Source organism: Simochromis diagramma, unplaced genomic scaffold (assembly GCF_900408965.1).
Source record: "Simochromis diagramma unplaced genomic scaffold, fSimDia1.1 OVJJ01000305.1, whole genome shotgun sequence".
NCBI classification, from domain to species: domain Eukaryota; kingdom Metazoa; phylum Chordata; class Actinopteri; order Cichliformes; family Cichlidae; genus Simochromis; species Simochromis diagramma.
Genome location: NW_024387169.1, coordinates 582,479 through 868,605, shown reverse-complemented (window position 1 = coordinate 868,605; position 286,127 = coordinate 582,479). Strand labels below are relative to the sequence as shown.

Genomic DNA, 286,127 nt, shown 5'->3' with positions numbered 1-286,127 from the left:
ATGTCAAAGTTCACCGGTGTACCCTGGTGCTTGTCGACGCAAGACTCTAAGAGTCAAAACCAGAATCTGAAACTGGACTCTGAAGTCAATGAGGAACCAGCAACTGAATTAGCAACAGTGTGACGTGAGTACTTGGAAGGCTTAGTCACAGCCTGCGCACATTCTGAGGAAGTTTTGTTTATTTAAGTGAACAGTGAATTACAATAATCCAGATGTGATGAAATAAATATGAATAACAATCATCAAAACAGAGCGTGATACAGTGGAACTCAACGTGGCGAACACATTCACAGTAAAAGCAGAACTTGAATCGACAGCTACGCTTTCACGCACAGTCCTCTCTTCACCGCAGCAGATCGGTCCATCGGCAGTGATGCGGACGCCGTACTGATCCATCAGCCGGTCTCCTGCCTCTCACTTATTGGCAGCACTACATTTAAAGTAAAATTATACTAATAGAGCTCCATTTGAAGTCCACCTGTGCAGCCCGGCTCTATTATTCAGTCAAATCCTTATGGTTGTCTGACATTTTACAGTGGAATAAAATAAAGATCATAATAAACTAAATTCAGTTTAACTGAACAAAAAAAATCATATTTGTGGGGAAAGTCAAACAAATTTCATATTTTTCTGAGCTGTCTGCTTTGCATTAAAGTCTTATTACACTATACACACTTATATCACACTTGCGCAGCTGGTTTAGTCTGATTGTCTTTGTTCATTTCCAGCCTTTGTTGAATCCCCCCCTCTCGATCTGTGTCATAATGCATAAACACATGCACTGCTGTCTTTGCAGAGCATGTCCATGTGTTGTTTTGTATCACATTCAATGTAAGTCAAATCTGCGATGGTTCCTACACATGCACTGAAATAAAAGAATCAGCCATACTTGTAAAAGCCTCGCCATATGCTGACATATGGAGAAGTAAAAAAAGTTTGACAGTCGCCCCCGCCTTCTTTTTGAGTTTTAGCCATTTTTCTTCCCCAGTGCTGGTAGGTATGGATGTATTCAATCAGAAGCCATTCCCACTGAAACATGCTCTTACACAGCGAGTGAGTAAACCTTTATGTAACCGCCAGTCGAGTGGGGAGTTCATTTGATGGAGAGCCCTGCTTGATTTGTTTGTGGCTCCAAAGAGGCTTACGACACGCAAGCTGCCCCTGTTCTGCTCTGATAAATGGTTCTGGTGAGAGGAAGGAAGGAGAAAAAGTGTGTGTGAGACCTCGCCAAAGACTTTGGGGTTTTTCACAGCTTAACTATATTAAGAGACAATCCCCCACAGACACGCACACACACACACACACATGCTACACACATACATATTAAACTGTTAAATATGAATACACACTCACGTTGAGTCACAGAGATTGAGCGCAATTAAGTCCCGCTCGCACCGGAGGAGAAAACAAATTTATGGCTCTCCGCTGAGTTTGTTTTGTGCAAAGGTGCCTCATTGTCTCTTCATCTGCAGACAGCAAAACTAAAAAGTGCCAAAAAGCTTTAGGCCACATCAATATTTCTGAGCAAAAGTATGTTGAAAATGTTCAACTTGTAGAATAAAAGTGGATAACTCAGAAAGTACATTACTGTGCTCACTTCAGCAAACTAAAATGTGTCTTTGCAACAGCTAAATAAACAAAGCATGCTAAAATTAGATTGTAATAGAGTGAAAACTAATGCTTTTAACTAGCTAACAATCAAACAACCCCCTATGAGCAAGCACTTGGCAACAGTGGGAAGGAAAAACTCCCATTTAACAGGAAGAAACCTCCAGCAGAGCCACAACCAGTTAGGAGTGAGGGGAGTCACGTGGCAACAGCTCAACGCATTTAAGCATGTAGACAACCTGCTGAAGTTCAAACTGAGCATCGGGATGGATGCTGATCTGCTTGGATTCTCCTGCACAACCATCTGTAGGCTTTATAGAGAATAGTCTTAATGTCTTAATGTCTTAATGCTTAGTCTTAATGCCAGGGGTCACAGGAAAATGACTGAGCTGACGGGAAGGCAACAGTAACTCCGATAACCACTTGTTACAGCCAAGGCATGCAGAGCAGCATCTCTGAGCGCCCATCAACCCTGCAGCAGTACAGGACCACACTGGGTACCACTACTGACAGCTAAGAAAAGGGAAGTGAGGCTATAAATAAATAAAAAAGCATAAAGGCGTAGCTCCATCCTGATTTGTATCAGAGCTTCGGGCTGCTGCTGGTGGTGGTGTAATACTGTGGGGGTGTTTTCTTGGCACTTTCTTTGGGCTGTGTAGTACCAGCTGGGCATTGTTTCAACACTACAACCTGCCTGAGTATGGTTGCTGTACATATCCATCCTTAATAATGTACCCATCTTCCAGCAGGACAGTGCGCCGTGTCACAAAGCTCACATCATCTCAATCTGGTTTCTTAAACACGACGGTGAGTTTGATCTATTCAAATGGGCTCAACACACCAGATCTAAATTCTTTGGGATACGGTGAAACAGAAGATTTACATCATGAATATGCAGCAACACATCTGCAGCAGTGTGATGCTATTGTGTCAACATGGGCCAAAATCTCACAAATGTTTGCTTTACCTTGTTGAGTCTTTGTCATGAAGAATTAAGGCAGTTCAAACGAGGGTCCAAAGTTGTACTAGAAAAGTGTACCTAATAAAGTGGATCGTGGGTAGTTTTGTGGAAATGTCTAAAGCTCATTATAGGAATCAAACCAGAAATAAGTAACTCCAAGACAAGGAAACAGAAGTGTAAAAGCAGCGACTCTTCCAGGTTTACGGACACTCCACTGTGGGGTGAAGTGATTTCCCCTGTGACGGGTTTGGTTCTGTCTCTTGTAGCTGGGTCGACTCATTTAAATAAACAACTAGTGTGAACCTTTTCTGTTCCGACACCAGAGGAAAAGGTGGTGCTTTTTCCCATCTTCCTGAAGAGCGTGTTGTGCGTTTGCTTAGTAACACAGTCTTTTTTGTCTTTTCCATGCCAGCCATGTAGGCCTCTAATTGAATGTTACCTGTTCCACCCAGTCAGGCTACGGCAAAACACTGCCACAGCCGATTAGCTCACACTGCAGCTATGCTAATGGTCCGTGAACACACGGGGGCCCGCGCCTGTTCACGACAGTGTGTGTGCATGCGTGTCTCCCTTACATCTGCTCCCCTCTTTGTCTCTGAGACTATTATGTGTAATGAGTGAGCATTACTATAGAGACCGGCTGCTGACAGGCCACACAGACTGGAACACCGTGGTCATGCAGTTGTCCCACCGACACACACACACACACAGTCCTCACGTCAAGACTGGGCAGGGAGTGTGTGCCACTGGAGCACACAGATTTGCTCCGGCTGATGGCAAACCACAGCAGTGGAGCCTGTGGCGGCCTGCATTTCCTTTAATATCCTGGCTAATGTACAGAGAGAAGCCAGGGCCTCTAGAAAGCCACTGGATCCCAGCCAGACTTCCTATCCTACCACCACACCAGTCTTATGTAATGTTTTGATCAGTACAGTAGGCAGCGTTTAGTGTGCGAGATGTAAATGGGACTTATATGTGGACATGGCAGTGTCTCAGCTCGTATGAAAGCGCCCCATATGTCTGCTGCTTTTCTTAACTAATAGCTTGTGATTGGACTTCTGGCATTACATGGCCTCATATTAGTAAAGTTTTACTATTACTTTGAGTTTTACTTGCACAGAGCCTTTACTTCGACAGTCAAGAAGCCTAATTTACTATATTTGCTCCAGTGCTATTACTAACAGACCATTGCTACGAGGTCCCTTTTGCTTTTTTAATTTAAATATGAAATATCTATTAGAACCTTATGGACGGACAACATTTGTGTAGCTAAATCATCCTGTTTGTCAGTCACATACTCAAAAGCTCTTCATGCAGGTATTTGCATGCATTTAGCTGGATTTTCTTGAGCAGTTAGCCTTTCATTCAGGACCACTTGAGTCAGAAGAAGATTGTTATTTCCATCTGCAGTAATTTATTTTTTGTGGTACGGCTCTGTTCTGGGACCTCCCCGCCCTTTCAAACTATAAATGGAAAGATTGCAGCAAGACCCCCGCAGTACACAACAGAGCAGGCGTCAGCGACAGCAGGAGGGACACTGATTAAGTCAGACGCATAACCAAAAGGAGGAAATACAGTGAAGGGGGTTGCAAAGCAGCTTGCAGAGGCAGCAGCAACAGTCGGCAGGACTAAACATCTTAAATAGCAGGTTTGTGTGCTGTAAATTTGTCCCCAGGGTTGGACAGTCAGTGCTGGAACATCCCGAACATTCGCAAACAACGAGAACTGTAGTGCATGCCACTGAGCCACCGCGTGCCCTGTCACAGCTTAAATTAAAGGAGCATTTTTGGTCATGCCAAGTAACTCTACACTGGAGTGCTTTACACAAAATATTCCTGCTTTTATCCTAGGATGAAACACAAATCCCTTTGGGGATTGTGTCAGGAAGGCTATCCAGCATAAATTTTGGTTTGAGCTAACACACAATACGTGTGTTAGCTCAAACCAATATGCCAGATTTATCTCCCAGCAACTGTGTTTCTAAAATTCAACTTAAAGTTAAAAGGTGTCTGTTTTGACCAAAGCATGACCACCGGTGCCACAGACTCCAAAGTTAAATTTTCAGCTTTACAACCTTAGACTTCTATGGATATCTTCCTTCCTTCCTCATAACATCTCAGTGCAGAGTTAGGCGCTAAGGGTGTTGATTAACACACAAAGGCCACATTGATTAACAGCTTCCCAGTACATATCAGTGGCGCCAACAGGTGTCTGCAAGGCCTCATGTCCTCTGCACTGAACCTCTGTGAAATGTGTGTGTGCTGTTGGTGCCTTTCTAGAGCATTTTTAACATAAAATTATGGTTTGCTGTGTCATACAGACCATCCAAAAATTGTTTTATTAATGTGTTACTTAGCACTGATTAGCTGATAGTTTTAATGATGCAGGTTGTTAATCAATCCTTTTGTCCATACAAGTACATTTCTGGCTAAAAGAAAAACGGCACAAAACTTTATAAGTACAGAAAATCAAAGCTGTAACTACATAAACTTTACACTTTATGTTCTTCATGGGATATATCCTGGTTTTAACAGAAGAACTCTTCAGATATAACTCTATATCTATATTTCTATATGAAATGACTCTAACTTTGGTTTCAAGTGGTGCAAAAAGGCGAACGTGAAGGGGAGATTGGCCAAAGTAAAAAAAAAAACAGATAAATTTTATTGCTTTACAGGACACAATGTCTCAGGGTTTTTTTTAATGCACCTCCTATAATATGATCCCCTCTTTCCAGCTGTAAAAAGCAGAAAAACGTGCACTCGTATATTAATAAGCGCTGTGTTTATCATGGTTGGTTCAGTAAAGGATGTAAGCAGCAAAGATAAGCCACAAGATAAAATCATTAAAAAAAAAAAGGAAGACTTCAAAGCCGTAATACGCAGAGATGATGGAGTATTGCAAAAAATTGGGGGCGTAAGTGGTGGGGGGTGTATGGCGGCCTCGACCACTCAAATGCAGCATGCTTTCATGCGTGGACCTTCATTGCAGGATTCACAGCAGCTGGAGAAACCGCATCTCCTCCCATGGAGCTAGGCCAGGGCCACAGCCAGACCCGAATAAGCATAATCTTTTTTATACCACAAAAGAAAAAGAGACTGAAGGAGAGGGAGAGGGAGGTGGGGAGAGGACGGTTTAGAGTGCAGCAGTAAAAGGGAGGTTGTCTGCATGGGGGTTTAAGGCCATGGAGCTGAGGAAGGAAACCACAAGAGGATTACAAGCGAGGGGCTCTGTGTTTCAGTTAAACTTTTCTCTCTCTCAGAAACCGTTATATAGACTTGCTGACCCTCTCTCCTCCCAGCAAGAGCTTCCTGCCTCTGTCTACCATGCAGAAACCCTCACCCGCTTTGAGCCAAATCACACCTCTCACCCGGACTGTGGCAGTTCATGAATTACTCCGCAGAGAGGTGTTCTTGCCCAGACTCACTTCCTCGCTTCCTACTTACAGCTTGGGGGAAAGGGGGTTGGGGGCGCACAGATTTCTATACTCTGAGTTTAAAACTGGCAACTTTTAGGCTGGCTGTCACCAAGTCGCTGAGTAGGCACTCCTGAGGTTTGCCTGTCTGACAACCTGGGACGTTGCAGCTGCTTCTGGCACTTTGATAAATGGCAAATGAAATAAGAGTGGAAATAGGAGAGGAAAGCTCCCTCGCTCCTGTCCTAAACCGTGTTATTCCTCCTGTTCCGAAACTTCCTGTTGACCTTGGTCATGTGACAGGGATGACTGCGGCCGGTCGGGATTGGCTGTTCCAGCCTCGTCTGGTCAGGTCTGGTTTCTGTTCCCGTGAGCTGCGCTGGGCCCCGCTCTACTCGCCTGCCCACAGAGGTTGGTGTTAACAATGGGTGAATGTTACAGTGAGTGTTTTTGCGTCCACGCAAGATAATTGCACCCTGTCCAGCGGTCATCCTTGGAGCAGAGCTATATGCAGTCCGTGTATTGACTTTAGCTTTTTGGACCCTTTTTGGAAACTTAGCTTATGTGACATATTTTGACTGGCGAGTGATGGGCCTTTTTCTTGTTGTGACAATTGGGTTCACACTGAGGTGACGGAAGTGGCTTTGACCTGCCTTGTCTGAGTCTCCTTGCTTTGAACAGTTTAAACGTGCTGTCTTTTCACAGTGTTTTGTGTCTTGTAACAGTTTACAGTAAGGTCCTGACCACCTACACTGTACAGTAGAAGGCACAGAAGTCATTCCAGCTGTTCTGATTTTGCTGAAGCCTTTGAAATGGAGCATTTGGCTTTAAAATAAATGTAATTAACATCACACTTTTCCCCTCCTCCTGCATTTATTTTTGTATTATTTGCTGTCTCTTTATTGTTTATAAAGAAGGAGTTATTTCAGCAGCATGGCTGCATTTCAGAATAAATACATCTGTCCCCTCTGTTTGGTGTAACATAACATTTCTACTCATCTCTGCAAATCTGGAAGTCGGGAAAAAGAGAAGAGAAGGAACATCTGCAAAGAGCCTCGGTAATTATATCTGAAGATGTGGATAAAGAGAGGGGGGGGGAGGTTATAAGGGAATAAAATAAGAGGGGTGAACAGAGACAGAGGGGGGGTGGAGACAAAAAAAAAATGTTCTGACTGTAAAATGACTGCCAGATTCCTATTTGTGCATCTTGAAAGGCCTGTGTCTCTGCCGCTGCATATGGGATGTGGGATGAGAGCTCTGGCAAATCAAAGGCGTGCTGGATAAAGATCTCTGGAAGCCTGTGCTAGTAAACAGGCCCATAAAAGCTGCTTGAGGGGTGGAGCGTCAAGGAAAAACTTGAACGTCTGCCCACCTCCAATAAGCCAGAGCTTCTGCAAGCATCAGTTCCAGCTCTGCGCATGGCCCGGCCCGTGGGGCCGATGGTGGTTTGGAGCTTCATCGTTGTATCTTATCCTCTGATTAAGGGCTATCAGTCATGCAGGGTACTACTATACCTCTGATGGATTTTCCAACTTATCCTCCCGTCTTTTGCTCTCTTTTTTCATCATTTTGTTCACCACCCTGCGACTAAACTCCTCTCCAGCTGTCAACATTGCCTTTCAGTCTATGTTATGCACATCTTGAAGGCTTAATTTCCTCACCCATCCTGCCATTTTCTGTTATTATGACCCACCGGTTGTCTTTAATCTAATCCACTTAATTCTTTTTCCAGCAAACAAGGCCCATTCCTGCAGTAGCACTTGTAGCATTAGTGCTAAAGATCCAAAGACCTGAGTCAGCACATCTCCTTTGGCTCTGCAGCTGCTTCATTTTCGCACTTTATCGCTGCCAACCGTTATTGCACGTTATGCTTTTTTTGGTAGCTCCACCAAGGATGTAAGTGTTTGCGACATTGTGACTGCGGGGGCTGAAGGGGGTGAAGGTGCTGAGGCCAAAAAATGTCATTTGCAGCTCCAGTGTTGGCATCCGTCCTGCAGTTTGTCTAATAAGGAGGGGGGAAAGGAAACAGGAAGCTTTTATGTGAGCAATATATTTCACACCACAACCTCCTCCCCATGTTTTTTTTTTTTTAATCTAACATCAGCTTAATATATAAATCGTTGTGTCAGTATTTGAAATTGTGGAGCTATTTGAAAGTTGAACACTCCTGACAGACAATGATGTCTGATCAAAATGTTCCAAAGTTCTTCAAAAGCTTTAGAATTTTTTTTTTTTAAATTTACATCACGCATGACGCAAAATCTACCCAATATTTCATATAGCCTGACTTTGTCTCCCTAAATCTTCCCCTGTGTCTGATGCAAAAGCGTCTCCCAACAAAGAGCGCTCTGTGTGAAGGCAGACAGTGCAGTGCCCTCCAGTGGTGTGGCAGTTTAAAAAGGAACCTTCAGTGCAGAACAGTCTTACATGCATTCCTCCTCGGTCGCAGTTAAGCGCTCCTGGCTGACAAAGGCACACACAGCAGCTTGAAAAAAAAAAAACTGTTTCCACCACAGTCTGAGGAATGTTTATCAGTGGTAAGCACACTGCCCTGGAAGCATATGGTGTGGTTTCCCTGCCTTGGGTGCACGAGAGGTGAACTTCAGGAAAAGTCGTATGATCATAGGAGACCTAACGGCTGGTTGAACATGTGAGTTTTGGTAGTACATTCTGCCTCGTGCTTTCCACCTATTCGGTCATACACAAAGTGCAGTATTATTTCTGATCCTTCAATTTTCACACCTTTATTTTAAAACACAGGCATGATTTAGCGCCTCATCAAATGACTGTATACACACACACGCACACACACACACACACACACACACACACACACACACACACACACACACACACACACACACACACACACGCACACACAGATGCATTTATAAGCACTATACTTTTAAAGGTGTTCAGTAAATAAAAAAGCCAACTTATGCATCACGCTAGGATAATAAAGTCACAGCAAAAAACCAGGTCTTTGATGTAAATGCTAAACTTTGTTCCACAGTTTGAGGAAGTATGATACTAATGATGCACTGACTGTGGTGTCACACCTATGTTTGCACATTGATGACAAGCAAATCTGCTTTTTAGTTTCTGACATTGGTGAAAAAAGATAAATGTACCTCCAGTAAGTACAGTATATTTTTATACTGATTGCATTATACTTCTGCCTCGCTGCGTTCCAACGGGATGTATTACTTTCAGCTGTATGGATGCAGTTCAGATTCGGATTAAAATGGCGCTTTTGTTGAGACCCTGCATGGACTGGGAAACATAATGAAGGGTTATGCATATTGCTATATGTCGTACTATTAGGCTCAGGGGGCCTCCCTTGTACATTGTCTTTGGGGCAACAGAAACTCCAGGAGGCATGCCTCTTTGATTCTTAGGTGAGGCGTTTCAGGCATGCCACAGTGGGAGGAAATCCCACATTTTGGGAATGACTCAGTATCCCTCGCAGAAGCTGTAAAAATCGACTTGGGTATCTGTGCTTAGACTGCTGCCCCAGTGATGCAGACCTGCTGGATATGTGGCAGAAGATCCTGCCCGCTGTCACCAAGTGTCAACCAAGAGGGTTGTTGGAGTTTCTGTAATATTGTAGGTTCTTTACCTTACGATATAGAGTGCCATGAAACTGCTGCTTTAGCTTTTTCTACGCCTGTGCAGCAGAACGTAGACTACAGTCTGCTGTACGTGTCCAACGACATCAGGGTTGTTGATTCAGTTTGTAGTTTTGAGTTGAAGATGTTGTTATGGGTTTGTGTTAAGAGGGGTATAGATGTTACTGCCTTTACATTTACAGATTGTCGCTCTCTGACACTACATGCGTCACCTTGTACTGATGCAATTAGCCAGCATTTGGAAAAACATAAAATACACGTGAATGTCATTTAAAAAAGTTCTCCAGATTATGTAAACTCATCATATACACACATGCAGCCACCCCGTCTCTGTCGACAAGCCTTCCACTGCCCTATGCTTTAATGACCCGCTCCCCAGCAGGCCTCGTTAACGTCTCCTCAAAACATATTAGGAGGTGTTACACGTGTCATAGGTCACCCCGCTTCCCCTGTGGCAGCAGCGCAGTTTTCTCCTAAATTCGCAACACATGTTCACATCATCCGTAACCCTAAAAAGGTGTTAACTCAAAGTTCACCACCTCATTTAAATCCCTGGCTCCGTTGAGCTGAGTCGCTGACGAACGGGGTCAGTTTAATCAAAAACGAACAAACAGGAGCTTCAGCCACACGCTGACGTTTTGCTGGCTGATGCAGCTGCTTGTGACAAACCACGGTTTTTCTTCGGTTTTCTTAGAATAAAACGTCTGTCTAGCCAGATATTGAATAAAGTTCATTATGTCTTGTGCAAACATGCAGCAGAGGGATAGCATGGGATTTTCATGAAAGCCACAGATTCTTAATGCTGGTCATTTACCTCATGCAGCCAGTTGATCTGTTGTATATACATAATAAAACATATTTTAGGACCAAAAAGAAACATTGTTGAATGAGTACTCCATGCGTAAGAGTTTCATCAAAAGTCGGACTGTGTAAACGGATGACTATTATAGCCTTTAGGATTTCAGCGGAATATGCTGGTTCCAGTCATTTCCGATATGAATCAAATCAAGCAAACAGCAGCAGCTTTAGAACAAAGATCGTTAGTGAAATCAGAGCCCACTGAATAGGATTCACATAACACCCTTTGGAACAAATACACTTGTTTATTTCGGTCTGTGCCCCGTGATTTCTCGAGTATAAGTGTAAATTACATGTCGCCGGCATTAAATATTAAACCGAGTACAGCATTAATAATTGATTGCATCACTTCTTCTTATGCAACGGTGGCCGAAGATCTAGTCCAGAAAGGCCTTTTTGCATTAGGCCCTCGTTGAGGTTAGAGACTGTGGCCACGGTACCCACCCATTTCTTTTTAGCAGGCTGATGGATGATTGCAGGAAGTTCGTAAAGGAAGATCTCCCCCACCAGAACGGCAGCGTCTTGGGCAGGGATTGACTGCCTGCTGAGTGGATGTAAGTGCTTCTTCAACCACAACTAAGTACGTTCTGTGGACCTGAGGACGTTTGAGCTGTGGGCACGATGGGTATAATGATTGGCCTGACAACACACTGTGTGTGCGAGTGTGTTTTTGTCTTTGAGTGTGTGTGGACGAAGTGGTACAGAGTGGGTTAGCCACATGGCTCTGAAAGCCTGTAAAGTCATTCGCTCTGCCGCCAAAAGCGCTGCGTTCGGGGTGGCTCTGGCATCTCGAAATGCTACCACCTCAAAAGTTTATTCGATAAATGGACAGCTGTAATTATTTCGCAGATCAAAGATGGAAAAACACTGTTGGAATTTAACCGTAAACACAACTTTCTTGACATTGATCCGAAAGAATAGCGCTCAGTAAGGAGACAGTAAAGACAGTGTTTATTTGAAAACACTCCAAACTGCTTTAAACTGTCCAATACTGCACATTATTACAGTAGAGTGTATTTTTATTGCAGTGAGCAGTAAAAGTCTCTCCCTATACGCTTCGACAGTCTCTCTCCAGGACGCTTAGCTCCTTCTGGCACTAATCAATACAGCTTAATAATAACCTCTAATCAGGCTCGTCACATTGAGACTGATGGTGACTGATAGACCTCCGATGTCCGCCTGGCGCTCCTGCTGACACTAATGCACTGACTGTCTATAAACGACTGTTTATTACTCAATAAGGACATTTGGAAATAGCTTGATCAATAATGGATGGCGCTTCCTTAACTCTGCCTGCGTGCATGGAGGAGCTTGATAAATAACATGTAAACAACAAGGCATCTGGTGTTTTACGACAGCGAGGGCGAGCGATGTCCTTCGGAAGAGGTACCCCAGGAAACAACAACTTGTCTGACCAGTCTGTACAGTTAATCGATCCCGCATCAGTAGGTTTTCAGTGCTGTTCACCTAAAACATTCCTAAATCCACATTTTACGTGAGCCCGTGGTCAAATGACTTTTATGACGTGACTCGGTTTGTTTCCAACTCTTGTCGCATGCCTGAGATTTAAATGTGACCACTCTGATTTGAATCAGTTTGACTCACAGACTGTGAGTTGTTGTTTTCAATGAAAAAGCCCAGAGTAACTCAGTGTATGCTCAAGGCCCAGCAACAAAGAACACAGGAGTCACAGGAGTTCTCTCAGGAGTTAGACAAAAACAGAAAAACATGCTGTACTGGCCAATTTTACTAAACGGGGCAAAATATAAAGTAATACTGCAAATATGGCTTGGACCAGAAACCGAGTAAACACCGCGTCTGTATTACCGGGTCGGCGTCGGTATTACCGGGTCGGCGTCGGTATCGATCGGCTAGCGTTGGTATCTGGATCCATGCATCCACCTCTAGAAAAAATGAAAAACAAAGTTGGAAAAATTAAGTGCGGTCAGTTTCACAGGTGATTTGCAAAAGTTGTGCTGTTTTCGAAACACAGGTGCAGTCAGTTCATTTCAGTACCAAGAGCAAAACTTCAGACATGCTGAAAACAATTAGCAGTGAATAGTGTTTTGCAATTGTTAGCAAATTGGTTTCCAGGCTTGATTTAAAAATTCCCCCCCCCCCCCATATATCTCATCCGACTGTGCTCTCTTTGTTAATACCGACTAGGGGTGGGTTTCAATTTCAGTTATTGATTTTCTGATTAAAATCGATTTTAGCTTCAATAACGCAATATCGATTCATTAAATCCTGAATCGATTTTTAAAAATATAAATGTATTTTGCCAGAAACGCCAGAATCTCAGGTAAAACTTTCATTTCAACAACCACGAAACGGCTAAAACAACAAATGAGAGCAGATAAACTGGTCCCACACAAGGACGTAAACACAAACGTGGACCCGACGCATCAGAATCTGTGAGCTGTCATTTTTCTCAGCCGACACGGACACGCCGTCGGGGCTGAAAGCCAACAGCTCACATATTCTGATGCCGCAGGTTTTGTCAGTCTCTGGCCAGAATTCACTGAACCAGCAGCAAAAGAAGATCCAAACTACGCTTCACGTTTGATAAATATCGTTATGAATTCCCTCTTACTTTTGCTGTTTTGCTTCCATCTCGATAAAATCACACTTCCCACACAGCTCTCTCTTTGTGTACTTCAAGAACAGTTTCCCATCTCAAATGAGTTTTCTGCATTATTCGCTTGCTTATTACCCATCAGTTTACCGTTGTTTACAGCACTGTTGGCCACTGTGTTTTGGTTTTTCAAAAATTACCTGCTTGAAAGCCTCATTTCAGCAGTTCAGTGCCAAAGAAATGTAAAATGATTAAAATTATGCCAAATTGCAAAACGTTTAGCTGTGTCTCCAATAAAACCTCTGTAACTTTGCTCTGCTTCACTTCAGCAGCATCAGGTAATGGTTATATGTTGATTCACTGTTTTCTTCAGTTTATGATCTACTACAGAGGTTATAAGCTTATCTGCTATAAAAAGCCAGGCCAGGAAAATCTCCTTCATGTTTTTCTCTGTGTCTGTGCATCTGCTGTGATGCTCACACCTCTGATGAAGTCTCACAAGTGTCAGTACTGATAAATGATCAGAATTATAATATTTCTGAGGCACAATTTCCCCGATTCGAATCAAACCGAACCTTTGTGAATCGGAATCAAATCGATTATAGAAATTAGTGACAGTGATACCCAGCGCTAAGACCCACATTTCTTTTTTTTGTTGTAGTAAAACTGTGACCCTTCAGCTGGAATTTACTTTGGAAGCAGCCGGGTTGCAAAGATGTAAAATAAGGCAAGAAGAGCGAAATAATAACTGAGGCACAGACACACATATCAGCTAATTAGTGCTAATAGTCTCATAAAATAGTAGAATTTCACTCATCAAAATTGAAGCACACGGTGATATTAGTCAGATAACCCATTAGTACATACTCGGCTCAGTTTTCAGGGTTTCCATTAGTTGGTAGTACCTGGTACCATGTACCACGTTTTTACTCGGCCAGGTTTCCATGTGATCTGAGGCAATGAAAAAGAGGACATCAACAGACGGCATGCAATCCCTTTTGGAGCCTGCTTCAAGTCACTATTACAGGAAACTGAGTTTCTTGGTGCTTCCATGTTGGCCTCATTTTTCAGCTCTGGTAGTTTCCCCTTGCTTTACACCAACTAATCCCCCTTCAGTGGCAGTTCTACCCTGGGGTGTGAATCAATTCTGTTAATTAATTTTTTTTTTTAAACAGAACAACAAGCAAAGTCTTTATTGCAGTCATGATGTGCCTCCTTCGGGCTTGGACACTGTAGACTCTCCAACTGAAAGCTACTCTTTGATCACGAGTCATTGCCAGAAAGTCATGTCAGAGTGACACAAGTTCGAGGTGCATTCAATCACTGGCTCAGAACAGAACGGTATCAGAATCAGAATACTTTTTTAATCCCTAAGGAAATTATGTGGTTAGAGCTGCTCAAAGACAATAAGAACAGTAACAAACTGAACTGAATGAAATAACATAATATATTGCAAAGTTACAAAATATAAGAAATAGCTCTAATATATGCAAATAGCTCAATTATAAAGATCAACGATTCATCCGGGAGGTCACAGAAGAACCGAGAACATCTGAAGACCTGCAGGCCTGACTTGGCTCAGTTAAGGTCAGATTTCATGATTCAACAGTGAGAAAGAGACTGTGCAAAAAACGGCATCGATGTGAGAGTTCAAGGAGAAAACCACTGCTGACCAAGAAGAACACAAAGACTCATCTTTGGGAAAAATATTCTGTGGACTGAAGAAACAAAAGCTGAACTTTATGGAAGGTTCATACCAAGAACATCATACCAAGAACATCATACCAACAGTCTAACATGGTGGTGGTAGTGTGATGGGGCTGCTTTTCTGCTTCAGGACCTGGATGACTTTCCATAATTGATGGAATCATGAATTCTGAAGGTGTAGCCATCAGTTTATGCCCTGAAGCTCAAGAGCATATGGGTTGTGCACACGCCAGCAAGTCCACCTCTGAATGTTTCAACTTAGTCGACGTCTGGATTTGGCGTGACCTTAAAAAACCCTGGAAAACTGGAAAACCCTCAGTTCTGTAAAGATTGGGCCAAAGTTTTCCACAGTGATGTGAAAGACTCATCACCAGTTAAGGGTGGCACAACCAAATGTTGGGTTTGGGGGCAACTGCTTTCTCACACGAGGCCTGGAAGGTTTGGTTAAATAATTTGATTGATGATCTGAAGCATTTAAATTAGATCAATATGCAAAAAAATAAATAGTAAGACAGAAAAAAATGCACAAACAAATCCATTTTAGTGCTGATTCACTACCTGCAGCAATGAATGAGCGTGAATCTGATTGCATTTCATTTTACTGTTTTAAAAAAATCACATGGGTGATTCAAGCATGAGGAACTCATAATTTTACTGTGGACTGAGGTGGCCTTTCCTCTCAATAGAGGGTCATTTCACATGGTCAGAGCACTTTGATTCTGGTCAGTGAATGGTCCTTTTCAGCTGACACTCGCTTTGAAACAGCAAGGGCGACAGATATATAAAAGCAGCTCTTCAGGCCTTAGAAAATATTTTGGGAAACCGAAATAGCCTGGCACTTATGAGAGGGAGAGAGTGACACTTTTTTTCGCAATGCAACTAGAAGGGGCTGACCGGCAGTATATCTGCCTGTTGAAATCTCATTGGAAAGAAAAAATGTTTATTTTTTTCCTCTTGGCCACAACTTAGAAACCCAAGGAATCTGTGTTCCCCCTCGCTCCACCATCTGATGGTTTCACTGTTAATGTTTGCCTCCAGAGTTGCTGGGGCTGGCTCGGGGGGGGGGGGGGGGGGGGGCTGACTGACTCTAAAAGCGGCTGAGGTTTCTCTGGGTCCTGTTTGGGCACAGCGAGACCATCCTGAGCCCGGCCTAACACCAGGAGAAACCCAGAGAGAAAGAGAGGAGACGCCCCATCGTCTGCCCGTCTCTGGCAAAATATTTGATGAAGCTGTGTGTGTGTGTGTGTGTGTGTGTGTGTGTGTGTGGGCACTACACCCTGGCTGTCTTGCCACCCTTTGCCACCACACACGTTCACTCATCTCACCTTTGCAGGATGAGTGCATGTCCGTCTCTGTCCACACAGACACACAGTCAGACCACCCAAGCAAGAGGGGAACCACGAGAAGGCCACTTTATGCTCCCAGACAGCCCAGTCCGACCACAGTGGCGCCCCTCTAACACCCGTGCATCCACTATTACCCACAAAGCTTGTGTGTGTGTGTATGCATCCATGTGCCTCTAGATCTGTTGGTCCATCCGCCCTCAGTGACAAATCTGTGTGGACAAAGCAGCGACTCTTCTTTTTATATTGTGCCAGCCACAGGCTCCAGCACATTTTACTGGGTTCATTTACTTTAACGACTCCAGTCCAACATCACACGTTTCACATTTGCTACCTGGCAACCTCCTACGTGTTAGCATGGAGGCCAGCAGCAGTCATTACTCCTCCTGCTTCCTCCTGCCCCGCCATTATCCTTGCTAATATTTATCAGTCTGTTTTGTGTTGATAGAAGCAGAATAGGAGGTTAGATTGGTCAAAGTGCTGACATTTATCCTGTGTGTTTGTGGCTGCGAGGGTTTGGTGGGGGCTTGTCATGTGACCGCCTCGGCTTTGTTCTATCTCTCTCTGTAGACCATCACCAGACCGTGATGGAAATTGCCGGGGACAAATTAGCCGCATATGTTGAATAATGGTTACAACAATTGATTGGGCACAGCTTGCCTTGGAGGAGTTTCTGTGTGCGTGTGTTTGCGATTGAGCATGTGCGGCTGCGGATTTCTGAATGGTTGTGAGTTAAGCTCGCGTGTATTCAGACCGATGTGTCATTTATTACACGTCGCAGCTTGCCAGCTGGTACGGCGTATGCACGATGCAATATATTTGTTTGTGTTCATCTTGGTATCGATTGCTTGCCGGTGATAAACAATCCGCCAATTACATTTTCTCTGATTACTCCGACATTCCTGATGAGGGAGGAGGAGACAAGAGGGAATTGCACCAACAAATCTGGGAAAGCATGAGTCATTTTCTGTGATGCTTTTCCAGCTAAGCCTCCCACAGTGTCACGCACGCCGTGGCAGCTGTTCTGCTTTTGATTGATGACTTTTCGTATTGTCGGACCTCGTGCCTATGATCTTTTAATAAAGTTTGTTTTTACACGAGGAGAGCTGGTTGGACTCGCTGCACTTTGGGAATGCTGCTCCATCTCAAGTGTTTTGCTTCTGTGTGAGGCGTGACACATTCATATTTTCAGTTTTGATGGTGTTCTGATGGCGTCTTGAGCTTATTTGTTCTCCAGTATTGGGTGTGCAGTAACATACTGATTTTTTATTTTTTATTTTTTTGCAAAAATTTCAAAACCTCTAGATTAATATGCAAAAAAACAACTTTACTTATTTATCTCTGTTTATTTTCTATGATTTTTAACTTAATGATATGAAAACTGTGTCCCTTGTTGGAATTGTTGTGGTTTAATAATCGTGCAAATACTTCCTGTAGCATGTTTGGATTAAATTTCTGATTTAATTTCTGGTTGATGATGAATAATTTTATGCTTTATTTAGGGAATGACAGGCGTTCCATTGTCTGTCAAACCAACCATCGACTGACTGGAGACTGTAAGCTGGACCTCTCTCCTCGTGCTGCTGGATATATGTTTAATTGAATTAGCTGATAACTTATCATCTAGAACTCCTGGAGCCAAAAACGTTGGCTCCAGGAGTTGTTGAGATTCCATTTTCCATTCCATCCATTTTTTGAAATGTTTATGATTTTAGCCAAATAAATAGGTTAACAGATGATACATTTTAAGATTCAAATGGTGAAAATTACATAAAAAGGAGACCCTGAAGAGGTAAAAGATGAGGTCAGTGTATGGAAAAACTTCAGCCTGCTTCTAACCGTTGTTCTGCTCTTGAATTTGTGTGATGTCATAGCGAGAAGATCTCCCTAATATGCTCAGACACACCAATCTGCCAGCCTCACCCACCTGCTGTTCAATACAAAGCCCTGTATCAGATAAATAAAAATTATCTTGAGCTGTGACTCATGCAAAGCTACCCTAGTTAAATCCAAGAATAAAAACAAGGCGGTAACAATGAGCACGAGGGTTTCCATTTCAAGTTACTTTCTGAACATTTAATTGCATATCCATGCTGTTGATTTTAGCCTATCTCTTCAGCCCATCTCTATTATGTAATGCGGAGTAACTTCTGCTTAGAATCATTTTTTAGCAGACTGGAATGACGTTTCAGGCCCCGTGTTTAAAGCTCTGGAAAAGCTGAGACTGAAGGAACAAAAAATAGATGGTAAAAACAGCCTTAGAAACACTGTCGCCATCACACCCGACACGCCAGGAGGAGGATGATGAAACTAACGGTATGAGCTGTCCATGACAGAGCCTTCTATTTATTTTCTTTTCCTGCTGTCTGATTGGCCAGCGGAGGTGTGCGGCCAGTGAGCAGCAAACTTCCCCTCCAGAGCCCGATGACAGATCTAAAGGATAGTTCCCTATCCCCCTTGTTACAAATAACTTCCTTTGACATGCTTGGGCACGCTGACAATGTTTTGAGTGAAAACAGCTTTCAGGGTTGGATGGGATACAAGCTTTCAACCCCTAGGGTGGGCTACTTCTTCAACTGCTGCTTTATCCCTCTGAAGAGAAAAAGCAAGAGGCACCAGAGAGTGAGAGAAATAGAGACAGCCGGACCCCAAGCAAAGCTGGGATTATGGACTGCACAAGACAGTGAAGCAACGTGAATTAAAGCAGTCTGAAGTGTAAGCGTTTTGGCTTTACACCGTGACGGAGGCCTGTTTTTTCTCTCTCGCTCTGTGTCGGTGCTTTAAATACATGCAGGAGGCGGGAGAGTGCGAGCTGGAGCAGAGGTGTGTCATTGTTGACACAGACGGGGAAGAATGCCTGGACAGTTTTCCTCTGTTGCTGTGACTGGATCCACTTCTGTGGTCTGGACTGTGTGTTTAGGAGCCGTTTCAGGTTGTTTCATGTGATCTGTGTCTTGGGCCCAGACTGGCTTTGTGTCTGCTCTCTGTCCTCCAGGTCTAAAATCATTCTGCAGAACATGTCTTACTGCTTTATTTAAGCCACAAATCATTTGTTTGGAGTCAGTGTAGGCATGGAAGTTTTTATGGTGTCTTATTTTTAACTCCTTTACCAAATAACTGTTACTAAAACCCTCCCCCTAACCAGCAATTTTCATTCATACCATACAGACTGTAACTGTGCATGTTAAGTCTTTAAAAATGTGGATTTTCCCAAAAACCCAAAGCATTATAAATGGATCTGTGGCCATCATTAACTAATTACATTAATTTGTGGGGTTGTTTTCAAATTATGTGGTGTTAAGATGGTGCTAATGTGGAAATACTAACAACTGCAGTATCTCTTATGGCCCCTTGGGGCTGGCTCCAAAAGCAATACAGTCCCCATTGGTTCCCACATTAAAATGTGCAACTTAACAGCATTAAAAAGCATCTTTGTGGACTGTGACAAAAAACATTTTGGACCCTAAACAAGTGTCAGCAGCACACCATGTGAAGTGTACTGGCATCAAATTACTTTGCTACTTTGTAAAAAATAATAAATAAAGTGCTTGCACTTAAATACACAATGCATAATTACAACTATGCATGCAATGTAGACTCCAGTATTATACAAGTGCAAATATCAGATTGTAGATACAAACATGAGAGACATTATCTCAATGATCACTCACCACACACTAGAAAAGTCGAATGTGAACACACATTATCCTTAATATATTTCCATTTGTTTTGCAATTTTCGAGTAAATGCTTTAAAACTCACTGCACAAGCTGATGAATGACTTCTTTTTAGTTTCAAAGAAAGATGAGGGGTACTTTCCAAAGTGTGACCTGCATAGGCCCGTCCACGCAGTTTTCTCTTCAGTCATGCTGGTTACCATGCCTGCTGCAGAAGCACTAAAGAACTGTGAACCAAGTAATTCAACTGAGCTCCCACTGTAATAACTTATCAGCGTTATGGATGTTTACGATTTCATTTCCAAAGTGTCTGAATTAGAGTGATTTATAGTTGAACTGAGAGGGTACAGTGACATTATTGAGTGGTTCTGAACCACAGGGCCCGTTCATAATCTCTACGATTCTCTGGGTAAATAATTTCCCCGTTTACAACAACTCTGTGAGGGGTGATTTTTGTTTTGTTTGTAAGTTTTGATAATATTATGTGTTAAATATTATGTTGTGTAGTAAACCCCCCCACAACATTTATACTTTAGCTTTGGTGAGTTAATATTAGTCTGTTTCCTTGCTGCACCAGTACAGTTTACAAATGTAGCTTGCCATGTTAGCCTGCTAGCTTTAGCTCATAGGTGTCAAACTCTGGCCCACGGGCCAAATTTGGGACGCAGCCTAATTACATTTGGCCCGCGAAGCCATACCAAATTACTATTAGAGCTGGCCTACTGGTATTATACAGCTAATATATATATTGTTTAGTATTAAGCTTTGCTTGTTCCATATTCAGTTTTTCAGCAAAACTTGTCTGAGTCCATAAGAAGAGATTCATTCTTAAATCTGGAGGAAGATTTTTTTTTCAATAAATATTAACGTTAGCCCGCGACCTTGTTCCAGTTTTGAATTTTGGCCCACTGTGTATTTGAGTTTGACACCCCTGCTTTAGCTGATAACATCTCATCCTATCCGGTCTTTAAGTCTGATGCCATTAGCCGTTTCCAGTGTGCTACGTGGTGGCTAGCTACACAGCTATGGTGAAGCTGGAGGATGAACGCTAACTTTTTTCCACTTGATAAAAGTTAACGTGAGGGTTCCTGACGGTTAGGGACAAATGCAATCGCATGGCAGGATGCTGTAAACGGACCAAACTTCAGTCAGGAGAACAACTGAGATAATCCATCCACAATACGAGGTTACTCAATAATATACTGCTGCATGGGCTGGTCAGCAGTTACATGTAGGGGTTTAAAAACTAAGCTTTAAAATGTGCTGCCGATGATTAGTGGTAATAAAAACCGAGAGAGGCCGACAGTGATCACTGACTTTTTTTAGGGGCTTGAAATAGAACAAAATACACAAGCATTAAAACATGTTAAAAACACAACAGCCTTAATAAACACAGAGTAGTTTAGACTCGGAGGGTTCTTACGTCATCACAACTACTGGCTTCCTAACTATGAGTCCAAAACCAACGGATACACTTACTCACATTTCATTTTGCTTTGTTTACTCACAATAAAACAAATCAAAATCAAAAGTGAGATATTTCACTATTCCATGAATAATACTAGCTCTTTTTGAATTTGATGGTATTATAATGTCTCACAATAGTTAAGGAAAGGCTGGCAAAGTAACTCATAATAAAAAGAAATATCTAGTTACATTTTGCAGCTATTTAGGCTAAATGGCAACAGGTCAGTAAAATTTTACTTATGTTTTTTGGAATTGGGGTTGTTCATACAAAGCATTCAAACCATACTGACCCACTTTTGTTCGGTAATCTGTGCCTCCCCACTGCTGAGGAAAGAGTTTTAACAGAGTGAGATGAAGAAAAGCTGGAGTGTCAACATCAACAAGAAAATCATCAGATCGAAACAAATCTAACAAAAAAAAAGAAGGAAACACTTGATACTGGCAATAAACTGAGCTGCGTGGTTCTTTAGGAGTAGCTGCTTTAGGGTTTTGATGTTACACATAAAAACTTCAAGTTCATGTTCAAGACTTCTCTTACGAAACCCAGACGAGTCTGCTGCAAATGATCATTCAGACAGCCTGTTCATTTTCAGGTCGTGGTCGATGGTCCTGGTCTTGAAATAAAAAGTCTGCTTTTTTCCTATTTATATTTCTGTATGAATACGATACATATATTAATTTGTTATAGATTTACCATGCATAACTAACCATCAATTGTGGCTTCAGTCGGCTTTTTGTCCCCATCTCCCTCACACTTTTTCCTGCTCTTTTTATCAGCTGTCCCACGGGACAAGTCTTCCTGATCAGGCCCACTGGAACACTGGTATGTTCCCCTCAATTGCCTAATCAGAGGAGATGCTGAAATCAATGAGGTGGATAGATCCTAACAGGAATCTGAAATGAACACCAGCCCTAGGATCAATGTGCGTCTTGGTTTGTGTGCATTTGCATGTAAGTGTGAAAGGCTGAAGAGCTTCGACCTTCGGCAGGTCATAAACACTCACTGTGGGTGTTATATTGGATCACTTTTGGGAAATGATGGAGGAGGGTTGTTAATTAGAGGTCAAAGGTCTGCAGGAGGATTCCACCACCACAAGCTGCTTTGCTAAAATCTGAGCATCGCCTGTGATAATCTATCAGATGTGAGAAGTCAGCATGAGGGATGTGTTAACTGACGTGAAGGCAGGTTGATTTACTCCAAAGGCAGGTTGATTGGAAACCAAAGGCAACAGCAAAGACGGACGAATCCCGCCCATCTGACAGATAAGATAAGGAAAAAACAGAACCATATGGATGAGAGGTAAAGAGAAGAGACATGCGGGAATGGCTTGTCACCATCCCTTCACCATCTGTTCCCCATCACCTCAGTCAGGACTCTGCTGATGTCACTCTGAGAGGAGATGGTACCAATTAGAAAGTAGATTAGAGGCGTCACCTGAACAGGGAGCTGTGGGCTCCGTCCCAGGTCTTTGAATCAGTAATCTTCTGCAAAGTCAGCAGGTCACAAACTTAAAAGGTTACCGCCATTTATATTTTTATGGCTGAAGGCACTTCAGTGGAAGCGTTCATCAGTTGTCTTAAAAAAGGGGTTTGTAGAGATTTGCAGATAATGGCTGTCTAGCTGGTAAAATTTAAATTTTAAATCTCCTCTGTCTTTATCAGAACCGGAGAAGGTTCAGGCACTTTCCCAGAATCTGTCAGGGGCAGGCGAGCGCAACGCTTCATCCATCACAGGAGCCAGCTCCACAGGCTTTTCATTTTACTGGGGAGGCCCACTTCAGAGAACAGGCCCATTAAGTCTTCACATTCGTGTCCCAGCGCCTGTCATTTGGCTCGCAGCAACCAAAACGCTCTTTCATTCTCGCCGTTTCTCTCGTTTCCTCTTGTCCCATTTATCTTTATTTCTCAGTTTCTATGCCCCCCTGTCGCCTCATCAATTTCCCCACTTCTAATGAGGAGTGAACCTGTTTTTCAAAAATTATGACGTGATCTCGGGGTCAAAGTTGCAAATTAAACCCACGTTTTGGAGCTGACCCGAGACAAAGGAAGAGCTTCCAAAATAAAGCTGCTTCAGTTCACGTTCGTGTTCCCTCCACAGTGTGACTATTAGTTCCCATTCATCCCACGAACAGAGAACATCACCCTGTAACTGCTGGTGTAACAGAACAATCTGCTTCAATCAAGTCAAGCGACTTGCATACCAAAGAGAGAAAACGGTGCCGTCTGCCTCGGCAGAACATTTCTGGATCTGCTCAGTGGCCGACTTGACCATCTAAGCACTATCAGGTTCCTGCTATTACTCCATTTCCCCCCCTAAAAGCATGGCGTGCAGTGTGTGTCGTTCTGGAGGGCCCGATCACAGGATAATATTGTTGACAGTCAGATTAAGTCTTGGAATAGACGTGATGCCTCAATTGCTTTTTCCCCCTTCATCTTCTCTGACCATTTAAAAAGTGGTTCTGGTATCGCTGCCAATCATTCCGCAAACATTTTCCCTAATAGGAATCCGATGACTCAAGGCAATTTATCCCTCATTCTGGCGCTGCCTAAAATTGTTTCGAGGCCACAAAACTGGCATGATAACGTTCAGTCTCAAAGAAGGAACAGTGGCGTCCGTGAACAGCCCTTGTTCTGATTTTATATGTGACGGTGGTGCAAGACTGACCATGAAGTATTCACTTTCAGACAAATGTCTTCATGTGCATTTGTGTACTCGCTTCAATTATACATCCTGCATTCAAACCTCTGTTTGAGCAGTTGTGCGATGTTTAGAGAAATTAGTTCCTTCATAATTGTGGTGTCACCAAAAATGCATTAAGGAGAACCAAATAGCTGATTCATTGCACATGCTGAGTGCAAAGAGTCTTTTGCCAGCTGAGCTGCCCACAGACATAAATGTGGTCCCATAATATATCCTCAAAAGTGTCTCTTGATCCCAGGAAGTATCTTATAGATTCCAGAGGAGCATACAATATAGATAGTTTATGCCCCTACAGCCCCGTTTCAGCCATTACCCAACTTCAGCCTGCCTCAAAATCACTTGGAAACGTAAAAATCTTTTCCAGCCCTCCCAAACCTTTAATCACAGCTCTGACCATCACATGAGCCGAAGATGAATGACTTCTTTCTTTGTGTCTTCATTGATTTATTTTAATCTTCAAACGATTTCCTTGTTGAGGTTCAGTTTCCATCAACAGCTTTATAATCACTTCAGTTTGAATTCTTTCACACTAAAGATGAGATACAGGGCAAGTTCAGAGTAAAATCCAGGTAAACTCTTCTTAAAAAAGGCAAATATTTTATCCAGACCCTCTTCCTGTGAGGCAACAGTGCTAACCACTAAATTGCAAAAGTGAAAATTACTTCTTTTGTTTTTTTAATACATCTATTGTAAACGACTTCTTGACACAAGACCTGTCACGACCCTGAGTTAAACAAACACAAGAAACTGGATGAATGGATCCATAGATCGATTTATTTATCACAGCTCACCTTTTAGCTTTTAAAGAAATGGTGTCGCTGTCCGTGTGTTGAATGGCAGACACCACATTCACTCGAGCACAGGGCGGCTGTCATCGACATAAATAAGTGAGGGAGAAAACTGAAAATAAGGCATTCTGTCACTTTTCTCTTTCTGTCACATGAAATTTTGTCAGACACCATTATAAAAACCAAGAGTTTGTTAGTGGCTTAATGACAACTGCTGGTGCACATGTTAGGCTTACAGGCCTAAAGATGGGCTGGGGACTATCTGATAGCCACCAGTGGTGAGGGTACGATGTTTAATCCCCAACCGGTTTGGAGATTGGTTGCTGGAAGTTGGTGGTTATGGTGCAACACCAAAAATCTTTAATTACTGGCAGACTGCATGGGAGATGCAGACTTTTCTGCAGACACTGGCCAACTACTCTCCTAGCGAAACTGGGAAAAGTGCTTTCAAAATAAAAGCTGCACTTTTTAAAACATGTTGGGTGGAGTGGTGAGGCACAACTTTTACTTTGAAGGAGAGCGTTCTTTGTTTCTGGTTTACATTTTCGAGTTTTGCTACAGCTCAGCTAGTAGCTAGCAAGCGTTGGCAGACAAATCAACCTCTTTTGTAGAAATCATGGGTGATCACAGCAATCACCGGAGGTGTTTTTGTTGCAGCACCCTCTTGCAACCAGTTTCACATCCTCGACTAAACACTCGCCAACCGTTTGGGGATTATACATTGTCGAGGCCATATGGCCAACAGTGCGACGTGGGCTTTAGCAAGTGAAAAACAAGGACTGCAGCAGCGACTCACTCTGAATCGAACACAGTGAATCTGTTTACCAGCTGAGGACAATTACTTATCATCACGAAGGCAGCAAATCTGAACAGCTCATACAGAGACACCTCATCTATTAAAATTCATTTTCAGTACACCACCATTGATAAGTGTATTTCTCCTGGACTTTCCAAGTGATCCAGAAGATTATGCTGCTCAAAGAAACATATTTGCTATTTTATCTTTCCTGTTATTGTGTTGGCGTTTTGAGTCATGCGATGGCCACTATCCCAGAATTGCTCCCTAACACGCATTGCTGCTTTGAGAGTCCCTTTGTGAACAGTTGAATGCTGCTGTTGATTCGTTCAAAGAATCATTCTGTTGATAAATCCCGAAGGTGTTAAATGAAAGAATAATAGCACGGCCTCTTCATCTGACAAAGAAAAATCCCCTATCTGCTGTGAAATATAATTCCCTGCAGCTCTTCATTACAAAACATGCCAAACACTGTAGTTAATGCCTTGTTGTGCTTCTGTAATCAGTGTTCTGAGCGTAACCACAACTCCCAATTTCTTCGACATGACCAGACATAAGCGGCATCTGGTTTTACCACCTCATTTGCATCTATGCATTGTTGCTGAGTCAAAGCGAAGAGCCAATTTGTGCTAATCCACATCAAACCGGCAATAAGGCGACACGTAAAGTAAACATGTCGGAAACCGTTGTGTGTTGTAATTTGTGTTCTTGCACAGAGTCAAAGGCACAACTTGCTTTCAACAGTTAGATTCCAGATAGTATTGATTAGGGGTCAGCGGTCTTCAGTTTGTTTACGTTCCTCTGCAGCGTGCAGTTCGGCGGGAGGCGCTCACACTCTTGAATGGTCTCTTTGTCAGTTTTGACCTGTTCTCCTTTCTTATCCCTCCCTACCACTCATACATCCAGGAAGGAAGCAGTAGTTGCAAAACACTTGGCCAGCTTCCTCCGCGTGTCTGTCAGCTCTCTTGGAAAAACAGACACAAAGGCAGACATAGGATGGGACGGCGTTTTATCTGTAGGCCAGTGGGTTTAGGTTATCTCGCAAAGCACTAAGCATTTAGTTTTGAGTCTTTTTTTTTGTATATGCAGAGAATTGAAAACTGCTTTATTTAATCTCTACTTTCTGACTAGTTCACTCTCCTCCCTGTCTCTTCCAGCTTTTTAAGGTGTTTACATTGTGAGCATATTGAATTTGTTACTGCGTCCAAGTCTTATTTCCACTTCACTCTGGGTAAATATAAAGATAGAGCCTATATTAAAACATATTTTTAAAATTATATGATAATTAAACCAATTAGAAGTTGTTTATGGGCCCCTGCTTGGGTTATGGCCACTTTGGGCATGCCGTTGAATAATGTGGATCTTGTTTGGCTGACGTTTGAAGCGGTTTTGGCTGTTTGGAGGGTCCTGTTAACTGGGACTTTTAAATAGCTGCTTTCTGAAGCTCTGTCGTGCGCTGTGCACTCAGCCCAATCCATGGGCTCCTGGAAACCCGAGGGGGAACATTATCAAATTTAACACAAAAACACACTTTCTGTTTTGAATTTTGTCAGCCATATCCCTTCTACCAGCCGGCCTCCAGAAAAACACACTGACGCCTTTTTTCTACAAGAGCTCCACCTACTGTATTCCAGCATATTTGTGTTTGCTAGCAAGTGTTCATACACGTCAAATTCTTTGAAGGGATCACATGGCAGCGTGTTTACACTGGCCTGACGTTAACTGCGTAACCACATTCTTGGATATAAAATCATATGTCATCCAAATTAATTTACACTTGTGGCACAAACAACCAAAAACATAGAGAAGGTCTTTTATTTTCTTGTCCGTGAACCCTTAGCATTTCACTTTGAAAACTTCGTCACCCTCACTTTCTTGCTGCTCTCAGTGCCTTTCCTCTGGTACATTTTCAGAGTAGGCTTTCACAAACCACTGGTAAAAATGTTTGTCTCAAGTTAATGGTCCTCTCCTCACACTTGAGACCAAACAGAACAAACAAAAAGCACTTACGTCAAACAGCATCCTTCATTACATAGGAAAGAGAATGTTTTATTAACTCTAAATAAGCCCCACACCTATCGTAAACACCTATATTACTGTAATGCTATCATTAAATGAGCAAGAGGAAGCCTTTCAGCCTGATAAACAGCAAACAGCTTTCCATTTGCCTCTGACTAAAATGATTTAATGGCCAGATTGAATCAGTGAAATTAAGTTGCTGTTTCAGTCCCAATGTATAAGCAGCCCAGCCTTAGCCTACGGGAGCGGAGTATTCCTGTGAATCGTGGTTACTCCGGAATATCAGCAGCTTTAAATGATGGTTCCCAGGAACAAACAAAACTGATACAAACTTCAACAGATGCAGCACTAAATGTACTTATAATATAGTGCCTTGACCTGGATGCTCTATCTTATTGTTATTTGGAAAACTGCAAATGTTCTGGCTGGATTTGTTCGTTTTCAAGGTGCATAGACAACGCCTACAAAAAGCAGAAAGCATACCAAATGTAACATTTCTAAATCCCCCTTTCATACTCGTCTTCATGTGAACCTCTCGATATCCGCCAGCACTGCTTTTCTCCACTTTTTTCTCATTTTGGGGTGAAGAGACGAGGTCATTTTGCATTTTCAGGGTCATTTGCGATCAAGTTTGTCTCTCAGGTGCCCCTGGAAAACTACACACTGACAGTTTAGCCCTGAGAGGCAAATTCATGCTATACAACACTGTAAATGCCAGTAAAGGTCAGAGGGAAATAAAGGAGGAAATTAACTCAAAACAAGAAATGCTGAGTAAAGTGCAAAACAACTGTAAGGAGAACAGAGAAATATAAGACAGGAAAAAGGATAGACTCATCACTAGAGATGATTTTTAACATGAAGGTTCGACACAGATGGTGGTGTTTGTTCTCTGTGCAAGCTTAAAGGTCCGTGATGAAATACATCAGAGGTGTGGCCCACCAAAGGGTTCAATCTAGTCCACTGGTTGGCTTTCAAAAATGTTACAATTTTTAAAAAGGGACATAAATTTTGGACTTTTAACTGCATTTTTAGAGTCATGTTCCTGACAGAGATATCACCTTTGGCCTAGCATACTAAACCAATTTAGATAACTCAATAAATGAGGTGTTATTTAAATTAATACTACTTAATATAGTTGTTATTATTGTTGCTATTTTCTGTTTAATCGTTTTCTTTGTATTGATAGGATGTGTTGTAAAAGTCAAACCAGGAACACTGTCTGCAACTTTGGCTAGAAGTCTTTTGTACATCAGTTGCATTTTTTTTGTGTGTAAATGTGTAAATACAAATGCAAAGAGCCAGGCTGATGGGTATCTTTGATTTAGCATTGCTTTATAATGTAGAAAAACTGAAAGGTATTGTGCTTCTTTCAGTTGAGATGTGTCTGTGTGCAGTTAAAGTTCTTTACACTGAAAGAAAGAAAAATATTTTTAAAATTAGATGCACAGTTGCAAGAGTTCACATCTAAAAGTCTAAATTAATAGAAGCAGGGCTGGAAGCGGTACAGAGGTGCAGGAGGAAATGATTGGAAGGGAACGTCAGTCAGGTTAAGTTGTGTCATGTGATCAACATTTTTCTCATAAAACCTTAAATCTATCCACTGCCTCTAATATCGCAAAGTGTTGATAGACACAACCTCACAGCATCATCACACGGCACATTAAGGCTTTGTTTACTTTTGAATATGAAACAATTTTATGTGTGCCAGTAAGGAAGCCGCATGCCTTCATGTGTGGGAGGACTCCCAGGCCTGCACTCATATTTCTGGTTAACCATTGTCTTACATCAGGCTTGGCATGCTAGGCCGCAACAAAGATCGGGCCTGAAATAGGCATCTGATGTGTGTGTGTGTGTGTGTGTGTGTGTGACGGCGGGCGAGCAGTATAAGTCTACTTCAGTGGCTCAGCATTAGCTGCAGGAGTAATGGCAGTCCTGCTCTCGAGTATTTTTAACTGTCAGCACTAAATGCCTCATTCAGCCCCGGCATACCCCCCCACCCACCTCGTAACCTCAGCCAGAATACCTTCACTTCTGTGTACACAGCACCGCAGACAGGCTTGCCAGCTGTTTACACATGCACGCACACACTCAGACTCACACGCTTGCATACCCTTATGGCTGCTTCAAAAACACAAATATGCGGCGGACATTCTCCGCTGCGCACTCGCAGATACAGAGCACATCTATATAAACTCAGTCTCCATGAAAGCATATTCATATTTGTAAATGTAGTCACACAGACACGCGTTTTCTCTGCTCGGCGTGCACGCATGCACTCATCATGTGATTTGGCCCGGGCCTGTCCCGTCTTTTGGCACGTCGGAGGAATGGAATGTGTAAGAAATGGTGCCCACACATCGAGCAGCCGCCCAGCGCTCAGGTTGGCAATGCGCACAGCGGGGAAGTGTACAGCCGAACAGCAGGGGAGGAATGCAGACAAATAACTTGTCTTTATTAAATATTACTGCTGCAATTAAAACCCCTCGTTCTCACCTTCTGTCTCACCCATTAGATGGAGGAGATAATGGGTGGCACTGCATGACGAGACGATGGTTATCTGTGAGAGCCAGCCACAGGGCAATCAGTCATGTTTGCGAGACAGCTTTATGACTTTTAATGAATTTCTCCCACGCCACCACCAATGATAGACACTCAACCGCAGCCAATAGAAGTTTTTGTCTCCAGGCTGAAATCTCAGGATGCATAACTGACGTTGCGCTCTTTTGGCAATCTTGCTTCAGCTTTTGTTTGGGCGTGGATGAGATCCGAAGTCCTCTCATGTTAGGCGGCCATTGTTTTTCCACACCTGGTGTGCAAGGCGTCCCAACATTGCATCACTTTGTGCCTTCGTTGCCTCTGTTGGCGCCCGAGTCTGCTCGAAGCTAATGAATGAACGCGAGGAGCTGTGGCTGACTTGCTCTGTATTTTTAGGGCTGTGTGCCTGTGGTCTGTGCGGCCTGTCCCATCCAGAGGAGCCATGGGGGGATATTTTTGACCACAGGCTGAGTTGAGTCCAGGCCCACACAGAATCGCTGACAGACGCAGGCAAAGAGGAAAGAGGGATGTTTTCCTATTGGGAGGAAACCAGCCTTGATTATGGAGGGGAGAGAGAAACCAAGAGAAAAGGAAGATGGTTGTGTTTGAATGTGGGGAGAGAATTTTTTCTTCCCTTATTGCCACGCCCTTCCTCTTTGCAGCCCACATATTTGGAGGCTTTCAATTTGTAATGGAGCGAACCCTTTTTATCATCCTTAGCTGACACAAGGTCAAAGCTGCAGCGAGTTCACGTGCAAAACAAAGATAATTAGTCATTTCTTCCCAAGTTTTCTATTATTTTTCCCTGTGCATTTGGTTTAGTCCATGTTAATGATATTAAAGATAACCATAGTCTTATTTATACAACTCTCCAGATGCTATTTCAGTTGGCTCACTGATTGGAGCGATTTGCATGCTCCATGTAATATGGATACAGCTCTCAGGCTATAATTCCCCATATTAATATTTAATTGCCATCAAAGTGTGTTTTCAAAGTATAAGGTGACGCTCCGGTCTCTCAGCCCAGTCACGATAGAGCTGATTCCGGGGCTGGGTGAGGAGCGTAGTGCGGTTCCAGAGAGACCAGTTCTCGGTCATCTTATCCCCCCCGCCTCACGCGCTGGCACCTGTAGCGCCCCTCCAGCAACAGTAAATCACGTGACCATTTCCTCGCGAAGAAATCCTAATCCTCGTGCCAGATCCGTCCGGGCGCGAGCAGCTGCCTCGACCCAAGACATGTTGAAACCCGAGGCGACGGCATTAAGAATTAAAAACGCTAGAAAGTGGTCCCTATGCGCGCCTTGTTTTGTCATCAATGTTCCATTAGTGTCACTTTATTCCACGCCTCCCCTCCTTCTCCCCTCCGTGTGTTTGAGTCAATATCGGGAAAGCCTGCCTGTTTCTGCCCAAATGGTTACAATATACCTTCTTCACGCCTAAAGAGCTGACAAAGGTTATTAGGCCGAAAGGGCCAAACAGATAAATCAGAGCTGCAAAAGACATGTAATCTCAAGCTCTGGGAATTTGCCCAGAGAGGGGAAGTGTGAGGCAGCTTGTTCCAGTCCATTAATTATTATCAAGCTGCAAGTGAAACCGCCTCAAAATGTAAAAATCAAGCGTACCCTGCAGTTACCCTTTAAATGTCTTGTCCTCAGAGTGGGATAGCGGACTTCCTGGACAGTGGCCTTGGTGTTCAGAGGCCAGGAAGCCTCATGGATATAATACCTATGTGTGGCTCCAGCCGGTGGCCAGTGTGGTGATGTTGATACAGAAGCAGACCTGACACACAGCTGTTGTTTATGATGTGGCTAGCCCAGGTGGACGGGGCCACGGCCACAAGTCGGCCTAACCTCCAATCCACAGATCTATAGTCCTGACCAGAGATGTTTTGGGGGAAGTCGAGTCAGGTCGGTCCCAGCGAGACTCAAGTGAAATCCCAGCTCCTTTCAAGCAAATCCAAGGCCGTGTTGCAAGCTACATCACTTTGGGACATTTAGTAGAAATTTATATGACCAAAAAGGAGGTGGTTCAAACATTTCCAGACTTGAATAGTTTATATTTAAAAAACAAACAAAAGTAGAGATTAATAAAAAGGACTCTGATTCAGTCATATATTCACACATCTGTGTGCCACAATGTGGAGATATGAGCTCATATTAGAATCACAAATGCCGTCTTTAACTTTCATTCAGACTAAACCTTGACGAAACTGGTCAACTCTTCCATCTTCAGCTTCTGTTTCATTAAAACGTCATGACAGGAGTTTATATTTAACTTGTAATTTCCTAAAACGTTTCCTGGAATTATTATTGCATATTTACTCTATTGAAAATAGAGGAAAATGGTAGAAGGCGCAGTGGGCAGGGGCCTGTCACTTTAGCTTTCTAAGAAAAAGTCCAGTAATTATACAGTCATACAATAAAAATAAAAAGGGGTCAGTTTGATTGAGTTCATGAGAAGCTGTTAGTGTCTAAAAATATTTTCCAAGAAGGAACTGCCAGTATTCACGATTCATATTTGGAAAAGCTTATGTAGCCTTAAACCTCCATCCACTGTGTGACTGGTGTACGAAGGTAAAGCTTTTTTTAAACAAGCATCTCATGTCACTCGTGAAAACAACGTCGAGCGTTTTTAGATGCAGAAACGTGAATTTCAAAGCAGTTTGTGCAACCAAGCTGTCGTAAGTGCAGACCAGGCTGCCGTACTCGTATTTTGTCACTTTTCTTGTTGAATTCTAATCAATTTATTGTGTTTTTTCTGTACAACACTGCAGTTTGCCAGATCTGCTGATTAATCGCTGATGTGGCAGAACTTGCGCCAGAGACAGAACAGCATGTTCTCATCTCCAGGGTATAAATTATTGCCTTTGTTTCAAAACCGCTCCCATCATTTGTTTATGCACAAGGTGTCCTTTGGCAAGTGCCACTTGATGCAGTTGGCTGTAGTATGAGTAAAAGGGTTCTGTCACACCCAGCCTGCTGCATGTCATTGATCTGGGTTATTGTTGTGGAGAGGTGTGCTGTAAAGAAGTGAGGATTTTTCAGTGCTTACAAAACCAGCCAAAAAGTGCCAAAAACCTGCAGTTTACGCCACCGCCACCTCCTAATGTCAACTCTGTGGAAGCGGATGGGAATTGGTACCTCAGCAGCTGATATTTCTGCCACTGGTGCATCTGAGCATTGAAGCTTAGATTCTACATCTAGAGATGAGAACACATTTATAAAAAGTTTATAAAACATTTCACACATAAAATAGCATCAGTAGTGCACCAGTGTCATAGACCAGGACTTTGTGTGCCTGTGCATTCATTCTGAAAGGCAGGTGGGCTTCTACTGGTTATTCCAAGGTCTCAGGTAGCAGATGAAGGTGACTTTTTCCTGTCTGAGCTCCCAAATCAGGTCACACGGACAACTTTGGTCAAATGTGGGCCGGACCAGAGAAACACCCTGTTCTGTCAGTCTACAGGAAATTAACGAAAAATGTAACCAATAATAAATCCTTATATGAGAAACATTTGGTCTTAATTTATCCACATGATAAAGAAATGCTGTTACAGGAAATGTAGAAATCTCTCAGCAACACTTTTTGGGCTTAAATTGTAAGAAGGAAATGTGTAAAAGTACATATCTAATAGTGTATAATGGTGTAGTTTGAATGGTCTTTGGAGAGGTCTTTATCAGCAGGAAAGTTTAGTCATCCAGTGGGCCTAATTGGAGTCTTCGCCGGGCCGATTCTAGCCCTCTGGCCTTAGGTTTTACACCCCTTTCCTAAGTGTCTTCATAAAACCTTTTTAATCAAAACCCTTGAATGTTATGCTTGTTTTTTATTCCCTTTCTTCATTGTTTATTACTTTCTGTGTAACACGTAAGTAAATAAAGTTTATTGTTACTTTATTTTAATCGCACATGCATCCTGCAGATTTTCTGCACCATGATGTTCCTCCTCCTGAGCTTCCTCCAACTTTTCTTATGCAATGTTGGCATTCAGCTCTCAAACCTCAGACCGAGATGGAACTGGCTCCTCACCACCACGAGCACTATCGATGGAAAGCAGGTGTTACAGAGTTAGATGAGAAGGTCCATCCATCATTCCATCCGTTCACCCATTTTCTGTTGCTCATCCTGATCCGAGGGGAAGCAGTCTAGGCAGAGACACTCAGACCTCCCTCTTCGGACCATCTCCTCCAGCTCTTCTGGTGGGACGCTGAGGTATTCCCAAGTCAGCCAAGAGACATAAGCTCTCCAGCGTGTCCTGGGTCTACCCCGGCTCCTCCTCCAACCAGGAGGCATCCCAGTCAGATGCCCGAACCACTTCAACTCGCTCCTTTTGATGTGGAGTATGTATTTGACATTGAAAAGAGCCAGATGAGGAGATCATCAGATGCTGTAAATTTGCCCTGTGCAGTCTCTTATTTCGTCTTTTTTATTTTATATTCTTTACTTTTGTGTGAATCTGCATGCTCCATCTGCCTCTCACTTTGCTGCCGGAGCATGTGAATTTCCCCAGTGAGGGAAAAAAGGAGATTTCTAGTCTATCCCACTTGAATCTGTAAACAGTGGGAACTGCTGTACCTGTGAACATTTCGGTTCATGCACAGATTGAATGAAATGCACACAGCATACGTTCCATGTTTCCTTTATGTGTTTGTTGCTGGCTGAGACTTCTTCCTTAGCTCCTTCTAATCTTCTCGAACTATTGACTAAAAAGTAAAGAGTCATTTTTGCATTAAAAATGCCAAAACCTTTCCTTACAATTGAAACATTTATTGGAAGTCAAGGAGGAGAAAGTTCTTGTATGTCATGCTGACTTAACCGGCTTCACACACACTGACCTGTAATTACACTGACCTCATTCCACAGTTCCTCTAAGCTCGTAAAACCTTGACCTCCAAGTTATAAAATACTGCATATTTGAATTGTTTATATAATCCATTAATAATCCCTGTAACACACATTTTTTCTACTAAATAATTTTAGCCACTCATGCTCTGCTAAACCGCTTTCATATTCCATGTATTTGATTTTATGGCTGTTTCATAGAAATTCACACAGCGATTAACCAAATGTGCCGTTTTTAAGAGTTCAGTATTATAATTAGTACACAATGCCAGGAAAGCTCTCAAGGCAAAAAACTCCTTTCTAAGAAACAGAAGAGATAAGAAAATAAAGGAGCGACATATAAACACACTTCAAAAAGCTTTGTGTTTCATAACAAACAACTGCAGCCTTCATGGGATTTTTTTTCTCTTTTGATTTAAAAGATTTCCAAAGCCATAGGCAGCAGACATCCTGCTGCATGTACAGTGTGTGCATTGAGTTGTACTGATATGCATCTCCACACAAACAAAGGCGGTAACAGAACTCTTTGCTCCCCCGGCCTTTGAGTCATCTCGCTACATCAATAAATACAGCAAAATAGCATTAGCAATAACTTCAACTATATGACCAGGCTCTAATATGATAGAATTAGTATCAGTGTTTTAAGGTTTGGCCATTTAGGTGAAATTCTAAGCCGGGCAGGGAGTAATTTGGACACAGGGAAAATTGATTTTGACCATCAGCACTTTCTCATTTTCAAACAGCGCCTGCGGCTAAATGGGTTAGCCTGTTAAGCACATTACACAGGTAGCTTCTCCTTTCCTCCCCAATGATTATGTGTCCGCCTTGAGCAATTGATATTTCTTGCAAATAAGAAAATTATCATATTCCATGACTGGAAAGAGAAATTAGTGCCTGCTGTTATGGAGTGGAGTCTCTGGACTGAGAGAGGGAGGCCGAAGTACATTTTTCCTCTCTTTCCTTTTTTTATTTTTAAGGGTGGGGTGTGCATATCAAATGTCCTGAGCTATATTGGAATCAGGGTGCTGTCAGGCCTCATCAATAAAAATATACAGTGATAGACTGTAAGTGGTGAAGGGGGGACACGGAGGGATGGAGGGGCACTGAGAGAGAAGGACTGGCTTTGACTGTGCCGAGGCAGAAAGCCGGGAACATGTACAGCTGGGTGTGCCGTAAGAAAGCTGTAATTTCACCAGCAAACTGTGTACTGGTCGCATAAATCATAATAAACTGTCTCCGCTGAATTTGTATTTTTCTGCAGTGCCTGACTAAAGTTTGTAGTTCCCCCTAAACGCATATGCAGACTCCAGTCTGACCTGACCTCTCTCATCAATCGCAGGAGGTAAAGAAGCTTAGTAATGATCAGTGAAGAGCACCCTGGAGACAAGTGCCATGATGTGTGATATAGATCCTGCTAAATATCCAGTTATTGGGGCCTTCCCTGCTCCCTCTCTGTGGCCTGAGAGGCTGCCTGCAGGCTGGTCTAAGTGGAACCACATGGAGGAACCTGATAGCGGCCAGAGAAGTTAACCCGAGCAGTGCGAGCGGGCTGCCCCAGGCTGGTGAAATGAATGGTCAGAGATGCTGTGCCTGACCCTCGGCACACTCATTCAAAGAATCTTACGCTATATCTTTACCTAATGTCGTTATACATGCGAACATAGGCTCGCACGTCTCACTTTCCTCTTTCTCTCACTTTCCCCTCATGTACACATCTCATCCATTCTACACCCTCTCAGGGGTTTCTGTGGCCGCGGTGCCCTCGGGAGAGGCCAACCAATGAGAAGAATTTACCGGAGGGCCAATTGGCATGCTAACAACACCAAACACACTAATGGGAGAGAAACAAAGCCACAGGCCACAGACATCCAGTAAACAGCAGACCACAGGCCTCGAGATGTATGCTCTTTCCTGCATTTGACCACGCAGGTACAACAACTCCAACTGTGACTTCCTAAAGTTTATTGTGTGCAGTGTCATTAGGCTGGTTCATCTCCACACTGTGAGGGATATTTAATTGGTGGGTCAGTCAGGAATAATCACTCTCTCTCCCTCTATCTAATGTGCTGTGCAGCCATGTGCTTCCAGTTAAGCTGGCGCTCGGCCCCGAGCAGAGGTTAAGTGAAACTACCTGCTCCTCCGTGTCTGGCGATTATTTGCTTTGTCCGCGGCGCTGCCACATCATAAAACACTTGGGTTCACTTTTGCTATTGCTGTCAGAGTCCCTGGGGTTCATTACTGTTACGCCTGCATGTGTGGCTGTACAAAGCCTGCCTTTTTCATGTCACCGAGGGGCTCAGAAAGCAAACGTCGGGGCAATATTTCAACAGAAAACTATCGAGCACTTCAGTCTTTAATCCTCACACAATATGGATGATCTTATAGCGATACAGTAAATAATGAAAAATTAGCTTTCTGCAGGCAAACGGGAAGAGACATGAAAGCGGACTGGGGTGCTGGCTCTGGTTTCCAGTCTGAATGGTTGTTAATTAATGGGGCAGACGAAGGCCATAACTCTTCGCCGGCCCTTAGACTGCCACAGTGCAAGGCCGTTCAGCGATCACAGTCATCCACATGCTGCTGGTCTAACACTTTGATTGTCTGAGCAGTGCATTTTTTCACTTTGGAAGAGCTTGTGTCTATAAGTCTTCGGGGGCGGAGGAAACTCGACCATCACAGTGATGGAGAATCTGAAGCGCACAGCTCTAGCAAAGATCAAGCCTTTTTCACCCCCTATCAGTATGAGAAGCCAGTCGCTTCTAAATGATTCCCAAAACCGCAGGTGATTTGTCTCTGTCTCTCCCCTTGACTTCATTTGCAGGATTCAAAGATCAAAAGGACCTGCTGCTCTTCTAAGATGAGCTCCAAGTGCTTGAACTCCAGCGGAGTCATTAAGTACAGTAGTATGGATGTCTCTGCCCGAGTGCCAGCTGAAAGCAGACGCACGGAGAATCACTGGTGCCTCCTGTACACTGTGATTAAAGTAAATGAATGAAATAAGATACGAGGAAATTAAAATGATTGGCTTTAGAGCAGGAACGACTGAGCAATAAAGCGGGCAGGGAGAGTATAGGAGCATATGAGAGTAAGACAAAAATTACATTGATTATGTATTCCAACCGGCGGATTTCTCAGTGAAATATGGTCAGCTTTAAAACACAGTTGAATTTCAGATGTTAGAAATCAGCTGAACAATGTCTGGTTTCGATCACTGGCTGACGCCGACGTGGATATAACATGCAAGGACGTAATTCCAACCCAAATACAACATTAACATCCATTTTCCCCCCAAGTGTTTTGTGGACGCTGCACATTTAAATCTGCAGCATCGAGATTTTGGCCACTTTGCACAGAGGAAACAGTTTTTTATCATTTTTGCCATCTTTTTAATGTGTTTCTAAAATATGACATGGTTAGTGAGAACCCTGCATACTCATACAGTCCACCTTGTTGTTTACACTACTGTTAACAGGATCATTATTTAACCTGAACGTGTTTCCCCTCACCCCCCACAGCTGATGGCTGGCCTTCCCTAAGCCTGGTTCTTCCTATTAAAAGAGAGTTTTTTCTTCGTACTGCCACCGAGTGCTTGCTCATAGGGGGTCATCTGATTAAATACACTGAATACACTACATCATTCAGCTTTAAGCACCACCTTTAATAACTTCAAGTAATTGATTTCTGTATGACTTTATTAGTCACTCAAATTGTTGTCTGTAGATTTCCTGGTGTGTTTTGGATCATTGTCCTGTTGCATGGCCCAGTTTGATCCAACAGATGGTCTCACGTTTTGCATACATGGTCGGCTTCATGGTCGACTCAGTGCCCGCGAGGTGTCCAGGTCCCGTCACTGCAAAACAAACCCAAATCATCACCCACTAAAGTGCTGACAGCTGGTATGAGGTGTTTGTGGTGATATGCTGTGTTTGGTTTTCTCCCAATGTGGTTGTGTGCGTCATTGACAAACATCTCCACTTTGCTCTCATCGCTCCAGAAGTGTTGCACTTTCTTCAGATGCAACTTTGCAATCCTAAACAAGTCTGCCATGTTTCTTTTCAACACATTTGTGAGATTATTGTTACCTTTTTTAAGTCCATCCAACATCCAGCAGTTAAATAACATTAACAATAGCATTAATTTCAAGCTTTCAGCTACATTTGGTGTTTCCACTAAAGCTTTTTGTATGGAGACAGTCACATGGTGTGGCCAAAAAAGCACCAAAATGAGCTGAAAGTGGATTTCCACAAAGGCTCCTCTTATTGTACCTCTAATGGAGTGGAATTGTATTCATAGCCACATGTTGTTATGTTGTGGTGTCCCTCAGGGGTCAATCCTAGGCCCTTTTCTGTTTCGCCTGTGTTTCCAATCATTTACAAAAACATCTTATTTGGGACTTGCTGATGATCCTTAATTTCATCTTTAAAAATTCTTTTCAGTTTGTTACATTTTTCTCTGTTTTGTCATTTTAATCATAATGATTCTGATTTCTTTTTCACAATTCTACCTTTTAATATTTTTTATTTCATACTTTTGTTTTATTATTTTTGTAATAAATACTACAGTAGAATAATACTTTTGTCTTTATATTCCGTCATTTGTTTTAACTTTGAGTTGTGTTCTTTTAAATTGTTGTGTATTGTCTTAGTTCTTACAGCACTTTGAATCTGCCTCTGTGTATAAAAGTGCTTTATAAATATAATAGGTGCCATGGTGGTGGAGTTATCTGATTCATAGTTAACAGAAGAATATTTCTTTGAATTTTATTTAAAAACAACATTTAAAATGGATATGTGGTCCAGCTTTGGCTTTAACATCAGCTATTACTGAAAAAGAAAATACATGTCTTGACTTGAGTTGACTAAACAAGTTTATTTGTTGAATATATATTTTTTAAAAAAAGTGAAATTCCTCTCTGCCATAATGAGTACCCAGTCACAGTCCATTCCCACAGTATAGTCCCTTTTTAGCTTGAATTCATACATATTTTATTCATTCTGTTTTTGTTTCTTAGCTTAGTGACCCTTTTTGTCAGCTACACTCTTTGTGGCTGCAGATCTTACTTATTTTTGTATTTTTACACCTCACTCTCCCTGACAGTGTCTTTAGGCGTGGGTGTAAAAGGGACCACATTCCCAGGGGGGACGGTTAAGTCCCTCACAAGGGGAAGCAATCAGACCCAAACCTCCAAATGATGAGTGTCGTCTTCCTCCCTCCTCATCCGACCAGAGGCTGTGAGTGGCGGTTGGTTTGTCCCATCCTCGTCACCGCACTCTGGCCTGGGGTTCTCCGCTGAGAACCCACATGCCTGAGCTGGAAGGGCTGGGATAATGAGACACTATGGGACAACAAAGGCATCAGCCCCGGCTCTTAGTCACAGTGGAAGTATGTATGGAAAAATTCCCGTTCTCATATACATTGTGCTGAACTGCTTCTTTTTCATCAGTGATGCTGTTGACTGGCAGATGATACACAATGGTCAAAGCAAAAAAAGTGGACAATTTTTTCTCAGATAGGACAGATGAAGTAGCAGTTTAAGGCATAATTGGAGATATAAATGGATTCCAGTGAAGCTGGTCTTCAGATCTTTTCATCTGCTATTCAGTCCAGTTCCAACAGAGGGCGCTCCATTATGTGTGCAATGAGTAGATGGTATAAAAGATTCGTCCGCTTAACACCAAGTTGTTAACACCTAATACGGACGAAAAAGTGGAGTGCGTAGTTATCACCTGTTTCCAGGTACCTCGCAAGCCACACCCCTAAACCAATAAAAACCCTTTTAAAGGCACCAGCATTACAAACATGGTGGAAAAGTCCACTTTAATAATGAAGTAGCGAATGAGCCCTCGCAGATACCGGCTGGCTTCAGCAGTCTTTGTCTAACTCAGTATCTGGGTGGGGGATGAGATTTTTTTTTAAATCAACACCGAAAAGGGGTCATGACTGGGGAGACTATGGATAGAGGCCAAAATCCTTTTTTTGTACCAGGATGTAAATGTGCTTTTCATGGTGTAAAGTTGAGCCTTTGAAACTTTTCGCATCATTGGTGCAAAGAAACTTTTCTGCGATAAGTAACATGTTAAAGGTCACAGAGCGCTCCTAAAACCTGGTTCATCTTTTTGAAAAGCCTTCTGTTGATCCAACATGTAGCGAGCGCTGACAGGAAGTAGAACAATAGTGCATATTCGCCTCACATTGGCTTCTCTTCACTGACTTCCCGTTAAATCTAGAATTGAGTCTTAATAGTACCGTATCACACCAACAAATCACTGTGATATTAGACTGCTGGTTTGATATTAGAGTTTGGAATCAGGAGACAGACACCGTCTGTTGTTTTCCCCTCACCACGACCAGTGGTGTCAGATTGCCCCGCCCCTCCCTCAGCCAGGTTCTGCTGGAGGTTTCTTCCTGTTAAAAAGCAGTTTTTCCTTCCTACTGTCGCCAAATGCTTGCTCATAGGAGGTCGTATGATTGTTGGGGTTTCTTTCTAATATTGTTGGGTCTTTACTTAATAATATAAAGCGCCTTGAGGTGAATTCCCTCAGCTCAAAGTGGGTTTTGTCCTAAATACACTTTCCATTAACAAAACCACACTTGAATTTACAATTTAAAAAATCAGAAATATGATTTTGTGAAGATTTTAGTTTAAAAAAAATCTGAGTTACTCCAAGATTCCCTGGAAAACTCTTTTTGTAAAAGGGAACCAGAAAAATGCTCATTTTAAAACATAATCTACATTATGGCTCTCTATCGGACTGTACAGTATCTTAGATTTGGCATTAGAAATATAGTAACAGAGCACAAAATGAATTAATATTTCTGTTGATGAAAGCCTCTACTTCAGGCTTACATGTCGATGAATGTGTTAGTATTCTTAGAGTCGATATTTTTTGACATAATGTAATATATTTTGTTATTGACTTATCAAGTGGTGCATATCAGACAATTAAAGGGAATTTCTTTAAGGAAGCTTTTAAATGATCCGCAGAATACAGCACATTAACACATACATAAGGTCATATTCTTCTAATATAAAGGTTTTTGCTTTTTTAAACGTGGACTCCTGGGCCTTCTGGGTTCTCAAACAGGCTGTAAAATAATCTGCCACATCTAGCAAATTCATGGCGTTTAACCTAATTCAGCAGTTACTTTATCTTTCTCAGTACGGCAACGTGGAAAAACAAAATGTGCCCACCCCGATGTACAGGAGGAACAGTGCAGGACTGTTTTTCAGCTGAATGTTGTGCGCTGTATTTGAGGTATTAGAAAGGAAAATGAGGCACAGCGTGTAACACTTTTATGAATGGCTCGTTAATGGCCTCGAGTACGAAAAAGTCCAAGCGGAAGTGCACGGACGATTTGCGCAGCGATTAATCACATATGAATTAGAAATTAGAAGTGTCCAGTCAGTTCAGCACTCATCACACAACCACCAACCGCAACCACCACCCTCCACTGCCTCTCTGCTGTTTGATCCCAGGCCTGTGTCCACTCACCCACCCCCTCAGTGCCCTCTTTCATCCCCCGCCCACCTGGCGCGAGAAGAAAGGCTGCCTCTAAACACAGAGCAGAGTGGGCCGGGCCCGACGGGCATCTTGCCATGCGTACATTTCCACATTCTCTCATTGCCTGTGCTGCATTGCCTTCTCCAGAAGTCATACATCAGCCACTGCTGGGCCTGCGCCTCACCCTGCCCAGCTCCGTTCTGCCTCACAAAGCGACTACAAAGCCATGGGCTAAATGACAAGGAGTGGAGACGATGCAGAGAATAACAGGAACAAAAGGGAGGGGGCGGGGAGAGTGCATATTTAACTTTGCAGCACTAAAGTGATCAAGCAGAAATAAGGGCATAGTCAAAAAGTGTTCTGGTGAATTAAAACATTCAGCTGCATCCACAAAACTGGGTGAGGGTGTGGAAGTCATGGCTGGTGGCCAAGCTGGAAGCTCCAGGCCTTACTAGTAGGGCTCACATTGTGACATGCACCAGTGACCAAACCCAAACCACCATGACCGAGGGTGGAAGTGACATCATTCTCCATGGCTTGGCAGGCAAGAACGATGGCATTATAATAGGGATGGCGTCGCGCTGGAGGGACGAGCCAAGAATTGGTTAACCGCAGAGGAAAAGACATGGGGGCGCAGTGAATGACAAGAAAGGAAAAGGAGGATTTGTCAGTGTTTATCAGGTGAAGGGCAAAAAAGCTCAATTCAATTTCAACAAAAGCGGATTTTTTGATTTAGATTCTTGATAAGTTAGGCTTCTTTCAGGCCAACACAAATCCACACAGCCTTATCGAATGGCATGATTTCACACCTATTTCGGGCTTTGCTCTTGGGGAGGTGAACTTGTCCACCGAGTGATACTCCCGCAGCATCCTGAATGTGTGTTTATAAACAAGACTCAATATTATTGTGATGTCTGAGCTGAATTCGATAGATTCCTCTTCTGTCAGTTGTGCTTCCGCTGCAACACGATCCGAAATTACATTCAACAGCAACAGGAGACGGGCACCGCTCGCTCTCTCTGTGCCGACTAACACCGCTGCTCCCTCTCTAACTTCATCATAGGGGCTCACCGGGGCTCGCGAGGGGCCATGGGAGTCTGAAAACACCCCGGTCCATTACAGAGTGAGAGGATAACCTGCAGTTGGCTATCTCCATCAGAGTCTGGCTCGAAGCGATTCCTGCAAGGCTTTTTGGCTTTAATGGACTCTGCTAAACACATTCTCTCTGTATATTACCTTTAGGTTTACCCCCTATCTGGTTTCTCGTTTAGTCTGTTTACACATAGCTCAAGCTTGTTCTGCGTCTTTTTAGATCCGTTTCTCCAAATATTCTTCCTTTCTTTTCCCTTTCTGCATTCCTGTGTCGACAGCAATCCTCTTTCCCCTAACATGTACAAGTTGGGTTTTTTTTAAATAGACCACCAGTCCAGAGATTTTCACTGAATATTTTCCCCAGCACTCTGTCTGCTCTTCCCAGGAGGGTCAGATTATAGCCCACATTAGCAGAAACACCTCATTCATTCACACACATAACCCTGCATCACTGCAGATTGTCTGGCTGAGACAGTTCATTGACTCTGGAATATCTGTCATTGTTTTCCCTCCCCTGTTCAGCAATCTCACGTGTGCATCTGGTTTCAATGACTGCAGCTCACCCACAGACCTGTTAAAAGTGGATCCACCAAATAGTGCCAATACCACACTGGAAATCTATACACTGTAAAAATGCACCTTTTTTCAGTCTGTGCTAGCAGCATAAACTGCTTTGTGGCATTAATTGTATTTGGTTGTCATGGTTTTGTTGCAGGCTATCCCATACTGCAGTCGCTACTGAGTTTCCCGCTACAGCTCACTCACCTTCCCGCTTAAACTGAGCATTCTTTCAGTTCAGCCAGGCCACAAAGTCAGGATTAGTAGCAATCCCAGGGGGATCAGCTAATCTCAATGCAAGTCTGCATCAACTGGTGGCTCAGCTAACACCTTCATCCAGGATTCACATGGATCTGTTTCTTTAACCTAGCCAAAAGGATTGGAAATTAGCAGTAGCTACAGACTTCCTGTGCAGAACATATTTTCATGCTATCTATGAGAATTATGTTAAAGTGCACTGTGCCTGCTAAATAGAACATAACAAAGTATGACTGTGTCCATTCTTGTCTTTGCTGACGTGATCATCATAGAAACAGCCAGAAATCACCACAAAGCAAGTTAGCATTAGCAAAGCTAATAGCCCGTGATGAACTCTGTTCATATGCAACAGGCTGATTACTCACCACAGCGATCATCTTCCATATTATGATGCCAAACTGTACAATCAACATATGCATAAGGTGTTTAGATCAGTTCTAACCCGCTAACACTAACCCTGAGCTGATGCTTGAAAACCTTCAACACAAGCAAAGCAAAGAGATTCAGAAAGCAACTCGGCAGTCTGTGACATGACCACATTCAAAGCGAAATAGAAATGAGAGCACTGATGCCTGGAAAACATTCATTCAATACTTTAGCATACAATTTCTACACTTCTGCAACCCACCTCTGACTCACTTCCTCCTTTTATCCTTACTAGTGTCATATCTGATGTCTCTGATGTTTGCTCTGGTTTGTGTCACTCACCCCACCGCCATCTTTCCGTAGATGTAGATAAGGCCAAATATAACTTAGTGCAGGTGAAAATAACAGTATTTTTTTGTGTTGCGGATCCTTACTGGTCTACTTCAACAGGATCTTTTTATCAGTTGGATTTGAACCACAATTTACCTTCAGCATCATGGTTATGGTTACTTGAACACGTTTACATAACCATCATTGAGCCTCTGGATCCAGAATAGGATCTGATATTTCCTTGAGAACGTCGCTGTTTTCTCACGTAAATGTTTGTGAACATGTGATGCAAAATTTCCTTGATCCGCATCCATATCAACTCCATTTGCACTGCCTTTATGTCCTAATCCTGCTGTGATTCCATCAGTTTGAGCTGGTGTCGCTGAGCCCCTGATTTGTTATTGGAGAACACTGTTTAGATATCAGACCAGTCACTTTTTATTATTGTTTTATACTTGGAGCTTTTGATCATATCACTTAATCTCAGCGTTCATTGAATTTGTTAGTGCTTGTGCATGTTTCCTTCTTTCAGAGCATTTATCATCTTTATAAGAGATTGCAAAGCTGCCAAACAAGCCGTGTAATGAGATTTTGTATAATCCAAAAGATGTATTTCCACTGCGCTATTGTATTTTCCCACTTTGCAAGTCCTACTTTGAGATTCTCAGGGAAAATGCTCTCCACCTTGAAGAGTACTAAATTAAAATTTTCTACCTCACAAAATAAGTTTGTTCATGAACATAAAAGATCTCTTTAAGCCCTAAATAGCTTGGCGAAAAAGCCATATTGTCCAAAGAAAGAACCCATTTATCACACGGCAGTTCACAGTGGTGGTGTTGTTGACACTTGCTTTACTTATTTGGCGCTGGTTTGTTCATCATCAGACTTGGAATTAGATCATCTGCGCCTTGAACCCGAGATGAAAGAAGCCACTGCACTTTTTGCACTAAACAGATTGTTAGTTCCCAGAGAACAAAATTGGGTGGGAATGGGATCCACTTCTAATGCGTTTGAGTTTCTGTGCATGTGTGCGTGCGCTTGCAGCCACATGCATCCTGACACGTGTGCGTGTCTGCGTAAAGTTATTTGATCAGGCGACTGATTCTGCGTGTCATGCCGGGGATCAGATAGAGGCGACTGCTGGCCCACACAGCTGCATGTCCAGAGGCTGTTGACTGGCCACCTCTTATCAAGCCTCTCTACAATAGTGTATTGTTTGGCCAAGTGAGAACTTTACTCGCTCATTAAGGTCACTGGGTAAGAGGATGGGAACTCAGAAACGGAAACCCATGACACATTTGGGCCCTGCTTGGGGGAAGACACTGGTGATGAACTTTTGTGTGGGTATTGTGGTGAATGGATGCTTCACAGCAGATATGGAGCCCAGTGCTTTCATCTGGGGTGAGAACTCATATCTCCTTGTGATTGCTTGCTGTGGGAAGAAAAATTAGTCATGAAAATGCGGCCTTATTTAATATTATCACTCAGATTTAAAAGGAATGTCACCTTTCGTACATTTTCAGGGAAATGGTTCCCTCTTGTGGTTAGAGTTGCTGCTTCTCTTGTCATCGCTGCAGTATATGTTCACAGGATGAGCAGCTCACTCACACTTCCCTCTGATAGTCCCACTTGGCCCCGCTTACCGGAATCACTCAAACTTTTTTTTTTCTTTTATTGCCGTCCTCTGAGTTCATATTGTTGTTGCACTTTAATTTTGATCAGTAATTATGATCATAAAGTTTGTGGATCAGTCTGAGTTCCTTTGGATGACAGCACAGGAGACATCTGTGCGCCCGCAATGTAGAAGCCGTTGAGCTGCTCTCCCTGCGGTCGCTGCTAGTGGAAAACCCATAATGGCCTTTAATTGGGACTTTAATTGTGTGTGGTGCAGGAAAAGCATTGACTACAAAACTGGTGGTATTTGAGTGCATACATGCATCTTTTGTGTAAGTATATGTGTCGCTCACCAAATCCTCTTCCTCTCCTGGCCTGTGAATGGCTTCGGTTGGAAACAGGAATCACCTACATGATATTGGCATTGTTTTTCCTGCAGGGGAAGATGGTGAGCTGAGCTCAGAAGGGACAAACATACGCAGGTGCTTGTGCTCGTACAAAGGTGTTTTTAGTGTGGACAATTTTACAAAGACCTCCCATCTAAAAAGCTCCATTCATATTCACCCCATTCGTACTATGTAAATATGACTGTGATAATTATGTGATGTCTGAAAACTTGCTTGGTGACATATGACCCTCTGAAATCTCTCTCATAGAGTATGGTATAGCTGTTAAAAATTATTTGTCAGTATTCTGGCATCATTACAAACAGACACAACCTGCAGAAATCTATGAGAAAATAGCCTTTGAACCTGACCGCAGTAAACACCTTCTTGATAAGTATGTAAGTCCATTTTGTAAGTGTTGGTTGCTACATGCTCATGCTAGAGTATTGTTTGGTCTGTTTATGCAACTGGCCAAACAATACTCAACAACACTGGTGACATAAAAATACTTTTGTATGATTATTCTTGCAGATGCATTCTTTTAAAAGCTAAAAACAGATCGGTTCACCCTGCTGGTAGATAGTGGGCTTTGCAGTGTAGCTGCTTTCTAACAAGCCCAAGATCTCTGCCTCAATTCCAGGGAGAGACACAAATCCCTTTGAGGTCATCTCAGGAACCTGGTGTAAAAATCTGCCAAATTAAATATGCAAAACAGAATCAGCAGCTAAAAGTGTTTTTAGCTGCTGCTGTTATAGATAAGAACCTTCAGGGGCCTAAGATGTATCTGTGTAACATTCCCCTGTGTGTTTTCCGTGTCAAGTTTGAGTATGTTAGTCTGCGATTTCCTTTTTGTGTGTGTGTGTTTTTTGATAGCTATTTGTCTCCTGTGTCTTGTTAGACTACCCCTGTCTCATTGTCTTGATTGTTTTCAACTGTGTCTTGCTACCCAGGTTTTTTTTCCCAATTTCCCTGATTACCTTTTAGTGCATCTGCGTGTATAAATAGCACTGTCTTGCCTTTGTCCAATGTTGTAGCATCTGTTTATACTTCCGGTCTGCTTCCTAGCAGTACTCCTGGCTCTAGAGTTATTTTACGTTGTTTACGAACTTTATTATTTTTCTTCTCGTCCACTGATGAAGGTGGATGAAATGGAGAAGTATTTATGGAGTCTTTTTTTGTGCCTTTTTCTTTTATAAGCAGGGCTGAAATCTGACAGATCTGTCAGATCACTGGTGGTGAATAAATTATTTTAGTTATTTTGTGTCAGTTATTTTAGTAACACGTATTGTGAAAGTGCAGCTTTTCTCTGATCTATTATCCAATAATAGAGACAAATATTAAAGTATTTAACATGTTTCAAAACATGCATTCATAATTTAAATGTCATTTATACCAACCTTCTTCATATTTGTGTCTTCTCGTACATGTCGATTTATGCCCACAGCCACTCTCTAGTACTGGAAACACGTTACTATGGCAACCGAAAATATGTCAAGTTTATATACAGTCTATGGCTATCCTCAAGCAAATACATTGCTGCTCTGCCCTGCTCATTTTCAGCTGCGTATCTTTGTTCTTGGCCTCTGCTTTGCATGTTTTGTAACTGAGAACCTACCAGCCATTTTTTTCTGCTATTTCTTTTTTTCTTCCACTCTGGACACGGAGCCAGCCTGTTGGGAGGCTAACACAAAGACAGACAGACGGCTAATTTAGAGATCCCAGAGAGAACATGTAAACTCCACACTGAAAGGACCAAACATGGGACCTTATTGCAGCGGCGCTACGTCGTATATCTGACCTGCATTTATCTTTTGTGCCCTGGCACAAACGGGCTTCTGACCATTTTTGATTGGCTGCCCCTTGCAAACAGGTTTTAGTAGTTGGGAGGAACTTTTTATCAGCTTTTAATATGAGTATCCACTATTGTAACAGAATAAATGACAGAGCATAAGAAAAAACCCCATAACATTTTACTTTTTTACCCAGGCATGTTGTAGATGTTGTTCTAGTTTTATATAACATGTACACTGACACTTGATCCTATATTTTTAAGGTACTTGGAACTACTTCCTCTAAGCAGCTTTGGTTTCCCAAACTATGTTTCTCTCTCTTGGGTAGTTTTGCTGTAGTTCAGCTGCTTCTAGTTATTGTTTATTTTCAGATCTGCCTGTTTTAAGTAGTTTCCCCAACACTGATTGGAGACATGTCAAAGAAAAGGGTAGAGAGAAGGATGGCGGTGCATGTGTTGAACATACAGAGCAGCAGTAAAAGAACAAGAGCAGAAGTGTGGAAGGGGGAGGAGGACGGAGATGAAACAGGATGGGTTTTTGCCTGTCATGATTACACTGGCACCACTTGGATGAGATGGAAAACAAGACGCCATCTTGTGTTCCACTCATGTCTGCAGCAGCTTGGCTTCTGTTCCCTGTACATGCATACACACACACGCTGGCAGAGCACGGCAGGAGCTTGTGGTTCCAGTCCAGTGACAGCGGCCCGTAGTCAGGGTGGCGACGCTTCAGGAGCAGCTCCTCGTATTGGGGAACCATGTTTGTGTTGGCCTCGAATTAATAACTTTTCATTTAGTGCGGAAATGACAGGAATAGTAATTAAGGAAATGGAATGATTTTATTGGCCATGATGTTTATATTAAGTTCCAGATGTGAAGCAGCTGTCTGCTCAGCAAGACGCCCTGCCCCCCCACGTGCTATCTAGAGGAACTCTTATTAAAAGCACGATAACAGCACCAGTCAAATGGAGGAAAAACATATAGTATCTCATTCACAGTGGCTAAACTCACATCTCCTCTGATTAACGAGAAACTGTTATAAAGCATCATGAGGCCAGCTCTGTATTTACAAAAGTGCAATTTATTTGCAGATATAATGTTACTCTATTTAAGACCTGATTTGCCTGACTGGAAAAGTTAATATTAAGGAGTGGCTGTTCAGCATTTTTGTGTGGCCTCCGCAGATGTGCGATTCATGTCGCACTACGGGATTGCACAACTGGATTTCAAATTAAAGGCACAGTAAAGGGACAGTTTGTTCCAGGATCAAATATACATATTTTTCCCTTTTTTATTGTTTAGGGTTGATATCAGCTGTAGAGGTGTGTGCCTTCTCTGGAATACTTTGCATTTAAAGGACACTTTAAAATGTCAAGGAGTTATGTTTTGTCATATTAGGCAACTTGAAACATAGATTCTTGTGGCAGATGCTGGCAGAGGATCATTGAAGAAGGCTCCCTTTAACCAATAATCAGGTCCCATCTTATCTTAAAGACCTCGTACCGTATCACTCCAATAGAGCACTTTGCTTTCACTCTGCTGTCTTACTTGTGGTTCCTGTGGTATTTGAAAGCAGAAGCTTTCAGGCCCCTCTTCCCAATTTGGGAACTACAACAGAAAAACTACTGTGGGACTTTAAAAGTGCAGTAGTTAAGGGTGATTATTTATATGAACTTGACTAAATTCACCTCATATGGTTACCTTGAATGTTTCAGATTTTTTTTAGAAAGCTAAGGGTGAATGTAATATTTATGTGCTTATAAGGTTTTGTTGCCTTCATTTGCCCAGTACGTATAATTAACGTCAGTCTGAAAGCACCTTAAAGCTGGATTTCTTTCCAGTGGCCACCAGGGGGCGGCTTCTCTGATTTTATAGAAGTTTTATGTAGTGCAAGGGTCCCCAACTCCAGACCTTGAGGGCCAGTGTCCTGCAGGTTTTAGATCTCACCCTGGGTCTACACACCTGAATTAAATGATGAGTTCATTACCAGGCCTCTGGAGAACTACAAGACATGTCGAGGAGGTAACTTAGCCATTTGAATCAGCTGTGTTGGTTCACGGACACATCTAATAACTGCAGGACACCGGTCCTCAAAGCCTGTAGTTGGACACCCCCGATTTAGTGTTACATAAAAAGAGTGAAAATGTGAGCTGAGTTCAAGTCCAAGAGATGTTTTCCCACAGACTTCTATACACCCCGGTGGCTTTTTGCAACCTCAGCTATCACCTGGTGGCCATTGTTTAAGAAACATTACTTTGTTCGCTCTACTTTTTAGACCCGAAAGCTATGAATCTATCTTTATTCAGACTGTGGCTATCTTTTTACATTTCAACTGAAATAGCAAAGAAGTGATAATATATATATATATATGTTGCTAAGGTAATATAAAAGGTTGCTAAGAGTGGCCTGTTTTTTAGAAAGTCTGCTAGTACACAGTATTTATATAATATGTGAGTTTTTGTTGATTCTTGTGACCCATGCACCGCAAATGAACTTCAGTCCAATAATTTAAATGATGTGCAGTCGCTGTTTGCTTTATGCTGCACACTCTTTTTGGATTACTGTTACCATGTATCTGGTTTAAACTTAGAGTAGTGCTCACTCTTATTGTAAGTACTCATGTTTCTGTTGTGCAAATCTTCTAATTATTACAGGTCTCTGATTCTCTTTAATCATTTATATAATTACATTATAATGGAGTGCATGTTACTGAGCTTTGGCTTTGTGCATGACATGAACATTAAACATTGAGGTTGAAGTTGCTGCTTGCTAACAAGCTGTCTGCCCATTTCTTTCACTTCCCCGTGGACAGATAGCACAACACGACGGAACTTCCAGGGAAGCGAGCAAAGGGAAGTTTAGCTAACATATGAGAGTACTTGAGAACGCTGAATCATGCGTGGATGACAAAGAGATTAACAGCTATTGGAGAAAAATAGCACACCCACAACTGATATATTGTAAACTCTCACGCTTGTCTGGATACTTAACAGTCATACACACCAGCCTTAAATTCCCCTTTCCTGTTGTTTTGCAACTGTTCTGCACGCTGCCATTTTAAGTCTGAATCAGATACAGAGGAAATGCTGTTTTGTCCCATTCTTGTTTTTTACCCGTTGCTCTCTCTTACTCATTTGAGAGTCATTCATTAGGAAGATATTTTCTCCTTTGCATGGCAGTAGTAGAGCCCTGCCCATTACTGCAGCCAATGATGTTTTGCTCTGTTGTGATGTGCTCCCATCTGGTTTCCAGTGAAAATGCATCACTCCATTAACATTGCCTGTGATCTAGAGGATGCTTTAATCTAAGAGTATAAACTCCACTTAATTACATCCTCCAAAAGAGCTCTATTAGTATAATGCAATCAAACAGGGAGCACATCCATTTTGGCAAGTCAAACATGATCAAATGAGTCTTGAAAGTGTTTACTTTCATCTCCTGATCAGATCATAGAATCATATTTAGGCGTCCCATGTTCCAAGGCCTTGATTGATACTTGTGTTTTTGTGGGTAAAAATAAGATGCATTGGTAATATATTTCTATGTGGCAAAAACAACCATAACAATTGAGTTTAGGACAGTCTAAACAGATTCTCTGTGTGTTACACTGATGACTTTATGCTTGACCTTTCAAGTCTCTCATTTTATAACCTCCAGCCATATTCATAATTGCTCTCTGTGTGTGTCATGCCAGTTTCCATTTGTGTAGCAGTATTTTTCAATGAATTTAAACTTCAAAAGTAAGTAAAATGCCCTGGTTTGAAATTATACACAACGACTTTATTGTATAATAAATTGTGTCTACCAATTACTTTTGCCATGGTACCACAATAAAAAGACCAAGCATGCACACAACTGATGCAGTGACACAATAAATAATCATGAGTTCTTATAGTTACAGAACATGTTTGTTAATGATTCATGTCTAATAACCTCATGAAACAATCTTACATTTGTAGACAGGATAGCTGAATAGCATTCAGATGATACGTAGATAACAAAAAAAATCCGCAAACACAGGAAGAGAACAAAACATTCTTCAAATTACTTTAAATCTTTTATCATAAAATGAAGTGAGATGTTTGCTATCACGACAATGTTTGAGAAAAGATCGAGCTTGAAATTTTGTTTCATACAGTTAATATCAGTTTACATTTAGATTATTTTTTACATATTTCTGTGATAGAGTGAAGAACAATTAATTTCATTAAATAAATCAAGTGTATGCAAAGAGGCTGTACTTACCAAGTTGACCTCTGTGGCATGCTGCATGATCGAGCCATTCATCTCTTATCGAAGGGCCATGTTGTTCAGTTTGTGGGTTTTGGCTTTTTAAGGTCTGACCACTTCAGGAGCAATTTGGTGACAGGCTGTGCACTTTCCAGCATGTTGCCACTCCATGTCACAAGGCGAAAGGGATGACTAAATGACTCAGAGATCATCATATTAACATTTTGGATCCATTCATGGGAAACTCAAGATTTTAAGGTCCGATTTTAATGAGATTTTAAAAGTGAAGTGATAAAGACTTGCAAAATCAAAGGCAACGATTCCACCTTTATCGGGCTTATTCATTAAGACAGCTTTCCTAATACTATGTTTTTTCCAAATAAATAAAAAACTGGTGTTGTATGCAACAGTCTGCAAAAACTCTCCTGCTTTTGCAATTAAAGCTCTCCCTAAAACAGATGGGTGTCTGTGGAGTCACAAACTAAAACTGTGTTCAACTGATTTCATCAGAGGGTTGAACTTGTTTCTAAAGACATTCTAAGATATTTACATATCATATAAAGAAGGTCTAATAAAGCGCATCTTTAGTCTCATATTCATTCTTTAGAAATTGGGTGGTATCATCTGCCAGCTTACTGGTGATAATGGGACCAGAAGTGGATCTATGAACTCACTCACACTAGGACAGCTGACTGTGAGCTCATAATATCTTCAACACATTTCAATTTGCTTTGCAGCTTTCAGTAGGGTCATGCTTTCAAACTAGCTGCACAACCTAAAATCACCTCTTTTTGATTTCAAAGAGACAGAAGTCGTACTTCCCAAAGTGCGACCTGCATCGACCAATCCACTCAGTCATGCTGGTTTCCATGACCGGTGCAAAAGTATTGAATTACTGTGAGCTAAATAATTAAACTGAGCTTCCACGGCACTTATCAGTGATATGGGTGTTCTTGTTTTTCATCACCCAAATTGTATGAGTCACTATAACTTATAGTTGAAGTGTTTGAGTACCATTCAGCTGAAACGACACACTGACTTTGCTGGATGGGCCTGGACCCCTGAGGCCCATCCATAACACCAACACTGGTCCCTGAGTCACTATAGAGGTAAGTGACCCATGCTTCCCAGTTTCTGTGCTTGCTTTATGAAGAAATAAAGATAGCTTCTTAAAGATTTTTACAAAACTCTACAGTTAATCCATCTGTGCCAGGAGAATTTTAATTTTCCCCTTTAAATCTTTGCATGACTATTTAATATTGTTAAGCGAGTCCATAAAAGGAGTAACTTAAAGTTTTTCACTGATTTTGTTTTTAAAGAAGAATTTTGAATATGGTCTTCAGTTATATTACTCTTGACGTTTAATTTTAAAATATTTTTTTCCTTTTTATTTCAAGTTTAAGAAAGATACATTCTTCTTCCTTTTCTAGCCATTTTTTCAGTAATGAATAAAAGCTCCTTCAGCCCTTGAAATATAAATGTTTTTATACTTAAGTTGTAAATCTTTTAGATTTTTCTGTTCTTCTAATGATAGATTTTCTTTTTTTATGTTGTTGGAGCTTTTATAAACTATTTTCTAAGTTCGTAATCTTCATCAATTCTTCCTACGTGAATTTTGTATAATAACTGTATTCTATAAATTCTGTATTTTATTTATTTATTTATTTGTATTGCTTTTTATTATATTATTATATTATTTTTATTAAGTTTAGTGACTCGTCCATTAAAATTTAGTTGTTAAGTTGTTTATTTCAATAAAAATAAGTTGATGATCTGAAAGTGGAGCTGAGATCATATCATATTTGATTTCTGCCGTTATATGAACCGATGTTGTTCAGCAATTAATCGATTATCTTTGCTTTATTTACGTTTTGTTGTTGTAATTGCGTTGCTTTCTTCTTGTACGTAATATCCGGCGCTAGTGCTGAACTTCCTGTTTTCTTCCGCATCAATACCACAATAATGGCGTCTTGTAGCGAGGTTAGCGCTTTTTCCTTGTTATTTGTATTTTATTGAGGGTTTTTTTAATGGATAGTGGATACGGTGGATGGATGTAACTCTTTAGAGTGCGATGTGTCGTTTTGCTGACAGAAGTTGTGTTTCTTCGTCGTGTTTGTTGGTTAAAATGTCGTGTTTTGTGTACGAGGCTAACGGGAATTTAGCGGCTAATAAGCGTTAGCTTTCTGACTGTCAGTTGTTCTCAGGCGTCTCTTCTTCATTGAACAGTTTGAATTAAAACGTTTTACTTGTATTGATAACTGTCTTTGTTAGCAGGAGTCTGCTGCAACTGCCGAAGAGGAGCCGACTGAAACCGTCACGTCCCAGAAGAGAGAAGCGAGACTGCGAAAATTTCGAGAGCTGCATTTCAAACGGGTGAGCTGTTTAACTTCAAAGCTTCAGTCAAATGTATCGTAAAATCACAGAAACCTCATGTTTAACCGCATGGTCAGCAATTTGGGGTCCCAAAGGCCGGAATCGATCCACTGTAGTGTGCAAACCAGTGGCATGTGAAAAACAAAGCTTGAATATGACCAGTATATCTCAAACATATCTCTCACGAATGATATCGAATCATCTTGAGCCCGAAAAAACATTCCTGTCACAAAGCAGAAGCTCACAAGCACAACAGCTCTATAAAGATTGGGCAAAAAAGGACTTGATTAATCATACAGGGTAGTGACAATAACACAGTCATAAAGATGTTTGCAAAGCAGGTAATTTCTTTATTTTAATACTGCTTTGAAATTTTGCCATAAAATAAGCTTAAAAAAAACCACAAACCCCCCGTTGTTTTTTTTTAATAGCTTATTTGCTGAAAGTTTAACTTCTAAAGGCGTGTTTACAGCAACTCAAAGTAGAGCTCTTTTGGGGAATTGTAGGACTGAACGACAAGTTCAAAACACATTGTTATTGAATTGTAGGTTTCCAACAGTAGATATGTTAATGTACTATAACAGAAGATGTCTCTGTAAACATCTTCTAAAGATAAGTACTGTGTGTTACTCTTACTTTTCTTACCCATTTTGATCAAATTGGACCAGGTGTGACCCATGAAATGAGGTATAGAGGTTTACAGGTGTATTGTCTTTTTGTTTTTTCCCTTTTTTCTTTCATGCAGCTTCTCCTCAAACCTGTCATTTGTGTTATTTGTCAATGCAGAATGAAGCACGTAAGCTCAATCACCAGGAGGTCGTGGAGGAAGACAAGAGGTTGAAGCTGCCCTCAAACTGGGAGGCTAAGAAAGCCCGACTGGAGTGGGAGCTTGCTGAAGATGACAAGAAAAAGGTATTTCAGTTTTTCTGTAGTCCTGGGTTGGTACACTGGATGTACTGATATACCGGTCCTAATTTCAGGCTAATTAAATACCATCATACCGAAGAACATGCAAAATCCCCACCAGGACTCTTAAAGTGATTTTTAGGTATCCACGACAGCTGTATTAACTGCATCCTTGTCAATCTCATATCATCACTAGTGCAGTTGCCCCAAAGTCTAAAGTGAATCACCTCCAGGCATTGTCAGAAAATTCTGTTTCTCTTCTATGTAGCACAACATAATGTGTTATCTCATCACCCAAAAATACTGTGGCAGTTTTATGCTGGATTTACTAGAATCAAAATATCTAAAAGTTTTGCGGTGGTGCAGCTGAATTTTTCCCAGTTTGAGCTGATTTTTAAGTATCGTTTTCTGATTCAGGAGTGTGCTGCTCGTGGGGAGGACTATAACAGAGTGAAACTGCTGGACATCACTGCTGACGATGCAGAGAGGTGGGAGAGGAAAAAGAAGAAAAAGAATCCCGACACAGGATTTGCAGGTCGGTTGTTCCACTAAAGACAGATGCAGATTATTTTCTAATGACTCTATTCTTCTATTTATTAATGGCAAAAAATGTGTTAGAAAGTTGAGTCGGAGAAGGATGAGTGACAGATGACTTTATCATCTACTTGTGCAGTCTAACATTTTATAGTGTGGTTGTTAGACTAATTGGTTAAACATGCCATCATAATAGCAGTGGTTCCAAAGCTGTAGAAACTAGCCACAACATGACCCTGCGTTTGTATTAGTGTCATCGCTGGCACTTAAAAAAAACAAAGAGGAAATAGTGAACAGCGATAAAAATCTGTGGTCGATCCCATTAAAGATTTGCTCATATTCGCTTACACGGTAATGTTAAAGTGTCAGTAAAATATTTGGCAGCAGGAAAAATGTAACAGGTCTGCCCAGATTTAACCAGCAGAGTGATCATAGACAGTTGCACAGCACTCGCGGTGCATTTAATTTTCACATCTTAGACTTTAAAAAGCTTTTACAGGCAGTGGACTTCAGTGTGCTGGTAAAAGCTGAATGATTTTCTCCTGGAAATTTGAGTTAATGTATAGAAGCAAATATCAGCGAGTGATTCTTCATTATGTCCAAGACTAAGATATTTTTTTCCACTATTTACTTATTTAAATATGTCATATTTAGCAACAATGTTAGCTTCACGTCCTAATGGATATAACATTTTTAGTCCGTTCTTTGCTCAGAGTTGCTATAAAAAAATTCCTAAATCACTTATAAGCTGAAATTCCTCTTGTTGGTACTTTCTAGGCTAACGTCAGACCTCTCTGAGGTCTTTCTAAGGAGACTATTCTCGAGCACACCCTTCTATTTACTTTTTGTCAGCATACACAGATACTCTGCAGCTGACCTGTGTTCTTTGGAAGAGCCAGACTGTCACCAGCCTACCAAAAAAATGTCTGTTTGAATCAAGTTTGAAGCTCAGGCTAACAGCACCACCTTATTTAGCTTGAATCCTAAAAGAATTCTAATCTGATTGCATGATTCTCATCCTCTTTAACGTCCAGCATGATTGCTGAACAATGTTTAATACGGTGTAAAAATAGACCACGTCTAATGATTGTATTGGCTGAGGAATCCTTTTGCAGATGTTATAAGGTGATCAGATCAAACGGCTTTATTTTAGCCGTGGGCAACCCTCTTGTCACGCCAAAGAGCCTCAGTCCAATCGTTTACTAGATACTTAATTAACTTAATTTACTCTTGAGAAAGTGGAGCACCGTGATTCTCGTCTTCTGTTTAGTTTCCAATTTCTTTATCACAAAAACTTTGGGTGACATAGATGAATGAAAGATGCTTTGAGCCTACATTACAGCAAAATGTAGGGAGCCAGCTTCTTATGGAAATGCTTGTTTTTGCTATTTGTACCATTCTTTCTGTCCATTTTGGTGCTGGTTGGATTTTTTTGACTGTTTGGTAGCCATTACTTTTCATCACACCATCTGTACTTTTTCAGTGATGGCAAGGTTTAGTGTAGCTCCTATTGGAAGAGTTGGAATAGAAGGTGAATGCCTTTGTGAATAGCTTTTATCTTTATCTTTAGGATCTTTGTGACTAGGAACAACCTTTAGCATCAGGAAGCTTTGTGAACACAGATCCTGGCCTTACCGTGTCAGACCGCTCCTGCTTTAATCTGCTGGGAAAAAGAACATTTGCTGTGTCTCCTAAATATGGCTGCCATGTGTGGCATCAAAACCTCCCCTGAATTAAAACCTCTGGGGAGAAAATAATCAGCAGAGGGGCTTCAAAAAAAAGGGAGGGGGGGCTGAGGTGGAGAGATGCCTCTTCAGCCCTCCTTAACAAGCCGCAGATTGTGATTGCTGAGCCTCGTGCCTGCTTGCTGTTTGTTCCACTAATTATAACTCTTTTTCTTTTTTCCTTTCCTCCTCTCACACACAAACGCACACACGATGGACTACAGGATATGCAGAAGCCCAGTTCCGGCAGTACCAGAGGCTTACCAAGCAGATCAGGCCAGACATGGAAAATTACGAGAAGCAAAAGGAGGAAAGGTGAGTTGGGCCTCCGTCAGACCCCAAGCAACCTCTGTATTCTCCAGCCAGGTGGTGAGTGGCTGCTGGCAGGGGAAATATGAACGTATAGATATAGAGGCACACAGCACCTTACTGAAAGCTTCTTTAGTTTGCCTGGAAGGCACCAACTTGTTTGCAAAGACTCAAAATCACAGAACTGGGGACGTTTGTGTTCCCAGTACACCCTCCACTGGCATTCATCGTTGTCACACAGGAAGTCGCTGCAGTATAGCAATAGTTGCTGTCGCTTGGACAATACCACCACATCAGTCTCCCACCAAAAACTGTGCAAACTGGCCGAAGCAATGCCAAAATGGTAGCTGAGATTGATTTTTTTTTTTTTTTTTTTTTTGCACATCACCATGTGACAGGGAGCAAACAGGGAATTGGAGCGACAAAAACGAGGCCCATTGTTTTACAGATTTACTACTGGCGCATCTTTGTAGTAAAACCCCCATTAAGGGCATCACTGCATCTTGGAACCAAAACTAGAAGAAGAAGAAGAATCCTTTAATTGTCCCAGATGGGGAAATTTGGGTATAACAGCAGCAAGAAAGACACATATACAAACAAACAGTACACAAGACACAGAGCAGAAACATAAACAATTTTTACATATTTACATCAAAGGACAATGGTTACCAAAAACAGAGTACTGTACCGTTATTAAATTAAATAAAATTAAATGAAGTTAAGAGGCAAAATCTGGTTATAGTGTGAATCGGTTGATAAAATAGTGCAAGTTACAGCGCTGATCTAAACATCTATGTTTGTTGGGAGCAGTTCTGATTGTACAGTCTGACAGCTGCAGGGAGGAAGGACCTGCAGAAATGCTCCTTCATGCATCAAGGATGCAGCAGTCTGTCACTGAAGGAGCTCTGCAGTTCAGCAGCATTTACATGCATGGGGTGGGAGACTCTGTCCATCAGAGGTGTTATTTTGGCCAGAGTCCTTCTGTCTCCCACCACCTGCACTGGGTCCAAGGTGCATCCCAGAACAGAGCTGGCCTTCTTAATGAGTTTATCCAATTATTATTAACTAACGTATGTTGCAAGTTAGATTTTGTACGTTGATTAAAATAAATATTACATTTAACTGACTAGCATTTCTGGAGTCTTTATTAATCCGGTTACACAGAGCACTCAAAATATGAAGAAATGTCCTCTAACAGGACTAACTACGAATTTCCTCTAACAGTGTAATAAAAATGATGCATGAGGAGGTCTTTCTGTGACCCGAACTGTGAAATTTCCAGTCAAGTAAAATTAATTGAGAAAATGAAGCTTGGTGATATTGATCTATAACGCCCGCCATCATGTGTGTGCAAAGCATTTTCTGTATATTAATTCGCATATCCCTGATTTGCCCTGGACGATATGTTAACGTAGCTGCACACTCCAGAAATAATTTAAAGATATTTTTTTTTAATGTGGAGAATGCGCACCAAGGTCAGAGAGGAATTCACTGCCCTGGAGGTGTTTTCCAGACTGTAAAAGCCGCCACTTGCAGAACCATGAAGGATGCACCATCACGACTGGCCCCAAAGCGACATAATCTTCCCTCATTAGGATGAGCATAATCACAATGATGGGATAGAAAAGTGGATTTAGGAATGTTAAAGTGCCGATTATCTGTGGTTATGCATTTCTAATTGTTTTGCTGGTGCTCCACAGCGGTGAGGACTTCCACCCCACGTCCAATAGCCTGATCTACGGCACCCATGTTCCCACAAAGGATGGCATTGACCGCATGGTGGAGGATGTTGAGAAACAGTAAGTCACACTTTTCACGAAAGCAGTTCCCTATCCACTTCTGACCATCTCTTAATTTTATATCTACACCAGCCTGATTCACGGGGCAGACCGCTAAGATAAACCTCTGTACCCACTGATGCTCTGTGGTTACACAAAATCAAGCATGTGACGTAAAACAGAATTTTATCCACCTGTGGCAGTGTGGAAGAAAAGCCAAGCACTGATTTGGTTAAAGCTTGGTTATTATGATTGGTTTGCACCATCAAAGCTGCACAAAATGTTTGTTTTGTCTCAGGATGACCGTGGGTTCGTGTCAGTTAAATCCCTGCTTCCCAATGCTGGCACACCACAAACGCAGTGTGAAGATAAGCAAAGGCAATGGGAGGCAATCTCTGAGTGGAAGAATTCAACCCCGGACCATAAATTCTGGTCCAAATGAGAATAGGAGGCAGTTCATTATCTGCCACCTTCTGACCAAGGTTTAAACTGAGTTTTCAAATACTGGGAAGTTCAACCTGCTAAACTGAACATAACCGTAACCAAGCTGGCAGGGTCACGTCTTGTTATGCCAGGAAGAGGAGGTGATTGGTTGTGCAATTTGACAAGAAAGTTTGAGCAATAAGTTGGTGACAAGCAGCGGGCTGCTAACTGCCTATGAAAGCTCCGTTGTGCTGCAGTCACACCGAGGAAAACAGTGGTTGGAGACCGGAGCACAATCAAGATACTGCAAAATAGTTGCTTCAGAAGACTGGGACCAGGTGTCGTGTTCAAAGCAACTTATATGGTAATAAGACAAAGTTTGTTTGTTTACAGCCCACGAGTAAAGGGTCAATTACATGCAGTCTGTTTGTGATAATACAGAAATTAACTTTAAAAAATGTGAAATTTGTTGCTTGTCTTCAGACACAGAAAGTCACATCAAACTTCCAGAACCTCAGAGATTTGAAACAGAACTTCGAAAATGCCTCAAGAAATCGTGATGTAGTTTCAATCACTTGAGATCCATCAAAAACAAGTTGCACCCGTTGGTGAAATGACTGTACAAACCTTTGCTTAGTCAGTCCAAGTCCAACTGCGATTGTTTGTAGATGGGTTGCCTGACACTGACGAGCATGCAACGTCTTCAGCCTCTGGGTGACCTGTTTCTTGCTGCAGCTGCTTGTAGTCAGTCTCCGAATGTGGAAAAAAATCAGTGCGGTGACAACAAAACCACCAGTGTTTCATAATAGCAACAAAGTTGCCATCCTGTTGTTAATGTGACCGAGCCATTGCTCGTCTCATAAGTGACCGCTGGTTCTTGATATGATAATCATAACATCACATGTGACATCCATGAGCTATGATGCTTTTATGTATTTCAAATGTTCAAATATAACATTGTTTTTTGGGGGGGGTTTGAAAATTGTTTGCAGCCAGTGACTGGATGTCTCCTCCCTTGAAATTCTCCAGCAGACCTGCAGAGCCTTGCAGATGCTTTCAGTTCAGAACTTTCAGACAGAACTGTGTTGAATAAAGTTCGGAGATCTCACAGATTAAATGAGTGTTGGCCAGTCTGTAAGTGACCGACTAGGTCACGTGATGGTGGAACCGGGTCATAGTCGGGGCACTGTCAAACCTGAACAGCCTGTGTGCACGGCTAAATGTCAGACAGATGGTGTGATGCTTTTGCAAAGCTTTATGATAACCACACTGGAGGCTACTTTAAGGTGGCGAGACAAAGAGGTCTAACAGTACCTTCTGCCTCAATCACTTTTAATGTCACTCAGCTGAAGGTTTTCTCTTTCCTCCAGAAATCTTTGACCTTTTTGTTACCCCGGTCTTCCCCCAAGCTCTTCTATATTTAAGACAGTCGAAGGACTGTGTTGGAGATGCAACTGCAGGGCATTAGACAAGGATTCGGTTGCCAGGGTATGACGCACAACAATGCTTTGAAGACACGGTGGATGAGGAGTAGGAGCTCACAAATTGACAGTATTTTCCTCCGAGTACGTGCGCTAGGTTTTCCATCGCCACTCGGCTTGCCAAATTTAAAAATGCATGCTTCCAAATTATTGCCTGCAGCCAGTTATTGTTATTGGATCTGCCACAGTTGGAGGCCACGCCAGTTTATGAAAATGTCTCTAAGCTGCTTTTATTTTTGCTTTGTGTCAGGATTGAGAAGCGGTCCAAGTACAGCCGACGCAGGGCCTACAACGACGACGCCGACATCGACTACATTAACGAGAGGAACGCCAAGTTCAACAAGAAGGCGGAGCGTTTCTATGGCAAATACACAGCAGAGATCAAGCAAAACCTGGAGAGGGGCACAGCGGTGTAGAGCGTCAGGTCACTTTAGAGCTTCGCTTTTTATTTTTTCCTTCTTGCTTAAAGTCTCTGTATTTATGAGCGAAAATGCAGTGTTGCCAGGTTTTTGAGCTGACATATGTAATATTTTTTGTTTTACTTGTACAGTATGAAAAGTCTGTCTCTGAACTCTTATTTTTTAATAAACCACTTCCAATTATCTCATTATCTTGCACACTTGTTGTGCTTTTTTTTGTTTTGTTCCTGTGGCTGTTTCTGTGTGTGGTCTCATGACGAGAGAGATTTTGAGCGTGAGAATGAACTGTTAACTCACCATTGAATCTCTTTGGGGGCATGTTTAGCACAGAATGTCAGCCAACAGGGTTTCAGCGTAGGTGCACGAAGAGAACGGGACGCGGAGCAACAGTTGGGTAATTCAATTTATCATCTGCATCTTGCCACTAACTTCCCCAGAGCAGATATGTGAACACAAAGCCTTGTGACTTCAGAGCAGACATGCAAACAGCTTTACATGCCTGAACGTAGGGTCACTGTGCCCTCTACTGGATAAGCAGCGACAGGACAGAGCCAGAAGGGTTAAATGACATGAAATGTGTCCTTACTTGAAATTTATTTTATTTGGATGAGTCAGACCCTTAGAGTAAATTTATGAGATCTTCTTAAACACAATGCATGTTTACGTTTTGCTGATGAAAAGCAGGGGAAGTCTTCAGATTTTCCTTTTGATATCTGACTTGCTGTTGGTGTTCAGGTTTAAGAAGTTTTATCTGATTAGCCTGAGGACACTGGCTGTAGAAACATTGCATAAATTCAGTTGTCTGACACTTTTGATTCATTCACAGCCAACCGACAGTTGGTGTGTCCTATAAAGCAATACTGATTTAAAACTAAGGCACGACTGATGCCAGTGTCTGCTCATAAAGGTGGGGGGGATCATTGAGTCAGGCAGAAATGTCAGGATAAACCTGTCTTCTCACCTTTTCCTGTTAAAACAAGCTCAACGCTTGCTTTGTGTGTCAGTACTAAGTAATCAGCACTTTCTCCCTGCTATGAGTTTGTGTGCAGTATCTCCCATCAGAGTCATTAATCACAATTACAAGTCAGCTTACAGCCAGAGACGTTTAGTCTGGCAGTAAGGCGCTCAAAGCGGTGAATCCACCTTTGAATATCAGCTCAGATTTACCAGTATTGCACTGCTATTTATATTATATTTTGCCTGGAAAATATTAAATACATGTGCAAACATACTTTGAAATACATTAGGCACATCCTGAACTGTTCTCCAACACCACTATTTAAAATGTAGCTCCAAGAACATCCCCTTAAGAAAGTTGTTGCATTCAAAGTTGGCTGCCCATGGTGCCTACCCCGCAGGGTGATGGAGTATTATCACCCTTTGCAGTGTAAAAGAAAAACTACACTACAAAAATGTCTCACCCATTGGAAGCCAAATCTAGTCAAGTCAGGCCCAGTCAAGTAAATGTACAGCATTTTAACTAGGTGTTAACCTGGGCTAAAACAGAACAAGTGGAAGTGTCATGTCATGCTATGTTACAACAGGTACAAATTTACCAATAACTGTTCTAATAGATTTTATTTTAATGTTCAAGGTTTTGGAGATGCACTTTTTGATCTGCGTTACCACTGCTTGAATCAGCTGAACAAATCAGATCTGACAATTGAGGTCAGGAACCTTCTGGAAGCAGGCCTTTATATAACCAGCCTTGCAGGCAGTGGAAATGCTGACACCATGTGGCCATTTCAGATACTGCAGGTCATTTTCCAGCTGATTTCCAACTACTAAACCCTTGGGGGTTTAAGTGGGGAAAAAAGAAATTACACAAGTCTCTTTGGCACTGCTGCGCCTTCAAGTATGAAAGGATGGCCAGAAACAAGTATTATGTGAAATAACTTTATTGAGTTTATAAACATCACAAAAACACAAGGAAACAAAAAAAAAAAAAAAAAAAAAAAAAAAATCCCACCTGAACGATTCTTCACTTCTTCCCACATAAATCTTTAACATCTGAAAGAAAACACCGATGTGTGAACATCTCATATGTACAGTATATACAGCATGTACAGTGTCCATGTGCTCTGCCCCGCGAGTGCGGGTTTAGGTATGTTTGCGTGCACTCGAGGATTGGCCTGATCTGACTGGGATCCACTGGCCGTAGGGCTTCCTGCGCTCCACGCTGTCCACTCGGGGAGTTACCTTTGCTGTAGGAGGAGCTGCCGCTGTTGGCTTAGCAACAGAGTTCTGGAAAAAAAACAAACAATTTTTTTTTTTTTTTTTTAAATTATCACGAGTGATTCAGAGCAGTGTGAAACAAAGGAAGCCTCACTTTAGTTTAGGTCACTTACTTTAATGCTGAAAGCAATTTTTCCTTTCTGGGACGACCTTGGGCTGGAGACGTCATCAGGCTCCTCCTGTGTGCCCTGTTGAAAAACAGGGACAACAAGTAGTTACTCACAAGCCCCAAACTGGAGGCAGAATGAGCTTTGACAGTTTGTGAAGGTGATATTAGATTAACTGCTTCTAACACAGTTAAGCTTTTCTACTGCGTAGGTAGGTATATCTTCAACAAACTACAGCTCTCATGCAACCCCCAAACACTTAATCCAAGCTTCAAGGTAAGACCTTGAAACAGAATCTCAAAACAAATTATTAAAAATTTTTTTTTAAAAAATAATAAAAAGAAAAATATACAGTTGCAGAATGGTGGTCACGCAGCTTTCCCAACCCCTTAGCACACACCATGTGTACCAACTTATCTTTGGTATATGGAGAGGAGTTCTTCATCTGTTTTTAGCTCTATAATGCAGTCCACACACGTGCGCTCCATCAGCGAGTGGAGGGCTCTGCTAAATAAACAACCCACTTCAACTGCAAGCATAAATACATTTGTAATATCAAATTTTTACTTCCTTTCTACAAGGTGAATCAGTAATAACACATCTGAGTTGGCTGTATCTATGTGTGCAATTAGCAAGTATCTAAAATGTGAGATGTGACATCTACATTTGCATTTATTTGGCCTCTAGTGGAGAAAATGCAGATTGTGAAGATTACAAGGAGTACATTTTGTTATCACCCAAGTCACATGACAGCCCTTTAATCCCAGGTGCCGATGAGTGAAGGAGACCACTGTCATGTCATCTATGAAGACAGGAATAAATAAAGAGCATGTGTTCCCCTCAAGGTCCAAAAGGTTAAACAAGACAGGAAAGTCAACAACACAGACCACAATATAGTCACAGCTATAAAGTCTGAGTGCTGAATCATTTAAAAACAATGCATTAACCTCTACCTTGTGATTAAAAGTTAGAGAGCACTGCTGTGCACAGGAGATATTTCTAAGCTTCTTCATATCCCTCGTCTTTATATGGAAAGAAAATGCACATCAAAGTCTTTAGAGTATTAAAAGCTTCGCCTTCAGTGAATGGCAGGTTCCACATACAGGTAATGTTTCCTGCCACACTCACCTGTGCTGCGGTCTTTTCGGAGCCGTGTCTCACCCTTTTCTCTGGCTCACGCTCGGGTTCTGACAGGATTGGTTTCACACTCTCAGGAAGTTCCAGTTTCTCCACTCCCAGAATCTTCATGGCGTTTGCCTTTGCAGCTTCGAGGAGTTCCCTTTTATCTGCTCGACAAAAACCAAATGAAGACATTTAATACGAGCATTATTACTGCTTGCTGCCAATTTCTACTGATATCAACTAGAGCTTACCACACAGACTGAGGCTGACAGAACGTCCAACAGATCGGGATCGGCTCCTGGATGAGGATTGTGAAAATCTGCATCGATACTGGCTCACGCGGCCCCTGGACCTGCGGCAGGATGACCTGGATCGGGAAATTGAGCGGGACCTGGAGGGAGACCTGTACCGTCTGCGATGCGAGCATCTGGCTGGCGAGCGGCTGAATGAGCGAGTGTGGGCCCTGTAACAGCGGGGTGGGGAATGACTAGAACGACCTCTGCTGCGTCTGCTGTGGTCGTCACATCGACAGCGAGAGGAGCGTCTGTGGCAGCGGGGGTAGGAGCGTGACCTGGAGCGAGAAGACCTGCTCCTGGAAGAAGATGAGGACGATGAAGATGATGATCTGTAATAGCGTCTGCGTCTGTCGCGCCCTCTGTAAGAGCCTGAGGAGTGGCTGCTGTCATAGCTGCTCCTGGACACAGAGCGGGATATGGAATAGGATCGGGATGACCTGGGGCTTTTCTGGTCAAAGATCACATTGAGGCCATCGCTCTGGCGAGCACGGGCCATTTCGGAATGAGAGCCTGTTCCCTTGGCCATTATCTGGTCTTCTGCCAAAGGCTGGAAAGAGAAAAGAAAACCTGCATAAAACGACGAGAACACTAAAATTACTAAGCTTCCCCCCTCTCTCTCCTCCCCTGGTGCAAGTCCCTACTACTAGATTTACTAGCCCTGCGCAAATTTGCATAAATTCCCCTGAACCTAACACCTAGCACCCTGCTTTCACAGGCCTTCAGCTCCATTGTTCTCCTGCTTTTGGTTGTGCAAACACACACACACCCCGCCCCCAACCAGGAGAGATTCAGGTCTTTCCTTACCTGCAAAGCTACAATACACCATGGTAGTTTTTATGTGCAATATTTCTCATGCATGCCTGTCCATAAACATACATACATACACACAGAGTACATATATTTATATAGCCACACCTTACATAACATGCATAAAGTCTATATATACACACACACACCTCAATACACGTGTCCATATTTATGTTTCCAGACGTTTGTATAGTGCACTTTCTATACTGTGCGCTTTGTACAGTTTTTATTTTTGCTGCTTTTGTCTTGCACTGTCCACTTTTCTGCAATGACAATGCAGATTTTCCACTTGTGGGACTAATGTCGATTTGCTGCGTGCGCGCGGGCAACATTGGCATTTGTTTACTCCGATCCAAGGCCAAACCTCTGTGTTACAACCTTCAGAAATTCCTCCCAAATCGATACAAAAGACAGACAGTCACAATATATGGGTACACAAGTCTGTTTTATTTCAGTGTTTCAAACTTTACAGCGTTTGCAGACCCAGTGTCCATCATCCCTGCATTTGGCACAGGTGAATTTCTGACATGTTGCACAGGTAAACCTACTGCGATTCCTGTTGCAGCTCTCTTGCACCTGGCACTGCGTTGCCTTTACAGTCCCTGGCACACCAGCTTGCCTCTGTGCTAATATTTCCTTGTGCTGTATGAATTGGCAACGAAGTTCCTGAGATAGAAGACTCAGAAACAATCTTCTTTTGCCTGTCCACCCTGTACATGCCTTGTACAAAATGTAGGCATTCACCGCCGCCAGGTCCAGTATATTGTAGAAAACCGCTACTGGCCACTTGCGTGTTGCTGCTCTTACGGAATACATCCGCGCAAGTTGAGGAAGTTCATGCCAGACTTTATTCACTGTGCCCCTTAACGTCGTTTTGCGCTGCAGCAGTCTGTGCGACAGTGACAGTGAAATAAAGAAATTGTCCATTGTGACATTTCTCCCATCAAACAAAAACGGCTCCATCAGTTTCATGACCACGTTCTCTGCCAGCCTCTCTCCCTTCTGATCACTGGGGTCCTTTCCCAAGTAAGGAGACGCACTGCAGACATATTCCTCTTCCGTGGAGCCATGTTGGTTTCTTGTTCCATCTCCTTTTCAGATTCTTCTGAGGAGCTATCAGTGGCCTGCTGGACAAATGAAACCTCTCCTCCATCAGTCTGCTTCGTCCATTTCCTGAAGCAAGGCCAAAGCCTGCTGCGTGGAGAGGTTCTTCCTGCTGGCAGTGATACGGAGGCCATCCTGATGTGTGTGTGAGATTCTCCCGCCTGGTCGGTCTGCTTTTATGCACAGCACTGTGCTGTAGTAATGCAATGCCAGTCATACACATACACAGTCACAATGGAATAATGGAAGATCTGTGCTGAGAGTCAAGGAAGGTGTGAATGTGTGCCTTTCATAATTGCAGGTCAGTCAATGTGTGGGATATTTTGTATAGATACCGCAGACATTTGTGACGGTTGTAACACAGAGGTTTGGCCTGTCTTGGATCTGAGCTACTCTGAGTAAACAAATGCATTATGGTGGTTGGCACAACAAAAGCTGGAGGAGAAACGAGCTGACGACCTGTGAAAATCTCAGCAGGGATGATTAACACCTCAGAACTTGCACCAGAAAATAAAAAAGCCAGTAATTCTAGTAGGTGTTGGGTTGAGGGAAGTTACGCAAATTTGTGCAGGTTTAGTAAATCTAGTGTTAAGTGATCAGCACGTCTCAATAATTTTAAATACTTTACTGGAACGAAGTCTTTTTAATGTGGCATTACCACCACTTTCTCAATGACCTAGAGAGAAAGACCCCTAGAGCAAAACGCGACTGCAGACTACTGGTAAATCACATTTCAAGGCAAGCTAAAACTAAAAACTGCTCCCTGAACATTAAACAGCTTATAAAAGGAATACTTTAAGTTACATTCTGTGTTAGAAACGTGTGTCAGCGGTTAAAGTCTATTAAAAGACAGCATAACCGTTGCATAACCACTCTGCTGCCCCTAGTGAGCAAAGCAGTGTTGTGTAACCTCACCGGCTAAACCGGCTTGAACTGGAAAGTTCCAGGTTGACGTAACCCTGAGCTAACGCGTCTCCATCGTTGAGCAACATTCGCAAATAATAACTTATCCACATCACTCAATTTGCATTAGTCACAACCTTTTTTGTTTGTTTGTTTTTATCTGAAACAGTTTCGTGTAACTCTAACTTAGAAATAAAATAAAGCCAACGGCGCTGTTTGTCTTACCAGTTCGACTGTAACTAGAAGGTCTTCTTTCTGTTGAAGTCGATTCAAAGGACAAACGCTGTGGCAAATTGTTGCCCCCCAGAAGTATATCAAAAGACGAAAAGCTGACAGAGAAGCTCAAAATGCTCGAATTTGTTGGTTTGTAGCCAATTAGCTCAGAAAAAAAGCGACCGTAGCGTCTTCCTCGAAGTTTACTCTTCCAGCGTCGTCACTCTAATGTAGGCGGGGAGAGACCGCAGCGGGCTTTAAACCTGCTTCTGGAAATTTCCATTCACGTGACGTTCGCGACGATTGGATTCTTTTGAATGACTCGCGGGTTTAACGACTCTTTTTTAGGAACAAAATAAGTCGAGTTATCTTCCCTTTAGCGGCTTCTGCTTTTTTAAATCTCCGCAATATTCATTCTTCCTTTAATCGTTGTTTATGAATCGTGCCATATTTGTTTTTCTACAATCAGTATAGGTTAAAAACAAGGTAAAAGAAACCGATTCGGCGGGTAACTGATACAGTTGGTGAAAATAATCAAATCGTTCAGGGCGACCGATAAACCCACAGAGAAAAAAGCGCATTGAGGGTATTTGTGTTTTGAAGGCCTCAGTGCTGCAGAAAAAGCTGCACACACAGTTCTGAGATGCAGTAAAAGCTATTATTTAAGTATTATTTATAGAGGAGTTTAATCCTGATACCGAGCAAAGATTAGGATGGATGTATTCAGTGTATTATGTGCAGGATAGAGTTTACAAATGAATCGGCAATGATGATGATTTCATTACATTGCATTTAAACAAAAGCTTGCTGCAGCAAATAGCAGAGCATGATGCGGTAGGTGAAGGGAGGGGGGCAGTTTGGAGTTTCTAGAAAATTCACATAGACCTGAAAGATTACATTATATCTGCAGCATTATCATTGATAAAGGGATAAAAGATGCATCACAGCATCAGCAGGTTATTGCTGTATTACAAGTCTGAGTGGTGAGTAAACATAGACTAGACATCAGTGTGATTCTCCATATCATTTCATTGATACTCAACATAAACAGCCAGTAAATGGTCAGATGGATTACATAATACTTAAAATTTAACTGCACTTATTATACAGGAAGAAAACGGAATCCGTGAAGTGCAGAGGAATTATTTTGATATTACAAATTTACAACTTGTTCAAACCCAGTTCTTACTTAGCATCATCCATTTTGTTGGACTAAAAAAGAGTTGCAATGATTTGCATTAACCTATCCTTTCAAATAATGTTATATATTGTTATAGATCTTTTGGTATTGGTTTACTTTGATAGCTGCTTGTTTCAGTCGAGGTTTCTTTTAGGATGAGGGATGGAAAATCCTTTAAACATGTAGGGGGGCAAGCTTCAGCTGCTATAACTCAATCAAATGTGTCTTTGTTCTTGTTGAGTATTTGTTGAGTTGAGTAACTGATACTTTCTCATGTTTCTCATGTCTCCCTATCAGCGTCATTATCTTCCCTCCTCACTATTGCCCGTGTTTTATTTTGCTAATCTCTCTTCTGTTATTCATTTAGCTTTGCCTCTTTGTAACGTCTGCCCCACCCACACTGGCTTGTCCTCCTATTGTTCGTTGTTTTGGTTTGTTTCTCTTTTTTTTTTCGTTTTTTTTTGGGGGGGGGGGGACATTGGCCATCAAGTCTTTTCCCCTTTCTGTCAGTCTAAAGAACTCAAATGTCTGGGTAAAAAGGTGCAATTTCAGTATTATATTCGTTTTTCTTCATTGTAAAGAAATGTTGCAGAAACTCAAAGAAACCAGTCAGCACACATCTTCAAACTTAAACCTTAAGAGTAAATCAAATAAAACAAAATTTCAAAAAAGGCCTTGAAACTAATTATCCAAACTTTGTCCTACATAAAAGAGAAATTTTATTTTAAATAAAAAATGACAAATTTCACTATTTCCACATTAAATAGTATAAACCCAATAAGTTTTATGGTTTTTAGCGGAATAATAATTGTTTGTTTTTGTTGGTTTTTTAAATTGTATTTTAATGGTTTATTTTTGGCTTTTTGTACTTTGCCGTTGCATGTCAGGCCATGACTGAAGTCTTTCTCAGCAGAAAGGCTGTTAAAGTGACAAAAGACAATTAAAAATCTGCTTACATTCTCTAAGGCCATCCAGCGAAACTGAATTTAAGATATTATCAGTCAGCTGAATGGGAGTTATCATTGCGTCTTCAACCAGAATGGGTCTTCAACACCTTCTAGAGTCTAGAAGGTGTTGAAGACCCATTCTGAAATCTTAATGAATGATTCTTTCATATATTCTCCTTCCGTGAACGGCTTCCCATGCCTGACTATTTGCTAAATGGCCATAAAACCTGCATAGTTGAATTTGCAGACTTCATCCACTTCTTCAACTGATTTTTCCTCAGATCAGCCTTCCGCTTCAGTTCTTCAGCTTTATTTCTCTCCCTCCAGGTATTGTTCTGCAAAGGCTGTGTTTTTATTTTGGAAATGTCTTGCGACATTTGACATTTTATTGTTAGCCAATCTCTCTACACAAATTAGGCATACTGGTGGGCCACTCTGATCAGAAGTAAATGCAAATGCTCAGGATTTTCTACGAGTCTGTGGCCAGTGCAATCCTCTACACTATTGCATGCTGGGGGAGCAGTCTGAGGGTCGCTGATGCTGACAGACTCAATAAATTGATCTGTAAGGCCAGTAATGTTGTGGGGATGGAGCTGGACTCCCTTAAGGTGATGTTGGAGAGGCAGATGTTGTCCAAAAATAAAGACAATGTTGGATAATACCTCCCACCCACTCCATGACATGCTGGTCAGTCACAGGAGCACGTTCAGTGAGAGACTTGAGTATCAAAAAGCACCACTGAACGCCACAGGAAATCATTCCTGCCTGTGGCCATTTCCCTGTACAACTCATCCACTTAAGACACTGTATACTGCAATAGCTACACCCTTTTTGCACACGCTCTTCTTCTTATTCAGCTATTTATCAGTAAGTGACTTATATCTATATAAGTCATGTATATATTGTATATATTGTGTCTATTTCTTACTTAGTGTATTGTCTTTCTTTGTTACTGTTTATACTGGAGCACTGTAACCAGCACTGTAATTTCCCCTAGGGATTGATGATTCTGAAATGAATCTGCCCGAGCATCATTAAATGTTTCATTTTCTTCAGATATTTTTTTTTCCTGACATTTCTCCATACTTGGCCTCCCTGGGGTTGAAAGTCTTGATATGCTTATTTTGAGCAACAAAAAAATAAATAGTCAAAGGAGCTTCAGAACTGAAGAAGCATCTCGGATGAGAGGTGAAACATCTTCAAGCAACTTAAAGAAGTCCAGACGCTTTTCTTTGCAAGCTCCTTTGACTACGATGACCTGGATGACTGAGAACCTTCACAGACAAAAAAATAAATCAATAAAAAAATTAGAACTACAATTTAAAAAAACGTTTTAAAAAAAGAACTGACACAAATAAAATACACTTCAAATAAATTCTGATAATTTATTTTCCCAAGGAGCTGCATGTGACCCCTGTTCTAGAGGTCAGGAGGTTGTTATCACTGGCAGGAATTATTTACCGTATGCTTGACACCTCTACTGTCTGTTTCCTATGCAAATAATTTCACAACCTTACAGCTTCATTAACGACCCAGTCAACCTCCCTGCTCTCTCATAAAAGCCCAAGTGAAATGTGATGTTTATTTATGTTATAAATACAGGATTTTCCTCTATCATGAGATGGAGGACTAGAAGATGAGTCTGGTAACAATTGTAGGTTAAAACGATGCCTTTCATATGCTGCCTTTTTTGGAATACATAAGGATGAAAGTTTACCCAAAATGCACTTTTTAAATTTCTCTCCATTGTATTATCAGAAAACAGCTCAAACACCCAGAGTACCAAGATTTGTTCCTGTCACAGACATTTAACTGGTGGAGGTTTTCTATTCAAACTGTGATATATTCCCTGATGTTGATGCTGAGTGTTGGAATCATTGCTTGGACTGTGACGCAGAGTAAAATGAATTTGGTAAATTGACTGGTACTTATACTATGCCTTTCTACTCAACTTGAGCACTTAAAGCGTTTTTTATTCCAATATGTTATGATCCCTGAGTGGTGGACACAGTTTTATTTATGGTTCCTTTCTGAGGATGACTCATGTTTGTGTTTTTTACAGAACTGTGAACCTTAACAATACTTTTGTTTAATTATTCCTCCCTGAGGGAATCTCTACAGTCTGTCATTTATGTCTTATATTTTATGTTATCTTTCTGTTTGGATTTTCTGTGTGTCTACGTTCAAATGAGTATTTAGAGTTCTATTCATGGGGTTATTGTTTACAAGTCTTGTTTATTTTGTGATGCTTTCTGTCTTTATGGTTCATTTTCTAGCTTTGCGGTTTTGGTATACACACATTACTTTTAGTTACCATCCCTACATCAGTCTCTTCTCTGTTTGTCTTTCACTTTGCTTCTGTGTGATTCTGTCTTCCCCTGTGTTTTGTTGTGTCTTAATTCCTGTTTTATTTCAGTAGCTGTTGGTCTCCTGTAACTTGTCTGGTTTTACTTCCTCGGCTTGTTGTCTTCATTGTTTTCAGCTATCTTTAATTACACTCCTAGTTCTATTTCAGTCATTACTTCTTGTATGTGTATATAACCGGAGCATTTCTGCACCCTTTGTTGTGTTATCCATTTAACTGTGTATCTTGTGTTTCCTGAGCTTGAGCTCCATGTGATTTCTGAATATGTGTATTCCTTGGCATTGCTACTTGTGTAATTTTGGATTTGTCCTTATCAGCATGAAATACGTGCCTCTCTTGACCGCTCTCTTTTGCGTCCTGCTTTTGTCTTCTCAAAATTGCCAGCTGACTATGGTATAAAAGGAAATTAAATGTAGGCTATTTTTCAGCTTTGAACACTTAATTTGGATATTTCCCATGTTTATTAAATTACTCAAATACTAAAAAGTAATTTAAACTGTTGTCCCATCCTGATGTACTTTGATACATACTATTAATATGTGTGGTATGAAGATCACCTTTTGTACAGCATCATTAAACGCATTAAATTTATAAAAGGTGAGACAGCATTTATTTAATTGTTATAGCTATGAAAGTGTTATCCTTTGTAATTTATTTATTTATTTTTGGTTCAAAATCGCAGCAGTTGTATTAATAGTGATTACATAGATGTGGTATAGAAACTTTTTTCTCCTGTAAAAAAAATGACCCTATAAGTCTCATAAGTCTTTACATACTAACTAAAACTTTTTCAGACTAAACTTTGAGAACCTTTAATAAAATCTGAAATTTTATATCGCTATACCTACAACTATCTATCTATCTTGTAAGCCTGCAGGCTTATAATTTGTATTTTATTAGGGCTTAAAAGGGAGAAACTAACGACTGTACCGTCATTGGGAGAAAGTGAAGTCGTGAATGCATTTCAAATGCAAATAAAGGAAGTCTCGGGCGATCTCGCGACATTTAATGTAACGTCTACTTAGCAGTACTGTTTACTTTGTCGCTTCCTCCTCTTTCCTGCGTTATAAAAGCGGAGCGTGCACACACCTCGCTGTTCACCTGATTTGATCGCAGGCTGAAAATGGACGCTCTCACCGTGCTGCCATCCAGCTTCGGATATGTTATCCTCACGTACCTGTACAGCTGGATCATGCTGGGCTATTTGGCAGTTAAGGTTGGGGGAGCCAGAAAGACGTACAACGTGAAAGTAAGTGAAAAACGAACACTGCACGCTCTGAAGTGATTTTTATTTGCATCTCGGGCTTATTTCACGCATGCTTGCTGTTTATTCTGCAGTATCCCACCATGTACAGCGACAAGGAGCAAGTCTTTAACTGCATCCAGAGGGCGCATCAGAACACCCTGGAAGTGTACCCTCAGTGGCTGGTTTTCCAGACCATCGCAGCTCTTGTTTACCCGGTAAATTTGATCATATACACTTAAATCAGTCTTCACTACTAAGTTTTTTTGTTTCATGCATTTATTGTCTTGGTGTTAGTGCAGTGGGTCAGGGGCCGAGCAGGAACACGCCCGCGTGAACTTTGGCATGAATTTTCCAGATAACAGTCTAGTTCAAACGTTAGTGTCAGAGTGAATAAGCAGATTTTCCTCGATCACAGGGGTGTGTCCACGACTTTTTTTCTCTGTGGTGGATTGGGGGTGCACAGTAAAACAGAAGTTATGATCATAAATAAACAGAGTTTATAAAATATAAATCTAATAATGTTAATTAGGTTAAAAATCTGGGATATCTCACTACAGATCACATAAGAACGGTTTACGATATATAGATAGCATGCAAATATCCTGTTAGGCAGGTTTGATGTATGTGCAGAGAGCGGGAAGATCCTTAGAGGAAAGTAAGTTTACAGAAAGTTTAAGTGGTCGATAATGAGATGTCAGTGAGGAAGTGAAATGTTTGTAGCTGCTGAAGTGAGCACAATTAAAGCTGTCAGAAGAAATGTATTTGCAGGCTCAGTGCTTTTGAAAAACAGATTATTGTAGCAGATTACTAAATATAAAAAATTCAGTGCACATATCAGACTCATCTGTGGAGTGGAGACTCTTGTGGAGCACTCTCTGTCTCTTTTTTTCTTTTTAGAAAAAAATCTGTGCATATGCTTGGTTTGTTACTTTATTTGATAACTGTTTATTAGTAATGATCCAGGCCAAAGACCAGCGGTTACTCAAAGACCTCACTGAACCTGTTAGAGCCCCTGATACCTGTGAGTGCATCACAAAGAAAGAGAGACAAGAAGGCATTTAGACACTTATGACAGTAGGGGGAGTGTTTGAACAGAGGTAAATGATCTCAAATAAATAAATAGACGTGATCTTTATGTATGTTCATGGACACAAATCACCATATATTTATATGATGGTTTTCCAGACAAAGCGGTGAAATGTTGAAATACCTCATGAAAGGGCTTCAGCACATGTAGCGATTGTTATTTTAACCAAAATTGCAATCTTTTTCTGACCTTGACCCGGTAGTTTTTAATGCCTTAACAAACCCAATGAAGGCATTTTTAATTAATAATATAAAAAAGGGCAGCACAGTGGCATGGTGGTTAGCACTGTTGCCTTATAGCAAGAAGGTCTTTTTGTGTGGAGTTTGCGTGTTCTCCCCGTGTTTCCCCGGGGCCTCCGACTTCCTCCCACAGTCCAAAGACATGTACTTAGTGGGGTACGGTAAATAGGTGATTCTAAATTGCCCATGTGAATGTGAGTGCAAATGGTTGTCTGTCCCTCTGTGATAGACTGGCACGGTGTACCCTGTCTCTCACCCTGTGACCCTGATAAGGATAAACAGAAGAGAAAGGATGGTTTATAAAAATAAAATGATATGAATGCAGTGTGTGACTCTGTGGTGTGTAGGACCCAAACTGGATAATTATCGATTCGTTAATGTGTACTTGTGTTTAATATTCCCGGTAGAAGTAATTGTACTTTATATTCTGCTGGATGGTCATATCTTTAATAATTCATTATATTTTCAGGATATTGTTTTATAATGTGCTGAAAGTAGCACAACAGGAATATTTAAATAAAATAAAAGTACTTTAAATCTATATTTAAGTTGAATTCATGAGTAATGTAATGATTCTGTGTGTACTTTGTATCAGCGGCTTTGGTGAGGGGCAGTTGTGCCCTCATCTGGAAACTCTCCTGACTTCCTCCATTCTTTCTAACTCTTATTTGTGTGCACTTCTAACCAGCTGTCAGCATCTGTCTTGGGGGTTATTTGGGTGACCAGCAGGTTTTCCTATGCCTGGGGCTACTACACAGGAGGTAAGACTGAAATTAAGTGAATGGAGTCATGATACGTAAAATTTATACACTCACGTTAATATTTTATTAATAAACAGTGTTGGGAAGGTTACTTTTAAAATGTATTCCATTACAGAATACAGAATACATGCCCCGAAATGTATTCTGTAACGTATTCCGTTACGTTACTCAATGACAGTAACGTATTCTGAATACTTTGGATTACTTAATATATTATCATGCTTTTTACAACAACGTGAATGTACTATTGCTGTGTGATTTATTACTATTACTGAAGGTCCGCGACTCCGAACTGTAGTAAAGGGACCTCTGGCTAATACGGCGGGGTCCCTGTCGGCTCGTAGCCGAAAAATAGCTTTACTTTGCTGTGTGGGTCAACTTTTCTTGCGAGAGACAGAGAGAGGCGTTGAAAGGCTGCTCCAACGGAACTTATTGTTTTCGGAGGAAAACACGAACACGGTGTACAGTCGAGTCTTAATAGCTTACTTACAACTGGGCTCGTCAGGCACTCTTCTTGGCTGAAGTGGTTATTATTATATTTACATGCTTCCAGCTCCCGTTTTTCCTCGATGACAACTCGTACCTTTCCACTCCCCTTTTTCTCCCTCCTCGCGCTCACAGACCCATAACGTGTATGGCAGTCCATTCTCCCTGCAACACGGACTACACTGCCCATGATGCTACATTCTTTAGAGCTATGCTTGTAGCATTCTGCCTGTTAGCTTAGCACAACAACAACAACAACGAAAAGGCGCTCTCTCACCCAGGAAACACACAGTCGCAGAGAGAGAGAGCGTCGCCCTGTAACCATGGCAACCGTAACGCTGCCGCCTGGAACAACAGAACGTAGCTGTCAAACAAAACTAAACAGTCCTGACCTGCGACAAAATGAAACAGGAAAGTACCGCCGTGTAATCCATTTATTTCAACAAAGTAACTGTATTCTGAATACCACCTGTTTAAACGGTAACTGTAACGGAATACAGTTACTCATATTTTGTATTTTAAATACGTAACGGCGGTACATGTATTCCGTTACTCCCCAAAACTGTTAATAAATATAGAGTTATGTTAGTATTAACCCCTAATCATACCACAATCAGTAATGTCTACATTGGTGTTTGCTAAGCTTGGCTAAACAACCCCATTAATCACACTTGTAAGATTTAACTCGCCATGCATATTATGCATGATATGGCAGTTGGACAGATGTTCAGAGCTGAAGTCCAGGTGCTGCAAGAGTTACAGCCCTGTTATAGTCTGAGCAGTTTTATTGCTCAGTATCTACGTTGTTTAATCATTTACATTTGATAACATATGGGTGAAAAGTTACTAAGCTAAGAAGTCAAAGATCTGCATTATTAATGGAAGCAAAAAATTTAAATGATCATGTGTTCAGAACTTCAGAGAAGACAGAAAAGTTTAGCCTCGTTTTCTTCATATAATCCTGATTTGATCAATGTTTGCTTTGTCCTTTTTATTGCAGATCCTGCCAAGAGGATGAACGGTGCTTACGGCTACATTGGCTATTTCGGAGTCATCATTCTCTCCATATCTGTTGCCCTGCAGCTGCTCGGCTTCCTCTAAGATGACTGTCATCTTGTGTTTGCCCATCTTACTGAAGAATCTGCTCATGTATAGTGAACAATATTGCATCTTAACAAAACCATGCTATAAACTGTCTATATACGACTTAAAACCTTTTTTATGAACCACTAACCTGATATTCTGATATTTCTGTGACTATATACTCCATGTAATCAAAATTCTACAATAGTCAACAATAAAGTAGATGCTGTCTGATGGTGCAGCCTTAAATGGATTCTGCGTGCACTCAGGTAGTACGGATTATGGTCACCGAGAGGGTCAGAGGCAGCAGGGCTAAAGAGCGTGTCATGTGACTCACACATGAGGTATCAGGCCCATCTGTTCGAGCCCATAGTCAGTGGCTTCTAGATGATCTACATCCTGAGAAACAAGGCAAGAAAATACTGTTGAAATCTGTTTTCTTTCACATCTGATGCACAAAAAATGTGAACTTCATCCAGTTTTTAACTGCACCCCTAGATTAGAATCAAACCAAACATGCTACTGTGGAAATAACATAAACTTCAGTCACTTCTGCCTTCCTTCTCTCATTTATCATCATCTTTTAAATAGTATTTACATCTGTTAAGAATTTGCTTATTTTTATTCCTGTGTCATGATCCGTCTGTGCTGTGAGTGGAAATTTCCTCATTTTCTTTGGAAAAACGTAAGTTTTTAAGTGTAAACTTAAGTGTAAAGTTTCCACAAAAAGGCAGTTTTGTGTATTCAGTACTACGTTAATATTAAACAAAGTCTAGGGGCCAAAGCCAGCCAGTTGAAAGATCCGATCCAGCCTACAGCATGGCCCTGGAAAACAAGAAAATGCCAAGGATCATTGGACTTAGAGCTTTCTTGCTGACCTAAGATATCACCAATTACCTGCTATACTACACCAAGGTCAGCCCAAGATAATAATGTCCTGTTTTTTTTCACTACTGTACAATAGAATTACCACAGAAAATGTTTTTTTTAATTGACAGGGAATAAGTCCAGGTGATGAGCTGGTGGGGTGTTTTCTTTCATTTTGCACACTAAAAGCTAAATAAAACTTTTTTTTTTTTTGTCTATGTTAAAATGTTACAGCCCATATAGTTGTACAGAGGGGTTCCTTTGATGTATAAAAACTGAGATGTATTATTGGAAGTTAAGACATCTCATCTCTTTGCCATAGTTTAACAAAATGTAAGATACTTTGTTCAACAGACAGGAGCAGAGAAACCAAAATGTTATTCTCATATGACGACGTGAGGTTTCAGGAGGTTAATTTGGGAATGAAAGAAGACAAAGGATGAAAGAAATAAGATGTACTTCATTTATCCCAAAAACTGAGAAACTAGTGTGTTACAGTCACTAAAACACGAAATAATTGTCTCTCAATAACACAAATTTAACCAGCTCTGAAAGATTACCCCCCCCCCCCCACACACACACAACAATCACAAAATAAGGAGCTCAGTTAAATAAAGATAAAAGAAGTGAAGAGTTCAATAAACCCAAATCAAAATATCATACAACAAGGAGATTAATGAGTAAAATATATAAGGTCATGCTATATATGATTCCAATGGTTTATATGAATAAGATGTACTTTATTCCAATAATAAATAAAGTACATCTATATATGATTCCAATGTTTTATTGGAATCATATATAGCATCGCTGTGATTTTAAAAAGGATAGTCAGAGGAATAAAGAGTAGGAGATCTGTGTGACACAAGGAAAAAAGTAGGATTAACTGTTTTATTGGAATCCGGTAAAATAAGCCTAACGGGATATTGTTTTCTTTCTTTGTTTTGTATGAACTCTGAATCTGAATTCTTTTGCAATTAATTGTTTAAATCATATAAAGAAATGTGGACAGAAATGTAAAGTATTTTATTATATTAGAATAAAGTGCCACAATTCTACTTATATGTCACATATATATATTGATTATTATCATATCATTCCCTTATATTATAAATAGCATATAAGTGTGCCAAATGTGCGTCCCAGTAACAGTAACTGGTCCTCCAGAGGATCCTGTTCAGCCCGCTCAATAGCTGTGCAAAGAGTGATGAACAGTGTTAAAATGCGCAGGTACTGTAGAGATGTGATGCCAGCCTTATTTCAGAAACACTAGTGTCATTAACGAGTCATTAAATGGGAAACTGTGAACCCTTTTATATTAATTGCACTTATTTAGAAAGCTACTATGCAGTAATTTTACTGGTCAGGAGTAACTGGAATTAGAAAGGAGAGATGTTTACAAATTCACACTTTATCCGTTGCTCCTGAAGGCAACAACATCAACAGCGTCTTTGATCGAAAAGGGTGTGGGTTAACTGTAGTGATGGGCAGATGAAGCTTCATGAAGCACTGAAGCTTTTCATCCAATTGGTTCACCCCAGCGCAAAGCTTCTTGAAGCTTCATTTGCTCTAGTAGGACACCTACTGGATGTAAAAATATTAGTTGGCATGAATTTGAAGAGTGTGGCCTTTTGCATACAAGCCTGTAAATGTCAACAACAAAAGGAGTGTGTAAAACATGTATATTGTAGTGATGGCAGTATACTGTGTATATTTATACTGGCAGTATGGAAAATGATCATTTGGAAATGCTTAAAATGGAAATGATCATTTACCGTGAGGTGTGGTTGGGGTGTGGACAGTGGTTGTGCTTTTGTAACGTTGAGGTATAGACAGCTACACACTGAGGCTTTGAGCCTCAGTCCTGCCCACATTTTATTCTGTAAAAACTAAATTTTCACTGCTTTTATGGCCTTTTTAGTGGGGAGAACATAGCTAGGATTTAACGATTTAACAAATCTTTTAAATCCTTTGTCCTCCACAATGCTAAATGGCTGGGAGTCCTCAATCACCATGCTAACCAGGTCTTCATCTATTTGAGATTGTTCTGCTGAGGAAAGACCACAAAAACAAAGCACAAATATAAATATCACACACGTAACTTATTACAGCTGTATAATATTGTTATATCATTTAGTAACATTACTGCATCCTATATTAGCATGACATTTGATGGCTCACCTGGTCTTGCTCCACAATCGGTGTTCCCCTTATTCTCATGCAAAGCTCTGTAGTGCCTAAGCATGGATGAGGTGTTGTTGTTATATCCCAGCTCCCAGGCACATAGCAAACACTTCACCTTGTACAAAAGTAAAGACAGCTTAACATAAGTTTTATTGCACCATCAGTATTATGAAAATACATCTTCTGTAGAAATCTACATACCTTGTTGGGAGGAATAAGATCAAAATGTTCCCACACAGGGGAGGACATCCTCCTCTTAGCTGGCTCCATTCTCTCCTGACTTTCTCTCCTCACTCTCATAAACCTCCAAACTGTCTACAAACTCTCACTAACCGCAGCTCTCCATCAACCACCCACATTTTTGAATGAAGTCTGAGGGGTTTATATCACTGTCATAGCTCGCGGCAAAGTTCGAACCACTTCATGAACCAGTCACGTGGTACAGCCGGGCAGCGAGGCTTCGGACGTCATCATTTTCAGCTCCTCCCATAAATGAAGCAAGCCTCGATACGCGCATCGCGGAAATGCCCCCTCAATTACTCGACACAAGCTTTGAAGCCTCGATACAGAACGTCACATCACTAGTTAACTGCGCATGTGCATGACGAACCTCTGTCGGAAGCAAAGTCGGGTTTGTCCAAAGGTTTTACACACCAAAAAGCGAGAATAAAAGGTAGGAATTCCTTTGAAAATGGCACGAGGAACGGGTAACACTGTCGGGATGTGTGTTTCTATCCGTTCCCACCGCTGTCGTTTGGCTCGTGGTATTTTTTCAGCAACTTCGTAGCGAGAAGAAACCTTCAAGGAAATGTTTGCTAGTACCAAAGCGATGAACAAAAGAAAGCGACAGCGCAGGGTTTTAACCTAACACACGAGCATTGTTTGAGTTTCTAAAACTTATACCTGCTATTATCATCCCCTTAGGGGCTTAATGGATATTGCATGTGGCGATTAAACGGGATAAATGTGGAGTTACAGTATTGTTGGTGTTTGTGCGCGAGCATGAGCCTACTGTACGGCGCCTGCGCACTGATGGATTTTTGTGTCAGATTTCAGTCCTCTTCTCTGACTTCGCTTATTGATTATTGGAAATAAGCACAATGAACAGCTGTTTTTCATGTTGCCCGCACTTACATTAGTGGAGTCAGGAATACACCTGGCTGGCTGTGGAAAGTGTGATGTCATCATTTATTTAAACTTTAATAAATCAGCTGTTCCTCCTGTACACAATGGGGTGGAAATTTTGCTGAGACACTTTTCCTTACTACATTCAGTGACCTATTTTTACTGTTTTAAGAGTCACATAACGAGTCATCTATGTCATTGTTGTTATGCATTCTCCAGACGGTGGCCTCCAGGGACGCTGTAATAATCTAGTAGCTGTGGCAACAGCCAGAGCGTTGATGTTATTAAACCTAAAGTAGACGGCTTAGCATCATTATTTGAGTAGGTAGGTTTCCACGAGTCCTGAGGTTCAGGACAAATCCAGAGTACCTGTGTCCTCCACACCTCCATCAAAAGTCAATGGGAGCTGAAATCTACTCCCGGACAAGCTACTGTTCTGTCCGGTGTTATTTGTGTATTATTTTCAGTTGTATAGTTTTTTTTGTTTGTTTGTTGTTGTTTTTTTTTACCAATTTCATTATTTTGCTATTTGTATTTTATTTCATTATACTGAACATTTAAAAAAATTATATTACTGTTTCGCCCCTTTTCCCCTCTTGACCTCCTTAATTCAATACATTTATTTGGTATTTAACAGTTTTAGCCTGTTGTGTTTTATAGTTTTTCTTTTCTGAACTTTTTAAAATTTTTTATAGTCAGTGTATATATTCTATGAAAATATGTATTTATGATTGAATTGAATTGTTTTATTTCGATTTTTTTCTTATTCACCTTCTCATTGTATTATCTTCAGCTTTTTAAGGTTTGACTTGATTTGATTTGAACAGATTTTTATGTGTAATATTTATATTTTACATTTTACATTAATAAAAAGATATGTTATTTGTTTTTTTCAGACTGTTTAAACTGAGCTGCCTTTCTCTTAATTCAAATCCTGACTTACACCTACGTTTACTTTTTTCCAGAGTCATGTCGGGATTTCTGGACGGGATCCGGTGCGGAGACTGTGAGTGTAATGTGGACTGGGGAGAGCGAAGAAACACAATTGCCTCTATAGCTGCTGGAGTCCTGGTATTTCCACTGATTTCTTCAAGACAATAAAGGCATATATATAAATCTGTATAGAAGATTTTACATATTTACATCACCGGGGATGTTGTTTTTACAGTTTTTCACCGGCTGGTGGATCATCATTGATGCTGCAGTGAAATACCCGGCACAGGATGAATTTCATCATGCATATCACACCTGTGGAGTCATCGCTACCGTGGCCTTTCTCATGTAAGACAGACTGCAGCTGTTTGGTGTTTCTGAAGCTTTAAAGCTCAACCTACAGGTTTTCCAAATCACATGCGTACTGTCACAAGAGGAAGTAGAGCTGATGTCACATGACCTTAAAAAAACCCCAACAACAGCGATTTAGTCACGTAATAACTGGGAGTCGGGGGTTGTTGCCCCTTTCTGTTTTCAAAAGTGATTGATGACCCTGTCTAAGGTGACACTGATACCAGTTTTGATCTTTTTATTCAGAGACATTTGTTAACAAGTGAGTTAAATTCATACGTGTCACTCATGTGAAAAGTCTCAATAGCTAAATGAATGTGAAGAGAGACAACTTTAGCTTCACAGTATGGATTTAGAGATATCTCCAAAACAGGAAGTCTGGAACCGGTTCTTTTTTTATCTTTATTGTTTCACAAAAATTTAAAAAGGGGATGCCCAGAATTTACATTTTTTGAATGCAGCATATTTTGTTTCAGCAATTTAACATGAGCAAAGCAAAATCCAAGTAAGATAATAATAATTCAATGAACAAACTGTACTCTGAGATCATGCTGGTTTCTACTGCTGGTTTTGAGATGAGGGAGATAGAGGGGAAACATCTGCATCCTGACCACTGACACCAGTCTGTGCCGATATAATCCAGTAGGAATGCAGAAAAAAGTTCCTCTGTGATTATACCCCGGCACAGCAAAAAATAAGAAGGGAAAAAGACGCAAATTCTAATTCTAAATTGTAAGTCCACAGTGTTTCTGCTTTTTTACACAGTGCCTGTTTGGTGCTCTCACTCTCACACACACAGAGCCATGGGTGCACCGTGGTCATAACAATGCTCCTGGAATCTGGGTGAAAAAGTCAGGCATGAGGGTCATAACATTACTGAAACTACATTTTCTTACTCCTGTATTGATTACATTTATTCTTGATTATATTCTGATTAGAATTAAGCATGATTTAGTTCTCTGTATCACTGCAACCATAAAAAGGCTGGATGTTAAGTCCTCTTATTCCACTTTTGGATGAAGATAAGCCCAGGGATCTCAGTCTCTTCGACACCCCCTCCTTGAGATCACTGGCTGCCTGTCATGGTGGTTAAGACGGGGGAGTCCACTTCATCAGCAGTGAACAGATGTTGCAAGGCCGATGAGCTGGTCCCCAGTTCTGGGGTCCAGCAGGGCCCTGAGTTGGTTCAAGGACTGTGGCCGGTCACCATCACTCATCTCGTGCTCTGCTCTTCCATCTACTCAATTTTCCTGATCTTGTATGTCCTCATCGACCTGGATGTTTTTGTAGCAACTTCCCTCATAGTAATCGTACTTGCACTCCCAGCTGGATGTTTGAATGGTGGCAGGTTTGGTCCAGCAAAAATAAAACCGCCATTAGGCAGATGTGTAGAGGTGATTTGGTGCCCATCAGGGTAGTAAACTCCATCAATATCCCTGCAGATTCCAGATACAGCAGATCTCCGCACTATATTGGCCCAGCTCAAAAAAAGTTGGCTACTGGGACTGTTGGACTAAACTGGCAATCCATATGCAAGAAGATCCCCCACGCACTGTGGTGTTGGAGTTTATCTTTGTGGCACAATGTGCACTATAAGGCTGAAGTTACAATTCAGTGATACTTTGCACTATGAGCATCGGTTCCACAATGCATGCACCTGCTGCCCCCTCTGAACGGTCCTTTTCGGGCTGTGCTTGTTGTGTTTTCGGCCATGGTACCTTAATGTCCCAGGAGTTTCTTCCATAACCTGTTATAAGCTCCTGGGAGGTGCTGTTTTCCCCCCTCCTCATGTCCGAGGTCATCACTAATGGATTAATGACAAAACTTCTCTCCTGCCCCCCTGGAGCTTTACTGTGTGTGACCCGTGTAACTACACATGCCGCTGGTTATGCCGTGTTTGCATCCTGTTCCTAAATATTACTTTTTCTGTAACTCAAGGTTGTACTCTCGTCAAAATAATCACTCTTGCTTATTTCTTTATGACTGCTAGTCTTAACACTGCTTTCAGGCTAAATTCTCTTCAGCACAGCCACATGTGTATGTATTTATAAACCATTTCCATCCTTTTCTCTGGCATATGGTGGTAGCTCTGCTGTATTCTCTTGTATATACGCTTCTGGAGTCACCCCTTGCCTGGAGGTCTAATCTTCCCTATTCCTCGATCCCGTGAAAGAGTGTCTTTGTTACATCATCCAATTTATTTCATGCTTTTTCCAGCATCCTGTCTCTCTTTGTTATAAACCTTACAAAAGAAGACTCAACTTCATGTTGAAACACAGCTCTGTACTCTTTTTCTCTCTGACCTTGGATTGTCGTCACAATAATTTCTTACTCTCTTTTCAGCTTCTCTGTTTTTGCTAACTCGCTTTCACAAAACACACAAAAGGACATATGTTTCGAGTTTAAGCAAATATAAATGCTTCAAGTATTGAGTAATTTTGTCCCAAAATAAGGTTTAACGCCTTTTTTTTCCCTGCAAGATGTATTTCCACCACTCCTCTGTGCAGTTTCATAACTTTATACACTCCATAACATACATGTCCATGTTACTGATGCATTAAGTCAAGGAAGAGTTTAAAAAGGACTCTTACCCACGAGCACCTGAACAGGTTTAATCAGTTTGGGGTGTTTTTAGAGTCCTGTGAGTCCTCCTTGTGAAACGTGTCCTCAGAAAGATTTCAAACATTTAGTGGGTTTATGTTGATTCTCTACCAACACTTTGTTAATCATAGTGAAATCTCTGTGCACACAGTGCTGTAACCTTCAGTCCGATGCATACAGTTCAGCTGTAGAGTTGTTATTTTTTGTAAAAAGCCAGACTTTGACCCTAATCAAGTCAGAAAGCAGCCTCATCTTAAGGCTTTAAGACGGGACTTGACAGTACCCATGTGTGGCACTCTGAGAACCATGGAGGATTTTAGCGCTGGTGGATGAAGGAATTTTTGGTTTGCATGTAATAAACACATTTGTACAACACTTACAGAGTTAACTGGCCTGGATAGTGTTTATAAATAACTTTTCTACTCCAACAGTTATTAGTTAATGTTACTTTTTTCAGGTTGTAACGTCTGAAGATTCTGTATTCTGCTTTTTTCCCTTTTAGGATAAATGCTGTTTCAAATGGCCAAGTGAGAGGAGACAGCTACAGCGAAGGCTGCATGGGACAGACAGGTGTGTGTCTGCTGTGATGACGACAGGTTGTCTATTTCCATTTAGCAATTATTTATTTAATGTCTCAGATCTGCTTTCTACTGTTCTTGTGGCGTGTATCTGCACATGCAGTTAAACGCAACGTGGTAAACGAAGCTCGACGCCACGTCACTCAGTGTCCCGCCCTTTCTTATCTTTTACTTGCAGGTGCTCGAGTGTGGCTCTTTATCGGCTTCATGCTGGCTTTTGGCTCCCTCATCGCCTCCATGTGGATTCTCTTTGGAGGATTTGTAGTGCCCCGTGAGTCCACTTTATCTGCTTAGCACTTTTCTACTTGGCCCAAGTGTTCAGTTGTGTTTTTAACTGTAGAAACTTTGGACTGGGAACTTTGGCACCTCGGTTATAATATGAATGAATATAATGTAAATAATTTGTATTTCCAGTTGGAGCCATATTTCCACGTAGTGACGTGCAGAGGCAAAGCTATAAACAAAAGTGTCCCTGTCTAAAAAGATCTAATTGTATTTATAAACAGCATAACTGTGGTCATATTACACAGTTATACAGTCCGCATACCTGGACTCATCGATGTTTAGTTGTCTGTACGCAGCCGTTTCATAACCCAGCTATGAAGTGTGTATTTAAAAAGAGAAAGGCATGCGTTCTTTAATGTGATAATTTGAATAACACTTGTCGCTTGGTAAGAGACGGTCTGAGTGAATCAGCGTCGTCTGCGGCGCGACCTGTGTTAGGATAGGCAGATAACGTTCACGCGTCAGTGTTTGCTGGGTGAAAATGAGGCTGTTTAGAGGGATGTTTGCTGCAGTAAGGAACTCTTGGATCAAAGCTGTGACGGCGTGATGCTGTAACTGACGCCGTAAACCTGTTGCGTCTTTTGCAGAGAAGCCCACTGTGTACCCTGGAATTGCTGTTTTCTTCCAAAATGCGTTCATTTTCTTCGGGTGAGTTGTTGAGTCCTCTTTCTCTCGTCCGTTTCAGGACAATGAAAACATCTCACTCATCTTATCGTTTTCCTCTTCAGGGGTTTGGTGTTCAAGTTTGGTCGTACAGAGGATCTCTGGCAGTAATGAACTCTGCGTGTCTCTTCATGTCCACAGTTATACACTCTGCTTTCTATACTGTATGAGACTGTATGCTTCAGTGGGTATTCACTTTATATATAAACTATTTCCTTTTTTTTAGCCTTTAGATTAACATGTTTAATTTATCTGGTTTGCTGTATAAAAGCTAAATCATAATTAAGCACAAATCTTCATCGATTTCTTTAAAGTTTGAATATTTTCAAATGTGGCGTGTCTATTTGCAATCGGACTCTGTAGCCACATTGTTAAAATGGTTTACTTATGCATAAACAAAATTGTGTATTTTGGGAGCTTCAAGACACTAAACTGTCTCCATCTCCTTTGTTTTATGGCATCCCCTAATTTGGCCTGCCTGCCAAGTGCACGTTCCATAAGTGGTTATGGTACAAAATATTAACTGACGGATTTTTCGTAGATGTGTACACATACATGTTTCATTGAATGTAACCATGTGGGGTTGTTTGTAATTTTCCAGGAATAACACTATATCAGCTCTGAAAGTTTGCAGCAATCCAGATTTATTGAGTTTCAGTTAGCCACAGTGCTGACCTCTGGCAGACAGAGGTTTCACATCTGTAGGGTGTCCTCTCAGTGCTGCGACTTTGTATTTGAATGCAACATCTGTCCATTCAGCTTGTGTAACACCCAGAGCATCAGGGCAGTGTTTCACAGCCATGGCAGCAATAAAAACATACTGAGCAGTAAATCAGTCTGACACTCCTCACTCCCGATTTTTATCCTCCTTTTTTTTCCCCTCACACAAAAAAAAATATATCCCACTACATTATTTTATAAAAGTCAGGAGAGAGTGTGAAATTATATACAGGGGTCTTCGTCTTCTTATTTGCACACAGCCAGATGAGAAAACTGCAAAATCATGAAAACATTTTGTCTGTTTAAGGTTTTGTGAAGGTTTTAAAGTTCAGCATGGTGGAAAATATGTCAGAAATATCTTCAGACTTTAATTATTGAAAGGGAAGCATTAAAGAAGATGACTGCATACCTCCCAGAAGGCTTGATCATCAAAGCAATTCTTGTACTGGGGTGGTCTCCAAAACTTCAACCTGATAAGGAGCCCTTCAAACAAGGAGATGAAACTTATAAAGAAGACCGCGCACTGACTGTACCTGCTGCTGGAATAGAGGTTAAGGCATACCTGTAAGGATTCCCAGCGTCACACTCAGAACGATGGTGATGAGGAGACTACAGATGTGAAATACAGCAAACCGGATCGCGCTGTCAGAAGAAGGAGGAAAGAAAAACAAATAATTAAGCAGGGTATTCCTTCTTTTACGTGTTGCAGTCCAACATCACGGGACCGTTTCATTCTTACACTGTGTGATCATCTGAGTCTTTGATCTGCAGGACAAGATGCGCTATCCATCCCAGTAGACCAGGAAGTGCATGACTGCTTAAGATAGCGCATGTGTCATGGCACTGAAATGCCAGCAGCATGTGGATCTGCGAAATAAGTTAACAGCTGAGTTTTATCATACAGACTGTGCAAGCTTGAGGCAAATGTCCACGTCTAGGAGGGGGTAAGGAAAACCTTAAGATACTGGAATCCAATGGATGATATTATGGCGGCAGCAAAGCCGATTATCATGGCTTCCCAAGGATGACGAACTGCTGACATGGAGACGCCGACAGCGACGCCACCAGCGAGGATGCAGGACTGCAGGTGGATCTGAGAGAAAATCAGACTTTTAGGTACTTGGTGACAAAGCTGAGCTTGCACTGTAAATTTTAATAAACACCAAAATTTGTTTAAATTAACCCCACTTTTTTTAATAAGTAAAAAAAAAAAAAAACACTCTTTGGAGTCCACCAAAAGTTTGTGAATAACATAAACTTCATTTTTGTCATATTTTAGGAGGTTTCTGTGTTAACGCAGCCAGAACATCAAAAACCACTTGTGGCTTTAAAGCGTATTTAGGTGCTGATAATTGCAGTCCTCGTTTTTTAAATACAGACAAATACTGACAAAAATAATGTTCTACATCAGTCACTTTATTAGGTATGCCTGTTCATCTGCTCAGTAATGCAAATATATAATCAGCTAATCACATGGCAGTAGTTTAGTGCATTCAAACATGGAGGCATGGTCATTCAAAAAGAAAGGGGATTCCCACTGGCTGAAAATGCTTTGAAAGGCAGTACTGTAACTCAAATATCACTCGGTACAACAAAGGTGTGCACAAGAGCGTCTCTGAATGCATAACACGTGGAACTTTGAAGCAGATGGTTTTACCAGCAGCAGAAGATCACACCAGGTGCCAGGAGACTGAGACTACAGTCCACACAAGCTGTTCAGAGTGTAACGGTGTCACACTCTGAGCCCCTCAGTGCCAATTAAGAATCTTTTAAATGCCACAGCCTGCCTGAGTGTTGTTGCTGACCATGTCCATCCCTTTATGATCACAACTTGCACATCGAAAACTGGTTTCTTGAGCATGGCGATGAGTTCACTGAACTCAAATGGTCTCCAAAAAATATCTCTGAAGAATGTTTCCTGCACCTTGATGAATCTGTGCCACAAAGAATTAAGACAGCTTATAAAGGAAAATGTGGTCCAACCTGACACTAGCAAGGTGTATCTAATAAAGTGGCAGATGAGGGCATTTTCCCATTAAAATATTAATAAAAGCCCTGCCTGTGGGGATAGTTTAAATGGGAAGAAAATCAGTGTTTTCAGCTGTTCAGAGAGAGTAGAAATGAAAAAAGCTAAAATGAAAGCAGATAAACTGATAGATCTTGACTTTAATGTTGCTTTAAGCCAGCAGCTGCTACCATATGTCTCTCTTTCTAACAGAGATGCCTACAGGTAGCAGGGATTAGTCTAAAGAGCAGCACAGCATTTGGTCCACTGCATTTATTTTAGCTTTAGTTTTAAAGCAAAATGAGCAAAATCAGTTAGCTGTATTCAAACTGACTTTTTGTGGGCCAGTAAAAGTCTGTCTACTGGCACAGAGGGGAAGTTTTATGCTGGACACCTTATGTTGACATTGCACATAAAGTCTCATAATAATGTGCAAACATATCAAGTGTCAGGTCATACCAGGTGTAGTTTTCCCTTGGGGTTGGAGAGCACAGACATCGCAGCTGCTGTCACAGCACTAACGGCCAGGGCCAGGTAGGTGCTGCACACGGCTTCCAGCTTCCTCCCAGGAGTCCGATCATCCACGAGGACAGAGTTAAAACTGGGCCAAAACATCCAGAGGAAAACAGTCCCTGGAGAGGAGAGACAGATTCAGGTGTACACAGATTCACTAGAGTGGAAATTAGCCAAATGATGCAGCAGATATCTGGGAAAGCTGTTACCTAACATGGAGAACAATCCCATCTTTGTGTCAAATTTCTCCTTTTCAAATTGCTGCTCTGAGCCTTTACGGTAAAGTGTCCCTGTCAGCATGAGTCCAAACAAGGACCCAAAGATGTGAAGCATCATGATGCTGATCAGAGGCCGGGTCTAGAAGGACCAGAAAAACATCAGCAGCGGCATATCGATGTGAATACACTTTATCTAAAGATATGATATGAGGGTGAAACGTGGGCTTACGTTCAGGAGAAACTGCAGAAGCCATTTGTTTAGGATGAACCCTGACACCTCGAGCAGTCCAATAAGGATGAGGTGGACTGGGTTGGTCTTCCCCAGCACAGCTCCAATTGAAATGAGGGCTGAGGCAGTGCACATCTCAGCAACTATCAAGCTACAGCAAACAAGTTCCAGTTAAATTGATTTATATAAGCTCCTTTAGAGGAAATTATCTGCACCAACCGTCTCCTCCCACCTTTTCAGATCTATCCTGAGCCTTCCCCTGTAGTACAAGGACTCCACACCGTTCAGTATGAGGGCCCACTGGGTGGCCATGGCAGCCACAAGGAGGTTGAACCCGGAGCCACTGAAACCATGGCGCACTAGAAAAGTGCCCAAAAAGCCAAAGCCTAGAATCACCATTACATTCACATCCTGGAACTCTGAAAAAGAAGAAGAGAAGGCACAAAAATAAACAGTTACAGCTGAATTTTAGCTGAGGACACAACACATTTACTCACGGGCTTATCAATGACCAACAAACGGCAGCTCCTCCCCACACTCTTGGAATGAAGTGTGTTTATTTCGCACACTAAAGCATGCACATGAAGTTAGTTTAAAAGATAGTTGCTTCATAAATTAGCTAATCAAAGTAAACACGAACATCTTTAACCTCATCTGACCTCAACACCCCCCCCCCCCCCCCTTTCAAGCTCACAAAAATAAAACTCACCTGGGTAACGTTTGCTGAAGTCATCAGCGTTTCCATTTCTTTCGATTTCAGTGTAAAAAGCAAATATGATGATAAACCCAGTCTGCAGGAAAAGCAGCAAGGGTGCCAGACGAGAGCGCAGGCTTGGTGCGTACTGAGGAGGCATTGAAGATGTTTGCTGCACAACTTCTCTTCACACTGATGCTCAGACAAACGGGCGCAACCCCACAGCACGCAGCTTCTCCTCTTTATCAGCTGCTGCGCATGAAAGCGTCTTGGCAAGACAGCGTGAGCTGTACTAATAGATTTGAATCAAATAAAAAAAAATATTTCTAAATATTTGTGGGGATAAGTGAAATTTTTGGGGTATTTGAGGGAATATTTTGAAACATAAGGAAGTGAGCATGATGAAGCTTTATTATATCCCTATAGATAATAATAATTTTAAAATAATTCACTTTTTAAGCAGAGACAACTGCAGCCCTCATTTTTTGCCGCACACGCATGCACACTATTTCAACCTGGTAACAAAGCATAAATGGCATTCATCTCCTTGGGGCAAGTCAGTCAGCGAAACACACACAAAGGCCGTGATATAAATAACCCCCCCGCCCCCCATGTCGGACTGGATGTTTTTGTATCAAGCACAAAGGGAATTTTGTCCCGAATACAGCATATTTGAGTCCTCATAATAAACCAAAGGCAGAAACATATAAGGGAAATACCCGCCCCCGCTGTCAGTTAATTGGCCGATCGGGGATGCCCAATTTGTTCACAACAATCTGATTGGTTGAACGCCAAGACGCTCCACAAACGGTGATGAGCGCTCAGTGAGCAGCCACTGAGGGCAGTGATTGGCTCTTCTGTGTATCTGTCAAAAAAGGAGTCCTCTACGGACACGGTGATTGGTCGCACCGGCCGTCTGACAGCCACACTAGGTAAAACACAACGCGCTCTGGGCTTATTGAGCCTGCGCTAACAGAAAAGAGGAGGTTCCCCGAATAGTCATTTATTTATTTCTTTGTTTCAAGTGGGGAAAAAAATAATAACAACAGCGATATATATCACAAGCACCTTTATTTATTATCTCTGTCCGCACACGCAAGAAAACTGGATAAGATTACGGCGGGTACTCGAAGGCCAAAGCCAAGTGGAGGAGGATGAAGCGGCGCAATGCGGACTGCAGCAAACTCCGACGGCCGTTAAAACGGAACCGAATCACCGAGGGGATATACGGCAGGTAACTTACACGGAGCCTCCTCAACGAAGGGAAATGAATGGGTTGTTTGCGTCAATACGCCTCCCTAACCTCACAGCTGCTGCCACTTCTTGACAGCTTGTTAACCTAGCCAGGCAGCTAGCTCTAGTATGTTTTCGTTATATGCTACACTAGCATGTAAGCTAACTGTAGCGCTAGGCCCCAAAACAGCCTGTTTTGAGCTTTGACTCCGGCTCCATAGCACAGTTACTAATTGAATTACACTGCAGCTGACTTCTTCATGATAACTAAAGAATCCCGGGTGTTAACTGTGCGCCAGAGTCAGCTGTCACTGGCTGAAGGTGCCAAAGTTAGCTGCTTCGCTGTTAGCAGGTCCACCAGCTTATTATTGCCAACATCATCACATGAGCCTCAACGACAGTGGTGTAACATTAACCACAAACGTGTCGATAAGGCTGCTGTCACTCGCTTTTAACAGCTCTCAGTGGCTTGGCTGTGCTTCCAGTCTCCAGCTGTGTGTGGCTTCATACATATTAACTTTAAAGGCCATTTAGTTTACACACGTGGCATGAGGACCTGGAGATGTGGGGCAATGTTTGAATTATTGAACAGGTGCCTCCCCCCGACATCAGAGCACCCCCAGTGGGCCACTTTCTGGGTCTCTAGCAAATGCAGGATAAAAGCAGCAAGAGGTTAGAGCAGTGTTTATATCCCTGCTGCAGTGTGGCACTGATGTCATATCCAAATCTTCAGCTCCAGATACACATCTTACTTCATTCTCCTATAGTCTTTGTCAGCAGAGAAATCGTCTTCCAACTTCTTGTGGCCAAGGCAAAACAAAAGTCTTGAGCCACTCCTCGTGTTTTTTTGCGTCCAAGGAGCCAGATGTACTTGTAATAGTTCTCCAGGCTTTCTGAAGTTAATTTAAAAATGTTTTGCACTTTGGCTGTTTTTTGTTTTTTTTTCTCCACGTTTTCAGTCCAGTCCTTCTACTTGACCATGTTCAGAGGAATGCTTTCCAATCTTGACCTATGAATCCTTCAAGAAAAAAACAGTTACCTAACTGAACCAGTGTTGTGTCTACAGACAACTGGCAAAAAGAAAAATTAAATTGTAAAGAAGCATGAGATGCAGTCCCGAGAGCTGCATCTAGTCCTTCAGTTGATTGTTTAATGTTGGCTAAAGCCTCGTCAGAAATGCTGTCAGTGGAAGGGTGGCTGCCAAGAAGCCATTCTTAAGGAAGAGAAATGGGGCAAAAAGGCTGAGATATGCCAAATTACCCTAGAACTGTACTTAAGATCAGTGGCAACAGCTTCATTTCTCAGGATGACAGTTATCCCTGACAGACTGCCCATCCAGTAAAAGCGTACCAGGGCAGTCATGGATTGGCCTCGCCAGAACCTGGACCTCCACATGATTGAAGCATGGTGGGATTGTCTTATGAGAGACAACAGAACACAAGGGAGCCAACATCCAGAGAAGAGCTTTGATTTTCCTCCAGGAAGCCTGGAAAACCATTCCTGAGGGCTGCTTTAAGAAATTGCAGGGATTTCTTGAAGAGCGTCCAGGCTGTGTTGAAGAATAAATTGCTACACTTCTTTCCCATTTTCTTAGCAAAATATAAATAAGGAAGGGATGGCTCAAGACTTTTGCTTAATACTATATTTTCACATGTAGGCACTATCAAGGTTTTTTTTTTTTTTTTTTTTTTTTTTTTTGTGGGCTATATTTTCCCACAATCAAACACATGTCCTTGCTGCCTGGGGTTCAGGTTCTTTGCTCTGTCACAGTAGGCAGAAGAGAGATTTGGTTTCCAAGTGCCTCTTTTAAATTGCTTGGCACTGTCGTCCAGCTGAAGCCATGAGATAGGAAGCTTTAGTCAGGCTTTTTTTGTGCTTCTGGTGGTTTTTCTTCAAACAAGAAAGTGAGCAGTTTTACCTCCTCACAGTTTTTATTCTCACTATTATTGAGTGCATCTGATGTGAACTAATAACTATAAAATCATAATTGCTTTTTGTGCATTTATGGAAATATTTGCTTGACAAAATCTACGCTACAACAAATTACAACATTACAACAATTGCAACATTACCAGTCTAGACTCTTAAATTTTCTTGTGTGTTTGTGTCGGAAAACAGTTTTCTGTCATTCAGGGTTTTTTGTTTTTGTTTTTAAATGTATTTCTAGTACCTTCCTGTACCTGAAGTTCCTGGTGGTCTGGGCACTGGTGCTACTGGCAGATTTTGTACTTGAGTTCAGGTTTGAGTACCTCTGGCCATTCTGGCTCTTCATCCGGAGTGTGTACGACTCCTTTAGATACCAGGGGCTGGTGAGTAGATGACTTCAAGTATGGACTACACACTGAACAACTGAAAAGATGCACAGAATTCAAATAGAGTCAGATTTGCAGCTGAAAGAATAGAACAGTACCACACATTTAAAAAAAAAAAAAAAGTAACATAGATAAAAAGTAATCAGAATCTTTTAAAAATGGGTGTTCAGTCAGGTTTTATTAGGGTCTAATGATGGAGGGGGCCTCATATGAACGGGCAATTTCCTCTGTAGTTTAGGAACAGCTACTGCAAAGGCCTGACTTCCTATATGTTTTAATCCAAACTTCTGGGGAACCAGAAGCCTTTGTTCAGTTCACGGATACAGGGCCATTCCTATAGATATGCTAGAACTGAAATCATTGGAGTATTTTGCCTGTGTCGATAACTCGGCCCTGCATCACTGCGTGAAGATAGCTCAGTGTAATATTTCATATTTATAAACACAGGTGAGTGCTTCCTGCACATGGTCTCACTGATATAGTCTGTCTCTCAGTGAATTTTCTGTTTTTGTTTGTGTATTTTCAACCATCTTAGATGCCATAGTATCGATTCACTAGTTGACAAAACCGACGCTCTTTTTTTTTTTTTTGGAAAGCTAGCAGTGGTCGGCAGGGACTCTCACCCTGTGACAGACTTCAACTCCACCGTATTGGACAGTAGTCGTTCATTGTGGGAGGATAAACCAAAACAAGACACCACTCATCCAGCTGGACTCAGCAGGAGACTCACTGTGCTATCCAGTTGGTCATATTGCCTGATTCATTTGGCAGCGCATAGCTATCCAGATCAGAAATGGCTTCACTTTTACTTTTGCATTTCCCCTTGAGACCAGCTCTTAATCACATGATTTATCTGTTAGTGAATTAAATGAGTTTTAATTGTGGAAGAGTGTTTGAATTCATTACAACATAATGGACAGTGTGTAGTAGAGTGATATTAGAAAACATAAGGGCACTCTATTTATTTTTACTGTGTTGTAGTACTGACAGTGATGCCGAACATTTTTCTGAGAAACCTGATCAGTGCTTGATGGAGAAGAAGCTTTTCACACTGAAAACATGACTGCCTTTGAATATAGCCACTGGCTGGAGGAAGACTGCTGGTGATGGTGTCTGGGGACCTCTAATGAATGGAGTGAAGGAAAAGTTTCAGCATAAACAAAATAAGTTACCCCTAATTTTTTTTTGCGAATTTAAGAATTTTTGCACACTTCTTATAATGTGGCCTGCCACATGTGAACATTTGAGTCCACTCGCATGCTTCTCTGAAGTTCTGCTGCAACAAACTGCAGTTCAAGGAGGTGGAGTTCGAGTCTGTCACAGGTTTTTGGGATGTGTTTAGTTTTCCTATTTGGATGTTGGTGGTCGGATTGTGATGGTCAGCACGTCATATTTGTCCCATGTGTGAGTTATGGAGGAATATTTATTCATTCTGATCCCCCAAAGAAACTCGTGATAAACTCCGAGAGCTCGTACGGGTTTTAGAGTTCAGCAGACCACAAACTATGACCAGGCTCTATGTTTTGGAGCAAATTAAACCTGGGATGCTAGGACAAAAATCAGAATCACATTCATTTTGATGAGTATTGAGATCACAACTGATTATTCCTTTAGCTTGTAAACCAAAACTTGCTCCTCCGACAATCTTGGTTAAAGCTGACCTGCCAAAATGTTTTTTTTAGGAGTGAGTCTGATCGTTAAAGAAAAGTATTTATATGGATTTATAGCAAAAAAGTGAATGCACAATAATGTTGCGTTGATAATTCTTGTTATTGAATGTAGATTTAGTGTGAATTGCACAACCTTAGATTAAAATCTTCTTAGGATGTGTGATCTGCATAAGAATCACGTCGCCGAGTTATGTCCACTTATTTATTTATTTTATTATTTAGCCACAAAAACATAATTACAGCCTTTTTATTATTGTCACTACTCAGCTTTTTAGATGTGGAACTAAAATAAGAATATACACATACATGCTGTTTTTATTTACCTCCTGAGATGCTGAATTTAGGCCCTAAACATTAGTTGTTAATGATTTTTATTTGTTTAAATGTTCTTTTGAGCAAAAAGGTAAAGTTCTGCTGGTGAAATATGAACTGGGCATCCTCAAAGTATCTGTGTAGTACAGTGAAAAGAGTCTAAATACTGATCGACAGTTTCATGACTGAAGTGGTTAAAGACGTTTAAAAAATTTGAGATGAATGTTCATTGTGGCCCATTTGAACCTCTCTAGGTTAAAACACAGTCTAAAAAGTTATAACCTGAACAAACTCTGAATAATGTGACTGATAAGATAAATAAATCAGAGAAGTCGTATAGGCTGGTGGAAAAGTGACTGTCTAGTAAATGATGAGAGGAAGTCCTTACATATATAAGATGGTAAAATGAGCACTGACATAACCACACTCCAGGAGAAGTGTCAGACACTTGATGGGAAAATGTGGTTAGCTGGGTTGATGTACAGGTGAGAGCAGTGAGGAATAAAACACTCTTTCAGGTTATCAGCATAAAAGTGTCAGTTCCCTGGATGTGAGGCGGGTTCAGTCGAGTCCTGCTACAATCTCAAAGACAACATGTTGTTCTTATCAGTAATCTTGTTTGCTGCCTCTTAGGATCAGAGCGCTCCTCTCACATACAAACAGCAGAGATCTCATCAGGCCTGCGGGCCCTTCTTCTGTCCCATATCTCCTTATTGTAACGTAAAATCATAGTTTTAGTTCAGCCTCGGGGCCATTATCAGTGCTGCCGGATAGGAAGTGTTTGCTTCTCACAGAGAAGAAAGAACCAAAAATGTCATTCATTTACCACTGATGACACATTTTTAATTAAGGTAACAGGCTTTACTTATCCAACAAGTTGGGGAATTCCTAATAAATAAGGTGCGAGACAAAAGAGCTCAAAAAGGTAAAAATAAAATTACACAAAAAGAGCAACTAAATGGGGGGAAAAAGTAAAATGAACTATGAAAATTTTGGTAACCAGCCTCTCTAATGAAACATCTGATAATGTACACTTCTTCTTCTTCTGCCTGCGATGTTGGTAATAATCGCCTTTCCTCTGCCCAACAGGCCTTTTCAGTATTCTTTGTGTGTGTGGCGTTTACCTCGGACATCATTTGCCTCCTCTTCATCCCAGTGCAATGGCTGTTCTTTGCTGCCAGTACCTACGTGTGGGTGCAGTATGTTTGGCACACAGGTAAGGCTATGCAGTGTTTGGATGCATTTATACCTCTCACTTTAAATACTGGCTCAAAATGACCTTTAGGGACATTTTGTATGTTTAAAAATTAAATGTAATATTTAAAAAATTAAATCCATTTTTAAATAAATGCTGGTTGACCATATTTTTATCACAATCTTTCCTTTTGTTTGGGTTTTGTTTTGTTTTTTTTTTGTTTTTTTTTGTCCTCGGGATGTAAATGATGTGTGCTGTAAATCATTCACTCATGAACTGCTAAAATAACTCATCCTTTGTAGTCACGCTTGTCACCACTTCTTAAAAACAACCGTCCCTTTCAGGGGAAAAGCAGGTGTGAAGGCGTTGTGCGACTCTCGGTTACTCTCTGTCGTTGTATTTACAAATAGTTGTTTCTGAGAATTTTGCACGCCATGTGTAAGCAAGCTGGCCTCTGAGGATTAGTTGTCAGTCTGATTTAGCGGCGTCCCCCTGAGCTGACCGAAGGCCGGGTGTCAGATTGAAATGTTAGTGCCAATTTGGGGCGGGGGAACTGAAACTGGCTCCCAGTTGCTTTCTGAGCTCTCCAACCGTACTCACCAGTGACATTCAGACCGAGAGGACATCACAGGAGTATTAATATCCCCCAGCTCTCCACAGCCTAGTGGAAATCAGTGTTTAGAGCCCCTGAAACAATGGTTACCGTCTGTATTCTGACCACCCCATGTTGGTAATCTTACTGTACTTTACTGTTTTATGTGCAGTTAACAATTCACAAACATGTACATAAACATATAAACTGTTTGCTCGGGGGGGGTGTTAATGGCTGACATCATTTCCATAAAAATGTGATGCTACAAACGTATTCCCATCTATTTTCATGCTGATGACATTGATTAGTTGTTGAAATTCCTTCTTCAACAAGCCCGACCAACAGGTTATGCCTTTTCCATGTGCACCTCTTTATGAAAAAGTTTGTGCTTTTTGCACTTCTGAAAATGTTTAAAATTGTAAATGAATCCTTAAATTATGATATTGTCTCAGAGTTTGAGTGGAAGAATCTGAGATGTTGGTCGATACTGATACCTTCAGGTATCCGCAGATACCAAGTCCTGTTCTGATATCAGTGTTAAATTAATAAGGTGTGAGGAGAAGACTGGGAATCACGCTTTAGTGTTCAGCATGGTGTCTTTGGTTGTTGATCTTCTCATCCAACACTGGTTGTGTTGAACCATGAGCCTCTACTTCAGCATTTCCTAAACTTAGTAATCAAATAAATACAAAAAGTTGACGCCTTAGGCACTTTTTTTTTTAAATATTTACTGCTTTGTAAATGAGTCATGCTCTCACATCTTTGTGCTGCTTTGCTTTTTCAGAGAGGGGGGTCTGTCTACCCACCGTGTCTCTATGGATACTCTTTGTGTACATCGAGGCAGCCATCAGATTCAAAGACCTGAAGAACTTCCACGTGGACCTATGTCGCCCTTTTGCTGCACACTGGTGAGCCACTGTTCTGTTACAGCTTAAGTTCACTGTCTTGAACGCAGCTAACAGATATTTTTTAGGTAAAGATGAAAAAAAAAAAATAAGCGTATGAACTACTCTAATGTTCACACTGCATCATTCAGTACATAAAACCACTAAGATCATGTTTAAAAGTACACAATAAATCTAAATGTGCCTTATTGTGTACTTTTAAACATTGGAGGTACATTAGTGTCTGCATAAGCATATTTTTGACTGGTTTAATTGTTTACATTAGGAAAAAAAAATTGGCGTAAAAAATTGTAGTGACCCTTCATCTGTGCCCAGTGACCTCATGAATGTGCGTTTTGTGTTCGTCTCCGTAGCATCGGCTACCCCGTGGTCACGTTGGGCTTCGGCTTCAAGAGCTATGTAAGCTATAAAATGCGCCTCCGGAAGCAAAAGGAGGTGCAGAAGGAGAATGAGTTTTACATGCAGCTTCTACAGCAGGCTCTGCCTCCAGAGCAACAGATGCTTCAGAGGCAAGAGCGCGAAGCCGAAGAAGGTAAGATTCAAACCTGCACACATGCAGAAATCTCGTTATGTCCTTGATTATCTTCTCACTCCGTCCATGCTGTGGTTGTTAGCTCGCTGCCCTAAGGCAGTGATTAGATTGTTCATGGCTTAAGTGGTTAGTAGGTCTCCAGGTCTACACAGGAAGTGATTCCCTTGTTGTGCATTGTTTGATAGCTGACAGAGGTGACCTTTCCATTGGTAGTTTCTCACCTCGAAATTTGTATTCCCAGGGGTTATTTCACTCACTGTTGTTTGAAGTCCCTTCATGTTGGGTCTTTGGGCTGCTAATCACTTCCCGTGTGGACGCCTTGATTGTGCTTCATTGCAAACACGGGCAGCTGAGTAGTTGTTCCAGTTTTACTTATTTGAATTCTGCCACTTGGAAGATGTATAGTAAGTGCTACAATATTAGTAAAGATGGATGAAAAGGTAAAGTCTTGTCTAGATTTAGACAGTGTGCTTCAGTCATTCAGATAAAAACAACTTTTCCATTTTGCAGTGCACTTTCCATTTTATCATTTTAATGGTTCATGTGTTTGGTGCTCTGGTACTATCAGGTAGTTCTGAGCAAAGAAAGTAATGTCTGTCTGGTGATTTAGCTTGTATGGCTCAATGTGGCTCCACTCTACGACTACAAAGTTCTTTTTTTATTTTTGCTGTGAAACATGGAGGCCGATTTTAGTTTTGGAGGTTTTATCCTCTTCATATAATTTTGAACATCCTTTCTAATCACAGCTTTGGTCAAGCTCTCATTTGTTTCTCATGAATCATTTCAGTCAAATAAATCGTACGTCTTCCCTTTCTATCCAAAGTGTGTGGTCACATGTGCACCTGCCTCACAGTTTAGTTAAACACTCCTTCCACTCAGTCACCACATTGGGTGTGATTAGACAGATGTGTGAGGAGCTGGTGTGAAAACGATGTGAAGTCGTAGCCACAGTCACTTTTTTCACAAATAAAACACCTGAGCCTGCTGTCAGTGTTCACAGGTGTAACTGAAAGTCCTGTTTCAGATATAACATATGGAGGCTTGCATATATACTCTATATAATGATGATGTAACAGGTAAAGAGTAAGTGCAGCATGTTCGTAGTTAATGCAAATTACAGTACAAACCGTCAAGGCCAGAAGTTCAGTTTCAAACACGCAGGCAGCAAAGAGGCGGCGCCAAGAACGAGGTTGACCACAGAAACACTCGCTTCTGTGATAACAATAAAGGCCTTCAATGAAAGCATTCAGAGAGTTTAATCAGCACACATGTTCATCTGCATGCATGCAGGTGAACTTCTGCTATTAACTTTGCCTGAGGTTTTGTAGCCGTTGCACGTCACTCGGCTAGAGCTCAGTGAAAATATACGAGGGCCGAGCAAAACCGATCGGTTGGACATTTGCAAAGATGTAGACATAAATGGACTTTGAACCCTCTGGAGTCGACGGATGCGCCAGCATGTCCAGATCACGTAACAGATTTAAGATTATGTATCAACAAGACCCAGCCTCACTGAGACTCTGTTTAAACACGTGTTGAAAGTGCAGACTTCAAACTATGTACCAGTTTTTACATTTTGTTGATAGGCCAATAAACCAGACTTACGATAAATAATTTACACTCGGCTTTTTTCTGAAAACTGTCTCATTTGGTGCAGGAAGAAACTGTATAACAGAGTTTTCTAAGGATAGCCTCTTTATTATTGGTGAAAAATGCATCAACCGATCAGAAAATTACATGCCAACACCAGCATGTGGTTGCTGAGGAAGAGGGGAAAATTGTGGGAATGATAGCGGTGAAAGGGAGACGAGATTTGAGAGTTTAGTGACATTTAATTGTTTGCAGTGTGTAGTCGGTGTGTAGTGTAGACTTTTTTTTTTAAAATTTGTTTTGTGTGTCAAAACAATGCGGCTACTGCTGAATGTCACAGACTCTGGCCAGAAAGCCGCTGGAGACAGATTGAAATGTAAACGCTGTCTCCAGGTGGACATCAGGAGTAGATACACCCTGGAGGTGTCAGCCCTGCAATGTGCCCCTCTATCTTGTCGTGGACGGGAACTATTTTTTTGGGAGTAGTGCAAATAATATGTGTGGAATCTTATTGCGACGCCTGATTTTAGAGCTGTGCGATATGACCAAAATCTCATATCCCGATATAAGACATTTATCGTCCCGACATCGATATATATCACAAACATTTTACTTTATATAAAATATTTTCTGTAAATTCTGTGAATCTCGGGCAAGTCGACTTGCGTGAAGTGTTTTCAGCTGGGCGTTGTGTACCTGGAATTGAGTGTTAAATAATTTGAAACGGCCGCAACTTTCTTTGTGAGCATTTGTTACCCGGCGTGCTGCTGCGGGGAAAAGCCCGCTCTAAGGTTTATTTTCTAGCACCTGACGGCTGTTTTTAGCTTCTCGCCCGTAAATACTCTACATACTATTTCACGTGATTCAGTTTATTTTGAAAAATCTCAACAGAATCTTCAGCTTTATTTTGAAAAGTTTATGTGGAAAATAAACAAGCGGATGGCGGAGCCAAGCGATGGTTTTACCGTCGTTGTTGCTAACGACAACTCATAAAAACAGTCGCTTGTCCGTCCGTAGTGTGGTTATTTTAAATATAAGACAAAGAAGTTTAAGTGTGTGTCGAAATAGTCCAAAGTCTCTCACACAGCAAGGTAAATGGGTTTATAGGTTAAATAAGAAGATAAAATCAAAAGTATTTCTACCCTTGACCCCTGAGAGTTAACGTGTTGTGATTTACGTACCATCACACCTCTAACACACATGAATATTCACATAAACATTGCTGTGTTTCTGTGCTCCCACAGCGGCGGCAGCGGCAGCTAAAGGTATATCTGAAGTGGACACACCTCCAGTGTCACAGAATGGCGCCCCAGTCAATAAAAAGACATTGGCACAACTGCCGGAGCTAGAATATAGAGAAAAAGGGAAAGAGGGACGAGGGGAAGCTAAAAAACAGCATAACAGCATCCTGCCGTCATCGGTGGACTCTAAACTCCAGGAGATGGAGTATATGGAGAACCATATGAATAACAAGAGACTGAACACAGAGCTGGGCAGTACAGAGAACCTGCTCCTTAAAGAGGACAACAATTCCTCCTCCTCTTCTTCTTCCTCATCGTCGTCCTCCAAAAATTGCAAAAATGCCAGCAGCAACACTGCGGCGCTTAACTCCTCGCCCCGCGGCCACAGCACCACCAACGGCAGCGTCCCCACGCCCACGTCGTCGTTCGTGGGGAAGAACGAGAAGAAGCACAAGCTACTGGTGAAAGGAACGTCGGGCGGCTCCCACAGGGACCCCACCGACAACTGCATCCCCAACAACCAGCTCAGCAAGCCGGAAGCACTGGTTCGGTAAGAAGACACCGACATGGTTTATATTCATAAATGCACCGCTCTGACCTCATCAGCAATATCAGGAGTGAAGCTTCTTTTAAGGATTTCGCCCGACACTGAGGGAAAACGGTTTATGAGGTTTATTTCAGCCGAGTTCAGTTTTAGCCTCCAGAACATTAATCAGAGAAGGATGTCTCGTAAAAAGTTTAGCAACTAACTGATTTTCATCTCCAGAGGCAGAACTGGGATCAAACTGTGATCGAAGTGCCGAGCTCAAACTTTAATTTGAGGGATTTAACAAAAGCATCAAATTAACTGTTTACAGATTATTAACATTTGTGTACATATGCAGTAACTTCGTGCTTGTTTCATTTAGCATTCACTGAGATGGTGTACAGAAGAAAACTTTATTTTACCAGTTATTCACGGACCTGACTATTTTATTTATTTTTTGCTTGTTTTGTATAATTTTTAAAATGATTTTTATTGGTTTGCTGATATTAACACATCTCCCTGTGATCCATGGTTTCATGTAAAATAGTTTGAAAATGGCAAAAATTTTATTCACGATGATTACGAGTTAAGGCCACTTTTCAAAACGTTTGTTGAACTGTCCTGTTCTTTTCTCCTCATCAGACATCTGACCCTCGTTTTATTCTTCCCGCTGACCAAAAGAAACTCGCCTTCTTCATTCACTTAGGAGGAGAGTCAGAGGTTTTAGAGAGAAGTTCCCTTGTGTAAAGGAATGAGAAAAATAAAAGCCACAGAGGGCAGGGTTTCTCAAATGTTTTTTTTCCTCAATCATCTTGATTTTATTATTGCTGTGGCTTTAACTGCACCTGAATTTAAATGTTGCTGTGCTTCTAAAACTTTGATTTTTGTTGTGTTTCCTTCTCGTGACCTCTGTGTGTTTCTCACCTCTTGTCATGCTCCTGCTCGGGACAGACTGGAGCAGGATGTCAAGAAGCTGAAGGCGGACCTACAGGCCAGCCGGCAGGTGGAGCAGGACCTGCGCAGCCAGATCGGCTCGCTGGGCAGCGCCGAGCGCTCGATACGCACAGAGCTGGGCCAACTGCGGCAGGAGAACGAACTGCTGCAGAACAAGTGAGTGCTGCTGCTGCCATCATGGAGGAGAGTTAAAAACAAACAAACATAAAGAAAACAACTGGGTGAAGGAGGGCGGTGGGGGTTTGCATCGAGAACTTTAGGTTTTGTCTAATAAAATAATAATAAAAATAAAAGTCCCCTAAAAATCTACAGTAAATGTTTGGTAGGGTTGCCTCTGTTGAGGTTTGCCTTCCAGACGTTCTGGGTGGCTGTAGCTCAGGCAGTAGAGCAGCTCATCTACTGATCGGAAGGCTGGTGGTTCCTGGCTTCCCCCAGTCTGCATGCCAAATATCTTTGGGCAAGATACTAACCCCAAATTGCTCTCCGATGCGTCCATCGGAGTATGAATGTGTGTGTGAATGTTAGTTAGAAAGCACTAAGAAAATGTACTTTTATTAATGGGTGAATGCACAAGTTGTGTAAAGCGCTTTGAGTGCTCAGAAGAGTAGAAAAGCGCTATATAAGAACCAGTCCATTTACCATTTACCTTAGGGTCTCACTTCCTGTTGTGCTAACAAGCTGCTCTGTGGCTTTTGTGCTCCTGTAGGCTCCATAATGCTGTGCAGACAAAGCAGAAGGACAAACAGACAGTGGGCCAACTGGAGAAGAGGCTCAAAGTGGAGCAGGAGGCCCGAGCTGCCGCCGAGAAGCAGCTCTCAGAGGAGAAGAAGAGAAAGAAGTTAGAGGAGGCCACAGCAGCCAGAGCAGTAGCACTAGCAGCAGCATCCAGGTGTGTACACATCTGGTTCACCAGCTCTGTTACTTGTGGTTTGTTGTGGGCCTCGAGGGTCATTCACCATTCTTTGTGTTTCCCATTGCTCTCAGAGGGGAGTGCACAGACACGCTGCGGCGGCGGATCACTGAATTAGAAACAGAGTGCAAGAAATTAACAATGGACATCAAGCTAAAGGAGGACCAGATCCGAGAGCTTGAGTTAAAAGTGCAGGTACAGGTTTGAGAAATTCACTGTTTGGTTTGACGTATGAGTCCATCAGAGGCTTGGGTCTTTTCACATGCTTCTTTTTACAGTCTTGTGTGCACGGCCACTTCTGCTTTGGGTCTGGTAGCAGCCATCATTGAAAAGTGCGACAGGAAAGTGGAAGTGAGGAAGCAAAATGTAACGTCTGTCATGATGAAGCACTTTGTGCAGAATCTCCAAAAGTTGATTCTGTTCATCTGGACGTAGCGTTTTGTGGGAGAAATGTTTCGTCACTCATCTCATTGTTCCTTCAGTGGGCTGGTTTCAGTCGTTATGCAAATGTACTGTTTATAAGATTGGGGAAACCTGCAGTCAGCTGAGACTGAAGAAGTCACTTGGATGAGTGACTTAAACGTTTCTCCCACAAAACGCTACGTCCAGATGAACAGAATCAACTTTTGGAGATTTACTTTCCTGGATGATTGAGAATGCATCAAGACGTTTTGTGCAGGATGAGAATATAAAGTTTTAGATGTTTCTGAGTAGCAGAAAATACTAGCCTGGTCTGTTAAATCTATAATAAAGTTATAATAAAGTCCACATATATGCGTTATCGCTTTCTCTCCGTTTTGGCCTCCCGTCCACACTGAGACGGTGTTTTCGCTGATGGAAAACGCATCGTTTTCAAAACGCTCCTGAAAACGCATGCATTTGAAAACGGTGCTTTCACATCGCAGTGTGGACAGTGAAAAGGCAGACTTTCTAAAACGATGACGCATGTTAGTCATATGATGCAGTCATGTGACCAATGAAACTAAGATAGCGGAGGGCATTATACAGCAGTTGTTTTGTTTGCTCTCAATTTTGACAGCCCTATTAAAGATTAATATCAGTCTGTTCATGCTTCAGATAGCTTTTCTTCAAATTCTTCAACTCTGTCTCGCTTTTGCAACTTTGTACTTTTGTGTTACTCGCAGCAACAACTCCACCTCATTGTTAGTCCATTTGAAAAACTCGGTGCTTTTCCCCAACATTTTGCCGCGACGTTTCAAAGAGCTGGAAAGTAAATAAACGGCAGACAGAAATGAGGCAGGTCGAATCTTCTTGTTTCACGCATGCGCAGTACTGGAACGTAAGCGTTTTCACCCGTTTCAATGTGGACGCGCAACTGTGTGAAAACGTGGAGCATTTTCAGACGAAAACACCGTTTTCAAATCTATCCGGGCTAGTGTGGACGTAGCCTAAGTGCCTCCTCGCAAACATCCATTGAGCAGTGTTGGACTTAACATAACAAAGTGACTTGTTGGATCTTTTCAGTTGTCCCACAAAAAAAAAGCTGCTGGAATATCAGGTGTGAAAAACCTCCAAACCGCTGACTCTTTCTGCAAACACATTCCCCTCCTGACCCCCACTGTTTCCCTGTCCATCTTTTAGGAGCTTCATAAATATAAAGAAAACGAAAAAGACACAGAGGTGCTGATGTCAGCGCTGTCAGCCATGCAGGACAAGACCCAGCACCTGGAGAACAGCCTGAGTGCAGAGACCAGGATCAAACTGGACCTCTTCTCTGCACTCGGGGACGCCAAGAGGCAGCTGGAGATCGCACAAGGTTCACAAAAGTTCACCGTCCTCAGAGTTGTTCTTTTTTGTTTTTGTTTTAAATGTCTCAGGCTGACTTGTTAAAATCTGTTTTCAGGTCAGATCCTGCAGAAGGACCAGGAGATCAAAGACCTGAAGCAGAAGATAGCGGAAGTGATGGCCGTCATGCCCAGCATCTCCTACACAGCCGACACCAGCAGCATGACCCCCGTGGCCCCCCACTACTCCTCAAAGTTTATGGACACCAATCCCTCCAGCCTGGACCCCAACGCCTCCGTTTACCAGCCTCTCAAAAAGTGAACGCCTCCCCCGCCCTCGCCCCCGTCCCCTCCACCTCGCCATCCATCTTCCTGTCCTTTTTACTCCTGCAGGCCCGCAACCTCACGGCTGAGAACCTGAGGGTTTTTTTTGTTTGTTTTTGTTTGGGGTTTTTTTTTGGTTTGGTTCTCTCCTTGCCAGGTCAGAAGGATGTTGTATTGTGTGACTGTATTTGTTGTAGTTAAAACAAAAGAAAACTTAAAAAACAAACAAACTTGAAAATCCCACATCAGCTAGGAAGCCCCAGTTTCTCTAGTGTCTAGTGAAACCTCACAGAATCGAGGATCGCTCTCACTCCTCACCTCCGGGGAGCAGTTGCTGTATTTTTCTTTTCTTTTTGGGTTTATCATTCCCTCCACAAACTGGAAAACAGAGCCCTCCTTGATTCTACAGCCTGACTTGTAATCCAAATTAATTTTAACAGCTGTTCGCCCGAGATAGCATCAGAGGAAAGTAATGCACTCATGACACCAACTCAACCTCTTTTACTTAAAAAGAAAAAAACAATTTGGACACCAAATTGACCCTGCTCTAAGCTGCGTTGGGGATGTGCTATAAACAGTTTTTAAGCTGTCTAAACTGGATTTGTTCTTGTTTTTTTTTTTTTGTTTGAAAGGGGGTAAAAAGTGACAGCAGTTTGGTTTTCCCTCTTCATTCCCACAACCGGTTGCAGAAACAAGTCTGCTTTCCACCGCTCTGCATAATCCTGCATCATGATCACAGTGCCTTGAGTTGAGGACATGAGTTTAATGAGATGCTGCCCGAACCTTCCGAATGCGTTGAAGCATCTGGCTAAGCTGGAAGAGATCAGTTTAGTGGGACTAAAAACACAGATTTGTTTATCGTTGTGCTCTCTGGAGGGCAGCCTTGTAATAAAATGAATCAGATATGTTTGACAGCAACATATTCGAGTCACTCTGACAGACGAACCCCCAAATGCTTTGGTTTAGCTGCTGCCCCCCTCTTTTCTTTTCTCACCGTGGAAAGCACACGTTGCTGTTTGAAAGGGAAAACTGTAAAGATGGACTGTGCAATGTATTAAAAAAAAAAAAAAAAATTGAATTAATTTAATTAACTTCCACTTTGGTTTGTGTGCTAAGACTGGAATTCCTGTGTTGAAGAATGTACTGTGAACGCATTGGCTCACACTTTAACAGCGATTTCTGTTAAGGAGTCTATGGGCAGTGGTGACCTGTGGTGTAGTAGTGGAAGGTGTATAGTTGACAGTAAGGGACTAGAAGTTTCATGAATGTCACCGTATTTGCAGCGTCTGGCGAGTGGCTGCTTTTTCTTTTCCTCCTGTTTCTGCTCTTCTCGCAGTTTTCCCGCAGGGAGAGAAGAAAGTTCTCGAGTCTGATGTGGTTTCACCGTCATTGTTGTGCGTGTGGTTTTCACCTTGCTGTGTATGGAGACGCTTGTTTTTTCTTTCTTTTCTCACTCGCTCAGATTGCTGTCATTGGCTTCTTGGAAAATGTTGTGACAAATTTACATTTTAGTTGGTTGTTTGTTCAGCTGAATGTGGAAAGAATAGATTTTGTTTTCTTTGCCCAAAGTCACAGTTCGGTTGCCCCCCACCCTCCCTCTCTACCCCTCCTCCAGGTCTGACCTTGGCTGCGCTCTCGCTCTGTGAGGTTTACAAGAAATAAACTTTTTTTTTTTTTTCTTGCAAACTGACTTCTCTCTTCTTGGTGTTGTTAATTTAACGTGTTTGCAGAGGTAAAACCAACCTGACAGCTTTGATGCATTTCAGTTTCCCTCGGCTCGATCTCTCGATGTTTAAAATATTAAACCTCGAAGCTGCTGTGTGCTCTTCAGGCGCACTTTGCCTCAGTTTCATCAGTTTGCGTATTTGTTTAAAAAAAAAAAAAAAAAAAGAAATAATAAAAATAAAAAAAATCTCTCTGAGGGTCCATGCAGCTTTTTAAAGGTGTACACTTTCACCCTCTTAGTTGAACTCACAGCAATCTGCACAAAAAAATATTTGGAGCTTTTTTTTTTTTTTGTAGTTTTGCCTCTGTTACAACACCACAATGGATTTTAAACCAAACAATCAAGATGTGATTTAAGTGCGAACTTTCAGCTTTAAGGGGTTTAATTAAAGTTTTGCATAAACTGTTCAGGAATTACAGACATTATATACAGTCCCCCATTTTTCAGAGGATCAGGCATTAGACTGACGGGGGTGTGAGAGAGAGGTGAGTTCAGTTTTGTCATTTCATGACAAATTAAGCAGATAAAATGATCGGGAGTCGATTCCAGGTCACTTGAATTCTCACTATGACATCCAAAGAGATGTCAGCGCAAGTGAGAGAGGCCAACATGAGAGGAAGAACTACAGAAAGGACCAATTTAAGAGTCTGAATGCACTGACCAACTCAGATAACCCATATGGAAAAGATATATATAAATCTTATAAAGTTTGTATCTGTCTTGTGTGAAACTTGTATGAAAAGCATACAAGAGTGAAAACAGATATAAGATACCTTGAAAAATTATATAATCAAACTTGTATGGTTTGGATATTTACTAAAACAATATATGAAAGTAATGAGAAAGTGGCCACTTTCATGAGTAAATCATGTAAGTTTTTACTTTTTCTTTTCCATATGGGAAGACGAAAGAAGAAGAAAACTAAAGTGCATGATCACAGAATTCTTTCCTTGGTAAAGACAAACATGTTGTAGTTGCATCATTGTCAAAGTGGACAGTCAAAAGATACCTTCATGAATGGGGAAAAAAAACAAAAGTGCAAACCACTGGTTACACTGACAAACACGAAGAACAGATTAAACTTTGCCAGGAAAAGAAAATCCTAAACAGTTCAGAACAAGAATATTTGGAGGGATGAAACAAAGATGGACTTGTACCAGAGTTATATGAAAAAGGAGAAAAGCTGCTCATGCACATGTATGTCTGCCAGTGTGAATAGGGTGATGAGCCAAAGCAAACTGGAAAAGCAACCCGAGTTTCTCAAAGGAAAGGAACGGCAAATTCTTCAGTTACATGACCTCAAACCAACACGGCAGCGTTTCATTTAATAAACAGAAAACTGAAGGCTGAGAGATCTGAAACAGTGTAAAAACTTGCTGTGGCCCCTTTGTTATTTTGGAGTTTGCCCAAATGCACCATCTCCCTTTTACCACTAGAAGGCAGTGTCAGTCTGATCAGTGATCACTTCTCTCCACACGAGTTCTGCTCATTCACTCTGCAAATAATCATTATATTTCCCTCTTTTTAAGACCATAAATCACATTTTATTCTGATAAAAGAGTTGGTTATTATTATTTATGCTTATTTATGGTAATAATTTGAGATGGACATTCTTTGGCCACAAAAAGAGGGAAAAGCTGGTCATTAAAATGATCATTTCTTGCAGGACTGGATGAGTCGTTTCTCTACCTAAATATGGACACGTGAGGGATGCCTTTGCTTTCCTGACCTTTGGCCCTGGAAGTTCATTCAGATCAGGAATGACACTTCCTGAGGTTTGTGGGGATTAAGATTCCCGCTGTCAACGTCAAGCACCCCTAATTTCAAACAGACGCCCTCTCAGGAAGTGTCACGTGCCAAGCTTCCTGAGATATGTTTGATCAACCCGTGCATTGAGACTAACTGTGCTTAGATTGGTAATAAATCTGTTTTTAAACCCATCTGCTCCATGCTCATCCACTTCCTGTTTAACAAGGTCAAACATGTGGAACTGGCAAATTATGATCATTAGAAATTGCCCACAGTGCCATTAAGCATCTGAAATCTACAGTTAATCCTCCCGTTTGAAGGGAAGGAGGCATAAATGAGATAAAATGCAGATAAAGCTTCTCTTGAGTTACTCGGTTTGACATTTTTTTTTCTTGATTGAAAACACTTTCACCCTAAAGGATTAGAAAAAGATTATTTTTGCAGACGATCACTGAAGCTTTGGTGAGCTTGCAGCAGAAACACTCCCATGCTTGCTCTGAGGGTTGCTTACTTGTGTTTGTCCTCATGTATAATTAAACTGTGTGTGTTTTGGCTCTTATACTCACCTTCAGAGTGAAGAACCAAAACATGCGTCTTCTCTCCCCTCTGGCAGAAACTCTCTGATCTTTCTTCTCCAACTAGTACTGCTGCTTCCTTAAAAGCCAGGCTTCGTGCTGCATGCTTCAGTTTACAGTCACTCTTTGCCCCATTGCATGGAGGCACAGTTGTATCTGCTAACAAAGAAACAGTGATTTAAAAGGAATTCACCTGCCTGAGCACACAGGGACTTAAAGCAGTGATCAGTCTCTCTAGAAACTATTTTTTATGCTGTGTTGTAACTTAAAACTGAGCTTTAGATTGAAGATCGTGGAGCGCTTTCCCAATATGCACCTGAGGACGCTGTGGCCAGTTAAACTGTCATCTCCCATGAAATCTGGTACTGCTGGATTTTTTTGCGAGCCAAACCCTCGAGTGATTCACACACAGGGCGGTGATGTAAGCTCAGTGAAACTCACCAGAGAAATGTAGCTCTGCGACTACAGGAACCAATATGAGACAACATTCCTAATGTCAATCAGCATGTTTGCTAGAGATGCTCTGCACTGTATTTTATCTGGGCCTCAAAAATGATTGAGGTTAGAAAAAGATTCCACTTTTTGGTTTCACTTTCTCACAGAAAGTGTTCAAATTGGGGTTTTTTTCATCACAAGGAAAGATTACACCAGTCTACAGTCATAATGCATCTGAAGGTACTTTTTTGAGTCAGTGAAAAAGACAAATAATGCTTAAAGTTTGTGGTTGGGTTTAGTTTTGATGGCATGCTCCTGGATCATTTCTTAAATGAAACCAGAAATGACTAAAACACACCACTGAATTTTTGCAACAATGGCCGAAATTGCCATTACCAGTACTAATCTTCACATGGCCACTCTGTTGTGTTGATATTGGTCTTGTATGAATTCTAAATGCAATTATCTGTTTGACTTTTGACTTCTTCTGTTTGGCCTTGGATTTGACCTTCCTGGTAGCAGAAAAAAGTACATATGAAATCGCCTATTTTATATACAAAGCAGGCAGCTTCTGAAAAGATGTTGACCAGTGTAATAAAACCAAGGGTCACAAAGGGTGAATTTTAAATTTCAAATGCCAGAATTGTTGCTGGATCTTCGCAGAAGTCTTATCCATGGAGCTAACTTTGGAGAAAACCAAAGAAGAACAATAAAAGGATCAGAGGTCATAGAGGTTTGTTAAATTCACTCATGAGCATCACTGCCAGTTAAAGGTTTTCACCAAAATATATATATTTTTGAATTTTGGGGGCAACTTTTTGTTTATAATAGCCGGTTGCGGCAGATGGCTGCCACTGTCTGAGCCTGGTTCTGCTGGAGGTTTCTTCCTGTTAAAAGGGAGTTTTCCTTCCCACTGTTGCCAAAGCACTTGATCACAGAGCGTCATCTGATTGTTGGGGTTTCTGTGTTTTTTCTGTATTATTGTATGCTCTCTACAATATAAAGCACCTTGAAGCAACTGTTGTTGTGATTTGGTGCTATACAAATGAACTGACTTGATTTATATTTTGTGGAAAGTTTTCAGATTCATCAGTTTAATTTATTGAAACACACACTATGAGACTACTTTATGATACTATTTATAACCGCCTCTTTCTGTCCTTGAAAATTCCCAGAACATACCTTTAACTATTAACTATCGTTAAACATGTGGCCTGGGGCCCAACAAAGGGTCCAATTCGACCCAAGAGATTTCTCGAAAAATGCGAAAAGTGCACAAAGAAGGACATAAATTTTGTCCTTTTGTTTTGCCTTTCTTACTGACAAAGACACAATTTGTGGCCTGGCACACTACACCAAAGTAAGAAAGAGATAAACCAAAACATGAAGAACACTTCCTGCTTTTCACTATTTTGTGTGGAAGTTTGATTTTCTTTGATTTACTTTAGTGGCATTTCTTTATTTAAAAACATGGGCGTATTATTGAACTTGCACTTCTTCTTTTTAAGAATCTCAGACATTAAATATGGACACATATAGTTAAACTTCCTTACCCTGACAGAAAGCGGAACATGTTGGAAGTGGTTATAGGTTATTAGCTTATAACCACAAGGTTATAGGTTATTTTACCCATCTGAGCCACTTGAGATCAAACTGGGCAGTGTGTAAGTTATGATGTAAAATGTGTTTAACAGCTCTGATTTAGAGTTAAGTAGTGGTTGATCTGACTTTTAGAAGAAATGTGAAGAATTTCTTTCTGAAACTGAGCTGGAATATGAAGTACTAAAGTACTAAAACAAACGCGTTCACATGATTTTAAAGGAGTACTTCAGGGAACACTACTGGTTCATCCACAGCTTTAAGAACTCCAGCTTCAAAACTTTCTGTCACTTGCATGAGAAAATCAGTTTTCATGCTAAGAAATAAAAGAAAATTGTGTTAAATAACTTGAGACACCAAAATTTTCTGTAGAGACAGAATTATTATCAGATCCGCAGTGGAAAGATGGCTTTCTAATCTAAGCAAAGATTCACTGATGCAAAATGTCCTTTTTGAGGAGAACCCCCCTCCCACGTACTTCCTCCATACTGCAACAGTTCCCTGTAGTGCAGAATATGGGGTCAAAGGTTACATTAAATTAGCCGCAGTAAAATCTTGTGTTTAAACTTTAATAACCACCTCTAGTGAAAACCAGTTTAGCCCAAAATACAAGCTGAGATGGGCATTTTGTGTTGCATGTGGCTGATGGATGTCTGTGGTGTGCTGCAAAAGTTCATGACTGGGCTTTCTGTGCAAAACAGGAATTAAAAGTGTTGGCATGACTGCAAAATGAAAAACAGGCACAGATTTATCCCTCACAACAATAAAGCATTGCAGTTTAGACTTGTGCTGGACGGAGGAGCGCGCTCACTTTTTGAGAACACTTTGTTTACTTTTAGATTATAACATTGTAAGAAATTGTTTTAAAGAAAGGAGTTCCTCAGGGAATACTATTGGGTCCTGCTTTAACAACTTTAGCGAGATTAGTGCAAAAAAAAAAAAAATCACAGTGGTGATATATAAGATTATAACTTACTCATTTATATAACAAAAAAACCATTTTTGTTTTTCATCCAGGATTTGGTAACCTGGATGAAAAACTTATTTGTATCATGTTTGGATTAAACTACAGTATATATTATTGTACAATCTACTGTACAATATAAAGTGCCTTGAGACGACTGTTGTTGTGATTTGGCGCTATATAAATAAAATTGAATTGAATTGAATAGGTTTACAAGAAACTGTACATCGGTTACAATCCTCACAGCCATATCAACGCCAACCAAAGATGGAAAAGTCACCAGGACCACTAAGGGGGCAAATTTGGCTGGCTGACTGTTCAGATCCCTCCCCTGGGGGGTGTGGCTGCACTTTTCCCCCCCTCATAGCCAAGAGCACAGGTGTAACAACTCTGTGACTGACCTTGATGTACCAGAGCAAACCCATCTCCCTATACAGGGAGTGCAGAATTATTAGGCAAATGAGTATTTTGTCCACATCGTCCTCTTCATGCATGTTGTCTTACTCCAAGCTGTATAGGCTCGAAAGCCTACTACCAATTAAGCATATTAGGTGATGTGCATCTCTGTAATGAGAAGGGGTGTGGTCTAATGACATCAACACCCTATATCAGGTGTGCATAATTATTAGGCAACGTCCTTTCCTTTGGCAAAATGGGTCAAATGAAGGACTTGACAGGCTCAGAAAAGTCAAAAATAGTGAGATATCTTGCAGAGGGATGCAGCAGTCTCAAAATTGCAAAGCTTCTGAAGCGTGATCATCGAACAATCAAGCGTTTCATTCAAAATAGTCAACACGGTCGCAAGAAGCGTGTGGAAAAACCAAGGCGCAAAATAACTGCCCATGAACTGAGAAAAGTCAAGCGTGCAGCTGCCAAGATGCCACTTGCCACCAGTTTGGCCATATTTCAGAGCTGCAACATCACTGGAGTGCCCAAAAGCACAAGGTGTGCAATACTCAGAGACATGGCCAAGGTAAGAAAGGCTGAAAGACGACCACCACTGAACAAGACACACAAGCTGAAACGTCAAGACTGGGCCAAGAAATATCTCAAGACTGATTTTTCTAAGGTTTTATGGACTGATGAAATGAGAGTGAGTCTTGATGGGCCCGTGGCTGGATTGGTAAAGGGCAGAGAGCTCCAGTCCGACTCAGACGCCAGCAAGGTGGAGGTGGAGTACTGGTTTGGGCTGGTATCATCAAAGATGAGCTTGTGGGGCCTTTTCGGGTTGAGGATGAAGTCAAGCTCAACTCCCAGTCCTACTGCCAGTTTCTGGAAGACACCTTCTTCAAGCAGTGGTACAGGAAGAAGTCTGCATCCTTCAAGAAAAACATGATTTTCATGCAGGACAATGCTCCATCACACGCGGCCAAGTACTCCACAGCGTGGCTGGCAAGAAAGGGTATAAAAGAAGAAAAACTAATGACATGGCCTCCTTGTTCACCTGATCTGAACCCCATTGAGAACCTGTGGTCCATCATCAAATGTGAGATTTACAAGGAGGGAAAACAGTACACCTCTCTGAACAGTGTCTGGGAGGCTGTGGTTGCTGCTGCACGCAATGTTGATGGTGAACAGATCAAAACACTGACAGAATCCATGGATGGCAGGCTTTTGAGTGTCCTTGCAAAGAAAGGTGGCTATATTGGTCGCTGATTTGTTTTGTTTTGTTTTTGAATGTCAGAAATGTATATTTGTGAATGTGGAGATGTTATATTGGTTTCAGTGGTAAAAATAAATAATTGAAATGGGTATATGTTTGTTTTTTGTTAAGTTGCCTAATAATTATGCACAGTAATAGTCACCTGCACACACAGATATCCCCCTAAAATAGCTAAAACTAAAAACAAACTAAAAACTACTTCCAAAAACATTCAGCTTTGATATTAATGAGTTTTTTGGGTTCATTGAGAACATGGTTGTTGTTCAATAATAAAATTATTCCTCAAAAATACAACTTGCCTAATAATTCTGCACTCCCTGTATAACAAACACTCAGTCACAGAATTCCTCATTCCAGATACATCTAGACACATCACACAGACACACCTTAAAGTATGAGTATATATTTTTAACTTGATGTGGTAACAATGTTTCAGTCCTTTACAAAAACACAGATGACTCACCCATCAGAGCTTCATCTTTCAGGCCTCACGCTCACAGAGTCATAGACGGCACTGCTCAAGTCCAAAGTCCCAGGGGTGCACTCGTCCTTCTTGTTTCTCTCCTTCCTCTTTTCAGCAACAGGTTTTTTTTTGTTTTGCTTGCTAAAGATAATTTAAAATACCACTTCCCCAGCTAATTACTCTGTAAGCCACTTGCCAAAAAAAACCTAATAAATTGCTGCGTAGTGGAAGTCACCCGGGTTTGTGAGCATTTTGCACAAATGACAGGGAGCAAGGTCAGGAAGTACGAGTGAGATATTTTCCAGCATGCCCCACCGCCATTAAAACTTTTCTGCAAAGGAGTGTGGAGTGTAAAATGACCGTGAAGTGACACCATATCAATCTATCCATCTATCCATCTATCCATCTATCTATCTATCTATCTATCTATCTATCTATCTAAATTTGTGTCATTGTTTGGCTGTTTGTGTGTGCACGTATGTGTCTTCATTTGGCTTTTCCTGTAATGTGTCACATATTCTGCTGTAGTAAACCCCATCAGCATGACTTTTTGGGCTTGAGCTTTAAGAAGAAGAATGCAAAAACAAAAGGAAGGTACTGGGAGCTCATTATCTGGACATTTCCTGCGATTATAAAACTTAAATTTTGTGTTTATTTATCAAAGATTTTCTATTTTTTACTGTGGACTCACTGTAAAGGCCTTTACACACTGGACGCTTAAAATTCATGCAAATATTTGAATATTAATATATGATTTTATGATCTTAACAATAAACTAATAACAATAAGAAGCGATTTTTCCAATCCAAATAAACAAATGTGACCAATCAGACCACTGCATTTGGCAACATGTACACTGCAGTTCTAAACACCACCGGTACTGAATACACAAATAGTAAAATTATACTATTTTGCCTGAGACACGCAGCTAGACATTCCAGGTCAACTGGCTATAAAATTTGACAGTTTAATGGTTTGTTTTTACTTCCTTAATAGTACGCCAGGCAGATATGCCATTTGTCTTCTTACGGTATGTCAGAATGAAGGCTATAAAAGCAAACAAACAAAAATACAGTTCAAATTTTTTGACCTCTTGCTTTGTAAGTTGCACATTTTCTAAAGAGGACCTGTGGGCCGGGTTGGGTGCCTTTGACGGCTGCTTCTGGCCCCCTAACCATATTTTTGAACCCCCTTATGAGCAGCCGGCGATCGGAGGATCACGTCAGTCGTCGCAGAAGACGCGGGGGGGGGGGACAGTAGAAACTGTAGGCCGGGTCTTAGAGGGCGTTAACGGGAATAACACTAGCACCGCCCGTCCGGGCTGCCAGCGCCGCCGCGGCTGCTGTTACTACCTCACCCACTCGCGTGACTCCACAAGCGGGCGTCACGCACCTTATCCGGTTAATTTACATACTAACACCGCCCAGGGGGACGAACATGGTAATTTACCGTCGGCTGAGAGCTAGTCGTACGAAGGAGGGGAGAGAAGAACAGCTGAAACAAAGTTTGAACGACAGAGGTTTGTTTTAAACCGAGCGGAGTGTTTCGACACGCACACACAGGCGCTCGTCGGGCTCTTTGCCCCACTTTTGGATTACGATATGGACGCTTTGAAATCCGCCGGAAGGGCAATTATACGGAGCCCCAGCATCGCCAAACAGTCCTGGGGTGCGGGCAGACATAAAAGTAAGTATTCGCCGTCTCATTGCACTCATGTGTTATCCAGTAGCTGGTGCTAATTTGGCCACACCAAAGCTAACTTGGCTAAGAAGAGCTAGCCTCCACAAGTAGCTAACTGTACAACCGGTGGTCTCCGAGCGTTACCTAGCTACAGTTGTCGTAGTGGCGTGAACACCTAGCAACCCGAATAGTTTCACATCAGGAAACGTTTAGTGAGGGGATTGAACTTGACACTGAAACTGACAGCAGCGCCCCGCAGCTCGTAAACTGACTCCCTGTGAGGCTCGGAGTAACAAGTTCAGCCTCAACGCCGGCTCCCTGCCCACTCCGCTGAGTTTATTTTGGAACAGGGGCGCAAACAAAACGTGACAAAAGTTTGAGGAGTGCTGCTGTTTTTCTGCCACGTCGCTCAGACGCGCTCGGAAACGTGCAGGAGAGGATCGGTGGGAGCTAAAACACTGTAATCTGGACTTTAAGGAGGCAGGAGCAGGCACGGAGAGATGAGCGGTCTCCTTCCTGGCAAGCCTTTACAAGCCCTACAACTCACTCTGTTGCTAGGCGATGCACACTGGGAAACACAAAAATGAGGAGGCTGTGTTAAGGGGGGGATTCTTCAAACACCATGGAGGTGTCTTTAGGATGCACTATGATGACGATGCTCTGCAATCGTCGCATGCATGCTCAGCTGCCTTGCACAAAGAGTGGGGGGTTACCCCCTGCTCCCCATGCCTCTCTGGCTTTATTTTGTTTCACAGACAATGGAGCTGTTGGCTTGACCGTGCTTACACGTGCCAGACCAATCGATGCTTTGTTTTGGGAGTGATGCACAATCAGCAGGGTCCTTCCACATGCGATCGGGCAGCAGCTACGCAGACCCCTCCATGAATAATCGATCAGCTCAGCTGATAATGGAGTTTCCCTTCCATGTGGAATCTGTGGCAGAGGTCACACCTCTAAGTCTTTTTCAGAGGTTTTGAGTTTTATCTGGATGTTTTTAAAAATGGGAAAAGTTGGCAGAACTCCTGAGGAGCCTTTTTTTAATGCTTTAAGATTGTAACGGTCTTTCAGAGGTGTAGAAATGATAATCAAATGATCTCACCATGAAATGCATTTTAAATGCATTATATTTCACTGTGGTGTAAAATATACAAAATGCTGGATGTACAGCTACATCTTACATATATATGCTAAAATTCATGTCCGCATCAGTAAACTACTCACTATTGTGAGACTTGGCCTGTGGTTCGACAGACTCCAGCTCCACCGTCTGGAACGACAGCTGGAGATAGTAGTCCTTGCTCTTCTTTGAAGATCTGTTGTGAGCTGGAAGGTCTCTCTAACCAGAACCTGGAGCAGGTGGAGTGCTGGTTCAGGCGCTCCTAAACTGAGCAAATGAAGCATTAAAGGTAAAAACTACTCTTTACGCTGGTGGAGTCTGAGTCGATCCACAGGTTGAGACATTAGCTCTGTTATCTATTATCGCATTTACGGTATGATTTGTTCATGTATTTCAGAAAGCTACATCATTTATTGAATTCTGGGAAGTTAGCTAGTTCTTGTTAGGATTTGTCGGGAGGGATTGTGAACTTTCAAGTCTCATCTCACCACGTGGGATAGGCAGCAGCTTAAATAAGTTCTGAGACTTTTTTTTGCCCACATCATGATACTGGGCACATCCTTTAGACGTGATCACTTCTGTTTTAAAATGAATTTTGGATATAATTATATTCGAACACCTATCAGTGTACCTTGCTTTTAGTATAATGCTGCGTAATCCTGTCTTTCCTGTGGGACCAGGAGCTGAGTTTATGGCACCAGCTAAGCATCTCGCATTAAATACTGTAATTACTGATATTTAAATATAATCATTATTTATCACTCTTGTCTCGGTGAGTGATTACCCACTCTCAGCGAGCTCTGCACTCTCCTATGTTGCTACCACACTGATAGTCATTAACCTAGCCCCTCGCTTTACAGCTTTACTGTTCTAACATGACAGTAAATAAACCCCACAACTGTAAACATAAAGAAACAAACAGAAAATATAATTGATATAAAGTGGGCTTAATATTTTAGCCAGTGTCCATACGAAGATACTCTAACTCTGGATGCAACAATATCAGCAGATGCATGCAATATGAATGGGCACTGTGAAATGATACTTACTTAATCTATAAAATAGGAGTGAATTAAAAAAAAATCATTTAAATCAAAAAGGAATAAACTCACAAACTCAAAATATGTTAGCAGAATTTCTAGTTTGTGTGTTTGTGTTAAGTGACAGACATCTCTGTTTTTGTTTGCTTGAATCTGCCCCATACACCGCACAATTAAGAGTATTGTTTGTGAACACAGTCGCTGGAGTGCTTATTGCTTCTAACAGCCAAGGAGGAGGACTACAACCTATATCTGGAATCCAGTAAAATTATTTTTGAAACCTACCACAACACTTTCTTATTCTTTCCTGTCTCTGCATGACAAACTGTGAGCTTGCTCTTCTTTACTGATGTTAGATGGTGTTAGAAGATCAACCTGATGTTCACAGCCACCACCCAGTTTGAAGTGACCAAAGCAGAATTGTTTCATTTATCTTGCCCAACATGTATTTCTGTCAATTCACATCAAGTTTTGTTGCTTTAATGTGTCCCATACACCACACGGTTACCGTTTATTAACACCTGGGCACTGACCTGAAGTTATTAATCACTACGGAGCATTCAAACTGTACACTGTTCTTGATACACAAACACCAGAAGCCGCATCCAGTCTCAAGATATCACTTTCTGTCACGTTGATGTACCCCATATACTGTACAGCTATCGGTAATATCTGAACAGCACCATCGATTTAGATCTTTAATCACTACAAGAGACTCGGTCATGGAGGGCTGTTACTGCGCTGTTTTCAACCACACAAACACTGGAAACCAAATTAGACATCCACCAAACTCAAAATCTAAACAATATGTACCAAAATAATAACACTGCTAACTTAAGATTTTGAAGGTAAGAGTTCAAACCACAGGTCTTTGTTCTTACTAATGCATATGTTACATTGTTAGAAACAAGTACACAAATCTTTACTCATCAGTGTGGTTAAAAAACCTCTCAACATAAGTAAGTATACTTTAAACTTTGTATTAAGTTGAAGGCATTTCTCACACAGTGTAGTCAGCCTTTTTAGAGCAGCTGTTTGTATTGTTTGATTCTTTCACCCACATTACTAATTTATTTGGGGTTCCTGTTTTTGTGTATGATCAATGCATCACCTTCCCCTTTTTTCCCCAATCTGTTAATATAATCTTACACTTGGCTGTTTTGGTGCTGTGAGTAAAAAGCAACTTGTCATCCTGTGGTGTCGATAGCTTCTCTAAAGTGTACCCTGCTTTTAAACATGACATTCATGCAGGGTAAGAATTAAAGGTTCACTTAACCTCGTGCCCTCTGGCTTGGATTGTATTGCCTTAAAGGCACAACATTTCAGTCTGTATATGCAATTAGGGGTAAAGTTTTGCCTTTTTACAGTCTTGTTCCTACCGTGTGTGGGCTTGGCCTTGTCAGAGCAGCCTATTCACAGCATTGGCATGCATCAACACTGAATTCCTCTTCTCCTACTGTCAGTGGTAGATCATAACAGGTGCTGTTATTGTTTTCATTAAGCTCCTGTGTCTTTGAATGCTTGCCGTTTGTCAGCCTTTTAGAATAGCCTGACGTCAGTGCTTGCTTCGTTCCCTTTGCCCTGCTTTTTGCATTCGTTTCCTGCATATCTTTAAAGAGCATGCTTTCTTTTTTGGCTTTCCTGCGCTGCCCTCTCATTACATCCACATAGTTTGGATTTTTTTCCCTGTAGTTGGTAGATTGGTATGTAACATTAGACCTCTTTTTAGGTCATGAAAGCAACGTGTTTGTGTGCATGTGTGAGTGAGACAGGAAATCCCCACCTATATGACTAAAACATTTTCTTCTCATGGTCAAGAGGCTGTCTCCTCTGAGGTTATTGGTACTGAAACTGCTAGATTACAGAATGTCTGAGTTGACCAGACTTGTGTGTGTGTGTGTGTGAGAGTGTGGACTACGTTTCATTTAAGACCTTTATGTGGAAACCAAAGTTGATGTTGATCAAAGTTATTATGTGTATTTCTACACCTTTTTCAGATAGTACTGCATGTTAAGCTGTTATTATCATGGACTGATGTCAGCTGCCTGTTGGTTTGAGGAAGCCACCCGTCTCATGATTCAGTTGCTTGTAGATCCACATAAAGCAGGAACAACTTGAAGTATTTGCTTTCTGTTGGAGTTTATCAGTCTCTCACATCAACTTCATTGTGACTGATGATTGCATTGAATGGTTTTCTCTACACTTACAAGTAGTTATGGCAACCAAATGGGCAACCTAGAAACTTTTGACTGTATATCTCTCCTGGTGAGAGGCAACCTTTCTCCAAAGAAGCGCGGTCTGACTTGAACTGACTGCAATCCCTCTGAGTTGGATCAGTGAAGGTTTGCATGTAACTGTGGAGGAATTTGTTTATTTTTCCAGATCTCTGAGGTTCTGTCTGGACTGTGAATACAGAATTTATAAAATAATATGAATTTTTGTTTACGCAGATGGTAACAGGCTAGTTAATCGTTGTGTTATTGCAAGAAGATTGCATGCAATTGTCTGCTTGACCACATTTAATCACAGACTGATACGAGACTATTTTGTTGCCAATTTATTGCCAACTTTATGCATCAAAATAGCATTGAAGACAGCACCTGACATGCCTGTCTTTAAAACAACCATTTCAAAGGCAATGTGATCAGAAGTTTATTCCACATGTCACAATAATCCTGGTTGCAACGGCGTCTCTAACCAGTTTTTTCCCATGTGTGAGTGTAGCCAGGTTTAGTTCTGGACTTTGCTGGTGTAATTGCAACATGCTGTCATGTTACCCTTATATTGTATATTGTATAGCTTTCTTGTTATATGTAAAATTGTATTATATTATTTAATTTTATTTAATTTTTTTTACTTTAAAATATTTTACTTGCATTTTTAATCACTCTTATATTTAAATGTTCATTTTCTATTTTATCTAGGGATTGAGAGTAACGAAGTTTCTATTCTCTGTATGTCCTGTACATGTGGCAGAATTGACAATAAAGTTGACTTTGACTTTGACTTTGATATTTTCAAGTTATTGCCGCAAATGCAATACAAGATACTGACTCATTAATCAGTGTCCAAAAGTAGTTTTAAACATATTTTAGTGATCAATATATAATTGTCTGTATAGGGTGTGGTGAGTAAAGACATGACCTCAGACACCACCCATGTTTATGTAAGAGGGTGGTGTGCCAAGTTATCAGCCAAACCCGGCGAGCTGTTTCCATAAACTGTAAAAGTACCATCATCCCTGCTCCGGCCCTGGTCACCCGGTGCAAAGTCATCCAAAAGTATCTGCCAGGCTGTAATAGAGATCACATCCTGCTGACTTCCTTTATGGAGTGTAAAATCCTTACAGATTTACTGTGATCTGTATCTATAAGCTGCTTCTGTGTTTGGTCATGTGTGAGCATGTGCTGGTAGGGCTGCACAACTATGCTTCGTCACTGTTTCTCCCAGAGAACGATATTAAAAATAGATGCTGTCAGGGCAATAGATGAAAATGAATTATTGGACTTAAACATGGTATTTAGTGTTGGTGAAACTGGCTGCTTTGAGTTTGTGATCAGAAAAGTAGAACTTTTTCTATGTGGTGTTATTTTGGACTAACCACTGTTAGTTCTCCAAAGTGCATCTTTTAATGAAAGCGCAAGTCTATTTATGGCGAAAAAGCTAGAAAATGAAGTCTTGAGTCACCAACTCTGTCTTTTGTTTCATGTTCTATTTTAAATAATAGGATGTAACACATTTACACCTGCTTTTAACAGTGCAGGGTGCTTCCAGTTTACTCTGTCATTCCGAGACACCAGTAAGGACGTCTGGGTCTAAACAGCATGACTTCGAGGAAAGAAATAGTTCATGTAATCTCCTTTAGCCATATGTCTAGACATATGGTCAGTGTTGCTTTGGTTCATTGTTAGTAGGCCGTGTTGGTGCCTAATAAACACCACTTGAGGCAAGAAGAGAGCCTACAATACCAATTAAGTGTATTTGGATAGCCTTCTCTTTGTTAGCAGTTAGTGCTCTAGTCCACAGTTACAGCTCCTTCTATTTAATCTGTCGAGCAACGGTGTCAGTACTACTTAAATAGCTACACGAGTCCTCAAGCATTACTGTGCACCTACACTAGAGACAGTCCTCCTTTCTGTAACTTGACTGAGTGTATCTGTAATGATTTATGGATCTCTTTTGAGTGTTCAGCCAGGAGGAAGGAATACAACACCCTGCCTTTCCCCACCCCCTCCATCCCTGTTCAGCATCAGCACAATCCTCACATTTCACGCTTCCTCTTTACCATTAACTCATTCTATATATGAAGTCTGTGGGACTGGAAAGAGGATTATTTATGAATGTGAAGCTATTTTCACACAACACTGCAGCCCTGAACTTTTCTTGGCTTTACCCGTCAGAGCTGTCCTGGAGGAAACACTGGGCAGCGAATAATTACATTCTTCCAACGTGTTTTTAAATGACTTGTTTTGTCCACCCAGCAGTCCAAAATCTAAAGAGTCACTGTGCTGTCCTGTGGCCCTTGGCCTCGTGTCCATTTTGGCTGCTGAACCTGAATTTTTCTTACTGGTTAACAATTCAAGGCTTATACAGGAAATTACTTCACCTGCTTTGCATCTGTATGAACTTGTTTCCTCCCAAGATGTCTGTCTCGTTTCTCCTGGGAGGCTCATGTCTTTCAGATTAGTTATCATTTGCTTTGGTTTGACTGTTGCTTTAGTTTAAGGCACATATGGGTTCAGGTTGGTGCAGGTTCTGTTTGGTTTATATCTTTGGTTTATATCTCTGACCTTTTCTTAAATCTAAACCTTTTGGAAAACTGTTGCTGTGCTGAAAATGCCTCAGGATTCCTCAATCCTGCTTGGATCTGCATTTCTGTGTTGGTGCCAGAAGTTGAAAGACATCTGCAAAGAAACACCCAAACGCACTGGAGTCGTGTGCAGAGAGTACACTTGTAGAGGGGTTGACCTGCAACTGCTTAAATTTCAGGGTCATGCTGTAGATCTGTGGTCCCGGGTGTGAAATGCTGACGTGTTAAACAAGACAAACATCGATCTGCGCTTTAGGCAGACTTTACTCAATTATCTTATTCTGTTGTTTTGCTGTGGATGAGCCATCCATCCCACACCTAGATTTTTCAAAACAATTACAGCACATTGTTGTTGGATATAAAACCTCCAACTAGGGCTGGGCCATATTATACCGTTCACGATAATACCGGTATAATGTTAGGCAACGATAGGAAAATGAAATATCGCGATAGAATATGAGTAAAACGCGCATGCGCAGTGCCTTTGTTTTCATACGCACATGGCCGATTGTTGAGTGAAACAGATGAACCAGAATTGGTTTGTAAAAATGGTGCAACTTCAGTGATGTGGAACTGGTTTGGTGTTTGTCCGTCAGATACACGATAAAGCACATTTTTTTGCAGAACATGCAAGCGGCCGTCGTTATTGTCGTATTTGACGGACTAAGATGCTCTTAAATCTGGGAGTAATCTGGGTCCTAAACCCCCCTCTTCAGGTCAAACGAACACTGCAGCATCACTGAGAGTTAAAAACTGTCTAAATTCTTTCATCTTTAATAAAACGATCAGCATTGCTGCTTTACCAGGTGTAACTATGAAGTTTAAATTCCAGGCATCCATGAAAACAGAATTTATTACATTTAACGGAGTTAGAAGTTAGCAGGAAGCTAGCGGAAGTTAGCTCGCTAGTTTCGCTAGTTACCTACGCATGATATTGCATGTTCTGACAAGAGATTTCTGAAAAAATTCAAACGTACAGCTCTGCTATCACTTCCAACATAAATGAAGACAGGAAACTAAACAGCAGTGACGTTTGTAGGGTTACTGAAGTTGGGCTAGCTGGTATATAATGATGTGCTACGTGATCGCTAGCGACACAGCTATGTTAGCATAACATAAACAGTGAAGCTGGGGGACGAACACTAACACTTTTCCACTTATAAAAGTTAACGTGAAGGTTCCTCATGGTTAGAGACAAATGCAATCGCATGGCAGGACCAAACTTCAGTCAGGAGAACAACTGAGATAATCCATCCACAATACGAGGTTAGTCATTAATATACTGCAACAACATGGGAATAGAGCAGCTGCCAGAGAATTCAACATTAATGAATCAATGGTACAGAAGTGGAGGAAGCAAGAAGAATGAGTTTAATAAAGTTTGATTTATCTGACTGCTTTGTTTCGCTTAATGTGCCTTATAATCCCGTGCACCTTATGGTCCGAAAAATACGTACTGCACACTGCAGTGTAATGTTGCAAAGCACCTCTTTTTAACTTCAGTGGATATTATACATGGTTATGCTCAGGATATGTCAGCCCATTTCTACTGGAAATGCCTTTTGGTTAAACTTTCAGCAAGGAATTTGCATTTGCACTGTTAAATTTTTATAAAGCTTTAATGTACATAAAAACCAGCTTCTTGTTTAAGTGAAAATAAATGGAAGGTTGTCTTTTTGCGCTAGTAATGTTGTGGAGTTGTATTTTGTCTCGCATCAATTATATCGTCAGTTATATCGTTATCGCAAATTTTCAAATATATATCGTGATAAATATTTTTGGCCATATCGCCCTGCTCTACCTCCAACCTGTTCTTTTGAGTGAGGGCTACTGGAAAAAGCTGCCTGCGTTTTGGTGCTATGAGCCCTAAGCAAGAAAAAAGAAACTGAAACTCTATGCAAAGGAGTAGAGTGCAATCAATCTAACCAACTGCTGAAACTGTTGGCTGTGGAGTTTCTGTTCTTTACAGATAAGCGTCCAAACCACAACACCAAGGAAGACAAAACAGACTCGATAGAAGCACAATACAATAAGGTAATCGTCCTTTTAAACACAGCTCCAGTTTGCTTCAAAGTTCAGTTATGAATAAATGATTGCACATTCCAGTATCACACCTTTAATGCCCGTGATCTTTAGCGTATGAGAGCATTTTCTAAACGCAGTGGTTGTATCTTTTAATTTAGATATGTTTATTTGAATCAGTCCATTTTAACATAGGGGCTGTTTTCATACCTGCTCGGGCTCATTTGTGCACAAATGAGATAAAAATGAATCCTTGTGAGGAGAAAACTTCCATTTATGAGGAAGCCAAGAATCCACTCCACAAAATTGTTCTAAAGACCTGCTGGTTGAAATATGAGGCTGAACTCGTATAAGAAAAATCAAGTAACATTAGCCTAGCGTATGTGTAGTGTATGTAGGGGTCAGGCACACTCTGTTTGCCTTCAAATTTCTCACCAGTTTTTCAAGGATTTTTATCATGCCTGACGTAAGAGCAACTTGTCTTTAATAATTTAGAGATTTGGTGGTATATTTACCTGCATAGACTACAAGGTGCACTGTGCATCCCTCGATTTTGTGGAGACTGCATCGCTTTCAGTGAGAGTGATTTGAGCTGGGTTGGAGTGCAGCCGCTCCTGTTAGCCGTGACTCCGCGCAGAGCGCTTTAAGGATCGCTTTCATAACCCAGATTCCCGCTGAGAGTACATTCTGGCCTCAGCTGGTCATCCGCTGTAATCCCCGACTGGCATGACCTTTCATTTCTCCTCTCATCTCCTCACTTTCCTTCATTGAGTGGATTTGGCCAATACTGAGTGACATGTGTCTCAATGTTAAGGCATCAACTATAAGACTCTTATTTTCTACAAATCCTTCCCTTCACACTGAACGTTGTTTCAGACGGGCCTAAAAATTAAACGCTGATGGCTGCACGCTCATGCAACAAGTGCGCTGTCTGATATTGATTATGATTATTATGATTAACCTGCAGGTTTAGAGGATGAAAGTAGAGAGGCATCTTGAAGCTCAGGGCCAGACAGACGAGGTCACATGCTGATGGGCTAAATGGATCCTCGCTGACTGTTCATTTGATCTCGTTTTGTATCGATTGCTCCCTTAGTGAACTGGTCTGTTTATGCCTCTGTGGTCATTTGTGCTTAATGGTTTTATTTGTGGATGTCACATAGTCTTTGACCTGGGTTTTCAGTCATTTGTTAAACAGTTTCCACTGAAGCTGGAGCTCAAAGGAACATTGGACAATAGTAGCGTATCAGTTTTTGTACGTGGCCGGGACAGACAATGATAATTGTCCCATGTGGTCTAACACAGTTTTTCCCTTTGACTAACACTCAGTCTTTCTTTCTTAACAATGCTCCCTCTCAGCCTTTTCCCATAATGCCCAGCTCTGTGAGTGATGATTTTACTCTACACTTGGAATCAAAAGGCTGAAAAGAACATATTGTCTTAGATGTAGAACTTTCTTTTATTTTGGGCACACTTAGAAGTTGAATGTTTCTTTCTCAACAAGCTCTGGGCTTTTTGTCTCTGCTTGTACCTTCAGGCTTCTTTCCTTGCGTCAGTCAGCAGTTTCTAAATTAGCCCAGAAAGTCCTGATTGGACTCTAATAACTCTTGAATTGGGCTTTTTTTTAACACGTCTTGTTGCTGTGAGACTTAAAAAAAAGAAAAAGAAAAAAAGGAAGTCATCTCACAAGAGATATGGGTCACTTGAGGTCTCAAAGGATCCATGTTACACTATTTTCTCACAAGTTTAAGATTTTGTAATTGGAGCACAGGTATTAATGCATGAGATGGTGAGGCATTTTTTAATTTTTTACTGAAAGTAAAACAATGAATAATTCAAAGCTCTACAGAGGAAGCTGGTCCTGGCAATTATGCAGCTCTTACTTTAACATGTTTCAGACAGTTTAACATTGTAAACTGACACAGTCTTATGGCAGCGTTACTCCCAAATGACAGTGGTCTCCTGATGCAGCTTTGACTCAAACTGCTCAGGAACAGTTTGATGGTTAAGCTCGATTCTTGGAGGACCCAAAGGATCAGAGATGAGATTGTGGGATCTGCTCTGTAGTCTTAAGTGCAACCTGTTAATATAGTGCTGTTCACCCACCACTTAAATAAAAAATGATGCCACCTGCGATTGATTCACTCATGGACAGTCCCCTGTCTAATTTAGTAAGGCGTGCCAATCAGCGTGTACCTGCACTTCCCATCTCTTTTTCCTGTTTGCTGGCTGGGAGGCCTGGGTTGTTCCTGTGGCGCTCTGTGACATTTATTCAGCTTGTTCCCCAGAGACGACCTGCAGTTGAATGTACTCTAACTCAAACCAGAGCCTGCAGTGATCTCACCGAGGCTACAGAACAGAACAAGTACTACTGCAGAAATTGTGGATTTGTAGTTTATCTGGGAGATGAGAAACTGGATGTTATTTTTCTTTTTTTGGTATAAAATATTTGGCAAATAAAATATGTCACTGTATTTGCATTTATTTAATAAGTCACTAGAGGCCGTGTGCTTTCATTGAGGACACCACAGTATATGTGCTTTGATTAATGGGTATTTTTATTATTCCTGCAGGTCTTAAAACTATAAACATGACTTTGTGTAAATGAGGCACGTCGTGGTGACAGGCTGTAGTGTGTTTTTTTTAAAGTCAGTCCACGTGAAGTCTGCATGTGATGTTTTTATAAATTTTCATAATGCGTGTGAATAATGGGCTGTGAAGATTGAATCTGACTGTTAAACTGCTGTGTTTGGCCCTTTTTATTTAATTAGTTGTACAGAATCATGTTAATCGTGGTGGTTTAAATGCTCGCTGACATTTTGCAGGAGACATCTGTGCCAGTTTGTTTAGGTTGACAGCTGGCTTTGACTTCCCTCGCTGTCTGTAGAGCAGTGGTGTTTAACAGCACCTCTGTTAAACCATGATTGTCTGGAGGACCATATAAAAAGGCAGCCAGGCAGTGCAGCCTTTCCCAATATCCCAGGGTGACGCACATCTCCAACCATAGCAAGACTGAAACCCTGTGGGTTGCCAGATTTTTATTTTTTTAATTTTTTCCTGTGCAGATTCCTCTGTGTGACCATAAAATGTGTTTTTAAACCAGTTGAAACTGCAGAGAAGATTGAATTTCCCATTTTGCTCATGAGAAGATATGCAGGTGTGCCGGAGCGTGTCCAGCCAAGCCAAAACAATGAGTCATTCACAGTTTGAGTCCAGAGGTTACAGACGTGTGCACTGGGATCCTTTCCTCTCACGCGGCACCATGCAGAGAGTTCTCAGTGCTGTGAAGCTCCTTTCTGAGCCTAACAAAGGAGCAAACTGTCAGTGCTGCAGGCTCGACCCGTGCACTCTGCTTTGGTGGTGACATCTTTATCTGTGCTTGTGTCAAACCAAACTGTGTCACACTGGCTGCTAGTTGCCCTTCCCCACTTTCTGCATTCTGAAATAATGATTCATAGCAAACATGGGGGAATAAATACATGTTGCATTTTGACACTACAACAGATTACTCACAGGCAAACAACTTGTTGGATGATGTCAATAACGGGAATATAAAAGGATTTTCCCACATCCTGTTGGAACATTAACTCCCACCGGTGGAACTGATTGTGATCAGTCAGATCTCCTTCACACAAAGATGAAGGAGATCTGACTCAGTCACTCCAAAGTTACAGTAACTTTACCTGTATAGCATTTTGTAAAACCTAGAGTTGATACAAATACAGATTCAGGCATACATTCTTATATATAGTTTCATTCAGGCATTTAGTGTGACCCATATTCAAAAGGAAAGGATTAAAGAAAAAGCCTTGATCCCAGGGCCAGAGAGGCTGACTACAGTAGTCTGTAAGCAGGAGCCATTTGTATGTACTTCCATTAAAATTGTAAAACACCTTCTAAATTTCACTGGAAGCCAGTGAAGGGAAACAAGTGTAGGGGTGATGTGGAATCACAGGCTACCTGGTTAGAGAGTGAGTTAGTAGTGTTTATTATCCCTTTGGAAATTCTCTGTATTCATTTCAGATAAATACAACCACAACAAAGATGACCTCAGAGACACGGTCGATGTTAACAAAGTGTTCCATAGCAACAGCAACATTGCTATCCTTTGCCCACCGCTCGTGACTCACAAAGCCAGGTCACATTGTTGTTGAGTTACCGCGTGAAGTTCTGTAAAAAATTCGACACAGAGTTATTTTAAATGGCATTGCAAGCATCACCTCGAGGGTGTGCGACCTGAGCTGGAATGCGGACACTTTGGATCGTAGAATTTAGCGGCCTTGCTGTGTCATCTGGACCAGTTCGTGTGAAAAATAGCTCACAGTAATCTAGGAGAAGAAAATGACCTGTGTGTGTGTTCCAAGTTACAGGCTGATGGTAAAGGCTTGAATTCTGTTGTGGTGTTTTTTGTTTTTTTTTTGTTTTTTAGATAAAAGAAACCAGACTGGATGAGTTTACAGATGTAAGTTGAAATGTTTCCGAACAATAATACCGTGATTCTTAGCAGCTGATTTGACGTCGCAGGCGAGGGGGACCAATTTTGTGGCCGCCCTCCTTAATAAAGCTGTCGGGGCCAAACACAAATCATGAGTCCCTCGGGCTGAAAAGACTGTTACTGTTATTTATCTTTTATTTGTTCTCAGCGCTTGTGCAATCATGTCTTGTATTTGGAGATGAGCTTTCATCCATTTTCAAGCAGAGAAACACTATTAATGTCAGCTGGAAGCAGAAAAGATCGCAGTGACAAAATGACTCTGTTGACAGCATGGCTCTGGTGGTGATTTGTGTTTTTTGTGCCTGTATGGCTGCATCTCTCTTCCTCTTTGGGAGCTCCACAGTATGAACTGCATTATTTAGTCTGCACTCGCGGCACAGCGGAGTGCTCCTGCTGTTTCCACAGTGATTAAACTGTTGCATCTCCCTAATTGTCCATTACATTTTTTGTACAAAGGCGGCACTTACATGCGCCTGCTGCCTTCATTTGCAGATTTTTAACTTGTTTTAAAAATATTTTACAAATATTTCACTTCCCTTTTCTCTTTCATCGTCTTCAGTCTTTATTTGTCTTAAAATGTCTCGATGCCTCTGTCTGTCCTTTGTCACCCTCTGTCCATCTGAAAATAGAGGCATGGCCAGAAAGAGCAGAGTGATACTCATCCTTTCTGACCTTCCTCTGTGTTGGCTTTGACCAAAAGACTCGGCACAATCACCACTGCTTTACCACTTCTGCACAGGCTCATCGACCAAATCCCTTTGATTATAATTCCCAAGACTTCTGTGCCGTCTTGCCTCTCCTAATCTCTTGTTGCATCAAAAGGACCCATCTCCCTCTGTAGTTTTAGCTTCATTAAAACTTCATGAAAACTTCTGGGTAATGATCGAATCTTAAAGTAGCGGCCAAGACCATCACGTTATGTTTTCTGCCTTTTACCACTAGAGGAGATGGACAGCTGCAGCTGGGCCTTGCTGCCATATCTCACTAATAGCATGTTTGGTTAACCCTTCAGACCCAATCTTAAAATTTAGGCGGAGACATAGTGTATAAATACACTATGAGTTCTAATTTAACCTGATGGGATAATGATTGTTGGGCAAGCAGCGGTTGGGCGGGGAGTGTGGACACCCAAGTTTGTGAATGTGATAACTCGGGAACAAGACGATGTAGAAGTTTGAGATTGATACCATAGATGTATCTGGTAGTGTGTGTATGTTGATATTGTGATTCAGCATTGCACTCCTAACAGTTGTTCAGTTGTTATAGGTTAACCCTATTTTTAGTGTTTTTGCTCCTGTGGTGTTTTGTCAGTTTAAATGGATCTCCCTCACCAGTGGGTTTGTTTATGCAGGTGTGAACACAGTAATTGCACTCAGGTGTGGACCAGATCAACCAGACTGAGACCAAACCCTTGATGCCAAGTGATTGCACATGATTTAACCTTCATCTGACCCAACTGTCAGGTGTACTCTGCAAGTTTAAGCTAATCACCTTGCTCTAGCCACGTATCTATTGCTTTCTGGGATATGTCTACTCTGATATGAGTGCAGTATATGTGCACAGTACACAACATGTAGCAAATAGGTGTAAAAGTAAGTGGGGGCTCACGGCTTTAGAACAGAGCGGCTTCTTCCTGTTTTTACTTTTGCTGCTGCTGTCCCCAGACAGTAAGAGGACCGGACGTCCTCTCATGGTTAATAGTGACACATTTTGGTTTGCTTGGAGTAAAACATGGAGGGGAAAAAGCTGTATGTTTATGAATGAATTTGGACAAGGATTATCTGGAATGGGATTCTTGTTCCCGGGTAGAGGAGACTGGAGCAGGAACTGGCAGAAGGATTAGTGTAACGTCTCCAATTATTTTGAAGAGAGAGCTGAGTGTAAATGTGATGCTATTAATGTTCCTGGTTGATCTGATTTCCTTCCCCTCGTGGCCATGAGCTGTGGGAAATGACCAAAAGAATAAGCATTACAGAGATAAGCAGCAAAGATGAGCTTCCTGTGAAACCATTAAGGAGGGGCTGAGAGTCGAGCCAATTCTTCTCCTCATCAGGTGCCTCCTGAGTGCCTTGTAGGTGAGGTGTTTTGGGCATGTCCACACTGGTGAGATTGGGAAAGCCTCAGGGTTTCACCAGAAGAGCTGGATGGTGCATTCTGGGAAAGAGATGTGTGGGCGTCTCTGCTTAGACTGCCAGTGCTGCAATCCGGACTGGGAATAAGCAGCAGAAGGTGGATGGATGGATAAATGGAAGATTATTCAGCTTTTAGATATTAGAGAAAGTAAAATAACAGAGGTGATGGAAAAGGTTGTAAGACGTGACAAAGACTCAGTCATGAATAATTCTTTCTGTGCTCCAGTTTTTGATATGCAGACTGGCTATAAAACTGAAATTCAGTGAAATAACCACAGATTTCAGGAGCTTGAAGTGTGAGCTGAACACAATCTGACATTGTCATACATTGCGAAATGCGTCAGAGATGCTCTTTGTGCAGAAATCTCATCACTTTAATGACCTGTTATCGCAGTCGGTTACAGGAACATTTGATCCAGACATCACACACATTACGTTCTTCTCAGTTTACTGTGAGCTGTTGTTTTTTTTTTTTTTTTTTTTAGAGGTTTCTCACATCAGCAGTTGAGCGATGAAGCAGCAGTACATTTTTCCTGGTTCGCCTCTTCTTCTGCAGCTGGGAGTGTTGAAACTTGTCCGAGGCAGGAGGAGACTGAGGGGATGGCAGCAGGATTTGATTGGAAGAGTGAACTGTGTGATTATGGGCTGCATACGCCTCAGTGACTGATTGTCAGAGGCTCCTTTATCAGGGGTTATTACGAGTCTGTGATACTGTTGCTTTAACCTTTGTCATATCAAAATTTAAACATGTAAAGAAATGTGTGGATTCAACATGAACTGTGTGGGCGACTCTGTCAAACCTGTTTTATTTCCAAGGATAATTTTGTTTCAACTTTCAGTGCAGCAGGAAAACCGGGAAAAATGAGCTGTGTTTTTATGACAATCAATCAAAGAGTTCCTTGGTATGCATTTGGTGCATATGTCTGGTTTATGTCTATTGTAATGATTTAACTTCAGAGGAGTGACATTGAAATTAATGAATGAGTTAAAGTGTAACTATAAGTCACAATCTGATTTCCATTCCTGTGCTGAGATTTCAGTTTCCCAGTCTTTGTTCCTTATAATGTGAACTCTGCAGATGATGTAAACGTATGATAATGTACGTGATGTAAACGTCACACATGCCTAGACAACCACAGGCCACTGGGGACAGACTGGTTGGTGAGTGGTTGCTGGGTGAAATGTGTCGAAAAGAAGCTCTAAAAGTCTGCTTCGTTATTGCTTTAGTTGCAAGCAAATTTCACGAAAGACGCATACTGAAAATGGAGACTGTTCTCCGTAAAAGTAAAAGTCGTGTCTTACTGGTGCAACTTTTACTTTGAAGGCAAACGGTCTCTGCTATCAGTATGCGTCACACTTTTCAGTTTCACATTAAGTTCAGTGAGTAGTTGATGTGAGTTTGCTGCAGTCAGTCATAGTTTCCAGGAAAGCTACGAACTTGTCTGCAACCTGCTTGCAACCAAAGCCATTGCAAGGAGGAGGTTTTTAGAGCAGTGCAGTATACGTCTTCGTGACCAGTTTTACCTAGTGACTCCCAGTAACCTCCAGCATCAACTCGCCATTTTGCTGGGCAATACACATTTTTACCTTGCAGCCACAGGTTACTATCGAAGAGTTTGTATTCCCCGATCACTGGCTGGTCTCTAAACCTCTGTGACTGAGAGCTACATATAAAGAAAACACACTGGCAGCTAATTATACTTATATCCTTTGGACAAAACCAGCTGTGTTTGCAGCACATGACCATCTGACCCAGAAAGGGACCAAAATGTAGCACCCTGCTTTATTTATCCGCTCCATCCTTTGAAGAAGATTGCTTAATTAGACCATCGTGCTCACTGATAAGCACAGGCTCTACCTGTCCTGTCCCCCTCCTCTCAGCTAACAGCAGCTCTCCATCACCTGCTCTCTCAGGCTTATTTACAGGCAGTGTCACCCGTGAGCAGCTCTCACTGACCGGCCGAGAAGCCTTTGAAGTTTGCTCTAATCAGCACCGCAGCTGCACAGAGGCTGCTGCTGGTGGGGGTGTTAGTTGTGCTAATGCAAATGTGACCAATATGAAAATGGATTATTATTGCATATAAAGTAGTACTCTGGGTGTATGCACCAGGCTAAAAATAGCTCCAGTTCCAGAGTTGCTAATTTGAACCGCTATCGTGCCAGCTTTTGAAGAAAGCTGTTGTTTCGTTCTCATTTGTCTCATCTGCTGAACTTGAAGGCTCGGCTTGTTATCTGTGCAGTCTTGTCTTACGATCGCCTTCCCAGATCCTCCCTCGATAAGGGATTCCTGGGTCCCTGCAGTCAGGGTGAACTGCTGGTCACGCGTGGCTCAGCGGATCGCCTTTCAGAGCCTGTGCGTGTTCTGTGATTGGCGTCTCTCCTCATCCTTGAATCACTCGGAGCATTTACTGAGCACGTCTGACAGTTTGTTGAAATTCATTGGAGCAGACCTGTCAGCGGCGTGGCTTTTGTGTAAACACTGAAAGTCTCTCAGCTGAAGCTTCGCTGTCTCTTCTACAAACACCAGCAGGCATCCAAGGTTAGAGATGTTATGACCGTGCAGGTTAAGCCTGTGTTTCTATCCATTACAGAAAAGGTGAGATGAGGTAAGAAAAAGAAGAGTGATAAGGAGAAGTAAGGTGAGGCAAAGAAAGAAAAGGAATGGAGAGGGAATGTAAGGAAATGAAAGGTGGGCCAAAGCAAGGAGTGAAAAAGACGAGGAGAGGTAGGGAAAGGCGGCGGGGGGGGAAGTTAAATATAAAACAGTATGGAGCGGAATAATTTAAAACTTAAATAAAACACAATGAAAAGTAAAATTTAAATAAAATATTAAACGATGATTCACTTTAGTCACATAAAAGCAGAATATAGCACAGCAAAGTGGCTTTATAATGCAGTATAAAAAAGCTTACTGTGGGTAGTAAAAGAAAAACGAACCAAAAACAAGCACAGCAGATATGAGATGAGATTACAGCATCTCAGATTAACAGTGAAATAAACTGTATTAACATGAGAGAACAGATGCTCTGCTGGATGCTGCGTTTGTGTGCAAACATCTCGAGCGCCTGCCCCTCCTAATGGACATTTATGGCCTCCACAGACTGCTTGTAACTTGGTTTCAGTGATGAATAGCAGCTAGTGATTCTCCACCACAGATTCTATTATAGTGAGTGTTTTTCTTATCCAGGCACTAATGTAACTGCAGGATCAGCTCAGCAGGAGAGCTTCATCTGCCCCCCCACTCAGGAGCTCAAAGAGCTCGACCTTGGAGTGGGGCGTTCACTGTCAGACTCGCCCATTACTTAAGTGTCGGTTTGGTTGGAGCTGCTTTTAGACCATTAAAAACCATTCTCCATAACCACTCACACTGGGTTGGTTTGGCTGGAGAACAAAGGAATATTATAGGCTAGCAGCTGTTTCCAAATGGTTTATGTTCCCTAAATTATATGGTGTCTTAAATTGCTGTTTACAGTAACTGTGTTCAAAAAGCTTTGGAAAACTGAAATAGTTTTTTGCACATCAATGGTCTCCTTTTATATTTGTTCAGCAGTTTTTAAATTAAGTACTTATTTACATTTACAAAATGGGAGCTAGTTAAAATGTTCCTCAGAAAAGGCATAAAATTGTTTCGTGCTGTGCCATTAACTACATTTTTATATCAGTTACGGTTTTTGCTCCATGATATAATGAAAACAAAATCAATACCATTTTTTTATTTTTTTATTTTTTAATAAAATCAGTTGAACCCCTGTCCTGTACAGCTACGTGTTTTCGGTTAAAAAGCCCAGTCTCACTCTCTGTTTAGTTCGGCTCGAGCCAACATGGTGTAAAAGTGAGCCACTGGTCAACAAGGGAAGAACTCACAGCGTTTTCATAGTTAATGGTATCCGTCCACGGCTGGCTTCATCCCTCGGTGTCTCGCTGTGGCTGCCAAGTCCCCCGCAGCCTAGGCTTTTCTTTGTCGCCATCTGCACCCACAGCCTGTGGTGGAGGCTCAGGCACGCAGGGACGGGCGGTTGCCCTTGTGAAATGGGCTTTATGATCAAAGTCCCATCAGCTGGTCTCGACCTAACTGGCAGTTTACGCTCGCCACTGACACCCTTGCCAAGGGAGCCGTGCGCCAAAACTAATGTCACTGGTGTCGTGCATGCGTGGGTTGGTCTTTACTGGCATTTCAAAGATAAATCAGCGCCGGAGCTCAGAGGGAAATTTGGAAATGACCTTCTGTAGAAACTTTGAATAATTCTTTGCAATCACTTTGTTTCCTGTTTTGACTTCCTCACTTCCTATATCAGCACTGATGCAGGGACCTTTGGGTTGCATAAGCTACTGCTCAGGACTAGACTGCAGCTTGCTTTAAACACCAGTATCAGTGTTAATGGATTGGTGTGATTTTATTTATTTATTTATTTTGATCAATGGGGTCAAAGAAACCCCTCACATTAAACATTCTAAATGATTGGAATCACAATATTTTGTACAGTGCTATCGGCCTTCTTGGCGACCATCATCCTATCGGCTTTTGGTGTGTCAGTTTTATGGAATGGAAGTGTTTAAAGCAAGTATGACGTAAAGTTTAAATCTTGTTATTGTTTATAACAGTGTTATATCCCATACTGGTATTTTCAGCATCGGTGTGGCCCAGAATCTTTTAAATGCTGCATGTCTAATAAGATGTTTGCTGCTCATTTGGGACTTTCGAGCGTGACAGTGTACGTAACGATTAGTCTGCATGTAGACAAGCAGTCTGTGTTACTGTATTTAACACCACCAATCCCTTTTCTTCATTTAATTAAACTTGGTGTAAAAAATGGCTGAATTGTATATTTTTATTTTCACAGTCTGGGTGAAATTCCTTTAGAGAAGACCAATACCAGTAGGAGAAACGTTAGGTTAACAAACATTACATTTGAAGCCCTTAGAAAGGCCTAAACTCTTCCCACTTACACCTGTTTGCACATCTTGGACAGAAACACTGTGGCACTGACAGCCGATCACGTCGAAGACCCTGGGTTAGTGCTGTCGTTGATAATGTTTTCCGATGGACCTTTTGAAGGGGGAAATGGATTCCCTCTGCCCCTCACTCAATCACACCACACAGAGGCAAGCCCTAAACCTTTTACGAGCTTCAAGGAGAGCTCGGCTTGTTTATTGTTGGAGCAAATGGCTGAACAGTGACAGCAGTTGTTTACTTGTGTGAACTTCCACTCAGATACTTTTTTCCTTCTGTTTATGCAGCTGGTTTCTAATTTACTCAGTTTTGCTCTGCTTTGTTGGGTATCTAATGCAATGTGCTGGCATAAATTGAACATAGGTGTCGGGGATTTGGCACTACTTGACCAGATGCAGAAGCTTTATTCATAATGGCACAATAAGACGAAAACAAATTCGCCCTGAGCCGTCTTTTATGAATAGCTTCACCGGCAGGAGTTGGCAGGATTGTAAATGAAATGTGGCAAACAGGAAAGAGCGACTAGTTTTTCCTCTTGAATCTGCAAGAGATGTATGATCTACACAGCACTGCTCATGTTGTTTTCTCCTTAAATGTTGGTGTTTTTTGTAATCGGTGTTTTTACCAGAATAAAGGTTGACGATGGGAAAGAACGGGATAACTGTGAAACTGAGGCTGTGCTTAATTGTGTGTATTTACTGATATTGAAACGGATTTGAAGTGTGAAAGCAGAGAACAGATGCACTGAAGAGTAATTTAAAAAAAAAACTGCCGTTATGCTTTGCTAATGTGTGATTCATGCAAATTAAACAAACCAAAGTCTTTGGCTGTCAGTAACTGCAGCTCCACATTTCCTCTACACACTTCCAGCTTCACGATAAAGCTCTTTTCCTTTGAAAGGTACTTTATCACCATTGTTTCATTGTCTGAAGTTTCCCTTTTCTCCCGTGTACCAAAAAACAGGAGATTTGCTGATGGAGTCATTTTTACTGATGGAAATACTCCATGTAGTTGGGGTGACAGCAGTGACGTCTGGGTAAAGCCTTTGTGGCACCTTATGAAGCACATAGATTTTTTTTTTTTTTTTTTTTAACTAGAGGTCATTATAGTTCACCAAAACAAAGTATGAAAAACAGTTCAGTTAACCAAGCTTGTCTTTAGCTTTAGTCCTCCTCGTGTTGGTCACATGCGCCATCACAGACAGCTTATGGAGGCATGGATGCACATGTTTCTCGAGGCTTGGGGACGTTTGCATGACTCCGAGTCAGCTGCCTTCAATGGCTGTTTTTGTTGTCGTGTCTAATCTGAACTGCTCAGGTTTTGTCCCTGACACACACTGAATCAGATAAAACTAAAAGAAACACTGAAACTAGTATCAGTGAGGCCAAAACCACCTTTTCTTTATGAATGGAAAAATGTTTATTGCATGATTAAAAAGAAACTACAGCTGCTTCTTCTTTGATTACTGATGAAGTATAAAGAGATGCAAAAAATGAATGTATAATTTTATGATATAAAGTTATGCATTCATCCTTGTGGGTTCCCCACACCCCCCTCAGAATTAGCAGAATATTTTGTGCGTTTAATCTACTGTTAATTTCATGCAATTTGAATGTGAGGCCACAGATGAGGACATCCCGTCTTATGCAAAAAGAAAACTGTTGCAATCTGAGGCAGTGAAGCAACAGTTGCGAACCTCATGTGCTGGTCTTACAAGATCACACAGCTACGTTATGTTAGTGTTAAAATGTGACGATACTGAAAAGCACAGAAGAACTCATAGGTAGAACATGAGTCTGCTATCTGAATGTTGGTGAACAGCAAACCTTTTCTTTTATTATGACTAGCCGCATATACCACATGGTGGTAACGCCACTGAAAGTTTGCCCAAAGTGTTTTTTTAAATCAGGAAACGGCTCTAACATGGAGGGCACCAGTGCTTGTTTCTGTTCCTCTACAACATAGACATGAAATTGTGCAGTTTTGCTGCTGAGTAAATTGCCCTTGAGGGCCCTTAAATCAAAAACTATTCTTAGTATTAAGATTTTGTTTATTAGTAAACAAATCAGTTGATCCGTGAGGGTCAGGTTGAAGGCCTTGCTTTTCCTGTTACTCACCTAAGTTGAGCTCACGGTCCTTAATGTAGCAAGTGTAATATACTCCATACAAGAGCATAATCTTACCATTGTGAAAGGAGGGTGTACAGACCCATGGTAAGGACACGTTCTGCCAGCCTGCAAGCTGTCTGACGGGGGGATTTTCAGCCTGCCGTGCAAACGGCTAGTAATGGTGGTGAGCAGAAGTGTCAATGGTGTGTGTCTCATGTTGCAGAGCTGCCGGAGAACTGGACGGACACGAGAGAGACCCTACTGGAAGGCATGTCGTTCCAGCTCAAGTATCTGGGGGTCACGATGGTCGAGCAGCCCAAAGGAGAGGAGCTCTCAGCAGCAGCTGTCAAGAGGATAGTGGCAACGGTGAGACACGCACGCACGAGTAGTTTAAAATCTCTTTTTAATGTTCAGAAAACGGTTCCAAGAAAATGAGTTTCTCTCGAGCATACGTGACGTTTTCTTCATCATCACCTCTGCCGCTTAAATATTTTAGTCATTCAGAAGCGTGCTCCGTTATGACCTGACCTCGCCGACACCTCGGTGAAAAGTGACTGGTTGGCTGCTTCCCTGAGGCCCAGGTTGACATTTAGAGGAGGATGCAATTAGTATGTGGACACTGTGTGACTCAGTCAGCTTTATCATGGTGGAGAGCTTAATGTTATTGGATCTGGCAGCTCAGTGGATAATGAAGTTAGCGGTGGCAGAATAGTGGGACACGGTGAATGAAGTCACAGCCTCTGATTGGGTCTAATCTGCTGCCTGCCCTTAATGCCCCCCTGCAGAGGATGCTTACTCCTGAATGGGAATTGAGTGATTTTAAGCAATAGACTTGATAAAGTAAATAATCTTTATCGCACAGGTTTGTGTGACAGTGCTTTTGTCTAACGATAGACGCCACATAGATTGTATACGATACCCTGAATTATTTGCTGTCACATAGGCGCTCTAACCACGAGAGGTGCTCATATTAAACATGGCTGAAGTATTACATGATGGGCCTTTGTACAAGTAATCCTGAGAGCCACAAGTTCAGGCTTTAGACTCTTCTAAGCGCACAGTTTCAGGTGCTTTTTCTAAACTTGATGATGTCCCTGAGATGGACACAGAAGCTCCGCCCACCTGCCATTCAACAAACCTTGTGTGTGCAATGGGCAGCCAATTAGAAGCAAGTATGTTTAAAGGGGGGAGAGCTAAAATAGCTTGTTTCCAACAGACCGCGCATCAAGCCTTGGTAAATGATAAAGAAGGATTGTTTTGAGCAGCGCATCATGCGAAGCCACTTTGATAAAACCAGGAATGAAAATGTGGAGCTGGAAATGAACTCCGTGCCCAGTTAGGCCCAGTTAGGCCCAGTTTAAAACGATCTTCACATTACTACACTAAAATGAAACGGAGGGAAGGTTTAAAGCATTTCTACATCTCAACCTCAGAGTAATTTTAAACTTGAGGATATAAAACACCTTTTTTCTTTTTAGCTAAAATATTCGTTATGTGAATAAAACTGCTACGCGAGATACAAGTTATCATTTAATAGGTTGGTTGTTCCAGCCCACTCCAGATAGAGTGGGTCTAACATGCCACTTTAATGTTTTATGTAGTTTTTATTTTTAACCGTGCTGAATGAAGATTAGCACCTGAGGTTTTAGCCTCTTTTTCCTTCTGTTAGCTAACTCTCTCTCCCTCTTTTTGTTTTTGTGGCCTCCACCCTTTCTCTTTCCACCCTTTCCTCTCTCTACATGTTCCTTTCTCCAGGCCAAAGCCAGTGGAAAAAAGCTCCAGAAAGTCTCGTTAACGGTCTCCCCTCGTGGAATCATCCTGCGTGACAGTGCCTCAAACCAGCTGATAGAAAACGTCTCCATATACAGGTCAGTCTGCCTCTTTCACCTCCTCAGGCAAACATTGTGTACTGCTGACCTGACCAGGTTGTCTGGATTTGTGAAATAGTTTCACCCTAAGCTTGTCTTTATCATTCACAATAAAGCAAAAGTTGTTATCCGCCTCTTGCTGTCATTTATCACTGGATAGATGTGTGTTAGGAGGTGTGGCGCTCCCAAGGCGGTGGGAGAGGCAGGGAGGGTAGGAGTCTATCAGTGCTGTCTAATCAGTCTTGGTGCTCTCGGGAGCTGTGTGTCTGAGCTTTTACCTCAGATGTATCTTACACACACTTGTCTTAAGAGCTCACTTGCCTGCCAGAGCTTGCATATAAAAGTTGCCTCGCCTCTGCTGGCCCCGAGCTGGATTCACTTTTCTCAAATTCCACTTATATGAGTTGACAAATCAAGGAGAGATGGGACTTTCCAGCGTTTTTCCCAGCACGAATGTGGGCTGTGTACACTAATTTCTTTTCAAAGCTGGCAGATTGAGGACAACATTTAAATTATTGACCGTTTTCTCAAGGTATCATGGAGCCATGTGATGGACAAGTCGTGTTTCTGCCTGTATTTGAGAGGAAAGTCTCCCCACCTGCTCAATTTTGCATCGCTTATCACTGAACAACTGTCGCCTAGCTGTGGAAGATGGAGCTAATTTTCCAGCATGCACCATTTATCTATATTAAAAATCTCGTCTCTCCATCTCCAGGCTGTTTTTCTTTTTCTTTTTTTGGGGGGACTAAACTTGGCTAACATTTTCACTGTTGTGCAAAGGGAGGGTGAGGCAGAATGACAGATGTCACAGGGTTGGGTGGAGATAAAACTCAGCTGATTAATTGTGTTGCTGGAAGCTGTAAGTGTATCCAAACACATTAAGATCAATTCTTCATTTGCTCTGTAAGAATTTCTTTTATTTGCATCATTTTTTTGTGAGCAATTTTTTTTTTTTTTTTTTTTTTTTTTTTTTTTTTTTTTTTTTTTAACCAAGGACGTTCTGGAGGAAGTGAGCGAAATGGGCTTCAGAAAATTATGCAGGGATCTACAGTTTTAGCCCCGAGCTCCATATTTGTTCAGATTAAAATGATGCAGGAAGAGCTGACAGCATGTCCTGTTATCACTGGATTAACTGGATACTGAAGAAAACCTGAAAGTTGTGATTTCTGAGCCGATTTTCAGCAATTTATACACTGTGGGATTTGGGGAGATGCAGGAGTAGACACTCCTATTCCCATGGGTTATGTGGGTGTTGTTAAAGCTGGTGATAGGAGAGCCAAATAACAGGGTGGAGCTAGAACAGCTAACTTCTTTTGTTTCATATCTTTCCCTCGCTATTTAACTAATAGACTCCATATAAAACAGAGCTTCCAGGTCTGAAAAGTGAAATCAGGCCCAAAAATGCAGCATAAACCTTTATGTCCACAAAACAACCGTCCTTACTCCATTAAAGCTAGTTTAAGTAGCCGGGATTCGACCTCCAAGGCGTCCGCCTTCAACTGCCACAAAGCACTTCACATCTGCAGCTCCACCCGCAGGTGGTGTGCTACAGGAAAATGAGCTCATGTGGCTCGTTTTCACTGAGCCTGGAGGTTGAGGTGTCTCTGGTGCAGGCCAGGTTTCTGGACCTACTAGTTGTCGTCTCTATAGCGTGCTCGTGAGTCAGGCTTGGTGCTGCTCTTCGCTCACGACTGATTTGCTATAGCTCCTGGCATCTCTCGGGCACCCAAATCCCTCCACCACCAGGTCCATGGAGTGGTTGCTACTGTTTTGTTTTAAAAGGACCTAAGACAAGTCATGGGCATGTCCCAGCTCCAGCTGTAACTGCAGTATCCAGGTGGATGAGTTCAACCTTATTTGAGATGTTATGAAGAGGCCATAAAGAAGTTGGGTTGCAGGCTGTAAGCGATCTTACTTGTTAAAATGTCCACGTGAACTCAAGTGGATATCAGAGGAAGCTGACACGTCCGTGTTGGCGTCATTGTTCAGCACCAACCCTCTACTCCAGAAAAACGCTGCGTTAATTATGAACTTGCTTATTTGAAGAAATAAATAGTTTATAGTAATTAAAAAGCTGTACCGGGCGAGTCCAGCTGTGACCTCAGCATAGAGCTCAGACGTAAAGAAGATGAACGGCCAATAAACAGATTTGCCTGACACCCAATTTTCCCCGACGCCCTCCTGCCTAAACATTTGCCCGTAAATCTCGGTTGTGTTCCTCAGATCACAGCTGTGATTCTTCACCCCTCCAAAGTTTTTTATGTCTGTCATTGGTTAGCAGACTGTGTGACTATCGCACAGTGAAGATGATGCACGAAGGAGAAAGGAAGGACAGATGGCAGAAATTCATTATATCCTTCTTCCATCATCTTGGGTATCCCCTCCCCGACTGGCCGTCGCGCTCGAGTCTTTGGCGTTAGAGTGATGGCATCATGATCAAATAGTGGAGCAAAGCTATTATGGCTTAATTTGAAAGCGTACTCTGCACCTGAGACTGACGAGCCAGAGCGACAGACGATGCAGAGGATTCGCACATCAAGATGACCTTCTGTGTGTGCACGTTTTCCCCATGGTCTGCACAGAGTCCAGGCGAATTCTTGTAATTTATTACAGTAACTTTAGCCTATTTCACAAAGCCATGCAAAATTTTACAAGCATACAGTGAAATTAAAGCTCCTCCAGTTACATTAAGGCAGGGTGAAATTTTTGCTCTAGTTTTTCCAGCATTTCTGATTTATTTATTTATTTTTGCTGTAAGATCTTTTACGCTCTTAATAATTTTTGGAAGGGAACATACTGCTGCAGTTTCTTGAGCTCCTGGCTTGTACTTCTGTGATTGAGGCTCATCTGTGAGCCTCAGAGTTTTAGGATTCTTGAACCTTCAGTTTTAGCTCAGGGGTGATATGTTAGGTCCAAACTATGTTAGAGAAATTATTATCATGACGGTTCTTTGTCAAAAGAAAATTAGAAAGTTATTTGAACACAGAAGGAATCATGGCTCCAAAAGCGCCCCGGGTAAAAAAAAGAGAGGTTTTAAGATTGATGGCTGCTCCTTCAATCACACGGTGATATGAGACTTGAAAGTTTTCTCTGGTGAATGATCAGAAATCCCATCAAACATACAGGGTACCAGCAGGGTTAAATGACACCTGTTTGAACAAAGTTGAGGTTTTGACTTTAGATTGTGATGCTTGCAGTGGGAGTTAAATTCATCCGATTCAGCCCTATAAAAATCCATGTACATATCTCCTGTATTTATGAAGTTAGGATGGCTCAAAAGTGCTGAAATTAAACGGCATAAATTTCAACACGGATGTACTTTGAGGGCTTACAAGATTGGAAAATATTCATGGTAAATTTCGCGTGGCATCATTAAACATACTGGAGTTATTAGCAGCTGATTGTTTTTCAGGTTAAACTGTTTTTTATATGGAATATCCCCACTGTGATTTATGGGTTGACACTGTGGGTGTGTGTAGTAACAGAAACCAAACAGCCCAGATGTCCACTGCACACGTTCCTTTTCAGATTTATGACTTTGTCCAGCTGTGTACCTGCACACAGCTGGTGTGTGTGTGTGTGTGTGTGTGTGTGTGTGTGTGTGATCACGTGTGCAGTTTTAAGTCAGATTTCTGGAATAGCTTAAGGGCTTAGAGCAGATAAAGTTTCATTTAATCCCAGATGAGTCTTAAATTAAAGGCTTTCTGAATGTGTGTGTTTGTTTCAGAATATCATATTGCACTGCGGACAAAATGCACGACAAAGTGTTTGCCTACATCGTCCAGAGTCAGCACAACGAGACCCTCGAGTGTCACGCCTTCCTCTGCGCTAAGAGGAAAATGGTGAGTAAGTTGATATTTTTCAAACACCACCTGCTGTGTGAAGAGTCGACATGGTCGCTGACGTCAAACTTGCCGACTGTCGCTGGGCGACAGGACGTCTGAGTCCTGTTGTTCTTTGAGTACCAAAACTGTCCAGATTCAGCTTCAATAAAATGTCTGTTTGCTCAGGTATTGCCCACAGGGTTTAACAGCACTGCAATAAATAAATGCCAGCAACTGAGCTACAGTTAGGCTAATATACACACATTAGCATAATGAAGATGTCGTTCATGTTGATGGCACCATTGTACGGCAGGAAGAAGATGCAAAAAATAAACCAAACCTCAGAAAAGACAGGATTGGAGATGATCCACAGGTTAGTCATCAATATGTTACTGTGTGGTTTGGATCGCTCGCCCAGGAAAAAAGCCTGATCCATAACTTAATGTTCACACTATAATTAAAACAACTTTTGGGGTGGATAAAGGAAGGACAAAACTCCCCATCACTGTAAAAAAGGTGAAAACCTTATTCAGCGGGGTCGTTGTGCTAATCTGCTCGACAAGTAATGACACGAGAAGGTTTAACAAAAGGTTAATCTGTCATAGCAATTAGTTTTTATAATGAAGGTTTCTTTCTTTTCCCCGGCACACACAAAAAATAACAGAATCAGCCTCCAGTTTACACAAGTGTAGGTGACTTACATGCACTTACTTTCTGTATGAAACACTTCCTGTCTTTCCCTTTATTTTAAAGGTAAATTGAACATTTTGGCAAATCTGTTTTTTGGTCTGTTAAAAAACAAGCACTGTTGTAACCAGCAGTACCACTGCTGATCAGACTAAAGCTTACCCAGCTGGGATACAGGAAATGACATGATAGGGTTATAAATGTAATAATGTAACAAATATAATGTAATCCCTGAGTGAAGGAACTGAAATTAAAGAGGCAGATTTCTCATAATGCAAAGAAATCTACTGCGAAATGTTTTCTATGAATAAATGCAATGTGAGCTAAGGACACACACTGCAGCTTCAGAGCCTTAATACAATTTTGTATTCAGGTAAAACGTGCAGCTTCTGCACCTGGCCACACATGAAGAACAGTTTATTCAGAGACCTGAGAGTCGCCGCGCTGACACTTTACTTGTATTTATGCAAATGTGTAAATATTAAGTCGGGAAAAGAAAGGAGCGGGAGCATGAAAGGCGAGCAGGTTGTCATCCCTCTCTCGGCTTTCTCACCATCCCTGGAGTTCTGCCGAAAGAGCCGCTCCCTCCTCTTCCTTCCCTTCACTAATTTCATTGTGGTCAAAAGGCCACGTATCCTCCCAGTTGCATAAACAACTCGTCGTGTTGTCCGCGAGTTTCTCTTCCCTCTCTCCGAGTATCTGTGAAGAAAATCCTTCTTATGTCGATGGTCGTTTCCTGTTTGTGTCACAGCCATACCTTCCCTTCCTTCCTGTAATGCATGAGATGCGTATCGTGTATTATTCATCCCTCATTCCTGTCTCTGTCTCTTCCTCCGTCCCAACAGGCCCAGGCGGTAACTCTAACGGTGGCTCAGGCGTTCAAAGTGGCGTTTGAATTCTGGCAGGCTGCCAAAGAAGGTACGCATGGTCGCTCTTCATCACCACAGAAAATTTGCTCTCTTTCTTCTGCTCTTGGCTTTTACACCCTCCAGAGAGGTCACGTGAAATACTGGAGATCTGCTTGGCTTTCCCTGTGATCTCTCTCAAATCAAATCAAATCAAATCACTTTTATTGTCACATCACATGTGCAGGTACATTGGTACAGCACATCTGAGTGAAATTCTTGTGTGCGAGCTTCACAAGCAACAGAGTTATGCAAAATACAATAATGTAAACAAGCAAAATACAAGAATGGCTACATCTGAAACTAATAAATATATGTACAATATATAATAGTATATGCATTTCTGGATGTGTATACTAAATATTTTTCTACGTGTGTGTGTGTGTGTGTGTGTGTGTGTGTGTGTGTGTGTGTGTGTGTGTGTGTGTGTGTGTGTGTGTGTGTGTGTGTGTGTGTACACATATTTTACAAATTAAATAGAGTAAACAATAAATAAAATATATAAAATAAAATATACAGAGTGAGACATGTGCAAAACAGTGGCGTTACTGTACAGTATGGAGTGCATAATGTTAAAGTTCCAGTAGTGACTGTGAGGTGTCTATGAAGTGTTCAGCAGTCTGATGGCCTGATGGAAAAAGCTGTCTCTCAGTCTGCTGGTACGGGACCGGATGCTGCAGAACCTCCTTCCTGATGGAAGCAGTCTGAACAGTTTATGGCTGGGGTGACTGGAGTCCTTGATGATCCTCCCCGCTTTCCTCAGGCAGCGCTTCCTGTAGATGTCTTGGAGGGAGGGAAGCTCACCTCCAATTATCCGTTCAGAGCACCGCACTACTCGCTGGGAGAGCTTTGCAGTTGTAGGCGGTGCTGTTGCCATACCAGGTGGTGATGCATCCAGTGAGGATGCTCTCAATGGCACAGTGATAGAAGGTCCTGAGGATGCGGGGGCTCATGCCGAATCTTTTCAGTCTCCTGAGAAAGAAGAGGCGCTGCTGCGCCTTCTTCACTGTTTTGTTTATGTGTACTGACCACGTAAGATCCTCAGCCAGATGTACGCCAAGGAACCGGAAGCTGCTCACTCTCTCCACAGCAGCGGCGTTGATGGTGATGGGGGTGTGTACTTCTCTGCACCTCCGGAAGTCCACTATCAACTCCTTTGTCTTTGCGACGTTGAGGGTGAGATGGTTGTCTTGACACCAGTGGGTCAGGGCGCTGACCTCCTCCCTGTAAGCCGTCTCATCACTGTTGGTGATAAGACCCACCACTGTAGTGTCGTCCGCAAACTTCACAATGATGTTGGAGTTGTTAGTGGCCGTGCAGTCGTAGGTGTAGAGTGAGTATAGGAGAGGGCTCAGTACACACCCCTGTGGAGCACCAGTGTTCAGAGTGATGTCCTCGTTGATTCCCTGCACAGCGGTGAAATCACCAGCCAAAGGCACCTGGTTCAGTTTATTAAAGGCAACTTAGTCATGGTTAGAGAGTCTCACAGTTAAAGGTATCAGTGTGAGGAGGGGTGGACAGGAGGATTAGCCTGGGGCAGAGGTGGGGTGACTAGAATAAATCTTCTCTGTTCCCTTTACAACAAAATAAAGACTCAGATGTGTGGGAAGTGGGATTTTTCTCATGTAGTTTATTATATGGAGGAACAAAAGTGCCAAACTGAGACATAACTCAAATGTGGAAGCTGTTAAATGCACCAATGTTTTTTTTTTTTTTTTTTTTTACTTTGGATTAACATTACATTGCAGTCAATTTTCCATATTTTCCTCTGTAAATGCAATTTATTTTGCATTTACTTCACTTCCATGTGCATTTCTGCTTTACTATGCAAAAAGGCGAGTCGCTGGATTAACTGTTGGGCTCTTTTTTTCATGCAAAGTTGACCCCATGACACACTTTGCATAGCAAAGCATGAAGTCATACAGTTAGGTCAATGAGTGTTCGGACAGAGATGCAAATCTTGCATCTGCATACAACCACAGTGGAGTTTAAATCAAAAATCCAGACTTTCAGCTTTAATTCAAGAGGTTTAATAAAAGCATTGCACTGTTTAAAAATTACAACCATTTTTATTCACAGAGGTTAAAAGTTAATTGGACAGGTGACAGATGTTACATGACAAAGTAGAGAAAAGCTGATTCCAAGCACTCATTTTTAGTAGTTGTAATCAGGTAGTTTTGAAAAAATAGTAAATGCACCGAACAGCTCAAGGAAGACAAGTGCATGAAAACAGAGTTGCACAACAACTGCACAGCATCTAACCAAGTCAAGAACACCCTCGAAGAGGAAAGCACATCATTGTCAAAGTCTACATTCAGGAAATGCCTTCATGAATGTAAATGCAGAGGGGCTCAAGGGAGGAAACGCAGCATTTGGTGATGCATACGAGTTCTAGATTTCAGTAAGTCATTGAGTTCAAACGTGTTTCTTTTTAAAAACTATGTCCAGTTAATTTTGAGCCCTAAAAAAATCCCTAATTCTAAACAGTTCATTGCATGTTTTTATTAAACCTCTTGAATCAAAGCTGAAAGTCTGCACTTCAACCACATCTGGACCGTCTGATTTAAAATCCACTGTGGTGGAGAACACAGGCAATATTACCAAAGTTAAATATTTATGGACCTGACTCTGAATGTAAAAAATAAAAACACAGAAAGATTGAGATTGGGAAGATGGCAGTGGGGAAAATACACAAACAGTACACATTTAATACAGAAAAAAATGTATAAACCTTTAGGTATTAATAAAACCATCCATCAATTTTCTAAGCTGCCTGCGACTCTCCATCAACAAACCTGCCATCAAAGCTGAGAAATTCCACCAAAACTAATTAAGAAAATAGAAATTTAGCTGGAAGCTAACAAAGTATATTTATATTTTTGTTGAGTTGTGTTGAGCCTCTCTAAAACCCAGTTGAACAGTAGGTGTGAGTGTCAAAGGAACCGTGGAGGCGGCAGCCAATCAGAGAGCTGTGTGAGGCCGGTGTTTCTGCAGCTCAGCAGAAACATGCATGTAATTTTCTGCACGTATGACTCCAGCGTAAATGAGCAATTCTTGCTACATAATATCAGTTTCTGCATCGGCGCCCCCTCAACCATTTTCTCTAATCTTTACGTATGTATCGCCCTGTGAGTGCTCTTTGAATTTTGTGATTATCCTTTGTCGTCTTGTCTTACACCTGCCTTCCCCGTGCATGCACAGTTTAGTTGTTTTCTATTCCCTCTCCATCCAGATCCATCGCTTCTTCTGTTTTTGGTTTTTTTCCAAAGGAGTGGAGAAGAGCGACTGAGGGGGGTGGGGATGAGGAGAAGAGAGGGGCAAGAAAGCATGAAAGGCAGGGTAGGGAGGGGTGTTTGGATGGCGAGTGTGTGAGAGAGAAAGGAAAATGATTGTGTGTGTGTGTGTATATATGTGTGTGTGTGTGTGTGTGTGTCGGCGGGCGCTCAGCCTCCTGACAGATTCAGTGTCAGTGTCATTGATCCCGTCTCAAGCGACGGCGTGCTTATTTATTCAGTCCTTTCGAGACGCACGCTTGCTCTGTTTGAAAATCCAGCCGCCTCTTTCTTTCCTGCAACATTTCCACAGCTTCCTCTGCTCTTACTGTGGAGATTCCACTGTGGCCACATTTCCATTTTGACGAGGGATTATTTTATTTTCCCCCCATCAAAATCAAGGCCACGGACTCCTCGCCTCACGCCTCTTCGTTTGTCTTTTTTTGTATTTCTGAGTCGAATATTAAAGAGTACAATTTAGTACAGCCTCACTCGCCCCATCCTTCTCCTTCCCTCGCTCTACACTTTTCACCTCGAATTTTTAATGTGGGCGAAGTCGCTTAATTGAACGAGTTGTTATCTGTTCTGTGGGGTTATGGAGGGGAATATATATATATATATATTTTTTTTTTTTATAAAGAAGCCGTGGTGCTCTCTTGTGACAGGGAAGAAGAAAGAGAGATGGGGAGAAGGAAAAAAAAATCCTTTGGAGTCTGTTTTCATTAAAGTTGCAAGACCCCGGGGACGAGGGCAGGAAGGGAGATATCCACCGCATGTCTGTGTGGTTTGCTTGTTTCTTACAAGCTCTCCACCACTACCACCACCCACCGTGGTTCTGCACATTCCTGACCCACATTCCTCTGTATATTACAGATCCCATCTCTGCTCATAAATCTGCCTTCATAGAATATTCACTGCAAACACTACAGCAAGCTTTGAACTGCCGTATCTGTGAGTTGGCTCCATGTTTAGCAGCAGACTGAAAAGTGCACACGTGAGGATCTGCAGGAGAGAAAAAAACGGGTGCCCTGGGAAATTTTTCTAAGGCTGCCATTACCAAGCGACCCGGGCTCATGGGAAATGTTATTTTCACTGCACCAAGAATGACGGTGCGTATAAGAAAGTTGTGGTTGGAAAAGCAGAAAGCGACATTTCATCTCAAGCAGTGAGGGGGGCTTTTGAATAAAGCTCTATAATCTATTTTTAAGACGAGCTGTAGAACTTTATTCATGCTGAAAGTTTGATTTATAACAACCAAAACATTAAACACAGCCTATAAACAAAGTGGAATAACTCAATAAAATAAAACATACAGATATAAAATGGCTCAATAAGTTTAAAAGGGCAGAAAAATTATTAAAAAATAAACAAGCTTGTATATAGAAATGTAAAAATGCTGTATAACAACATGAAAAAGACCAAGTAAATCCTCTTATTAATGAACTTTATTCTCTTTTTTTGCATTTTTAAAACTTCAAAGCTGCAGTTGTTTTTGGTAAATTTCACAACGTGATAATTTTATTTGTTTTTTCTGACCAATTTAATCAAATTGGACTGAACTAAAAATTTTATCGAGCCTTATGGATGTTTTGCCGACCCACAAAAACGGTGGAATCGATAAACCTCGATTCAGGATTCAGAAACCAGATATGACTCACAAATATTTCTTAACAAACGGCTGTTTTTATGAAACACATCAAAGCTGCAAGACTGAAAACTCAACGCAGTCTGCCCCGAAAACAGAAAATCCACAAAATAAATGAAAGCGGGCATCAGTGTTTTTGGCAGAGAAACTCCAAACAAAAACCAGGACGGACACTTAAATGGAAGAAAACCAGATTACAGTGGGCTGAAGAGATGTGGTCATGGGCTGCGCGGTCAATCACGAATCTGTGAATAGAAAATGCACACCTTTCCTCATGTATGACATGAATACACATGAAACTTTGGACAGAATTGCTTAACAAGTGGCAAAAAAAATATTTTGGCTTTCTTAACTTAATCAATCGCTGTGATTGGCCCCAAATAAACGGAGGTGTGAAAATCCGGTAGAGTGATGCTAGCGCTCGTGTGACGACACTGGGCTCGTTGAAAGATTTCTCAAACTGCACACGAGTACTTTCTGTCTCTGCACAGACGGATTTCCGTGCAGTGTTTCACATGTAGTTGTGTAATTCTGATGATTCATGCTTAAACAGCAAGTTTTAAAATATTTTAACACAATTCAAAAACACTTGTGAAACTCAAAGTGTGTGAGATACCTTAGAAAAAGGACTGAGTGAAATCAGTTTGAGCTTGTAGCTGCGTGTACGGTTCTGTAATGTGATGTTGTGGGAAAGAGGTTTCTGTGAGCCGCTGTGCTTTGCTCGGGTTGGTGGATCCTCTCTTGTTCCTCCACATATAGGCCATAGGAGTGAACAAAGGATGCAGCTCAAAGGCGTATCAGTGGAAGCGAGAGATTTCATGTTGCTCATTAAATGGCATGCCAGAGAGGAGTTGCAACATGCGCTTGTGCAAGCTGCAGCAGCGCCCTCATAGAACTGGTGAAATATGTGGTCGTATGTGACACAGCTCAGGCAGATTACTGACTAATTACCGTCTGATGTCTGTAAATATTTATATGGCTTTTGTTGTTGTTATGTGTAAAACCACAGTTTGCCACAAAGTGTGATATCTGTACCACTACTGTTGCACAGCAGTACCTTCAGAGTCCCTCTAGAAGCGAGTTTTGCCACTCTGCAGCCATGTTTCCGTTTGCAAATGCAGAAACGTGCCAGTCAAACAGCTACTAACATGTTTCCTGCTTTGACTGTTGATTGGCTCTTCTGGGGCTGCAGGACAACCATCATCTCCAGCCCCCCCGCATAGATCATCGACCAGGATTTATTTAGTCGCGTCTCTGTTCCTTTTATGTTTCAGGTCAAACTCTGTGTCGGGACAGCTCTGTAAGCCTAATAAATTACTTGAAAGTCCTCGATTCTATTCAGGAGCTATCCTGGAGCTGATCAGATCCACTCGGGTCCACATTAAAAGCCCCACAGAAGTTTTCTGCTTCGAGCTGTACAGAGCACGTGAGGAGGGCAGGAAATGAAACCCTAAAAGATCCTGTACTGCTAAAATGCTTCTGGTGTGACTTAAAGCCGTGCAAAGAGTGGGACAAAGATGTGTCTGAGACATAGCGTCACAGACATGCACCCAGTGCACCCAGGGTTTGCCTAAAGGAAGTGTTTTCTGTCCTCAGCTAACTCTGCATGCAGTTTGAAGTTGTGGCTCTGACATGTGTGAATAATACAGGCCCTGAAACTGCTCTGCTGGACTGAGATTAACAGAAATGTTGTGCAGGAAGTCGCAGGGAGCTGTTGCTTTGCATGGAGAAACTTTTCAGCGGAACGCTCGGGCCAAACACAGACCCAGGCGCTCCCTGTTTAAAGGCTACGGTTACAAACCCTGCTGTAGCTGGCAGATGATTTCAGTAATAGTCTTAACATGTTCAAAGATTTCTCTCCTTTTTTGGGGGGGGGGGGATTGTATAACGTACAGCAGCAGAAGTTTTGAAAAGATTCATTAATTAAGCTTTGAATGAAATCTTTCAAGCTTTTTTTTGCTGATCATTGCTTATAGCCAATGAAAATCACAAATCTAGTGTCTCCAATTCTGAGAAGATCAACCAAACATGATTTTCAACACTGAAATATCAAACGTCTGAAAAATATGCTCATTTATACGCTCTGTTGAAAGTTGTTGCTCCTCGAGGTTTCTCATAGATTCTCTGTGGGGCTCAGGTCAGACAAGTTGGTAGGCCGGACACATTTGGTACTACTGCAAATTTCCTCTACTGATGGGAACAGAAATCTGCATCTCCAGAGAGCTTGTCTGCAGACGAAAGCGTGACGCTTTCTAAAAGCTCCCGGGTCACGCTGTGTTGACTTTGGCTTCTGAGCCTCATCCTCCAGACTGCAGGACCTCAGTTTCCAAACTGCATCTTTTATCTGAAAAGAGGATTTTGAGCCACAGAGAAACCATCATGTTTATTTTTTTTTAAACCAAACACTTCTGATGTAATGTCTGGTTTAGGATTGGTGATGTTGGGAATGATGTGGTTGTAGCTTCCGTCCTGAAAACAACTGTGCGTTGTTGCTCTTGATGCTGTGACGCCAGCCTGAGTCTGCTTGTGTGATGCTCTCCAAATTTCTTCAACTGTTCTTTACAACCATTTAAAGTCTGCGGTCGTCTCTGTTGTTTGTGCACCTTTTCCTGTTGCGTTTGCCGCTTAATATTCTTCAATACAGCTTTCAGGCTCTTCAGCAGTGACCTTCTGTGTCTTACTGTCCTCATGGAGCATGTCGATAATCATCAAAATTGAAGCAAAAGACGCCCTGGGATATTTCACTTTGCACATAATGAATATAGAATTTGTGAACATTTAAAACTGAATGTATGCTTGTTGAGTGAAACTTTTAACCACATCTGAGCTGCATGAAGGCAAACTGTTCTTTGCAGCACAACCACTCTGGCCCTGTGGTTAGAACTTCCTGAATCACAGATTGTCCTCACTGACTGCACTGTTTTCATTTTCTTTCTTTTCCTTTTTGTTGTCCTGCTCTGTGTTTCTGTTCAGAGAAAGAGAAACGAGTAAAGTCGAGCTCAGATGGGGAAGGAGCCAGCAGCTCTCAGTCGGACAGCTCGGCCAGCCAGGGCAGCCTGAAGGGAGGAGGTGAGTCACGTCGCCCATCATCACATCTTTTTCTCTCTTCCTCTTTCTCTCTGTCTCTCTCTCTCCGTGTCGTAGCGATCGTAGCCTCAAGGGACGGAAGAGTGTTCAGCCACTTGTCAAAGGTTGGCCTACAAGGAGGCTGCAGGTCAGCTGATGACAGTCTGCTTTTCATTGGTTACCATTTCTCACTAACATCACAAAAGTTAACAGTAGGTGACTGTTTAAGGCAGTTACATGCGGTGATAATGGTGCTGCTGATGATCTGGTTAATTTGAACACATAAAAGCCACACTGCAGTCATTGTGGATGCATTAAACTGAATCTTGGTTCAGCGATTCCCCTGACATTTTTATGAAAACAAAGGACTGCTATCATGCTGTTATTCCGCCTGACTCTGGAAGCACAATTACAGCCCTGTTTGTTTAGAAAGCATGAAAGAATTTCACATTTCTGTTGCCCCCATTGTTCGATCAGACCCTAAACATCCGCTGAGCCAGACGACCTGAAGGCATTATTAATCCCATACATGTCCGCATCCAGGGAATAAATTACACGAAAAGCATCATGTTGTTATACGATGCTTTATTTTTGTGCATGTTGTGTTTGCGCATGCCTTTCCCTGTCCCGACCCGATCCTTTCGATATTTGTTTGGAGTGGCCATTTTTTTTTTTTTTTTTACAGGAAAGTCTTAAAAACATCAGCTTTGTGCTCCTCTGCTCAGCCAGCAGGCCTCCCGTCAGAGAAGCGCAGCTCCCTAAATGTGTTCTGATGCTTTATTTGGCTCTGCAGTGCTGCACGTGCAGCGCTTCATGGTCAACACGGGCTTTAAAGATGATCCTCTGTGAGAAGACTCAACAAAGCAGAGATTTTGCAAGCAGAGAGGCTTTTTTTGGACTAACATTATCCTACTGACCCTCTGGTGGGTCATTTAGCTGCCAGTGGACTGCGTTTCTGTGAGGCAAATTAGCATAATTTCACAGCAGAGTAAAGCTCGGTGCTCTGGAGTTTTCGCTGCCAGCCCTGAAGCAGTGATCAGGGACAGCAGAGCTCTTACATTTATCTGCTCTTCACTGTGTGGCTGATGCACTAGCAGCGTGTCAGAGACTCTCGGGATCAGTGGCGTTGTCGGAGGTGAGTCAGCTTTATTCGTGACACACGATACCCTCGACTTTCTCCCAGCGCCAGGCCTGTAAATGCCACGTCCTGCCATAACCTGATTGTTGGGGGATTTTGCCTGCAGGAGATGAATCAGCCTCTCAGTCTCTTCCTCTTCACAAGGTTAAAAGTAGAGCTTAGTTTCCTTATAATTTAATCTGATGGAGGAGATGATGATCATTTTCTTGGTTAAAAGTTTCAGCACTCAAGTGTTTATGCATAGTTCTGTGACACGATATGAAGCAGCAAATTAAAAACTTTAGTCTTTATTTCAACAGGAAGTAAAACAGCTGTGATTAAGAGATAGGCAGCATTAAACAAGCATGTGCAGTCAGTACATGCTTATTCCAGGGCTTGACGTATCAAGGTGTAATACAAATTAATCTGGTCCTAAAAGTATGGAACTGAACAATAAAACATGTATTTTAGTCAAACTAAGTTAAAATGCAAGAAGCAGTGTGGAAAAAGTCAACTCTCACTGCTTCTGTAGGAATTAAGAGGGTAAGCAGCAGCCAGGTGCTGCTTGTCAAATGTACTCGATTAATTGATCATCAGCAAGTGTGAGCACATCTATAAAAGGCCGAGTGGAAGCTTTCAGGTGTGGGAACGTAATGCCAAGGAGGAAAAGGAGGAAAAACATCAACAGTGGTCTTAAATAAGCAGGTTTTGCTGCGAAGTGTTACACTTTCAAACAATTTCAAGTCCATCATTCTGCAGTGACAACGATTATTCACAAGCGGAGAACATTCAGGAAGCTGCCAATCTTCCCAGGAGTGGATACCACAGCAAAGTCACCCCAAGGTCAAACAATGCAAAAAGACTAAGAGCCAACAAAACCCCCAAATCACTCCATCTTAGACTCTGCAGGCCTCAGTTAGTGCTTAAGGTTTAAAGTTCATGACAGCACAGTTACAAAGTATAGCTTGTTTGGAAGGATTACTGGGAGAAAGCTTCTTCTCTCTTGTGAACTTTAAAGTATTCCAGAGTTAGATGTGCTTGATCCAAATTGTGTTATGCAACAGGACAGTGATCCCAAACACAGCAGCAAATCTGCAGATTAGCTGAAAAAGAAAAGAATGGAGGTGCTGCAGTGGCCCAGACGAAATCCAGACCTCAGCCTGACTGCAACGCTGTTGTTCATCGAAGAATAGATGATTTTTTTTGTTGTTGTTGTATCCTGATCTATAAAACCTTAGACGTCAAAAAGACGACTGTCAGTTTAAAATCAAAAGAAACAAAAAAACGTTTGGTATCATCTTAAATATTTATCCACTTTAAAAAAAGTTTGCTTGTTAATCACCTTTCAGGTAATTGATTGATGAATTAGTTCTACCTTGTTTGTTCACAGACCTTGTCTTTCACTATAGTAATAAATAAGCTTTTAAGTGAGCAGCATTAATCATCAGATGAGTCCTTCCCCTCCCCGTGAAGGTCTGTCTCACAGTATTGCCTTTTTCATAACAGCAGAAGGTCTGAATGCCTTCTGTTGACACACAGGACAGACTGCATGAAAATCTTATTGCATGCTGACTCAGTTATACGGGACCATTTTCCCTTAAGGAGCATAAAATCTAGTAAAAAGGTCAGCTAAGGACTGAAGAGTATTTATATCCCACCATTAGAAGAGTTACTGTGGTTTTACTGTTCTCAGAGGGTGACATTAGCCTAAAGACTCGACTGAAATTAGTGTTGACACACATTATTGACACGCATTAATCATCAGGCAGGGCCATTACGAGCCAATCCCATTACAGTTCAGCAGTGCCGCCGTAGTCAGGCGTGGGGTTACTGCGTGCTCACTTATCACTAAGTGACGTGCCACATATGGCTGAATTGATGAGATGCATTGGAAGCTTGATAACGAGAAGTGTGGGGGCTGTTCTGCCTTTTTCCAGCTCCATATTTTCATTCTTTGCATGATTCACATTTTAAACCAGCTTTTATTTCATACTGAGCTGCTACACAGGCCCCCGACAAACAAGCTGTTATGGCCTTTACTTTAAATCAACTGTCTTCTGATTGGTTGCCCCTCAGAAACAGAAAGGGGTGGGGCTTCTGTGCTCACAGAGACTGAGATGACCATGTCTCTATGGCCCAAGAAGCTACTGAGGGTCCCTTTGTGTCGCCTGGCACCAGTTTGGCATGGGAGACCCTAACAGGAGCTCTTGCTGCCAGGATCACACCAGGAACCAGGAATGCACAAACACCGCCATTATGATAAGGTGGCGATTCGTCAGGTAGTCATGGTTCTGTACGAAAAAGGTGCGATTCTCACTCTGGATTAGCAGGGAGAGAGTTCAATGATCCTGAGATCTTTGTAACATCTTCGGATAAGTGGGAGATGGACAGATGGATCGCTCTATGACATCATAACAAACTATTTTTAAGGCTGAGCACGTTGATTTGAAACTTTGACCGCATGTAATCTGTTCAGCATCATCTGTGTTTGAGTTCCAACCGCCTCCTGTGTTGGACGAGAGTCTCGTCTTTTAATTTGCTTCTGTGCTTTTTAGTTTATTTGGATATGATTGTGTTCGTCGCTGCCCATCGTCGACCTTCAGCACAAACTTTTACAGAGATCAATCCAGCCCTCGGCCTCGAACATGAGGAAAATCTCATGTGCCCACTTAAGCCACTTGACTTCCTGCTTCTTCGTGTTTGTTGACCATCACAGGTGCCCGTGTGTGGTTTTTAGGAGTAAATTAATGTTACAAACTTTGTTTTGATTTTCAGAGGTCGCCACGGGGAAACTTTTGGATTTGGCTGAGGGAGCGAACGCGGCGCTGACCCACTCAGGAACAAAGCAGACCCAGTCGGATCCCTTTACGGTGCATAATCACGCAACAGAGAACAACAATACTGTATGGGTAAGACGAGAGAAGGGCTGGTCAGTACGTTTCAGCTGTTTCAGCTTGATAAGAAGACTGCCGTGCTGGAAATGGTGATTAAGCGTCCGAGTGATGTACTGTACCTGTTGTATTCAAAGGAGTGTATTCTACAGCCGAGCCGCTGCCGTGATGAAGCACACAATAGCCTATTGAACAGAACGGCCCTTATCACATAACTGGCGAGGGTGTGGGGCTGCAAACAGCATAACTCAACCTCCTGAGAGCATAGAGGAGACTTTGTGCATGTTAATGTATAATAAGTAAGGACTGTTATCACCTCATAAGACAAAAACTCTGAATTTAACCGGTGTGTGTGTGTGTGTGTGTGTGTGTTTTCTGTCTGGCAGGAGTTGGAGGACGGTCTGGACGAGGCTTTCTCAAGGTGAGGAGATGAGTTAATTTGGGTTTTCCCTGAAGCTCAGGCTCTAATGAGCTGCTGTTTTGGGATCAGGAGTCTGTAGTTTGGGCTGCACTTGTAGTAAACACTGCCTCTCCCTCCGCTTGACTCACCCCGGCTCAGTTTACAGGCCCTGACTCAGCTGACACCCTCCTTGAGTCATGCTGCCTTTCTAGGCTTTGATTGCCACACACTGATTTCCTACGAGGGGGGAAAAGAAGACGGATTGCTTGGTATTTATATCCCAAGCCCAGTGAAGATGTTGTTATTTGCAGTATAGGAAAGTCTTTTTGCCCTCACAGCTGATAATCTAACTCTGATATCTTACTAGGTTGGACCACAGGAACATTTACACATGACACTTTCAACAGAGCAGACGTCGGAGTGCATACCGAGCGAGGCTTTTCAAATAGTTCAAATAAACCAAAAACGAAATTTAAAAAAGTGGATGCAGGACAAAAATAGTTAACTGCTATAAAAAACAAAAGCTCTTTGGAAGGAATGAAAATGAAAGGATAATTTGTACTTGGAAAACTGCCTCGAAACACAAATGTGGAGAAAGTTTGTTTAGTTTGAGGCTGTTTGTTGAAACTTTGAATGTTTTCATGACTGTACATCAAACTAGGAACTTGAATATGAAGCACAGGAAACACGAGGTCTTCAGGTTCAAGGTTGACTGGGAAGTCCGTTGTCTCTGCTTAACTTCTGTCTGTACCATCAACAAACTGGTCAGAGTGGAGCTGGAGGCCGCTGTGACTGATGCTTCAATTTGGGCTCCATCGGCAGGCCTCTCTGATAAGCGGCGGTGGTCTGCTGTCAAGTTTGCACTCTGCAAATGTTTACAGCTTTTCATTTTACTGCCATAAAGACTCGTTCAGCTTTTTACGACTGCGTTTATTTCCTTTGGCTCCGCTTTTCATTCCCTCTTAATTCTGCAGTGGGCCTCGCATCCTCTCACTTTTCATTTAGTGGCGGGCGAATGGGCGGCTCAGTCTCTGTAATCAAGCACTAAGAGGCCATTTTCGCCCCGTTATCAGATGATTATTTGTCTGCACACACTGTAATTACACCCTAGCACCATTAGCTGCCCTCTCTGTGATTAACGAGGATGCTCCCAGCATCAGCAGAGATGCATCCGCTAACTGGAAGTTCGGATTCCCCGAGGGAAAGGTCGACTTCTTTGTCTGTCAGGAGGAGCTGATTGTGCTGGTTGATGAGGGGTCAGAGCGAGAGAGTGAAAAAATTAGAGGCAATTTATGAGTCTGTGAATGAGGATGTCACTGAGTAATGAAGTTATTTACAGTTTACAGTTTAGCACGAGGAGTGAAATAAGCTCCAGATTAATGGATTGTTTACAGCACAGTAAATGTGACTTTTTAATCACTGTTCTGTCTGATTAAGAAACAGCTCGGTATTATTTCAGATTAAAGAAACAGCAGCAGCAGAGATTAGTGGTCAGAGGGTCTGTAACTCATTATTAGGGGCGAGCAGCACACGCACCATATGTAGCTGCTTTGCACACAGGCACAAATTAAGAGTTTCTTAATGCGTTAAATAAACTTGTTGTTTGTGATCCAGGACATTTGAACTGTTTCAGGAAAGTGTTATCAATAAACTTTGTTAGACAGTAGTTAAAAATATTAGTCTCCCTGATGTCGATTAGTCAAAGTATTTTCTGGTAAACATTTTTAATTTAAAAAAAAAAAAAAAAAAAAAGCACCTTTGAGTTGTTCCCCTTTCTTCACTGTCAGTGAGGTTTAACTTCATGCTAAATCTCAGAGGATAAGTCAAGTTTTTGTGTATTTTAAAGACATTTTGCTGTCTTAAATAAAAGAAACGCATCCGTATGACTCTTTTGGAACCTTCGTGTTATTTAATAGTTTATCTTTTAGATGGCCATAGGTGATGTCAGTAAGAAGGGTGTAAAGCTGACAGAAGTGCTGCTATAAGTGCTAAATTTATGCCCTATGGTTTGCTGGATTGTTCCCTTAAAGGCCCGTTTTTGATCCCCAGAATGAGCCAAAGTATACAGTGTTGTGAAACTGCAGGATGTTTCACAGTTCATAAAGTAACAAGCAATGCTTGAACTTTTTGTTTCATTTCTTTTTTCTCACGCTCCTAAATAATCGTGCTTTTTACTGAGCTCAGAAACCCGCTCACTCTTAAAGTGAGAGCATGCATTCAGACTCTGTAACATTTCCCACAGTGATGGTTTTTAAAAGCGCGTCTCAGAGTTCTACTGAAGGGATGCAGCACCCCTCGTCGGTGCTCGAGGGCAGTGATGGACGTGTCGTTCCAAAATCTGTTGAACCGATCGAGGCCGTCATGTGGCTTTCACTTGCATTTCATGTCGCTGTGTTGTCAGCCTCCCATCAGCACAGCAGTGTTTCCTGCTAGGCTGAAGGTGAGCTTGTGGTTCTAAACAAAGCTGCCAAGATGCCCTCACACAGAGTAACAGAGCCACAACAAGCTTTCAGAGCTTTCCTTTAATTTGTCACCAGCCTGTCCACTGCCTCTGTTGTCAGCTCTGACTGTTGTTGGGATTTGAGATTCTGCACTGCCCTCTGCTGGCTGGATCAGTCCAGTTGCTTTATAATTAGGCCTTTCAGGAGAGTTTGTTGCCTGACTTGTGATGTTTTCTTTGCACCCTCAGCCGCAGTCTGGATAGCTTTGAATCCTACTCAGGTAATAATATCATGTCACTGGATGTTGTGACCTCATCGTCCTGTCGTCAACCTCACTGTTTAAGCCTGCTCATCTGTGCGGGTAGCCGTGATCAACCACCCCACGTGTCTCCACATCATGTTTCATGACAGGAACCATTAACATAGCACAGAACGGTAGCCAGTCGACTAACTTAAGAGCTCAGCGAGGAGGAAGCCTTCACTCCTTTTACCATTTCACTGTTTAAAAAAAGTATGAGGGACGTTTCTGCCACAGATCCTGATGTTTCCTCTACTTTGTCCACGCCGTCATCACAGATGTTTGAGTGTTTGCCTCACATCCATCAGCTTTAACACAGAGATGGAGAGTGGCACGTTCATACGAAGTAAAAAAAAGCCCTTCTGTTTATGATCAGAGGAGCTCGTCTTAGATTGTTATGGTTGTTTAAATAGGGGATTTGTTTCATTTCCACATCTGGCCACATTGTTATTATTTTCTAATCATTTTCATTAAAAATTTGATGTCCATTTTTATGTTCCTGTTTTTGTGCACGCTGTACTGACCATTATCAAAGATCTGTAAACATTGCAAACAGAAAATCAGATTTTTATAGACTGTATACAAAAGATGGACATTATCCTTTGAAGTGTTCCAGGTGTCCTTTTCTTCAGCAGTGCTTTGAAGTTCCTTCTGGGAACTTCAAAGCACTGCTTCCTTAGACATTCCTTAGACATTCCCAAACCGGATGCGATCTCTGCGGGGAACTCCTCCCAGTTGTGTGGAACCTCAAAAATAGTCCAGGAAGCCTAATTAGACCCCGAGCAAGCTCAACTGGGTCCTATCAGCACAGAGGAGAAACATCTCTCCTTTGAGCTTCCTCCAGACGTTGCCGACTCCATCTCAGCGATTCTGCCCTGCACCCCAGTCATCTTTAGAGCTTCAGATGGAAGCCATGTCCATCTTTTATGTACAGTCTATAGTTTTACCAAAGCCGCTAATAAAATGTCTTTTCTTTTTTTTTTTTTCCCCTTTGTCGCTACAGACTCGCTGAGTCTCGCACTAACCCCCAGGTCCTGGACATTGGGGTGAACCCTCAGGACTTCAGCACTGAAGAGTGCCTGTCCCCCGGCAAATGGGACCAAGAGGAGTCGGACTTCACGGCACAAAAAGACACGTGGGGGTTCTAACGTGAAGCCTCGGGCCAAGAAGGGAAAACCAGGGAAACGAGGATCCCGGTGGTAAACGTGTCCGAACACTGCAGTGACGAAACGGACACTGTGACATCCGCCATGTTCCCCACCGCCTTCCTGCTGTCGTCTTCTCTCTGATGCATGCGTAGTTGCGTGACCGGAGGAGGAAGGCGACACGAGCAGGCTGCTCACAGAACAGGCCAAAGCAATACAAACCATTTATTCCTTTTTTAAAAAAGAAAAACATGCAGTCAGTTAATGTGCGTTGCAGTCTGTGTGTCACTCCTGTGTCTGTTTACTGTTGTGTTTGTGCTTGTGTACACCACGTGTTTGTGTGAATGTGCAGTGTATATGTGTGCAAAGTGAGCCGAGTGCTGTTTGTGTCATAGTGAGGTCACAGAGGGTGCTGGTGAGTGTTTTATATACCTGAACATGGAGCACTGTAACTGGATTCGAGGGAAACTCACTGGTGAGGTTACTACCTGCGTGCTTCAGCCTTTTGTTGGGCACCAAAAGCTTTAAAAAACAGTGTGTATGTGTCGGTCAGAGAGTGTTTGTGTAATAAGAACAAAGTGACAATCTTATTTTTTTTTTTTGTATTGCAAAATCTATTTTTGCACTCTGCATTCATCCGTGTTCGAAAGCACACATTTCATGTAAGGGAATTTAATGTCCACACGTGTCAGCCTCATCATTTAGGACTATATGCAGTGCCTCTGTTCACCCTTCCTCCTCATCCTTAAATATTTGACCCTCGGTGAGACTTCACCATCGCTGAAGACGACCTGAAAACAGTTATAAAAAACAAGCAGTGTGAGAGGATGCAGGTGTTACGCGGCGCTCCATCACCATATGTTAAATTATGTTCACTCCACTAGTTTACTATATTTTTCCCAGGGATGGATCCCAGTGTTATTTTAGCATTTGTTAATATATTCATTTAATTTAATTCATCGGTTTTCAATAAAAATCCAATTATCAGTGTGTGTCACGTTTTATTCTGAAATCTAAATGTTGAATATTATTTTTATGTCATGTCTTCTCCACTGTGGGGATTTGCTGCCTGTTTTCTTTTCTTTTCTTTCTTTTTATGGACTGATTTGTCTAATTCAGAGCTCATAAAACTGTCTGCTTGCTTTTGCATGTATATTTTTTTATTTATAGATAAAACAAATAATAAAATAATCACAAATTGTTTGTAGACATCGTAATAGAAATACCTTTGTTCGCACAGTGGCGTGAGGCAAATCTGCACAAATCTAAAATCTTAATTAAAAAATTGAATGACTAAAAATAAAGTTTATGATCATGAGCGCTCAGGAGAGTTTGATGCTGTTGCTTGTCGGAGTCCTGAGACGACATCTGTCAGCGTCCAAGAAGGAGGGGGTGGTGAGCCTCACAGGTAATATTTGTTGTTTCTGAGACTGCGCGCTCACAGATCGGCTTATTTCAGTGAGTCAACCCTCTTATTTAAAAATATTTAAATACTTGTAGCTTGTAATTGTAAGTTTCTTTTTCCTTAAGACAAATGTGTACGTTTAACTAGCAAAACTCAGAAGGTGGCGCCAAATCCTCATGTTTTTTCTGCATTTGGAGACGCATGCGCACAGGATTACAGACGGATCTCGGTTATTTCACTGCTTCGTCGAGCCAAAGGTCGAAATATGGGTCGTGTATTTACGCCTTTTATTCGTTTACTTATTGTGTGGTCCACTTCTCAAAGAGCTCCAGCCGTCATCCCTCCACCTTTGCCTCCCAGGTGTGCTCTGGTCAACTATCCATGAGCTTCAACCTTCAGCTCACAGCGTGGACAGGAAGAGGCTGCCCGACAGCAGGTGAGCAGTCCACACTAAACACACTGTTAAAATGTTTTCTCTGTGGAGGTCATCAGTAAGAATAAACTCTTAATGACTCACCTTGGTAAAAGAAGCTGTCTCAGTGCGCCATCGTGTGGAACATACAAGAACATACAGCCGATTTTTAATACGTGAAGCCAGACCAGTTTTTTTTTTTAAATACATTTTGAAGGCTGTTGAACTATAAGTTACGTCATGCATCAAATATCCCATATTTTGGAAATTGTTTTGTTAAAGTGGGTGTAATACTGCTTTTAATGATACTACTGTGATGATGATAATAATAATAATAATAACAGTAATTATTATTAACAATGGACGGCTGGAGAGATGAGGCCAGGTATGAGTCACCGTGGGCTCTGATGTTCACAGAAAACATTGATCTGTGCTGAGAGTGGACGGCAGGCAGAAAGGAGAAGACAGATCGAGCTGAAGTAGTGAAAGTAGAATAGTTTCAGTATCTGGTGTCAACCATCCAAAGCAACAGACAGTGCAGGATGGGTGGAGCATAGGGCTGGGCGATATATCGAGTTTTTTTTTTAAATTATCGATATATTTTTATATGAGATATAAGATGTGACAATATCTTTTATATCGATATAGTCTATGTTACGTTATAATTATAGTTGTGGAGCCACAAGTTTGCCTCTCTTTCGTCCGCTTTTGTCTTTACGCAACATTACTCGGCCTCGCCTCTCCTTCACTGAACACAGCTCCCCCTCCTCCCCCATTGCTTCACCTGCAGGCAGCGACAAGATGGACACGGCAAATCTCCGTTAACGAGTTACTGCGCATCGCCCCGTGCGTGGGGCTGGACGGCGTCAACGTGTTAACGAACTAACCACGCTAACGAGCTAACCGCGCTAACGCCATGCACGGCCTGAAATCCTTTCATTTTCTCAAAAATCGACAGCGCGCATTATGTATGAATCTGGTTGTGCTTGATGACCGCGAACCGATTTTATGTGCTACACGGCGCTCAGCAATCTGTCAAAAAATGTTTTAGTAGAACTTTGCTAAGCTACGGAGCTGCACCGGCTTGATGGATTGTCCGAGCATTACGGCTACCGAGGAGCCTCGCGGAGTGATACGTACTGTGCTTCAACGTAATATTACCGTATTGTGTGTATAAGGACCATAAATGGCACCTGTTAAGAGACACGGTTATGAAGCGGATTTCAAACTCCAGGCTGTCAGTCACGAACTTGGGAACAGAGCAGCTGTGAAATCTGCCCTTGTTATTATGCTCAGCGTCTTTTAGTTTACATTTTGACTGCACAATTGTGAGCTCTTTGTTATGCACAAAAACAACATAGTTTTCTTTTATTTATGGAGCATTATTATTTAATAAATGCTCATAATTTATTTTTGAGTAGTTTTTTTCATGTACATCTATGCTGTATGTTAATAAAAGTGCCCGTGTGACATCTGGGACACAGCTTTGACTAAGAACTCTCTTTTTGTTCTTACCTTCTGGCTTTAAAAAAAATATCGAGATATATATCTTATATCGCCACCCAGCTAAAAAATATCGAGATATGAATTTTGGGTCATATCGCACAGCCCTAGTGGAGCAGGTGGAGACGATTGTCAGAGGTAATGTGTGACAGAAGGATAGCAGCAGGTGTGAAAAGGAGAGTTTACAAGATGGCAGTGAGACCTGCTGTGGTGTTTGGTTTGGAGACAGGAGGCCGAGCTGAAGATGATTTTCTTTGGGAGAAACCGGGATGGACGAGATTAGAAATGAGCACATCAGCAGCCTGGCTGTGGATCCAGCAGCTCTCCTGTAGACAGGAGTCTCTCCTGGCATTTCTGAACAGTCCAATTAGACCAGCACTGTATAATCCAACATCCTTTAAACATCTCGTCTCAGGTGCTCTCCACAGCCCGACTCACCAACGTGCTTCGGTCATGCGTTCAGCCTAGTACTGTGGGGTGAGCTGTGGCCATCTGGGAGACGTCCAGTTTAACTTTTTTCCAAATTTCAACCTCACACTTTAAAAAAAAAAAAAAAATCCAATGTAGACATTTTTAAGGACACAGTTCTCACAGTATGTTTAAGGCCTGTTTATGACCTTAAAAAGGTCGTTCATGCTGGAAAACCCTCCAGTGGACCTGAGTTAAAACAATCCTGCAAAGAACAGTGAACCAAATTTCCTCCACAGTGATGTGAAAGACTCACTGACAGTTATCAGTAAATATTTGATTGCAGTTATTAGTCCCAAGGTGCGCACAACCAGTTAGTCTTGTTTTGCTCTATTATGTTGACTCGTCCCTGAAAACTTGACTTTACTTTATTCAGGAATGATTTAAGTGAACATGGCTGAAAAGGCTGAAAATGGGTCAGTGTGTTCACATTACATCACCCTTTTCATGAATTAAAAAAGCTGACTTTGAATGCTTTATATATTGTAATGACATTTATTTTATTTAAACATACAGCGTTAAAAATAAACAAACAAACAGAACTATCCTCACCTACTCCCTATCAGCACTGTGCACCTGTGTGGTTAATGTAGAAAGATTACTGGAGATTAAACATAACTAAACATAATTTATTGCCATGCAGTGAAACTGATGGTTACACAGGGTCTGTAAATATCAGCTGCTGATAAAACTTGTTTAATGGTGCTTTCATTTGTTTACATACTTTCAAAATAAAGCAGTCTGGGTGAAGTCGTCACGTTTCGTCATCACGAGCGAATGATTTCGCCACCCTACGCAGCGGTTGCATCAGGTCATTAATATGACTTTTTTTTCAGAATCCTTCCTGTTTTGTTTTTTTCAAAATAAAATCACACATTAAAGACATTAACTGTAAAATATGTTATTAAAAGGCTACTGGGGGGAATGATAAAGCAGGCACTTTTTGCTGGCTCAGTATGAGTGGTTGCTCAACAGGTTTAGCAGCAACATCAATAATCAAACTCCCACTTCAAAGTTTTGGCTGTTTACAAACCTTAAAGCTCATCTTTAACTCAGTCCAGCACATCTGAATCCAGTCACATATATTTTTGAATAATTAGAAATATACTAAGATTTAAAGACTTTACTGATGACAGGTGACAAATTAAAGGAAAAAACTGTGGCTGAGTGCACGGTCAGTGATGGTAATGGAGACGGTCAAGAGTTTACATTCAGCATGGATGTAATGTCAATGAATGTCATGATAATTTGTGAGTTTTAATGATTTCTTGATGATTGTACAGCCTTTAACAACATTAGGTTTCAATAGACTCAAGTGTAGACATACACACCTTTAATATATGGTTAAATCTAACTTAACAAGTTGTATCCTGACCAGATGCCTTTTAGTATCCATTAACATGCTTCTGGCAAAGTGCTTTTTTTTTTTTTTTTTTTTTTTTTGGTGGCTTTTTTCTGGTTTTATTAGATAATAACAGTGAATACTGACAGGAAAGTGTAGGGAGGGTGAGGGGAAGACATGTGATAAAGGCCTGCTCATCCCGGTGAGCTAAACTGGTGCTTCTGGCATAATTCTGGTTGGATATTTAACAACTAGTCTCCGCAGAAAAGGTGGAGGTAATTGGTTAGTTTCCTGGCATGGACCCGACTTCAGATTTTAAATAAGGTCGTGGCTTTAGCGTTAGCCTTTTTTATTTATTCCAAAACCAGGTTTAATGTGTCCTGTTGGAAAACCCCATCATGTCCAAGTTTCAACTGTCTCAGAGAATTTGAAGGTAGTCCTGCTCCTCTTTGTGTAGTGTGCCAGCACCACTGCAGAAGAACAGCTTCTGATGCTCGACAGCTGGTTCAGTGTTCTTAGCTTTGAAAACCGAATCTTAACTCGTCCAAACATACCACGCGTCATTGATGCCAAAGAGCTCAATCTTTAAAACTCTTCCTGAGACTGCATTTGGCTCGTCCATGTGGGCTGCTGCACATTTTTGAAGCAGGTGCTTTTTATGGTCGCGACCCTCGCAGTCCATGATCATGTGAAACTCTCCAGTGTGGAAGACCGATGACTCCACACATTGACCAATATTCATTGGTCTGAGTATCAGTGGTTCCAGTGAGAGCTGCCAAACAATCCTTATTATGCTACAATGTAGCTTGCCATCACCAGTGTGTGAATGTGTGTGTGAATGGGTGGATGACTGGATATGTAAAGCGCTATATAAATACAGGCCATTTACCATTTATTATGCTGGCAAAGATCTAATCGATCATGATCACTAAAGGTAACAGGCCTTGGGCTCGTCGAGTCGACCTTCAGCAGAACTTATTAAAAGATTTAAGTGAATGTGTTTCCATGTGATTCACATCATTTTTTTATGCTCGTCTAACCTTTCAGTGACTCCCTTTGAGCTGTGAATGAGTGCATCCCCATCTGAGTAGAGGATGAAGCTGATCAGAGATCAGTATGTGTTAGTTTGCAGTGAGTCTTCCCTTTCATGTGTTTTAAATCATATAACTCTCAGCACATTTTATTTTGAAGGCGTGGCATTGAGCGCTTTTTTTGAAGGGGAGTTTTGGTAGAGAACAAAGACGGGAGCTCAGGAAGTTGAGCATTTAGTCACCAGAGCGATGGCTGGAGGGTGGAGGCTGAGCGCTGTGATGCTGCTGAGTGAGTTTTGTGTTAAAGAACTTTTAAAAAAGCTTCCTGGAAGCAGAGCGTGTGTGCTCTTTATGACGAAGGGGAAAGTATTTTTATGTGGTGAATGTCCGTGTGATTGTGAGAGGAGCACGCCGAGGGTGAGATTGCGTCACTTGGTATCCAGTCAGCCTTCGACAGCTTTCACTGTCTTTACTTAAATTTACTCGAGCAGTGATGCGATCTTGTTTTACTAACAACCTCGGGAAGGTAACACTAACATGTTTCCTGTTGTGTAATTGGCACTGCAGTTATTTCCACGTGTCGTCTGTGGCTGGATTCATCGTCACGCCCTAAACTGATTTCTTATCTGTTTTTCTTTAGAGGAAGTTTAGTTTAGTGTAGCAGAGGAGGTTTAGTTCAGATTTTTACGGTTTGGTTCAGGTTGGTTTAAAGGTCTACACACACACACACACACACACACACACACACACACACACACACACACACACACACACACACACACACGTGTGTATGTGTGTGTGCGCTTGTTTGACAACAAAAAAAACCAACACGAGCCAGACGATCAGGCCATATTACATCATTTCCTAGACATGACACTCCCCCGCGGGCCCACCTATCTGTTCCAAAACTTGAACATCCGGTTATTTGACTTTGTCAGTGATTTAAAAAAAAAGATTTTAAAGAAATTGAGCTTTGTACAGAGTGCAGGTTTCCCCAAACACTCTGAGTTATTACTGCTATAGTGACCAAGTGACCTTCTTCATGCGACTGCGTAGCATTTTTATCAGCTGCCGCTCCTCCCACACGAGACAATGTTTACAAATGTTAACACGCCTGACAAATACACAAAGAAGGGACTCACAAGGATCAGAATGACTAACACACTGTAAGCTGACCAAAGCTAAAAGTAAACTAAAACTGATTCACTCAGGTTTAAAAATGGGTCATTCATCTCCACAAGATGTAGTTAATCTGTTAATTGTTGTTATTTAAGCTCAGCAGAGAGCTCGTCTTTGGCATCAGCTAAAAAAACCAGCTTCATAACAATAACTCTGGCCTCAGACCACAAATATAAACTTCCAAACTTTATGCAAACTGCACTCAGTACACTGTTGTATGGATTATGCAAAAACATGCGCCCTGCATAGTGCTTCTTTATTTGATATAAATCAGTTACATGTAACCGTCTCACCTGAGCACACTCTTTGCCCCGACGGTTATATTTAAATGTACAACATGCTTAATAACGTTTGCATTTATTTATAAAGCTCACTGTAATTGGTCAGAATAAAGAAACCCCATCTTTCTGTTCCTAGGTGTGTTCGTGCAGGCTTTGAGCGGGCAGCCAGTGAAGTGCACCGTCTCCCATGATGGTGGCACGACCACGTACGCCCTCCAGACCGAGTTTTCTGACAAGGATGTGCAGAAGCCCGAGTTCTCGTGGTTTAACGTCTCCGTGAGTGACCTCTCACATATATGTTCTCTTATATATATCATAAACTTTAAAGGGTTCCATGTAATTTGTATTTATTCGGGATTTTGTCGCATGACAGGCTGATCATTTTTATTTGTTTTCATTTGCTGACTTTAGAAATACGTCCTCGCCAACCACCTCGATCAAATTGCTGTGGTGATAAGTCGCAGCTTCAACGCTCTCACTGTCAGAGCTTGCATCGAAAACCTTTTCTGTGAAGGACACGTCAACTCCAAGGTACAACCCTCCAAATATGAGAAAAAACTTTATTGCACACTGGAGGGAAAAAACTTGCCTGTGTTATCGAACGTGTTGTAGTGTGAATAGTGCTGTTTGCTCAGGAGAGGTTGAGTTTACTCTGCAAATCTGCTAATCACAAAATAAATATGCAGGGAAAACAATCCTGTCAGCAGTACTTCATCCTAATAACTGTCTCTTTTTGTTTTCCGTAGGGGAAACCTCTCGACTACACGGCCAACTGCACCAGTGAGTATCGCTGCCCCGTCCTCACATTGTGTCTGGTTTTTATTTTCATCAATTTTGAAGTAAAATATGAATTTCTCGTGTTCTTTTGCAGCCGTCTGCCCTCCCGTAGCTTTGCCCGGAGACCAAGGTGAAAAAAACAGTCAGTATTTATGTCACTGTGTCTGTGTGTCACTAAAAGAGACGAAACTGAAATGAAACGTGATTAAATCACAGGAATGTTTGGCAGCGTCTGCATGTTTTCACACGTGATGAACAGGAAAGAGCCTCATTATTAGATAACACATATCTGTAACACTAGTTACAGTGGAGAGATCAAACTTTGTTACATTAGTACTTTTTACCCGCTCTATTTATTTATGACATCATCTTTAAATAACAGTGTTGCATGCTGTGTGACGTCCCATTCAGGCTATTTAAGAGAGGTAATAAACTCTGAGAACGTGACTGTTTTTATTAGCTGTGAATAATTTATTTGGCCTTTAATGCAATATTAAATATTATTAAATCTGTTTTCCTTCTCAGGGAACTCTCATCACTGGATCATCCCTGTCATTGTCACTGTCATTGTCGTGATAGTGATAGCGCTTGCATGCATCATCCTATGCTGCAGAAATGAAAATCTCAGGTAATCTTCTCCCCGTATATAAATCATACAATGACATGCTGTGTCCTCATCTGGCGTGTTCATAACTGCTGCTCTGTTTTCATTGGCAGGAGATGCCGCTGTGGGCAAACCAGAGGACTTTACATCGTCGGGAAGAAAGAAGCAGCAAAGCCAGAAATTGTGTAGAAAGAACAGATCTGAAACGATGATCTTTCCCCTTTTTTCACTTTGAAGTAGAGTGTGCATGAAAAGGTTAATCTCCACCTGTGAGTGGATGCTTTCTGTAGTTTCCCACTGCATCTACACAGTAAGTGTAGATGCAGTGGGAGTGTGGACACTTCCTCTGGACTCATCTTCAGTTTCTCTTTGTTCGTACTTTGGCACAGTTAATGACAGCACAGTGGTGGTAATGAGTGACAGAATGACACTTATGTGACTGGATGCTGGAGACTTGAGATGCTAAACTCTAAGTCATGTGTGACCTTTTATTTTAAGCATTACTTAATAATAATAATAATAATAATAATAATAATAATAATAATAATAATAATAATAATAATGATAATAATAATAATAATTCGTCTCTGAAGCAGTGGGCAGCCACTGGGCGCCCGGGGAGCAGCGTGTAGAGACGGTACCTTGCTCAGGGGTACCTCAGGGTAGCTGTTTAGTGGATTCGAACCCTCCTGTTTTGCATTATACTTGCCAAAGCTGAACCCCAGCTCACTGATTAGTGTTACTGTAACTGTATCCGGTTACGGCCTCGATCCCGTTGTTGATTTTATTCCACTTGCTGGTTAGCTGTGAGGGATTGGTGCACAGGTGAAAAGTTCTCTGGGCTGTGGAAGCTCTCAGACTCTTTGCTGCACCAGCGAGTGCACTTTGAGGAGCCAAAAAGCATGAATACATTAATACAACCCCCCCCCCCCCCCCCCCCGTGTAAACCAGCTGTGGAAGCTCAGAGACTCCTAATGTAATGCACTTTCAGTGTCCTATAGCATTACAGCACATAGTATATATAACATATAGTAATATAAAGATGAATATAGATGACTTACTATCTATATGCTACTGATATTTTATAATATGAAACTATATTATTTATATATAAATATATTATTTTTATTATTATATAACTTATAAAGATGAACATTGTGATCTTAAACTACTCGTCATGTGTCCTACTCTTTACGCTGTCCTTATGAAGTGTATATTTTATGCTGTCAATCAAACATTTGTTTCTGTATCTGTTGTATTACTGTTTCTTTTTTAGTCATTAAAAGCTTCTGCTCAGACTCATGAGCTCATTGTGTTTTTTGCAGCTCATGCTTGGTTTGAGTTTGTTTTTTCTTTCTTCCTGTTTTTCCTACAGGGGCTTTTTTTGGGTCTTCTATCTGGTGATATGTTCTGAGCCAATTGAAGCTGAGCAGGTGGGTTGACACATGCACAAGGAAATGATTGGTCATGTTTGTGCTGCTGCCACTTCAGAACACGATGCCTCTGCACATTTAAGCAATGACAGTCACGAGTCTTGTTCTGGGGTGGGGTGCGGGCTTTTTGATGAAGCTACAGAGGAGTCCTTAAACGTTCTTCATTTTTTGCTGATGTAAAATTTAAAAATGTAGTTATAAAATCCAGAATGCATGCTGGTGCTGCGGGTGGCCGTGTAACTCCAACAGCATTTACTGTGTGTGTACATAACAGGAAGGAAGAGGGCAGAGGGGCTTTTCTAATTCACTACAAGAAAAATCACTGGTGGGAGTTTCCCTGCACATGAACCTGCAGCGACACTCCAAACTCGTTGCTTGTTTATATACAGTATTTATCTTTAGCTTATATTCAGCCACAGACACAAACTGTTTGACCCAAAACATTGACTTTCACACATGCTATGCCATAACATGGTGATGTCACCGTGTTTCCCTTTCTGTGAGGTTACTGCAGGTCAGACAGCAGCTTATGTAACATTACAAGTATACAGAACACGCATGGATGTGGTGTGAGTAGTGTCAGCCAATAGGGATGAAGCCGTCTGGCAGAGCATGCCATAGTATGCAGTCATCCTCACGTTGAGGTAACTAGGCCACAACCGTGTGACCTTACGTGACTGGTGTGCATCGCGGTGGAAGAAGAATTTAGAGATTTCCTGGAGCGTTGAAAGAATTTGCAGTCTCAGAACAAACCAAACCAAAACAGTCTGTCAGCTGCTGTAATCAAAGTGGTTTTAATCCTCATAGCCATATAATGAAACAGCTCGAGATGGATAGATGTTAAAAAAATGTTATAGATATATGTAGTGGTTAATGAAAACAAAGAAAATAAAGAAGAAGAATGAGGTCAAGTTAAGTAACCGTATCGTGGGTTAAGCGTGAGATGGTTTCCAGCCCTGACATGTTGTCTGGTCGTGCTGAAGGGGATTTTTTTTTCTCACTCGGCTCGTATTCGTGCACTTACTTTATTGCAACGCTTCAACTGAAACATTCCTGAAATCTAAAGTGTTGCAATAAACACTTCTGTTTTTTATTATTTGCAGAATGACATTGCAAAATGTTTATATTTAAAATCTGAGAACTGTAATTTTGGCTCTGAGTCTGTTTCTTTGGTTTCCTCTTTCCTTGTGTTTGGGTCAAAGGTCAACCAAATCACAACAGTGTGTGTATAGCATAAACCATGTGGTTTATGATTATTTTTCTCCAAAGCACTTCTTGATTCTCTCTGCGTGGCTGATGTGAGATGACTTTAAAGTCATTTTTGGTCTTTGAGGTGTGCTTTGGTTCATTATGAACTTCTCCACAAACCTGAGGTTGGAGCGTGACTTTGAAGAAAGGAGCACTGCTCATCCTTCATTTTTTTAAGCTACCCAAAAACTTTCTTCCTATTTTTTTCTCATTTCTTTTTATTGTTTTGGCGGCTGAATTTTGCTACGTGACTCCCTGCAATATCCTTTTTCTGGTGTGTTATGATTTGTAACCTGTGGCTGAGAAACGCCTCGGTCTTCCCCCAAAGAGTTGGAGGAAGTAGGTGGAGGAGTGAAGGGCAAGATGCGGGGCCCTGCGATGAATTAAAGGTGTGGTCTCTGTGTGGAGCTTTCAAAAGAAATCTGCAGTTCGTTTCAAGACAGAAGGACTGTGAAGACTGTGAGACACCGGCAGCGATGCTTTCAAGTGAGTAAAGAACAAAAGACTTTCAGTGTGAATAACCTGAGTGAGTCTGCTGCATTGCGTTGTTTCTGCACTCATTTAAAATGTGTTTTCAGAGTATTTTGCATTCATTGTTTTATTTGTGCCTTTTATTTGTTTTCCATGTTAGAATGAGTTCAGTTTTCCTTCAAACACTTAAAGCTCACCTTCACTCCCAGCTTCACTGTTGCTTTGTTTTTGGGTCTTTGCTTCACTTTTTTTTGTTGAAAAAGAAGAAAGCAAAGTGGCACATTTATGCTATAAATGTGACGTTGCAGCTCATTTAAAGCTGACCAAGCATGTGTCATTACAGAAGTCAGGCACAAAGATAAGCATCGCTCTCATTGTTTGAACTTGAGCGGTGTGAGCGTTAGTGGTGTTCCTTCCTGTTTACCTGATCGATAATCAATTCAGAGGCCGAGGAGACGTCTGCTACAGTGTGTAATGAAGACAGTGGAGTTGATTGCTGTGACTGATTACTATGGGCCCCACTCAGATCTGAGCGAGTGATTATTGGTCTAGAATCACCAGCTGTCAGACCTAATATGAAACATGTCCAGACAATCCCGTATGCCTTCAAGGGAAGTGAGAATGTATCAAAAATGCCCCGACTGAAACTTTAACAGTTATTGGAGAAGAAAAAAGAAGGCGGCACAAAGACTGTCACATGAGAGCATTTCCTATACTTAAAGAACCCAAAACACCGCTTTTAAGCTTTATCTTACCTCTAATCTGCAGAGTGTGTTTATTTTTCAAGTTTGGTATATCAGTATACCTGAGCTCGTCACTCCAGTACAGCTGTATGCACGGATTAGGACAATGTCTGTTTTTCATACAAGCATAAAGACATTAATGGCGGTTTTGAGTCTTATTAGCTTGTTTGTGTTTACCATAAATATAAAGATTAAATAACAATAAAAGCACATTTTTGTCCACAGGTAGACTTCAGCTCTCCAGCATACAGGACTTGATGTGCAATGTGTCCCACGGTGGTGGCACAGCCAAATACAACATCCAGAAGTTTGTTGATTTCATGGATGCAAACAGATCCAAGCTCGAGTTCTCCTGGATCACTGCAGACGTGAGTAGGACGACTCAGAGCAGCTTCCCATTTTAAGATGTGGTTAACACTATTATCATACATTTAAGGTCAAGCTTTATTCAAATATATCTGTAAGAACATGTGATTTTGTTGTGTGATGAACTGTTTTTTTAAATTTCTTTTTGTTTTCTGACTTCAGAAAAGTGTCCTCGCAAACCACCTGGACCACGCGAAGCAGGTGATAAGTAGCAGCTGCGACACTCTCGTCACCTCAAGCTGCTACCCAAACGTTGTCTATGAAGGACATGTCGTCTTAGAGGTACATTAGAGCATAAAACACAATCTAAGATGTGAGGGTGAAGTTTCTGTGCTTGCATGGTTTGTGGGCAAAGTGTTTTCGAAGAACAGTAAGGGCGCAGGGGCTAAGTTTAGGAGTGGGTTCGCTTGCTGTGGAAATCTGATAAACATGCTCTGAAGTATCGCAACCACATAGTAAACTGATAAACTCTCAGTTAAATTCTCAGATAAACTGAGAATGTTTCTGGCAACATCTAATGGTCTGTTTATTTTCCACAGGGGACGGTTCGAGATTACACAGCCAATTGCACAAGTTAGTCACCTTCCTCCCACATGAGCAATGTTCTGAATTTTTTCTTTTCATATCATGCGAGGTTTTTATGACTTTTCTCTCTTTCTTTCACAGCTACCTGCCCTGCAAAAGGTCTGTTTGATGGAAAAGGTGGGACAAAAGTCTTAATCTGCATAACGTATGATTTTTAGATCAAAGTTAAAAGGAATTAGTGATTAAGATGCTGGAAATTTTCAACCACACGCATCTTCTGTTACTTGGAGTAAAATTGCTGCAGCTGCAAAACCACAGACAGCTGTCTTTCACTTTCATTGTTACGGCAGAACAAAAGTCATGCATCACAGAACTAGAATTCCTAAAAAGGAAAAAGTGTTTTGAGGAAACTGTTTTTGTGATTTGGTACTAGGGGAGTCCTGCTTGACTGAAATCCCTCCTTTCATGATTGCTTTCATGGTTATCCTGACAGTCCTACTGCTGGCAGGCCTCATGGTGTACCTCGTGCGCTCTAGAAGGTATTCTTTTAATTGTGTCAGCATATAAATGCATCACAGTTACCTGACGTGTTTTAAATAGTTATTCTCTTGTCACTGAAGAAACAATGGTGTGCCCGTGATGCAAGACTCCGCACTGCAGAGGAAAGTCCGAATACCAGCTGATGTGGAGACGGGAAATCCAGAGAGCAGCGTGTAAAAGTTTCTCTGCACATGCTGGATTCAAACTTTGTGTTGATGCCTCTGCAGTATTTTATTAACGATATGCGTCCGTTATATATCTTTGTTTTTCTGTGTTTTTGTCAGGCAGTTACAGAAACTCAGCAGTTTCCACTCAGGACCCCCAGTATAATAAATACACTTGAATTATTATTATTATAAGTCATTGTTTTAGTGCATTAATGTGTAAAATGTGTCCACCGGGTCAGTAGATCAGAGCTGTAATGGCCCTGAAAAAGGCCACTTTCATGACTTTATGGGCTATTCTGCTACTACAGGGTTACCAAGTAAGAGTACGTCATAATTTATGAGAGGATTTAAATTTTTACGAGAAAAAAATCAGCAACTTAAGCTTTAAAATCAGTGGATTGAGTGAATGCTGTGTGCCTCTTTAGACTGACCTCTGCCTGCTGCAGGTACCGGTACTAGAAAGAAGGAGCCTGCAGCAGTTTACAAGAAAACCCTGACAAATTTAAAGTTGCAGCACTTTATCTGTAGATGCACTTGGATCCCAATGGGAGCAGCTGAAGACGTGGCTTTTCTTCACTTTTAAACTATGCATGCAGACGGTTTGATGAAGGGCTTTTATTAGGATTTTAATGTGAAATTTACGATGGCCCAGAGAGATCAAATCCACTGGAACTTGGAGAAACATCCACAAGTAGAAACACAATCATCACATAATTGATGTGAGATTGTAGATAAATGTGTGCTATTAGCTGTTTGCTCTCCGTTTGTCACTTCCACAGCTGCTCCGTCACATTATTGTCTCACTTCCTTGTTTTCCAAAGTTGCAGTGCGTTTGACCTCTCAGGGCCTCCGTGGAAAAGTTTGTAAGAAGAGACTCCTCACTAGTGAGGGTCAATTTCAAGCTGGTTTGCTTTGTAGATGAAATGTGTATTTAACCCAGCTGTATCGCAGTGTGATTTCCTTTTGTTTAAAATCAATAAAATCTTCTGTTTGTGATCATGATTTTGTCTTTATCGTGTGTTGTGGGTGCAACTTCTTTCTTTTTTTTCACATCTTTCAGGGACAGAAGCTTTTCAGATGAGAGGGAAAATTTGGTTCAATTCATTTTTATTTTATTTATTTAGTGAAAATCACAACAACAGTCATCTCCAGGCCCTTAATATTGGAAGGTAAAGATCATACAGCGTATTGTACAGTAATTCAGGGAAACCCCCAACAATCTGACCACTCCCTATGCGCAAGCACTGCTTTGGGAAGATTTTCCTTCCCACTGCCAATCTAACAGGAAGAAGCCTCCTGCAGAAGGAAGGGAGACAGGACAAAAGACATGCTGTGGAAGAGAGCCAGAGATAACTGATGATTAAATGCAGAGTGTTATATAAACACATGGTCAGAGAAAGTGAAACGCTCGGTGCATCATGGAAGTCCCCCAGCAGCGTACGTGTGTCTGCAGAAATGTACGCAGGACCTTAAACGTCAGCCCACTTCCCTTAAGCTGCAGCATGTAGGAGTGTGCACACGGATATATTTTATCTTTGGAGCCATTTGGAGCTCAATTCGGCTCTGCTACAAATTCCACAGTTGCCAGGAGGATGCATCTCAGGCACCAAACACTCTGCAAACTGGAAAAGGCATTGTTCTTCATCAAACTGTTCTTGGATGGTTGGGAGAAGTTGCTTTCAGAGGATGTTTTGGTACCATTCTTTATTCATGGCTGCTTTTTGGCAAAATTGTGAGTGAGCCCACTCCCTTGGATGAGAAGCAGCCCCACACATGAATGGTCTCAGGATGCTTTACTGTTGGCATGAGACAGGACTGATGGTAGCGCTCACCTTTTCTTCTCTGGACAGTCCTTTTTCCAGATGCCCCAAACAATCGTAAAGGGGCGTCATCAGAGAAAATCACTTTACCCCACTCCTCAGCAGTCCACTCGCTGTACTTTTTGCAGAATATCAGTTCGTCCCTGATGGGTTTTTTTTGGAGAGAAGTGGCTTCTTTGCTTCCCTTCTTGACACCAGGCCAACTGTCAAAAGTCTTCGCCTCACTGTGCGTGCAGATGCGCTCACACCTGCCTGCTACCATTCCTGAGCAAACTCTTTGATACTGCAGCTGAATCATCTTCATGAATCATTCTGGCGCTTGCTGAACTTTCTTGGGCCCCCTGAAGCCTTCTTCACAATAATTGAACCTCTTTCCTTGAAGTTCTTGATGATCTGATAAATGGTGCAGTCTTAGTAGCAACCGCATCCTTGCCTGTGAAGCGCTTTTTATGCAACGCAATGATGGCTACACGTGTTTCCTTGTAGGTAACCATGTTTAATTGGAAGAACAACGATTTCAAGCATCACCCTCCTTTTAATGCATCCAGTCTGCTATTCTAACTCAGTCAGCATAACATAATGATCTCCAGCCTTGTGCTCGTCAACATTTTCACCTGAGTTGATGAGGACATTATTGAAATGATCTCAGCAGGTCCTTTTATGGCATGAAATGCTGAATGATGAAATGCAGTGGAAATTGAAATTTTGAGATTAAGTTCATTTTCATGGCAAAGAAGGATTTTGCAATTCATCTGATCACTCTTCATAACATTTTAACTAGAGTACATGGAAATTGCTATGATAAAAACTGAAGCAGCAAAATTTGTGGAAACCAGTATTTGTGACTGTACCACAAGCTGCTGTGTGCCTTCTCTTTACTCTTTTCTTGTATTCAGAGTGAGTCCTTATGTCTCTTTCTAGAAAAGCTACCTGAACTGTAGTAACCCTCACGTCAGTTCCAAGGAGCTAGTCTGACAATACAGTGAAACAATGAAGGGGATTTTTTGCTTTCTCTGTTTTCTCTGTATTTCTGCTGATGAGCTTCTTGGAAGCTTGAAACAATGTGGGCAAGGCAGCGCTCTATTTGATGTCTACTTTAACGTGAAAGCACCTTCTTTACTGCACATTACTCACAGAGTTTCTGATCCTCAACCTTGGTGCGGTCTTAACTTTTTTTTCAGCTACATCAGGTCACGAATGCTTTTAATTTTCTTTCACTCTGATTTTTTAGGGAATTTTATGTTAGCATCTGTTGAAACTGACTACATTTAGGATTAGAGATTAGTTTCTGAGGGACAGGAGTACATGCTTGTACTCGCAGAAGCGCGTGTATCACATTCAATTAGGTTTAATCCCAGCAGCCCAGTGCATAGCCATTCCTCTTGGATCACATCATCAGGACGAAACCCGCTCCCGTCCTGCTGCACCGACTCCCTCATTTTCATGGTATTGTTACTTTACATTTACATTACTCCCGCTTGCATCATCAAAAGTACGAAGTTCCGCTTAGGATTTTTAACAATAAAAGCACAAGCCTAACTTCAATGCAGCAATCTGTAACCATAAAGCACAATATTCAAATATGAGAAATAATAAACTAGCCTGAAGCTGTGTGTGTGTGTGTGTGTGTGTGTGTGTGTGTGTGTGTGTGTGTGTGTGTGTGTGTGTGTGTGCGTGCGCGCAGTAGTTGAAACTACTCTTAATCGGTGCCAAACAAGCTTGCAGGAGCTGCTCCATTTGGATTGAATGCATCACTCATTGCTTTTTCAGCAGCGGTTTTAATAACTGGTCGTGTTTATTGCATTATTATAGATAAATAACATATTACTTTATGGTTTGTTATTTTTAGTTCATCTCAAACACACTCACACACTAACAGGAAGTCCCCTACACTGGATTAAAAACTACACCTGGAATAAAGTGAAACTTCAATTGAAAAAAATAATTTGATTTAAAGACCAATGTTAATCTTCACCCACGTCTGGGAAATAGTGAAATCTAAGCTTCTTCTTTCTAACTTTATTTTGAAAGCCTCACTTCCTGCAACGATGTGAAAAAATGCGAGCACAAGACAGAAGTCTCCAGGAGCTGGCTGCAGGCTCATGAAAGAAGTGGAGATCACGCGCGAGGAAAGATGTTCCCTGCTGTCGCGCTCTTATGTGAGTGACCTGTTAATTAATAACGATAATTAATATCATTACTATTATTATTTTGTTGCTTGGAAACAAAGCGTGAAAGCTGCATGACAGAGAGGCAAAGATTTGGAGCGAATACATGTTCTGACTGTTGCGTCACTCTGTGAAGTAGCACTATCGGCTTTCTTTAAGGACATTTGAATATGTTACAATATAATTATTCTTCGCTGTGATTTTTACCGCTTTATATTTGTATTTGTACTCCTACACTATTAGATTTTGTTATTTATGCAATTACTAGTATTCGTAGTAATTTCTGTAGTATTCTGCATGTATTCTGTATTTATTGCAGAATTAATAGTTCTGTGTTCGCCACAGATGGCGAGTAGTTTGGTTTCATCGATTTTGTTTTGCGTGTAAACACGGTTTACATCTGCGGCGTAACTCACATATCACTCACACATGGCGTCACCAGTCACGAGTATTAAAATTTCGGCATTACTGAGGGAATTCCCGGGAGGCGGGACGGGGCGGGCCAGGGGGTGTGGAGTAGGTTTCCTCGCTGTCACTCGAGTCGGTGCTGTTTGTGTGTGTGTGTGTGTGAGTGGTGCCACTAACCACGTGACCCAGTATTTATGGGACGACACAGCATACTGAAAGTAGTTTGAGTTTCTAACGGGCAGCTTGTAGTAAGTTCACACATCCTGATCTATTCATCTCTTCCTACTGAACCAAAACATGACTGTTAAACTCAACTTTAACATCTGACACAGAAAATGAAACCGTGACCTACTTTGACCTACGTAGTCCTTGACCTCTCAGCATGAGCTTTACCTTCATTGTCTCGTGCACTAAGTGCTGATAAAATCTTCATGTGCATAACTGTAACATAACTTAACTTCAAACTGCATTTTGTTCCCAGGGGTGTTTGTTCAGCTTTGCAGTGCACGTGACATGATGTGCACCGTCACTCACGCTGGCAAAAAGACTACATACAACATCTCAGACCTGTCCCCTGATATACGAAACGAGGCTTCCCGCTGCATGTTTACGTGGTCCAATGCAACCGTAAGTGTGATTAAACCAGAGCAGTTTGATCTGTCCAACATAAGCAGCTATGACATATCAACATGTGTGCAGTGAGAAGGCATTCGGATCTATTATGACTTACTTACAGTGTGATAGTCTGGCTTGTTTTAATATAATGTGGTTGAATTGTTTTCTTAATTATTTATTTAAATTCGATGACTTTAGGATTTTGTGATCGCACACCACGGGGGCCTGTTCCTGCAGCCCGTGATGAGCAGCAGCTTTGGCACACTAATCACCTCCAAATGCATCGGCAACGTTAGCTTCACAGCCACTTGCGTGATAAAGGTATGACTCTTTAAAAAATACCTTGTTATGAACTAATTAAGTCATAAAAAAAAAACCGTTTAAAAATGCAAACATGTGAGGGAGGAGATTTTCTGAGTTATGTTAAGCATTGTGGGGTGAACAGTGTGTTCATAGGAGGGGTTTAATCTGGAAATGATGAGATGAATATACTGTGAAAATGTCTGTGTGGGTTCTCAGTCATCCAGGTCATGGTTGTCTGTGGAGCTCAGAAAGAAAGCGAGTGGACGTCTTTAAGTTTAAAGAACTTAAAGACGTCCACTCGCTTTCTATGCTGTGAAAACAACCTTTAATCACAATCACTGTGTCTTTGTTCTTCATAGCAAAGAGCATATGATTACACAGCCAGCTGCACCCGTGAGTATCACCGTGCTAAATTTAATTAAATAAAATTTTTGTCTTTATTTGTTCAGCCCGTGTTAGAGTTTCTGTGTTCATTTATAAGTCTAATGTGATTTTCTGATGTTGTTTTACAGCCGTCTGCCCTCCACAAGCTCTGATTGATGACACAGGTAGGCATTTGATACACAGGTAGCGTGCTCAGGCCTCAGGTGCCTCGCTGTGGCTCATGTTAGCAGAGAACTGATCTTCAGCACCAGTTAGTGAGGAGATCAAACTTTGATAAACTAGTGCTAAACCCACTCTGTTTATTTATGACTTCACAGATAAATTACAGCATTTATTTGTGGCGTTATTATGACTGTAGTGCAACTGCATGCAGATTTCTCAAGACTGGTATTAAGCTCTGAGAAAATGCCTGTTTTTGTACCTTTGAACAAACTACTTGACCTTTGAGATGATGTTAGATGTTGTTGGCTGTTTGTCTTTTCAGGAATGCCTCCTTCCCAGATCGGTGTCATTGTAGTAACTTTCATTGTCCTGCTGATCGGCCTCGTGTGCTTCCTGTGCTACAAATATAGACTTTGGAGGTATCTATCTGACTGTAACAGCTGTATTTAATGACATGCTCGTCCAATATGGTCTAACTAATGCTCTGTCTTTGATAGTAAATGCTGTGGCCAGACTGGAGGCATCTACCCTCGTGTGATGTTTAAGAAGGCTCCGCAAGCAAAAGCTGATGTGGAGACAGGAGGAAGATAGAGCAGCTTCTCGGTGCACGATAAATCTATATCCATGCTTTCTCCGTCCTTTCCCCTGCATTACTTAAGTAGCAGTATGCTTGCATTAATATATCATCTCTGCGGGTTTGCTTTTCTATATTTTGCCGAGCGGCTTTTTGGGACAAGACAGTTACAGAATGAAATCCATGTTGCAGGATATTAGAGGCTTGATGTGCCAAACTCTAATGTAAGAGTTCCTCCTTCCACACTATTCAATTCAATTTTATTTGTATGAAAGCAAAATGACAACAACAGTTTGAGGCTCTTCTGTGGCCTCATCAATGCTAAAAAACGCTGTGACTGATAAAAGGTCATTGATTTCTTCCCACACAGACAAACCTCAGCTCAGTGTTAGAAACTGTATCCTGTTACAGCGCTGTTTCATTAATTCCACTTGCTGGTTAGCTGTGAGGGATTGGTGCACAGGTGAAAAGTTCTCTGGGCTGTGGAAGCTCTCAGACTCTTTGCTGCACCAGTGAGTGCACTTTGAGGACCCAGTAGCATGAATAAATTAACAATGACCCCCCTACTTCCAGCCAGGACCCCCATGTTAGTGTTAATGATGTAAACCAGCTGTGGAAGCTCGGAGACTCGTAATGCAGCACCAGGGCGTGCACTTTCAGTGTCCTATAGCATTACAGCACATAGTATATATACAGAGCATACAACACTATAAAGAATATTATAAATAACTTATTATCCAAATAATGCTAATATTTATATAATATGTTTATTATTATTTCTATTATATAAGATATAAATGTTTATAATAATTATAAATACACTACCTGGGGTTGAGATGCAATAATAAAGTACAGTGTACTTGTATTGTAGTACTGGATTGCTTGTGATTATGACCAGTTATTATGAATGTTTTAGTCCTAAATAATGCATCATGAATCCTGCCTTATCAAACGTGTGTGTGTGTGTGATCAGGCTCACCAAATCATTTTTCTGTATCACGTTTCTTGTATTTGTTTTTGCTGTTGTCACAGTTTCATGTTAATTTCACAGCTAATGCACCTGCAAAGAATAAAATCACTTTGTCTAAAAGCACAAGTCATGCATTATGCAAATTTGTTGTTCCAGGTTTTATATTATAGCTCTTTGTCTGCTGCAAGTAGTCTACAAGTAACTGTATATAATTTTAACTAGGTAGTACATGAATAAGTACTGCTTAACTTCAGGTATTTTACAGGAAAGGAGTCCCACAAACTTCTGTAAGTAAATTTAAATAGTCCATAATATCAATGAATTAAGTAATTTTAAGTACCACATAGTCTCTTAGTAATTTCCCGATCTTACACTATAAGTATGCTGTACTTTTTAGGGGACTTGCCATATTATTGTCAGGCTTGAGTCAAGTGAGAAGCTCCTTCAAAATAGGGAATTTATTTGCAATGATAGCAAAAACAATTCTACAGTAGTGATACATCCCAATCCCAGGTGCCAGTGGTACTTCTTCCACTCCACTTCAGCTCACTCAGTATTTATAATTGCTCACCACACACAGGTGAGTTTCGTTGCAGGTAACAAAAAGAACTTCAATCACTAGAGCCAGGTTTCACTGAATGCAGTCATTCAACAGTCATTCCAGACAGGCTTGAGCTGGGAGACCTGAAAAATGTTATGGATCTTCATATTGTGGGGCAGGATGAGACAGACAGACACAGGGTGGATCATAGATGAAGACAGGAAGTCGAGGGGCGGATTGTTCCAAATGCTAATCAATCTGTGATATATTAGCTGCTGGTGACAGTGGTTCTTCTTCTACGGTCCTTCTCCCTTACAAAAGCTCCGTCAGGGTCAAAAATATTTTTCCATTGCCTCCCTTTCATGTTTGGAAAGGCCGTAAAGGCGACTCTTAGGTGATGGGACACCAAGGAGCAGGTCTATTCCCCAATCGTCAGGGCGATGAGGAGGGAGAGAAAGAGCGAACTCTAAACACTTCTGCAAGTTCGTGATACAGAAAAGGGACTGAGGACAGATCAGGTAACTCGACCAGAAATGACCGGGTTAAACTGGAACAGAGAGATCTGTGGTTCTTACACAGTTTTGCCCAGTCTATATTTGGATTGTGTGTGCTCAACCAGGGTGCTTCGTGCATCAAACATGAACTAACTAATCTTTCCACATTTTCACCAGACAGGGACAATGACCTGGACTGAGTGTGATGTGTGATATCCAGGAAATGGGGACCATTCAAAGCAGAAACTTGTCCCTGTTCAGGAAGGGTGACAAGTGGGATGTTAAGCTCTTTTGCTAGCACTTGATCAATAAAGCTCTGTTCAGCCTAGGAGTCTCTTAAGGTTTTCAAACAGTGAGTGAGAGCATTAATGATGAATTTGGCTGAAACCATGAGTCTGGGTGGGGAGGAGTTATCATTCATCTTGCCTGCCAGTCTCCCTACACTTACACCCGATCTTTTGTTCGCACAGGGCAGGTGCCAACAAAACGTCCCTTCTTCAGAAGGTGAGAGGTGCACAGGCTGTTTCTCGTTGTATTCAGACCCACCTCTCCCCCGGCTAGGCTCCTCACCACATGGAGGAGAGCCCTCCAAAGGGGTGAGGGAGTTATAGTTGTTCACTGGGAGAAACCTTTCGTCACTCAGCCAGGATACTTTGTTTCTCTGAACAAATTTCTTCCACTGAAAACACAACCTCAAGAAGAAGATTTCCATCTTGCATCAGCATGCATCAAGACTCTTCTTATGTGTATATTCACCCACATGGTTATCCGACCAGATACACATGGAAACAAGAGCATAAAGTGAATTACGGAGATCCTTGGCAGCCAGCTCCTATCTTAAGTTTTCTTCTTCTTCGGTCCGGCTTTGTCAAACAAAATCCCAAAGTCTATAGAAAAACTGGCCACACTCCTCCTACCTTGCTTCAGGTGAAACATCTTATACACCGCCACGTCACAGTTGGATCCTTTGTCAAAAAGATTCTTGAATTTGCGGATAAACCCCTCAAAACAGATTCAGGTTAGTTTTTAAACCACCTGTGCCCACTTTAAAGCTCTCCTCCGTGAGAGCAGAACCATGAAAGCAGTCTTAGCATTGTCTGTCGAATAAGTTATACTTTGTTGGTGGAAAATCAAGGCACATCTGATTTACCCGTAAACGTTTTGGGCGAAGGAAGCGGGCGCTCCGGATGCTCGGGAGGTGGAGGAGGTGTGTGGACTGCACAGATCAAAGAAGCACTTGTAGATAAAGAGGGAAAAGACGGCTGATTAGAGACTTCTCATTTCTGCGGGATCCAACATATCTTTTAATGCACAAATTTGTTGCACAGTGGAGGCCTGCTCTCTGGAAACATGGGTCAGAATTTGCTCATCACGGTTTAACTGGGCCTCCTGCAAAGTTCGCATAGACAGAACGCGTTTAATGGGATCCGAGCCCACTGAGTCCATCTTCTTCCAGAAGATTAGATTAGGTTAGATAAAACTTTATTAATCCCTCAGGTGGGTTCCTCTGGGAAATTCAGTTTCCAGTAGCACAGCACAAACAGAAGTTGCATGTTACAGAGTTGGAACACCAAATAAAGGGGAATGACGGAGTACAAATATAAGAATAAATATAGCATATATACACACATACACATATATAAATGTCACACAGTGGAAATTTCTATTTATCTTTTATATTGGTTTTATTCTGATTTTTAATGCTTATTTATAAGTGTAGTTTTTATTTGCATGATTTTATTCTGTTTGTATTGCATGTTTTTAGTGTGTTATTTGACATTGTTTTAATCCACTGTGGAATGGCTGGGCATGGGACAATTAGCTGACAGGGATCACCTGCTGAGGCATGGGTGTGTCCACAGGTGGCCTATCAGCTGTCTAAAGACCTCTTAAAAGGAAGCTAGCTAAGCACTGGAAGACAGAGGCCCCAGATGGAAACAGGAATGCATGAAGGCCAGGTGAAAAAAAAAAAAAAAAAAAAAAAAAAGAGGTGCCGCATACCAAAAAGTACCACGTACTTAAGAAAGATAAGATACTTTATCATCATTATACAAGAATGTACAACGAAATAATAGTACACTGTCATGCACTGGATATGGACTTATTATGTAAGATGGGGGAATAGGTACCATATAATATAATATATTACCATATAATACTTACCAAAGTTACCATGAAATTGTACTTACACAGTATAATTATGTCTTTGTTTCCTTTAAAAATCTGACTTGTTACCCCCCTTAGTGTGCCTACCTTTAAGGATGTGTAAGTAAATATAATTACATTGTAATTTCAAATTCCATTTAATTACAGGTCAATTATGCCCTCAGTCGGACTCGATTATACCCGGGTCAGTTTTGTAGTAACAACTTTTTTGACATGTGAGACAACAGGTGGTGTCCCCAGGATTGACCTGGAAAGTTATTTTCCATAGACAGTAGCCTGTTGCTCAGGCTTTACTTTCTTGCTTTGGATATTCAAAGAAAAGAAAAGGCGCGGTTAGGACGCAACCAAGTGTCACATCTATGGGGGTGGGGCAGGTGCAGGATATCCTTTGCTTGCCGAGTACGTTAAATCGAGAAAGCTAAACAATGTTTCGTGGTTAATGACAGTAAACACTTTTCTTTCATTATTATGATATGAGATGTGGGAGGGGTGTACAAGCCGGTTTGGTTATTCTGGAATTACACGCCGCCTACCCCTCCTGCTCCCTCACGCATAAACGGGAAATACACCTGCAGTCAGCTGGCAAAGCAGAACACGGTCAAGATGGGGATGGTGCAAGCTGGGAATGCGGTGTCGGCAGCCATGGGGATAAGTGAGTAACTTCATCAGATTATTTGTTAAAGGGTTGACTGGAAACAAACAAACACTGTAACCTGTAGGGCAGAGAGGAAATTGTGTTATTGTGTTTATCAGTAATCCGCGCACCTGCTCAGCTGTTTTATTCTGGTTTGTGTCACCGGCACGTCAAAACTTTTAGCCTGTAAACTTCGGCTCGCGCAAAAAGCGCGTTCGAGTAATCGGCAGTAAATATTCATGCGAGCCCTTCCTGAAGTTTTAGTTGTTTCTTTGTGGTTTTCATTTCCGTGGCTAAAATCTCACAAAGTCTCCGAGACACGTGAGGAGTTTAAAGTCATGGCACGCGAGGGATCTTTAACACCCAACCACTCACCCACACCCGGAAAGGAGCGCAGAGCATAGTGTGTTAATCTGATTAATGTCAATGCTGTAATCTGCAAAGTTATTCTGTTAGTTCTGAAGTTAGTTGTGTCTAAACTTCAGGTATTGTCTGTAAACGTCGAACCTCCAGAGATTCATGCAAAAGAAAATAATCCATATTCACGTGCACAATTATATTTTTATTTTAACTTTAAAACACTTTTTGTTGTCAGGTGTTTTACTTCATCTTGGTGGTGCACACAAGTGCAACGTCACTCAGCGTGATCATGAGACAACATATAACATCCCAGATCTGTCTTATGCTCAGGGTCCAAGTGATTCCAGCTGCGCATTCACCTGGTCCAACGCATCTGTAAGTAAACCGTACCAGAGCAGCTTCACGTATTCTGATGTGTAACAGTTACTACCAAGTCTTAACTTCACATTAGCGCTTCCATCAATATGTATGAAAATGCAGGTTACATGGGGTTGTACTTCATTTACGTGCAGCCTGGCTTGTTGTGATAGAATGTGGAGGGTTTGTGTTTCAGCAAACCGTGGTTGCAACTCACGTTAATAAAATGGAGCCGGTGACGATGAGCAGATTTGGCAAACTTGTCTCTTCCAAATGCATCGGCAACATGATCTTCAGTGGAACCTGCGTGACTGAGGTATCACTGTTTCCATGGCCAACAGTGGTCAGCATAATTAGAAACTCTAGTTTTGATGGGGGAGGTTTAGTTAACAGCAGAAATATAAACATGCTGAAATACTTAGAATACAACAATAAAAGTATTAATTTGAACACGCTGTTCTGCCAACCCCCAGAAAACATTTAATCATTATCCCGGTGTCTTTATTTTTTTCTTCATAGGGGACACCAAAGGACTATATGGCCAGCTGCACTGGTGAGTATCACTAACAGACTGAACACGTTTGACAAGCATTATTCTGAATATCTCCTTCTCTTATTCACATTCTGACATGTTTTTCCTCCATCTTTTAAGTCTAATGTGAACATCTAATATTCTTTTACAGTCACCTGCCTGCCAGAAAAAGAAGAAACAATAGGAGACAAAGGTGAAATAAAAATATCATTTTTTTTAATATAGTCCAAAGTCTCTGGATCTGTATTAGAGACAATACAGCGGGGTTACGTTAGAAGAATGTTTGGTAATTTTGATACTTGATGTTTACATGGAAATCCTAGCATCATGGATATTTACAAGAAATGGCCTCGCTGTGGAGCGTTACAGCATTTATTTGTGGCGTTATTATGACTGTAGTGCAACTGCATGCAGATTTCTCAAGACTGGTATTAAGCTCTGAGAAAATGCCTGTTTTTGTACCTTTGAACAAACTACTTGACCTTTGAGATGATGTTAGATGTTGTTGGCTGTTTGTCTTTTCAGGAGTGCCTCCTTCCCAGATCGGTGTCATTGTAGCAGCTTTCATTGTCCTGCTGGTGCTCGGCCTCGTGTGCTTCCTGTGCTACCAATTTAGACTTTGGAGGTATTTATCTGACTGTAACAGCTGTATTTAATGACATGCTCGTCCAATATGGTCTAACTAATGCTCTGTCTTTGATAGTAAATGCTGTGGCCAGACTGGAGGCATCTACCCTCGTGTGATGTTTAAGAAGGCTCCGCAAGCAAAAGCTGATGTGGAGACAGGAGGAAGATAGAGCAGCTTCTCGGTGCACGATAAATCTATATCCATGCTTTCTCCGTCCTTTCCCCTGCATTACTTAAGTAGCAGTATGCTTGCATTAATATATCATCTCTGCGGGTTTGCTTTTCTGTATTTTGCTGGGCGGCTTTTTGGGACAAGACAGTTACAGAATGAAATCCATGTTACAGGATATTAGAGGCTTGATGTGCCAAACTCTAATGTAAGAGTTCTTCCTTCCACACTATTCAATTCAATTTTATTTGTATGAAAGCAAAATGGCAACAGTAGTTTGAGGCTCTTCTGTGGCCTCATCAATGCTAAAAAACGCTGTGACTGATGAAAGGTCATTGATTTCTTCCCACACAGACAAACCTCAGCTCAGTGTTAGAAACTGTATCCTGTTACAGCGTTGATCCCAGTGTTGATTGTAATTCCACTAGCTGTGAGCGATTGGTGCACAGGTGAAAAGTTCTCTGGGAAATTGTTAATGGACTGATTCTTATATAGCGCCTTTCTACTCTCCTGGAGTACTCAAAGCGCTATGGGCTGTGGAAGCTCTCAGACTCTTTGCTGCAATAATGCTAATAATATAATATAATATAATATAATATAATATAATATAATATAATAACAATGATCCCCCCTACTTCCAGCCAGGTCCCCCATGTTAGTGTTAATGATGTAAACCAGCTGTGGAAGCTCGGAGACTCATAATGCAGCACCAGGGCGTGCACTTTCAGTGTCCTATAGCATTACAGCACATAGTATATATGCATACAACACTATAAATAGCTTATTATCTAAATTTCCTTATTTTTGCTTACTTATTTGTACTGTTTTCTTATTATATAACGTATATGTCATTAATTTAAAGGATTCCTCCTGTAATGCGTACTCTGTACCTGCATGGCCAGTCACTGTGAGTGTTTTTGTCCCAGATTATCCTTCTTGCTCTGTTTTTCTGCTTTATGTTCCCCTATTATGCTGAAAATGGATTAAAAACTGCTGATTAAAAACCTGAGCTGATTTTGTTTCTTTGCATGTAGTGGGCGTCGACTTTTTTTTTTTTTTTTTTTTACATCATATCTGGTGACACCTTAGCATCCAGTGAAGGCTGGCGGAGGTGGGGTGAGCAGCAGGTCCTTTGTGTTATAGCAGTCTGGAGGAGCTCAGGCACTAACACTGCTCTTGTGCCTCTGCAGACATTCAAATACAAAGGTTGAGTCTTGTTCTCTGACTTTATTTGTTACTGACTGGGTGTAAAAAAGGTAAATAAACTGTACTTAGGTAATCCATACTGCATGCTTTACAGATTTACAAATTATCCCGGAGCTCAAACATTATTTAAACTAGTCAGTCACAACATTAAAATCAATATAGTTACCAGATTATTACCTCTGGAAGTGTCATGTGAAGTCTGCCATCAGCACTGACAGGATAAAGGACAAACTCTGGATTCACATTGTGTGAAACATCAAAGGGGTTGTGCTTCTTTTTATCTGCCCCAGAGGCTCAAAAGTCATCATGACTTTCACAGTGTTTTTATTTTTCCACTTCTTTTGTACCCCATGTGTCCACTTCTTTTACATTTTCCAGCTAACATCTCTAACAGCCCACAGCCAAAGATAAGCTTCAGATAGCCTGGAGAACTGTCGCTCAAGAGCACCTGAGCAGTGTCTGGTTTAAAACTTTTGCCATGTTGACATATTAATATTCACCACAACATGAAAATGGTTTCTGAGACCAGACATGACTATTCTGTGTTTATGCTCTTCCTGGAAACTGTATCTATGGTTGGTATCACAACAAGGGTCATGTGATTTATCAGAATATACATGAGTTCTGAGAAGTCCAGTCTGAGGTTTATGATTTCATAATAAGTGCACTTTCTTGTGTCCGTGTGTGATAAAGCAAATAATGCATGTGGGGAAATCCCAGTGAGATATGTTATTGTGATAACTAGACTGGAAAATGTACTTGTTTGCAGACTCCTTTATGTATTTAGACCAACAGTTTCTCCTCATTAATTTCCCCACTGAATTCCACTGTTAAGGCTCCTCTAGGACACCTCTGAAGTAATGTGACGTATGATTATTTGGTGATCTGCAAGAAGTGAAACTGTTAATCTTTTAAGGCTGTTTGGGGAGCTGTGCTCATACTGTGCAGACTGATTGGGCATGGGGGTTGTTGCAGTGCACCTTTGAGGTGTGGCTGATTGAAAGGCGGAGGCCTCTGGGGAAATTCTCTTAGTGTCTCGGGCTCTAGGAAACACTGCTACAATTAAGGCGTATCAACTACCCACGACAAGCCCTGCTGTTGTTATTGTAGCTGTTCTGAATCTGAGCCAGCAGGTTATATCTAAGAATACAAGTGAAACATGTGGTGTAATCTGTTTCACACAATGAAAAGCAAATAGCCCGGCGCAATCTGAGTAATCTGAGTAATATGGTGATGTAACTGTGAAGCTTTGCAGCGCAGTATAAACTATGCTGCCAAGATGTCAGCATGGATCCTATTCTTAATAAAGACTGGTCTGTCAGCACATCAGGGCCGGTCTGCCTCCCACTCTGGACCCCCACCAATTTGCCTACAGGACAAATCGTTCCACCGAGGACGCCATCACCATAGCGCTCCACACTGCGCTGAGTCACCTGGAGCACCGAGGAAGCTATGTGAGAATGCTCTTTCTGGACTTCAGCTCAGCATTCAATCATATCATCCCGGAGATCCTGGTCCAGAAACTGTCTCACCTGGGACTCTCCACCCCCATCTGCCTCTGGATCAAGGACTTCCTGACAAATAGACCACAGTTTGTCAGACTCGGCCCCCACCGGTCCAGCACCATCACACTCAGCACCGGGTCTCCACAAGGATGTGTTTTGAGTCCCCTCCTGTTTACGCTCTACACATCCGACTGCTCCCCTACCCATCTCTCAAACACCATCATAAAGTTCGCGGATGACACCACAGTGGTTGGACTCATCTCAAGGGGGGATGAGTCGGACTACAGAGATGAGGTCAACAGACTGACTGAGTGGTGTTCAGTTAACAACCTCCAACTGAACACCACGAAAACTAAAGAACTTATCTTGGACTTCAGGAAGGGCAGAGCAGACCCGGCCCCACTTTACATTCACGGGAGCTGTGTGGAGAGGGTACACTCCATGAGGTTTCTGGGCGTGCAGATCTCTGATGACCTCTCCTGGACTGCAAATACTACAGGCGGTGGTTAAAAAGGCCCAGCAGCGTCTCCACTTTCTGAGAGTGCTCAGGAGGAACAACCTGGAGGAGAGGCTGCTGGTGACATTTTACAGAGCCACCATAGAGAGCATCCTAACGTACGGCATAACAACATGGTATGCAGGGTGCTCAGCTGCGGACAGGAAAGTACTGCAGAGGGTCATCAACACAGCCCAGAAGATCACTGGCTGCTCTCTGCCCAGCCTGGAGGTCACTGCAAACTCTCGGTACCTCAGCAGAGCTGGCAATATCATCAAGGACCACTCTCACCCCAGCAACCAACTGTTTGAACTATTACCGTCAGGCCGACGGTACAGGTCACATAAAACCAGGACAAACAGATTCAGGGATAGCTTCTTTCCCAGAGCTATCACCGTAGTAAATAAGCACAAAAACAATTGAACCTATTCCATACCAGTCACTGTCATTATATTATGCTGCTATTCATACTGTCATTATATTAATGCTGCTATCCTGTATATATTGTACATACTATTGTTTGAGTACTTACGATTGTTTTTTTGTACTTTTTATATTTTACATTTATATTTATTATTGAAACTTGCACCAAGGGAGTGGCACTCCAATTTCGTTGTACTCTGTACAATGACAATAAAGGCTATTCTATTCTATTCTATTCTATTCTATTCTATTCTAATAAGAGTCTGGGTGGTTGCAAACGTCAAAGTATTGGCTCAAAACTTTCAGATGGTGCACCTGCAAAGTCATGTTTTATGGCTTCTTGCCAGATATTACATTAGCTGGGAATTTCCCGTAAATGGCAGCAGAGCTACACCCCTGTACACCAACTCAAAAACAGAAATTGCTTTTCAGTAAGAAGACTCTATTCTTTCAGACTCTTTAAACTCTCTGTTCCCTCTTATTGCAGTTGCCCTCCTGTTTTGCGGTTTTACACGTTGGACCCACTGCCTGGCTCGTTCTCACCCAGGGTGATTTACAGTGTTGTGTTTTTGTGTTTGTGTCGCAGCCAGCTCTCGTGTGCTACTCACACACTCATTTTTCCCCCTGACAGAACAATAGAAACGCCAGAGCCAGTCTTAAGCCATATATGGTTTCATGAGCTGAGCTGAGTCTAGGTGGTGATTGGGTGACTATGTATCGACTGTTGTTGCACAGGGTACCGTAAATGAACTCTTTTAACCTTTTAAAGCTTATTACGGGAATTGGTGACGCTTCTAAAAATAGAAAGATCCCAGTAACTGTGAAATGACAGCAGGGGTCTGTCCAAATCACAATTGCTGGCAAAAGAATCTGAACTAAACATCTGTCAGCAAGTACATTCAGTTTTCTGATAACATCTTGTTTTTGTGATGCACTTGAAAGCTTTCTTTCTAGTTGTTATTATTATTATTGAGGATGATGATGCCAATAATAACAACAATAATACTCTTATTTGATCATTTTTGTTGTCATTGCTTTACATTTACTGCCATGAATGTTTATAAACTTGTGATGATATAGGATCCTTGTCTGATAATCATCTACATGTTTGTAAACTATGTGTTTCTGCCAATGGGTCATATACAGGAAGTAAAGCCCTGTGACATCACATCATTGCTTTTTTGCTGATACATCACTGGGTGTATATACACATTTATAGTGTGTATATACACTCACTGGCCACTTTAATAGGTATAGATATATACAGGTTGTGTTGACCATGTCTACACACATTAACATCTTTATTTGCATTAATAAGCAGTTGAACACATGCTGGCCGTGTTTGGTTTTTTTGTATAGCATCCAAAGCCGTGTTTGTTAGGTTAACACAGGGGTCTCCAACCTCCAGGCCCAGAGTCACCTCAGATCAGCTCCATCAAAATGGAGGAAAAAACAGAGCCTGCCTTACATGGGGTATGAGGTTTCCTGTGGATTTGTTCTATAAACAAAAAACATAGCAGGTGAAATTTCCTCTGAACTTCCAGAACTTCCTTCTTTCCCTTTCACATTGTTTCCAGCATCGTTGATCTCACCATCTCACTTTCACCACGTCAACTGTTGTCAGTATTGTTTAGCTTTTGCTCTGTTTAGGAAACGGCAGCTGTGCTGTCTGGAGGTTCTGCTCTTCATGCATCACTGTACAAAAAAGTGTTTTAGTGAGGGGAAATGTGGGTGCTGCTTCGGGCTCGGTGGTGCTACGGGGCGTTGTCAGTGGGGGGAAGTGGGCCTCCTTCCTTCTCCTTCTGGGATGAATATGCAGCTAATGCAGAGATGTTTGGGCTCTCAGCCTATCAGAGTTCATGCACAAGCCATACCTGACAATACAATATGATGCCTCCAGACATCCAGACAAGATAAAAGTTATGAGTCTAAAGGGTGGAGGACTTTTCTTCTGAGTCCTTAAATGTTTATTTCTTACAGAAAGACAAAAGCCAGTGTTTTTATTAACCATTCATCCATATTTTATGCATGTTTGTTGAGACACTGACTGACTTTTCTTAAGAAGTCTGTTTTATCTGTTTGATAAAAGGTTTATTAAATGGAAGATTTTTTTTAATCTACTTCTATATACACTAAAAAGGGGGAATAATCTTTCTTCAGTATATGTCATTACCGTATGTAGTGGTTTTACTGGCCCATTTGGGAATATAAAAGGAAGCAAATTAAGTTTGACACCCCAGTTTGAGGGCCTATCGCTGGAATAAGCTGCAGCTTACCCTGCAAGCCTGAGCTGGACAAGCAGTTAAGTGGATAGATGGATGGATGTTTTAGGTGTAGTTTGTGGAAGAATAGGTTCCAGTGGGGGGGATTTTGGAGAGCTGGCACTTTAGGTGCTTTGTGCTTCTTCTCCAGCGCTCCTGGACTCTTTCTGTCCTGCATGGCGTCCACTCTCACTGGTTTGCACTGTGGCAATTCAGGGATGGAAGGAGGGTCTAGATGTGTAGCATCCACCTGAACACAAGAGCTGAGATTTCTCAGAAGAACATTACGGCGTGATTATTTGCTTAGTTGACTTGATTTGATTGACTTGATTATTTTGCTCTTCCTGTCCTTTCTCCCAGAGCTCTGGTTTCTTCCGCCACCACAATAATTAATTAGCTCATCAACCAGCTCTCTCTCACACACGGGATCTGAATTTTAGTATTTAGCCCTATTTAATCCTTCCAAGTTGAATTAACCTCATCTGCATCATCTTCAGTCACCACAGCGTGATTTACCACCAAAGGGTTTCTCAGAAGTCGAGCCTTGTGAGTTGATGTGTCCATGTATGGCAAACAATGCATGTGTAAAATTTCCAGTAAGATTCAGTAGGTTTACTGTAGGTCAGACCACAAAACCATTCAGACCACAAGCTGGTTGAAAGGTAAGGCTTCTGGGAACCGTTCTTAGCACCTTCAGCTCTTTGTTGTCTTCTTTGAACCCTCCTGAGTTGCTTTCATTTCAGTTTAAGAATCATTTGGACTTTTGAAATCAAGGGGTTGAGGGCTTGATGAACAGCTTAAAATAACATCCATAACATCCACCCAGCAGAAAGTTGCACTGCTATGAAATTATTCACTCACATTCTTCACTAAGTCAGGAGGAGTTTAAGTCATGAGATTAAGCTGCACAAAAAGTTACTAATACTATGAGTAACAGAGAGAGTGTATAACAGAGAGAGTGTATAAACATTTGTGGCGTGACTGGTTTCCCAGAAAACAAAGAGGAAGTAATGACAAACAGAAGGAGCCTTGGTGATGCAATTATTAGAGCACTCTCAGCCTGATAGTAAACAATGGCTCCGAGCACACTGCTCATCACACATAATCAAACACAACAGCTCAGAGGTGAAGCTCTCTGTGTACATTATAGGGCACACCGTAAATGTGTGCATTAGCATAGATCCTGTCAGGCATCATATGCACAGCAGTTGTGTGCTGCACAGTAGCAGCTGCTATCACATGAAACACAGTCTGATTTCCCAGATGGGGCACCACTTACATCGAAGTCAGTCATGTGAGTTTTTGCTCACATTTTGCTGCCACACTTACACCCTAATCAAAAACAAAAGCCAAAGGAGAACTCTTTGTACTTGCACTGTACCACATGTATGACTCTCTTGGCTTAAACTTTAATGTATAGATTCATAAAATTACAGAAAACTCGCTGGCAATTTGATCCTGTAATTTTAAAACAGTAAATAGTGACCAAATGTTTTCTGTTACTAACAATTAAAAAACTAATTCTGCCATTTAATGTTTTGTTTTTTGTTTTATTTCTTTAACTCGCACAGTGAGTCAATGTGACTGAACTATAGAGTAATCCCAGTGTAGACGTCAGACATCAGTCTGGGTGATGATTGGGTGATTGCATAAAATCTGTTGTAAGTAAGGTGAAGAGGGTGTGATGTGTCTCAACCAGTGGGGCATAAACAGGAAGTAATCGTCTGTCGCACATGAGCAGATCAGTACTTTCCAGGTTTGAAACACTTTTCATGCACACTGATGCTCTGTCGGGTGTTTTATATTCACACAATTATGTTGTGTGGGTGGTATACAGCCACAGGTCATGCTGCTTTCTCTCTGTTTGTTCATCAAACGTCTGAATCTGCCACGCACCAACACAGACTCAACACCTGACTGAAAAGCAAACTGTAAAAATGTAATGTGATGTTAATCCAGTGACTCAAAATGATTCATGCTGTTTAACTTTGAACATCACAAGGAATATCAAGTTTCTCATAGTAAGCAGACAAGTATGAAAACAAAAGATTTTTATTTTTGTTAAAGAAGGTTAACACAAAAATGCTGGATTCGAGGACCAGACATGATGAATGTCACTGCATTCACTGATTGAACTGCTTGAAGTTTTTCAAAAGGAAAAATGTTTATTCATGGGTAAAGATGGATTTTCTTCTTGTCTGCAGGTAAATCAGCAGTATAATAGAAGTAAAGCTTTTTGTTTTTTAGTATAATTTTGATTATAGTGATCGCTTATATTTTCTGCTCACGATTCCCTCCAAGAGCAGCCAATACTGTTCTGTGAAATCACACCCTGGACTCGGAGAATTTGTCCTGAGGTTTGAAAATCCTGGTCCTTCTGTGGGGGCTGGGAAAGTTTCCAAATTGTGTAACACTTTTCACATCTTCACCTCATATACTTCTTTGACTTTCCACTAATTGACTGGCAGCCATTCACTAACCATTGATTTAGGAATCATTTCTACAGCAACTGCCATCAACCATCAGCAACCACTCACCAGCAGTTTAACAGGGACTACAGATTATTCCTTAGTGGTTGACAGATGGTTGCAGACTGCTTTCTAGGCCTGTGTATTTGGGGCCTTGGCTTTTGTTTGATGAAATTATGCTTGACTGACTCTTTTAGCATCCATTTAGCATTTCATTATGTTTTGTGAGACACCTTTGCTTGGTGGTAGAAAATTAAACAGCGAGAGTCAAACATAGTCCAACTAGGAGCACAGCTGCAGAACCTGCAAAACAGTCATATTAGAAAGAAACTGTACACATAATGTACATGGGCACTATGTAGATAGAGGTACATCTAAATTAATTCCAGTATCATAAACTTTGTAATCCCAAACCCCAAAATAAATGCAAGCTAGAACCTAAATAAGGACATCCAAATGTCCCCTGGCAATGTTACAGAATAAAGGTCTAATTATTATTATAATTGTAAATAAATATTAATTAATTATTAAAGTTTTTAAATCAAAAATAAATATAAGTAATTAACACATTTTAAAAACATAAATAAAGTTAAAGTTATTTGAAGAAAGTTTAAATTCTTGCAACCGGAAGTTTGAACTGAACAGTCCGCCAACCCATTAAGGTCGACTGTTCCCTGTCTCGTGTTAAACACCTGCACGCGGGAGTGAAGGAAGGAAGTAGGGCGGGAGGTGAGAGCTTCAGCGGGTGAGTTTGGTTTGATAATAAAGCCGTTAAATTTAGTTGTTTTTAAAAAAAAATAAAATAAAAAATCCGTTACTGAGTCTCTCAGACGGGCAGCGTACCGCTCTCATCCGCTCCTCTGGATCTCGGCGTCCGCTCGGGGGTCTCGGTGTTGCTCGAGCCGATCCCAGCGCGCAATAACGGGTAGCGGACTTAGCAGCTAAGTGTGCTAATAGCTAATGTTAGCTTTAAGCCATGTAATAAACTAAGCTTTTATAAATCAGCTACCATTATTTATGGGAACTATTTTTAAGTAATATTAAAAAAGTTCTCTTTACTACCTTAAATACACCCGAGGTTTAGTAATCATGAAGTGTCAGAAATGTTTGCCTGTCATCCGCGATAGCTGCAAACATCATTGATTCAGACTTACAAAAGTCATAATTTAGTTTTATTTAATTTTGTTGGTGGTATTCACTGTGTGAAATTTTATTATGTAATGCAGTCATATTCTAAGGTTGAAATATTTTAGCGTTTTCGGTATTTGGTCTTTAAATTGAAGGTGATTGACTCAGTGTAAATGAGCCTTATTACCCTTAATGGGTCAAAATAAGTCCTTTGCCACAAGTGAGTACACACTTTGTTATTTTTTTTGTTTGTTTTTTGGCAGGGTTATCGTTTTGATTTCATTGTATTAATACTGGTAATTGTTATATTTATGAAGGTAGAGCTTGTTTTTTTATTTTTTTTATTGCTATTAATACAATTCAAATAGGGAGTAAAATATCTCCATAGTTGTGGTTTGACCAAATTGTATGTGAAAAGACTGAATGAGATGACTTGATGTGACTTCGATTTCTCAGTGTGGGCCTTGGTAGAGCTTTCCCTCTACACCAGGGGTGGGGAACCTCAGACCTCAATGGCTGGTGTCCTGCAGGTTTTAGATGTGTTCTTGATCTGAAACGGCTGATTCAAATGGGTAAATTACCTCCTTAACATGTCTTACCTTCTCCACATGCCCGGTAATGAACAGATCATGGGCTTCAGGTCCAGACCCAGGGTGATATTGAAAACCTTGAGGCCTGGAGTTCCCCCACCCCTGCTCCACACCAATAGTGTTCCCCCCCCCCCCCCCCCCTTTTTTTTTTTTTTTTTTTTTTTTAAATGTTTGCACGTAAATTTAAAAAAATATGATCTCAATAATAATCTAAATGGTAAATGCCCTGTATTTATATAGCGCTTTACTAGTCCTTAAGGACTCCAAAGCGCTTTACACATCCAGTCATCCACCCATTCACACACTAATCTAAGAGCTCAATAATGGCATTTGTGGCTAGGACTTGTTAAGCTCTCCAAAGGTTGACTGGAGCTTCATGTGTCTTGCTCAGTATTCAATAAGCATGGATTAAATATGAATCAGGGCAAATCATCATCCAGATTCAGTGGGAAAAACTTTTAATCACTTATCCAAATGGTGACTTCAGTGTCAGCTGACTGCAGGTTTCATCAAGCTTATAAACAGTACAGCTGTATACCGGCATGCCTGCAGTCAGCTGAGACTGTGGAAGTTACTTGGATGAGTGATGAAATGTTTCTCCCCCTGGAAAGGCTGCATCCAGATGAACAGAATAAACTTGCTGAGTTTCTAAAAACCTAGAACTTACAAAAAAAGAGGGAAAAATGAAAGAAATTTCCATGGAACAGTTTAAGCTGTATTTTATGTGCTTTTCCAACATGCGCCCTTAACTTGATGTAAAAACATAGAGGCGTACATTTTTTCTCTTCCCTTAAACTGAAGGAATAGGAATCCAGGACACATTCATCACGAGCACAGAGAAGGACATGGCACAAAGATTCCACAGTGAGTCTTGGGGAAATGCTGTTGACACGCAGGAGTTCATATTCTTCCAAGAGTTGTATAGTGTTGCCCATTAATGCATTAAGGAGAAAAAAAATGATGTTAATCTGATATAAACTTCTGTTTGAACAATTATTTAATGACTAAAAAAAAGAAAATGGTGCTTTTTCCGTTCTTTTTTCCAATAGACCTAGATGACAAATATCCCACAAATATATTCAGAAGACTCGGTCCACCCATATTTGACCAGTTGAAACCTTTTTCTGTCTGTCCAGGGATCATCAGTTGTGACCAAAAAGCTGATGTGCACCAGTTAAGACGGCTTTCTAAGCCATTTATTAATTTTAAGATTGAGATCATTAACAACGGCACAAATAAAAGAAAACTGCATGAATCCAGTCCTGACGACTGTTACGTGACCCCATTAAAAAAGCCCTTTGATCCAAAGGCTTTGTCCCCTGACCTGGGGTGTTTTGTGGAATGTTACAGCACTCCTGTGAAAGAGGAATTGGCATCCCCTTTTTCCACATTGAATCCTGAACTGACAGCTAAGACACAAGATGTTGGGAGTGAAATAAAAGAAAGTGTGAGCTCTCAGCTGCTCTCAAAAGATGCAAAATATGGGCCTTCCACAGAAAGAGGAGGATCTCTCGAAAAAGAGACCAAAGCACAAGATCTGATGCATGAGAGGGTGCTCTTAAATCCTTCGCCGACATTTGACTGTGACGTGGATGACATCTTGTGTCTCAATCCCGATAGCCCTTTAAGATTTTTGGAAGATGAAGACTGCTACATGAGTCACAGTTGCCAAATCTTTCAAGATGGGCTGTTTCCCATTGCTGGACTCACTGTGGCAGAAGAACCAGCAGATGAGGTGAAGAGGGAAACGTGTCTCAGTGTAAAAGACGTGGAAGAGGATAAAGGCTATATATCGCTTTCGTTTATCAATGAAAATAAAGGGGCCGGGTTGGTGAACTCCAAACAGCTTACAACTAACTCAGCCGAGGGTGACTATCATCCCCAAACTTCATCTGACCCACGGGTACATGAACAAACTGCAACCTCTGGATGCCTTACCGTCACAGTAGACAATCTGATCCCAAGTAGTTGCGAACCTCTCTTGGAGCACGTGAACACTAATTGTTTGGAAAGTTGTAAATTGGAAGGGGTGTGGGATATCGGTCCTCCAATATTTGAATCCTCTATGTGCCACAGCGAAACGGACAAATTGAAAGCAGAGCAGAGCTGTCAGGTGTTGGAGGAGGTGCAGGAAAATGTGACTGAGCCTGTCCAAAGCACACTGAAGAAAGAAGACACTGCTGTGGAAACCAGCTATGAAGCCACGCTTCCCCTCAAAGTACAGGTATGTTACCTCAGCCTTTATCTTATTTGTCTGGATTACTTTTTAAATATAAATATCAACTGTCATATTGTGGATCACTTAGGTGAATCTTGGACATTACACAAATTGCCCTTTTGACTTTTTTTCTCAGGATAAATCCAAAGTACAGAACTCAAACAGAAGCACCCCGGACAGCAGTGTTGTTTCTGTCCCAAAGACTGAGGCGACAAAGCCCATCAGAACCCTTCAGCCTGGCAAGAGCGCCTCTCAGAGGTATTGTAGTAATCACCACCACCACCACCAGAGGGAGCTATGTTACTGTAACTCACACGTTTTCTTTCTTTCATGGCTTTGTGATTTCAAGGTTGTCTGTATCTGCCTTATTGTTTTTGTTTTTTTATTTTTTTTTTCTTGCAGCTTAATGTATCTTTTCTTAGCTGAGCAGGCTTTGTGTTTATAGTGTTCATAATTTCATGTCTGAATTGTGACATGATTAGATGTTTGAATTGAACTTGGTGTTTTTATTTTCCTTTAGATCCATGGTCTTCGGCAGTGAATTGCAGTGGGAGCAGGAAAAGGAGCTCTATGTGCATTCAGTTGTCAGTCATATGTATGAGAATCCAGGAGTCAGTAATGGTAAGAAGCTGACCTAGTGTCTGCGCAAAGAGAATGGAGCACTCTGATATCTAAATTATCAGGCCTTTCTCCTGTTTACTGTTTAGTTATGCATTCCTTTTTTAAATATCCATTAATTTACACATTATATAGATTTATTAGAACATGATTTTGAGAAGGAACACCAGAGAACAGTTTTTAAATTTCAGCATGATACAGCTATTTTTTACATTTTAAGCTCTGTCTACAGTACTGTGGAGGAGTGTAGTATAGACAATTTAAAACAAACAAACGAAACAAACTAAAAATACTTAAACTATGTAGGGTAAAGACATTTGTTTCCTCCAGGTGTCACATCTGAGCTCCGGAGTTTGATGAGCTGTGTATCAGCAGGCGTGAAAAGCAGAGAGTGGCAGCATCCCTCCGACCTCACCCGCAGGTACGTCGCGCTCTCTGCAGTTCTTTATAACTATGTTGAAGTCTCACTTTCAAGCAATCATTTGGCAGATCTGAGGAATGATGCAAAGCAAGATTAATGGTTTAACTAGATGTTTCATGCAGGTTCAGTGTTATGAAGGTGGCTTTTCTTCCTGGTTGAATGAGCATAGTAAATTATGCTGAATGGATACACTTGTCAGGAGCAGGTTATGTTTACTTGCATGCTGGGGCAGCAGGTTGAAGGATTCCAACAGGGTCCATAAACTGATCTGCAAGGGCAGTAAAACTGTGGGGATGGAGCTAGACTTTGAGTCCAAGTTGAGGACAATGCTGGACACTTCCTCCAACCCACTCAATGACGTGCTGGCCAGTCACAGGAGCAGGTTTTGTGAGAGTCTGAGAATACCTAAATGCACAACTGAACAACACAGGAAATCATTCCTGCCTGTGGTTGCCTCATGGTACAATCCCTCCATGTAAAGCAGAAGTTCAATTCACTTATTTTTTTTACAGTGCCAGATCACAAGAACAGTCATCTCAAAGCACTTTATATTGTAAATTAAAATTTGTATTGTTTTGTAGTCCCTTCAATAATACAACAGAGAACAAAAAAAGTTAAAAACCTCCAGCAACTACACACTGCAGTAGTTGCACACCTGTACTATCTGCACATCCTCTGCAGAGGGGAAAAATAAAGTACAGTAAGAGGGCACCTCAGTGTCAACCCTGTATATTTAACTTGTGTGATATACTCGGATGTTTTTAATTAAAGCTATTTTCTGCCTAAACACACAGCGCTGCTGCTGCAGGAATTTGCATGTGTTCAGTTGGTGATGCAAAAAAAACATGTTTTTGTACTTTATCCCAGGTTAACTCAGTTTAAAGTTTCATAGGTTTAATTTCTGTCGAAATAAGCAGCAGCACTTAAAGTAACTTTATTAAGTCATGAAGTATTACCCTCATCTTATTTATAGCAACAGTTATCGCCTGTGGGAGACATTTATTGTCTTGTTTTTAATAATTAATGTTATTTATGAGATTTATGTGTGGCATATTTGCCTGTTGATTTTATTCAGTCTTTTTATTTGATTTTTATCATCTTTATTTTGTGTTATAAGAATTTACTAAAGACTCCAGGGTTAAAAGACCAGCATGTAGTGGAGCGCCGGGAGCAGACTGCCTCAGACAACAGAATGCTGATAATCACTGCCATGACACCCATTTTGTTGATGTTGAACTTCCTAGTTACGCCGTCTTCTGCCCTTATTTTCAGAAATTACTGGAGACACTTTGGGCCAGCAGCAGCACTGATGACCCTGGATGAATGGCAGGCCAAGAACTGTCTGATGCACAAGCGCTTCGATAAGATACCAAAGATCTTTGAAAGGAGTCAGTGTCTGTAAACTCAGCTTTGTGGTTTATAGACGCGTCAGGAAAAACTACACTTTCAAAACATATTTATGTATATGTATATATTTGAGTATTTAGGTTTTCTTTCTGGCTTTTTGATTGACTTTTCTTTCAAATGCATGCACGTTCCTCCTAATTTAAAAACTTATGCATGTTTTCAGTGGTTTTGTTTTGTGAAAGTCTGAATCACTGAAGAATGTCTTAAACTTGAATTACTGACTTAGATTTTTGGATTTTAGGTATTTGCTACTTCATATTTGTCTCATGTTTACTCTGCATATGGTTAGTTTTTACTCCTTTGCTGTAAAAGCCTGATGGGCCCACCCGAGTGTGTGAATGTGAAAACTCAAGGTGATGTCGGATTTTCAAATTTATACCACAGGTTAATTTACTAAAACTCTCAGGTGACGTTGAATCTCACTGACCTCGGGGACAGAGCTGAAGTCTTCTTAATCTTTTGGAAAATTCAAATGGAGAAAGAAGTCCCCTAAGATTTTCAAAACCATACCATTGGTGGATCTACTAGGAGGCTGGGGTTGGCACTCGTGGCTGCCAGTGTTTTTCATGTGTTCCTGTTAATCGGTCTCCTCTCTGGGGTTGTAACGCAGCAGACAACAGACTTCCAATCCAATAAGAATGAGACTCAATTTCTATCTTTGCTCTTTGTTTTTGGACCTTTTGTTTTTGTGCGTCTTTTATTGCACTTAATTTTTACTTTACAGTAGCGATGATTTGTTACTATGTCAGTTTTACTTACGAAGTAACAAAGAAGCATCGGCACTTTCTAGGTACTGTTCTTTGAAATATTTACTCAGCGTTGGTGTAAATATTTAAAGATTTTGCTCAGTAACTAAAAATTATGAACATGGTTATATTGTTGCATTAAACGTTTTTTTTTCCATGGCTGATTCTTACTGTCGTCTTTGGCCATTTGTTTAAAAAAATATATATAATTAGACAAATTTAAATACAGTCCAGTGTCAGGACTCTAATTTTATTGTTTTACAATACAAACATACATTTGAACACCCTCACATTCACACACCCATCCATACATCAAACCTGCCTACATCATATTCAAATGTACAAATAAGCATAGTTCTCACAGTAATACGAGGAATTGGGGTAAACAAGGTTCTCCCCTCTTTTCCTTCTTTCTCATAAACATCCTTCACCTCCCTAAAATATCTATATATGGCTTCCACATATTCACAAAGTGCCACTGTTTGCCCATGGCAATATATGTTAGTCTTTCCAGGCCTAGAGAGTATTTCCTTCTTCCAGAGTCCCATGGAGGGAGCATCCATACTCCCCCAACATAGTGCAATGGCTTTTGTGGCTTGAAGTAGTCCATAGTCCAGTAATTTCGTCGGGTTTTTTTTCGGTTGTTTAAATTTCCTTGGATATATTCCAAGTACACAGAGTTTACCCTTGAAAGGGATTTTTACCTTTTTTTACCCAGACAGACATTTGATGATATCTTTCCAAAATTCCTGGATTTTAGGACATTCCTATAGACAAAGGAGAAGAGTTCCTTTTTCAACTAAACATTTAGTAAAGATGTCTGGAATATCATTGGACACATGATGGAGCTTGGCGGGTGTTATATAGGTTCTCGTGAGCCCTTTATATTGCAGGAGTTTAAAGTGTGTGTTTATTGTTTGTTTTTGTGCTTTTAAGCAAGCCTGGTTCTAGTCATTTTCATCTGTCCTCCTGGATTTCAAGTCTCCAAGCATCCAGGTTATCTGCTGCTGAGTCTTTGGAGGAAAGCATCAATAAATGATATATATATATTATCTATATATATTATCAATAAATGATAATATATAGAGAGAGGAAACCTTTCCCTTTTGTATTCTTAAAGCATGCCTCTTTTGTTAATGGTGGAAGTTCAGCAATCTTTTGCAGTTTTGATGACAAATAATTTTTCAATTGTAAATATTTAAAAAAGTGTTTTGGGTGTGTTATTAAATACTTCTTACATAACTGATCAAATGTGAGCAACCTGCTATCTGCATATAAGTCTTTAACTTTTTGAATTCCTTTATTTTTCCATATTTTAAATCCTCCATTTTTACCAGGAGTAAATGTTTCATTTCCCCTAATAGGGGTGAATTGCAAAAGCGATGGAGGATCATCCACATGTTTATGTGCTGCATGCCAAATTATAATTGTATTTTTCAAGAAAGGGTTCTTTGTATTCTTTTTTTTAATGTCTTAGTGTCTCAAGGATGTAGAAAAGTGTGTAAGGGAAGATCTGGAACAGATTCTTGCTCAATGTCAACCCAGGCTGGGAGGTGTTGTTGGGCAAAAATAATTGGTGGCTGATGTTAGTTGGGCACGGAAACGCTAACCAATGGTTTAGCATTTCCGTGACCTTTTCTACAAGGGGAACATAATTTGAGGTTATTTGATATACCTTTATTAGTCCCACAAGGGGATGTCCTTGAGGCTTGAGGTGATCCTAGTGCCTAAATATTTAAAGCCTGTTTTAGTTGTTTTAAATGGCCACAACAGGCCTTCTTCTTTCTTCCTCATTAAGAAACATTAACTCTGATTTAGAATTTTTAATTTTGTATCCTGAAAATTCTCCATTTTTTTTAATCAATGTTACTAAATTAGGGATACTATCTTTCAGATTAGTCAAAAAATATATTATCTGCAAATAAAGAAATTAAATGGTCTCTTCCTCCTCCTCCTGATAAATGATATTCCTGTATTTGCTCTCACAGCGATGGCCAGAGGTTCTATTGCTGTAGATTAAAGGGTTTTGATATTTTATTATTAGTTAAAACTTGTGCTTTCGGGTTTGTATACAATAACCGGATCCATTTCAGAAATGTTTCACCCAGTCCATATTTGTGGAGCACCTGTAAGAGATGGTTGCATGGATCCAGTGATAACAGCGCAGTGTCTTACTATTGTTTTTCTCATAAAGTACATTATGTTATTATAGCCTTGTCTCGTTTTAACAAAACCTTGTTGATCATCTATTATCAAATTAGGTACACATTTATCTGGTCTCCCAGAGAGTGCTTTACAAAAAATCTTTGTATCACATCCCATAAGACTAATTCCCCTATAAGAGGAGCATTCAGTAGGAGGCTTATTTGGCTTCAATAAAAGGGACTCTAATTATATTTAAATCCAGAATATACACTTATAGTTATAAAATTAAGCATCAGTTGGAGCGTTCCTCAGATCCCCCCCCCCCCCGCAGAAAGAATCTGATTTGTACCAGTAGATGTAAATTATAATAGTAGTAGTTAAAATTGCTTCCATCATTTTTGATAATTTGCACTGGTTCATCATTTAAAATAGTTTTTTTAGGGGTTATAATTTTGCTTTTCCTTTTTCCTTTTTCACATGCAGCTTTGTATTGGGTGGTTGAGATTTATCGATCCATAATGGTGCACTCTCGCATAAAATATTCATATAACACTAATTGAATAGAATAAATCAGTCTGCAGGTTTTGCCCCTGCACATTAATTTTTTATTTTTAGAGACAGTGACAGTGACATACTAAGAAAAAGGATATTGTGTATAAAGTGAGAAATTTAGTTAATTTCTTCAGTGAATTTGCTATTTTGCAACAACAATTATCTCAAGGTGCTTTATATTGAAAAGTAGAACTCTTATAGTTCTTGACTGAGGATGATTACAACAAAGGTATTGCACACAATAAGTGATATTGTATCCATCCCTGGAGGAGGAGCTGGCCTGGGAAGAATTTGACATCTAGATGAACTTGAGGCTTCCCCAGTTTACAGACCTATTACCTGAACAAAGTCAACCTGGGGCATGAATGCACCGTGTTGCACACAGGAATTATATGAAGTATTCACCCTCATTCTGATGACTTTGTGTTTTGCATATTTGTCATTTGTTTCACATCATAAAAGTTTAGGTAATACAAGTAAATACAAGTAAATTATTTCATTTATGAAAGGAAAAGGTTATCCAAAAAAGTATTAAATTGGAGATAATACATTTTTATTATCAATATTTAAGATTATTAGTTGATTTGCAGATGATCCCTGGATTTATCGATAAAGCCAGATGACACATCAATTAAACTACAGGCATGTGTTAAAGACATGAAGATGACCTCTATTTTTCTGTTTTTAACATGTATTAAAAATAAAGTCAATAAAAGGGCAGTGACATTTAACATGTAAACCGTAACCTTACTCCAGTGTGTGGGTCTAAACTGAAGAGACACAAATAACTATATAGACTAATCTTTTTAAATGTACTTTAAGCCTCTGGCCAATCAGAAGCGTTAGCACAGATGTAAACAACATGTGAGCGTTTTCATGTCAGTTTGTTCACCTCAAATTTGAGCTTTGCAGTGTCGCCTGCTCATTTAACCTTTATGTGCGTCGTGTGTTTAAACACCTGTGCGCGCTACCGAGAGAGGAAAGCGTGTGCGTGTCTAGCAGATTAATTTCCAAGAAAGAGGTGAGTTTTATTTCATGTTATTTGTGTGGTCTTATAGCTGTAGCATAGCCAAAATATCGATGAAGGTAACAAGCTAAAAGCTAATGTTAGCCCTGAGCGTGCGCAAGGACGTGTGTTTTTGAGGACCGAGCAGGTGCGAAGTAAGTTGGGTAATATAAAAAATAACGCGGGGCTAGAGTCTCCAGGCCTAAGGCCAACAAAAAGTTTGTCTTTAACCAAGTGCGGAGGAACGTTTGGGCTCAACTAAACTGATTTCGGCTGTTTGGCTAACCATTTGGCTAACTCTAAGCTAATAAACCGAAACGTAAAAAAAACTAAAGTGAAATGCACGCAAGTGTTTTTAGTGGTGATATAGTTTGTTTTTGTTTTTTTTAGAGAGTGTACAAAGTTCCCCAAACCCATAGCATTATATTTAATTTTCAACATAATTTAAGTTACTTTAACTAACAATATAAATGGGAAAATTATTTTTTAATTAGCTCACGCGTGCAGTTTTACCTACCTGTGATATGACTGTAGAAATCGAACTCAAAGACAAAAAAAGATCAAAACAAAACCGCACAGTTCAAATCAGTGACTTGTAATGTGGTGATTGAATTTCTCGATTTACATAAAGAAAAAGTTTTTGTTGTTGTTGTTTTAAATGTAAATCCACTTTTAAAAAAATTGGGGGAAGCTCAAACCCTCCCTGGGGTGATATTAGAGTTGTTTGTGCATGTTAGTGTTTGGAGTCTTTGTTAGTTTGGAGATTACTTGAGTTAGGTTAGAGTTGCTTTGCAGTTTTGTATTTTCCTTTTTGCTTTTATTCTACCGTGAATATTTATTTTATTATTATTTTTAATTCAAAAGCTACTTTTGGCTGCTTGCTTATTTACTAGGGGTGCAACCATACACAAAATTCACGGTTCGGTTCGATACTTTGGTGTCACGGTTCGATATTTTTTCGATACAAAAAAAATGTTCATGCCTTTTTTAAATTGTCATTTATTAAAATTATAAATATATATTTTAACTCAAAAGTACAGTTTTTAAATTTAACCCTAACCCTTGTGCGTGTTTTTTATTTTGACAGCGAATGCGCACTTGCGGACCACTTATGTGCAGCCCTGGTTATTTAGCTCGTCATATTGCAGCCACAGAAATTCTTTTGTCCATGAAACCATAAAGCTGCACTTTCATTTTGCCTTATAGTCTGATTTGTCATAACTTTTCCATCTTGTGGTAAGCTTTTCTTTGGCTGTCACTTCTTCACCCTGACCTGTCTTATTTGGCTCAGCAGAACTGAAATATATATCCTGCTGCTTTTACACACGCACTCACATAATGCTCAGCGATTCTCTGCGCGATCAACCTCTCACATGTTTAAGCTTGCTGCGGGAGATTTCACTTGTCATGTTTGCATAGTAAGCTAACGATTAATAAGACGATGTCAGAGGAATTGGTGCACAAATTATCATCACTCACAGATCAGTGCTGTCGCTCTCTATACACAGTTCGCACGATTGCAAAGTGAAAGCAAAAAAACAAGCGCAAATTCAAACGCGATTTCAATATGTCACATATTGACAGTGGCTCACCGATGCCAATGACATAATTACCCAGCTACATTTCCGAAAGAATGCAAAAGCATTGACATATATTTTTCCTTCCTACAATAGCCCGACGGGCAGGGAAGAGACAGATTTTGGTAGCCCGACTGGAAAAAAATCGCTAGTCCCGGGACGTCGGGCTAGCGATATTGCGAGCCCTGTATCTGATTGAGGAATCACTCATCTTTGGAAAAGAGAGTTTATTACAGAGAAATGTCTCTTTCCAAAATAAAAGCTATACTATACGCTTCTTCTGGGCTATATTCTCAGCAGCATATTAAACAGCTGTCTAAATGACTCGGCTAAAGTTAGTAGCATGCTTGCTTTTTTTTGTCTGCTTCCACTTGTCTTTGCACTAGGATGATGTCGGCGTAAATGTGCAGTCATATTCGTTGTGTTCCCACTAGTGCTTTCAGGTTAATCTCGTTGAAATGACCTTAACGCCACAACACGGCAAATCTCTGTTAACGAGCTACCGCCGATCGCCCCGTGCATGGGGCTAGACGGCCAACACGTTAACGAGCTAACTGCGCTAACACACTAGTTCCCACCCATGTAATTGAGCATTGCATGGCACATCCAACATACTGTTTTACTTTAGTCCATGACTCGCTTACCTTCAGGGTCATACGTCACATGAAAACCAAAATAATTCCAAACACCAGATCTGAATGAGGGTGGGGGAGGTCCATGTTGCAAGGGGAGCTTAACTTCTGTCTCGCTAGCTTGCCCTGCGCTCTTCCTTCTGACGATGCTGTCTGTGTTGAGCGCTCAGTGGATCTGCGCTCGACAGTGCAGCCTAGGCGGAGTAGTCGAACGCAGATTCACTGAGCGCTCAACACAGACAGCATCGTCAGAAGGAAAGTTGATAAAATAAATTACAAATGTTGTATTGTTCGATACATATGCGTACCGAACCGAAAGCACTGTATCGAACGGTTCAATATCGATACGAATATCGTTGCACCCCTATTATTTACAGGTGGTCGTCAGAGCAGGTAACTCTGCAGGTTTGATCTGCAGCTTTTCACGCCAGAACTCGGGGGGCACAAGCCTGGTGCCTTGTCCTGGGATCAGACCAGGTATCCTGTTAGGTGAATGTGTAAACCATTACACTATGGAGCCACTGGTAAAAATTTTGCATAATAACCTTTAAGAAAAGTTTGAAGATGACACTGTGCTTTGCGTTTGGCTTTGACAGCAACAATAGGTAGCCAAAAGGACAAATCAGGTGGAGATGGCTCATAAAGTCCTGGGTGAGTAAGTGCAAAATTGATTTTAAAACTCACAGCTTATGGGTTGTGTGGACTGCATGATCTCATAACAACACAACAAGACAAGTGACCTTTGTGTTATTTAAGTTTTACTGTGGGATACGACAGTGTATTGGTTAGTTTGAGCAACTAGGAGGACATTCATGGAGGTTGTGATTAATATTTGTGTTGGTGTTGTGCTGGCTAAATGTTTAAAGTTGGAAAACTCTTTTGTTATATTGGAGGTTTTTATTTTCTAAACAAAAATGGGGGAACAAATAAATGGCATAAGGTTTGAGTGGTCAGCCCAGAAATCGTGTGTGCTGGGAAGAAAATAACTGATAATGTTGAATTTTCTTCACCCTCAACAGGTATGGATAAAAAAGCAAGAAATAACGTGATGGTCTGCTGTCTGAAACCACCCATATGCGAAAGTTTGAAACCTCTTTCCATGTATTCAAGGATGACCTGTAACAGAAAGGCTGATCTGCAGCAGTCGGGAAGGTTTTCTACATTTAATCATTTAGAAATTGAGGTCCGTAATAACTGGATAAATAAAAGGAAACCGTACTATTCCAGTCCTGATGAAGGGTATGTTAGTCCGTTAAAAAAGCCCCTTAGTCCACAGGCTTTGTCCCCTGATCTCGAGTGTTTTACGGACTATTACAGCCCTTTTGTGAGACAGCAATCAGCATTGTCTTATCCTGAACCTTTACCTAAAAAGCAAAATGTTGGGAGTGCAGTAAAACAGCCTGTGAACTCTTGGCTACACTCGGAGCACATCAAGCAGTGTGGATCCTCCACAGATCCAGGAGGTGAAGAGGAGATCGTACAAAAACATATTACATCTGAGAATATCCTTTTAAATTTTCCCCCTGTGTTTGACTATGACGTAGATACAATATGTTACCTCAATCCCATTAATACCTGTACTGCAGCAGGTAATTTGGATCCTGCAGAAAGCTGCACAGCTCCACATTGCAACACGTTTCCAGAGAAACAATTTCCTGCTGTTCCTGCTGTTCAACACTTAGAAGAGATGGGAAGAAGAGTTGGACGAGAGAGTTTGGGAGTCAGTGATGATAGAGGCTATGTATCTCTGTCCTCCATAAATGACCATAAAGGAGATGGGTTATTGAACTCTAAACAGCTCACTGGTAACTCAAATCCCCATCTCAGGGTGGTTGAGAATGGCTGTCATCCTCAAAGATCACCAAAGCCACAATATAATAAACAAACTGTGACCTCTGGAGGCTTTACTGTTGCAGTGGATGACTTGAGTCCTGCTGTCAGTGGGCCTTTCATGGAGCCGATGACCTCCGTTGTGGAGAGTTTAGAAGGTGAGACTGAGGGGGTGTGGGATATCGGTCCTCCCACACTTGAATCCTCTCCGTATGGCAAAGTCAGGCCAAACACTGCTGGTGACAGACGTCTGGCATCAGAGTCATCTGGACACAGTACAGAAGACACCAATCTGGAGGACACCTGGGAAAATACCTTACCTCTTCAAGTACAGGTACACTTTGCTCCTGTTCTTTACAGCAGTGCTCTGTATATGTGTTTGTTTGTTTGTTTTTTGCAAGAACACACAAGAACATCCAAATAAATCAAAGTTTTGTCCTGACCCAGGGTCCGTTCTCCCTACCTCGCTAAATAAGTTAGCTGGATTTGATTGTTGACAATTTCGCGTGATCTTGGATCGTTCGGTTCTCCGAAGCTCATCTGGGACTTGCTGTCATAGCAACATATCCGTAAGCGAGCAGGTTTACTTTATGTAAACAAGATTAGATCGCGGCCACGCAGGTATGTCCGCTTCATGTATACGAAAGCAACAGCGATATTTTACCGCTGTTTTTCCATAAATAAATATTATCAATGTAACTAAAGATAATGCAGTACTTGATCCTTTTATTGATTCCATACAGATACATACAGGTCATTTCCTAAAAAAAGGGAAATGTACTATTAATCATTCTATTTCATGTATTTGATTATTTCAGATGTAATTCATATTTCAGAGTAGTAATTGTAAATTACTTCGTGTAATCAAGATGAGAGACCACGGCTATAAAAGCGAAGGTGGATTTGGGAAGCCTGTCGCAGCCATGTCCTGTCCGTATACGCGAGCAGCCCATTGCGGAAGGTGCAAGATTGATAAGGAGAGTCCTCAGAATTCAGCGTATATTGCGGGATAGACAGGATCCTTTAGCTCAGCGCGACAGTGTGCTCATAGAGAGATATCGATTTTCCCGTGAGGGTATTATTCACTTAACCAACTTGTTGACGAGGGGGTGCAGGACCACCACCTGTCTTTTTTTTTGCTCTGCCCTTTTCTTGGTTGCTGTTATAAACAAACAAACAGATTATTTCAGGGTCTCTTTCCAAGAGACTAAAAGCAATATAAGTGATAAATATTACCATTCTGTAGAATATTCTTATATTTCACTTTTACTTGTTCCCATGTTCTAGTGGGTCCTGTCGTGGCTCTAATGTGAAAGAGGATATAATATAATATAATAAATTTACCCTACCGCCTACTGGTGTTGGCCAGAGGGGCCGATGGTGCGATATGGCAGCCTGGCTTCTGCCAGTCTGCCCCAGGGCAGCTGTGGCTACAACCGTAGCTTGCCTCCACCAGTGTGTGAATGTGAGAGTGAATGAATAGTGGCATTGTAAAGCGCTTTGGGTGCCTTGAAAAGCGCTATATAAATCCAATCCATTATTATTATTATTATTATTAAATTACTTACGAGTTTAATTTGTCAGCAACTTTCTGCCAGCCCTCTCTCCTTGCTTTTGCAGCCTTTGCAGTGTTCCCTTGCGTTTTAATTAAACTCTGAAACTCCTGAAATCCCTCAATCAAGAGTTCTTGCTCTGCTGCCGAAAAATACCGAGCGCGCTCCTTCGACATTTTCGCCGACCAATCAAAGGGTTGCCGATCAATGTTTCTACTATCGATGCGTGGCCCCTGTTAAGCCACCCAGTGATCTCACATTACTTCATCCAGCTATACTAATCGTCAACAACAGGTGTGTTCGGAGAACCGGAATAGCGAGCTCAAAGTTAGCGTGATGATTTGATCTTGGATGTGTCATTTGATCTTGGATGTAGTAAGCGAGGTACGAAGAACGGACCCCCAGATAGCAATGAATGTTTGGCCCAGTTTTGGCTCCTATCTCAGCCACGGGTCCATCTCACATTGCCCAGTGCCATAACTGAGCTGTAAGAGCCAAAATAGTGCAGAGAATTGGCCCCAATTGTCCCAAATCTCTCTATCAGGAAGCAAATTACTTCAGTGAGTTCGTGATGCTTTTGAACTCCATTCTAATGCAGCATGCTTTACTAGGGACGTGTGCAGTGGTGCATCTCAGACAATTTGGAAGATGTGTGTTAATTGAAATCTTAACAAACAATCAAGTTGGTATCGTAGCCTAAACAGACTTAACCCCATATAACCTCTTTGTCTGAAAAGCCAGTATTGAATTATAAAATATTGATGCATCTTCTGGATATGAAAGGTGAAGCTTACACAGAAGTGCCTTAAACCTGCCGTCTTTTAACAACCACAAGGGGGCGATAGCTGCGGCTGTGAAAGAAAACTGTAAATCAGTCCTCAGCTGTGAACTCTGTTAACACTTTGCTGATCGTTTTATGTCATGTTGAGTAAAACATTAAGTACGTTTTATAAATTTTGATCATTTTGAGAGGCAGAAAAGGCGGGTTATCGAGGGTATGCTCATCGACTGTGGTTTCACTGAGAGCCATCCTTCACTCATCACAACGTGATTCAGAATATAAAGTTACTTAAGATGAAAATAGATGGATGATGTCATAGCACCATCTATTTAAACTTTTTGCGGTTTAAAAACAAGGGAAAACGTATATTTTAAGACAAAAGTAACGTCTGTCATTTGTAACACTTGGAAATCATGACCCTCACTAATCCAGGGGTATGTTAGCTGAACTGAGCAGATTGTGGTGCACTTGGAGGAATATCTCTGCATAAATCCATGTGTTTGCCATGATTGAGCTCTTTACACAGCATATTGTTACCAATCAGTTTGATCACAGTCGTGGTCGAGGGCATTTCTGGAGAGATAAATGTTGAGCTGCAGTGGATCGACACAGATATTTTCTAAGCTGATTGACATTGGTGAGCTCTCCTTTGTCTCACTGAGGGTCTCTCCCTGGTTTGGTGTCAGGGTTTGTTACCCACCTTCCTCTGGTTGTGAGAATAACATTGCAAGGCAGAATACTCCCTTAGGTCAGCATGATTCCTGTGGCCCGTGTATCCCATCAGCTCCACCTGAATTTTTATTAACTAAAATATATTTGTTTGTGTTTTGTGTCATATTAAGAGTTCAAAGAAAATGCTCTAAAAGTTTTTCTAAAATTAATGATATTTGTAAAGCTAAAAAACTGTGATAACCCAGCAATCATACACAAATATTCTGTGCTTCCTCAAGGTGAAATCAAAAGTTGTTGTTCCATACCAGCAAACCACAAAACCAGAGGAAGAGTCGCGTGCTCGGACTGCCAAGTGCTCCGGGACCCAAAGGTACTGTTACCTGTAGGGGGAGCAGTGGGACCACACTAGCCTCGCTCTGGTTTTTAGAGGCGCTCGGCCTGTTCTCTAGAAGCCTCATATTTACAGATTTGCGGGGCCATGTGCTTTTATCTTTTTAGGCCTGTGATCTTCAGCAGGAGGTCAGACTGGGAGAAGAAAAAGAGACTCTATGTCCATTCAGTAATGAGACACATGCAAGAGAAACAAGGAGCACATAATGGTAAGAACCTGATGTTCTTTTCTCCCATATTTTTTCCTCTTCTCCTATTTAAACATTTATTTTGATGTTTTACCTCAGAGGAAACTGACAGTTAATGTTTTTTACTATGATATTTATGGAAACATGCGTGAAATGGTGGCAGACATCATGGCAATGACTCCCTGAAATGATTTTTCAGTAGTCCTCTGTTGAGCCTGATTGTAGCTGATGCTTTACATGTGCTGTGAGTATGTGCTCATGAATTCTAGGATAAGGTGAAAACATTGTTTCTGACAAAGTAACCTTTAACCTGGATCGGACTTGGCCTGGGCCCCGAATTACAAATCTCCGTTTACATACCCGACATGAATGTCACATCTGTGGTGTTTCACAGATCATGACTTATTCTACAAAAAAACGATCCCTGCGAGTGCCACCTACTCCAGAAATGTTATCAGATGGTTGTTAAAAATCTACGAAGGCTTCAAAAGTAAAAAGTAAAAGGCAACATTCTTGTAAAAAGCACCGGAGATGAATGCTGCAGCACATCGTTAATATGGTGATGTGATGCACAGAGCAGGAAATGATCATTTTTTAAATTCTAGTTAATTATTTTATTATTGAGTGCGCTCTCAGTGCTGTTGTTTTCCTCAGCTGATGGCTGTACATTAGAACTGAAACTTTAAGCTGGATCCATTTAAACATTAAATGCTACTCTCATGAAATCGTTTCAGTTTGCCACATAGCAAAGTGAAAGGAATTTGATTGATAGGCCAAGAATATGTGTGCAGGGTTCTGGTAATTGCAGGATGTTGCACTGATGGCTAGTAATGAAAACGCAACAAAGACGTATGTCAGGCAAGCTGATTGGTCAGCCCTTACGAGCCAGAGATGAAGTTTCTACCATTACTGAGTCACATGTGAAGAAAACTAGCTGAAGTAAGGATTATGTTTTCACAGTAAAGGACGCATTTAACATTTACCTCGAGTTTGCGACTAAAATGTAGACGTGTGTTGGCTGTAAAACGTGATTCTGAGATTCAGCCTGAGCAGCTTCACTTTTAGCCGACATGAAAGTTGATGACGCAGCAGCAGCGAGGATGGCGCTGTAGTTGTTTATGGCAGAGCCTCTCTGACTCCACACACAGCGCGCCGAAGAGAAAGAAAACATTTTTCTACAGTTGACAGCAGCCACGGTTGTTTCTGTAATCTATCCAAACCTTTGCAGGTAAAATGCCAGTAAGAGTGCTTTATCAGATCACACGATAAACAAACTTAAAGGTGAAGGAAAGTGATTCTGTTCGCCTCCACACAGAAATAAAAAAAACTGTCTTGACCTTTAAGCTTGGTGGCGTTTTTTTTTTTTTTTTTTTTTGTGTAAACTTTGCTGCAGGTCGATTGTCAGCTACAGCATGCAGGGGTCTGTCTTAAATCCAACCAGCATGTAGTGTTACCGGTATGACTTATTTCAAAGCTTCAGTTAGTAATAATTTCACAGATTTATTTATTCTAAGTACTGGGCCACCTACACGTTACACCTACAGGAGCTGCTCGGCCATGGAAACCGATGCCATGGAGCTCGCGGTGCACAGTTTTAGTGCTGATGTTAATGGCAATGGAGTTTTAGAGCTCCACGGCTACTGAGTCCAGAGAGCTTTGGCGACTTTTAATTGATTAAATAAGCAGTTAGTGGTACAGAAAGTAATAACTGAGTAATACAGTTACTTTTACTGTAAGTAATGACAGTAAAAGTAATTATTTTATAGATGTAAGTTAACGTGTAAACGTCTCTCACTTGGAAGCTTGTGTTGTGGGGTTTTATTTCCCCCCTCTGTGTCATGACTCTTCCCTTCAGTCACATATGACCTTCAGTTTTGATGTTCTAACATCTGTGCCTCCTTCAGGTGTCATGTCTGAGCTGCTGAGCGTGATGAACCGTGTTGCTGGTGAGAAAGCGGGCAAGGATGGGAAACGGTGGCAGCATCCCTCCGACTTCACCCGCCGGTACGCCACCTTTTTGGATTTTTTTTTTTTTTTTGTGGATTCAGAATAAACGAGTCTGAGTTTTATTTGTCTTTTTGTAAAAAATCAAGTTTAGTTTTAGTTGTCTGGCTTTGTTCAGTCGTCTCAGACTATCTTAGTGAAGTTCATCAAATGCTTCCTGACTGTTTTGTCAGATTTGTCAAAGATTAAATGAAAATATCCTCTAAATTTAGTTTTACAAGCACATAATGTCATGTTTTATATCTAGTTTTAGTTTAGCTTTATTTAAAGTTGTAATAATCTCCATCTGAATCTGCTTAATTTCAGAAATTACCAGAGTCGCTTTGGTACAAAGCCAGAGATGACGCTCCGAGAATGGCAACGCAAGAACTATGGCTCACACGAACGCTTTGCAAAAGTTCCTAAACTGTTTGAAAGATGCCACTGTCCTCGAGTCTAAAATGTCTGAGCAAGAAACACTGTGTGAAAAAACCCTTTACTGTTATGGTGTAATACGGCCCTTTTCAGACATGCATAACCTCGCTGCTGGCAACATTCAGACGCCATGGAGAGAGGCACAGCACGCACAAGCGCTGTAGCTGTAGTCAAGTGTAGCCACGCTTTAAATATTTAGCTCTCTCCACTGATGTCGATAAGAAGGTGCAGAGTGCTGCTGAGAGAGCTGTACTCCGCCCCTCACACACAGAGAGACCCCTCCTCTCGATAAAAGTAATGTTTTAATAACTAAAAAGAAAATATGTACATGTTATTGGTAATTAGTGTATTCATACAAGTGCAGGGCCTCTGGTACAGTGCAGCTGTGTGGATCGGGCAGTGGGGTTACTGAGGAGCAGGGTGTGTGTCTGGAAGGGGCTCGTTTTTCCTTGTGTCAAATATTTGCACTTTTTCTGTTTCTTGGGTGAATTTGTATTTGGTTGCCTGGTTTGTCTGTTTTGTTGTTGCACTTTTGCTTTTTCTTTCTTTCTTTAGATTCTACGTTTGTCTTTTATTTAAAAATTGGTGCATGTTTCAATGTGGTGTGTGCCGATCCAGTACTTGCATCCTTCCAAGTGACATCAGGCCCATCTGTCCTGCTAAATTCTTCACTATCCTACGAGCTGTCACATAATATCCTGCTTGATACGCTAACAAGTTCTTTTTTTCTAGATTGTTGGTTATTTTTAATTAAGTGTTGATTTGTTTTGACGTCTGAAAAGCGTGGCTAATGGCAATTCCACAGTCATCTACAATTTTGAAAACAATGTTCAAGCCTCATCGTCACAGTGAGAAATGCTGATGGCTAACAGATACTCACAACCAAGGTATCTATCTGACTGAGAAAGTTGGCTCAGTACGTCACAGGTTATCAGGGATTTGTCATATATATTTGATATGGGGAAGAAGCAGGAAAACTTTTCAGGCACGTGAAATGTCTTTATAAATGGTTGAAAACTCTGTAATGTGTTGAAACATGTGCTCGCTATCATCAGGATTTGTGAGCAGCTGTTTGCGGCACACTTACTGACGCACTTTTGAGTTTGATATGGAGGCAGGCTGTTATGTCATACCTGCCAGGTCAGTTCACCCACATACCAGCTGTTTCATCTTCGTCCAACATTACCGGTGGTGTAAATGTGTCTGATTGTGTCCTGAATTATAATACTCTCTCTGGGAATAAAACAGTTCTCAGTGCAATTTCTTTTTTCATAATCATGCCTGTTTATTAGGATTGTGGCCTAAACAAATGTCCTTTGTGCTTTCTGTTAAAGACATCAGCTGAAAGTGATGTTTGGGGTTTCTCAGTGTTTGGGGTTTTTTCCTGCACTGTGACACAAGCTCAGGATATCCAGCATATCTCTTCCCTGTCTGGCTTCACTTACTTAAACATCAGCAATCAGGGTGAGCTTTTCAACTCAACCTGGGGTTTGTTAATCCAACTCCAAGCATATTAACCTAAAAGTGCGTTAGCAGGAAGACTGGAAAAGTACGTCTGAATTGATAAAGTTGTAATTTTATTAAGTTTGAAGCTGTGGCGAAAAGCCTGCAGTGTGTAAGGTAACGGACCTCTCAGTATCTCAGTATATAAACAGGAAGGTGTTTAAATTATAGATATTAGTTTAAATTGTTGTTGTTTTTATTGTAAAGCAGCAGCGACCTCTTTGTACTCTTTGCTGCTCGGTGGATTCAATGCACTGTGCTCTCATTAAACCTTGCATGAAAAGTGTAAGTGCCACCGGCTCTTAGCAGAGAACCCACTCCCTAGAGTCAGAGAGTCATCATAATAATGCTCAGCTCCCACTACAGTTGTCTTCCCGTGTTAATGTTTGGTGAATAATGCTGCATTTTGTCAGTTTTATTCTGACAGCCCAGGTGAACACAGGCGGCCCAGAAACACGGAGCAGGGGTCTTTTCCACGAATAATGCATGCGGTTAAAGTAATCCCGTCTGTGCAGATAGTAGGGCAGCCTGTCCCCGCCCGGTCAGCCAGAAGGCAGAAGGTATGTAGGTGTGCGTCAGCATAGGCCTCGTGAAACTGCAGACTGCAGGGCACGTGCGCACTTGGCGCGCTGATCTACACCTCCCAGCTGTGTTTTATTTTGTGTGTTATACTCCCCCCCCCCCCCCCCCCCTCTTTCCTTCGGAGGCAGTAACACAGCTTTGTGTTTACCTGACGTGCCTCACAGTTTTCCTGCAGCTGTGTTGGGAATTGTCAAAACAGACTACAAATAACGAGTCAGCTATAAAATCCCACCGCCTCGTTTCGCCTGCTCAGCCAAACAGTCGAGCCGGCGGTCGCTCTCGTATTGATACATGCGAAAGCAAATGCAGTCTAATGTTGGACTCGAGTAGGCTTCGAGTGATTTGTCGTTTCGCTGCTAAAGCCTCATTGATTTCTGAGCCATTACGAATTCATGCACGTTTTCTTAGCTGCTGACTGGACGGGAAATGCATTCGCCCAAAACCACGTTGACGGCTGAATTTTTCAGCAGGACACATCTCTTTGTCAAACTTTGATTCCTCCACAGCAACCGTGAAACTAAACTGTATTTTTATTTAAACGTAGGAGAAGCCTGTCAGTTGTAGTCTGCTGAATTTAAGCTTTTTTTCTTGCTGAAATATATATTTTTTTCTTTTCTTAAAGCTTAGAAATCACCATCTTTTCTCTGGTGCATTACCAGCTGTCCTCATGGTTTTTAACAATGAGCAAACACACACCTCTATTTTGAAAATATTAGATATTTTATTTAAGCATACACAAGTAAGCATACACCATATTCTTCATAATTGAAGTTGTGTTAACCTTGTGCATAATAGTTAAACCATGCTAGCCCTCATTAAGCAATGACTGCTGTACACTCCATACAATGAATATAAACATGATAGCACTAGTAAAGCAGTTAATTTTTACTAAACCATGCTTCTTCGTCATCCTCATTCCTAAATTTCAAGAATCCCATAATGAAATGGTCAAACTTCATGTATTTCCAGGCATGTTTCTACTCTAAAAGAAAACACATGATGTGTAAGTTGTTAAAATCCAGCGATTGTTGCGAAACGGTCCGTCACTGCAACCGAGCATCGTTTTTTTCCCCTCTTTTTTTTTTTTTTTTTTTTTTTTTCTCAGGCATTGATTTAGCACAAACGGTAGCAGGCGAAAAGGTTTCGGGCCTTTTTTTAATGAGTGGTTTGACGCCACAGGGCTCACGTGGAATGTTGAGTTCGTGCTGTCGTCACCGGTTGTCGAGTGCGATTAAGGAAAGATCTTTCATCTGGCCACCGTTTGCTTAACCTGTTCCAGTCAGAGTGGTAGCAGCTGGGTGCCGCCTTCAGCCAACTTAAATCCCAGTAATCAGTTTTTCAGTAGCAGCAGCGATGGGCTGAGCGAACTGCACTGTCCACTGTCTGTAATGAGTGGACTCTAATTAGATACCCAGATGCCTTCCACTTAATTAGACATGTTATGCCACTGTGTAGCTGTTAAACATGGTCAAACACTTGTGTGTAAAACCAAATAAATAATTTTCATGTATTAAGTTGGAGAGCTCGCCTAGTGCTCAGCTGCTGAAGCTGCAACCCTTAAGGGAAAGGGTTGGCACTTTCAGACATCCACTTGATGGCTTTCTCAGCCATTAGTTAGATGAAGAGACTGACTGCGCTTCCGCGTTTGTACTGTTGCTCGAGCCAGCAACCCATTCTCATTCCCAGGGGGCAAACACTGCTGTTTTGTTAAAACTGCTGGTTTCTCACAGATGCACACAGTTGTTCTTTGGGACTTATGAGGTTAGTGAGACGGAAATTAATTGTAATCATGAAATTTGGACACTAGCATAGGACCCCTTGGTTTTGCATTCACATTGGGACAGCTGCGGATCAAACATTAGACAGGAAAGTGAAGTGGAGTGACCCAGTGCGAACTCTAACCCAAGAAGCTAGAGGAAGTATCCAGCTTTCATTACACAGCTGAAGAGCGACTGAAGAGTTAAACAGAAAGCTCCCAACGGGAACAGCAGACGACCCAAACTTCCAACTTCCTAATGTTCACTTTGTGGGTCTTTAAAAGTGGACTGTTGTGTTCTGGTGGCTGTGGCTGGTGCATCAAGGTAACAGCACCATAGGACATCTTGTAGCATCTGACAAAACAGGATTATTTTCTACCCCAGGATAGCAACGTGCTGGCATTCGATGCCTTACTTTGAGAATGTGTTGGCTGTAATTTAACCAGCTGCTAGGAGAAGTGTCGATCTTCTCGTGTAACTGCAAATTCCCAAAATGTCAAACTATTTATTGGTAAAGTTTGACAACCTGCCACGATAGCCCTACATTTAAATCTTTAATAAGGAATACAGTATTTACAGTGTCAACACAGAGCGTACCATCATCACAACTTTTTAAATGAACTTCATACATTGCTAGCTGACTCGATACCAAAGAGGAGCAAAGGACTTTCACTGTTTCGGGGAATGCAGGTGATAAATATGTTGTTGGATGTTCAAAGAAATCATTGGAGACGATTCTCGTCATTATCCTTCACTGTGTGGAAGGATGCCTATTGATCGGAGAGTCTGCCACCGGGGAAAATGTTCCGGGGGGATAAAACGGATTCAGCCTTCAGCTGAGTAAAGTGAAGTGTTTTAAGTAAAGTGGTGATCACTTCACAGAAAATTTCCCAAAGTTTGTCCTGGCTAGACAGAAGTGTTAGTCAGGAGAGACCTTTACATTAGACAGACTCACATTTTAAACCTTCATGTGACAGCTGCGGTGAAGAGGAAGAAATTGGGAAAGGAGACCGGGGGAATAATGTGCAGCAAATAGCAGGGCTCGCTGCTCGTGCAGGCTCGTGAGTGATAGAAACCTGCCATTGCATTAGTTATCAGTCTACTCATTCTGTTCATTGCTTTTTCTCTTAACTGCCTCCCTTTTCCACTGCATTCAAGGCTGAGGAGCTGGGACCTGTTGCGTTCGCAGTAAAAGACGAGTCGGTGCATCACAGAATGAGAAGCTGCCCGTCGATACGGATTCCCAGCAGCTTGAATGGCCCTCGAACACCACGTCTGGGTGATTATGTGAAATATCCAGGACTTTGTCCCTCATCAAAAACACTCTTCTTTTCAATGCACATAAACAGCATAATGACCTAATAGAAGCACATAACGGTAGAGGAGTGCCATGAAAAACGTATTCAATAACAGGACTTTAACAGCCGTGTCTAAACAAAAAAATTCACTAGCAGTAGCGGTACCCTCTTACAATACGAGACTATATATCTTCCATTTAGTCTTGTCATATTTCATTAAAAGCTCTTCAGACTGATGCTACCAAACAAGAGTGGAATTTTAAATGTATTTACACATTAAAGGCCAGCCACCTCTTCCAGCTTTTCAGACAACAGGGCATCGATCTGTAATGTTTCCCTTTTTCTTTGCACACACATTTAAATACTGGGTGGAAGATAAATATCATGGTGTGAGATACAGGGGCTTCCATCTTATTAGATAAATCATATGGTGTGATTTATTTTTAAGGCAGTACTACTGAGTTTGAATCAGCCCTCGAATGCATCATTTTGCTCCCAGATGTGCCATATACCATTATGTTTCAGCACAGATGTTGACTTTAAACTGGTGAAAAAGTCTGAATAGAAGCCCTTCTGTCTGGTGACAAAGAAATCGTAGGGTTGCAAGTTGGGCCCCATTTAACAAAAAAAATTTTTTTTTTAGTTTTTTTTTTTTTTTTTTAAATCCCATGCTAACCACTGGAAACCAAAGTTTTTACAACAGCGCTTAAGGACGTTTGGGGCTCGGAGTTAATTCCCTCCAAACTGGACGTGCAGTTCATTTGTCTGCCTGAACATTACAACATGCTGAGAGGTCGGGATTTTATTCAAAGAGGCTGCGGCGTTTGAGTCCTCGATTCTGCACTTCCTCTGAGGGCTGTTATTGCTGATATAAGAGATCTCCTGTGTGTCTCTGAAGAGGAAAGACCACTTCTTCCGAGAGTCCAGCCCCTTTTAGAGTTCGTTAATTAGATGAATGCACTCCATTATGGCAGTTCTGCTCCTCTCCATAATGCTTTGAGATTCATCCCCCTCAGAGAGAAAGACACGAGGGAATACTAAAGGGCTCATTCTGGACATGGAATGTAACATTTCAGAATAAAAGCATGAGGGACAAGAAGTAGGATGAAACCTGGCTTCTCATGAACTCTATTGTGAATATTTGTTCAGATCAGAGGTTCCTTTTAAGTGTTTTTATCTTGTTGATCGAGTCCTGGTGATTCAGCTTTGGTAGCAGCCCTCTCAAAAGCTGCTCTGGCGTTGTCACAACACATTTTAGAAACATCTCATAAATTAGCCAGGTGGTAGAGTCTGGATTCCCTGAGGGGGCGAAAAAAAAACAAGTGAATCCACAAGATGGCAAAGAGCTTCTGCCCGAGAGAGGATCAATGAAACAAAAATACCAGAACAACAAAACTGTACTGGTGGCACCTTGTAAAAATTTAAACAACTACACCCTAACAGCCCACTTAAGAGTACAGAATGCAACACGTAGTCAAGTCAACGTAATGATGAAGTTATGCGTGGATATAAAAGATTAAAGCAGAAGAGACGATTTCAACCCAGAAAAGGGAAATGCCCAGGTTTTGCGGTCACTGATAACACACTGCAAGACGCTGAGAAGAAGGTGACAGAGAGAATGAAAAGGTCTCTGGCTCTGTTTATCAGCTTTGGTCCCTGGGGCCTGTTTATCTGCAGTCTCTCCAACACCAGAGCCATTCGGCTCTAATCGCTGCCGCCCCACAGTGCAGTAGTCACTGAGCACGGAGCAGCCGCTGCTTTTCACACCGGCGCAGGCGGAGGGAGCATGCTCGACACCCAGAGTCCTGCGGCCTCGCTCTGGCGCCAGGCCCGAAGGAGAGAAGGCGCTGCCGAGGGGCCCAGAGTCCCAGCGTCATCCTGACAAGCAGATGGGCTTAAAAGGGGCCCGCTTGTTTGTGAGAACACAAAGTCTTTTAGGTAAAGAGAAGACGTCCTGGCAGTCACACTTCAATGATGTTGACAGATGGCATCCTATTGTTGTTGTTGTTGTTCTTGGGGAACTGTGGGAGGAGAGAAGAAGACGACAGGTATGAGACGACCGCAGGACACAGGAGTCGCACAATAAAATTCAATGAGTATGAGGATGCCTCTGCTGCTACTTGGATGCTTTATTGATGTTTGTAGGAGAGTGAAAGGAATAAAGATTAGTTCTGGACTTGTGCTGTCAGCACACGATACATGGTTATGAAATGGGCTCTGTGCATTGATCAATTAGAACTTATTGGAAGCCATGACTCGAGGGCTGCTGCGAGCTGATGCTGCGTAGTCATGCACGTAATGGCGCCATGTTGGAGCAATGTTCAGCTTTAGCCTGACGCTCAGATGACACCATGGGAGCGTATGAAGTGTCAGTGGAAAAAAAAGTCTAGAAGTGGCCGGGACCATTCACCTGCCCGGCGCCGCTGAGGGGGAGACACCCGGGGAGAGGAGGAGGGGAGGGGGGGTGGGTTATACCTTACTGCGCAACAGCCCCCCCGTCGGATGCTCGGGAGTGCTGCACTCTGAGGAGTTTTTGGCTTTGTCCTTGTTGTTGTTCGGCTCGTTGTCTTTGATTATGTCATACTGGCGACAGAAGAGGGCGATCACACCTGGGGAAGAGATGGTTCGCATTCATGATCGGACAAATCTGGGTATTGTTATCGTCTAAACATTAAAAGCTGGATTTTGTGTTGTATTTACAGAAAATTGGGAAAATCGAGTGTAATCCACACAAAGGCCGTGTGATCCTGGTTTAATGAACAGGTTTGTCCTCACCTGCCCACATGATGAGTACCACCACGATGATGATGAGCTCCCCAGCCCGCAGCTGGGTCGTCTGTCCCACTTCCTCCATTGTTACTTCGTCTAAAAAAAGATTTTAGAGGAAACCGGAAATTAGACTTTATTAAAAAACTAACACTATAGAGAATATATATTACAGTGGTACCTCGTTTATCCGCGATAGATAAAATCTGCGAAGTAGCCAACTTTATTTTTTATTATATTATAGATGTTTTAAGGCTTTAAAACCCCTCACTACACACTTTTTACACTTTTCTCAGACAGGCATGAACATTTTCACACTGTTCTCTCTTGTTTAAACACTCAAAGTTCAAACCTTTGTAGAAAAATAAGTCCAGTATTATAGAATGAGACCAAAGACACCTGCAGGTGTTTTTTCGACATTGTTGTGTTTGTTGGGGAGAAAACATACAAACATACAGTACAGCACTTCAGAGTCACACTGCTAGCGATCGAAGATTTATGTAAATTTGAAAAGCTGAATGAATTCTGTACAGGAGTGAACTACGTTATAGCGAGGGACCATGCCTTTCATGCATAGTGGTCACAACATAGGACAGCTATTTCAAAGTATTTCTGTCAGTGTTGATGGTATACTTGCACATAAACCACAACATTAGACACACTGATGTGTCACTCCATACCCTGGTGATGTCTACCTAAGTGCACATGTAATTTAAAAAAAAAAACACAAATGAAAAAATAAAGTTCAAGAATCTTTTATTCATGATGAATAAAGATACTAATATATAAAGATACTAATATCTAAGATATTAGTTAGTTAGTTAGCTATAATAAAGATACTAGTATCTAAGACATTAGTATCTTTATTATAGCTAACTAACTAATATCTAAGTATCTAAGATACTAGTATCTTACTAGTATCTTAGATATTGGTATCTTTATATTAGTATCTTTAAAGATACTAATATAAAGATACCAATATCTAAGATACTAGTATCTTACTAGTATCTTAGATATTGGTATCTTTATATTAGTATCTTTAAAGATACTAATATAAAGTTTATCCTCTGTGTAAAACAGGCCATTTTAGTTCCTTTTCCCATCTCTTTTAGCCAACTTTCTAAAGCCAAGATCAGAGGAAAACTGTTTGAAACAGTGTTTGGTGAGAGCAAGGTCAAGTCTGACCTCAATTGTACATATTCATTATATGTAGCTGCAACTGCAGCAGCTATCCGGAAGCAGCTGGATAGCGTAGTGGTAAGACTACACACCTTTGGCGCAGGAGTCACAAGTTTGATTCCTGCTTGGGTGAGTCTGTATCCAATAAGCAGTGAGGGTTACATTCTATTCCTATGCAATCTTCCACAACACACATGCTATGGCAAGGGGGAACCAGGACGCCAAGACGGGGGATATCGTCCTCCCTGAGGTCGGCAACGTCAGAAAGAAGCAACATGAGTGTTTTAGCTAAGAATGTGAGGTTTGTTGAGAGAGAGATCAAGAATAGCTGAGAGCGCAAATGAGAGTTCAAGTAGTACTAGAACTGGTGGCATCCTTCTAAAGGCTACGTAGTGTTAAGAGACATTACTCAAAAGCAACAGGAGGCTAAGTTAATCAAATTACCTGTGTACTGGATGACATTTTCCAAAAAAAAAAAAAAAAAAATTGTAAAAAAGTATTTATTCTTCTTTTAAGAATTTTTTTCTTTTTTTCTTTTTTACTTCCCAAGTGTTGAACATCCTACACAGGTAATTTGATTATCTTAGCCTGCTGTTGCTTTTGAGTAATGTCTCCTAACACCACGTAGCCTTTGAAAGGTGCCGCCAGTTCGGTACTCTTGAACTCTGATTGCGCTCTGAGTATTCTTAATCTCTCTTTATATATTTGTATATTTTTATAATACTTACTTTATATGTGTATAAGTAAGTATTATCATTCTTCATCATTCATTTGTATCTTTATTCATCATGAATGAATAAACTAGTAAGATACTTAGTTCATGAATGAACTAGTAAGATACTTAGATATAAAGATAATAATATCTAAGATACTAAGATACTTCATTCTTTAAATAAAGATACTAAATAGTATCTTTATTTTACTAAATACTATTTAGTATCTTTACTAAATAAAGATAAAATAAATAAATATATATACTAAAATTATTCTATTTAGTATCTAAATAAAGATACTAGTACTCTTAGATATAATATCTAAGAGTACTAGTATCTACTAATATCTACTAGTATCTTTAGATCTAAGACTAGTATCTTATTAGTATTCATGATCAGTGTTGGGGAGTAATGGAATACATGTACCGCCGTTACGTATTTAAAATACAAAATATGAGTAACTGTATTCCGTTACAGTTACCGTTTAAAAAGGTGGTATTCAGAATACAGTTACTTTGTTGAAATAAATGGATTACACGGCGGTACTTTCCTGTTTCATTTTGTCGCAGGTCAGGACTGTTTGGGTTTTGTTTGACAGCTACGTTCTGTTGTTCCAGGCGGCAGCGTTACGGTTGTCATGGTTACAGGGCGACGCTCTCTCTCTCTCTGCGACTGTGTGTTTCCTGGGTGAGAGAGCGCCTTTTCGTTGTTGTTGTTGTTGTGCTAAGCTAACAGGCTTAATGCTACAAGCATAGCTCTAAAGAATGTAGCATCATGGGCAGTGTAGTCCGTGTTGCAGGGAGAATGGACTGCCATACACGTTATGGGTCTGTGAGCGCGAGGAGGGAGAAAAAGGGGAGTGGAAAGGTACGAGTTGTCATCGAGGAAAAACGGGAGCTGGAAGCATGTAAATATAATAATAACCACTTCAGCCAAGAAGAGTGCCTGACGAGCCCAGTTGTAAGTAAGCTATTAAGACTCGACTGTACACCGTGTTCCTGTTTTCCTCCAAAACAATAAGTTCCGTTGGAGCAGCCTTTCAACGCCTCTCTCTGTCTCTCGCAAGAAAAGTTGACCCACACAACAAAGTAAAGCTATTTTTCGGCTACGAGCCGACAGGGACCCCGCCGTATTAGTCAGAGGTCCCTTTACTACAGTTCGGAGTCGCGGACCTTCAGTAATAGTAATAAATCACACAGCAATAGTACATTCACGTTGTTGTAAAAAGCATGATAATATATTAAGTAATCCAAAGTATTCAGAATACGTTACTGTCATTGAGTAACGTAACGGAATACGTTACAGAATACATTTTGGGGCATGTATTCTGTATTCTGTAATGGAATACATTTTAAAAGTAACCTTCCCAACACTGTTCATGATGAATAAAGATACTTATACACATATAAAGTAAGTGTTATAAAAATATACAGCTGGTCTCTCTCCTAGCTTGGGAGTTAGCACAGCCTCCCCCTGACCTGGCGTCCTGGCTCCCCCTTGCCGTAGCATGTGTGTTGTGTGTTGTGGAAGATTGCATAGGAATGGAATGTAACCCTCACTACTTACTGGAGACAGACTCACCCAAGCAGGAATCAAACTTGTGACTCCTGCGCCAAAGGTATGTAGTCTTACCACTACGCTATCCAGCTGCTTCCGGATAGCTGCTGCAGTTGCAGCTACATATAATGAATATGTACAATTGAGGTCAGACTTGACCTTGCTCTCACCAAACACTGTTTCAGACAGTTTTCCTCTGATCTTGGCTTTAGAAAGTTGGCTAAAAGAGATGGGAAAAGGAACTAAAATGGCCTGTTTTACAGAGGATAAACTAAGAGGCTCAACATAGTCCCACTGGACTGTGAAACATTAAAGGCTACTCTAATCCAAGAATAGAAATATGGAGCTGGAAATGAACACAATAGGTCTTCTTTAATTACACCAGCCTTAATGAAATTCCATCTTTGAAGTCATGACCATCAAGAGAAAAGTCTGCCTGTGGGTGCCTGCAGACATCCACTGAGCAAAACAACAGCACAAACAATTCTTCCTCAATGCTGAGTGCTGAGGAAGTCACAGGCTTGATATAAAGTTCACTGCAGCGTGGAGAGCACTCTTATTAGATGCAGTGTGTGACATTTGGAGGGCCCGGTGTGGCAGGAACCCCACGCTCCAGTAGCTTTTAGCATCAAGCATTTCTGCTGATCGATCGGCCTCTGTTGACTTGTATTAAATAATCAAAGTCCAGCAGCCCTGGGCACCTGACACTGTTGCAAGCTGGCCTCACTGGGGCTCACTGCATTGCTCTAAAACACCTCTGATGCTTTCTGACCAAGATCCAGACACCAGGCGGGTTTTATCTGTTACAGCCATCAATAAGTTCCACTTAGTTTTACTATTTTAGCCTTGTTGGCCTTTTAAAAGTCGTCTCCCGTGGAAAGAGCATTTTGGAAACTAATGAATAGCATTCATTTAAAAGGAGACTGATTTATTTTTTATTTTATTGAGGTCTAAATGTCCATCCTCTTGTCTCTAACCCAGAAATCGGTCTCATTACGCTGTGATGAAGGATCTCTCAGTTTTTTAAATGCATCTGGAGGACAGATGAGAGGGGAGTCTGTAGGAGGAGATGTAATTGAGGACACACAGGTGCATCCTTTGCAGAAGTGTTTTTACCTTCAGTGCATAAAAGAGGTGCAGTGCACAGCTGGGACAGATCAATCATGGTTTAAAAAAAATCAAAACTTTTTCTTTCTTAGTTATTTAAGATGATCAGACTTTCTCATTTTCACTGTCTCTGTGTGATTAAAAAACATTATATCCTGTCACATCTTGCCATGCCGTGAATTTAATTAAAAGCGGCATGAAGTATAAACACTCTTCGACCTGAGCTCATAAAATCCAGCTGTGACAAAACTATTTATGATGCAGACACGTCAAACATTTTATTCACATCACTAAAGTAACAGCTCTGAGGCCAGCACGTCTCATTCTGATCAGTGCCTGTTGCATCGACTGTTCTCCACTCACATCTCTGTCAGGTGAGAGGGACTAACGAGTGAGTAGAAGAATCAAGGATGGGTGCTTTATGTCTACTGAGGCTTGTTGACATAGGCAGAAAGCAGGACGACCACGCTGCAAATACATTTTATTGTTCTGACACCAACGCAAATGGACGTCACAAATTCTGCAGTAGGGAGCTGAAGAGTTAAAGACAGTTTATTAGCAAAAATAGGACAGCGAGCTCCGTGGTAAAAAAAAAAAAATCAGTGGTTACCTGGCAATAGTACTGAATTTGTCCAGCAACTGATTATAGAAGTTGTTTGGGCTAATTATTTTTAATTGCAAGCTAGTTGCCAGTTTTTGTTCTCGTGGGAGGCAACTTGTCTCCAAACAGTTGCAGTCTGACTCAGACTGAGTGCAGTCTCGGAAAGATTATCAAAGTTTTCCAAATAATTGTTGCCAAATTTAGAAATGCAGAGAGATTGTCATAAGATTACACTTGGGACTCGACTCATCTTCTTACCAGTTGATTGCAGTTATGTTCCCATATCAAAGCAAAGTTGCCAAGACGCTGTGTAATTTTGCAGTTAAATTGCCATCATGCAACAACGGCATCATTATATGTGGAGCAATTCCTTAATTTCTGTTCCACATCTTCGAGGTTCCGGCTGGACTCTGAAGCTAAAAAGTTAATGTGAGTTTGTGTTTATGCTGATCAAAACATGTTTGCAAATTTCCCTGACTTATCATACTCGATTGTTATGTTAGCACAAGCAGATTACATGTAAGTGCCAACTTGACCCTATTTAAAGACTAATAGCAGAATGACTTGTTTTATTGCCATTGTAACACACTGTGATGGCTGCAGTTACAGCCACACTGTGGTAATATCCACCTAATATTACCAACAACAACGACAAGGACAAGGACACTGCATTCACATTTTCTTTCTTTAGATATAAGATTTAATTTACAGGATAATAAATAACTGGTTTTGGTTTAGAATTAATTTTCATAACACTGTTCTAAAATAATTGCGCACATTTTAGTTTACACTGTTATTTATGATTGAATCTCTTTGTTTTCTGAGTTACCTTAGTTGCAGCTGCTCCAGTCTCTTCATTGAGGAGCCAAGAGGTGGAAAAGGGGCGGAGCAAGCCTAGATGGAAAACTGCAAATTGGCTCATTCCATAACTTGAGATCATGGGGGGGAATTGGAGTTCGTTATGTTAGTCTCAGTTAGGTTTTGTGTGTTTTACCCCTGTTTTGTGTTTTTGTGGGCTGATAAGCTCACAAATATTTAAGTTTCCCCTTTGCCTCCTTAGGTAAGTAAGTTTGAGTTATCAGTATTGTTTGTTGTTAACTTTGAGTAGAGTTCTGTTATTTTGACCTCTTTTATGGGCCCAAGATTTTGATTTTTTTTTGTATGATTTAACCAACTATGTTTTGGGATTAAATAAAAAAAACTTTTTTTTGGACTTAAACCTGTGCCTGAGTTTCCTTCGCTGCTCGGTCCATCCCACACACCAAAGTTAAGTCCCGGTGGTTGCAAACCTGGCTCCCGTCTTCAAAGCAACCAAAGACTGCAGATTCATTAAACACGCTTGCTATAATTTTGTTTGTGCCAGCGTCTCCAACAACTCTTTTGCCTTGTGTGACTGCAGCTTAAGCTACATTTTTAACATGTGGCTTTAATAAATAATAAAATGTGGTTAGCCTAAAGGATGTAATTACTTCCTCCACCATCCAGTCTTATTTTGTCAAACAATGATTAATTATTTGTTGATATGTCCGGACTGCTGCTGCTCTTTTTTGGCACAACTTAGGAAACATACAGCCTTTGATTATCAATTCACATTATGTAACTATAACATCTCACACTCAATCTTCCCTCTAATTTCTCACGTGTCTGAGCAAACTCCCTGAGCGGTCCCTTGGACCACTGTGAGCAACAGCAGACGTGTGCACTGTGGTCACGCCAGCATCGAATCCACCCAAGTCACATGGTTTATTAAAATAATCAAATTACAGCATTTATGTTAGACTACTTTTAATTAACTGCTTTAGCTCACTTACAATGGAAATGAAAAAAAATCTTGTTCACGATCTGTGTAGCACGTTAACACTATTGGAAGTAAAAATAACTTGAACTCCAATTTTGAAAACACAACTTTCTTTTCTTTTTTAATAAAGCTCTGACTTGTATTATGAGTCTGTGGTCTGGGAGAGAGTCTGTAACTTTCTGTCTGCAAAATACAGTATATAATGACCAATGCTGGGCAATTGATTATATAGTTACTTCTTCAAAAAAGTAATTGAGTTTTGCAAACAACAAAGTTTTTTGCAGCTGTCTACCTAAAAATGCAGCCAAGGCGTTTTTTTAAACAAACATTTCAAACTATTCACAGAACAATCAGCTGTTCTGCATCAAATCTGATGCCACACAATGATTTGTGCCACTCCAAAAAATTATTTCTGTCCACTATGAGATGAAGGAGAACAACAGCCTGATACCTGCAGGCCTGACAACAGCAGATGTATCACTGCTGTAACACCTGTAACATTCAGCAGTCGCCTCATTGTTCTGACACACACAACAAACTATTGACTACACTACACACTAACTACACAAGATTTGCGCTAAACGTCTCAAATCTCTCACATCTCAAAACACCGCCATCACTCCTAAAACTTCCCCCCTTCCTAAACAACTAAATGCCGTGTTGCCATATCATTTTTCGACCAATAGGGAAGCGTGGGTTTTTTTTGGTTTTTTTTGTTTTTGTCTTTGCTCACAGGCTTTCGAGCATTTTGCTTATAAAACGCTGTTTTTTCTTCTCACAGTAAATATAAACAACGATAGTATTCAGGAAAAAAAAAATTGCATATATTTTTATCATAACTCTGGTTTTACGTGGCCTCTCAACACAATTTAAAAACTGGTATAAAGTCCACAGTTTTTCCCTCAATTGTTCTGTCTGTCCTGTTCACATCTCCAATGGTTGTACACGTTGTCATTAACGTGGCTTCACTCCACATCAGCCACGCCGCTTTGCTAGCTAAAACACCGGTGTCGGCACATAAGGACGCTGTCATAGCCTGACAACCACGTTGATTAGCTGCATATATACGAATGTGAATCGCATCATTGGCTGGACTATGGGATAAGGTGGCATCGTTCTAATCCCATACGGGAGCATCCAGTCACTGACTAACACTGCAAAACAGAATTGTTTACGTATTTACTTTCATTTCAATTCAGGTTAGATTTTTTTTGTGCGCAATGCAGATTTTCTGTGCGCAGAGACCGTGCCAGCAGTGCGCAATTGCGCACGCCTGCAGCTTAGAGGGAACATTGTTCACACCTGCTGATGAAAGATAAGTTGTTCCTTAAAGGCTGTGTTTATGAGCAGCTTTTTTATATTTACTTTCACCTCCTGCTCACCTGTTTGCCTTTCTTCACTCTTCACTTCCAAACAGGGAAAACAAACAAAACAGAAAATGGGAAAAGTGGTCTTTTAAAAATTAATTTAATTAAAAGAATTGCTTGTCTCATGTTGTCTCTGATTGATGTCATTTTGATGAAGAACGAGTCAGATTTCTCAGCTTTGGCTTAAAAGAAAAAAAATCATTTCCCCCCCTTTCTGGTTTCCAGGTCCAGGGTTGTGCTGATTACACGATACTCTCAGTTTCTCTGTCAGGTTCCCGCTGCGCAGTATCCAAACACGAGATGGAGATAAAGAAAATGTTTCACTCAAGATGGATCCTCATAAAAGAACAAGCCAGACTTTTATACACAGTCTCATTCCACCACATGTGCAACCTCATATATTTATGTATACATGCTGGGTATATGTTATCATTCTTTCTGTTTCAAGTTTTAAGCTAAGGTCGGCTAAAAACATCCCAGCTTTCCTCCTTAACGCATATAATTTAGCTTGCTATTGATTTTTCTTATTTCATTATTGGGAGGAAAGCAACTGATTGATTTTTGCCAAATCAAAATCAACTTATTTCTATAAAGCACCAAAGCCACAGGATCCTTCTTCTGTTTTATGTGACTCAGTTTAAAATACACCCCAGGAGTGTTTTTCCAGGCTTCCAGCTGAGCTGACGGTTGCTGTTAAGGGAAATATCTTCCAGTATTTTACTGCAGCCCAGTTTTCACGTACAGATCAAAATTCTTCATGACAAAAGAGAATTTTTTTTTAAAATCCTAGGCTTTGAGAGAGAAGTTTCTACCTTTATTAGATCTGAGGAGACGATGAACCTTTTCACCAGAACTTTTTATTCTCCATGTTTGCGAGTTTGTTCTGTAAATTTCCTTGAGAGGTTGCACAGGTACATCTGTGCCCCCCCCCCACACACACATTCTCATTTTGATGTCTTAGTGAGGACATCTAATTGACATAATGCTTACCCTAGGCCCATACCCTAACCCTCAAAAATGCCTTCAAACTCGTGGGGACAGGCTCTTTTGTCCTCACAAATGACTGCTGGTCCCCACAAGTATAGTAACATTTTAATTTTTGGTCCTCACAAAGATATGTAAACAAGCCTACACACACGCACACACACAGTGTGTTTCTGACAGCAGAATTTAATTTTCAGGATTTCTCTCTCCTGTATTGCCGTGGCTGCTTCTGTCAGCCACTCTCCATTTCCCCTCCTCTCTTCCTGCTGTTTTGTGCACAGGTTGTTCAGTCCCCCCCCCCCTTCATCTCTCTCTTACTTCCTTTGATCTCCCGAAGCTTAAACCCATTGTGAAAGAGGAAACGAGAAGAAATGCGGAATAATCCAGCATTTCAGGCTCATCCTTTGCTCTTTCCACTGAGATCAGTGTGATACTGCAGAACAGAAGGGCTGAGCAGCTGAGCGAGGACGGTGAAAGCCTCTCTCTGCTTCTCGGGACATTCGCCTGTCATACAGAGACAAAGGACTAAGAGAAGCACTGAGACGCTCTCCCTCCACACTCTGTACCCTGTGCACTTATCTGCAGTGAAAGACAAACTCCTTCTCTCTCTCCATGGCACATGTTGTCTGTCAGTCATTCTCAATAAGCGAACAGCTCTCGTCCCACTGTCTGGACTCACAGCTTAGCCATTTTTTCTGAAGGGAAATTGGCAGGATTATGAGCGAAAAATGATGTAGTGGTAAATGACGACCATTTGTCTTGTTAGAGAAAGACAAAGTGTTTAATCATAAAAGCCAAACATATCTGGGTGGATTTAAGAAGATCTCTCTAAACTAAAATTACCCTTCATACTAGATACTAGATCCCAAATCCTATCCACAGCGATTTTCTAATAAATTACAAAATGTTGACTGAAGAACACCTTCTCATCTGCCATCAAAGCTTTTATTGTTTCAACACAGCTATACGCTAATTAAACAGACATCCTTGAGCAAGCAGCGCAAATGAGACAGAGACGGATGTGTGTCGTCGCGCTAAACCGTGAAGCTGTTGTTGAGTAGAAGTGAAGGATGATGAATCACAGACGTGCTCTCTGTGGATATTTGCTTTGTGATAGTTTCAAATGTGTGAAGCAGCATTTTTCAGCAAATTAGGGGCTCTGTGTGTGTGTTTGTGCAAAACCTGCAGATTTTTGGATGAGGCAGACTTCCTGCACCCGACTCATTTAAGAAAGCGGGGGGGGTCGCCCTCTGAAACACAGACATGACCCGTGCTTCTTGACCTTTTGGGAAATAATTTGCTCTCTTACTGAAAGTCACACGAGAACACTGCTAATATTCTCTTGTCTGTACGGCGAATACAAAGATTCATCTATCTGTGTTCTGTGTAAAAATCTAACCACATCCACCTACCTGCATTTCCAAAGCTTACCAATTACATCACGCCTGATTAGTCTGAGCAACAACAAAAGTTAATGTGAAGGAAATACCAGCAGAAAGTTAACTCGGCATAAAGACAGGAGCTCTTTCTGTATCCTGAGGTTAAGTTGGGTCACTTTTTGTCCTCATTTAAAATTAAAATGCTTTTTGCAAGCTTTTCAGCTGCATGTAGGAAAACAATTGTAAAGCATGTCCACTTGTTATCACCTGTTTTCAAGTTAGATGTCACTGATTCATCCAGATCAGGAGGTTGGACTGACCTCCTGTTGCCTTTGGAACTGCCTTAATTCTTCATGGCACAGATTCAAAAGGTGAGGAAAACGTTCCTCACAGACAGCCTCAAATACTTGTTGGAGATTTGTCAGCTGCACCATGATGCAAATCTCACATTCTAGCACATCACAAAGGTCTGCTGTTGGACTGAGATCTGGTGACTGTGGAGGCCATATGTAACCTACCAGTTTGCTGGCTGGATACACTGTGATTGGAATTAACATGGTCAGCAACAACACTCTGATAGGGTGTGGTGTTTTAGACAATGCTCGGTTGGTACTAAGAGGGCCAAAGTGTGCCAGAAGCCTAAACTGTTGCTACAAGGCAAGATGAATCCATGCTTTCATGTTGTTTATGCTAACCTTTGATCCGGAAATGACATATCAAACCAGGCAACATTCCCAGTTTTCTGTTGTCCACAGAACTGCTCTTCTCTAGATATTTTACCTTGGGATGATTCTCTGTAAACCCTAGAGATGGTTGTCTGGGAAAATCCCAGCACAGCAGCAGTTTCTGAAACACTCAGACCCGCCCGTCAGACACCAACCACCACGTTACGTTAAGGGTCGCCCAAATCAAGTTTCTTCCCTATTCTAAATAATTTAGATCATTAAGCTTGTATAAAAAAAAAATCAAAATGACCTAAATTATTTATACTGGATTGATACTGGTGATTCAAGTTCTTTAATAGCTTTTGTGATTTATGGATTAAAAGCAGCTGTGTCAACAGTTGGTTCATTAACAAAAGCTATGGACTGACACAGAATTTGACGAGCTTTATTTTTAGTTATAATTTAATAGATTTTTCTGCCCCTGGTGAAACTCAGAGTGTGCACTTGTGGATACGAAGCACTTGTGTTTATTTTGAAGTCATTGTTCTGCCTTTGAGGGTTTTGAAAACAGCAGGAGAGAAGATACGTCCTGACAGTGGCGGTCCTAGCCTGTTTGGCGCCCCGGGCAAACACTTCCTCTGGCGTATTTCTGGGATTTCACACAACCCAGGATTCAAATCATGAATACATAATGGGCTTGGATTTACAACATTATGAACCCCTTTCCACGGGTTGTGTGTGAGACATTAAATCATCAAAATATAAAATATAAATTTTAAATTGTTATTGATCCCTTTACCCCGAGTCCTAAAGTGTATATTTATTTTCTTACTCTTCTTATGTTTATTGTTTGTTTACTTGCACTGCTGTAACTGGAGCCTCGTCGTCTCATGTCTCTATATACTGGACTGTAGCGGAGATGACAATAAAGTTTACTTTGACTTCAGCAGCAAGCAGGCGCACCGAGGGCTCTCGCGCTCACTTTTCGCGTATAGAATTTCGAAAAAACATCGGTGCAAATTACAAGTCTGTATCATGATGTCTGGTGTTTTCGTGTTTGTTGGTTTGTTTTTATTTTGTTTTATTTTGCGAGTTGGTTATTAGACGCTGCTCCAGCCAGCCAGAGAATACCCCGCCCTCTCCTCCCTGTGCCGCAAACAGCAGGTGCACCTCGCAAACGGAGGGCGCCCTTACTCCCAGCAAATGGGCGATAGAAAACCGATCGGTGCCTATGCCATTCCCAATATGCGCTGGCTGATGTCGGGGCAGCATGAGTACGAGCATTTTTTTTTTTTGCCGATGCCCGTGATGCCGCCCCGGGCAACCGCCCGTATCAGAAACCACTACTGCGTCCTGAAACCTCAAAGAAACGAGCACGTGCATGGACAGAAAGAGAAGCAGGCTGCTATGAAAGCGCACAAGTTTATCTGTGCTGTTATTGATTTCTGTAAATTCTTCTCAGCTACACAAATAACACACAGACAACACATCCGGTGCTAATTAGGCCTCGGCGGTGGCGAGAGCATCGCCTCACCGCTCTGCAATGATTGTTTTTGTGTTCTACATGCCTCTGCCAGCCCGCTCACCACCAGAACAGAAGTTCAGACTCTTTCTGGCTCAACACTTTGCGAAGTATTGGAGTGAAGCTGCAGCTCACATGAGACATGAGTGTAAATGAGAGGAAGAATAGTTGGAGAAGCGCCTCAGCCAAAGCGCATCGATTCCCCACCCCTCACAGCTCCCACTGCCTCCTCCCTGCGTCTGATAAATGCCTTTCCTCATTTTGGTTTACAGTGCAGTTGTGCAGAGTGTGTGCTGGGTGAGGCCACGAAGGCAAGTCGATACACAGTGAAGTATGCATCCCTCTCAGCTCTTCTACTCCCGAGTTGTGGTTAGAGGGGGCAAGCTTCAAGAGCACTTTCTTGTGAAATTTCATTTCATGGTTTGTGTTTCTATTGATTTTTATTGGTCTTTGGACAAAATCAGTCACAATGCTGTCAAAAGGCCAAGTCCCTGCTGCAGTCATGTCTGGAAAACCGACAGATTCAGGGTTTTTTTTCTTTTAAGTGTGGACGTGTAGGGTGAAGGAGTGTATTTGTGTGGATGCGTATGCATGTGTGGCGCTGTCACGCTTCACCTTCACTCTTAGAGGCCTGAGTCTCGGCCTCCTTCGGCGTCCGGAAGCGCAGCGGTTCGCTCAGTGGGCTCGTCCCAGACATGGAGATGGACTGGACATGCACAATGTAGTCTGTCTCTTCCTCCAAGTCCCATAATGCACAGGATCGCGTGGTGGTGTTGACTTCCTGGATGAATCGCAGCATGCGCACGTCTTTCTTCTGTTGGAGGGTGACACAGAGACACACTCACACTTTATTTCACTAAAATTTAACTTAATGGCCGTGGCTCTGGGTTTGCCTGTTCATTTTTTATTTCCCTGTACAGTTTTATAATTCCTGGTCACCTCCTTTGACCTCCCGACTTTGTTACTTTTCCATCCTCTGTATCAGTCTTTCCTGCCTTGTTGGTAATTATAATTACAAAAAACTTATTCTTAAAGCACTTTTCTCAAAATTACAAAGTTTTTCACACAAATTAAACATATGCACATCAACCCCCCCTCCCGAGAATACTTAAAAAACAAACAAACAATCAAGACGTGGCTACTCTGATCTCAGTGGTCCCGCTGCTTGGGAGCTCTTTGATTACAAGATGCTGGAATAACCATTCACCAATTTAACACCCAGGCACATAAGAGGTAAATAAATCTTTAATGTACTCTGGAGCAAGGCCATTTAGTGCTTTAAAAGTGATTAGTAAGATTTTAAAATCAATTTGGCATTTAACAGGCAGCCAGTGTAAATTTGCCAGAACTGGAGTGATGTGTTCATGGTGCCAGTTAAAATCCACGCAGCAGAGTTCTGGATCAGCTTGAGCCGGTGATCTGAGCTTTGACTGATGCTGTTATAAAAGGTATTATCTTCTTATATCACAATCAGGATCAGTATCAGACAACTTTATTAATCCCAAAGGAAATGCTTTAGTTATGATGACTGGTGTGACTCAGGAGCGGATCGTCTACTAATCTCAAGGTTGGTGGTGCAATCCCCGGCTTCTGTAGTCTGCTTCTGAGCATCTGCACATCCAAATGCATCCATGAGAGTACGTGTGAAAGCTAGGCACAAAAAAAAAAACAAACACTTGAACGAGGCTTGTTGTAAGAAAGCGCATTTCGTGCTCAAATAAAAGCCAAGTAAAGTATCTGTCCATTTAGCCTTAATCAAGGCGGGTGAAATAAATGCAACTCGGCAGCTGACAAGAATGATCTAATTCTGGAAATTGTTCTTGTTGCGCTAAACCAGGGGGGCTGAAACAGAGATCGGTTTCAAAAACAGCTCCCAGGTTGGGAGCAGACTGAATGAAAAAAGCTTATTTTGGGCCAAGGTGGTAAATTTTTTGGACCAATGACTTATACATCAGATTTATCTTTGGTGAATTTAGTTTTCACCCTTAAGTGGGTAAGTAGATTACCAACACAGCTGGTGTTGTTGGATAGTAGAGTGTTGGCGAAACAGTCGCTGAGAGGAAGTGTGCTTATAAAACAAGAGGGCCAAGGAGAGAGCCTTGAGGGACACCACAATTCAAATTTGACAGGGGATCATTCATTACCTGTGGACACAGACAAAATAAATTTAAAATACATTTCTAAGTTGTTAAACTGTGTTGTTTCTCAGATCTGTCTTCAGCCTGAAGTGATATCCTTACTCACTATGTTTGACCTCCGGATTTAAACATCTGTGTTTTGGACATTTATTGTTAAACGCTGATTTAAGATGGGATGCAAACTGTTTTGGTTTCTGGTTAAGAGATGCCTGGAACAGTTTTAAAATCACAGTCACAAGGACCACAGTTAGCACAGTTAGCATTGGAAAAACCACACAAAACTGTGTGGAGGGAGACGTTGGAAAACCATAAGGACATTTGGGAGCACTTGAGTTGTGCTTGACTTCTGAATTGAAGTTTTAATTATCAGGTGCATTTCATGTTAGTGTTATAGAAAATAAAGAGTGAATATGCTTTTACCTTTCTTGCCAAGACTTGGAGGATGAGTTTGCTATATGATAGAGGATGAAGTTGTACAGCACTGATTAAAACCACCGCCACCCTTTTTGAATGCTTCAAACTTGTCATACTTTAAAATAACACAGCATCTGATATTGTATACATCTCTGTGACTGCAGCAGCTTTGACAAAACGGCAGGGATTTGATGACCAGTGAATGAGAACAGCCTGAACAATAACCACTGCAAAGCCGCTGAATGTCCTCTGCTATTGTTTCTTATTATTAACTTTTATTTATAGCTTTAAACCACACATTTCCCAGCTTCCAGTGCTGCCATCAAACATGTCACTCCAGTCTCCTGTGGACGGGTGCATATGTGTGTTTGTACAACCACGAGATGGCAACTTGTCCCACGTAAATGCGTGGTTGTGCGAGAGATGTGGGTCTAAGCTTGCATGTTGACTTTTCTCCTGTCACACAGCTGTCATAGTCTGTCAGCGAGGGGACAGGCTGTCCGACAGGATGCCGTATCCTCTGATGATTCCCATAATGCATTCTGACTTGGAGTGAGGGAGCAACACAGGAAAGGAAAGTGGACGTGGCAGACAATAACCTGTGACAAGCCACAACTTAATTGAATTAGTTTGGGAGTTTCTTCAAGAAATCTTTTACATGCATTAATGAATGTACCTACATTATAGTACATTTACATGTACACTCAGGGGACACTTTATTAGGTACACCACCAGGAGCCTGAACCATTGATACGAATCAGGATGGAGCCATACTTTTATGTTGTTTTACTCCAAATTCAGGCCCTTTCACCCAAATGTCACAGCAGAAAAGGAGACTCATCAGACCAGGCAACATTTTTCAAATCTTCTATTGTCCAATTTTGGTGATGTGGTGTAAAATGTAGCCTCAGTATCCTGAACTTGGCTGACAGGAGTGGCAGACGGTGTAGTCTTCTGCTGCTGTACTCCATCTGCTGCTCAGTTTGAACTTTAGATATTTGCATTAATGAGGAGTTGAACAGGCGTATCTAGTAAAGTTGTATCTTTAGCTGTAAAATTGTAATATGAGTTGCAACTCATATAAAAGGTTTGGATGATTTTATTCCCTCCAAAACTTGCCTGAATCTGCTAAATGCTTTTCATTTAACAGTAAAACTTTGCTGTTTCTTTGACCGTTTCCATATGTATTTTTTTACTGCTTATAAGCACAGTAATTAGCATTAATGGTTACAGTGGTATAGAGGGGACAGAGAGTGTTACCGACCTGCTGTGTGATGGCAAAGCCAATGACTGGGTCTCCCTCGGGGATGTCCCATGACACCACAGCAGAGTTTGCTTTTACCTCTCTGATGGTCACATTGACGGGAGGCGACAAGCTATCTGCAGAGATAAAGACAGAGAGAGAAGAAAAGGTTATTGTATGTTTTAAAGTACGAAGGAGCAGCTCTGTGAAATGACTAGAATGGCAGAAGTTTATTCAGTGGTGTGAATAAATGGCTCAGTTGAATCCATTATTAGGCCTGAGCACTAAAAGTGCGAATGCCCTATTGTAATCGCTCCCTTTCTTCTTGTTATTATCCAGACAAATGAATTGGCTTTTTGAGGGCTTTAACATGTTTGAAAACTCATGAAACTTTGCACTTTGCCTGGTGAAAATTTACTGGTCTCACTGGTTTGAGACCTGGGCACAGCAAAATGGCTCAGTAGCGCCCCGTACAAAGTGGGGAAAAATGAGCCCCTGCTTGGGCTTTTACGTAAATGTATGAAATTTTGTACACATGTGTAACATCCCAAGATATACCAAAAAGTCTATTGGACCCATGTGCCAACTCACCACCACCATTTTGAATTGAAGGTAATATTTTGGCATAGATTTTGCCATTTCCAGGCGTTGTACTGTTGCAAACTCCTCCTAGAGATTTTACCGGATCAGCTCCATATTTCGTCAGTCTGGACTACAGATCTGAGCCATATTAAATTGTGGAACTTTAGAGTTTTCACCTAAGGGCGTTTCTGTGGCGCCACAGCGAATTTCAATCATTCGCTTTGAAATTATAATTGGCTCTTATTCCCACATACATTGACCGATCTGTACCAAACTTCTCACACGTGAATAAGCTACACCCCCCGAACACATTTCACCTGCAATATTTGACAGTGGTTACAGCGCCACCTACTGAGAACAGGAAATGTCATGTTTTACACTTCGCGCTACAGTTTCAAGACGCTTGATGCCAGCAACCTCAAATTTGTTCAGGGAAGCCTGAAGGAGTTGGTCTTAGGTCACATTCAAAACAGTGAGTTTTCATAAGAGAGTGTGACCTCAGCAGCTTGGTGAATTTTGATGTTTCGCCATGAAACATGAAACTGCTATACCTCAAAGAAATCTAGTCCAAACTCTCCCAAACTTCACAGACATTCTTCTGACATAAGTGACCTCACCTGCAAAAATCTCCATTACATACACTTTAATGCCAGATGAATTCTACTTAATTTAGTTTTCTAACATTAGTAAACCTCACCTGCTAAGACCTTAATCCTCTGACAAGCAGGTCAAAGTTCATTAATGAAAGAGAGAAACTGTGTTTGCCCTGGAGTTCGTTCCCAGTTTGGCTGGTAACACCTCACCTGTGACAGTCCAGGAGGTCGGATGCATGCACCACCTCAGCTGGCTCATTGGAGGAGTAGAGGTTCTTAGCACCTCCCATCTGCCAAAAGATCCTCACCGTCTAAGTCAGCAGTCATAAAGGCTTAAAGGTTTGCGACCATTTGGCTAACTCCAGTTGGTGGGCGAGTTGGCCAACTGGTTGCTGGAGGTTGTTGGCAAGTTGCTTGCATGAAATTGGTCACAATTCTAAGTACATGCTAGTGACCAAAGCAGTTACATGGAGTTTTTGTATACTGCAGCAGACTCTTTGTAACCAATTACATCTAGCAACGCCCAGCAACCTCTAGCAACTACTCGCATACTGACTGGAATTTTTCCACTCACAAACCAGCTGGTCTGCAGGACTGAGGCCTTAAGCTGCATCCACACTGGGAACGACGTTGTGACCAAGACGATACAAAGTGAATGACATTCTGCAACAAATTGGACGTGACCAATGAGAGAAGTGAATACTGATGATGTGACCTGAGGAGATTAGCAATATATGAGAAGGTTAGCTAGGCAGCTGGAACCTCGACTACAAACGCCGTCAGCTTCAAAGCAATGCGCAACAAGCGACTTGTTTTCAGCCCTCATTTCTGCCGCTTGGACTCTCAGTTTCATTCTTTAAGGTCACATTCAGTTACCAAAGTTACCGAAGGCGATGGTCATAGTGAGGGTGGGAACGTAGATCTACCTGTAAACTTTTTCACGCTGTATTTCTTTAAATAAGCACTTCAAAATTACAGTCAGGTGTTGCTACCAACATGGCTGCTGAGTGGGAAGACTGGGTTCTGGAGGGATTGGTTTATGGCGTCATCTTTTACTTCTGTGTGCTTGTTGGACCCATCAGCAAACTGTGACTGCAGCTAACGTGTCTGTGTGTGTGTGTATTAGTCTTGTTTTCATCTAAGTGTCATATTTCATGCTCTAAACACACTTCTAGTTTAATTGGGGTCACAGGCTACAAGATTTGAGAATAATAATTTGTCTCGTTATATAATTAAGTGTGAGCTGTACGTGTGTGTGTGCGTGTGTGTGTGTGCATCCACCGCCTGCTGCTGAATGAGACTGTAATTACTGTACGAGTTCTGAACAAGCACATACCCAATGGTGGCTGTATTACATGAACGTTTGTGCAGATCAGAAGATCAAGGCGAGAGATTAAATAACATCATCATTCGATTTGTCCTGAAATGGATTTTTCTTCACTTTCTTGTTTTATGATCACGTCTCCTTCTATTCTTCTTTCCCCTCAAACAGAGACGCCACACATTCGTACCGTCGTAGTTCAACTGTGCCCTAAAGTCACGATCAGTATACACCACAGATCCATAACTGACTGGAATTCATGTCAGTACAATCAGTTATGACTCTGTGATTTATAATTACACCTGCATCTAGTGCCTGACTGTTATTCTAGTTTGTTGGCTTTATGAACTGGTTTGAACTGCTGAATCTAATATTCCTGCAGATCTTTAGTTGATCTAAAAACAGGCCTTATACAACCAAGTTTTACCATTTACTCTTTATCTTGGTCAACATCAGGACCATAACCTGTCCATACCTGTATGTTCAACTGCTTGCGAATTTAATCGCCCAATCACATGGCAGCAACTCAGTTCAAATCGAGAGTGAGATTGAGGAAGAAAAGTGATTTAAGTGACTTTGAACGTGCTGTGGTGATACCAGACGGTCTGGTCCAAGTGTTTCGGTAACTGCTGGGATTCCCACAGGCAGAAGAGCTTCTTCCTGAAGCACCACAGTACTGTCATCTGAGTACAGGAAACTGAGGCTCATCAAAATTGGACAGTAGAAGATTGGAAAAATGTTCAGTCTCGACTTCTGTGGTGACATTCAGATGGTAGGGTCAAAATTCGGCATAAACAACATGGCATCATGCATCCCTCCTGCCTTGTATCCACAGTTCAGGCTGCTGCTTGTGGCATACTTTGAGCCTCTTGTAGCAACCGAACATTGTTAAAACATGCCACCATGTCAATCCCTTTATGACCACAGGATACCATCTTCTTATGGCGGCTTCCAGCGGGATGACGATGTTGAAGAATCCAGCAAATCGGTTACTTGAGCATGGCCTCCATAGTCACCAGATCGCAGTCCAGTAGAGCACATATGGGATGTGGTGGAACAGCAGATGTCATCATGGATGTGCATCCCTCTAATCTGCAGCAACGGTGTGATGCCATCACATCAACACGGACCAAAATCTCTGAGGAATGTTTCCAGCACCTTGAATCTCTGCCAGGAAGAACTTAAACAGAGGTCTAACTCGGTAAAAGCAAGGAGCTTGTACATTTTCCAGTGAGTGTAGATTAAATCACAAATTCTCCAACTAAATGATGCATCATATCTGGTCCAGCTATCTGAAATGGATGAAGTGGAAACTATTAGAAATGTCAGAAACTGAAAACAAGGGCATTTTCGACCGTGCGTCCCATTAGGGAGTATTTTTAAATTTGTGACATGTTTGGGATGTTTACATTCTTGTTTATGCAAATAAGAGAATAAGCTGCTGAATATTAAGGTGAACAACCTAATGCAGTGTGTCACTGTCCCTCTCTGTTCTCCGTTTTTGGTGTTTATTGATATTTGTAACAAGGACCAGTGAATAAGGATGAGGAGAAGTGGTCCCTGTCAGTGAGGCTAATGGGACATAAATCTAATTCAGGTAATAACACAGTCAGCGTGTTATTGAATAGGTTAACGCTCGCTTGCCCTTCGACGGGAAAACCTCACAGGATGATGAGCTGCTGCGGCACTTGTTTACACCCTGACACGCTGCACGTTTAGAAAGAGCGAAGCGGAGCCAAAGCAGGCCTCTAGGTTACTTGCTTCCACTCAGCCTGCAGCCGATGTTTTGATAAATAGCCCGACTAACAGCAGATGACAGGAAGGAGACCCACTGCATCTCTTCATCCGAGTGGGGGGCCTGGATGTTTGAAGTGGATTTGCTTTTGTTTACTGTCTGCTGTTTGCCTAAGGGACAGGCGCCACGGGCTGATGGAACAGAAGAAATCACAAATCAAAGTCATTATCTTTCCGCGTATTCTCCTCCTCCTGCTTGTGAACGAATGTTTAGCTCCTAATGGAGAGAAAAACACCGCTTTTATTCAGTGATGTGCACCATCACTTTGTTTGCACATGCTCAAAAATATCTAGAATCATATATAAAAAGATAGAACTCGATATTATCCAATTTTATAACGACAATAACCGAGTGGGTTGATTTATGTTACACAGAAACACTTTGAAGGCTCAGTTTGCATTCCTGCACTGCTTCCTTTGTTCTGATGTTGATTAGTTTTGGTTACTTTCATTCAGTTTTTTTTTTTGCAAAATGGCACCAAGTCACAAACCGACTCATCTGCAGGTTTCATCTTCGCTTTGGGCTTCAGTAAATATCAGCATCAAAGGCTTCTGCAGCAGTAAATCTGTACTGTACGTCTGTTACTCACGGCTCACTGCAAAATCACAGTTTAGTGATTAAAGTGGAAAAATACAATAAAATCAACGGTTATTAAAACATACATATACTTGAGATGGATGATAAAACATATTACAGTGGCACAGGTGGTACACTTGAAGGATAAACATGTACAAAATTTTTTTTTATGATCACAAACTGTTTTCATGTCTCATTGCTGGTTTAATAAATAAAGAGCCTGATCAATATTTCTGATATGTTATTTAGTGATTTAAATTTGACATCTAATGTATCAACTGAAAGTTTTTTTCTCCAAACATTTTTTATGTGTAGAAACGGTTTTACTCATCTACGCTCTACCTCAGCGGTCCCCAACCCCCGGGCCTCGGACCGTGAGTCGTTTGGTACCGGGCCGCGAGAGTTGAGGCTCAGGTGTGAAATGTATGGTTTTCAGGGTTTTTATCGGTTTTCAGCGTTATTTTGTTATCGTTTTTATCGCTAACTCGGTTTTCTTGGGTCTTTTCACGTGTGTTATGAATAAATCTTCTTTTTTTCGGTACCGGTACTAGTTTTATTTTGTTGTATTTATCCGCGACACCTTAAAGGCCGGTCCGTGAAAATATTGTCGGGCATAAACCGGTCTGTGGCGCAAAAAAGGTTGGGGACCGCTGCTCTACCTGACTGCTCGGACCAGCTCATCATTTGGGACCTTTGCAGAGTGCCCTCTAGTGGACAAACTATGCAACCCACTCGTCACACGGTTGGAGGTTGTTTCTCCCGTCTCTTCTTAAATTTGTGACTCCCTAAATAAGATGCATTAGTGTTTAAGCAGAAACGCCCCCCACAAAAACAAAAAACAGGTATTACACTGGGTGAATGAATGACCCCAGCAAAACAAAGCCTGTTTTTTTTGCTTTTCTTTCACTAATACTGGGATCCCTGGAAGAGCTGGGAATGACGTCACACAGCCCTGCCATCAGAGGCAAAAGGAACTCATTCATCTCTTGTTAATCAATACAGGTGAGGCTGGTTCATCAAGGCAAATGTCTTTAAAAGATCCCTCGAAATGCCTGCAAGGTCACGTGTGCATGCGATAAAACGGGGTTACATGACGCCTCAGGATCAGAACAAGGACATCAGTGAATCACTCTTGGGTGAGGAAAGTATTAAACATGACAGAAACACAGCTGCTCATCACATATGTGCTTAGGACCCCCCATCGTCACACTTTAACGTGGGATTTTTCAAAGAGCAGGGTGAAAATTTTCTCCGTTGCTATCGTCGCTGATGGGAAGTTATAAAAATGGAGGAAAAACGTACGTTCTAACATGTGGTTAATAGTGCTGTTTTTTTTAAAAAAAGGGTCTGTTTGAAGTCATGTTTTTTCTTACACCTAACCAAAGATCAATCGAAAAGACACAAAAGTTAAAAATGGCCGTACACAGGATGCAAACTGTGTTCTGGGTGAAAGTTAATGATTTATATACAGCCACGTCTCAGTTCCTGTTTTCTCAGGGGAAGCCAGTCCTGACAAGTCGTCAGCTGACAGAGACTACTAAAAAGCAAAAACTATAACTGAAAAGAAAGAAAGGAGTGAAATAAACATCATGTAGAGAGAATAGAATTTAATATTGCAGATGTGATAAGAGCATCAGGCTGGTGTGGCTCTGCGTCTCCTCTCAGTGATCACGGACTAAAGTCTGATCTGTAAAGCTATAACTGTACCTGGTGTCTCATGTCTTTTAAACCATATAATTTCGCACAGAGCTTATTAGTTTTTAATAAAACCTCTAAACTTTGGATCTTGGTGAAGCAACTTTCTCTTTGCTCCTTAAAACGAAGCCGTCTGCTGCAAAGCCCTTTGAAATCAGGAATGTCTTTCCTGCTGGATGAGCTTAAATAATGAAACGCACATTTTCATTGATGTCCTTGACTTACTTACTTTGTTTCTTTCTCTTCTATTGGATACACTGATGACTCACTGTTGCTTTGCATTTTTGAATTATTGTGTTTCAAGTCTGGAAAAAAGACTGTCTTCTTTGTTCGTGAGTCCCAAAGATTAAAGGGTAAAAACATGTCCTTGTAGTTCTGCTACATGAAGTTCAACTCTCTCTTCGAGTGTCCTCACATCCCACAACTTCTGGTCACTTTGTGCCCGTCTTTGGCTCCACTTCCTCATATGACTGCATTACACTTTGGGGACAAAGAGAGGGGATGCTGGCCGTGATTGCAGGTCTTAAATATCCACATGACATTAGAGTCCACTCTAATGAAACACCAGACAGATGTCTTCATAAACTCTCTGCAGCTCACAGTCTGCATCTCCCCAAGAGATGGGGGTGACTTTGAGCAATGACGGATGTGTGTGTGTGTGTGTGTGTGTGTGTGTCATTGTTAGCCTGATGATGATCAGAGTGACAGCTAGTTGTCTACCCCACACTGTGCAGTGTAAAGGGTGACAGCTCCTTAATGCCCCCCTTCATTAGAAAACTCACCAGGACAGAATGTGTGTGCATGTGTGAGCGCACAGTCAAGAGAGGAGGCTAATTTGCTGTTTCACAACACAGACTTGTGTAAACACGCACACACACACACACAGTCTCCATGCATAAAGTCCATCATTGCTTAATGAACACTCTCGTCTCTCCGTTGACCTTAGAAAGAAAATCCTCCCTCCTCCTGCTCCTGGTAGAGATTATGTAATGTTGCATACTTTAGTTTGCTTCAAAGAAAAAATGCTTTTAATTGAATCTCATCTTTTGCTGATGATGCTGAAGTTTGCGCTGAACAGTTAGTTGAGCTGTTTTGTACTTTGCATTAGGGAGCTGACGGGTTAATGACCGGCTAATATCTCTGAATCGTTTAAAATCTGCTGACTTTAGGATTACAACACATCACAACACAGGCCTATCGTTAGTGTTATACAGCACATCTGTACCATGAGCTGTGAGACCTGCCTGTACTGTACACATGCTTTGAAAATGAAGTCTATGAGTAAAACCCGTCTTTCTGCACTACACCATCAGTGTGATACCTGGGCCGACAGCAGGGGCTTTTTTCGAGTGGGAGATCATAAAGCTGGGTGGTGCTCCAGCTCCCATCCACCCCTGTGGCGTGATATTATTGATTCGTACCACCTTATTACAGCTCTGCAATCCTCAGAAATGCCTCTCTCGGAGTTAGGCCTCTGGGCTGGTTCTGCTCCCTGGGATGCTAATGAGTTAGTCTGCATGCTTTTGAACTAACATGAAAACTGCCTGTTAGCTACATCATATTTCACTGTTATCTCGCACTTAAGAGGCAAGTACAGGCCTCAGGTGCTGCTTACTTCCTGTTCTCCTCTTTGAATCACTTTGTGCTTCGCTGCGCTGCTACTAATTCATATTTAGCAAGTTAAAACACTTAGTTCATTTCCAGCTAATAGTATGTAAACAGTCACTTTGTATGGAAGGTGCAACAAGCAGTAGGAACACTTTGGAGAATAATACAGTTTTAAATTAGCACATGTTTATTATCCAGGGGCAAAGCTGACAGCAGTACCGGAGGAGCCGCAGTGGCTTGCTGCATGCCCCTCCATGCTAACGTGTTATTAGGCCTCCGAGCTGCGTGCGCGTCAGGCGTGCTGTGCTCGCAGAGGTCAGCTGGCAGCGATGCCCTCATTCATACTTAATGTGCCATGATAGAGCCATCAGGATTTTGTGCTGATCTTGAATTTGCCCTTGCATGTGTCAGAGGAGACCTTGGCGTGTGGCCTTGTCCTTGCAGATGCACACATCTATAGAAGGATAACAGAGCGACTGAGTGTGGAGGGACCTGAACACAAAGTGTTTCTGTGTCTCCTTTAGAAGCTGAAGAAGCTGATAAATAATTTAAAAGTGCTTTATTCTAACGCATGTTTTACGCTCTCTCGTTTCATAATTGATTGCCATAATTCCTTTTCCATAACTGACAGCTGCTTCCCAGCTGATCCACCTCTCATCCACAAGTCTGCTTTAAATCTTACGTAAGCCACAAACAGGAGCTCACCCTATGGATTTCCTCTTTTCTGCTGCTTCTTTGTCCCATCGTTTGTTTCAAACAGCTGCCAGCGCTGATGGATCTGTATCCACTACCTCCGTGTCAGAGGAAATCCACCACAAACATTTCCTCTATTTCTTCTTTTATTCACTTTTGCTTTCAACACCTATTTTTCTGACAGTAACGGACACTTGGCGCTAAGCCTCCCCCTCACACACACACACCCCCGCATCAGCAATGTGTTTTTGTCTCTGTCTTTTTATCTTTTGTCTGCCTCTCCAACGCTCCTCTCCATATTTCTGTATAGCTACTACATTGGGACTTTTTGGCAGCTCCTCCATAGTCTGCTGTGTACAGCTCTCTGCTACTAACTGACACTTCAGTGGGAATCTGGGTGCAGAGAGGAGATGGTGGGTGAAAAGGGGAGACGGTAACCTAGCTGTGACTCATTCATGCACTGTTCTATTATTGATTAGCCTCACGCTGCTCACACGCTGCCTGCTGATCCGCTGGTTTACTGTGTAGGCAGATGAGCTGCTTATAAATGAAGAGCAGCTTTCAGTGTGAAATATAATCCTCGTATAGCTTTTCCTTCATGGGAAAACGTCCCCGTTTGTAAGATGTAACCCACCGCTTTGTGTGGCTCAAACTGAGCATGTTAGCCATTACCATCTTGGCTGTTAAGAGCCAAAATTAGGTTATAGAGACAATGCAGGGTGACTTAATACCTGCTAATTAGTGCCAAGACCCCATCACACAGGCCTAGACACCAATTGGTCACCATCTGGTAAACACCTGTTCTTTGGGAATGTGCTCTAGCAGGTTTGCTAGCGTGAAACTGGTTGTAAAGAGGCATACAGCACTACAAAGAAAAACAACTCGTGATTGCTTTGGTTATTGGTGATTGCTGCAGTCACCGCTTTCACCTCCAGCAACCACTCGCCAATCTGCATTTGCGACCAGGCTTGCTAATCTAAAAAAACTGAAGCAAAGCCATCTTGAATGGCATATTAATATAATTAAAGAGCTTTAAAAATGCTCCAAAACACAACCGTGATGTCTAGTTTTGAACAGCAGTGACAATCTATAGTTTCAGTATTCAGTGCTCCTAAAAATGCACAGATTAGAGCTTTACAAGTTAACTACAGAGACTAAAACCTTTTCAGATCAGGTCATAAACCTGCTGTAAATATGCTTTTTATTTATTTTAATATGAGAGTCTACGGGGATAGCTTCATGTGATCATTTGAGGGGCTGCTGTGTTTTGGCACTGCTTCATTTTAACCTGAGGGTTTCTGCCTGTTCTGAGCACCGTGATGAGCCTCGTTGTGAGGCTGAGAGCTGTTTTTGCTGTCACCATCTTTCCTTTTTAAAACCAGATGTAACAAGAACAATACACATTACAGGCTACCAACCTGTCAAAGCGTATTCTCCTCTGTTGTCCCACTGGATACTGATGGGTACCACAATTTAGCAAATGAACATCGTGTTTTATTTAATAAGACTTTAAACTCTTTTAAAGTCTTATTAAATAAGCTCATAAACTTGTTATTGTTTCCTGAGATCATAGCCGAAGTGGAGTTGAGGGTCGTTTTCCTCTTCCCTGGCAGACTCATTTTTTTTTGCTGGCCGTTAAGACACTTCAGCACTGGCTTCAGACCATGTCCGTCTTTTATATACAGTCAATAAGCGAGGCCGTGTGGGTTTTCTGCACGTGTGCCTCTCTGTTCTCCGTGGTGCAGTCTGCATTTGTACACAGCGGCTCTGTCAAATTATCACACCTAAGGGTCCTTCTGTCCCTTTGCAGAGAAATGAGTTATTTACTCCAAGGAAATGAATTTTCCAACCGAGCGGACCACAAGAACAGGGAGGTGGGGAGGGTGGGCTGTAAAACTGCATCTCTCTCCTTCCTTTAAGTGCGCACACACGCACATTTCTCTAATTAAATGTCAAAAGGCAGCGTATGAAAATCAATGCAGCATTGTGTTCAGAGAGAAAGCCAGGCAGCTGATTCAAAAAAGCAAAGGAGTGCCGTGAGGCTGATTATTTGACAAGCCCACTGTTAATGAAATCTACTCTCAAATCAGGAGCAAGCCACCCCTCCGGCAGTGAAACAACCGTGCGGTGGGACGGGGCTGACGCTGGGCTCACAGCTTGATGCGACGTTATGAATATGATATTAGCGCTTCATAACATACTTTCCGCTTTTCTCTGTATTTCACTTCACAGTTACTGTAGCTCCCCCTCTCTCCCTGTGGATTTTCTTCCAGCCTTTTAAGCAACTGGGAAAGTAATGGCTACAGTATGTGCCTGCGAGGATTCATATCACAGACAGGTGCAGGGGGCGGGGGGGGCGTGGAGACAACGTGAACAATATGCACCTCCGTGTTCCTCTCCCTTTGCCACTGGCGCTCTCCATGTTCCTCTTTTTAAGTTTCTCTCTCTCGAGCGCCATCTCCCTCTTGCATCCACTCCTTTTCTTTCCTTCCATCCATCACTCTCCGTGTGTGCGTGCTTCTCTCTCTCGCAAATATTCCCGTAAGAGTAGCACATGCCCTGAGGCGCCTTATGGAGGATCGAGGCCCCCCTCTGCCTGAACCAGACTCGTTGCTCGAGTTTGAGAAATTTACAGCATCTTAAACTTTGTGGCCACTCTGGCAAAAGAACAAAAATATCCCCCGACTTATTTATGTCAGACACACTGGGGCAAAACTTTCGGGACAGCAGACAAACGAGCAAAAGTGTGTGGGTAACGGCAGGGCTATGGGGCGCCGTTTGTAAAGTGAAACATGCTGAAATTAACGGCAACATTTTTCCACATTTAGCTCAAAACCTTACAAAAACATATTTTTTCAAGTAATTTTTACAACATTTAGTAAAATATTTGTAACTTTTCATCAAATGTTAAATATTAAATCTAAATGTTAAATATTAAATCTAAATGTTAAATCTTAAATCTAAATGTTAAATCTAAATCTAAATGTTAAATCTAAATGCTAAATGTTAAATGTTAAACCTAAATGTTTAGGCTAATATGCAAATTTATTGTACGGACCAACGGAAATACCAAAATAAAAGCTTCCCGAAAACCTCCGGTGCAAAATTGTGTCTGTTCTCTTCCTCACTTCTCCCCGCCATGTGCTACGTCACTTCTTGCCTACAAGCATGTCCAGCGATTTTGCTGGACATGTGCTGCAGCGATTGTGAAGTGGAGACTGCAGCTGCTAAGAGTGCACTACTGCTGAACCTTTGGATGGCCGACAAAACGGATCTTCCGATGTTTTCAGCTAAATCGCCGGACGTGCTTTCTCATGGTCGGGTTATGGCTGAATTCCAGTGGAATGACGGTCCCGCCATAATAGACGTTCCAGCCATGTGTTCCAGCCCTAAACCTAACCTTATCCCTAACTATAACCTTATTCCCAACCGTTACTAGCAGTTAAATGACGTAAAATAGTGTTTTCCAAAGCGATTTTTAGAAAATGAACGAACATGTGTAGATTGAGTCCAAACGGTTCTCATGTGCTCTCCTTTTTCCGATGCCGTCATTTAGGAACGTGTTGGGTACCCGAAAGCATAAAATGTTGACAATTTGTCACCTAGCGAAAATTATTACGCTTTGGGAGTGAGAACGTGTCTGACCACTACCGGCACACTTTTGCACCGGAGGTTTTCGGAAAGCTTTTATTTTGGTATTTCCGCTGATCCGTGCAATAAATTTGCATGTTAGCCTAAACATTTAGATTTAACATTTAACATTTAGATTTAACATTTAGATTTAAACATAATATTTAGATTTAACATTTAATATTTAGATTGAATATTTAACATTTAGATTTAACATTTAAAATTCTGTTTTAAATATGAAAAGTTACAAATATTTTACTAAATGTTGTAAAAAATGACTTGTTTTGAGCTAAATGTGGAAAAATGTTGCCGTTAATTTCAGCATGTTTCACTTTACAAACGGCGCCCCATACTGGGCAGGTACCTTCCTGTGGGTTCCACCTGTGCCTCAGATTATTCAAATGTAAAAAATACACCATCTGGCCCATCACACATAAAAACGATCTCCCCACAAAACACAGCAGCAAATAAAAATAGTATTTTTATGTTCTGCTGAGGAGAGCTGGGTGAGAATTAGAAATCAAGTGGCCCACGCGCAGTTTTGTGCTTAAATCATCATTTAAAACAGAACCAGGCGGATCGATTTCTGCTGCTCGAGTCCCGCTGTGGTTCTGAATTGGAAATTTGGAACCACAGTACTAAGCGACTGATTACAGACCGTAATGTGCTGTCAGGGATGTAGGCATAAATTATGCATCGCAATCACTGAAGGGATGCATGTCTGTCTTCATTCGGAACAAGGAAATAACTATTTTAAAAATCAACACAATGTGATGACGAAGTTTTAGATTTTGATATGGTTTCAAAATATTAACAAGATAAATGGTTGAACTGTGTAACACAGTGCGCACAGTGTACATGCTAAAAAGGGAATAAGGAATATAAACGTATTTAAACCTAACACTATTGATAAAGATATTTAATCATATTCTATTTTATTAACCCAAGCACCATTCTACTTATTTAAGATATTTCTTACATACTTGTGCATGTTGTAATTTTTAATAGCTGTAAGAAAATTCCCATATTTTGGACAGATAAAGCACATCTTATATTAAATAGCTAGGTTGTTGTAATAGAGGTTGTAGGAAAGAACATAGTTCCTAGATTAAAACCATGATTTCTGAAACTGACATTTCTCTTCACTTTTTTCTATTCATTTATTCATTCAGTCACTACAGCTGCAGCAGCAGCAGCATTACAGACCAGAACAATATAAATGTTTGATTTTGGGTGAACTGGCCCTTTAAGTCTTCTGTATTTTCTTCTGCTTTTGAGTCTTAACTTAACTTACAGGGGGTAAAAAACCTACAGCGACCAGCCGGAGAAAGAGCAGAATGGGGAGATTAAGAAAGAGCAAAGACGACATGGAAGTTTTTACTCTGTTTAGCTTCATGGATACACGCAGTGGAAAGCTAAAGATGGCCAATATCACTTAAACTGGGAATCCATTTTTGCCAAGCAGGTGAGTCTTTCCGTCTGGTGGTGACCAACCTTTCAGCGGCCGTCACACCAGCTAAAAACACCCGTTTGTGGACTGTTGTGGAGCCGAAATATGAAATATCACAGACAGATTTTCTTTAAGCACGTGTTAAAGGTGCCAGTTGTGCTTGAAGGGCATGTTGTACACTCGGGTCAGCCTTAAATTTCATACTAAAGCTTGCGTGGTGTCGTACATATTATCCTGTGTATGAAATGTAAGTGTATTTGCTGATCTTCAGGAGTGCTGGAGGACTGTTTAACCATGTCCCAAACACCATCCCAATCAAAGCTGGGGTTCAGGGAGCATCCACTGGCAATGAGAACAATAAAACCTGGAGATGGTTCCCAGGGTTTCTGAATCATACTGCATGTGATGGTTTTTTTAAACTTTGTTTCCAGACCACTGAACGCATCGAAGGTTGAACATTTCTGGAGCTCTGCAGGCATGTGCTGTATGTGAATGAGCCTGCACGTCTGATGAATCTCTTCTTTGCTCACCGAGTGAACATGTTAGTAACACAGCTTTACATTCATGCCACCAACTCCCTCCAGATGGCAGCTTCAGCCCCCCTCCTCCTCCACCTGCGCACATTCAGACATGATGCTGGGCAGATGACTGACTGCGTCAGAGAGCTATCACTGTCGCGTCAGTTTTTTGGCACGGCTGCTTTGTTCTCCCACGGGCCCAGGGTCCATATGATTGCGCCAATCTGTCCTCTGATGCCCGTTTCATTTCAGTTTTACACTTCAGACCCAGCAGCAGCCACAGCCGGAGGCACTGTCCACCCTATTCTCATGAACAAGAGCTTTCTTCAAAGCCTTCAGATTTGGCACAAGAATGACTTGGAAGACCCGCTCTGATTTTAGTGGGTCAAGGTTTCACATGTGCAGATCTCAATTATCACAGAAACAAACTAAGAAATACTGCAACAACACTTTTATGCTCACTATTCAAGCCGTGTTTCAGGAGCAGAAGGATTGTCACCATATTTCTGAATTTGCTCCCGGCCTAAAGTACTAAATGTCCTCGGGAGTCTTCACAATATGTACAAGTCCAGACAGACATGAGTGGACTTGAAAGGCAAGCAAACACAAGCTGGTAATTCAAGAAATTAGATCAAAGCGACGCTGCTGAACAAATACAAATCTGCTCTGAGAGAAACCTCCAAGTAAAATGACATTTGTTTTCCAGCTCCTGCCCTTTGGTCTCACTCCAAATGCTGCCACCTCTAAAAGCTTCAGTGTGTATGCTGTTAACTACAAGGCCATCACTCTATTCATCTGCATCTTGCAAAGCTGCTGGCGAGCTCTCAAAGACGAACTCAAACAGGCTTTTTTGAAGGGAAGAAGAGGGTTAAGGAGGTTACACCGTGCTGCAGAAAAGAGCAGCAGCATTGTGGAGTCGATACAAACGCTCTGCCGTGCTGCCACTCTGAAACTGGTTTCTCATCACGCGTCCTCTCATTTGCCTTGTCAGATGACAACATGTGACGGGGCGCGGGAAGGATTAAGAAGGATTATCAGGGGACTATTGACAGTTACAAAATGTAACACAACAGGGGAGGATGGACTTTAAGAATAAATAAATATTGTATTATCTATTATCTCACTTCTGTGCTGGAGAGATACACCAGTTCTGTCAAACCAGGCTTATAAATTAGTTCTGTTTTCATCTTTTATATTCTGTTTCACACAAACTCACACTCTAGAAACAAAAGAATGGAAAGTCACCTTAATTATTTGCCAATAAGAAATTATATGAAGTGCTAATATTGCAGCATACATCACACATAAAGATGGTTTCCATGGAAATTGTAAAAAAAAAAAAAATAAAGAAGATAATATAAAAAAAGGGATGTGTATAATTCAAACTAAAGCATGACTTCAGCAGCTGCTGATTTCAGCATGGCTATATCCATCTTTCAGAGGCACTGACGTCTCATTAGTCAAGCTTTTAAAGTTGTATTGGTGCAAACTAATATCTGAAAACCTAAGACATGTTTGGGAAAGTCAGTCGCCCAAGTATTCCTCTTTAGTCTTGTTTGCACGACAGGAAATATATCTGGTTACATGATGCGATCGCTGAACCCCTGAACTTCTGTCAAGTTGGGTTCATGTTCAGTCAGACTGAGCTGGCATTTCTCACGGGTAATGTTGAGAAAAAACTCATTTATTCCAAAGAGGCTGTGATCACTGGGTTTCCCCATTGAAATAAAATGTGGATTTAATTTAGCTGCCACTTTGTGAGATGCAGGGTGTGCCTCCTCCCTACACATGCAGCTTTATGGTGAACAGGGGTGGCTTGGCACTGTGTATTCACGCCACTGTTACATGCACTTGCAGCATAATAAGAGATATCCCTGTCAAGCCCCCAAATCTGATGCAAGATGTTTGTAAGAAGAAAGTGCAGCGACTGTATGGAAAAAAAAACAAAAAAACAAAAACAAGAACGCAGCTTTAAGAGAAAACGTTCCAACTGTAAACAAGGCTGCAAACAGCGAATAATTGCCAACAGCTAATCATGCTTGTAAAATGGACTAACGAACAAACAGATAATCACAGACAAAATCCACATCCCCTGTGAATCTCACACACAAACACACACCTGCCATCCTTCCCGAAGCCCCGTAATGAGCCTATTCAGAAGGAACAGTGATGATTCAACCCTCCAATCAGGTTCCTGCTGCCCCAGATACCCAGCACGTCTATAGGACACAGATTTGAGTAAAATTGGGGCACAGGGGTTGAATCCACAGGACTGAAGCTACAGAAAACAGCTTCTGATTTTAATTTCTACAAACGTGTTGTTGAACGTGAGAGCCTGACACCTTCTCTCTGTTCACGTACAATCACTCACCTAATTTCATGCATGTGACAAAAAGTGCCGTCTTGAAACAATAACATCGGAGCGCTGCAGGTTGTTTTTTCTTTTTTAAATGAATAATGCAGCCCGGTGTCTGCTGAGCAGCCCTTAAAGCATAAACAAGCATTTGTAATTTGAGAAACTGCTACGCGTGATAAATGGCACAGAGAGGCTCTTCCAAAGTCACATCTGTTTTGATTTTGCAGTATTTATGCATTTCTGTGACGGATCGGAAGTCTCATAAATATTCAGAGCGTGAGTTTGACAGTGTGAGAGAGCGCGGGAGATGGGTGGCTTTTACAAACTTTGGCCTCTCTGTGGATGCTAAATGGCTTAGCACCTGACACATACATAATCTACTGTACTAACAGAGAATGCATCACCTGGCAGGTGGGTGCCATAATTTTCTTGGATCTTTTTGGTTTACAGCTCAAAAACAAAAAACAAAAAACAAAATCTTGTTATCTCTTGAAAGATTTCCCTTTTTCATTATTATAAACATCCCTCAAAGACAGAAAAGCGCCTGCAGCTTTTCCATCTCTGTTCACTTTCTTGATTGATTCATTGACTTTTCTTTTTGTTCCTCAAACACAGAACCGTTAGGGAGTGAGCAAAATTGCCTGCAAGGATTTATGGCCTCATTTAGATGAACGTGTTAAGAGAGTCAATTTACATTTTAAATGGAAACATTACCTTTCCTTTCACAGGACCAACCGACTGTTTATGAGTCCCTGTAAACACAGACAACCTTAAAGACGTCACCACGGTGTCAGTTTTACTCCTGCCTGCCCACCTCTCTGCTTCAGCACTGGTTTGGCCTGCTTTTCCTGCTGCAGGCGTCTAACTATGTTTAAACTAAGTGGGAGACAAAAACTTGACTCATGCTGGAGAGGGAATCCAAAAGTGTCACCAAGCATTTTGACTCACTGAGGTTTATAATAGTAAGCCAAACAAATATGAAAAAGTAAAAATAGAGTGTGATGATGTGATAATTTTGAATGATCCTGATCTGTTGGATTTTTATTACAACAGCATCATCTGAGGTGAATCTTCATGAGCCAGCGAGCATGGCCTGATTTATTCTCCTCTTGTAATTACAATAATTTACAAATTTAACTTCATTTTAATACGACTTTATTTGTTGGGCTTAATCATTACTTTTAATATACAAGTGTTGAGAGAGATCACAGAGTGAGGGAGCTGAGGGTTGACCTCGAAACGACTGACAGTCGTTATGTTGCCCCCTGCTGGCCATAAAAAGAATGTAAGTTTTATGTGCCGTCTCGCGCATGTGCACAAGCTGGATTTGTACCTCTGTCTTCATCCATGAAAGGATGCAAAAATCCTCATTTTTTTAGCATTTGCATAGAAAATCGGCTTTTGTGCCTCACATGTTGAGAAACAGAAATGAAAACTATTTTTGTTGTCAGAGAAGTGTTGAAAAGGAAAAAGGATTTTAAATGAACTCAACTTTATAAGATCAGAGGAGAGGGCACTGACAGAGGTTAAAAACAAGCAGAAATCTACGGGAGGTGGCAAAAACTCAAGTTCCTCCAGTGGCCACTTGAGGCCGGCTGCAAAACGGAGTCAGTCTCCCTGTGTTAAACTACCCAACATCAAAGTGTTCAAATCTTTATTTACAGCCTGAAATTAAATGGATGGGCTCGATGGATAGTTTCCCCCCTCATGGAAACTCTGAGCTGGTTGAATTTGTTTACGTCCATCTGCATGCTGGAGTCAGGGGCATGGCCACATTGATAGACAGGTGTCCCTGACAGGTGACGGGGAGCTAGAGCCAATCACTGTCTGCTCTCAACTGCGGTGCTGCGTTTGAAAGCATTTTAATGGATTATCTGACTAATATCATGGCGTGCTGTGTGGAGCGGCCCATTCAGGTAATTTGTGCTTTTGGTGAGTCAAAGTCTGCTCTTTTATTAGTAGCTTCAAAATGTGGCGTCTAAAACCAGTGGGCGATGTTGATCTTGCATAAACCATTAGATTAAATCCAAAGAGGAAGAACCTGCATACGGCCAATCACACCCTGCCTCAGCTGGCCACTTTTAACCACCGCTGAAACGGGACAGTTTATGTATTTTTCATCTCTTTGTCACTCACTATAAAAACTGTGCATGAAAGATCTGAGGCACGGGTGTCAAACATAAGACCCGTGGGCCGGAATCGGCTCGGCAAAGACTCCAGTCCAGCCCACTGGACCGCTTTGGAAAATTATGACGAAGGCATGAATTTTGGTCTTTTTTGCTTGTATCTCAGTTTTACAGCTTTCCCTGGTGATAAAGAAGTCCTCATACTACACCACAGTAATCAAGTAAGAGATAAACAATTACGTTTTTTCTCTAATTTGACAGATTTATTTATTTCATGTTTAAATCATGCTGACACATTTCTCTTATTTTTGGCAGCAGCATTTCTTTCTCATGTAGAAAAATTGAAAACACTGTTAAAAATGATTTCATTCTTATTTTAAGGCGTCTCAGTTAAAAGTGTAGTTAAACTTTGTTACACTGACAGAGATCACAGTGAGCTGTGTGTGGCCCACCATGTTAAATGAGCTTGACATCTCTAGTTTCAGGTATGTGGCAGTTAATGAGAGGAACAAGGCGACGTGTCTCTAGAGCACGTCAAGAACATCCAGCAGAATCTTACTGGCTGAATTCTGAAGGTGATTTCAGCTTTGTTAGGTGGTGGATACCTCAGCCCAGCGTCAGCTATCCTCCACCTCACTGCATGCCCGGTTGGATAAATGGTGCGTTTAAAATTGCTGATGAAAATCTCAGATCTGCTCTGAACTGCTGTGATGAAGCACCCACAACAGGTGTAAGCATAAACAAACACTTGATAACATTTGGAATTGCATAATTGTCTCTCTTTGAATGATGTATTTATAGGGTTAATAAAGGCTTTATAACAGAGTAAGGTTCTGCTGAAGTCCTTCCATCCATTTTCTTTACTGCTCATCCATTGGGAAGTCGTGACAGAGGGACTGGAGCCTATTTCACATGTCACAGGATGAGAGACTACAGAGCCTCAGTCTATTCGAGGACTAACACAGAGAGAAACACACCTATGATCAAATGTCTGTCCAGCACATGTTCGACTAATATTGTATCCAACAGTCATAGCTGTTTCACAAGAGAAACAACAAACAGGGATGGAGCGATTCTGGCTGATATTTAGATTTTATTTTCCTTTCATCCACTATTTCTGCCAAAGAAATAATAAAAGTCTACATTAAAATAATAATAATATTAATAATAATCACTGAACTGTTTGAAGGGTTTAGGCTCTTTGTCGCATCATCGTTCAGCATCTAGCACAAAACTGATGCAACCCAACAGATCAACACTGGCTGCTGACATCAGTCCAGATTGATTGATATCAGCCGATGCAGACGTTCATCCAATATAAATGCAAAGAAACAAACTCATAAAACAAAGCAGTTAAAGCTGCAATCAGCATCATTTCTGCACACTGATGGGAAAAAAAAGTTCCTTATTGCACCTTTAAAGGTGCTGCTGCTTCAATCTAAAGTGCTGCTGTTATTCTCCATCCTTCTACACCAGTTTTAAACCACTGGTGGCATTTTCTACTTTAATGCAACTATAGAAAAATTCACTTTTTGTTTTTCAAGCGTAATATTGTTTACAAGGTATCCATTTATTTATTCATGCATTTTGAAACAGGCATTAAGATAGTGGTTTTATAATAATCATAATAATAGATTGCATTTATATAGCGCTTTTCGGGGCCCTCAAAGTGCCTTACAATTCCACTATTCATTCACTCTCACATTCACACACTGGTGGAGGCAGCTACATTTGTAGCCACAGCTGCCCTGGGGCAGACTGACAGAAGCGCGGCTGCCATATCGCGCCATCGGCCCCTCTGGCCAACACCAGTAGGCGGTAGGTGAAGTGTCTTGCCCAAGGACACAACAACCGAGACTGTCCGAGCCGGGGCTCGAATCGGCAACCTTCCGGTTACAAGACGAACTGCCAACTCTTTGAGCCACGATCTTTGATCCCTGCTTGTCTCACACAGCTTTAACCATCATGCATTCCCCCCTGTGGTCAGTTTAAGCAAGCAAACTAACCTGACATACTTGTCTTTGGACTGCAGGAGGAAACCCACTTGTAAAAGCCCACCAGGCACACGGACACCAAAGACTTGGGAGGGTTTGCAAGCATGAAATGGTTTGTTTTAGTTGCCAAGAAATAAAGAAGAAACTCTACAAATGTGCACATTGTTGACAATACAGAGGTCTTAGAGGCACATTTGTGTAGTCTGTGCCTGCAGGGACCTAAACTGACTTTTACTGTACATCTATTTCTGGAAGTTTAGGAGACAAAAACACACACGACTGAGGGTGTGTGTGTGTGTGTGTGTGTTGTGTGTGTGTGCAGAGACAGGAGCAGGATAGTGATGTATCGTGAGTGGAAAGGCTATGGAGTGGGAGTGTGCTGAGTGAACTAAAGGTGCACTTTGATGGCAGGAGTGTAGTGTGGCACTTCATCACAGAGAGCGGTCAAGTGTGTGTAGTTTGAGATCTAAAAAGCCTGTTTTAGAGATGTGCACACACACAGGGTGAGCTGGATACTTCCACAGCAAGCATCAGAGGGCCCCTGTCGCTCCCTGGCAGTCCAATCATGTATTTATAGTGGCCAGTGGCTGTCGACTACAGCCAGACTTAGAGGGAAGTGTCTGTAATGAGCAGCGGAGTCAACAAACGTCCCTACATATGTCTAATTTTCACACTGGGATAGTTTGCCTGTGTGTGGACATGCAGCAGTTTATAGTACCGACCTGAAATGAGATTCAAAGGTCAGCTTGGATCACATCAATCACACACACACACACACCCACGTACACACAGACACCGAGACACACACACACACACACACACAGACAGTAGCATAGTTTAACCCCACTGTGTCTGGTGATGTGGATCCCTCACCACCACTAACTGTAGCATGTTTAATTAGACGACCGCACAGAAATGCATGTATTGTCTTACAAACACAGCGTTTCCCCACAAACACACCAGACTACGCAGCGTCTCACAATAGCAACACCACCACCAACAACACTGAATTAAATCTGAAGCCCAGCACCAGCAGCATTTCTCTCACACAGATGCCGATAGAGGAATTATTCCATGGTTCGTTTAGTTGGAAGAAAATAGAGATAAAAGCCACTCTGGAAGGTGCTGCTGCGCTGAAATGCGCGGAACATCTTTGTAATTGCACACAATCGTAAACTTACCCGCTGTGACCAGAGACACGCCGAGACAGCTCAGGACGAGCAGGAAAATTCTCTCCATGTTTCTAACGCCAAGAGGACGCGCGGTCCCATGCACTCTGGCCAGGGGAGCCGTGTTAACCGCCGCGTTGTGCTGCTTGGCATTCACGTCAGTTCGTGCGTGTCATCTCGACTGGAAAGGCGACAACGGCGCTCTGTCCGCGGGCTTTTCAGCACCTCGGACAGCGCTTCGGCAACACCTCCGCTCACTCGGCACCCTCCAACCTCAGACCAGCAACCTGCAAACAGCAGGTGAGCTTCATCATCGATGCGTCGTCGATCCTCCAACTGTGCTCCCAAATCCTCTCAGATCTGCTTCTGCTGCTGCTGCTGGTGGTGCTCAGCACCGCTCAGCTGCTGCAGACACAGTGAAACGTGCTGGCTTTGTATATGAGCGCCTGGACTGTCCCTACCCGCCACACTGACTCCAGCGAGAGAGAGCGAGGCTGCAAACCCCCCCAAGGACCCCCCGGCTGCGACAATAACAGCGAAAAAGTCAAGAAATGTCCAAAAACTACAGTTCAGCTTTGATGTTTTTCTGTAACACTCACTCACCGCTTCTCCTCCTTATGACATTAAAAATAATAAACACCCGCCTTCTTCCACCCCTAGTAACCCACCCTCCACGCCTCAGAGCCCAGCCAGCAGCACCACGCTTTAAAGACCGACTTCTCCCAGGCCTCCGAGAGCGAGCACAGCTGATCGACTTGTCACCAAAAGCCTCTCCTCTCTCTCATCCACAGCTTCAGTTGCCCACTCCTGCACTGTGAATTACTGCTGCCCACTCATCGATTAAATATGCATCCACTGGCCCACGCAAACAGTTGCAAAGACAAAGTCTCAGCGGAGCCGCTTTGAATCCTTTCCCCACCACTTCAAAAACAAACACGTGCCTCTCGACTTTACCACTGAGTTGACATCCTCACCACCATTACCTCCGCCACCGCCTCCACTCCCTCCCGTATTCGGCTCACGTTGTTTCAAAGCGAGCAGAGAAGTGGAAAAAAGTCTGCATAATTACCTCAGATGTTTTCCCCTGCAGCGCGATGTGGACTTGAAGCTTTCCGGGATGTTAGTTTGCGTGCGTGGAGGGGAGGGGAGTGTCAGTCCCGAGTCAGGAGACCGGCACTGTCCCCTAGCTGTGTCCCCAAGAAATGTTTTCTTTACCCCGCTGTGCACCTCGATTCATAGCCCGCTTCCTCTGACGTGCTTCACAGCAACACTGCTGGTGGTGGTGGTGGAGGTGGAGGGGTTATTGTGCTGCTTTTTATGCATGCTTCACTCCTGTAGGCTACTGCTCTCCCCCTCCATCTAATATGTGAGTGAGGGAGAGGAAGAGAGTTTGTAAGGAGACAGGGGAAATATAGGCTCCATCCTCACCGGCATAATGTATCTGCACAGCATGTGGTGGAAGAGGTATTCACATTTCTCAAATACACCGAAAACACTCCAGAGCAAGTAGAAGTACTGCGTTAAACGTGCTACTAAAACTGCTCTTTTATGATATGAAAGCTCACAAGTATCAATCAAATCATTCCTCCTGTTTGGCTGTCAGCAGCGACTCTGCTTTTGGTTTTGGTTAACTCTCATCACCTTCAAGCTTTCAGATTTGACCATGCACATCAAGAAATTATCCTCAGGTCAAGACAAAAAAAAAAAGAAAAAAAAGAAAGACAGCCTTACGACAGATGCATCTGTCATGTTTGGAACTGAAGAAAACAATGCCACTCTGCTAACAGCATAAGTATTAGAAGTGGTATTAATTGTGCCATGTAGAGCTTGGTAGTGGGTCCATGCAGAGCACCACCCCTGACACCCTGATGTTTTTCCTTTTCAGTCTGAATGTGTTGCATTTGCATTGCTTTCATGCAAAAGCGGCGTTTTAAGGAAAAAAAATGGTATAAATCTACTTTAACTGCTGACAGATGCAGCTAACAGCTTGTGAACACAGCATGTTCTCATTTAGCGGTTTAGAAGTCAGATTTTTTCCCCCTCAGAAGCTGGTGGAGACTTTCCCTCAGTATTGTTGCTGGTGACAATATTCAGAGTAAAAATATTAATTATGCAGAACTATAGATGGTGTAAAAGACCGATGTAGCTTCTGGGCCTAAAAGTGAAGCCGGCGTTTTAAAGCCGCATTCTTTTAAATGACACCTGTGACAGCAAAAAGACTTCTGGTCCTCTAAAAATCTTAGTGAAAATGACCCTCAGCCCTGACCTCTGTAAACACTTTCCTAATGAGTTTATGGTCTTAGTCACTTATTTCTGACCACCTCCCCCTCAGCACCTCCTTCAGCTCTTCTGGGAGACACTGTGACATCCCTAAACCAGCTGCGTCTGACCTGGGACCTCCTCCAACTGGATGAGCCTGAAGCACTTCACCTATGTGCCCAGGAGGTATTCTAGACAGACTCCTTAACCACCTCATCTGGTTCTTCTCAATCAGTCTGAACCTGAGCTGTGTCTGTCTCTAGCAATAATCTTGCCACCTAAATCACTGGGGCTCTGTCCTGTTCCATGTGCCTGCAGCCAGTTTGGGAAGCTGTAGGCTGGACTACCAGGACCTTTGACCTTGACTGCCCCGCCATTCTACAGTGGACCAAAGTGATGGCGACAGTGAAGACATTCATCTCAAAGCTTCAGAACAGGATGATGCCACTGTGGGTACAGCCATCTTTTATGTGCACAAAGGTATTATATTATTCTAATTACTGATAATTAATGTGCCCATCACTTTAATGCTGCAGTTGGAGCTAATTTACTATTGCAAACCTCTATAATAAAGCACAATTTATTAGCTGACTTATACTTTAGAATATAAATTTGCAAATTAACAGTTGTACCAAGCTGTGTAATTTTTTTCTCTTAAATAAAGCAGGGAGTAAATCAGTAATGCCAGGCTACATTTAAATAATGGGACTGCACTGAAAAAAAAAGATTGAATAAATACTGGATATGTTGCCATGTTGGAGCAGTTGGTCACATCACATAGGCTTTTATGTAATTTTAGTCACAGCTAACATGCATTTGCCTTCACAGCACTGCTTCTTCTCGTGCATTTTATATGGGTAACAGTTCCCGTCCTCAGGCTGCTCAGGAAGCGTCTCATGGTGGAGGTCTGCAGACCATCTTATGGGGGATAGCAGATATTATTTTTAAGGCTGAGCACTGACGGTGCAAAGGCCCCATTGTGTCTGCTCATTTTATCATTTTTAATTATTCTTTTCCTCAATATTATTGCTAAAATTGGGTGAAAAATAATCAGGTGGCTGGACAACCATAAATGCTTGAAAGGACGTAGAATAGATGGTTCTATCTTCAGAAGTGCCTTAAACCTGCTTTCTTTTGATGGCCCCAAGGGGGCGATACCTGCGTCTGCAAAAAAACTTGTGGCCCAGTAGAAGATGATGGAGGAAAAAGCTGCTCTGGACCTCTGGAAACACTTCCCTGATGATTTTAATGACTCAATCACCCATTTTAGTCTATACGGAATAAACATTGATTATATGTTTGGTTATTCTAAGAGTCAAAATGATCAGAGGAGGTTATCTCGAGGCTATGTGCAGCTTTGATTGCTGTGGGTCATAATGAATGTTCCCATCTTCTGGCAAAGGTACATCACTGGGAACTAATTGTTTCATGGCTCTCACAATATCACATTTCCATTTATTATCAGGGCTAAAAATAATAACCTACCCATTATGCATGCATAGAAAAATAATCTTTAACTTTTTCTCTTTGCTTGCGAATTAATTACACTTTATTTTTTCATATATTATGGTTGCCATCAATATCTGGACGCTCCCATACCATTCATTCTGCTAAAGTAAGCAGTAATGAAAGCTGTCATTTCTCCTCTAATGCAGAGATATAAGGTGGCAGCAAACAGAAATGGGCTTCAGCTTTTCACAACCTCCGGAACCAGTTTTGGACATGCTCCAGTCCTCCCATTTGGAGGTCAGAAAATTAACCACTCTGCACTGACAGCTTCTGATCGATCAAAATTAACAGAGCAACATTTGGCTCTAACAGTTTTTCATCAGACTCACTCAGATTAAGACACTGTTGTGGCAAATATGTCACATGACCTGAAATGGTTTATTTGGCAAGCAGCAGTAGAGGGGAAACAAAGCAGAGAGGACAGGTGGTTTTGTGCTTGTTCTTCTCATTTCTAGAAGATAAAATATCACCAAAGTTACATGTGTTCAGTTTTTTTAATTGTGAAAAAGTTGGTAAGATTCAAAAAGGCCACTGGCTGTAAGTTCGGGGTTTACAGAGACATGCTCAGGCCACTGAATTGGGGTCAAACTGAAGCGTGAAAGGATCCCTCAGGGCACAGACATGTCCTGACTGAAAGGACTCGGAGAAAGGAAGGCACACTATGACCCAGAAGCACAAATTGGATGACAGGTGAATTTTTCCACCTGGACACAGTCCTATTTATAAAGTATTATAGCTCAGCAAACATAGCTAAAGCAACAACGTTACCTCCTGCTTTATGAAGCCAAAAACTGAACTGCTTATGGATGGATGTATAAGTCCATCAAGTCTAACAAGGTCATCCAGGTGATGCCAAAGACAGACTTTTATTTTGAAACAATTTTTCAAACAAACAAAGGTTCAGCTGACGGCTACTTGGTGCTGAAATGTTTTCTGGGATGTTTCTGTATTAAAGTGATTTCTAACCCAATTTAAGTTGTTGTTTTTGCGTGTAGTTGTTTGTTCTTTGTGTTTACTCACCCCATGTCCTTTTTCAGGTCCAGCCCACTGTCTGATTACCTGCTCTGTCCTAATCTGCTCCACCTGTGTCTAATTGCTGGGTGGAGCCTCTCTCTGTTGAGAATCTTGGTTTTTGCCACTACTTGCAAAACTGGCCTGAACTCTGCTTTACCTGAAGTTTGAGTCAAGTTTGCCAGCTTTCACTTGAGGCCTGTCCTGTGAAACAGGATTTTATCTTATCCAGGTAACTCCAGGTTTAATCCCGGGTTTTCAGTACTACAGAGGTGGATCACTTCTTGCTGGGGTAGATGACCGCGAATGTTCCAGGTTGGAGATCAACAGGTTTAAAATCACCGCCTGTTGATGGATCAGCCAGTCATTCTTGGAAGCATGTGAAGGCTTTGTTTTTTTCTCAAATGAGCCACAACTTTATTCCCTGAGTGTTTCCCCTCACATTGGCTGCAAACCATTTTTTTTTCCAAAACAGTTTTATTGTTCAGTAAGCATTAATATATCCCTTAACATCATCTTTGATGCATGTTTTTCTACATGATCACTGTTGATTTTTCTCCCTGAAAACCCCAATTAATTGCACAATATAATTTAAAGCAATAAATTGCAAAATAAATACAATAAAATGAAAAAAAAAAAGTCAACTGTAGCAAAAATGATCCAGAAGGCGTCAGAAGGTTCAATAAGAACTAAATTTTCAAATAATGTAAATTTTCTGCTAATTATTTGGTGGTTAAGACTATAAAACAGGTCACCTGTTTATACCATAATGATAGGACACCTCAGTAGTAGCACAGGCCTCAGGTGTCCAGAGTCATGTCTTTGATGCACTTCGTTGTGTAATAATACTGGATGGTTATATAAGCCTGCAAGCATGTGAAATGCACACAAACATGACTTTCTGGCTGATGACAGAAAATGTGCTGCTTAATGGAGCACACATAACGCACACACAGCTAAGGCAAACTGACTTAATGAATCTGAAGGCCAGGCAGCACGTTGACTGTACTGTCAACAGTTTCCACAACCCCGGGAACTCCCAGGGATCTCTGAAAGTCTTGGCCCAACAAACCATTAATAGTCTTTATATTCAGCACTCAGCAAACACACAAAGGACTCAGCCCAGGCGGGTAATTTGCTCCTGGAAACTGGCCTCGCTGATACCTTACAGTCTTCGACATTAAACGCAGATCAAGCAGAAAATCAGCAATAAATCTGACGTCTTTATGGACATTGTAGTTCATCTTTGCTACCGTGAGCTTCAGCCCAGTGGAGGGAGACGTTGTTTATCTGTGTGTGTGCGTGTTTGTGTTTGGTCAGGGGGAAAGGATTTGCTCGGTCTCTGTAATCATTTTTCAAAATGGGGAGCAGGGGGCATGAAGTGGAACGCTGGTATGAAGTTATAGAGGTTATGCACAGCTTATCCAGCTCTTTGATGTGTCCCATCCCCCAACGCTGATTTTATGACGGTCAGTGCCTAACGCGTGTCTCCTGCTTATATAAGAATAAAATAATGGTCTCAAACAAGTTAGCTAGACTTTACTGACAGTGATGTAAAGTATTTCAAATGACCCAAAGATTCAAGCGATAAAGAGATTAGAGCAAAACTTTGTACCTACATATATAATTAAGAATAGAATAGAAGATCCAGATGCAAGAGGCTCTTTAAAGCAGGCACAGGTGAGATAAATGGTTTGTAATCATGAATAAAACTCACCAAGAGTTATCAAAGGTTCCTGGCGGTTAGGGTCTTGGGACTAAAAGCAGTGTTTTTTCCTGAAGTTAGTGAGAACTATGTGACTGCAAAGGTAACTGCAAAGCGTGTGAAGAGGTTTAGTGATGTATTCGTCCCAACGGACACATTAATTATGCAGCGGGTAATGATTGGGCCGAAGGACTGCAACATGGCACTTTCCCTGTTTTATCGACCACTCAAAGCTCGAGGAACATTATTTACTTCAAAATCAGTACCAGTGACCCAACAAGCATGCAAGTTCATCACCCTAACTCCGCCCTGAAGGCCACTACCCTGCAGGGGCCTCTTTACTCTTCAGGCTGGTGTTTTATGGGGACAATTTAATGAAGGTGTCAGCTGAGGACCTGTTAGGTGGCAGTTTTTGTAATCTAGAGACTCTGTTCAGTGCCATAATATCGCAGTAATGGACTTTGCCCTCAGACTGCAGGCTTACTTGTGAGATTTTCCAAAAGCAGCAAGGGAGGCAGGGTGAGGGTGGGATTATTTCGGGGATATTTCTGAACACCTGATGGACAGGTTGAGAGATGAGGTCAGGCTGGAGTCTCTGTGGATGATGATGTCTGCAGATGACACTGGGATCTGTAATGAGAGCAGGGTGGAGAACAAGTTTCATGGATGTAGGGATGGAGGCTATGCAGACAGTGGGTGTGACAGAGGAGGATACCTGGTGTGTGGTAGGGTGACACCAGACAATAAAGCACCAGGGCTTCCAAATTTTATTTTAGTTAACCATCCATGGACAGGTCTCCATGTTGCTTAAAATGCTGTGTTGAGTTGTTGTATATTTTGAGCCTATAGTTTAACCCAGTGAGGCCGGGTAAACTTGAAACAAAACATACGATTATGGCAACAATGATCCACGAGAGAATAACTCTGAGAGAGAAAAGTCATAACAGGAAGATGTACAGAAACTAAAACAGCGACAATAAAGAAATATGTGCAAAAAATAAACAGTTGTAAAAACAGATGATCTGTGCAGGTGAGCAAGAAAACGGAAATGATCTGAGAAAATGCAGCAATGTAATACATCAACAAAAAGGACAGAGTACTTCATGTGGTACAGAAGAAAGTTATGAGAGTGAGAAAAAAGTTGGATTAGTATGAACCAACAAAAAAAAAAAAAACGATAAAACTAAACAGCATAACATTTTGTTTAGTTGATAGTGTCGCTGTAGTGACAATATATAACGTATAAAATCTACTCTATTCAGATATTCTTTGAAATTATACTTGTGCATGTCAGGGGAAAAGGTTATTTCCATAAAGACATATACCTGTGACAGGGTAAACGTTTTAAAAGAAAATTGTATCTTTATTTGGAATGGACAGGAAAAATCCATCAATATATGAATGACATGAAAACAGAGTCCTTCCAGGCTTCCTGGGCCCTATTTCAGGAAGCCGGTTTAGTGCAAACTCTGAGTAAGTAAACCCTGAGTTAACGAAAACTCTGGGTTTTCGGTTTCACAAAGTGAGTTTAGATTAATTCTGAGTGAGTTACTATGACGACACACTCCGTGAAGCTAACCTGCCCCCTAGCAGGTTTACTTCAACTAACCCTGACTTTCTCCGCCTCTTTGTCGGAAACCTGACTGTAGGAAGTGTCAGACATGGCCTGCCCCTTCCTTGAAGAGCCAGTAGATGTTGAAGCCCAAATTCTCCGCAGAGCTCTCCGCCGGGAGAGAGTGATTAGAGCGCGTTTGGACATTTTATCATTTCCTGATGATTTCCTGTGTGAACGTTACCGTTTTTCAGCACAATCTATAATTTATTTGAATAACATCCTCAGGCCTAATATTGCTCATGTGACACATCGCGGACATCCTCTCAGTTCTGTACATATTATTTGTATTGCACTTCGGTTTTTTGCAAACGGGAGCTTTCTGTGTAATATTGGTGACGCTGAGCACGTTTCCAAGGCTACCGTCTGTCGGGCAGTCAGGAATGTTACAGTTGCACTGAAACGTCTCGTGTACTCGTTTGTGGTGTTCCCCGGTCACAGACCCACAAGATTTATCAAAGAGGGATGCCACAAAATTGCAGGTATCAGGATGAGCAAAACTTAATTCATGATGTGGTGATACTTGAACTACTACTTAAATTTTACATTTATTTTCAGGGTTCCCAGGCGTGATTGGCTGTATAGATGGCACTCACATTCCAATCATTGCTCCTTCAGTAAATGAAGGAGACTATGTGAACAGGAAGTCTTTCCACAGCATTAATGTACAGGTACATAGTTCCCTGTAGCATTTCAAACTAACAAATTATTTCATTATAGTAATGGATGCTAATTTGTGTTCTCTGCACTGTGAAGATCATATGTGATGCTGCCAACATTATCACAAATGTGGAAGCCAACTGCTCAGCCTCTGTGAGTGGTGGTGGTGGAGGACCCCCACCTGTTTTTCGGGCCTCCGCTTTTTTTCTAGTGGCTATAACGGGTCACATTTGAGCATACAGAGTAAGCAAATATGTACTTGTAATGTGCTCAGATAATTTCAATGAGTGCTTACAGAGGGGAAATTAATGTAGCCTCTAACTGCAATTGATTTACATCGGACAAACAGACCAAGCACTATGGCTCATAATACAATTACACCTTACCTGTTTGGACTATATTTTTATATTTCATTTTTACTTGCTGCCAGGAACGTTTGGGGCCTGTTGGGTTGCACCTGCGCTCACATCACATCACAAAATAAAATGTATAAAATAAAAAATAAAATATAATAAAATAACGTGTTAAATGGGTGGAAATCCCTAGATCAATGTTTAAATTAACACTCACGCATTGACCCTGTCGGCTTTGTTTTGCCATGCATGCTCCCTTTCTTTTGCAGCTGAGGCTGTGTTACTTTTTTTCCGCAAAATTTGCATGTTATCGGCATATGCTGCCATCAGAATTTCGGCCTCAAGCGCTGTAAGATACATTGACCGCTGTGTGTGTGTTTTTGTGGACCAAATATTTCCCCACTCCCCCACAGAAATACCAATCCCAGTTTCCTTTTCCCATTTATCTTTAACATATAAAGTGTTATCCTCACTGGCACTAGAGAGAGCTTTGTATAGTTTGGAAATGGATTTAGCAGGGGTCATGGTTGGAGCATTTTTCAGGATGTGGGAAAAATGTGACTCAGCATCTGTAAAGTCAGTCAATTTGCACTCATGATCAATATGTGATCTCAGCTGTAGGGATCTGTGAAAATTGTATCGTATCAGGTTGTGTTTGTCTCGCAAGGTCTCAAAGCTGAGCACAATGTTTCTATGAGTAAGAGAGAGGAATGTTTTAAGGCCATAAGTTATCCATGATTTAAAGTTAGAGTCATGCCTGTTTGGAATAAAACCTGAGTCAAAAGCAACTCTTAACATTTTGTATATCCCACAAATGTTGATTACCTTCTGCCAAACTTGAAGAGTGTGGGTTAACCAAGGGTTCCCTTATCTGCCATATTAGAGCAGAGTGCACACACTTGGGATCATAGCTGAAAAGAATCTAATTAAGACAAGGGACTATCAAAATAAAACAGGAAGTAACTAATACGTACAGTGAGACCCAGACTGATACACATGAACTTCACACGGTGACTGAAGAAAACATATGGAGATAAGACTGTTGGTGAAAAATATAAAACTGAAAACTGCCATTGTCATCTTCAGCTGATATTTATTAAATTTTTTTTTTGGTTTTTGGTTGTTGTTGTTTTAAAAAACTATAAATGACCAGAATAAAAAATACCATTATTTCATGAGTGATAAGCATAATCATTTCTGCTACAATTTAGCATCATCATTAGCTTTAAAATCTTTCCACTCCTCAGTAAACATCAATGTAACGTCTCCCAGGGTTCTTACAATTTAACACATATAGAAAGAATATCATTATTTATCAATTTAAAATGTTATTTACAGAAAATGATAAAGTTTCAACACAAAGAAATAAAAATAAATGCAATGATGTAACTATTTGAATGATTTTAGTTTTACATCTCCGCCTGAGACACTTTTGATTGGAAGGAAATTTTACAGCTTCAGAGATCCGACCCTGGAATGCCAACAAGACCGTGAAAGAAGAGCTGGAGCGAATGGCTGAGATTGACAAAATCTTGGATGTCTTGGTGTCAGCAAGTTATTTTAATCCATTACTTCTATAATTGTCCATTCATTAAGTTTTGAGTTAATATTAAATGTACAATCCTGAGTATTCTGCACACCAGGAGCATTAGTCAACGGATGTTTGAGACAATTCATACATTTGAAATTGCTGAGGCATGAAACTCAGTGATTATCACTGGAAGTCATGAAGTAAGAACTCCATCTGACCCAGCATTACGGCCGTGGAGGATTATTAAAAAAAGGCAAAACAGTTGCTAAAATCCACACCCTGATTTAGCATTTCTTTTCTTAAACACAGAATAAAACAGCAACTGCAGGACACCGCGCCATGAATATTTTACACGCACCAATATTTTCTGACACGACACTGGAGCTTACCGTGACTTTCCTGCCTTTCAATATGATTTTGGATTATGAGCTCTGGCAGGTCGCTCAGAGGTGCAGACCAGGACCAGGAGGGGATTTTTTAGAGATTGGGGTGGGGTGGGAGCAGGGAAAGAGGGGGCAGGAAGTGAGGGACTGCAGTCTTTGTTCCTGTTTCAGCCTGATAGGATTGGGACTTTAGCCCAAGGAGAGGAGATACAAACACTGAGCTGTGACAGCAGGGGAAGGTACGATTTAACTCCAAGAGGGAAATAATTCCAACATGGAATAAGCTTAAAAAAAAGCTTCTACCTTTCCTGACCCCTCTTTTGTCTTAGTTTGAAAAGTGGTGATTGGCACGCGCTGTCTGGGGAGGCGAATGCATCGGTTCTGCTGCCACGTGGAGCGGCTGCAGCTGTAGCTGATTGACTTCCTGCTCATAATCCCATTACGCTGCTGCAGATTCACAGTTCATCAGTAGCTTTGGGTGAAGACATGCTCCCGTCTGAAAACGGGGTAAATCTGAACTGACAGCGGCTGACTGTCAACTCAAAGCTTCTTATGGCAGAACGCAGCCGATGAAGCTTTTAAAGTGACCGAAAATTTAACTAAATTAATTTCAACGGTCGAGGAAAGAAAAGCCACATCTGACGGGGAAAGAAATAAAGTGTCTCCTGAAGCAAATTACTTGTTTGTTGGCTTAGTGAGTCTATTAACTGAAAGCCAATTTATCAGTCAACATGCTTTGTTGAGCTGTGGGAATGCACGTTGGCTTCGGATTTACAGAAAAGTAGAAGCAGTGCAGTCTGTCTTCTGTTTCCGGTTGTGTCATTGAGTCCTGTGGCTGAATTTATTATATGCGAGTATAATGACCTGTGGCATCTCCACTGTGTGCACGCTATTCATTTTAGCACCTGTTTTAACTGATCTGCAATTGTGTAGCTCATCATAGCATATTCTAGTGAAACAGGTCTGTCCAGCTGTGGTTTGTGCCACATGTGTGCATGAGGCTATAATAAAGGATAATTCCAAGAATGGAAAATTCAAACAAACCGGATTTATCCTTTAACACATTGAGATGAGCCCCAGCACCCCTTCATCTGATTTTTAAACTGCTGTTATAATTGGTAATCACTGCTTTAGGAACCACAGTGTTAATCAGTTTTACAGATGGTTCAGTGAGGACCACAGAGTCAAAAGAAGACTGTAGTACAAATGACTGTGTTTAGCAGACAAGGCCCCCAGAGCTGACAATACAGTGTGAAAGGGGACATGGGTTGCAAAGCAGCGTGCAGTCGTGCAGAAATGACTGGGAGTAGCTCCAAACTCAACTAATTATTACAGTTTTTCTCGATTGCTTAAACACTATAACCAGGCCTCTAAACTAAAATTTCAAAACCGTAACGCTATTGTTCAAAAAGCTCACCCATTTCCCTGAACTATAAACACTATTCCCTGCTTTGACACATGACTCAAATTTGGTGAACTGTTACTGCAAAACTCTACACACAAATCCCTACATTTTACAGTGCTTACACCATGTAGTCATTTAGAAAGCACTAGCATGCAATAATGTTAACTTAAGTCAGCATAGCTTGAGCTCAATTAGCACACAATTAACCAGGTGGAAACACTAGGAGTCAAAATTTAGCACACACCAATCAGAACCTGCGATGGATAGATAAAAGGGCCAAAGTCAGCTCATTCAGGTTTGAAACAATGGATCCAAAGAGATGCAAAGGAAGAGGACGTGGTGGAGGAAGAGGACGTGGTGAAGGAGGAGGACGTGGTGGAGGAAGAGGACATGGTGAAGGAAGAGGACATGGTGAAAGAGGAGGACGTGGTGGAAGAGGAGGACGTGGTGAAAGAGGAGGACGTGGTGAAAGAGGAGGACGTGGTGGAAGAGGAGGAGGAGGTGGTCTAGGACAACAGGAAGGTGGTGGAGGAGGAGGAGGACGTGGTGAAGGAGGTGGAGGTGGAGAACGATGGCGACAAGGAAGGGGAAGAGCAAGGGCAAGAAGACAGTCAGTCTCGGATGAAATTCGAGCCACTTTAGTTGACCATGTCCTTGTCCATGGGATGACTATGAGGGAGGCTGGGCAACGAGTACAACCAAATTTGAGTCGCTTCACTGTTGCCTCCATCATCAGAACCTTCAGGGAGGAAAACAGGTAGGTGTACTTGCAGTAAGACTGCTTTGTACAGTAACGTTTAAGTTACTGAACTTATGTGTCTTGAGTTTCAGTATGTTTCCATTATTTGCCTGTAAAATGAATGTGTGACAGTTACAGTAATGAGTGCTTCTATTTTTGTAGGACACAGAGACGACCACCTGGTGGAGGCAGGTTAAGGCTTTTGTCGGAGGAGCAAGAGAGGGAACTTGTAAACATGGTAATTGCAAATAATGTAATCCGCCTGCAAGAGATTCAAAGGAGAGTGATTGAGGATGATCATCTTTTTCGAGGCATAAATGCCATCAGCCTCTCCACAATTGACCGCATCCTCCGAAAGAATCAATTCCGGATGAAACAGGCATACCGAGTCCCTTTCGAACGAAACTCTGACAGAGTGAAAAACCAACGTGTGGAATATGTTCAGGTATGAGTTTTGATACTGTATAAGGTATTGTGTACCATCACAGCATGGCAGTTTATGCTGCCATTTCAGCACTCTTGAACTGTGGTTCAGGGTACCGATTGACTCTACTGTGTTATGTGTTTTGCAGAGAATCTTTGAGATTGAAGGACGGCCTGTTCCCCATGAAATAATCTTTGTGGATGAGGCAGGTTTTAACCTGACCAAAAGAAGGAAAAGGGGGAGGAACATAATTGGCCATCGGGCTATTGTAAATGTCCCTGGTCAGCGTGGGGGGAATGTCACTATGTGCGCAGCCATCAGCCAACGAGGGGTACTCCACCGCCATGCCGTACTAGGACCCTATAACACTATGCTTCTCCTTGCTTTTCTTGATGGTTTAAGACAACATATGTTCCAGCTGGACTACAGGGAACCAGCACAGCCAGAGCAGCCTCACTACGTTGTTGTGTGGGATAACGTCAGCTTCCATCGCGCTGCTCTGGTTCGTGACTGGTTTATCAATAACCCAAGGTTTTCTAATATCTTTCTGCCTGCATACTCTCCCTTTCTAAACCCGATAGAGGAGTTATTTTCGGCATGGCGGTGGAAAGTGTATGACCGAGAACCTTATGTCCGTGTTCACCTCCTTCAGGCCATGGAAGAGGCCTGCCTAGACATATCAGTAGATGCATGCCAGGGGTGGATCAGGCATGCAAGAGGATTTTACCCCCGCTGCCTGGCTGGGGCCAATATAGCCTGTGATGTGGATGAGATTCTCTGGCCTGACCCAGACCAAAGACAAGATGCTGAGGTGGGATAATGTTTCTGGTGTGTGTTGTACTGTATAGTACATGAATGACAATGTGCCACTGTACATACATTGGTTGCGTCTTTTGTGTTTATCATGTGACAAGGGTTTTGAAGGGGAGAACCATAAGCAACCTATTTGTTTTGGAACTATTGTTTTGAATTAATTGTACCAGTGTGCAAAACTCTGTTGTAGTGTGTGTGTTTTTGAGGGCTTGTGTTTGATGTCTGAGGGCAAAGTTTGGTTTTTCAGCAGGAGTGAATAGTTTTGGGTGTAGAGCTTCATTTTGACCTGGAAATAGGATGTTTGGGAAATTGAGTGAGATGTTATGGATTTGTGTTTACTGTTGTGAGGATATGAGGCGTAGTTTCAAGAAATGTGTTTTAGCAATCGAGAAAAACTGTAATAAATTGGAAAAAAGCATCAGAGGAGCGATACCAGAGGACAGGGTACAGGTGAGTCTGTTTAGTCACTCAGTGCTGGGTATTCATGAGAGGGGAGAACATCATACTAAAGATGATAGAAAAAACAACAACCATGTGCCGATGCATTCAGAAGTGTGTGTAAAGGTGTTTTACAGACTGAACTGTCTTTAGATCTTTTAGATGTCAAATTTGGGCATTTGAGTTCTTTTACATTTGAATTAAGACTACTGACTACTGACTACCCCTCGGTGGGTTAACGAACTGGGGAATAGAAACCCAAACTGGTACATGGAGGAAATGCAACGTGCACAGAGAAAAGCCCCAGCTGAGCAGCAGGTCTGAAACCAGAAGATGCTTTCTGCGAGGCTGACAGTGAAAATACCAAATCAAAGAAAAGCATTGGCTCATGCGTCACCTTTTTTTGCAATATTCTATAGTTGAAAGAAGACTCCCTATCGCATAGATTTCATACAGAAAGTGTAAATGCACTTGCTGTGTGATTCGCTCCTCTGGGAGATGCCGGCTGAACAAGGTGAAAGCCTGAAAATGACTGAAGGTAGGAGGCAGACCTCAGTCATCTCTTAAGGAGAGCAGAGAGCATATCCAGCTCTCTGTGGAGCAGATAAAAGAAGTCGAGTAAGGGATCCAATTACAACCTCCCTTCCTGTCTGTCTCCTTCCTGTCTCTACCTCTACTTTCTGTGTGTTTGACTGAGGAATTACAGGCTCGTTAAAGACATTCAGTCTCTCCACATGACCACAACGATGTCTTATCTCCCTGGCTTTTGCTGCAGCTCAGCTCTCTCCTTTATTCCCTTTCGTCATGTTTAATGGTTTTCTGCACTGCTTCTGCTTTTCCCCTCCAGTCTATCTACATTTTTTGTTTTGTAATCTTTTTTAAACGGCTGTCTGATACCATCTCCCAGCCTTTAAGTGTTTGCCTATACGAGACAGTGAGATTTAGAGCAGGTCTGTGGGTCAGGGATGTTCATGGTGGCGATCATGTGCTCCCCTCAAATAACGACTGCAATGAATCAACCGGCGAACGAGGCAGCCATTGCATTCAGCACTGCGGTCAGCACTTCTGCCTTTAACTAACCCTGTGAGTGGACGTTAAAAGTGTAGTGGAAGCTGTTTGTGTTGAAATGAGTGTCACAGATGCCTGCTCTTAGTTTAGCCCGGGCTGAGTGATTTGATTTGGTGGGATAGTTACAGTGCAGAGAGAGCATTTCTTCCCTTGGTGGAAAAGTCAATTTAATTGGCCACGTTTTGCATCACGGAGCACAACTGCCGAGCTGTTTTTATTTTATTTTATTTTTTTTATGAGAAGCTGTTACAGGCCTCATTGGA

The 286,127-nt window shown here is 41.5% G+C and overlaps 13 protein-coding genes and 1 long non-coding RNA gene across 35 annotated transcripts; 10 read left to right on the top strand and 4 right to left on the bottom strand.

Annotated features, from left to right (window-relative positions):
• The first annotated feature begins 54,904 nt into the window (after positions 1-54,904).
• syf2 (SYF2 pre-mRNA-splicing factor) lies at positions 54,905-63,177 on the top strand. The gene is made up of 7 exons (XM_040048925.1): positions 54,905-55,022; positions 55,317-55,415; positions 56,202-56,327; positions 56,739-56,856; positions 58,804-58,894; positions 60,589-60,687; positions 62,821-63,177. The coding sequence occupies exons 1-7, from the start codon at positions 55,005-55,007 to the stop codon at positions 62,984-62,986; spliced, it is 717 nt and encodes a 238-aa protein (XP_039904859.1). The 5' UTR covers positions 54,905-55,004; the 3' UTR covers positions 62,987-63,177.
• Positions 63,178-64,871: 1,694 nt separating this feature from the next.
• On the bottom strand, positions 64,872-70,022 carry rsrp1 (arginine/serine-rich protein 1). Of its 6 annotated transcripts, none has more exons than XM_040048915.1 (5): positions 69,789-70,021; positions 66,705-67,316; positions 66,460-66,617; positions 65,338-65,412; positions 64,872-65,233 (listed from the first exon to the last, which is right to left on the bottom strand). In XM_040048915.1, the coding sequence occupies exons 2-5, from the start codon at positions 67,273-67,275 to the stop codon at positions 65,090-65,092; spliced, it is 948 nt and encodes a 315-aa protein (XP_039904849.1). In that variant the 5' UTR covers positions 67,276-67,316; positions 69,789-70,021; the 3' UTR covers positions 64,872-65,089. The 6 variants fall into 6 exon arrangements, 4 of the variants coding, with proteins under 4 accessions (XP_039904849.1, XP_039904848.1, XP_039904847.1 ...); XM_040048914.1 differs by having other exon boundaries at positions 66,705-67,300; XM_040048913.1 differs by having other exon boundaries at positions 66,705-67,296.
• Positions 70,023-75,289: 5,267 nt separating this feature from the next.
• mgst3b (microsomal glutathione S-transferase 3b) lies at positions 75,290-79,925 on the top strand. The gene is made up of 4 exons (XM_040048928.1): positions 75,290-75,517; positions 75,607-75,729; positions 77,529-77,601; positions 79,088-79,925. Exons 1-4 carry the CDS (start codon positions 75,392-75,394, stop codon positions 79,186-79,188), a joined length of 423 nt encoding a protein of 140 aa, XP_039904862.1. The 5' UTR covers positions 75,290-75,391; the 3' UTR covers positions 79,189-79,925.
• Positions 79,926-82,756: 2,831 nt separating this feature from the next.
• On the top strand, positions 82,757-89,589 carry tmem50a (transmembrane protein 50A). Its single transcript, XM_040048927.1, has 7 exons — positions 82,757-82,894; positions 84,312-84,417; positions 84,515-84,627; positions 87,734-87,801; positions 87,988-88,080; positions 88,682-88,742; positions 88,823-89,589. The coding sequence occupies exons 2-7, from the start codon at positions 84,316-84,318 to the stop codon at positions 88,866-88,868; spliced, it is 483 nt and encodes a 160-aa protein (XP_039904861.1). The 5' UTR covers positions 82,757-82,894; positions 84,312-84,315; the 3' UTR covers positions 88,869-89,589.
• rhd (Rh blood group, D antigen) lies at positions 89,385-93,311 on the bottom strand. Its single transcript, XM_040048912.1, has 10 exons — positions 93,152-93,311; positions 92,675-92,861; positions 92,443-92,593; positions 92,205-92,352; positions 91,942-92,114; positions 90,433-90,570; positions 90,217-90,344; positions 90,040-90,119; positions 89,887-89,960; positions 89,385-89,750 (listed from the first exon to the last, which is right to left on the bottom strand). Exons 1-10 carry the CDS (start codon positions 93,294-93,296, stop codon positions 89,724-89,726), a joined length of 1,251 nt encoding a protein of 416 aa, XP_039904846.1. The 5' UTR covers positions 93,297-93,311; the 3' UTR covers positions 89,385-89,723.
• Positions 93,312-93,620: 309 nt separating this feature from the next.
• Positions 93,621-111,103, top strand: maco1b (macoilin 1b). The gene is made up of 11 exons (XM_040048911.1): positions 93,621-94,370; positions 96,537-96,678; positions 99,753-99,879; positions 101,235-101,358; positions 101,709-101,887; positions 104,722-105,268; positions 106,196-106,354; positions 106,905-107,087; positions 107,183-107,303; positions 108,711-108,885; positions 108,973-111,103. Exons 1-11 carry the CDS (start codon positions 94,291-94,293, stop codon positions 109,173-109,175), a joined length of 2,040 nt encoding a protein of 679 aa, XP_039904845.1. The 5' UTR covers positions 93,621-94,290; the 3' UTR covers positions 109,176-111,103.
• Positions 95,264-106,281, bottom strand: LOC120744486. Its single transcript, XR_005698374.1, has 2 exons — positions 106,169-106,281; positions 95,264-96,718 (listed from the first exon to the last, which is right to left on the bottom strand). It is a non-coding gene; the product is annotated as an uncharacterized LOC120744486 (long non-coding RNA).
• Positions 111,104-119,665: 8,562 nt separating the features above from the next.
• On the top strand, positions 119,666-167,252 carry ldlrap1b (low density lipoprotein receptor adaptor protein 1b). 2 transcript variants are annotated; one of them, XM_040048918.1, is made up of 9 exons: positions 119,666-120,037; positions 142,930-143,072; positions 144,462-144,574; positions 148,302-148,416; positions 149,931-150,003; positions 157,881-157,976; positions 161,866-161,960; positions 162,368-162,402; positions 166,124-167,252. In XM_040048918.1, the coding sequence occupies exons 1-9, from the start codon at positions 119,953-119,955 to the stop codon at positions 166,266-166,268; spliced, it is 900 nt and encodes a 299-aa protein (XP_039904852.1). In that variant the 5' UTR covers positions 119,666-119,952; the 3' UTR covers positions 166,269-167,252. The 2 variants fall into 2 exon arrangements, with proteins under 2 accessions (XP_039904852.1, XP_039904851.1); XM_040048917.1 differs by having other exon boundaries at positions 119,668-120,037; positions 161,866-161,999.
• A 170-nt stretch (positions 167,253-167,422) lies between these two features.
• On the top strand, positions 167,423-176,565 carry LOC120744479. Of its 2 annotated transcripts, none has more exons than XM_040048919.1 (7): positions 167,423-168,106; positions 174,023-174,162; positions 174,298-174,417; positions 174,633-174,666; positions 174,758-174,805; positions 175,189-175,291; positions 175,381-176,565. In XM_040048919.1, the coding sequence occupies exons 1-7, from the start codon at positions 167,872-167,874 to the stop codon at positions 175,454-175,456; spliced, it is 756 nt and encodes a 251-aa protein (XP_039904853.1). In that variant the 5' UTR covers positions 167,423-167,871; the 3' UTR covers positions 175,457-176,565. The 2 variants fall into 2 exon arrangements, with proteins under 2 accessions (XP_039904853.1, XP_039904854.1); XM_040048920.1 differs by having other exon boundaries at positions 167,427-168,106; positions 174,758-174,793.
• Positions 176,542-181,762, top strand: LOC120744480. 4 transcript variants are annotated; one of them, XM_040048923.1, is made up of 8 exons: positions 176,542-176,700; positions 178,392-178,434; positions 179,388-179,530; positions 179,691-179,810; positions 180,068-180,101; positions 180,195-180,230; positions 180,487-180,592; positions 180,674-181,762. In XM_040048923.1, exons 1-8 carry the CDS (start codon positions 176,569-176,571, stop codon positions 180,768-180,770), a joined length of 711 nt encoding a protein of 236 aa, XP_039904857.1. In that variant the 5' UTR covers positions 176,542-176,568; the 3' UTR covers positions 180,771-181,762. The 4 variants fall into 4 exon arrangements, with proteins under 4 accessions (XP_039904857.1, XP_039904858.1, XP_039904856.1 ...); XM_040048924.1 differs by having other exon boundaries at positions 176,597-176,700; positions 178,388-178,434; XM_040048922.1 differs by having other exon boundaries at positions 176,677-178,434; positions 180,195-180,212.
• A 21,292-nt stretch (positions 181,763-203,054) lies between these two features.
• LOC120744540 lies at positions 203,055-209,597 on the top strand. Its single transcript, XM_040049017.1, has 8 exons — positions 203,055-203,148; positions 203,988-204,103; positions 204,923-204,985; positions 205,171-206,345; positions 206,476-206,597; positions 206,860-206,960; positions 207,288-207,378; positions 208,651-209,597. The coding sequence occupies exons 2-8, from the start codon at positions 204,100-204,102 to the stop codon at positions 208,778-208,780; spliced, it is 1,686 nt and encodes a 561-aa protein (XP_039904951.1). The 5' UTR covers positions 203,055-203,148; positions 203,988-204,099; the 3' UTR covers positions 208,781-209,597.
• Positions 209,598-213,043: 3,446 nt separating this feature from the next.
• Positions 213,044-224,535, top strand: LOC120744523. Of its 10 annotated transcripts, XM_040048993.1 has the most exons (9): positions 213,044-213,249; positions 215,821-215,920; positions 216,040-216,094; positions 216,463-216,906; positions 217,030-217,607; positions 220,558-220,649; positions 220,778-220,878; positions 222,762-222,861; positions 223,168-224,535. In XM_040048993.1, the coding sequence occupies exons 3-9, from the start codon at positions 216,076-216,078 to the stop codon at positions 223,298-223,300; spliced, it is 1,467 nt and encodes a 488-aa protein (XP_039904927.1). In that variant the 5' UTR covers positions 213,044-213,249; positions 215,821-215,920; positions 216,040-216,075; the 3' UTR covers positions 223,301-224,535. The 10 variants fall into 10 exon arrangements, with proteins under 10 accessions (XP_039904927.1, XP_039904928.1, XP_039904930.1 ...); XM_040048994.1 differs by lacking the exon at positions 216,463-216,906 and having other exon boundaries at positions 213,051-213,249; XM_040048996.1 differs by lacking the exon at positions 216,463-216,906 and having other exon boundaries at positions 213,051-213,249; positions 215,821-215,932.
• A 1,909-nt stretch (positions 224,536-226,444) lies between these two features.
• Positions 226,445-271,823, bottom strand: fndc5a (fibronectin type III domain containing 5a). 3 transcript variants are annotated; one of them, XM_040048998.1, is made up of 7 exons: positions 271,024-271,823; positions 269,967-270,241; positions 247,870-247,985; positions 244,669-244,867; positions 231,191-231,280; positions 230,891-231,024; positions 226,445-230,436 (listed from the first exon to the last, which is right to left on the bottom strand). In XM_040048998.1, the coding sequence occupies exons 2-7, from the start codon at positions 270,022-270,024 to the stop codon at positions 230,377-230,379; spliced, it is 657 nt and encodes a 218-aa protein (XP_039904932.1). In that variant the 5' UTR covers positions 270,025-270,241; positions 271,024-271,823; the 3' UTR covers positions 226,445-230,376. The 3 variants fall into 3 exon arrangements, with proteins under 3 accessions (XP_039904932.1, XP_039904933.1, XP_039904934.1); XM_040048999.1 differs by lacking the exon at positions 271,024-271,823 and having other exon boundaries at positions 230,896-231,024; positions 269,967-270,953; XM_040049000.1 differs by lacking the exon at positions 271,024-271,823 and having other exon boundaries at positions 230,826-231,024; positions 269,967-270,951.
• A 10,864-nt stretch (positions 271,824-282,687) lies between these two features.
• LOC120744489 (translation initiation factor IF-2-like) lies at positions 282,688-284,786 on the top strand. The gene is made up of 3 exons (XM_040048930.1): positions 282,688-283,139; positions 283,284-283,566; positions 283,694-284,786. The coding sequence occupies exons 1-3, from the start codon at positions 282,688-282,690 to the stop codon at positions 284,363-284,365; spliced, it is 1,407 nt and encodes a 468-aa protein (XP_039904864.1). The 3' UTR covers positions 284,366-284,786.
• Positions 284,787-286,127: the final 1,341 nt, after the last annotated feature.

What these genes read in the sequence shown, in the direction of transcription:
- syf2 (XM_040048925.1), top strand. An exon ending in CTGAAGATGACAAGAAAAAG is followed by an intron (nt 56,328 to 56,738) that starts GTATTTCAGTTT and finishes TTTCTGATTCAG; the next exon opens with GAGTGTGCTGCTCGTGGGGA. An exon ending in GTGGAGGATGTTGAGAAACA is followed by an intron (nt 60,688 to 62,820) that starts GTAAGTCACACT and finishes GCTTTGTGTCAG; the next exon opens with GATTGAGAAGCGGTCCAAGT.
- rsrp1 (XM_040048915.1), bottom strand. Translation starts at nt 67,275, where the DNA reads ATGGCCAAGGGAACAGGCTCTCATTCCGAAATGGCCCGTGCTCGCCAG. An exon ending in TGTCAGCCTCAGTCTGTGTG is followed by an intron (nt 66,618 to 66,704) that starts GTAAGCTCTAGT and finishes TTTGTCGAGCAG; the next exon opens with ATAAAAGGGAACTCCTCGAA. An exon ending in CCGAAAAGACCGCAGCACAG is followed by an intron (nt 65,413 to 66,459) that starts GTGAGTGTGGCA and finishes GTTTTTCAACAG; the next exon opens with GGCACACAGGAGGAGCCTGA.
- mgst3b (XM_040048928.1), top strand. Translation starts at nt 75,392, where the DNA reads ATGGACGCTCTCACCGTGCTGCCATCCAGCTTCGGATATGTTATCCTC. An exon ending in GAAAGACGTACAACGTGAAA is followed by an intron (nt 75,518 to 75,606) that starts GTAAGTGAAAAA and finishes TTTATTCTGCAG; the next exon opens with TATCCCACCATGTACAGCGA. An exon ending in CTGGGGCTACTACACAGGAG is followed by an intron (nt 77,602 to 79,087) that starts GTAAGACTGAAA and finishes TTTTTATTGCAG; the next exon opens with ATCCTGCCAAGAGGATGAAC.
- tmem50a (XM_040048927.1), top strand. Translation starts at nt 84,316, where the DNA reads ATGTCGGGATTTCTGGACGGGATCCGGTGCGGAGACTGTGAGTGTAAT. An exon ending in AGGCTGCATGGGACAGACAG is followed by an intron (nt 87,802 to 87,987) that starts GTGTGTGTCTGC and finishes TTTTACTTGCAG; the next exon opens with GTGCTCGAGTGTGGCTCTTT. An exon ending in TGGAGGATTTGTAGTGCCCC is followed by an intron (nt 88,081 to 88,681) that starts GTGAGTCCACTT and finishes CGTCTTTTGCAG; the next exon opens with AGAAGCCCACTGTGTACCCT.
- rhd (XM_040048912.1), bottom strand. Translation starts at nt 93,296, where the DNA reads ATGCCTCCTCAGTACGCACCAAGCCTGCGCTCTCGTCTGGCACCCTTG. An exon ending in CTTCAGCAAACGTTACCCAG is followed by an intron (nt 92,862 to 93,151) that starts GTGAGTTTTATT and finishes CTTCTTTTTCAG; the next exon opens with AGTTCCAGGATGTGAATGTA. An exon ending in TTCTGCAGTTTCTCCTGAAC is followed by an intron (nt 92,353 to 92,442) that starts GTAAGCCCACGT and finishes TGGTCCTTCTAG; the next exon opens with ACCCGGCCTCTGATCAGCAT.
- maco1b (XM_040048911.1), top strand. Translation starts at nt 94,291, where the DNA reads ATGAAGCGGCGCAATGCGGACTGCAGCAAACTCCGACGGCCGTTAAAA. An exon ending in AGAGCGCGAAGCCGAAGAAG is followed by an intron (nt 101,888 to 104,721) that starts GTAAGATTCAAA and finishes GTGCTCCCACAG; the next exon opens with CGGCGGCAGCGGCAGCTAAA. An exon ending in AACGAACTGCTGCAGAACAA is followed by an intron (nt 106,355 to 106,904) that starts GTGAGTGCTGCT and finishes GTGCTCCTGTAG; the next exon opens with GCTCCATAATGCTGTGCAGA.
- ldlrap1b (XM_040048917.1), top strand. Translation starts at nt 119,953, where the DNA reads ATGGACGCTTTGAAATCCGCCGGAAGGGCAATTATACGGAGCCCCAGC. An exon ending in TCAAGAGGATAGTGGCAACG is followed by an intron (nt 143,073 to 144,461) that starts GTGAGACACGCA and finishes TCCTTTCTCCAG; the next exon opens with GCCAAAGCCAGTGGAAAAAA. An exon ending in GAAAACGTCTCCATATACAG is followed by an intron (nt 144,575 to 148,301) that starts GTCAGTCTGCCT and finishes TGTTTGTTTCAG; the next exon opens with AATATCATATTGCACTGCGG.
- LOC120744479 (XM_040048919.1), top strand. Translation starts at nt 167,872, where the DNA reads ATGCGCACAGGATTACAGACGGATCTCGGTTATTTCACTGCTTCGTCG. An exon ending in AAGGACACGTCAACTCCAAG is followed by an intron (nt 174,418 to 174,632) that starts GTACAACCCTCC and finishes TGTTTTCCGTAG; the next exon opens with GGGAAACCTCTCGACTACAC. An exon ending in CTACACGGCCAACTGCACCA is followed by an intron (nt 174,667 to 174,757) that starts GTGAGTATCGCT and finishes GTTCTTTTGCAG; the next exon opens with CCGTCTGCCCTCCCGTAGCT.
- LOC120744480 (XM_040048921.1), top strand. Translation starts at nt 178,230, where the DNA reads ATGATTTGTAACCTGTGGCTGAGAAACGCCTCGGTCTTCCCCCAAAGA. An exon ending in TCTCCTGGATCACTGCAGAC is followed by an intron (nt 179,531 to 179,690) that starts GTGAGTAGGACG and finishes TTCTGACTTCAG; the next exon opens with AAAAGTGTCCTCGCAAACCA. An exon ending in TTACACAGCCAATTGCACAA is followed by an intron (nt 180,102 to 180,194) that starts GTTAGTCACCTT and finishes TTTCTTTCACAG; the next exon opens with CTACCTGCCCTGCAAAAGGT.
- LOC120744540 (XM_040049017.1), top strand. An exon ending in GAATCCAGGAGTCAGTAATG is followed by an intron (nt 206,961 to 207,287) that starts GTAAGAAGCTGA and finishes TGTTTCCTCCAG; the next exon opens with GTGTCACATCTGAGCTCCGG. An exon ending in CCCTCCGACCTCACCCGCAG is followed by an intron (nt 207,379 to 208,650) that starts GTACGTCGCGCT and finishes CCTTATTTTCAG; the next exon opens with AAATTACTGGAGACACTTTG.
- LOC120744523 (XM_040048990.1), top strand. An exon ending in AAGTGCTCCGGGACCCAAAG is followed by an intron (nt 220,650 to 220,777) that starts GTACTGTTACCT and finishes TTATCTTTTTAG; the next exon opens with GCCTGTGATCTTCAGCAGGA. An exon ending in CCCTCCGACTTCACCCGCCG is followed by an intron (nt 222,862 to 223,167) that starts GTACGCCACCTT and finishes GCTTAATTTCAG; the next exon opens with AAATTACCAGAGTCGCTTTG.
- fndc5a (XM_040048998.1), bottom strand. Translation starts at nt 270,024, where the DNA reads ATGGAGAGAATTTTCCTGCTCGTCCTGAGCTGTCTCGGCGTGTCTCTG. An exon ending in CGTGTCTCTGGTCACAGCGG is followed by an intron (nt 247,986 to 269,966) that starts GTAAGTTTACGA and finishes TTATCTCTGCAG; the next exon opens with ATAGCTTGTCGCCTCCCGTC. An exon ending in GGGGGCTGTTGCGCAGTAAG is followed by an intron (nt 230,437 to 230,890) that starts GTATAACCCACC and finishes CTCCTCCCACAG; the next exon opens with TTCCCCAAGAACAACAACAA.
- LOC120744489 (XM_040048930.1), top strand. Translation starts at nt 282,688, where the DNA reads ATGGATCCAAAGAGATGCAAAGGAAGAGGACGTGGTGGAGGAAGAGGA. An exon ending in ACCTTCAGGGAGGAAAACAG is followed by an intron (nt 283,140 to 283,283) that starts GTAGGTGTACTT and finishes CTATTTTTGTAG; the next exon opens with GACACAGAGACGACCACCTG. An exon ending in AACGTGTGGAATATGTTCAG is followed by an intron (nt 283,567 to 283,693) that starts GTATGAGTTTTG and finishes TGTGTTTTGCAG; the next exon opens with AGAATCTTTGAGATTGAAGG.